This window comes from Chrysoperla carnea, chromosome 2 (genome assembly GCF_905475395.1).
Source record: "Chrysoperla carnea chromosome 2, inChrCarn1.1, whole genome shotgun sequence".
NCBI lineage: Eukaryota > Metazoa > Arthropoda > Insecta > Neuroptera > Chrysopidae > Chrysoperla > Chrysoperla carnea.
The window spans coordinates 94815436-95103793 of NC_058338.1; the positions used below are offsets into that span (position 1 = coordinate 94815436).

Sequence of the window (288358 nt, forward strand, 5' to 3'; positions counted from 1 at the left end):
ACTACATAGTACTACAGTATGAACAGTAAAGTTAGACACCTATCCCATATCTTGACTAACGTGAATCATGTGTACACCGCAGTGTATTGCTTATATCAACTTTTAGGTACAATCTACAGTTATTTTATGATCTGTTTTTAATATGAATGTAGTGTTTTCATTGTCCCAGCCTCTTTTTACACTTTTAACGGGTTTTTCATCAAATATGAAAAAAGGAGTTCGTATAATTTCGGTATGCCCGTGCCTATGTTGCAAAAAATCAAACTATAACAAGTGAAAACAATTGAGTTAATTGTTGAAATACCATGTGCAGACAATGTAGATTACACTGTAATATTACACATACATACATGTCACATATACATAACTGATATTCCCATATAATACATACTGTACAATTTCGCATAATTTGCACTCTCACGGTTAACAGTGATTTCTACGAAAAAATGTTTCAAACAAAATGGATTCCCCAATTGACCAATGTTGCCATCTACGAACTCCACCTCACTTTTTACGTCCTAAGTGTGCTATAAAAATTTCAGCTTGATATCTCTTTTCTATTTTGAATTATCGTGATGACAGACAGACAGGCGACAGACAGACGACAGACAACCGGAAATGGACTAATTAGGTGATTTTATGAACACCTATACCAAAATTTTATTCATAGCATCAATATTTTAAAGCGTTACAAATTTGGATCTAAACTTAATATACCCTGGTATATTTCATATACATGGTATAAAAATCCTAAGGTGGTATAGAAGTATTGAGGGTCACAGTTAATTACTTTTTTTTACAGGACTCCGGATAATTTTTTTTTTAAACTATGGACTAAGGTAGTTTTGATCATGCTGATCAAAATTTCTAATGGACTCAACCCTCAAAAACCTTTCCTTTTCGGGCTACGACCCTTCAAAGATTATGTATCCCTTCAAGGATTATTAAGTCCTGTATCTATGAAATATATATCAAGGTATACTAAGTTGAGTCCCGTAACGCTTAAAAGTATTGATGATACGACCAAAATTTTGGTAAAGGTGTTCTCGAACGAAAAAAGCTGAAATTTTTATAGCGAGCTCAGGACGTAAAAAATGAGATGGAGTTTGCAAATTAGCAACATAGATCAATTGGATCTTAGAGTTTTTTAGGACACAATTTAAACCGTTAGAGATAAAACCAAAGCTTAAATGTAAAAAATGTTCCTTATAAAAAAAAATTTTTGTTTGAAACATTTTGGAATAAACATCATTGTTTACCCGTGAGAGCGTAAATTAGGACACAATTTGTTGTACATTTTCTCCATCCAAACTATAATAGAGTAGGTAACTTCAACTAGAAAAATTGTGAAAGATTCTCGAAAAATGAACAAAAATTCTAGAAAATAGTTTCGAAGAATTTCGAAAACCAAAATGGTCACCATAATTGTGTTGGTTTTTTAAACTATTCTAATTTATAAAAAATAATCCAAGCACTGACATTCAAAGTACACTTTCTATACAGAGTATTTCAACAATGAACTCAGTCTGTTAGGTTGCTGTTAGGTTTGGTTTATAAATTATCAACATATATTATGAGAAAATTACATAATAGGTAAGAAAAAAAATTATATCGGTGTGACTAGAGTGATATGACTCCGATACTGCTATACTACCTTAATAACAAATTCTGTTAACATAGTTATTGAAATAAATACCACGATACTCAAAATAAAATTTTCATTGCGAGCATCGTGGTATTTTTTTCAATAACTATGTCTCAACTCGAAGTCAACAAAAATTCATCCTTATAAATCTGTTAACATTATTATTTTATAGAAGAAATCACTGCGGGCGTAGTAAAAACAGATCAAAAATAATTTTAAAAATGTTTTTTAAAGCATGCGTATAATGTTATATGCCATTTCAAATAAAACTTTTTGATGAAAATATTTATTATTTTTTTAAATTTGTTTTTCAAAAACATTGTACAACCTGATTACACATCTCTGTAGTGGTCAGAGCCAGACGATCTTCTAGACTTTTTCATTAGTCATTTTTTAATTTAAGTGTTTTTAATTAATATTATATGTACTTATTAAGACACCCTTCTGTAATGATATATTCATGTTTATTTTGATAAAAGATTAAACAGAATCCACGTTTCAAAAGTTTACTTTTGAAAATAATGTCATGGCCATCAGAATTTATTTATTTTTATATGAAATTTTATACGTCAATGATTTTTTAATATAATAAAATATTACTTACTTTTTATTTAATTTCCATTGAAATCTTTCTTTTTGGAAAACTCTTTGACTCAATCATCTTTTTATTTGAATTTCGTCCTCAATAATAAATATTCATAAATTTTTAGTTTTAAAAATTTTCGTAATGGAAAAAGTTGCACGATTTTTACAACAGCTCGTCAAATTTTCATCACTTCTGAAATGACTGCCAAAAACATTATTTATTTATGGTCAAATACCACGCTTGACCGTCGACCCAGGAGTGTCTGTTGTCTTACACCATGAAAATTGAAATTTCCACGCATTTTACTTTGATTAGTGTCGAACAAAATGATTTTTCCATTTTTATTCAATTATCTTCTCATTTGGAATATTTTCCTCAATGGGTATCTCTGATCCGTGTGCATGGGATAACTCACCCCCCCCCCCCTCCACCATTGAAAATCTCTGCACATTAATTTAAAATAACAATATATTCCGTACTCCCCATTCTCTTAAAGTTAAACTGGTTCGAAAATTCATACATCGTTGTCAATTTTGTTTTAACTTGGTCAATTTTCTCGATTTAACGCACTTCAATTGCGCCATTGGATGCGTTTCAAAATCCAAACATATGCAAGTAGAACTAATTTAACTTTTTGATCCTGAGATTTGACCATAAATATTCGTTGCTTTTTACGTAAAAATTGAAATTATTGAAAACGAAAAGGATGCTGTTAAAGTAAATATGATAAGAATATCAATCAGAGCAAGAAACGCATTGCCGGACAGCGTTTTGTGTACTCAGTTTTTCCATAATTAAATAAATTTTCTTCCATTAATTTAAAATAAAAGCTGCTCAGAATTATCGAATTTACCTGAATATGAAACAAATAATCAAAAAAATATATTTTTTTTACTGAACTCTGGAGAATTTATGTTGATATTATGAGCCGGGAGAGACAACGCGATTTCGGGGCTCTGGAGGAGTAGAAACCCTACGGACAGGACGTCAAAAATTCACAAGACGCACTCGATATTTGCAATGAGGGTACGTTTCCAAATGTCTACCAAATGCTTCGCATTGTGGCAGTTTTGACTGTGACAACAGCTTCTTTTCAACTTTTCATGGTCTCAAAGCACACTTAGACCGACAATATTTGAAGATCGGCTAAGCGGTTTAGCCTCGCGGTGTAGAGGTCGATGCAGTTTTGAAAAAGTTTGTTTTTTGTAGCTCGCAGAATTAACTCATTGAAAAAGTGTGACTGAATATAACGTTTTGACATCATAAAATGTTCTCAAGAGTTTCTAGTTTTTATTGACTTTATGACCTTACATAATGAACAAAAGTTTTATCCCCTCTTCCTTGAATGATTCCTCCGGTACGGACCTGTTTAGGTTACATAATGCAGTAATCAGGTGGACATCAATTTGCTCCTTTGGGTACAATCGGATGCTAAAATTATTAAATTTTCCTCTCCCCAATACTATTTGGCTGCAAGGTTTGAACAAAACACAGAAAATAAAATAAATCTAAATTTTTATTAAGCGCCAAGCAGCGTAACTCTGAGCACTATATTATATAAGTTTTGTATTCCTTATATTAAAAAAAAAAAACAATTGAATTGATACAAAACAAAACACAACAAAAAAATCATAATTTAATTTCAAGCATGTTCATTTGTTTTTTTGTTTTTTGTTTGTTTCTTAAAATAGTTTATTTTTTGTTTCTTTTTACGTACAAAACATTCAAAGTGTTTTGTTTCAACACTTCCACGCACAAAACACAATCACTTCCATTTTATCATCACATTACAATAAAAAACGACACGAGTGTTTAGTCCAGACGAAAATTGTTTTAAAAATACAGTAAAAATTTTGGTTGTAACGCCGAATCGATTGTTAGTGTGGGTCGGCAAAGTCCTGACAGAATCAAAATATAGGTTTATAACTCTGATGATCTCACTTGTAGGGCCTGTATGAGGGACGATGGAACCTCCATACAGAATGTTTCATCTAAAACCGTAGATCCATCAATCCTGAGAGAAATTTCGACCTAGAAGCTGTGGCCTATCTGCGTGTCTACAGAATCCTATAGCCTCATGTGCTTAATATAGCGTCTCTTACCCGAAGATGTCTCACCTTCGGCTGACAGGCTGTTCTTAATGAGAGCATAGAAGAACCCTTGGTCTAACTGCTAGGGACCTATTTTCGATACCCCTCTGCGGAACCAAATTTAATTTATCAGAAAACTTAAAATTTAAAAAAAATCTAAAAAAGCAATTTTTACAGTTTTTAGAAGTGACAAAAAATCAGTTCTTTTGTATATCAAACAGATCTTCTAAGAAATTGTCTGGAAGCGATCTGAGAAATCGTTCATGGTATGGGATTTTGAACACAAAAAAATACAAAAAATTTGATTCATTTTGTTTAAGTAATTTTTCAAGATATTGCAAAATAAATCCAATATATATTTTTGATAGATTTTCGATAGTATCTCAAAAACTACTCATCTAATCGTTAAATGACCTACTTTTTTGTGTTTTTTTGCGATTTTCTATATACACAGGGTGGACTATTTTAATGTATTATGGATAATAACTTATATTACATTTGCTCGTTTGTTCTGTCTCAATAAAAAAATAACTAACTAAAGTTGCAGAGTTTGAGGAGGGATATCATTTTCTGACATCAGATTGTACCTAATTCTCCGGGTTGCTTTAATAGTCATTTTAGATCCTAAAAGGTAAGAGATAGAAGAACACCTTAAATTAGAAATTTGATCCTCCATAAAAAAACTAACATTTTTTCGAAAATTGTTAAATTTGTTGAAAAGTAAAATTGTAGTTTTTTTTGCTCTATTTTTGATCAAACTTTGCCTGTCTTGATGGTAATTTTATCTTAGAATTCTAAAGAAATGCAAAGTTGTTTAATAAGATGTTACCACTTATATTGTAGTACATTATATTAATTTTCTACTGTTGAAAACTAAATAGAGCCACCCGAATGATTGAAAAGTGAAGGGAGGAAAAAGCTTGAAGCAACAAGCTGGGTATCTCCTTTCTCTCTTCCAAAATTAGTACGGAGGCATATACTACTAAAATGGATGCGTGATTTTTTATTTCGATATGTAAACGTATTTTTTAAATACGTTTTCCTTTACCTTTTTGAGCATTTCGAACAATATAGCGAAGATTTCGGCACGAATGTTTGCCTTGAGCTCAATGACCTGAGGATTGCTCCCGTACACTTTGCTCTTCAAATAATATCACAAAAAGAAGTCCATAGGAGTAAAATCTGGAGATCTGGGTGGCTAATCAATGTCCTCTTATTGACATCAGGCGTCCAGGGAATTTTCGTGGCAGAAACTAAATGAATTGCGTTTCATAAATCTCCTGTGGATTCTCTGCTCCCCAATTGCGGCAATTTTGCTTATTAACACCGCCAAAAAATGTGAAATAAGCCTCGTTGGTCATCAAAAATAGCTTCCAAAAATCAGATTCAGTGAAAACCAATCAAGTGGCGAAATGGCGACTTAGCGAGACTTTTCAGTTCTTAGAGACGGTCTCTTTTTACTTAGACGGTTTAGTACGAGCACCAAGGCAATTTTAGATTTAGGGTTGAAAATATTTGAACATTATTTTCAACTTTGATGATGAATTTTGTTATAACTTCATGAATGTAGACAAAAATAAGAATAAAATTTTTCGATATCGGCCTTGGTTTTCGAAAAATCGAAAGCTAAATAATTGAACAAAATTTTCAATTTTCGATATATTGAAAATTATTCCAGATATCAAAAATTTTTTTCTTACTTTTCGTCTATATTTTCAAGTTATAACATAATTCAACATTAAAATTGAAAATATATATTTTTTTAAATTTGTGTCCCCACTACCGATCTCGTACATTCTTAATCGGACACAACGGTTTTTTTTTAATTTACACCATCCATCTAACGTTTTCCCATAAAACCAATGTTAAATATGTCTAATTTTGAAGTCATTTATTTATTTAAATAATTTTACAACCCCCCCCCTTAAAATTTTAAGAATTGATTTAGACTTAGTCCAACTTTATATAAAAAAATCAAGCTTTTATCTTCACTAGTTAAAGTTATTAAGTTTATGTTTACATACCGACCACTAAAGATAGCGCATCCTGTATAAGTGCTAACATCTTACTGAACAACTCCGTATCTATAAGCACCAAGCAGATCGAAATTCAATAGAAATATTTCACAATTTTTCGTCTGGGCAACACAAGAGAAAAATAAAAAAAAATTTAAAAAAAAAAAAAACGAAAGAAAATATCACAATTAAATGTTCCCTGTTCCCGATGTAAAAAATGAAAAATTATTTGATGGTCCAAAATTTAATGGTGTTTTTGGACTATTACAAGCGTATAAAAAATCATCGGATGACGGTGATGTCCTATGTAAGTTCGGTTCAGATGCTGAACGATGAATTTTTGGTAAATTTCGTATTAAACCCTCCAACGAGACTAAAATCTGTCGGAATAATGGACGATCATCACGATTAAATTTAATACAATCTTCAACTAAACGTTTTAACGCTTTCGGTGCATCCGATCGTATTTTATCTAAATCAGGTCGTAAATAACCACGTCCCACCATAAATAAGATTTGATCTTTGTTGTTTATGTTCGTGTATGGTAATTGGCCGGTTAGCAATTCATATTGGACCATACCGAATGCGTAGACATCCGATTGAAAACTGTACGGGTTACCAATTGACATACGTATCACTTCGGGAGCCATCCATAGAATTGATCCGGATGGTTGATGGGACGATGTAGAATCAGACCAACCAGTTTTCGCTGTTGCTAGACCAAAATCACCTATTTTCACTGTCATGTCGTCATGTAAAAATATGTTGTTTGACTTCAAATCGCGATGGATGATACTTTTCGCATGTAAGTAATCCATACCTGCAAACAAATTTCAGAAATTAAAATCAAATAAGATAAATTTTTTATGCCTATGAAGAATTTCGAATAAATCCTTTTTACTTTGTCACATAATTGAAGTAAAGGACTTAACTCGATTGCTTTGCACCTAAACCTACAACTTACACTTAAATACAGCCCATGTACCTTCCCTAAAAGTACAACGCGAATTTTGAGGGTATGATCGAAGTCACGGACACGATTGAAAGCAAATAAAGATATACAGAGTGCTTTTTTAAGTTGACAACTCGAAAAATAACATATCGATAAAAATGTTTCAAACGAAAAATCCTGGGTGTGTGGGCGCACATCTTACGCAGACATTAAACTTAACCTAGGATTTCAAGCTCAATGAAAAGCTCATCCTATTCCATAATTGGTAATCGAAAGATGAAAACTTTAAATTAGAAAGTTGTTATTGATTAAAAAGTAACATTTTTTGTTTGAATTATTTTTCTGCAAACCGTACAGTTTAGACAAAAATGGACTGAAAAGTTTTACCCAAAATTGTTTTTTCGTACAAAATTGTTATTTCGCAAAATTGTTTCTGCGTAATCTAGGCACTCTTTGAAAGAAATTTTCCCATAAATCCAATAAAATGGTTTGTTTTTCTATAAAAACCATTATTGTTGAAATTGAATGAAGAGACGCACAAAAAGCTAGTTTTTTGCTATTAATTTCTGTCTAAACTATTCGATTTACAAAAAAATGTTTCAAACAAAAAATTTTTGCGTTTTTATAAAGAACAACTGTCTAATTTAAAGCGTTCATCTTATGTTTGCCAGTTATGAATAAGAGTGAGATTATAATTGAACCTGAAAACTTAAGTCAAATTCGATGCCGGTATAACATGTGAGCCTTTGAAACTAACATTTTTCGTTTGAAGCATGTTCTTCGATTAAATTTATTGAGTTTCAAGCATATGTCTACTTAAATAAAACATCCTGTATAAATCGGCAGTTGCAAACAGGACCATGTTTAACGTGGGTATATAAGGACAACGAAGCCCATTTTCGTGTGTAAAACGTGATTTGACAGATAGAGCACCCCATTTTTTATGTCTATGGTTATGTCATTAGTGACATACAGAAAAGAGGAAATACTCTGTCAGGAAATACAAAATATTTTATTATTAATTAAGTTTAACGTTTATTTATTGGATAAGTTTTTCGGCTTAATTAATGTGCTAATTAGATAATTATTAAATGGCGTTACCGCATTTCGTATCATTTTTTAAACTGCCTACGGGCGGAAAATTTCTTAATCCGCCTCCGGGTTGATCACTGAGTATTTTATTGAATTTTATATGAAATTTGGAAGTTATTAAGCTTTTAGCCCATGAAAATAATAAGTGAAATTTACAAAATTAAAAAAAACTCCGATAAATTTTTCGGCTACGGAACCCTAAACTCTCATTTGAAACATAGCTAAGAACACTTTCCATTAAATTACCTTTCAAACAAAACCAAAAAAATCAAAATCGGTTCATCCGTTTGGGCGCTTCGATGGCACAGACAGACAGACACACACACATAGCCAACAAACTTATAACAACCCCTTTTTTAGTTCGGAGGTTTAAAAAAAAACATGCTTACCTTGAGCGATTTGCCTAGCGATTTCAATCACCATCAACAACTCAAATTTATTCTCATAAACATGCAAATGTTTATATAAACTTGAACTTTCGCACCATTGTGTAACGATCGCAAGTTCTGGCTTGCTCACACATCCCATAAATAACAAAATATTTACATGTCGTGTCTTCCGTAACACACTCACTTCATTCTTGAACGCTTGTAATTGAGCTTGTGTAGGATTCTTAACATTCAACGTCTTCACTGCAACGGGCCCATGCCAATGTGCTTTGTACACAGTTCCAAACGACCCGGAACCAATACGTGGACCTAATAGAATTTCATCGGCTGGTATTTCCCAATCTTCAATACTTTCACGTGGACCTAACAACGGTTTACTTTCGTCTGCACTACGTGCACGAGGTCGTCGAGTTTTATTTGATGTTTTTGGTGATTGATTTGTGCTCCGTGTATGCTGTGGTAATGTTTCATCACTTGTTTTTCGTGAACTATTTGCACTGCCATGTTTGCTAGATCCAGTTGGTGTACTGGCCGGTGTGTAGTCACCACCTTCAACGGTGTTAGCACCTGGATAACGTGATGATGAAGATGTGCCACGATCATTGTTACTTGGATTTCTAGCTAAATTTACACAGACATTCGGTGCGGAACTCGATCGATCACCGTGCGCTAGGCTTCGTGGATGTCGGACAGGTCGATTTGATACTGGCACATGTAAACTATTCGGTGATGGTTGTTCGGCTAATAATGCTTGATAATATCTATCCACTAAATGATCCTGAAAATATTTTATTTCATTAACATACAAATTATAAAATCCGAAAGAAATTTGAGAATTTTTTGTAGAACATCATACATTTGAGTTAGGTAAATCTACCGGATTTTGATAATCAATTCGGAAAATTTTGGGAGAAGAGCAATTATTTCTTTCGTTGTAAAAAACAGGGTTTGAAACAATTTATCTCTACATTGTTTTCTTTGGTGACGATTTCTTGAATAACTCTGCTTCTATTGATCGGATTGAGGCGATTAAAAAAAAGAATTGTTTATTATGAATTTCTGCATCCATATTGCCTGCTTAAACTCAAGAAAACACTAGTAACCTCATATTTACAATTTTTTTTTTTTTTTTTTTTGACGACTTTTCGAAAAATTAAGGAATTGAGTTGAAATTCTGGAAAAGGATCTAACTTATGATCATAAAAAAGTGTGGTTAATTTTATCCCGGTAGATAACATCAATTTTGAGAAAAACGACTCGTACAGATCAGGCAAATCATTGGAATTTAACTTTTTTTTTTGCAGGTTTTTTTTCAAAACCTGCAATTTTCAAATGCAATTGATTTAGAAAATTGGTGTAAAATATTCCTAGAGTTTTCATTTATTATCTTTGAAAAAATTTTTCGAAGTCGACGTTGGTCGTGTTCCGATCGACCAATCGAAATTACCTTCTAGACATTACTAAACTTTTATCATTAGGAATAATTTGATATAAAAATTTTGTATTATTTATATAGAATAAAAAAATTTTTCTTCCCGTTGTGTCCAAGTTTTTCCGATGAACCCATCGTAATAAGGTCTTATAGTTATTCAATCAGTATATAATAAAGAATGCATTTATTACAAAATGCGCGGGTCAGACGCCAAAAAATTTTCAGTTATAAAAAAATTTTTCGAAGTCGATTTGGTCGTGTTCCGATCGACCAATCGCAATTCCTTTCTAGATATTACTAAAGTGCATCATTAGAGATAATTTTATATGAAAATTTCGGATTTCAAAACAAAATTACGTAAATTTTTTTAATACTTTATTAAATACACGGAGAATTTTTTTTTCTTATTTTTAGTTATTAACTAGTCGGAACTATAACTACACCGTACAGAGAATTTCGTATAAACATGAGAGGAGAATAAATTTGTCTGCTAGCTTCTGTTCACTTAATTTTATTGCAAGAATAGTGATAAAAACGAAAAATCGAAATTAAACGAGTTCAAAAAAGCCAATAGCGAGATTTTCTAGGATTTTGGTTATGTTTTAGAGGGTGGAATGCTTCGTCGCTTAAATTGGAATATTTTAACTGAACTTCTACATCAATTAGCAATAATTGAAGAAAATAGGTGTAAATATATTTACCTGATGACACAGTGCTGGAACACCACTAAAACATCGCTGATGAAAACGATAACCACACGTACGACAATAGAATCCTTGGAACAATAATCGTCGACAACATTCACAAAACGCTAACGAAAAGAATGTCTTTCGCACAAAATTATGTGATATACTTGTGGCAACCGGAAACCGATCCAATATTTTAACCGTAATCTCACAACAATCTAACGTTGATATATCAATGTCCCATGGTATTCGTAAACCACAATCACGTTCATCACCCCGATACACACTACACATCTGCCATGTTAAATTACGTAGCTTCATTGGTTTTGCTAATGCCTTCTTTAGACTCATGCCAGCACGTACTTGGACCATGGTACGTTGTTGATTTGGTAGATGGGCACGTAAAAATAACTTTTGAGAACCACTCATGTCCATTTCATTGTTTGATGTTGTATCGCTTGCACCCTTCAAAATGGAAACAAATTTTTTTTAAATTTAATTTTGTTTTCCCACTTTACAAATCATGTTTAAAGATAAGGCTTATTAGGAAGCCGTCATAAGTTACAGTGGGGTAAATATCAGCATCTTCTCAGATAGTCAGGCCGCTCTTCGGATTTCAATCGAGGATACTCTCTGAATGCTTCGGGAACTGAATAACACAGTTAGGCTAATCTGGTACCGGGCCACTTTAGCGTTAAATAGAAGTGAAGCAGCGGACTCCTTGGCACAAGAAGGGTCGTTCCAAACGCCCCTGAACCCTTCATTTTCATAGCAAGAAGTTCCGTAATTTACCGAATCGATTTTTGTGTGGCGTCTGTCCAGGATCCTATAACTACCCTGTATATATGAAAAATATATATCAAGGTATACTAAATTTAGTCCCAAGTTTTTAGTGCTTAGAAATATTGATGATACGAAACAAAATTGTAGTATAGTTGTTCATAAAATCAACTAATTAGTCCAGTACCGGTTGTCTGTCCGTATAACTCAAAAACGAAGAGATATTGGGCTAAAACTTTTGAGTTCGTAAATGAGCAACATGAGTCAATTGGGTCTTGGGTTCGTAGGACCCATCTTGTAAACCGTTAGAGCTAGAACAAAAGTTTAAATGTAAAAAATGTTCCTTATAAAAAAATTAACAATTTTTGTTTTAAACATTTTTTTCGTAAACATTTAAAATAGGGTAGAAAAATTATATAATATGTATACAGATATTGCATAAATTTTAAATTTATACGTTACATATATTATGTATGTGTTTGTTTATTACTATATCCACTGGGGAAGTAGAAAAAAGATATTCTTATTACTTTGTGTGTAAGAGTGACCATCTTTCTTAACGAAATCAACACTGTCTATGCATGGTATTTCAACAATTAACGCAGTCTATTGTTTGTTTTCACTTGAGGCCGTCACATTAAGATACCAGACTTTATGGCTATTCGAAAGGATTCTGTAAAATACTTATGGGGAATAGTTCTTCGGATAAAAAGGATAATTTACAAAAAATGAAAGTTACGAAAATCCAGTTTAATTTACTATTCACTCATCATGTGATATATTGGACTATATTTTAAGAACTATGCATTTAATCATCATGTGAATCTGAATTTCAGATTTTTGGATCAAAATTACATCATAAAAAGAATTCTAGCGAAATTGCAAATGGAATTTTTGTTTGTTTCAGAATTTGATAAAACTCGGTATATAGAGTTATTTTGATCTATAAAATTCGAAAATATAGTTTATTTGACGATTGGTAGACTATTTTTTATGGTATCAATAGAAATTCTAGATGAAGTATCAGATTTTGAAGAGTATTTGATGATACTTCGAGAATTATCCATTTAGTCATCAAATGATCTGGATTTTCGGGTCTTCTTTACCCAATAAATTATAAAAGTTGAGGCAACAAATGTTTTGAATTTCTTGGAATCTTGGCTTGGTTGGTGTATTTTATTCATAAGACTACGTAATATAGGTAAAGTTTAGGCTAGGTACTATAATTCTAAGATGATTTTTAACGACACATTATGTAAAATTGACGATATAACAAATTAATTTGCATTTTGCAATCTTTTGAAACGTAGTACCGATAATACCCATAAAATTCTAAAAAAATTGACGATAAAATTCCAAATATGTTGGTAACATCGAAAAAAAAGCATACAAAGTTGCTTGTAATTTAGAAAAAAATCATTGCATAAGGTGATAAAACCATGATAAACATACAAATTTATTTTATTGCCAATCATATTCCCTAAAAAATACCCATTTTATGGCAAGTGAAATTTACAAAATTTTAAAAATCCCTGACTAATGCAGTTTTTCCCGAGTAATTCTCAAGCGATGCGTTTTGTGAGACGATCAAAAACTATATTCATTAAACTCTCTCGATAAAAAAAAAACTTATCCAGGTAAGTTGTTACAAAAATCGTAAAACCATCCAAACTTTAATTGTTCTTAAATAAAAAAGAAGATAAAAACTGGTAAAACGATACTTTCTGAGAGTCTAATCATTAAATACACTCTTTTAAGAATGAATGTCGAAACTCCAATTCAAAACAAACAAAAAATGACAGTTCACAAATGACCGCAACTGTTGAAGATGATTAATGCCAGAACTATAATTTACATTTTGAAAGCACATAGAAAAATTAAAAAAAAAAGGTACCTTAGTATCTAAATCAGTAAAGCGTGTTTCTTCGCTAACTCTTCTCTTTTTCCGTCGAGTAATTCGATCCATTAATTTCTGTTCCTTAATTTTTAATTCATGTAATTTATCAGTTAGATCACGGTACTCTTCCAAGTACATGGTCGGTGGATTTTGTTCGCCAGCAAAGCGATCATTTAACGCATCAACATTTTCACGCGTTAACGATATTATTGTTCGGATATTTTTTAATTCACCTTCAAGTGGATTCTCATCGTCACCGTCACTATTTTCCACCGATGACATACTTGAACTGCTCGAACTTGTTGGTAATGATAATGTTGGAATAATGCCATTTATTTTTCTGGATGTGTTTGTTGTTATGTCAAAATCCCATATCACTGCCATTTTTTTTTACACAACAGAAGAGTGGAGTCCACAATATGCAAGAAAGACTACATACAAAAATTCTTTTGAGTCAAACGACATAGACACTTTACTTTCAACACACTCTCTGACTGTGGCAGTGTAGCTGTCTGTGTCTACTAGTCATCTACTAGTACTCTAGTGTCTGAACTGACTCAAACTACAGTCAAATTCACTTATAAGGACAACTTACTACGAGACCTACAAGGGTGGATGTGTGTCCCTTATATTCGATTGAGTTCCAGGTTCCAAGGCTGTTATTTCGCTCTCGGAAATTCACCGCCAAGTCATTTCATCCTCGGAAATTACTGCCTAACTAACGTATCACCAGACCAATCACGGCTATGTATTTCAATTACAGGGCGAACACACTTAAGGTAGTACCTACACGAAAGTGATATTTCAAGAATTTCTCAAAACTCAGAATATAAAATATTTAATTCATAATACACATGCTGTTAAAATTATAAGATGATTTACCATGTCATACATGAGATATTAGCAATTAAAAGTGACGCAATTTGTACGTGTACATGGGAGAAGCGTATAAAAATACACAAATTTACAAATATTATATTTATTTATCAATGAATAACGTTCACCATCTCTATGAAAAACTAATATAATGTAGAATACTATATTTAGAAAATATATAAAAAAAAATAAAAATTATTTACCATATAGTTTCGATAAAAAACTTAAATAAATAACTCGTTTTAGCGATGATTTTTTGTTTAGAGGATATAAAAACTAATGGTAAAGGTATATATCATAGTGTGTGTGTGTATACGTATAGAAGATATAATGGTGAGTAACTACAGTCTTGTGAAAATAATATATGGTATATGTATAATAGTCATAGCACAGTTAATGCGCTGAATGATAGTATTAGTCCTAAACTTTTTGACTGGACTGTCGCGGAGGAACTACCTTAATACAAGAGCCAAAGAACCGCAGCCGCAGACCTGTGTTAATTCAGCCCCGTTAACGGTATGGTCAACCCGTAGAGTATTTCTAGAGTCAATGTATCTACATACCGAATTTTATTAAAATATTTTTAGCCGTTTAGTCGTGAACAATATTGGTAAAGATATGTAGTCCGAGTGCCAAGGGAATTTTAGATTTAGGATTGAAATTATTTGTACCTTATTTTCAACTTTAATGATGAATTTTATTATAATTTCATTAATGTAGACGAAAAATAAAAATAAAGTTTTTCGATATCTGCCTTGGTTTTCGAAATATTGAAAGCTAAATAATTAAACAAAATTTTTAATTTTCAATATTTTGAAAATTTCCTAGATATCGAAAAATTTTATTCTTATTTTCGTCTTATATAGTCAAGTTATAACATAATTCACCATCAAAATAGAAAAAATCTATTTTTTTAAATTTGTGTTCCCACTACCGTGCTCAAACGTCCTTAATTAGTCCGACGCAGCGAGTTTTCGAGTTTTTTTGTTTTCAATAATTTATTAAGGTTTTAACTTTTATTTAAATAGTTTTTTTTATTTAATTTCCACCGACTAGTTTTAGAGAAATGTATAAAAACATATCATCCATCTACCGTCTTACCATAAAACCAATGTTAAATATGCCTACTTTTAAAGTCATTTATTTATTAAATAATCGGGGAACCACCTCCCCCTAATATTTTCAGAATTGTTTTAGACTTTCAGCCAACTTCATTTAGCCTTTTATCCAAAATTGCCCTGGCGCTGGTACATCCTTAAAAAAATAACAAAATAGAATACTCCAGTTAGCACTCTCGTTCACTTCTCACTAATTTTAAGACCCAAAATTAAGTTTTGTTTGCATATGATTTTTATTTGGATTCAGTCTAAACTTTTCCAACTCGGCGTTACAATCGATTCATCGTTATTAAAGATGTCACTATAATAGATTTTGACTGTAGTTATACAGAGATAGACAGACTCATTTCTGTTAGATTTATCATGTAGGGGTCTATCTGTCTCTTTAATGTTTTTATTTATTCGTTGCTTCAATTTGAGTTTATTCTTGTTTTCATTGAATTAACTCGACATACACCGAAACTTACGTCAATATTATTATTTACGTAAATTAAACTTTCGATTCAAATATTTCTTTAGTAGAAATTTTCTATACGTACCGTTTTTCATTCTTTAGTTAACAATTCGATATTCAATTAAAAAGTAAATTGAAATAGTTTTAAAAAAAGTATAACGATCAAGTCTGAGTTAAATTAATGCAATTAAGGGCTGTGTAGGTAAACTCAATACCTATATAAAAGCTTCGACGCCAATATTCTTTTTAGCATTCATGATTTTCGAAATTTAAGTCGATCGCTTATTGTTCTTACATGAGCGTACCAAGGAAATCCTCCCCTGGACTTAAAATTCATGACTTAAGCATGTTTGCTTAATATTTGTGTACCTATTTCAAAATACTGTTGAATTTTCGAAAGTTTTAAGCTAAAAATTACTGATGTATCTCCCGCTAGACCAAAATTTTCTGTTTTGAACGCCTCCTCGGACTAAAAGCTGTTATATATTTAAGGTTCTGTTGTCATCTGAACAAAAAAGGGTTACTCATTAAAAATTGAGAGACGATTGACTTTCAGGCGTTATAGACCTTTAAAAAACTTACTAGACTAGACTAGAGGTCTCAATTGCTTCCTTTTTCTGTGGCAGAGAATATGATCTGTTATTGGTAAAAATCGAAATTTATACTTACCTCGAATAATATACGAAAGAATAATCTATAAATTTTTTAACTTACAAGTCCTTGAGGCTTTCTTTTTTAACCCTATCCACACTCTTTGGCGGGGACATTCGCGGAGTATCCTCGCCAAAGTTAGCCGAACTGAAACACTCACCACCATACTCTCGCCATACTTCGCAAGTCTCTCATTGCTACGGTTGTAGGGTTTCTGGTCTCTCGACCTTTTTAATTTCTCGACCAGCATTTTTCGAGGAATTTTGAAATTTATAATAAAACAAAATGTTTTTTTTCAAATGATAGATGAGCTCAATCAAATGGTAAATTTTTAGTTACCACTTACCATAAATTGCCCTTATTCATTAACCAATAAACAATAAATTAAACAAACTATACTAGACTAGTCTGTTTTAAAAAGCAAAGAGTAGGGTAGTATTAAAATTATTGGATCCCTATCAGTTTCCAAATCTACAACAGTCTTTAGTTAAATAAAAAATAATTAGTAAAATTAAATCAACAAAATTACTAGTTTATATTTATATAACTATAAAAACTAAACAAACATTAGCTACCAAATGCCTTTTCCTTTATATTTATAAACTACTAGCAGATACCCGCCGCTGGGAAATTTCAACTTTTTTGATTGAATTTTTTTTTTAAATGACGTATTTTCATACAAACTTTTTTCCCGTGTTTCACTCCCTTAAGGATAGAATTTCAGAAAATCCTTTTTTTATCGGATGCCTACGTCATACAAAGAACACACCATCCAAGTTTCAGATTTCTAAGATCAGCGGTTTAGGCTGTGCCTTGATCCGTCAGCCAGCCATTTAGGACAAAGCTAATTAGTCCATTTTCGGTTTCTGCCCGTCTGTAGAAGTTTCGGCGCGCTAACTGGGCGTATCCCAGTGACCTGCCCCATCGGAGGGGGTGTTGTTAGGCGGTGCTTGGCACTGTCTGACCGTGGGGGTGTATCCGAGTGGATTGCAGGTGCCTCAAGTATGACAAATGCCGAACCAACTGTCTGTCCGTCTGTCTGTCGACACGATAACTCAAAAAAGAAAAAAGATGTCTAGTAAATTTTATAGCGTGCTCAGGACGTAAAAAGTGAGATCTAGTTCGTAAATTAGCAACATAGATCAACTGGATCTTGAGTTCATCCGTAGGATCCTGTAAACCGTTAGAGATAGAACAAAAGGTTGAATGTAAAAAATGGATCTTATAAAAAAATAAACAACTTTTGTTTTCAACATTTTTTCGTAAACATCGCTGTTTATCCTTAGGGACGCAAATTATATAGTATGTATTATATGGGAATATCGGTTTTGTGTGACTATCTTCATTTAAAATGACGTAAAAAACAAACGATTACGTTAGTAACACTGTCTATGGATGGTATTTCGAAAATTCACTTAGTCAATTGCTTGTTTTCTCTTGTTTTTAGTTACCTAGAGCACGGAATTGATTTCTCGAGTTCTCGAGGCTTGAGGTTTCTTTTGTCTCGATTAATGGTAAATTTCTTGAGCAGAACTTGTGCGAATTGAACTTCATAAATGACCACGGCAATGTGGAGTTGATTCTTGCCTGTACTCTCGTGGATGCCTCGTGTTGCCTTTGACTCGGGTAAAAAAAAAACGGTTTTTTACCGAAGTCGAAAAAGGCGAGACACCACAAGTATCACCCACACATTCTCGTCCCTCGCCCGACTTCGTGCTATATTTCGCAAAAGTGTGGGGAAAGGCTTTCTGGTGGCAAGGTTTTACAACGAATAATGAAAAATAAAAAACAAATGACAGTGGGTTAGAAAAATGATAAAGACTGTTTAAAACGGTTTTTTAAATTAATCATATTTTTGTTTTAAATTTATTTGAATTTATCTTTATACAAAAAAAAAAAAGAATATATATTTTAAACAGTGCTTGATTTCTTTTTTTTTGAAGATACAAAATGGCCTTTAAACTTTAAAATATATATATATAAAAGCAGGAGTAGTTTTCTTTTGTTTTAAAACATCAAGTAGGTCTAGGGGTCAACTGTAGTATTTGAGAGTTACTCCAGAACGTCTAGGAATTTAAAATGCTGTAACCAAAGTCGTGTCTAACAATTTTTTCCTTTACAAAAATTTTCTTTACCGGGGATTTCTATTTGTGTGGCCTAGACAATTTTTTAATGTGTGGTAAGCTTAAAATTGATTTGTTGAGGACGCAAAATTCATTTTGTTCGACAGTCAACAAAGACGGATTTCGGGAATTTTGTTCTTTTGAGTGTCGGACAAAATGATTTTTACGATTTTTATTTGTCTTCTTATTTGAAAACTACTCTCAAGGAATGTTCATAAATTATACATTTTCCAGCGAATAAAATTATACATTTCCCTGTTATAAAAATTTTTTTTAGCAAAGAAAAAGTTGTTAACCACCTTGGTAACAGTCCCCCAAATTTCCAGTTCTGAAATAACTACCAAATATTATACCTGACTTCTAAGTCTAAAATAATCGTGGTTATTTTTTTTTTTTTTGGAAATCTTAAAATAATTAGTCGTAAACACGATATAGTTTTCTTTTTTAATTAAATACACATAATTTCTTTGATTTTTTTTAAATAAACATGGGATGTTTCTGAGATATCCGAATCAAAAAAAATTTTTTTTTACTTGCCAAATTATTTGGCAACAAATATCAATTTTCTATATATACATAATTTTTTTTTTAAGGGGATAAAGTGTCGTGTAACAAGGCACATATTGACACCTCGCGTCATTACCTAATTTCGGATATCAGAATTTTGCATCCCAAAAATAACTAGGTAAAATATTTTTGTTTTTTAAACAGTCCAAATAGATTTAACATGTATGAAAAATGCTCACGAAATAATCAAACTAGAAGTTGGTTTTTTTTTTTGTTATGGTCGATAAGAATTAACGCACTAAATTTCTCATTTTTAAAGAAAATCATTTCGACCCTTTTTATATATATTGGGTGTTAAAATAGCAGGTAAACTTTTAATAATCGCGATTAAAAAAATAAAATTATAAGGAATGTTAATATTGAAAGCAATTTTGTTGGGTGTAAAAATATATTTCCTGATTTCTGAATTTTCCAAAATTGTATTCAGTTTTCAAAACTGATAAATGCTTCGAATTTATCTGGTCTGAACAAAAAAACGAAGTGATCTCTCAGAATCCCTCATTTATCTCTTCTTCGCCACTTTGTTCGTCTTCATATTCAACTCTAGTCCATGTATTTTCGAGGAATTGAATTGCCTGGCACTGAATAACGCAGTCAGGCTGATCAGCGTATCTGGCGTTAATGAGAAAAAAACAGCGAATTCGTTGGCACGAGAATGATAGTCTCAAACGCCCCTTACACCTGAGTCTCTCATTCCCATAGCAAGATGCTCCGTAATTTACCGAATCAAGGAATGGGTACGATAAGCCGATCTTGATTACTGGAAATTTGAGCAGGGTATGTGACAGGCCAAACTCTGCATAAGCACAGCTAGGCCATTCGACTGTGCTCGCCTGAAACTTACCAGAGCACAGAGCACAGTAGAGAAGGGTTATAGGGCTCTTCTCAGGACACTATCGATTGAACTATCACCTTCATAGCATGGGAATCTCTGATGGCCCCACTTGTAGGGGGTGTATGGGGGGCGATAAAATTTCCACACACGTTATTTGCACCTGTGGAAACCTTTAGGGCGTCAGGTTTAGAATATTCGATTCCGAAACCTTAGATTCATCAATTCTGGGAGAAATCTCGTCAGAGAAGCTATGGACTTTCTGCGTGGCATCTCGACAGAATCTTATAGAGACGTCTCGTCTTTGGGTGACATGTTGTTCTCAAGGAAGGCTGAGATAACCCCGTCGTCAAGATGCTAGGGATCCTGCGGTATCCCTCTTGTGTAAAATCAGAAAATTCCTGTAATGTGAACAAAGGTCACTATTTTGTCTCCAGTTGTGGATAAATATCATCGTTCATTATTATTCAAGATGAAATCTTGAAAATTAAAATGCTTTTGGAGGTTAGCTTTAATTTATGAACTTAAAAAAATCCAAGACAACAGTATCGTGTTTGTTATCAAATAAAAGATCTTATTCCGAATTTTGAAATAAACGTTGTTATTTTAACACCCTATACATATATATTTAAAAAATAAATACAATAACAAAAAAAAAACTAAATGAATGTCGCCGATGTGTGTGATGAAAGCACTTCTCTCTTATCGCATTTATTAAAATTCTCTACTTCGAAGAAAATGGATATTTTTAATTTCCAGAAAAAACTAATGAGAAATAATTAATGAATAATAAGAATAAAAAATAATATATTTTGATATAAATTAAATGATGACACGTTTGTTTCTTTTTAAAATGTGTATTATATGATACGATCTCAGATGCGCATCCACTAGATGGATTTAGAGGCGGGTCGATTATAATCCTTCTCCTCAACTCACTTAAAACGCGTTTCACGAAAAACAAAAAAAAAACAAATTATACTAATTTTATATATCAGTTTTGCAATTTTCGATTGCAGATTAAAATTAAATGGATTATAAAATACCCCTCACTCCATGTGAATGGAGGCGCAACTGATGTTTTTATGTGGACAACTATTTGATTTTTCATTTTTCTTCCTTAATAATATGCCAAAGAAAAATAATAATAAATAAAATGCAATTACACTTTTTTTTTCAATTTTTCATTTATATAACAATTAATTATTTAATTATCAATTTTAATTAAGGGGATGATTTTCCGAGGGACCAAGGAGGCGAGGGGAGGGTGAATAGAAGAAGGAATAACCCTAAATAAATTATTTTAACATCGTTATTTTATTAACAAAAATACTTATGGAATTTAGCGGGGAGGCGCGGCGTCCAATTTGTGGTGAAATTCAGGGCAACAATTTCAAAATAAATTCAAAAAAACTATATATTAAAGCAAAGAATAAAACCGTTTACGATTATTCTTGGCTGTGAATTTGTCCTCTGTGTGTAAACTTTTCTTTTATGTGGAAAATATCTACGAAAAATTCCTAATTTTATTAACTATTTTTTTGTTTAGTAGTTTTTAGTTTAGTAAATAGTTTGAAGATATTCAATGCTTTGTTTTTATTTAGGGGAATGTTTTGAGAAGAAGAACCGTAATGAGAGGGAAGAGAGGGGAAGTGAGATAAATCACATATATGTACGTATAATAGGCAACGATCTTTATAGCCTTGTTAAGATGAATTCAAATCATGGTAATTGTAAATTAAGTCACGTAAAAGAATGAACTCAATTTATGGTTTCTTATACCTTGTAAAAGAAGACAATCTATGAGAGTTCTGAGTCAAATTACATGCTAAATTCCCAGAGGATTTCCATTGGATCGATTGTTTGAATTGTATTTCTTACGAGTTTCTTTTTTGGCATTTAACATGTACTTTGATACAGAACCCTTATAGTTTATGTACTCTTGTACATTCAAGGGTATTATAGATTTAGTTCAAAGTTTGTAACGATTACAAATATTGACCATAGAAACGAAATTTTGGTATAATTGATCATAAAATGATCTAATTAGCCCATTTCTACAAATTCGAGTGTCTGCCTGAGGATACGATAGTTCAAAAACAAATAGAGGTAACACTATCAACTCAATATTTTTCAATACATACAAGGTATTTAAATAATTAACTGTGTTTTTATAGACTTTAGGTTTTGAGTTTTTGAAAAAATTTGAATCATTTGCACTAATTTAAAGTTTGCAAAAGCACATAAATCGATATGTTCCAAGACTCGTTTGTAAACGATAAATATGGCGAATCAGAAAAAATATTTGAAATTGATGTCGAAGAAAAGGAAACATTATTACGAACCGAGGGAGTATATTTTCGTAATTTTTATCTATCACGCGTTAGGAATTTTAGTTTGACTAGACACGATAAGGTTGTGCGAAAGGAGATAAGGTAAATTACAAACTAGCAGTCTTTATCCACCTTCATCATCTTGAGGCAAAATGGAAGAAATATACTGTAGCTGCACTGTTTGTCTAATTACTTAAAATTTGGTTAAAAAAATTGCTGCCCCATATGAACGGAACCATTGCAATTTATTAAGTCCCGAGAATTCGATAGTCACTCAGACTTCGATATACGACGAAAAACACTTTGTTTCACAGCCTAAAAAAATAACTAAAAATTTTTATTAATCAAAATAACCAAATAAGTTTTAAACGAGTGGAAATTTATTTTCATTTTTTCCTGTAGAAAATGGAAAAAAACCTTTGAAATAAGCTAATAAGTCTAGATTCTGCCATTTTCTGGATTCAAACTTAATATGAGCACATAAATTCGAAAATAAAAAATTTGATAGCGTGATATTTCGCGCGTGTTCCGTTCAATTCTAATAAATCGAGTGTTCGACAATTGTCCAATTATTTGAGTAATAAGTCTTAATCTGAGGATCGTTTTGAGGCCACCTTTAGTGAAAATAAAATCATAATAATTCAAACAAATGTTGGAAGACGCGACAGAACACATTTAAAACAATTCTGACCATAATTTAGAAGGAATTTTCGAAAAGTGACGTGTTTTGCCAGTCGTAAAATGACAATACCGTTATCATCGAAAACACACTCAAAATGTTGAGCGATTGTCTAGCAAATTATTGAATAAACAATCCGTACATTGGTGTTAAGATAATTTCTTTCTATAGGGTGACCAAAAACTATAAATATATTGCCCCGCAATAAAATTGGTGCACAGGGTTATTTCTATAAGGTCTTTAATTGAGGAGATCCGGCAGTTTAATGTGAAAAGTGTCTATTTTGCCTTGTCAGGGAATAATTCGATCTTAGAAGCTCGAATAAAGATCAATATTAGCGCATTTTGACGAGAAATAAAAAATCTCTCGATTGTACATACTTAATTTCTTGTATAAATTATATCATATCAAATTAAGAAATAAATTTTCTCAGTGTTTCAGTTCTGCGTAAAAAAATTATTAAGAGATGATTAAAATGTTTGAGATATTTATTCAAAAACTAATAAGTGCAAGTTATCGGATCATATATATTTCATTCAGATCCCATCATTTTTTGTCGAAATATACCTGTCTGAAATTTCGAGAAAATTTAAAACTTTTTTTTGCGGGGCAATATATTTATTCAAGCAGTGTTTGTTACTGTCAAAGAAATAAAAATATTAATTTATTGATTTAAAGTTTCTTAAAACCACGACTAAATAATTTCACACTTGATTAACACTTTAAAAAACAAATCTTTAACCTCCTGTATTTCGCTAACAAATTATTTTCGAGTATATGTTTATATGAACTTTCTGTTTATTTTGACCTAGAGAACATGCTCCTAAAATAGTATCGTGAAATTTTTAAACACTCTGTAGTGTCTGTACACAAAAAAAAGATTTAACTCATGGTTTTGGTACGTCTGCCTGTAGTATGATACATATATGTTAGAAGAAATAAGGGCGATGATTCGGATAAGGATAAAGTTAGAAGATAAAGAAGGATAGAGAGTAAGGTGAGGTGAAGAGGATAGAATGAGATAAAGAGATATTTGTTCTGATTTATTTATATATATATATAGATAAAGATGTCTATATGTATTTGTTTTTATTTATTATTATAGGGGTAAAGTAGGTGTTGGAGTTAATGCGCCAGCATGAAGGCCTGAATCACGTGAATTGGACTGAGATGTTGCACGTAATAATGTAACAGCTTCTCGTTCAGGTGTATGTTGAGCTGCTGTTAGTCATTTTTGTCGACCTGATTTTTTCTTCTTACGTTTAAAGAAACAACAGCATCTAAAAAAAATCGATAAATCTTGTAATAATTTATATTCATATCTAATTGATTACAAAATATAATGAGCTTTCAAAATTTAATCAAACATTGGGTTTGTCTTCATAGGCCTTGCCAAAAAATCATAAAGAGAAGTCAAAATCTCGCAAGTGGAGTGGAACACACTTAGACGATAGAATCCGTTGTGATAACGAAAAGGGTTGGCCCGTCGGCTGTCACTCCATGAACCATTTGGAACTGTTTAAGAACAGCAGGAGTGCTTTGATGTCAACGGACTTCAGGTCGGAGAGACCGCTAAAGAAAGCCTGACTCAACTGAGTTTATTTTCTCATGACTAGAGCTTGACAGAGAAGATAAGATATCGTTTTTTCCTCCCTCCCTTCCTGTGAAAGTTCCTGCAATAATCCTGCCAGGCCCAAGCGTTCAGCATGCTTACTGCTTAGCCAATGTCCTGTAATAGCTGCAACAATTATGCTTACAGAGACCATTTCAAGTGATATAATGTCTTCGGAACGCTTACGATTGTACTCAGATCATATCTGTTTTGTAGTACCACAAGTGCGTTGCTCCCTCCATCTAAGATTGGCCATTTTAAGATATCCTCATTCAGGAGAACTCCCGGATGCCTATTGATGCTTGTATCCGATAGTTTTGTACCATTTCTAGCAAGCTCATATAAGGGCGTTCGATAATCCTGTGCTACCTTTTAGGTTAGAAAGATTGAGCTGAAAGATTTTAGCGCTGCTTGACTGTCGGTGAGGATAGTAATGTCGCTGCACATAATATTTTTCAGTTTTATCAATTCGCATATCTCGTAAATAGTCATCACTTTCGCTTGACACATGCTACAGTAATCCAGCACCCGGAATGATAGCCGTAAATCTAGATTTTCAGAGAAAACCCCACAATCTGCCTTCCTTCCACTCTAATTTACATTCGTTGATATAAAATACTACGCCCTTTGAATTAAACAAGTTCTTATCCCATTCCTGTTTGGTGGGTACGTTTACTAAGAACTTGCTCTCGAAGTTGTCGCCAGTAATCTTGAGAGAATTCTCTAGCTTCATTTTTTTAAAATTAATACTGTCGAAAAATTAATCAAAATTTCTAGTTTGAAAATCTCGAGAACACGATTTAAAAAAATAATTTGGTTTATCTGATTCGTGGATAAAACAGTAGTGAGTTTGAGTGACTTATTTTATGTCTTGTTACGAAAAAAAATTTAATTTCTACTCTCTTGAATTGTTAGAAAAGATTGAATGTGAATTTATTTTTACCCAAAACACAAATTGTCAGCAAAATAAAGAGTTTGAGGAAATCTCGGAGAGAGCAAAAACTCAGCCTCCCAATTTAAGGAGAATTAGAAAAGCTACAGGTTGAATGCAAGTACCCTTAATATACTTAACTTTTTTAAAACTATTTTTCTGGGAGTAACTCGTATAAAAGAAAGCTCATTCTATTTGAAATTTAATAAAAAAATTCATTCAAACCCAACAATTAATAAAAAAATATTTTTGTTTATAACAATAAAGTGTATTTCACTGTCCAGCGTCTTTGTGATACATTCTATATTGTTATAGATAGTGAAATACGTTCATGTCGCTTTCACATTAATTATTAACACAATCATTAAAAAAATTAATAACAAAACTCACATAATAATATTTAAAATAATTAAAAATAGAGGATATTTATTTAGGTTGGATTTCTGTTTTGGATGTGGATCAAATTATGGATAAACATATCAAATATACATTTCAGATTTTCTTTGCTTCCTATAAACAAATAAGAAAAATACATTTTGAATATGAAAAATCATAATTATTCATTAGTAAAAACCAGAGAGAATATAATGTAAAATAAAATTTTCTGCAATCTTTCTAGATAATTTGATGATTAAATGCGACGATAATGATACAGGTAACCCTTGTTGTCTGAAAGTACGGGGTAATTTGCGTCAAATCCGTTAGTTCTGATTTTATGCAGGCTTGATTATGATGTTAGAAAAATGTACTATTCATAGACAGTTAGGCAGATGTTAAAAACCGGTCCTTTGTTCGTACTATGCCGACTCGCCCGGCGAAAGTGACAAAAGAACCGTTAACTACGGTTCGTTGCATTTTTGGCCTATAGCTCGGAAACGGTAAGTTTTTCATAAAAATTGTTTCAATAAAAGTTGAAGCTAATTTTGAGTCAAACAACTTTCTCATTTACACTTTTACAAAAAAATCATTTTTTCTTAATGAAAATCGTGAAAAACCCTTTTTTTGATACTTTAGCGCCACTTACTTTTTGTAATTTGACTCGTATGACGTTCCTCTAATGACATAAAATGTAGCTGACAATGTCCTCTATATTTTTTATTTGAAAAACTTTTCCCTTAAACCAATAGATTCCGAGAAAAACGCATCCCAAAATTTTTTTGGATTTTCTCAAAAACAGCGGAACGAAAAATTCTCTTAATTTTTCTTAAAGCTATTTACATGCCTCCCTAACGATCTATAACCTCAGATCCACCATTGAAATTTTTTCCAGTCAAAATGCCAGATTGACTGTACCAAGTCTTCTAGTATGTATTCTCTCTGTTTTAAATAAAAAAAACATAGGCAATCTCACATACATACACATTCATACATGAAAATGATGAATACAGGATTAAATAAATAAAAAAAGGATAAATACCTGAAGGATGAATTGTGGGAAAGGAAATTCCTAAAAAAACGAATAAAATTAAAAATAATTGATCTTACTTTGTTTCATCGACAATTTCTACTTCTTGTGGTTGTGTTATTGGGGTATTACTATGGCCAGCTGTTGGGTCATCTGTGTTTAATTCACCATTAGTTGAACTCACAACCTGCGAAATCAAAGAGAAATATGTTTATATAAAACTAAACAAAATTTACTTCATCCAGAGAGATAACATCCATACTTGTTTATGAACTGAGTAACGATCAAGATTAGTAAGAGTTTTTGTGGGAGACGAACAAATGTTGAAGGGTTAAAAAATGCGTTATGGAGCATAACTAATAACTAGAGCGTTGTACTTAATATAATATTGACCACCATTTTGTCTACAGTTTGAGAAAAGGGGAATGTAACTTCCTTGCTGGAAAAAATATTTGAAGAAAGAATAAGTCTTAGAACTTTGAATAACTCTGAATTTCTCAACGTTTTTGGACTAGTGTAATTCAGAGTTATTCAGACTAATTCATAAACGTTGAGAAATTCAGAGTTCTTAAGATTTTTTCTGAATTTTCTAAAATTTATTCTTTCTTCAAATATTTTTTCCACCAGGGCCTTGCGTGTATACACTTATATTGTTTGCAGGTCCGTGTGCACAGTGGAGAGAGGTTGGCGGTTAAACCCACTCTTCCTTCCATTGAGAATCTTTCCACATTTTATCAAATTTTGCTTGCCACTTTCCCAAAAAATAAAATATTTTTATAAAGAACTCTTGCGCTCAACTTTCTACCAAATGTTTCGCGTTCTGACAGTTTTACCTGTGATAACAGAGACGAATGAACGCTCCTATTCAACTGAGCATCGCCTCAAAACATACCTAAGATCGACAATATCTGAAGAGCGGCTAAACGGTTTAGCCTCACTCAATAATCATCGCGATATAGAGGTCGATACGCGAGTTTTGGAGAATTTTTTTGTAGCGCTGAGAATTTATTTATTTAAAACTAGTGACTGAATACCACATTTTGACTGAATAAAATGTACTCTTATTCGAAAAAAAAAGTTTCTTGTTTTTATTGACTTTATGACCTAACATAATGGAACAAACGTATGAACCCCCTCTTCTGGATGATTCCTGAATGGCCGGACATGTGCACCACAGTGATATAAGCAAAAATATTTTGAACAGAAAAGTTCTTAGGAGTTATTTTGACAATAATGCGGTGAAAAATATTCATAATCTATGCCTGAACTACTCATAATCCCCGTGCGATTGCATGCTCCTTTTTTATATCTCGGCAGTGGGCGTGATTCTCGGTTCATACAACCTAAAAAAAACGTATCTGCTGAAAATATACTTCCTGTATCACTGTATTGTACATGTGTGCGGGGTTTAACGAAAATCGACTGACGTGATTTGATCCCGTTGAACAACTAGGGTTCAAGGATCGTAAACTCACATTTGCTCTATGTCTACGGTGTGTAAATAAGGCTTCTGTTAGCAAAATGATGACAATATGGTGGCCAATAATACTTCTGCATTCAGTGCCTTACTAAAATGAACGACGTGTAATATGCAACTCTTAACTTAATTATTTAACCCTTAACTGTAATCGCGAAAAAGTGCAAAATTTCAATGATGTATTCAGCTCAAAATGTTTATTGAAGTAATTACAATCGAAAAGTCACGTTTATCTGACTATTAGATGAATATTTTCACAGAAATTATTATACACGGTGTCCATTTTTTAAGTTGACATATGCTTGAAACTCGAAAAATAAGTTTTATCGATAAAAATGCTTGCTTTCCAAAGTCTAAGATGTGTGCCTTTGAAACTAACATTTTCCGTTTTCGAAGCATTTTCCTCGATTAAATTTATTTATCGAGTGTCATGCATATGTCAACTTAAAAAAAGACACCTGGATATAAAACTGCGAAAAATTGGAACAATAAAAAAAATACAGATCGGTTGAAAATTTTATGGTTAACAACTTTTAAGTTGTTTTTTTTTTTTTTTTTGCTAAAATGCACAGTTTTTTAGAACAATTAAAAAAAAATTGAATAAAAAAAAAAAAAAAAAAAAAAAAAAAAATCAAAAAACATGGAAAATTGTACATTGATGTACAGAAAATATGAAAGATAAGAAAAAGTTTATATATACAAATCGATGATCGGTTTTACGCCCGATAAATTTGAACTAACCTATTTTTCCTCATGCATAATAGTTTTTGAGTAAATTAATTTTGAGTAATTAATAACCTAATAGATGTCAAAAATGACCATCGTTAAAATTGTCGCATGTAAGATGAAGACACCCTCGTATTTTCGTTATTTATAGAAATATCGATTTGAAATTTTGTACAGTCATAAAGAATGACGGGTCCCGTTTTTTAAATATGTTTATTAAATATTTCAATAAACTTATAATAATTTTGAGGCTAGACCAAAATAATGGAAAAATCGATATCTCTTACCATCTCTAACGCTAGGCAAAATTTCAAATCTATATTCCTATAAATAACCAAAATATTAGGGTGTCTTCATCTTAAATTCGACACACTGTGTACAAATCGATCGGAAATTCTACGCTCGATAACTTTAGATTGACTTGTTTTTTCTCTAAAATGCAGAGTTTTTGAATATATTGCAAAAATTGTGGAAAATAGTTGATTTTTCAATAATCACTTTTTTTTTCCTACGCATATGAACATTTTGATTATACAAGTAAAAAGCTAAAAATTGGCATAACTGCTGCATCAAAAAATCAGAAAATTTCACCTAACTTAATGGGACTATAAGCAGGATTTCAGTTAAGAGTTAAAAAACAATGTATCGATTTAGAGCATGAAATATTATCTCAATGAATGAAGCATAAATTTGATGACACCACCCAAATTTGACATAATTATTTTTTTATAACCTGAATAATCATAGTGTGGGTCTACCTGACACATAAAACAAAGACGTAATAACCAACTGCAATTTATCTAGAAAAAGTAATTTATTTATGTACCTTATCCAGTCTCATTTTTGATTCACAGGGGAAGCGCAAAGTCCGTAAACGTCACACAGAAAAGAAAATCCTATTTGCTATATATTTTTTCTTTCGAGAAGGGAAGTACAATTAATTTAAAACAAAACGCATGCTTTTTAAAAATTAAAAAAAAAAATCATTCCTTGCAGTTTTTCTATTCTAGATTTGATTTTTTTTGGACTATTTTATAGCAAAAACTAAAAAAAAAATACAATCACAGCCACATTTTTGAAAATTTACCTGTACAGAGCCATGTCTATCTGCGGGTGTTAAATTGCCGAGTGTATTTTGTTTTGGTATATCCGTCCAGGCTGAAACACCTTTATTACCTCCACTTGTATACTATAAAAAGCATTTTCAAAAAAGAAAATTCATAACATTAAACGTTAATCCAAAAAAAAAATAAAAAAATAAAATAAAAATCGTAGCCAAAAAAATTATGTTATTAGGACACACAAGAAAATGCTACAAAACTATATTCTGAAAATGGAGGGGGATTTGTTATGTTAGTTTACAAAAAAAAATATTACACTACATCAAATACCGGGTGGTCCCCTTAGTGACGGATTTATAAATAAAATAATGTAACAAGTGTTGGGGGGAGGAGTTAAGTGTATTCATTTACAACTCAAGAGTTGTTCGTAATTTTTAAAAGACCGTATTTGAAATCGATGAAAATAGGTCCGTGATAAGGACGTACATTAATGAGACGAAAAAATGTTACAAACAAAAGTTGTTTATTTTTTATAAGGAACATTTTTTACCCTTAACTTTTTTCTATCTATAACGATTTACAAGATGGGTAATACAAACCCAAAACCCAATTGAATTATGATGCTCATTAACGACCTCAACTTTGCTTTTACGCAAAAATCCATCATGAGCTTTGTCATATTCAAATCGCCAATCTTTTATATGGGAACTTTGTTGGGGTTCATTTTACGTCCCCTATGTAAATCTGACGCGATCAATTTACTTTTTTTTTTTTAATTTTACACCTACACCGCCCAAACCGTTAAAGTCTTTAATAAACAATTTATAGGTCTATACCTCATACAGGTTAAAGGAAAGTCTAAGTTCAATGGAATAAGTGATATTTTCTTCTTAAACTCATTTAAGCTACAAAATCTTATAGGTTTTGATGACGTTCGAATAACTACACATTTAGCATCGCTCAGTTCAATCGAAAAAGTGAGAGAGACAGATATTTACTGCAAATTCAAAGTCTCTTTTAAGGCCGTCATAAACATTCTTTAAATTAACTCAAAATCCGTCACTGGACGAAAGTCGAAAGTACTAAATGCACCTCGGTACTGATTTAGTTAAATATTACTTTAAAAGATATTTCGATTTACTACAGGTTGAAACAACAAACATAAAATACTAAAGATTATTTTTTTTTTTTAACATTTCTTGGTTAAAAGCAAAAAAAAAAAAAAAAAAAAACAACAAAATTGATTAGAATCAATTTGGAAAACTGCTTTTCCAAAAATAAATAAATAAATAAAAAATTGAAGTGTAAAATGAGAAACACATACCTTTCGATCTCTATTTAGCTCTTTATTTGGTGAGACAACAATTTCATGACCCGTTTGTAGTGAACCAACAGGTGTTGACTAAAAAAATAGATCATTTTATAAATTTAGTGTTTTGTTTTCTTTTCAGGTGCCAATTTTTTTTAATGGTTACAAACGTTCAATATTTTTTTTAGTAAAATCTAATTGCCCTGGAGCTCGTGACAGTAAAATTGCACTTACACTGATTTTGAAATTACGCATATGAATCAATACTATTTAACGATAGGTACATCATTGTAAATAGGAATATATGGACTAGATAGGTGTGCAGGGTTTATCCTAGCAGAAATATTTTTTGGTAGAATTTTTTTATTTTTAACTGGTATGACAGATATTTTGGTCATATTTTGAGCTGTCACATCGAGATATTTCGAAAGTAGAACTCAAAACGAACAAATTAAATACAAAAAAAAAAGTAATTTCGCGATAAGGGTAAAATATTTTTGGCTTTATATACTAAAAATTGGTGTGACAGACCTTTCTGCCACGATAAAAGCTGTCACACCAAATTTACTTGAAAATAGACAAAATTTGCAATAAATTGGTCTCTTATAAATTAATTTCCATGAAAATGCAAAATACTTGTAATTATTAAATATATAAAAACAAACGCTTATTAATAAATTATTGAAAACAAACTCGTTGTGCCCGATCAAGGATGTATGAGCACGGCAGTGAGGACACTTTGGAAAAATAGACTTTTTCAATTTTGATGATGAATTATGTTATAACTTGACTATATAAGACGAAAAGTAAGAATAAAATTTTTCGATATCTGAAGTAATTTTCAAAATATCGAACATTGAAAATTTTGTTTAATTATTTAGCTTCTAATATTTCGAAAAATAAGGTAGATATCGAAAAATTGTATTTTTATTTTTCGTCTACATTCATGAAGTTATAACAAAAATTCATCATCAAAGTTGAAAATGAAGTACAAATAATTTCAAACCTAAATTTAAAATTGCCTTGGTGCTCGTACTACCTTAAGTATATTTCGAAAAATCAAGACTTTCCGAGTAATTGGTGATTGAAATTCGGAGTATTTAATGCCAAAAAAACTGAAAAATGTTTTTTGAAAAAAGTATATCGTAAACTTTTTAAAGTACTATAAAAGACCTTGAAAATGAAAAAGTTTCAATTCATTTCACGAAAATTAACGGAGCTATAATGAAAAAAAAGTTTATCGTACCTTTTTTTATTTTTTATTCAGCACAAAAACTGATGAATTAACCACGGGAACTAAAATTAACGCTTGTTGCTTTCCAATTTACTTTATTTAAGCACTGACAACATGTATAAAAATTTTTAGCAGTTTCGGACATATATTTTTTAAAATTTTTGAAACAAAATATGTCTTTTTGGCGATGTTGATGGAAATATTATTCTTAATTGACGTTATCTCAAGAGAGATTGGCGAGATAGGTGTTTCTCAAGGTTGAAAAATACCCATCTAGAATTCCAATCGGAATTGCCCAACGTTTTTAAAATATCGAATAAAGTCAATTAAGAATAATATTTCCAACAACTTCTGTTTAAAACTTATTTTGAATTTTGAATATTCATAAAGATGTATCAAAATTAAGTTTGAGAAAGCTGATGTAGAAACTGTTTTTTTTTTTTTTTTTTTTGGTTTTACGACTAAATCGTAATTGAAAATGAAAAATCAAAATTAAAAATCTCATTTTTACTAAAATTTAACCCTTTTCAAAAAAATATTGAACGTAAATAACCGTAGGCTATTTTTTAAATTTTCAATAATACCGAAAAAAATATTAAAATATTAAATCATGCGTACCTTATCCGATTTTGTTTTAACAATATGCGAAGGAGGAAAATTACGAACTTGTCTCAGAGCAAAAAAATTAGCAGGCTTTTCATTTTGTGTGTATATTTTATTAGTAAACAAAAAGCGAGCGCAGCATGCAATAAATTATTATTTAAAAACAAAATAAACAAAAAAAAACACAAATAATATTTGAACAATTAATATTTATTTTAAAACACCAGGTCAATAGATAAAAAAAGATCCAAATTTAACTAATAATTTTTCAAAAAAATACAGTCATGTCTGGTTTCAGAGTGAGTTTTTTAGGTAATTTCAGAGTATACCTCCTCTTGTGGGCTGCTGAAGAGGAGAAAAACAATACACAATGATAACCATCTAAAAATGAACAGTTTCTTAGATACGTGTGGCTCAAAATGTTGATAAAGTGGTAATTTGGGGTGTAGTAACTTCGGGGTCTGAAAAAGGTTGAATAACTTGAATAAACGGGATTATAATAATAATAATAATAATCTCTCTGTGCTCTATTTGAACACCCCGTCATCCGAAGACGAGACGTCTTCGGGTAAGAGATACTATTAAAATCAGATGAAGCTACAGGATTCTGTCGAGGGCAAACGCCACTCAAAAAGCCTACAGCTTCTCAGACGAAATCTCTCCCAGGATTGATGGATCCAAGGTTTCGGACCCGAACATTCTGAGTCTGACGCCCTGCAGATTTCTTCATGTATGGAGGTTTCGTCGCCCTCCATACAGATACTACAAGTACTGAGATCATCAGAGATCCCCATATTATGAAGGTGATAGTTCAATCAACAATGTTCTGTCAAAGAATCTCACCACTCTTCTCAACTGTGCTCTAGCGAAAAGCCGGGATGAGGATAGAAATTTTTTAAAAGGATAAAAATTACCCGAATTATTCAATATTTATCAAACCGTTCCGTATCTCTGAAACTATCCATTTTCTTTCTTGGTGAACGTATTTTTCGATCAAGATGGATGAGGGTACATGACATCATTCCCACTTTTTTTTTTTGTTACAGGTGTCTTTTTGATGGAAAATTTCGTGACCTCATAAACATTCTTGATAAAATAGGTCTGCTTTTCTTATTCTGGTCACTGTTACCCAAATTTGACTGTAGGTACATGATTAGTTAAAATTGGATTATTTATAGAAAAGAAAAAAAGAACCAAAATTTGGTGTAAACTGGCTTATTACTTTCAGAAATGCGTTTGTTTAAAAAACGAAAAAACTTTTTAATTGATGACTTTGAACTAAGTTGGAGGATTTTTAAGCTAGATTTATTATCTTTAATTCAGTCTAATTAAATATGAAAAGGGTTTGAACGCTGCATCAAATTAAGTAATTTGGTTTTTTTGATATGTTGTTTGTAATAAAAAGGCAATATTAAATTCAAGTTTTCGAGCTTGGAAGACGATGTGGTAGTTCTTAAAAATAAAACAATAATTTTGCCCTTATTTCAGTTTTTGTTGATTTTGGGATAGGCTGGTTTTTCATCAAAGATTGTGAATTCATTTTTAAAATTGGTTAGATTTGCTATAATTTGAGACTCGAACAGCTTTTCAAAATTTGGAAAATTTTTCAAGTTCCACGATTACTCATCAACAGATGGCATGTCAAAATTGTCAGTGCCCTTCTGGATATTCTTGTAATCCCCCTGACATCTCAAAATATGACGTCATGAACAAACCAGGTCTGTCAAAGCGGACAAAGTTTGATTAAAATAAACACATTATCAAAACTGTAAAATTTGACTATTTCCCATTCAAGTTTTTGAAGACCTCCTCTCCCTTCCTCTTAGTTGACTCTCTTGGGGGCTTAGAGGACTTTAATGTGACTCCCCTTAACCAAGAAAGTCATCTAAGAGAAAGGAAGAGGATTTCATTTCAGGGAAGACTTCAGAAAATAGTTTTCAGGATGTATTTATTTTGATCAAACTTTGCCCTCTATGATGGCCCTGGTTGGTCGAAAACTTCGACTTTTGATACGTCTGGAGGGTTTTCAAAAATATCCAGAGGGGCAGCGACAATTCGTCGTTTACTCCATTTTCATCTGCCATGTCGTCCGTGTATGAGTAAATCGTGTAACTTGAAAAATTGGCAAATTTTGAATAACTGTATGTTTCAAACTATCGGTCCAATAAAAATCGTTCTGGCTTCAAATTGTTGCAAATTTAACCAACTTTAAAAATGAATCTTTAATGAAAAAACCAGTTCTTTCGAGAGAAAATGAACAATTCTGAAATAAGGTAAAATTTTTGTTGTTTTTTATTTTTAAGAATGACCCGGGTATTCTGGCAAGTTTGTAAGGTTGTATTTAACATTCCCTTTTCATTACAAAGAACAAAAATACCTGATTTGATACAGTATTCAATGTTTAATTTTAATGAATTACATCTTCTATCCTAGCTCGTAGAAAATGACCCCCGACTTTTTAGGCGAGTTCAAAAATATTAAATAAAAAATCTCACACTATTTGAATAAAAATTTATCAGATTTATGCATGTTAGAAAATAACTAAGGCCACCAGACCAAATTTTAGTGGCTGATTAAAATCAATAAAAGTTTTCGGTGAAAAATTAATGAAAGAAAATGGAATCGTCCACAAAATAACAAAATTTTATTTTGTCATCAAAATAAAATACAAAAGTAATTCTATAAAGTTCTGTTTTAAAGATTTGTTGAATTTCTTTTGTTTTCGAGGTTAACACACTTTCTTTACTTTCTCTTCATTTATGTTTTCGATTTAACATTTCTTGGACTTTTTGAATTAGTCGATTCCTTATGATGAAAAATTTTATATATTTACGGTATATAATAGCTTTAGAAATGAAAAAATTCAAAAATTTTAGCTTTTTTTTTTAAATGTTAGAATTTTTCCATCTTGTATGATGAAGTAGGGGAGTGTTTATTCTCGTACTCTTTCCACCCAAAGTAAATTCGACATTATTTATACTATAGTTCAACTGTGGAAAATTTTGATGAACGTAAACTCGTCCGTTCAGTTGGTAACCTAATAATAATAGTCGTTTATATTCTGGCTCGAAATTTTTCAATATTTGAGTCAAGTAGTCCGCTAACTTCACCGGTAATCATCGACAAGACCGCCGAAACTGTTGGGATGGAGAACTCTTCGAAAACCTTTCCGAAAAAAAGTATTTAGCCAGGAATAATTTTTTTCCTAATAACCAGGCAGATAATAGCCTAGTTATCTGGTTTTTTTAATACAATAAAGTTCATAGACCACAAAGCCCACGCAAAATTTTTCGGGTGAAATAACCCCCTAGGAAATATATTGAAAAAGATGCTTCTATATGTTAAAGTACAGGTAAAATATGAATTTCACACCCCTTGGTATCTCACCCCTGTAACAGCAAATATGTACGGCTTTGCTGGATACTAACTGTGCATAAATATTCGAAGCGAATAAGATAAATGTCGTACAGAAATAAATACGTAGGGCTTCGCAAATTGACGCGAAATCAAAAGTTTCAGAAATAAACACGTCACACCCCTTAGTATCTCACTGTACGACATTTATGTTATTCGCTTCGAATATTTATGCAGAATTAGTATCTTACAAAACCGTACATATTTGCTGATGCAGGGGTGAGATACCAAGGAGTGTGATATTCATATTCTTACATGTACTCACCTGTACCGCTCAAAACTGACGCCAGGGTGCTTAAACTTTCTTTTACATATAGGAGCATCTTTCCAACATGTTTCCTGATGGGTCATTTCACTCGAAAAATTTCAGCATAGGCTTGTGGTCTATTAAGCTCCGAGCCGAGTTACTAGGTTTTGAATTATTCGAAATGTTCTGGACATCCTTTCGTTACTTCTCGATAGATGGTTTCGATTATTTCTAGATTTTCATCTCAAGTTGGATCTTAAATTTTGTTTGTTTGCATTAATAATTAGTAGAGTTAAAAGAGGTTGTATTTTTTGTAAAGCAAATGACTTTTGGGCTGGGAATTTATAACTAGAAGTTTTCCATTAGCAAGGTACAATTTTTTCGTAGCTTTTATACAAATTCAAAAATTCCCTTACGGCACTATACAAATCGTATGCTTGCCTAATATTTAAGCAGAAATTTCTATTTTTGAAATGTATACAAAAAAATAAATCTATCCAAAATTGTGGACGAGTCCATTTACACATACATGTACACAAAACACACTAACATTAATAAAAAAAAAACTACCCCACCACAACCAGTTTTAATAAATAAATAAAGTGTTTCAAGTTATGTGAGAATGTGAGTTAAGTCAACAAAATTTGAATAAATTCAAGTGCCACACAAACATTTCCACATAAAATATGGGTGTAAGTTTCCACATATATGTAAAGTTTAAAAAAAAAAATGTTTACCATAGTTTTTCCTGTCCAATCAAATTCACCATCATCAACGTAACCTTTTTTATCAAATAAATCTTGGAATAAACGTCTTAAATATTCATAATCAGGTGTTTCAAAAAAATCTAAACGTCTTACATAACGTAAATATGTAGCCATTTCTTCAGGTTGTCCTTCGCATAATACCTACGGAAATTAAATTTATAAATTTAGATTTTCGTATAACAGTACTCTGAAATTGAGCTTGATAGCTATAAATAAATTAATGTTTAATTTCGTCGCAATAGCTCATTTGAAAACTTGTTCTTTCTATTTTTGGAATAATAATAATAAAACATGAGGAACCTCAAATGGGTCTCTAGAATCTAGACCAAAGGTTCCTCTGTCCCCTCTTTGAAAACAATCTGTCACCCAAAAGCGAATCATCTTCGGGTAAGAGATGCTATTTTAAGCAATTGAAGGTATAGGGTTATATCGAGGCCAGACGCTACGTAAAAAGCATAAAACTTCTCCAAAAGATGGATCCAAGGTTTTGGACCCAAAAATTCTGAACTTGAAAGTTCTGTAGATGTAAATAAAATGGATGGAGGTTTCGTTGTCCTCCTAAAAATGGGATCATCTGAGATTCCCATGCTGTGAAGATCAAGTTCAATCAACAACAGTGCCCTGCTCCACTTCTCAACTGTGCTCTAGTTCTACTTTTGGAATCTATTGTTCAAAAATTGCCGCTTTGTGGAGGGTTGAAAGGGTGAGAAATGTTATCCCTAAATTTTACGTAAAGTTTAGATGTGTATCAAAATTTTAAAAATTATTTTAAAAGAAATTTGCTGTCCACTCGAAAGTTTATTATTTTTGAAAATGAGCTAAAAACAATTCCCGTACAAGCGGGAAAGTCCTGTCTCTTCTGAAATAATCAACGCATTGAAATTGGTCTCATATCATTCAAAAATTGAAATTGCTTTCTTTACATATTGTCCTTACATATGACATATAAAATAATATGTAAGTCCTTACATATATTCAACACAAGCTCGTACGGGAATTTTTAAAAGCTCATTTTTTAAGAAAACTACACAAACTTTCAAGTGGTTTTATCAGCTTTGTTATAAAATGATTTTAACAATTTTGGTGCACTTTTAAACTTTATTTAAAATTCAGGGAAACATTTCCCGCCCTTTCAATCCCCTGTAGAAAGCGGTAAAAGATTGAATTTTTGAGCAATACGATTCCAAACCTAAAAAGAACAAGTTTTCATATGAGCAATTGCGTTTCCAAATTCGATGATTTTTTATGAACAGATATAGCTGTTTGAAATTTTGAGATTTTAAAATTTTCTTTTAATACTTTTGATGAGTATATAATGTGAATATTAGAATTGATACTCTAACCCTTTTTTCAAATGTCTCTCACATTTTTACCCGGAGAGAGATGATTTTTGTAAAAGGTCACTAAATTAGCTCTTAATGAAATTTTTCTTAGATGATTATTATTTCAGAAAGATAAAAATGTTCATATATCGTGTAAATATAAATATATCGCTTATGATGACTATCGGACATATCGACCATAATAATAAGACCTTTAAAGTCATTAAAACCAATTTTGAGAGTAATTATAAATTAAAATAATTGAATGCTTACCTCAATAGGTGTTGCTCGTTTGGTATCACCAATTTTTTGATATCGTTCTTTTAACGTATCCGCTTTTAAACCTTGCCATGGCAATGAACCACGCAAGAAATACATAAACATGTGTCCTAATGCTTCTAGATCATCACGCCGTGATTGTTCTTTACCTAAATGTGTGTTTATACTCATGTAACGCGCTGTACCTGTTAGTGATTTGTGTTCTCGATATGGTATATGTTTATTTGTCTCTAAATCAATATACTCTTTTGCTAAACCAAAATCTGTAACAAAAAACAATCAAATATTACAGAGTGTTCCAGTCAAATAACATAAATATATGTATAATTATATATAAAAGGCGTATCGCAAATCCGTCACCAAGAGGCCAGACGTCTCCGGGTAAGAAATGCTATTTTGAGCAGATTAAACCATAAGATTCTATCAAGGTCGCAGATGCAAATAACATATATGGAGGTTTTATCGTCCTCCATACAGGGCCTAAAAGTGAGATCTTCAGAGATCCCCATTTTATGAAGGTTGCCACCACTCTTCTCAACAATCCTCTAGTGAGTTTTAACTTGTCGTGCCATTCCTCGATTCGGTAAATACGGAGCATCTTGTTGTAGGAAAGACAGGCTTGTGTGAAAGGAGCGTTTGAGACGAGCACTTTCATACCAATAAATCCGATATTTCATGCCCTTTAACGCCAAAGTGTCCAGGTACCCAGATCAGCCTGCCTGTTTTATTCAGAGTCAGGCGATTCAGTTTTTCGAAGCATTGGAAGCACTATCTTTGATTTGAATCTTGACGGAAGGACCCGAAGTGCGGCTTGACTATCTAAGAAGATGCTGATATGTGAGTAATCGGAAAAAATGGATCAAAAATTTTATAGACCAGGAGAATTGTTGTAATTACGAGTTGGTTGGGTTCTGAAGTTTTTAGCCCTTGCGATCAAAAATGGGACACTATTATACAAATTTGTTTCGGTCTATTTTTTCCTAAATCCAATATGTGCCTCATTTTAATATTTCGCGATTGAAAAACTGTCGCATATTAACCAAAAGGAATTCCCCTCCCGTACTTAAACCCATCCGTATGAAGGTATGATCCGGGAGGTAAATGTATGTATACCAAATCTTAAGGAAAAATCATTTCAGCGGAAGTGAATGAATATAATTATTTCTCAGAGCTATTTTAGGGTAAGCCATCTAACTTGCAAACATAAACATCTATGGATTATAAAATAAAATAATTTTCTTACCAATAATATGAATGATTTTATCTCGTTTTGTAGTATTTCTTCCAATAAGAAAATTTTCAGGTTTTACATCTCGATATATAAGATGACGACTATGTACATATTCTATACGATGCAACTAAAAAAATAAAACAACCGTTTATTATGTTAATTTACTAATCAAAAATAAATTGTCAAGTATCTGAAAATAAAACGAACTTTGTTTTAAAGCAAGGGTCTGATAAGTAGAAAGTTATCTGCCCGCACCGGATAAGCAATCAATCAGCCAGCCAGACCGACGTGGCATCTATGGTACTTTAGTCGACGCAGACAGATTACTTTCTTATTTTTATTACATGCTTGATACTCAGGCATAGAAATCTGATAGGAGATAAGAAAAAGCCAGCAAAGTATTTTCAATTTAAAGAAAATTGCTTGAACTTGTTTTTTTACAAGTAAAGGGACTTCACATGTTTACGAAATTAGCGAAAATTGATTGAGTGTATAGTAGGCCTGAAGGTAAAAACAAATAATCTTTTAGACGCGTCGAGTCAAAAATTTCTACAAGATTACAACCCTTTACAATCAATATTTCGAATCCATAGCCTTTTCGTATCGATTTATATTTTTCCCGAAATTATAGACATTTTTTTTAGTTAAAATAGTTAATTTTCATGAGATGAATTAGAAGTTGAGTAAATCTTTCTAGGCAGTAGATTAAACAGCTGATATATAATTTGGGCAAATCGAGTGTTTAAAAACTTTTTCCAGAGCCAAGATTTTTCTAAAACAAGTGTATTTTCGGCTTATTTATAAACTGATGAGCGAAATGCGTACTCACGCTTACTAAATAGAATAGGCCTTTGTCCTAAAAATTTTTTATTGTCTCAATTGACGTTCGTTATCGAGCCAAAACATCGTGTGAAATCAATTTTTGAATAAAATCAAAAACTACGAAAATATGAAGGATTTAATTGTATAAATAGAAAAAGAGGAAAGTAGCACGTGTTGACGTCATAACTTGACTGCCATAGATAATTTATTACATGTCAATAATATTATTTCGAGGAAAATGTAGATACAATTATTTAGTTACTTATATCTTTCATCTTTATCAATCGATTTAAATTTTTAGTTAGGATCTTGTCATCTCTTCTCGCATATTTTCAAATTTTAACATAAGATTTTGGTCACAGCCACCCGAATATCGGCCAAGTGGGAATCAGATTATGAACTCTGCTCATGATCGATATAGTGCATTTCTAAAAATGAGATGTTTACAAAATATATGACGCCCTGACCAAGATTTTGAACAGTGTATATAGTTCCTCGAGGGCAAAGTCTTGGGTCGAACATTAGTAAATTAATAAACCACCAAAAAGGAAGAGGGCTCGAAACTTTGAATATTCGCACCCGGCGAATATCTTTTTTCCAATACAAGCATTCATGTGCCAAAAAGAAACAAATATATTGTCAAAAATGTGACGTGTCAGTACATCGTCTATGATGTCAAGTATTTCGCGGCGTTCCGAATCAAGCAGGATTCATTTTTTTCTCTTATTTTTATTAATGAATTGGATATAATATCATCAGCCTATCGATTTCAATAGACCGTGAAAATGTGACGTCACAAGTCTATTAGAGTTACGAGCAGGCCCATATTGCTCAAAGGTTTTATTTGATTAATTCTCATAATTCAGCGCCTCTGAAACTCGGTTGTGACGATGAAATTATTATCGTGGGAATTTAATACAAAGTCATTTAAAAAATAAAATACTTTGCTATCTTTAAATTCTCGATTTGATCTGTGGGGGGTTCAATTTTATTTTCAGATACCTATTATAAATGAATCAAGACTTTTTTTTGTTGATAAAATGGACGACGCGATTTCTAAGTAAACCTAAACTCTACAATCTAGAATGTAAATGATGCTCAATTTATTAATTATCTGGTATCTCAATAAAATACTTACAAGTTGAATTGCTATCAATAAAACAGTTTTAAGTGAAAAACGTCTGGCGCATAGATCAAATAAATCCTCAAGACTAGGTCCAAGTAATTCCATAACCAAGGCATTATATTTTCCACATGGTCCAAAATAATGTACTTCTGGTATTCCTTCTGTTTAATTTTTTTTTTTTAGGGTAGCAACCAGAAGGGGGAAAATGTGGAAAATGATGTGAATTTTTTTTTTAAGACACGGGAAAAGGGGATAACAGTCAAAAGGATAGGAAGAGAAACAAAATATATTAGTATTTTGATTATGAAATTAAAAAGAATTCTACTTGTTTTTTGAAGTGTCATTATTGGAGCCAGATTTCGAAGTATTTTGAAAAAAATAAAACAAAACTTGTTCGTAGAATCAAATCGACATTCGAATAGGGAAGATGCATGCAATGGCAGTTTGAAATTATTGTATTACAGAAGGAAGGTCTAAAATACAAAATCAGAAGTCTTCGAAATTCTATTTCTCAAAATAAATCTGCATGAATTTCTTTCTGATGAAATATCCCGTTATATTCCATTAAATTTGAGTCAGGAAATTCAATTTCGGAAAAATTGAAATGACTTGTTGATTGGAAGCAATTCCAGAGAACACAAATGTATCAATTTTGTTCGGTTTCGCTTTGCTGGTGCTCATACCAGCCTTTTCTTTGACGGTCGAGCCCTTGAGGCTTTAATATTTCATTCAATTATAGTCTATGGTTTATTCGCAAAACTTATTAATTATTAATTCGAGGCCAACCGAACCTGGGATTATTGTATCAACATGCTTCGAAATATTTTAAATTCAGGAATGGCAGCGATGATCTTATCTTGGTAACTCACAGGGAATCAGGTATAAAATTTTTTGACTCAAAACTGTCACCTGTCAGGAGCATTTCTATTAATGTTAATTATTCTGTTGCAACCAACGAATGGCTACGATAAGCCAATCTTGATTACTGGGATTCTTGGGCAATTTTGCAGCAAGCCAAACTTTGTATATGATTATACAAAGGTCAATTGACTGTAAAGCAAGGTCATTTGACTGCACTCGCCTGAAACTAGAATATGAAAGCGCTTAGAAGAAGGCAGTTTCAGTTTTAAAATGAAATCAAACCTCGTACGGAAATTTTTTTTAGCCCATTTTCAAGAAAAATTAACAAACTTTTGAGAGGTTTTAGCAAATTTGTTGTAAAATAATTTTTAAAATTTTGGTACGTCTCTAAAATTTATGTAACAGGAATAACATTTCTCACTCTTTCAACTCTCCCTACAAAGCGAAATGCACTTACGCTTATGTACAAAGCGGCAATTTTTGAACAATACATTCCAAAACTAGAACTAGAGCACAGTTGAGAAGAGTGGTGGAACTTTTAACAAGTCACTGTCGGTTGAACTACCGACCCTTCTCTGATGATCCCATTTTTAGGGCTTGAACGGGGAAAAAAATGAAACCTCCATACCTGTTTGCACCTGCAGAAATCTACAGGGCGTCAGATTTAGAATGTTTAGGTCCAAAGCCTTGAATTCATTAATTCTAAGATAAATTTCGGCGGAGAAGTTGTGTCCTTTTTGCGTGACGTCTGACCTCCACAGATCCTATATCTTCATCTGCTTAAAATAGCATCTTTTACCCGGAGACGTCCCGCCTTCGGGCAACAGGTTGTTCTCAAGAAGGACACAGAGGGTACTCTTATATAATTATTCTTTTACAGAAAGGCAATCGAAATAGTGCTTTTTAAATTTCCTGACTATTCTTGATTAAGAGAATAATTCTATGAGCCTTTTTTACTCATGGTTATCCTGACACAATTTTCAAGTCGGATTTCCTTGTTTCTCAGCAAAAAAATTCGAGTTTAATGATCATGCAAATTTATTTTGAGAGTGTTTAAACTGATTCGATTCAAAGAATTTATTATTTTAGACATCAAAAGCATTTTTTTTTTTTTAAAAAGCTCATGCATCTTCCCTATTTTAAATTTTAATAAACTGAGCATTGCAAATAAAAAAATATTTGTAATCAAAATCACAAAGCTTGGATTCAATCACGCATCTTAAATTGTAGTAAAAAAAATTGAAAGAAATAAATAAATATGATGAGATAAAAAATATTCGAACTCACTAATTGATTTGCAATCATTAAAACAGTTTTTAATTTAAAATGTCGATTACATGTTACAAATAAATCTTCAAGACTGGCTCCTAATAATTCCAAAACCATTGCATTCCAACGCCCAGCACATGTACCCAAATAATATACGCGGGGTATACCTTCAATAACTCCATCTATACATATCAATATTTTTCGTTCAATAAAAAGGTCTAGTAGTCTGGGAGCCCGCTGTCGTTTTTGGTCCCTAATCGAGCAAAAGAAAATAGACCACTTGGCAACTGGTATTTTGCAACACACCGTCGAAAGTTTGTCGATATTTTCAACACTAGGTCCCTCAATAAAGCAATTAGTTAATATTGTAAGCAATCTCAAACTGAATCATATTACTCCAGATATTTTTCGATATCTAGAGTAATTTTCTAAATATCGAAAATTGAAAATTTTGTTTAATTATTTAGCTTTCGATATTTCGGAAATCAAGGCAAATATCGAAAAATTTTATTCTTATTTTTCGCCCATATTCATTCAAGTTATAACAAAATTCATCATCAAAGTTGAAAATAAGGTACAAATTTCAACCACAAGTTTAAACTTGCCTTGGCGCTTGTACTACCTTAACTTTGGTATAATTTCTTTATGAGACAAACATTAATCTATTGCCCAACAACCACTTCAAATCAGATTCTCTCAATGGCGGCGGTGTGTTGCAGACTACAAGACAAATGTTTCCATGAGGTCCATTCTCTATTGCTTATTAGTGATCAAAAACGACAGCGGGCTCCCTGACTAAACGGTTTCAAGTACTATTTGACAGTTATTACAGAACGACTTAATATGGCAACGCATAAAATTTATGGGAATTGGCTCCCAGCTAAAGTGTCTGAATTTTTTTGTTATAGTTGTAAACATTCTGTATATATTTACCCGACTGCACTAGAAGGAGGGTTGTATGTAACCTAATTGACACGGCGTGATGGATTTTAGCTTGAGATATGTGATTAGATTCGTCTTAATTGTAAGATCGACACTGTTTATATCAAAATTATAAAAATGATGTATGTATGCATACCTCTGTGTCATAAAAAAGTTGTATACCAAATTTCGATCTGAGGCCTAATTTCCGAGATAATTAACCAAATCAATTAATAAATTTAACCAATGAAGGAACGCATGGAAATGGAATAATGTCTTTATTGTGACTGGGTGGGGGTTTAATAAAAATTCAAAAAAGATAGATAGATAATATGTTAATATGATAATTAAATGCAACGATAAAGACATCTTATATTTCTAAGTGCTCTGTCATTAGATAGTTTTTAATAGTTTTTGCTAATTATCTCGGAAATTAGGCCTCAGATCGAAATTTGGTAAATCACTTTTTCGACCGTCTTTATAAATAGATTATTTAAGAAGTTGAGTTCTGCTTGTTCCTTTGTGGCGCTCTAGAGATCAAACGTATAGGCCGATTTTAATGATTCTTACGTCAATCGATCTTGCGAGTGTCACTGAAGACATGCCAGTAATTAAATTATCGTCTTTATAAATAGATTATTTAGGAAGTCAAGAGTTCTGTTTGTTCCTTTGTGGCGCTCTAGAGATCAAACGTATAGGCCGATTTTAATGATTCTTACGCAATCGATCTTACGAGTGTCACTGAAGACATGCCAGTAATTAAATTATGTTAAGCGGGGTATCAATAAATAGGTATTTGAAAATTCCAACAGAAAAGTGTAAAATGAAAAAATAAATTTAAAGAATCAAAAAAACCCGTCTGCTACTGAAATAAAAAACAAGTTCGGTAGTTTACATAGCGAAATGGTATGCAGTTTGTAAAATGTGTAATAACTCCAAACCTGTATATTTATTTTCAACATATCAAAAATTCAGACAATTTAGTTGCGAGCCATTTCCTATAATGGTTTGTGCGTCGTAGATAATAGAGGAAAAACTTTTAGGAACGACTATTTCAATCGTTTTGAAATGACTGTCAAATGCAACCGCCTGAACCTTGACCTCTATAATGAATGAATGCTTTTAATTAGAGGCTATTTTTTGATCTTTGATAAAGTGTAGGCTTCATCAGAGATTCCAAAATAAAAACAAAAACTAAAAAACAAAAGAAATCATAAATAGGTAAAATAAAAGTGTTATACTAACCATGTGTTCCCAATAATTTATAAAATCTATATTCTAGATGTAATTGTGGAGCCTTTGATTTCATAGGCTCCATTTTAATTGCTACATGTTCATTATTATACAAATTTTTTCCTAAAAAAGAAAATTGACAAACAAATTTGATTAGTAATCTTTCAAAAAAATTTTTAATTTTTTATACATACGATGTCTTTTTTTCCCACGGGTTTATTTTTTAGGTACTTCTTAGAAAAAATCATGAACTTTTTTTTGTTTTAGAATTTGATAAAACTCAGTTGATACGACAAATTTAGCCCAATAGATTCAAAAAACGAGTTAAATTTACGATTGTGCGAGTAATTTTTGAAAAAAACCACTTCTTGAATCAATTTTTGACGTTATCTCGAAAATTAATCGTCTGATTGTTAAATGAACCCATCTTTTGAATTTTTTGGGTCAAAATTACTTTGCATACCTACTGATTTTAATCGAAATCGGAAATCGAAAATTTGTCTCGATTTTTTGCAAATTTCTTAAGGGGGCCCTTTAGAAAAAATCGAAAAAATCATTACCATTTTTTTGTTTCGGAATTTGATAAAACTCACGTTTATAAAACAACATTACTCCAAAAAATTCAAAAATCGAGTTATTTGACGATTGGGCGGGTAATTTTTGAAAAAAACGCATTCTCCAATCAATTTTTGACGTAATTTCGCCTTAAAATTAGTCTAACTAGGCTAATTACTTAGCAAATATCTAAAGTCCACTGACTGTTTTTTCATAATTCCAATATTTATTTACAATAACAATAATTATATTTTCAGGTTTTTTTTAGAAATGAAAGAAATTCTTCCAGAAAAAAAGAGCATCGAATGTTACAAGGATTATTCAAAATGAAAAAAAAATAAACATACCTAAACGTAATTCACCAAAATTTCCACAACCAATTTTTTTACCAACACGAAAATTAGGGCCGACCATTAGGACGCCCGAACTTGAGCTAACAGAATGACGTGATGAGTGCATGTTTGTGCCAGAGATGAGCCCGTGACGGGCAGTGGCACCTGTAGCTATTGCTCCGGATACACCGTGTGTCAAACGTGATATTTTTTTTGCGTCCGCTAGCTCGCGGGTTGGCCCAGCTTTTTGCATGCCACTTTATGTCACCCTGCATTCAGAACATTGCGCTACAATTTGCTTTACAACTATTTTCCTTATATTTACAACTTGATGTGACGTTTTCAAATCTTTTAGTCCCTAAAAACAAATTAAACAATTATTCCTTAAGCATTTTCATTTAAATTTCTTTTTAAAGTTTCGTACATTTTATTTTGTACATTAAAACTTTTTAATCAATTTATTTTGAACTTTTTTTTTATTTTCGAGCTTCAAAAGTATTTGAGCATGCAAATTTTTTAATATTTTTTTTTTTTTGAAATTTTTTTGAATAAAAAATACGACTGAAAAATCAGTGAATTTTATTTTTATTTATTTACGAAAAAAATTATAATAAAAAAAATTGAATGTATCTTGGAAAATGTATTGATAATTGAAAAATATTTTCACAAAAAATTTTATATAAAAATAAAAAGTACAGAAACACACACAATGGTTACTGTCAAATTATTAAATTTATACAAAGTGATCTATTTATGTTCATACAAAATAATTTTGTAAAATTTTGTGGCCTTTATCCTTACCTACTTATTTTATAAAAGCGAAAGTAACTCTGTCTGTTACGCAATCACGCCTAAACAACTGAACCGATTTAAATGAAATTTGGTACAAAGATAGCCTAAAGCCTGAGAAAGGACATAGGCAACTTTTTTAAATGCGAAGATTTTCTGTAAGGGGTATGCTTCAAAAACTCAAAAAGTTCTGCATCGATTAAGCTCAAATTTTGACAGCTTCAAAGATTGTTTTATCTATTATTAACCTTCCTGGGGTGGAAGGTTGGGATGAACAAACGAATATTTTCAAATATATCCAAGTGGGGTATATGGAATAAAACCCAAATACCCGAGTGGGACAAAACTGTAACCTCTTTGAAAAGGGGATATGTGGGGAGCAGGTGAAAGTGAGGATGAACGATCGAATATTTCCAAATATACCCAAGCCTGATATCAAATAAAAGAGCATGATGTGTACATCACAAAACTGTAAGTTACATGTCAAAGTCAGTTCAGCCGTTTAAAAGTTGCGAACTCTTTTATCGGGGGTTTATCAAATTTCATAAAATTTACTGTATATTTATGAACCTGAAGTTGGCGTATATTTTTCATCTATTTTTATGCAACCATAATGGCAAATTAGGGCAGAACTTTGGTGTTCATTGTCTCCAAAACTATAAAAGATAGGCACTTAAAATTTGCACGTAGTTTCAACTAAGTAGTAATCTTCTAAAAAATTCTAGAAACTTCTTTCGAAAACCAAATAAACGGGAGCCGAAAGGCCGGTAATAATTTTGAGTGTAGACCAAAATAATGAAAAATTAAAAAATGCAAATTATGTCATGAAAATCAGTATATGGGTTTAAAAAAATATTCTAAGCAACTTTTTCAAATAATTTTTTTCGATACCTCTAACCCTCTCTGACGCTAGGCGAAATTTTAAGAATCGGTCGTATTTGTCAATTTGTAGTAGGCTGAGTTTTAAGTTCAGATTTCGGTTAAGTATCTTAAAAAACGTAACCCATCACCCTATATATGATTGTGCAAAATTTCAAATCGATATTCCTATAAATAACAAAAATATGAGGCTGTCTTCATCTTAAATGCAACACACTATAGAATAACGAATATTCTTAGTGTATATATACTTAATGCATGTGTTTCACCACTATAAGTGACATAGCTATAACATTATATATGAATTACATATACTGTTATAGTAATATCACTTAGAATGATTCAACTTTTGCGTTTATTTTGATTTAGACTGTATTTGTTTATAATAGAAAAAAATTACTACACTATACAAATGACCTAATATATTCAGAAATTATGCTCCAACCTTACTCAATTTATGCAGGACATAGACAATGGACGGGGGGTGGGGGTATTTAAAGTAAATTCGGCTCTGTTTGAACCTGAGTTATTATAAACTTGTGTATTGAGGTAAAATTATTCACGTCAAAGGTACAATTATTGAATATATACCAGTTTATTTAAAAATATGGCTTCTTTAGATGTCTACTGTGATATGTCCAGTATTGTGTGGCTCTCTTTATTATTTCAATAAATATAAAAAATTTAAATATCACAATTTTTTTTTATCAACAAATTCTTTAATATTTAGCAGCTTTTTTCGAGTTTTTTGAGCTATTTTGAGCGTTTACTATTGTCTACAAATTGAGTTTTGTTAGTTTTTACAGATGCTCTCCTAATACTCTAGATTAGTGATGGAACGAATGCGAGTGCGTATGTTAAATTCTAATATTCGCGAATGCTAATTTTCAAATGAAGCGCCCACAAATTCTAATGTATTAACTTAATTAATCCTTATTTCTCCAGCATGTTTTTTGTGTCCTATCCTTATCTTCCTTATTCCTTTATCAAATTTCATGATTCACCCCTCACTTTCTAGCTTATCATGTTGGCTTCTGACGAAAAATGGAAAATATATTCACGGACTAAAATTGTACCGCTTAGGAAAAAATAGGCTAGACAAAAATAATAAATAATTTTAACGCAAACATGATTCAAAGGTAACAGTTTTTATAGACTGTAAATAAAAAGACTGTATAGACTGCAACTGTAATAATATTTCCAATGAAACTATTTTTAATACATGTTCTCCTAATATTAATTTAATAACTCTTGATTTTTTTCACCACTTTTCTACGAAATTTGTTGTTGTATTTTAGTCACGAACGGCGTAGCATGGGTTATGGTAGCCACGGAAGCGGAATTCCGCAGGAGTCGAGCTAGTCGGATATAATCCGTCGTCCATTATAAACAAACCATATAAGTCCATTAAAAGCAAAATTCAGTTTTTTTTTATTTGAGGTTACTTTACTATAAATGCATGTGTCCAACATTCAAATTGAACAGTGATTAAAAACATTGATTTATCTAATGGATTATTTTGCAATTTATGATTCAAAATATGATGATGTTTTTTGTCAAAAAAAAAAAAAAAAACTTTTAACAATAAGAAAACCGACTTCAAAAGAAAAACTTTTCCAAAATAAATTAAAATGCACTAAAAAGTAAAAAAATAACGATGATATAATGTAGTTAAAATTATTGTTATTTTTGGAGTCGGTGTCAGCCAAGCTAATGTAGAAAACTGTTCTGTCAGAGTTGTTTCCTTGGCTGACACCGACTCCAAAAATAACAATTATTTTAACTACTTTATATTATCGTTATTTTTTTACTTTTTAGTGCATTTTAATTTGTTTTGGAAAAGTTTTTCTTTTGAAGTCGGTTTTCTTTTTGTTAAAAGTTTTTTTTATTTTGTGATTCTTAGTGAATCTGAACTAATTTGTACACAACACAAACTAATTTGTCACTAAAAAAAAAAATCATCGAAGTGTTATTGAGTTATTCGTCCTCTTATCGTGCACACTTAATGCAAATTTAAGACTTTAATGATTTTCTCATGGATGCCGTTGTCAGAACTGGACCAAAAATGAAATGGGACCAAACGGGTGGCTCCAACTTCCAAACAGATAAAGAATCATCAAAATCGGTTCACACAGTCAAAAGTTCTGAGGTAACAAACATAAAAAAAAATACAGTCGAATTGATAACCTCCTCCGTTTTTGTTTGAAGTCGGTTAAAAACATTCGCATTGTTTTTTGCGAATGCGAATGTTAAAAAATACGCGAATATTCGCGAATGCAAATATTCGCGAATGCGAATGCCAATATTCGTCCCATCACTACTCTAGACATATAATTACTATTTTTAATACATGTTCTTCTAATATTAATTTAAGAACTTTTCATTTTTTTCATCACTTCCTACGAAATTTCTTGTTTGTTGTTTTTAGCCACGGGTACAGGACAGGATAGAAACGAGTTACGGTAACTACGCGAACGTAATTCCGCACGAGTCGAGCTCGTTTATGTTATTTGGAAAAGTTTGAAAAAGTGGTATACTTCTATCGATCTAAAATTGTGAAATTCGACTTCTTTTTCCTAGCGAATTTAAGCTTTTAGCCTGTTAGAAAATTGATAAGTCGCCATTTATTATTCAAGCCTACTGCATTCTCCATCGAATCCAAGAAGAAAATTTTTCATCTTTTATTGTCAGAATTTTTAAAGTTTTCTAGATTTTCAAATACAGTCAAACCTGGATAAGTAAGAGTTCAAGGGAGCAAAATCTGATTTTCGCTTATAGAGGTTTCTCACTAACCCGAGTTTCTCGCTAATGCAGGTCGTCCATGGGTAGCGTTTCTCTCTTATAGAGGTACGCAGCAATAACAAGTCACAGCAAGTACAAATGTAGTAAATATGTCTCCTAAATAATATAAATAAATAAAGCTCGACTGTCGCTTATAGAGGTATAGATAAGTAGCAGTCTCACTTACGGAGGTCCATGAGGGAAAAACGACTCTCTCCTACAGAGGCTTCTGTTTCTCGCTAATAGAGGTTTTGAAAGCTTAAAATGACGGGTCCTGGCTATTACTCTCACTTACACAGGTTTGACTGTATTGTAAAAATCAGTGACTATGAGGTACAGTAAATAAATAAAATACTTAGGAAATAGAAAAAATAGATCAATAAACAAAATATACGTAGAGTGTTTTCAACCACCTTTCAATTTCATTCATATAAATAATAAATTAATGTTTGCTATCTTAATAACCAGTTGTTTGTGGAATAACTACCCCACTAGCTACACTTCTAGTATCTATAACTACCTACTACAAGTACATGAGCGTAATCAAAGTGGGGGTGTGAGGGGGTATTATCTAGTACCTACTTAAAATTATAAATTTATAAAACAAATCTTTTTAATTTTCGTTATCGTGAAAATAGTTTTATTTTCTAAGTACATCATATATAATCAAAACCTGTTATAGCGACACATTAAAAGGATACACAGAATAACTCGAACTTACGCGATAGTTGGTATCGAGTTGTAACCGCGTAAGTCGAATTCGCTTATGTCGAGGTATACATCGTTGTATGAGAGATTGTATAAAATAGAAAGATTTAGAAATCACGTAAATCGAGGTATTACTGAACAATTTTATGGTCGTTACAAACCCACCTTGATTACTAGAATTTTGCTCTGTTAGACCATTTGACTGTAGAGATTTTAAGCTTGAAACTGATTAGAATACAGTTTAGAAGGATAGTGGATCTTTTGACAGGACAAAGTCGATTGAACTACCATTTTCATAACTTGGGGATTATGGATTATCGCACTTGCAGGGCTTATATGGAGAACGATGCTTGCTGGGCTGAATAGCCTGCAGAGAGTGTCAGGTTTAGAATATCTGGGTTCGAAACTTTGAACTCATTAATCCTGGGATCAATCCCAGCAGAGCTTTGAGCTATGGACTTTATACGAAGCCTCTGCACTTGACAAAATCCTTTAACTTCATCTACTAACATTTTTTACCCGAAGGAAAATACGATTTATTTTCGAGGAAAGTACAGAGGACCCTTTGGTCTAGATGTTGGGGATCCTTTAGCGGTATCTTTCTTATTATTAATACTAAAACTCTTCTAAATAATTATCATTCAGAAATTTGGAGCAATTATGAAAATAGGTAACTATTTCATACTAAATAGAAATTCGAAAATTTATTTCTAACAACAATAAAAATTAACAACTGTCATTTACAACAGTTAGCTCTATGGTTAAGACCTCACTGTCTCAAAATAAAATAAATACGACACAATATTAAGCGAATAATGGATGGTCGATATAACCGATAACATGCCTTCAAACTTGAACTTCAAAAATGACGGAGTTTCGTACAAACTGTCATCCCCTATTTTACCCTCTTAAACCAGGAGGGTACATATATATATAGCACATATATCAATTTTAACATTTCTAACTTCAAAAGTGGCAAAGTTTCATATAAACTTTCACCCTCTGTTTTGGCCCTTTGAAGAATGAATTTTTTTAAAATAATCATACATTTAACTTCAGTTTTGAACCATGAACTCATACATAATTTTTTTACGTACATACTCACTACTTTGTGATACCTCATTTGAAAGAGCATAAAAAATTCTTTGTGATACCTCACTTGAAAGAGCATAAAAAATTCTCCCATTGACCATGATTAAAAAAAATAAAATCGATCGATTGGTTCTTAAAATAGACTACCCAGAAGATTGAATTCACACTCTCCATCTTCTGTGTAGTCTATCTTAAGAAACAATCGATTGATTTTATTTTTTTATCATGGTTAAGGATGTATGAGCATGGTAGTGGGGGCACAAATTTAAAAATAGATATTTTCAATTTTGATGATAAATTTATATTATTACTTGACGATATAAGACGAAAAGTAAGAATAAAATTTTTCACACTGACACTTAGTTTTTTTCTTTTCTAATTCATTGCTAATATGTTTACTTTCTATTAAAAAGTTTTTTTTAAATTTGTTTTCATTCGTTCCAAGTGAAAATTATCAAAAACTTCCAAAATATGTCGTTTTTTGAGATTCCTCCATAAGAGCCAACGTATTTTATATCGATTTTTAATGACTTTTTTCTTAAAAATTTGCACGGTTACCTAAGCTGAAATTTTAACCACATATTCTTTGAGTAAAAGACACCTACAAACAAATTTTGAGCCTTTAATTCAAACATTGTTGTCATGCTCGTACATCCTTAAAGAGAGAATTTCAGAGAATTTCAAATGAGTTCTCACAAAATAGGAATATTTGAAATTTCAAAGTGGGGTTGAAGGAACGAAACCTAAAATTTTCTAGGTACTATTTTTGAACTTTCTCGTCGATACCTAAATCGATGTGTTTTCACTCAAAACAATATTCACAACAGTCAAGAGTTCAAGAGTTACTAAGAGTGGATACTTTTGAAATGATCACACTGTATATCAGGCATGGACAAACGTGGCTTAGAGAAGTCCTTCGGACTCCTAACTTAACATACGAGTAAGACAGTGACAACCTAAAATACGAGTAAGACAGAGAGATAACATTTTTTTTCTATCTATCTCATTACTATTAGAGAAACTGAGATAGGTAGAAGAGTCGTATATCCGTCTCGCTTCTTCCTCTATGAACAATGCGGACTTGAATAAAGAGACACACAATAGTTTATGACACACAATAAAGTTATAACAATGGTGATTTCAGTGATGGATTTAGGCCTAGACCCGTGAGGCCCGGGCCTAGGGCGGCAGAATTTGAAGGGCGGCAAAATTTATGAAATGTCAAAATTTTAGAGTCACAAAAAAGTAAAGACAATCAATTATAAAAATTGGTTCAGAATAGTTTTTATAAAAAATTTTCGATAGAAAATATTATAATCCAATTCATTAATCTACTTCTCAATCTGTGTGGGTAAGATGTTAATTTTTTAATCGATCAATGATATTCTTTATCGAGTAATGTTCTTTACTTTCTGTTCCTTTAGTGAGATTAATCTCACGTGTATGAAGCATTTTGAAATTATTTAATCCAAATGACTTCTCAATTTGGTTTTAGTGTGAAATAAAAATAACGAAGATTTGTATGTCCCTGATTAAAAAAAAAAAGTTTGGAGACAAAGAAAAAAGTATTGAATGAATATTCACGGAATCTTCGAGATGTTTATCCGAATGTGGACATTGCTTTCCCCTATTTTTTTGAGTATTCCGGCTACAAGTTGTTCAGGCGAAAGATCTTTTTCTACTCTTAAAAGAGTAAAAACCTATTTACGCGCAAGCATGGGCCAAGATAGACTTAATGCACTTGCATTACTGTCTATTGAAGCCCAACTAGTCCAAGAAATTAATTAAACTAGTCCAAGAAATTAATTATGACGACATAATTGACGTTTTTGCACGAACCAAAGCCAGGAAAAAGAAATTTTCAAATTGATTAATATTAAAAGAAATATTTTACCAATTGACATGACGTAATAAACTCGTGGTCGTTAAAAGCGATGTCACAATAACTGATTTTGAGTGTATCCTATTTTTATATAGTACTAATTGTCTAGTTATTGCCAACCCTTATAACCTATATTCACCTGTTCACTCACTACCTACAACCTACAATGGTTGTCGGTTTCTCTACCGTTTGTACTCACCCCATTCGGATTCTTCAGCAATAGAATCAACATCTATGAGTACGTTACTAGTGTACATATGTATAACATATTCTGTATGTTATGTTATGTACTTTTTCAAATATTAATAATTTCTCCATTTTTTTTATTATCAAAAAGGTGGATAAGAAGATTCATCCCTATATATTATAAATGCAAAAGTAAGTATGTTTGTTTGATTATTTATTACGCTTTCACACGAAAACTAATAAATGGATTTAAATAAAACTTAAAAATTATATAGCTCATACATCAAAATAACACATGAGCTATAATTTATAAATACATACTTATTAAAAAAAAACAAGTTCAAAAAGTTAATTTTTATCTGACATTTTACTGCTCCATCTATGATCATCATTTTGCATCATGAATTAAAGATTTCTGTAAAAATTTAAAATAGTAAATGTCAAACAATTCATGGCCATCTTTTTTGATATACTTTAAAAAATTGAAATTAGTGTATATATTTTAGCTCTTTGAGGAGCAACTTGCCGTCAGTGCCGGATTTACGGACGGGGCCCCAAGCAACCTCAGGTTTTTGGGGCCCTCATTGTAAAATACCCCCCCCCCCCGATATTTCAAAATAATGAATAACTAGTTAATTTTGCATAATCAATATATTTTACAATTAACTTATAATTTACTATCTAAATTACAACTTTTTTCTACTTTTCTCAGTCGCAAATTGATGAATGACATCATCAAAGTCAAGTTTGGATGGAATTTTGGATGGATTTTTTTTTTTTTTCATATGTTATTTATTTCTTTTTTTTCAAATTTTCGAATGTGTATTGAAAATTTTCCATTTTTTGGGGCCCCTGTCCAAGCGGGGCCCCAAGCAATTGCTTCCTTTGCTTCCCGGTAAATCTGCCACTGCTTGCCTTTGCTAATGGAACTCCCAGATGTCTGTTGATGCTTGTGTTCGGCAGCTTTGCGCCAGCTCGTTTAAAGACATTCGGCAGTCCAATGCTACCTTTGCCTATATTAAGAAGCTGATAATTTAATCGACAGTGTTCTGTCAAGAGTTCCACCATTCTTCTCAACTTTGCTCTAGTGAGTTTTAGGTGAGCTAGCTATGATTTTGGGGCCATCCATAAATTACGTCAACCAAATTTTTTTATTTTTGGATCATCTCTGTCTTCAAGTGGTCACATTTGTAAGCCCCCCTCCTCCCTGATGTGACGTAACATATTTTTCAATTTAATATTTAGAAATAATTAAATTAAAACAGCAATTTCAAAATTCTTTTGTCCCCGCCTTAAACTTACATAAATCTTATAAATATAAATCGAATTATTAATATTTAAGTCTTTTGTTTACGTATAAATTTTACGGTTTAAAATTTTAGATTTTGAATTATAACTTCACAAGGCTTTTGAACCGCCCTGCCTCTTGTCACACAATGTCACCGTTGATTTATTCTACCCTCTTAACGTGTGACGTAATTTATGGATGGTTCCTTTTACACAGTTTGGTCTGTCGCATGCCCTCCGCAAAGTCCTAGTAATCAAGAAGGGATTGTCGTAGCCTTTCCTTGATTTAGTAAATTACGGAACATTTTGCTATGGGAAAGGCAGACTTTAGAGACTTCGCTGCTTCATTCTCTTTAACGCCAGAGTGGCCCGCTACCCAGATCAGCCCGCGTTATTCATTGTCAGGCGGTTTAGTTCCTCAAACAATCATCGACTATCCTCGATTGAAATCTTGACGCCTCAAGGGCTCGAAGTGCGGCCTGACTGTCCGATGTGTTACAGATCTGGACACCTCTCAGCATGGCGAAGATTTCTTATTGAATAATAGTCGCATATTGATCAAGAGGAATCGATTCCTTTATTCTAGGTCCATAGAACCTCGCACCGAAACATGTCTCTATTAAATTTGATTAAAAATACTATGGTTCTGTATTTTACCATTTTCCAATAACTTGTTTTATATAATTTGGACTCAGATACATTTTAAAATCATAAATCCTTCATAGAGGGAGATATTCGATATTTAAAAACATTCTCGAACGTGACTTCCTTTTGCATGTAGTGTCAGTCACATATGGAATCACACTGCTTATCATTTAAGGGTTATGGGTTATTATTTAAAAAATAAGTTAAAATTGCTTAGGTAAATAATCTAATATCAAAATATTACGATAAAATATGGCCCAACATAAAATTATTAAATGACAATTAGAAATAATAAACGTTTGTATAATCATTTGTCAAAACAAAATAAATAAATAGAGGAACAACCTGTACTTAATACAATAAAAAAATCATCAGATTATTAAAAAAAAAAAAAAGATTAATTGAGAATTATATGAAAATAATTTTGTACATTTAAATATTTAATAACCCACCCCAACCGGCTTTCACAACGAAATGAGGTTACATACCCCGAAAATTTTTTATCAATTTATTTTCAAGAAAGAGCTTTTTATCTTGAATCATCACCTACAAAGGAGTTAGTTAATAAAATACAATCAAACACTTCCTTTGACAACTGAATACATAAATATAAAATGGTGTAAATTATCTGCCATTTTAATCAATATTTTTCAAAACTTAACTATAAAATATCTTAGATCACTCTGTACACGAATAAAAAAAATATAACAACTAAAATTTAATATAGATCACTTTGTATAAATAAAATTTTAATTAAAAAGTTAGCTACCTTGAATAACTCAAAAACCGTCTATTGGGCAAACTTCCTGAAGAAAGTTTCCAATTACACATATAATATTAATTAGGTAATCCTAATTCCAAAATTATCAAAAAATTTTGAGGTGTGGTAATCACATCTTTTAATCAAAATACTCGAAGATAAAACTAACCTTGTTAGAAAAAAAAATTGTTCACGAAAGTTGAACGTCTTTTTCTTTTTTGAGTTCGGTGTCACAAAAATCAAAATCACAATTTATCACAGCATCACTCACAATAAGATTAAAACACAAAAAAAAATTTCGCACACTTAAAAAAAGAGAAAAATCAGTTTTGTAATAAATTTACCAATTTTCTTCGAAAAAGGTATTATCTATGGGGATATTATTTTATGTAGGGTATTAAACAGTTTTTGCACAAAATAAAAAAATTAAAAAAAAATTAGGAACAATTTTTTTTTTTAATTGTTTTGGAGAAGTATTTATTTTTTTCGAGGGGTTGTTGATTTAGTTTCAATTTGTTGGGTGCAAAGAACAATACACATAACTACACGCCATTATTAAAGTTGTACTAGTATAGACTTTATATAGTGCAAGAGCCCGGTCAAGAAGACACTACCCTCACTGAATACATATCGACATGATATTTTGTATGTTATATGAGGCACAATTTCATTAATTTATTACATATTAAATACAATTTAAACATTTTTTTGTTGTAATTTGGTGTACATCGTTTTTCGGTTTTTTTTTACAACGTTTATTTTGATTTTTTTTTGTTTAAATTTTAATAATTTTTTTTTATATGATTATGAGACACGTACTAAGAACTATTTAGTCAGCAAATAGCTATGAAGTATGCTGCTGCTGGTTGCTTACATTCAATCAAGTTAGAACATGCATAGACGAGTTTGCGCTATATGTGCATTGTTCATGATATACCTCTGTATGTATCCACAAAATGCTGTTTTAATACGATTCATTTATTATATTACGTTAATGGCAGCCAACCGACTTAACTTCCCTCGACAATGTCAATTGTAAAAAATCACCTTTCTTGCCCTCACCTATAACTCCTCCATATCACTCGAAATATATGATACTTTTTAATAAGAAACCAAACTCTTTAGTTTTAAAATTAAAATTGTGCAGCAAAATAGGCGGGTAATTGCTAGTTTAAAATAAAAATAGTCTATGTTACTTCTTATAACATCAACTAACTGTCAGTGAAAGTCTTGTCAAAATCGCTTGAGCCGTTTCGAAGATTTGCTGGAACAAACAGACAGGTAGACAAAAATTTTAATTATTATTATTATTATTTTTTTTTTTTTTTTTTTTTTTTGTATAAATGTGCCTAGTGTTAACATTAAAAGTATGAAGGGTAAAGATAAGGAGAACCAAATCTGTATATAAAAAGTGTCCATCGAAAAGCAGCAAATAAGAATGGCACTGCTGTAGCAAAAGTGTAAGTTTTAAAAGAAGTACTCAAAGTAATAAGAGTAAGATAAAGATCTAAACAAGTTGTTAGAGAAGAATAAATAAATTCACATCAAATATTATTTGCTACTTTTAGATGGATACTTTTTCACTTTATTTTCTATTAAAATGGTCATCTTTACCTCTACCCTTCATAATCAAAATTTCTTATCTTGATATTACAAACAGACACTTGATTTTTTTTTATTTGTATAGAATAAAACTTGACCGGAGGCGTTGCGTCTCCGGATAGCAGGCTATTCTCAAGGAGGGCATAGAGGACTCCTTGATCTAGATATTATAGACCCATTTACGGAACCCCTCTTCAATATACTTATTAGCTTATTAGGGTAATGCAATTTTTGAAAAAAAATTATTGTAAAAATTGTAAAATGGCTGTATAGAAAAATTGCAAAATTTTCACTTAATATCCCAAGCCATAATGCCCCAAGGAGATTTTTTAATACACTCTTCCACAATTATCTTAAAAATAAAACCATTAGGGTAATAGTAACAACATAACTCGTTAATGTTATTCAATATGAACTGTATTCACAGTAGTATAATAATTCGTAAGTATTCGTAATAAAAATCCAACACCCAAATTTGAAAAATATTTTTATAAAAATTTTTCTGTATAAAATTGATAAATATATTTAAATAAAATTATTAATTAATATTTATTGATAATTAAATTTCAATAAAAATTTCTAATGATAAATTTTTATTATCTTTTATATTATTTTTGTTTTGTTATTATCTTATTTTTATCTAAGAAGATAAATAAAATACCATCATGTGACTTCCATAAGCATACGTATCAACTTAACTTCGTACTAAAGGACGATATGTTATAATGATAAGAATTCTTATCTGTTAATTTCATCTTTTATCATTTACAGAATGTTTCAGGAAAAATGATAAACACTTAGGGAAACAACAGTAATAATAATTTTTAGTTAAAAACCTCTTATAAAAATAGATCCAAAAATTCTTATTCAATAAAAATTCGAAAAAGTTTTCTTTTCTCGATTTTTAGCTGTTCCTAAAATATAGATAGTAAAAATTTTGAATCATTCGTATCTTTTTATGAGTATCGATAAAATCCTAAAAACCAGATAACGATAAAATCGAAAATCTTTCCTAGTTTTCCCAATTTTCCCTAGTTTTCAGGCACTTTGTTTTTCAAACTTAGTACCTATATATCCTTAATTTTCTTGTCTTTTTGCACAGTAAATAAATTGTGTGATACTTGAAATTTTTAATTATGGAAGTAGTATGAATCATACAATTTGTTACTAACTTCAAAATAAAAAAAAATTTAAATATATTTTCCCGCTTAAAAAATATATTCAAAAATATTTAATAATTTTCAAAAATTTTCATCTGGTCCCAGTTAGTGTTCAATTAAAATTTATATAAGTTATGTTTATTTAAAAAAATATGTTAATTATTTTCAATTTTATCCATAATTATTTCAATAAAAAGTGATAACACATGATCAAGTCATACTATTTTGAATCATACTTTTTTTGACTTTCTGTTTCAGTGTTGTCATAACAACCGTAGATCATTTCAGATGTAAACAAAAACAAAGTGACGTTTCTATTAATTTTTATTAAAATTTTTGTTGATTGAAGGCTTTTTGAGTCATTTCAATCATTAATTTATTGAAAAATATATCTTTTATTTATTTTATTTGAAAAAAACCAAATGTTTTCATAATATTCGTGTTATGAGTTGATGGTGTAAAGTATTTTAAGGTATTTTAGAGGTTATGATACATCGTTTTGAAAACAATTGAAATAATTTGGAAAGAACCGGAGGCAAAATATGAAAAATTTATTTAATAAGCAAAATTTATATACCTATAAATATTTTTTATTTATTTTAGCCATAAAACAAAAAATATGGATGAATTAATTGGTCCAAATGTGAAAATTGTCTTGGAGGTTATTGAAGGTAATTTTTTTAGACTCGATAAAGAGTTAATAGGCTTAATAATCGATGTAGAGATAAAAAGCGCAGATAGAAATTTTTGGTAACCCGTTTACAATCTTCAATTTTACGGTGACATTAATTTTTTAATAACAGTCCCACTCGATTAACCTGATAATATTTTGAAATACGTTAAAGGCTACTTTCGAATCAACGAAAACGAAATATTTAATAGAAAAATATACCTGAATACCTTATTGTATTGAAACAAATTGCAACGAAATCGTTGAAACGGACACACAAATTGCTGATTAAACCGGAGCCAAACCGGCTCATCAGGTTTATTTTTCTCATTTCTTAAAAACGATTATTTTTATGAAGAATCTTAAAATTTAAAAAGACATTGACTAAGATAATATATAAAGACTAGGTATCCCAATCATTCATATGGTTGCGCCGCCAAGAGTGTGCCAAGCATACTATCTGACAGTTAAAGTACTTCCATACTAACTTCCATAATAATTAATATATTTTTTAATAATTAATTAGTGACTAAAAAAATTAACATTAGATTGATAAACGTATATTTTAATATTCGAATATATATAATTATAACAATAATATATTCGAATATCTGCGTCAAAAAATTAAAGAGATTCATTGTTTAGTTGATGAAACACAATATATCATCGAAATACCTGATAATTGTGAATTAATGGAAATTACTGTAATATCTTTGTGGTTGGGCAGTATTTGTTTTGTCCTCTGATTGCGAAGTATGTGAAAGAGCAATTAATTCTCCAGTACCTTTATCAAATGCAAGCTCTGACTGGACAGATGTAGTAAATCGTGATCACTTAAAGCATCCTAGTAAGCAGTATATCAACTTCTGAAAAGTCGAAAAAGTTTTCACTAACTATGGAAAATCAGTATTGCATCTACAGAATGTTCATGAGCTTTTAACAAGAATTATTCAGGAATGCTGTTAAACATTCACTATCCTGAATGCCACAAAATTCGCGAGAAATTTTTGGAGAAATTCATTTTCTTACGGCTTCACATTCTTGCTAAAGAACGGTGCAACCAAAGAACCAAATTTTTGTTGTTCTTAGTTCTCGAAGTGCATATATGCGTACGTTACTAATTTATTTATTTAAGCGTTACTAATTTATTTATTCTCAGTATTAAGAATACTTTAGATATCCATAAAATATAATAAAATATTTATTATTAATATGGGAGTAATGAGAGTTAGCATGAAAGTACTTTAGTTGACAGTTAATATGTCAAACGCTTGACACATTTCCCATCATGCATTGCATGATTAGAATGCCCCTCTTGTATTTTGTCCTAACATTGACGATTTACAGGGTGAGTAGTTGAAAAATAAATTTCGATTTTTGCCCCAATTTCCTAGATCAATTTTTTGTATTATATAAATACGTATTTCGACTACCAAGTAGTCATCATCAGTATAAATTAGCTAATCGTAATTACTCTTATTGTGTATGTTACTCGTTGCTATTTGGTGGCAGACTGCACGAAATTAGCATCTGAGAAGTGATACGCCAAATAAGTATTTCGATTTTTGATATAAGTTCGAATTCACTAAAATATTAGACTCAATAAGAAAAACGGAAATCTATTGACTTATTGCGCATGTGTCGTAGATGGTTCATCGAAATTCAAAATACTAAAATGTTTAATGATAAATTTATTTTATAAATAGGATGACTTAAATCAATAAGACTCGATTCTGAAAGAAGTTGAGTTTGCAAAATAAGATTACGAGATCTGCTCACTGATTCAGTACTTTCAGGAATCCAAAAACCCATAATGCTAAATTGAAATAATATTAAATAGCATTAGTTCCTGTCATCACAGTTTCGTATTGTGAGCAGTGGGCTAGCTGCTCATAAAATATTCTCATTGTCCCCCCTAGCCATACGTTTATGAATAGAAATTACTCGAGCAATTGCTAAATAATTTTTTTATTTTTTGAGTCTAAATAGACCTTTTTCATGCAAAATTGAAATGCTTTTTGTTAATTTTTATACCATGTATATATGAAGTATATTATACCATGTATATATGAAGTATACATAGTATATTAAGTTTAGTCCCAAGTTTGTAACGCTTAAAAATAATGATGCTAGGAAAAAAATTTTGTCACAGGTGTTCACTAAATCACCTAATTAGTCCATTTCCGGTTGTCCGTCCGTCCGTCCGTCTGTGGACACGATAACTCAAAAAAGAAAAAAGATATCGAGCTGAAATTTTTACAGCGTACTCAGGACGTAAACACCGACCGTTAGAGATAGAACAAAAGTTTAAATGTAAAAAATGTTCCTTATCAAAAATTAAACAACTTTTGTTTGAAATATTTTTTCGTAAACATCACTGTTTACCCGTGAGGGCGCCAATTAGGCGGAAATTTTATAATATGTACTATACTTGATTATCAGTTATGTATGTGTCACATGTTTGTATGTGTAATGTGATAAAGAAATCAAAACTGACTATACATGGTATTTCAACAATTAACTTAGTCAATTGTTTGTTTTCACTTGTTTTTTATGAAAATATAGGTCGAGTAGAACCTGTAACTCGAAAATTACGCGTTTAAAAAAAATAAATGTGGTCGTGAATTCTTGTTTGTTGCATAACACGTTTATTATTAATTTTACACGAAAAATGGTAATTTTCCAAGTTATGTGAAATTAAATTTCATACATTTTTTATCTTTATCAATTTTTTCTTAAGATCGATATTTTTCGATTTAGACCTAAAATGAGATGGTCATGAATTTTTATTTTTTGCATTATTCGTTTATTTTTAAGTTTACGTGAAAACTGCTTATCACCGTAGTTTTTAGGAATTAAATTTCCTACAATTTTAGTCCTCATCAATTTATTCCTAGGATCGATATTTTTTTTCGGACCAACTGTCAGAATAATTTAAATTTTTAATTCTTTTCAAAAATGAAAGAAATAAATTTGCATTTTTCATTGTAAAAGTTATTTCAGTTACATCCTCCTTTCTCTTTAAAATAAGCGTGCATCAGAAAAATATGAACTTTACAAAAAAAAAGGCGGCATCAAAGTTATTGCAATCTCAATTTTCAAATTATTAGTTTGTCATCGTTTATACTAAAAAAATCAATGATAAAGAACATATCAGAATAATCGATCCTATGCAAAAATTGATGAGGACCAAAATTGTAAGAAATTTAAATCCAAATAACTTCGGATTTCCCCACCTTTTTTCAGATCTAAATAAAAAAAATATCGATCCTAAGAAAAAATTGATGAGAATCAAAATTATAAGAAATTTAATTCCTAACAACTTTAGTAATTGCTATTTTTAGCGTAAAATTAAAAATAAACGAGCTATGCAACAAACAAGAATTCATGATCACCTTTTTTCGGGTCTAAATAAAAAAATATCGATCCTAGTAAAAAATTGATATAACCAAAATTGTACGAAATTTAATTTCAAATAACTTGGAAAATTACCATTTTTTGTGTAAAATTGATAATAAACGAGCTATGCAACAAAGAAGAATTTACGACCACCTTTTTTTAGGTCTAAATCGAAAAATATCGATCCTAGGAAAAACTGATACGAACCAAAATTGTAGAAAAATTTAATTTCTAATAACCTGGAAGATAACCATTTTTCGTGTAAAATTAATAATAAACGAGTTATGCAACAAACAAGAATTCACGACAGCCTTTTTTTAGGTCTAAATCGAAAAATAGAGATCCTAGGAAAAACTAATATGAACCAAAATTGTAGGAAATTTAATTTCACATAACTTTGGTTCTGACCATTTTTCGTGTAAAATTGAAAATAAACGAGTTATTCATTAAACAAAAACGCAAACTATGCCAAAACAATATTTTAAAATATATAATTCTTGCTTTCCGGATCGTTTTCGCCAATTTGAATTTTAATGATTTTCATTGTTCGTTTTTTCGGTCATTTGGCTCAAAAAAAATCGGGGGAAAAAATTAGCCCATTAATCAAGACATTTATTTTCATTTAAAAAAATGAAAAAAAAAAGTGTGAAAAAGGTCTATTGCTATATTGGATCAAAACATGCATTTGGAACTTTTGGCACCCCCAAACGGCTCATCCTAGACACTAATTAAACTCGACTTCAGCTCAATTTGAGGAGGCTATACTGAAGAAGTTTCAAGCCATAAAAAGACGAAAAAATTGGTTACCCCTTGAGAATTATCCAAATTGCTATAATCTGCCCCCATTTATCCGTAGTAAACAATTCTACATATCGAATTTCCGCTAATTGCTAAGATATCGGCCAAAATTTTGTAGAAAGAGCGATTTCTCGATTCGATTTCAGATAGTTTCTTTGAAAATATTTATCTACTAGCCAAATGAAGTGAACTCTCGTTACATTTGGGTTTTTTTTCAGACAACCGATTAAATCGATTTTGATGATCCCAATCTTGTGATCCCGTTAGTGACGGATTAACCATTAGTAACCATTAGGGGTCCCCGGGAAATGTCAAGACAGGAAAAGTCAAATTTGTACGAGTAGGGCGCCACAAGGCGGCCAAGGTGATATATTAGGACTAAAAAGTTGATTCTGCTCTGATTTGCATTACCTAGGCGCCCCAGCATAGGTTCTCCATAATTATTGAAATGAAACATTTTTGTAATTATTTTAGGTCAGCAATTTGGATTTTTACAGAATCCTGTGTATGTTTTAGCCAGTCTAAATGGCTTTATATTAGAATCAAATTCAGTTGGACCATGTGATAACCCCGCATTTGGTACAAATTTAATATGGCAAGCGGATAAAAAAGGACTTCGATTGTAAATCTAATGTTATATATTTTGCATAATTTTTGGTCGATTTTTAAAAATTGTTAACTTTTTATTTTTGGATTGTAGAATGCGTACGGGTAATATTCCATTAAAAGTTGAATGTTTTACAACGAATCAACAAAATTGTAAAGAACGAATTGGATATTTGTTGCTGAATTTAAGAGCTATACAAATATTACCTTCCGGCAAGGCATCACAAGTAAGTTTGCGTAGATGGGGGTGGGTGTTCTTACTGAGTCGGTGAAACAATACTTATCTAAAACAGGAGAAAACATGAAAAAAATATCATTACAATATTTTCTCTTCAATTTCTATACATAACTTGGCTAATTTTTTAAAATTTATATGTCGAGATTCTAATATCCTATTTTTTCCTAAGCGGTACATATTTAGATCCTGAGTCTATTTTATGTTAGCAGCCAAAACGATAAGCTTCAAAATGAGGGATAAATCATGGATTTTGATAAAGAAATAAAGAAGATATCGCTTGGACAGGAAAAAACAGGCTAGAGAAATAACATATATAAAAATAATAATACGTAATAGTGGTACAACAAATGAGTGTCTAGCACCTCTACGAAGGGGTCTTGTGTGTCCTTCTTGAGAACAACCTGGCACCCGAAGGCGAGACGTTTCCGGGTTTGAGATGCTATTTTAAGCAAATGAAGCTATAGCAATCTGTCGAGGCCAGATGCTACGCAGAAAGTTTACAGGTTCTCCGCTGGAATCTCTCCCAGGATTGATGGATGCAAGGTTTCTTACTCAAACATTAAAAGTTTGACACCCTGGAGGTTTCTGCAGGTGCAAATAAAATGTATGGAGGTTTCATCGTCCTCCATACAGGCTCTATAAGTGGGATAATCTAAGATCCCAATGTTATGAAAGTAATAGTTCAATCGACAGTATCCTGTCAAGGTCTCATCACCCTTCTCAACTATGCTCTAGTGAATTTCATGCGAGGTCTATCTGTGTGTAGCTCTATCTGTATCTAGCTCTATCTATCTGTGTTTATACACAGTTTGGTCTGTCGCATGCCATGCGTCTCAGTAATCAAGATGAATTTATCGTAGCCTTTCGTTGATTTGGTAAATTGCATTAAAATCTTGTGGCAGCCATTTTACACGAATTTTTCTCAAATATCTCACGGACTATTAGGCTTGAATCTGCATTTAAAAATTTTAATTCTTTTATTCAATGCGAGTTTAAGCTCAAAAATAAAAGTTAAATGTGCTTATTTTTAGATAAAACAAAGTTGGAATAAATTAATGGGTGTTAAAAATGAGGCAAAAGCACATCGACCAGAAATATTATTATCATTTTACGTTGAAGATGATGATAAACTTGAGGCTGTAAGTTTTAATTTTTTAACAACTTGAAACATCGATTATTTTGGATGAGTTTTTATCTTTTTAATTTTAGGAGGAACCTTGCTGTGAGAATATAACAAATATTGTTCCACCATCTGCAATAAATGCAGTCTCACCACAACGTGGTGTACCAACAATTGTACCACGTTTATGTTCGGAGGAAGGTCTTATACAAATCGGTCCAGAAGATACTTGTACAGATATATTTTTGTTAAGTATTTTAATTGGGACTGCTGCTAATTTAGATATGGTAAGCGCATTTACAGAATATTTCAAAAGTTTGAATGAAAATGGTCTTTATAGAAAAATAAACCACCCTTATTGTATTTATTAGATTTCGTAGAAACAATTAAAACAATTTTGAGTAAAACTTTTTATTCCGTTTTTGCCTAAACTTTACGGTTTGCGAAAAATGTTACTTTTTTATCAATAACAACTTTCTAATTTAAAGTTTTCATCTATCGATTACCAATTATGGAGTTGATTTAGCTTAAAAATCTAGGTAAAGTTTAATGTCTGCGCAAGATGTGCGCTTACACATCCAACATTTTTCGTTGAAGCATTTTATCGATAAAAGTTTTTTTACGAGTTTCAAGCATATGTCAACTTATAAAAGATACGCTGTAAATGATCCGATAGCTTGTACTTTCTAGTTTTTGAATCAATATCTCAAACATTTTTATCATCCTTAATACTTTTTGTGTAGAGCTGAAACGCTGAGAAAATTTATTTATTAATTTAGTATGAATTTAAAAAGCGTGCACGGGGTGCATAAGTATTTATATACAGTACAGTAACTTTTACGGAACTTTTTGTATTTAGAGACTTTTGGTCGTTCATTTTTGTTGATAAATTAATTTTTTAGATTTATTGTTTCGTTGTAGCAATATTGATTTGACAGTGAATAACTCAGCCAAGAAAGCTTGTACGAGGTTAAATGTAGCGAGATTTAAAGAGAAATGAGCAAGCTTTCGACCTTTTTTATTAGATTTATAAAGAACTTTTAGAACCCCGTGTACCCGTTCACAGTTTATAAATAATTAGAAAAATTTTTCTCACAATTTGAAACTTTTTTTTAACTTTTGTTACAAAAATCTGAATGAGTTCAGGTATGGTCATTTCCGTATGGTCATTTTTTGAAAAAATATGACAGTTTAATGTGAAAAGTGTCTATTTTGTTTTGTCAGCGAATAACTCGTTCTTAGAAGCTCGTATAAAGATCAATATAATCGGCAATCGCATTTTATGCAGAAATAAACAAACAGTCAATTTCTTTATAAATACTTATGCACTCCATGCAAACTCTAAAAATTCATATCAAATTAATAAATTTTCTAAACGTTTTAGGCCTGCGCATAAATTATTTAAGGATGATAAAAATGTTTGAGATATTTATTCAAAAACTAGAAAGTACAAGCTGATATATTTCATACAGATTCAATCATTTTTCGCCGAGAAAAACCTGTTAACATAATTTGAAGAAATTTAGAAATCAGTCACTTTTTTAAGGTATTCAGTTTGCAGGAGCAAATAATTATTCTCACGGTGCATGACTCGACTACATCGACTCGATCACATAAAATATAAACTTGAAAAAGATGAATAAAAAACTATACTTATAAATAATATTTTTAGCTCCTCACAGATTCCCAACAACAGTCTGGCGATGCAACAGAATCAACAGGAACTTATTCATTTTGGTATTCAATATTTGGACATTTCATACAAACAAAACCATTTAATAAAAATTTATCTGAACCGTGTACACTAAATGAGAAAATTGTTTTACGTTTACGTAGTTCATTACGTGTATTAAAAATCTATTTTACTGAAGTCTCTTTAATGTTTTTGAAATTAATATGTGGCACGAATGAAATTGGTTATGCAAATATGGAATTAAAAAATTTAGTACCAACAGAAAAATTAACAGAATTTTTTACACTTTATGCGATTAATAATACCGTTACACAGAATCAACGATGTTATTTACATACAACACATGGAGGTCGTACACCAACGGACATGCATGGACGCAAACCATTTATTAATATGGAAGTGAAATTAAAATATGTTCAACCACCAAAGGTATTTGATTACTTAATTCACTTTGAAGAGTTTCAGAAATAGATAATTATTTCGAAGAAATGGAAATGCACTTTTTTTAAGATCAAGGTGGCTGGCGCCCGAAGTTTCTTTGCTTGAGCTTCTCTTAGGTTCGGTGTCTAGAATCCAAACTTTCTGTACTTGACTTTTTTTAGGCTATTATAGATATAAATGAGAAGAATTTGCATAGTCTTCCGTATTTGCCCTAAATCTGAAATCGTCAGACACCCCCAATGTGATACAAATGCGTAATTAAATCGATAATACGAAATGGAAGAGTCGCTATCTTTCTCAACTGTGTCCTAGGCTGAGAATTTTCATATTGAAAAAAACCCGTTCGGTTATCCAACGCAATAATTAGGATACAATTTTTTTATTTAGGATACATACAATGGTGATACAATGCGTGACGTGACATTACGTAGCACAAGTTTAACTGGTTTGGAACCGAAAGCAGTTAGCAGTTGTTATCAGGAGCCTACACCACGGTAAAATTTAAGTAACAATATTTGCAAGAAAGTTAATCTTATTCAGGAATATTACATATTAGTATAACTTTAAGAAAAGTTTTAAACAAAAGTTATTGTAGATCGTTTACTCCAAATATTCAAGATGGCGACCACTCCTTTTGGAATCCGAGAAGAGAATTTAGAGAAAGTTTTCTCATACACAAGATTTCACCAGTTTTAACACAAGCCTAGCCCATTTTGCGATTATATTACTGAATTAAGGTAGTACGAGCATCAAGGAAATTTTAGATTTAGGGTTGAAATTATTTTAACCTTATTTCCAACTTTGATGATGAATTTTATTATAACTTCATGACTGTAGACGAAAAATTGGAATAAAATTTTTCGATATCTGCCTTGGTTTTCGAAATATCGAAAGCTAAATAATAAAACAAAATTTACTTCATTTTAAAAATTACTCCAGATATCGAAAAATTTTATTCTTACTTATAGTTATATACATAATTCAGCATCAAAATTGAAAAAACATATATATTTTAATTTGTGTCCCCGCTACCGTGCTCATACACCCTTAATTAGTCCGGCACAAAGGATTTTTTTTCAATAATTTATTAAGATTTTAACTTGAATTTAGTTTTTTTTTAATTTCCACCGACTAGTTTTGGAGAAATTTATGAAAACATATCATCCATCTACCGTTTTACCATAAAACCAATGTTAAATATTCCTACTTTTGAAGTCATTTATTTATTTAAATCGGATAACCCCCCCCCTAAAATTATCATGATTGTTTTTGACTTAGCCCAACATCATATAAAAAAAATCAAGCTTTTTATTTAAAATTGCCTTGGTGCTCGTACATCCTTAATTAACAATTGTTTTTTAGTGTATTAAACGAAGGTGGCGATTATAATCCAACAAATTTAACGGTCAATGCATTCAACAAAATCTCACCAAAACCTCCAGGCGCATCATCTTCTGCATCAACTGGAAATATTTTAAATCCTAAGGTCAATGCTAACTTTCCACATGTAACACAATCAACAGACAGTGCCTTAAAACCAGGTCTCGTCGGTGGTTTAACTCTATCACCACGAACAATCGCAGAAACACATCGTGATCAACTAGAAGTCTACCATCATTACGGATTAAACATCGGTGTCAAATCGCTTACACTCCAGAACAATGCTAAGTGCTTGAATAAACATATCCAGTTAATATTTCATCATCCAAAAGCTGCTGAAGTGATATATTCCACACATCCAGCCATATATGTTACAGATTTCCAGGATTCAATACACTTACATGATAATGTTAAATGTCGTATTAATTTTGTATCAACACCAGAAGAAATTGGACGTTTATTGTTGGCATGGCCTCCAAAAATTTCGTTATGCGAACGAAGTTGTACAAATGATACAAAATTTCCTACATTATTAGGTAATTACTTTTTACTGGTCCAAATTTTATCTCTACCTCCAGAAAGTGTAGGACTTCGATTAATGCTATTAAAAGTATAAAATTAAATCGACCGCCTGGTTTACCTATTATTCGCTTACTAATAATAAGAATAATACACAACAGGGGTATCGCAAATGGGTCCCTAACATAAGACTGAGGGGTCTCTCCTGCCTTCCTTTAGAACAACCTATCATCCGAAACTGAAACGTTTCCGGGTAGAAGATTCTATTTTCAGAAAGCAAAGGTGGTAGTTCAATCGACAATGTCATCTTAAGAGTCCCACCACCCCTCTCAATTGTGCTCTAGTGAGTTTCAGGCGAGTTTCCTTCATACTTGCTATGAGAAAGACAGGCTCACATGACAGGAGCATTTATGACGACCTCTCTCGTACTGAGATCAGCCTGAATGTTATTCAGTGTCAGGCAATTCAAGTCCTCGAAGGATTTATAGCTTGTCGTAGCCATTCCTTAATTCGATAAATTACGGAGCATCTTGCTATGAAAATGACAGGCTCAGGTAAAAGGGGCGTTTGAGACGACCAATCTCGTTCTGGTACCCAGATAAGCTTGACTGTGTTATTCAGTGCCAGATGATTCAGGTCCTCGAATGATTCATAGATTATTCTTCCATTTCTGATTAAAAAACCATCGCATATTGACCAAGAGAGATTATTTTTTAAGTCCATAAACTGCAGGGCCAGATTGTTATCCGCTTACGAAAGAACTTCAATTTTTCTGCTTTTAATAACGTCTGCTTAGTATGACATGTTTGTAACTTTAGATTAACCAAGTTTTTATCGAATATCTTTCAACAGGTGAAACGTCATTAGATACAAGTTTACTCTTCCAAGAAGAGGCGAACGTAGACTACACTGCAAATTTATTAGAGCCAATAACAAAAGCTATCGTTGGAGAAATAAAAATTGCAATGTTCATCGAAGATTACGGTGTAAAAGAGAATAAAGATATCGTAAATTCCGATCATGTTTTGGGACCACCAATCTTAGATGAGCGGATCGCGTATAAACTTGTGGAAGAGTTGGAAGATTGGAAAGAACGTCAACAAGAAATGTTTAAAGTTGAATTAAAGCGGAAAGAAGAATCTCGATTATTATTGTTAAGTACTGAATGGAATGTTCGCCGGGCTGAGCTGGAAGCAAAATTAAGTCATGGTGTTGAAAAATGTCGTATACTTGCTTCGAATTTATCAAAAGCAACGGAAGAACAACGAATACGATCTGTTAAACATTTAGAAGCTGAAAATAAGGTACTTATTTATTATAATTCTATGGAAAAATTTCTAAGAAGGCTGACGTCAAAGTGCTATAAGACGCCATTTTGGTTGCATTTTAAATACTACAGGTTTATAAAAATTTTCCAGTTTAGAAAATTGAAAGAAGAATTAGAACAAAGTTTCGGAATGAAACATCAAGATCTTCGAGAAGCCACTCGGCGATTGGATGATGAATATACTCATAAAGTAAGTCAATTTTGATAAATTTATTTAATTTTCGTTTTCTTCAAGGACATTCGCTGTAGTTATCGCCAATAAAAAAGTCTTGGCAAAAACATTTTGTTAGAAAACACACAGACGTTTCTTTTTATTTAAAATTTAGTTTTGGTAGTTGGGTTGGTTTAGATTGGCTACCTAGAGATGGGACACACTTAGATCATAGAATCGATTGTGATACCGCAAACAGAGTTACCCCATCTCTGGCCACTATTTCATGAACAATTTGGAGTTCTTGATATTTCTAGTATGAAAGTACTTGTCGACAGATTTGGCCTATTTTTTCACTGACTCAATATAATGTTAGCTGTGAGATACCGAAGTTAGTAAGCTCATTGGCTTTACAATTCCCTGGAATACATTCATTTGTTCCATCAGCTCATTTAAGAACTTTCGACAGTCCTGTGCCCCCTTGGAATTTTGAAAATAAATTTATTTGCAAAAACAAAAAAACACACTTGTATGCTTATTTAGCTCGAATTATTTTTTGTTTCCGCAATTGAATGCGAATAATTAATAATTTAAGATAACCCAATTATGGTTAAGAAACGCTATCTTAGATATAAAGAAACGCTATCTAAGATATATCTTTGATTTAATAATTATATTAATAAACATTTCGAAAATTTTTAGTTAAATGTAATAAAAAATGAAAATTTAGAATTAACAGTGAAAATTAGTGCATTAGAACGTGAAAATGCATTACTGAAAGATACAATTAAAAAACATGAAGCACAATTAGATGATTTACGAAAAACAAGTTTAACCAAAGATCAAACCTCAACGTTATTACAAGAACAGGTTCGTATCTACTTAATTTTTTTAACTTATAATTTCAATGGATGTGATTATAATAAAAATTGATAATTAAACACCTTTCTGTCCTGTCTCTATGATGATAGCAAATATTTGTTGAGTATTAATGCTCAAAATTCCGATTTTTTTTAAAGAAAAGTCGATGAAAGCAACCAGTGCTTTTATATGTAATTGATTCGGAAACCACTTCTAGGGCTCTGAAAAACTGACAGTAATCTGATCCTCCCTGATATCTTATAGCATCTAGCATGAATGTATAGCCTTGCCTTTCTTTTGCCAGAGATTTTAGATCTGTAGCTTCCCTCCAAACCGTACATAATTTTTGTTATTTCAGCAATTAAAAAAGACTGAAATAACAAAAACGTGGTTAAAAACAGGCTAGAGAAATTATGTAAGTAATAATTTACTTTCTTTTTATTTATAGGCAGTTTTATTACAGATATGATATACAAATTACATAATGAATAAAATTAAATCTTAATATTATGTCTCTAGCCTGTTTTTTCCTAAGCGATACAACACGATGAGCTTGAAAATGAGGAATTATATATAAGATTTCATTTTTTTCGAAAATAAAAAAAAATTTATAAAAATCAATATATTTTCGAATTAGAGAGCATTAGAAGAGAAATTAGAAGCGAGCACTAAATCAAAAGCATTTTTTAAAGAAGAATGGGGTAAAGCTGTTCGAGAAATTCATCGTATGAAAGCTGAACATCAAAAACAGTTGCAAACACAAATACGTCTTAATAAACAAGAATTGTCTAGTTTAGGGTAAGTAACAAAATAATAGGGAGTGAGGAAGGATGCGGATTGTGTGCTTTACATAATTTTAAAATATTTCTTTTTAAATATCAGATTAAAGAATTTCTTAAATGAAGAGGAAGCGGAACTGAAAAAAGATCGAAATGTATTGTCACAAATTCGATCTGATTTACAAAATTTAAAAATGTCTGAACAAAATATTCAATCTTTTAATTTTAATGACGAAAATATTAATTATACAACAAGCAGGTAAGGATTGTACAGAGTGCACGGGTAATATATAATAGATTGTAAGATAGTGAACAGATTTTGTTGCTTCACTTTCTCACTTCTGCCTCGTAGGGAGGTAAAACAACTAGTTGCAGTAGGGACTAGTGTCTAGGGCGGAAAAATTTGGGAAAAAGGACCGCTTTTAAGTCTTGATGAAGGAACGATATTCACCTTCCGATCTTTAAAAACTATTGCATCCAACGGCCTATTATTTGCGTTCTACGTTGAACGAAAATAGGTTAAATAGCTTAGCCATTCTATGTATCGAATCAGATTTGTTTCAACATTTAGATTATGAAGATCTAATAGATCAATTTGTAAATCAAAAAGTCAGGGCGAATATTCTTAGTCTCAGTACTTGGTTATAAAAAAAAATTTTCAACTATAGGTGACGTTCATATTCGATCCAATACTCATTTTATGAAGGATATAGGTAATGGGGCGGTATTTTCACGGTGCTAAAGGGTGGCACTAAAGGTAAATCCGGCCCTGCCTGTAAAAAAGTATGGTATAATCTTGGTAGAACTAGACAAGGTATGCTCGATGTAGGACGAGTTTTGGTTCAGTAGGTGCATGTATCCAATCGACGCCATTTTAGCTTTTTCCCGCTTCTTGATTCGAATATTGTAAAAAACATGAATACGTTTGTGTGAAAAAATAGTTCCTGACAATGAATAAATAATTAATGATTAATGAACTTTTTCCGCCTCAGATTTTTTCAATTTTTAATATGTAAACAAAACATTGACCAATTTGACAGCTCAAATGGAATAGTGAAGGCGCTGAGTACTTACAAAAAGATTCTTAAACTAGAACAAATTTGCAATTCTCATAATAATGTGGAATTTTCTTTCGCTAAGGGCTCGCTATCGACTTATAAACTAATAATGGGCCGGAAAAATGATGAAACTTAATAATTAAAATCGTGCTAGTTTCGTTGCTATTTCATAAAACGTATTATTATGTGCATAACATTAAAATATAGACTCATACCTTTAAAATGAGTACCTTAAAGTACAAAAATATTTTTAATTAGCCAATCTACGGCCGTTTCAAACCAAGCGCTTCGGGCCGATCTCATGCATTATCATTTTTGTTTACCATTTTAATCATATCTCCGGTTCTATTTGTCCTATCAAGACGAATAAAAAAAGAAAATATTTGCTTTTACATGTTTGAATAAAATAATATTTGTATACTAAATTTTCTTAGGAGCTATGGCCGTATAAACAATTTATTTGTTTATAACAAATTTCTCCCCCACTTTGAGCTATAAGCATGCTGAAAATTCAGATTCAGCGGGTCAAAATACGTCGATACAAAATACAATACACTGCTTGTTCGGTAGGACCTGTAAATGTATACAAAACATACTCAGCGCTTACACTATAAATGAATAAGCAATATGGCGCTGACTGGATACCGTGCAAGAGAGTGAGAGAATGTCCCCATCCTACTCCTACCTACAAAAGAGCATACCTTGTCTAGTTCTACCAAGGGTATAATGATTTTCTAACAGAAGGAAAATGATTAATTTAAAAAACTAAGCCTAGCTTGTGGCAAATAAATAACAAATTGTTTTTAATCGTTCAACGTTATGACCAAATTTCTTACAATAATTACGATATTCGACCTACTAAACGGGACACTATAGTGTAATAAATGGGTCAAAATTTCAGTATACCAGTCTATTTTGCAACTCTTTTACGTAAATAATTCTAAAATTAAATGAAATTGATAAATGGTAAGTAGCCTGGTGGTCTAAATTGGAACTATTCAAAAAGTGGGCCCACTTCCTGTTTTAATTAGTACGAATTTGTATCGCTAGTTGACAGGATTTATCTTATTTGAATATTTTGATTGGCCTTTAAAAATGGTACGTACAAGTATTGTCGTCTGGTAGTCTAAATTGAAACTACTGAGATCAGGCCCACTTCTTGTTTTAATTATTAGTATGAATTATTATCGCCAATTGGCGGGGTTGCAACTCCCAGATATCATTAAACAGTGAAATAAAATCCAAATTAACTGAACTTTTTCTCAAATTAATTTATATTTTATTTTATAGACCCGATTTATTAGAAATGGATTCCGAAGAAAAAATTGCAATGTTAATTGAAGAGCGTGATGCATTGTTACGTACAGGAAGTTACAGTGAACAGGATCCAGTGATAATAAAATTAAATCAAGAATTACAACAAACAATAAATCATTTAAATCGTTAATTTATTATTTATTTATTTTTAATTATTATAAAAATAAAACAACAAATACATTTTTGTACATTTATTATTAAATAATTCTTTTTGTTTTCTTTCCTTCTACGTCGTGATTTCTTCAACAGATTCAATTAAACCAGCGCCTAATATTCGAAAATCATCTAAGATGGCTTCTTTATTTACAATTAAGCTAGCTGTATCTTCTTGTATAGATAATTTTCGGCCATTTATATGAGAGACCTGAAAAATAAAAGTGTAAAAATGTAAGGCTAAATTATATTTTTTTTAAATCAACATCATTTACAAATTTTGAAAACTTCCTCAGTTTGGAGAATCTATAGAGGCACGCAAAGCATTGAAAACTTACAGGGAGATACTTTGACAAAAAAAAGGAGAAGGGAGTTGGAAGAAGAGAAGGCAATTCCTTGACACTCAACTTAAATTTTGACCTTCTAAAAAAACATATTTTAACATAAAGGCGCCATTCCACGGAGATAAGTTTTAGGCAACATGTAGCAAGCGGTATTGATGCATGCTACATACTTTCAATAGAAGGAATACAAGCGACAAAAAATGTTTCCTTGCCGCATTCTACAAGTTGACTGTTGTCGATTGCGCCATCTCTCGACATAATTCAACGTGTCGAATAGTGTCGTCGTCTATCCAACAATCAACGGATCAGTACGGCAAAGTTCGTACATGCGATGTGAGGCAACATTTCCGCATGCGACATTTATTTGAATTTTATGCCACATAATCGGACGCCTACAATAGGCAACACTAGGACACAAATATCAAGCCCCATGTCGTTCAGTGTTGCCTCATTAGAACAGCGAGAAAGGAGTTAACAACCCAAGAAACATTAATTTGAATTACGCCCAAAAAGCGGTTTATTTCGAATGTCCTTTGTTCATTTTAGCCATTTCTAAATACGATTTTCGGCGATACATCGATAAAAGTGAACACAATTATCGTATTAACTCCAATTGCTTACCTTAAATTCACGTTCCTTGAATGCTGGAGGTTTCCATAAAACTACTATAGAACTGCCACCATGTGGATTATAGAAGAATAATGCGTACTCATCATAAAATTGTCGTAAATCGTTTAAATACGATTCAATTGGATTTGTAGCAATTATTGTATTATCTTTAAAATGATTCATTTGAGAAACGGATGTTGATGCTAGCTTCGATTTTTGTTTTAAAATCGTTGCTTTTAATTTAATGATAACATTGTAACCGCTTAATGATGCCTTAAATAATCGCTAAAAAAGCAACAACAAAAAATAGTATAAATATTTAATCTTTTTTATCTATCCTAGATTAAATTTTGTGTACATTAATATTTTAAATAATAGCTGCTTTTAGAAATAAAAGGGCGTCCAAAATATGGTATCTTTTAAAGAAAATAATTTTTTTACAAAGGACTATAATTTCGATTTCAAATTTCTTCATCCATGCAAGGCAGGATTAATCATTAGACAGAGTAAGCAACTGGCTTGGGTCCCTGCATTGACCAGGGTTCACTGAGGCTATAGAGACTTCAAATGGCAATGGATGTGAATACTTACTTCACAATTGTTGTAAGACCCTTCTGATGAATCATAAACATAGTTATTCATAAATTCAAGTGTTTGCTTCGCTAATACTTGTAACCGTAATAATATATTTAGTGTGGGCGCTTCTCGTGTCCATATTGACTTTCCTTGATCGTACGGGGTAATTATAAACATTGGTGGCAATGTTTGTCGGGTTTTTGTAAATGTTGTATGGATTTCATTAATTTCTGTACCTAAAATCAATAAGACAGCATGTGAAGCCAATTCTTGTTAAAGTATTTCCAAAATACAAACTATTATTAGGTTGTCAAGAACTTCACGAAATTCACAATATAAGTAAAATGAATTCTCAGAAATCAACTGATTTTTTTTTTGAGAATTTATCCCTATGACGTTTTTTATCTTTATAAACATGGTAATATAAAATACACGATTCCGACTGTTACTCGAACTCTCTCAATATAGTCACGGTTGTTCTGAAATTCGACACAAACTTTCCTAAATTCCTTAAAATATGCCCATTTCAAAAAATGTATGTAGTCATACAGTTTTTGAAATTTTTCCATAAAAAAATAATCATTTTCAGTCTTATTTTTCTTAAAAAAAAAAAAAAAAATTGTTGATCGGTTACTACCCGATCAACTGTTTGGAAATACCATAAGTTTTTAAGTTAATTTTCCAGAAAATTTATCCTGCGTCTTAAGGATGTACGAGCGCCAGACCAATTTTATATAAAAAGCATAATTTTTTTTTATATGAAGTTGGACTAAGTCTAAATCAATTCCGAAAATTTTAGGGATGATTCCCCGATTATTTAAACAAATAAATGAGTTCAAAAGTAATCATTGATTTTATGGTAAAACGGTAGATCGATGATATCTTTTCATAGATTTCTCCAAAACTAGTCGGTGGCTTTGTGCCCGACTAATTAAGAATGTATGAACACTGTAGTAGGGACACCAATTTTTTCGATATCTGAAATAATTTTCAGAATATTTAATTATGTAGCTTTCGATATTTCGAAAAATTTTTATTCTTATTTTTCGTCTAAAACTCTAAATTCATGAATTTATAACAAAATTCATCATCAAAGTTAAAAATAAGATACAAATAATTTCAACCACAAGTCTAAAATCGCCTTGGCGCTCGTACTACCTTAATTTCAACTTACTTGTTAATTCATTATTAAAATTCACAATGAATGGATCCGTTTGCCAATCGGTGGTAACCATTTTTTGTAAAAATCGTATAAATGCAATTTGTGGTAATTTCGGGACATCATATGGTTCAGGAGTGACATACAATGAAGCGATTATTAAATCAGTCACCACATCTGGAATATGACCATTGTCCAACAGTTGTGAGCATAACCAACGTTTCGTTAAACGTGCTGCTGAACTGTACGATACGTATTGACTGTGTAAACTGTAATACAAATTATTTTTAGTTATATACAAAGAAAATTACGGAATTACGGTCAAGCCCAAGCCCGTCTTTTCCACTGGAGACACTTGGCACTGACCCAAAGACTTGCGATCGACAAGGGCTTCGACAGTCATTTTTTATAACATTGATGATATTGATGACTAAAAATTAATTGGTTGTCAAAACTATTTTGCTGTTCTTGAACAGTTTCAAATGGGATTCAAAGGAAAATTGTTGGGGACGTATCAGTCATTCTTTCCCAATTTTACAAAGTATTCTAAAAGCCCCACGTCTATGTAAGTAGATAGCCAACCATAGCAGGCTCTTATTTTCCACTGGGTACTAGAGCTCAGGGTCGCGCAATCAACAATGTCTCCGGCTAGCTCTAAAAGAAATCATTCTTCGCAACCTTCGTTCCATTTTACGCATTAAATACACGATTCAGTGACAAAATAATTTATTTTCAATTCGATTTTCGAAGTTTCTAGCCCCAAACTTATGAAGTATTAGCATTATGTTTCTTTTATTGGTTTTATATAATTTAATTAGGTTCAAAAGAACATTGATAGTAATTCGATTTGCCAACTAATTAAATCGAATAACTTAATTCTAAGTAAACATAAATGCTAATATTTTGTTTTTCATGAACAGAAAAATGAGAAAGGCGGTCCTATCACTAGCTGATGTAAATTGGTCAACCAATGTAAGAGTATCTCAGCTTTCAATCATTAATTCGAGTATAAAGTTGTTTTGTCTACGGTCTTAAATACTTTAAAGCTATTTTTTCTATTAGAAATTCGTACAGTTTGAAGTCATACAACAGTTTAAAGTTAGAAAGTAGAATTTTATAGCCAAATAAATTTGATTTTTGTATTTTTCATCAAAGAATTTAAGGCGGTATCTCGAAAATTGTACTAATTGTCTTAAATATTGATTTTTATCTGAATGGAAAATAAATTTATTATTTTTTTCGGTTCCTGAATTTTTTGAATTAATTAAGACCTAGAAATCACGAAAATTCAGTTCATTTAACACAAATTTTATGATATACTCTGGCACAAAGAGTAAACCTGTATATCAGTAATGATGTAACCATAAACATAGAAAATGGAGTACGTTTTCGACCTAGCTGTCAAATGAAGTTTTAAAAAAAAGAGGGGGCCTCAAAAGGTTAAAGACGGTCCTGCTCAAACTGTACTTCATGAAACTTACCCTAGTAGAGCACTTGTTAATTTTGGTAAATGTATTAATTGCCGTTCCATTTGTAAACTTTCTTCAGTATCACGATATTTTACAAGACCCGCTTCGTCGGTATCCACAATTTTTTTCATTAATCCAATTTCTTTTGTAATTAAAAGATATAAACGAAACACCCAATCATCATGTACAACATCCAAATATTTTGTATGGACAAAACATTTGATTTTATGTCCGGTTTCTAATTGTTTAGCAATTTTTAAATAAAATGCCGCTTTTAAATGTCGTAATGCTTGTAAATCTTGTGGCCATTTACCACTTAACGCTAAAAATAAAAATCAATTAATAATCTTTCAAAACTATTTCGATTTTGATAGTATGTGTAGGAATTCTAGTATAGTTATAAATAGCTAACCAGGGGCGTAGCTACTGTAGGGGCCCCCCAAGGCGAGCTACGCCACTGTAGGTAACTATATGAAATTTCCTATTCACACCATCGAAATCGAATTTAAGTAGCGCTTTAAATATTTAGAGAAGAAACGGAACACAAAAATAAATGCAAACTTACCTAAATTTAAAACAACATCGAATGGTTTAATGCTTTTGTAAGTTTCTGGTTTCATTTTTTTATTAATTTTGTTAAATTTATTGTGTTTTGGAAGAATTTTTGTAATCGTAGCACCAGGATTTACGTCTGTATAACTATAAAATAAATAATATTAAAAAAATTAGTAATTTAAGCCTTATGGGCCAAGAATAATTATAACACATAATAAGGGTATCGCAAATGGGTCCCTAGCACCCAAAGCAATGAATCCTCTGTGCCCCCCTTGAGAACAATCTGTCATCTGAAGGCGAGACGTCTCCAGGTAAGAGGTGCTATCTAAATCAGATGAAGCTATAAGGTTCTGTCGATTCAAGACACCACATAGAAAGCCCACAAATTCTCCGCTGGAATTTCTCCTAGGATTGATGGATCCAAGATCTCGGACCTAAACATTCTTAACTTGACGCTCGCAGATTTCTTCGAGTGCAAATAACATGTATGGATGTTTCATCGTCCTACATACAAGCCCTACAAGTGGAATCATCAGAGATCTCCATGTTATCAAGATGTTCAATCAGCAGTGTCCTATCAAGAGTTCTACCACCCTTCTAAACTGTGTTCTAGTGAATTTCTGACGTGCACAGGCGAATGGCCTAGCTGTGATTATACACAGTTTGGTCTTTTGCATACCCTACGCAAAGTCCCAGTAATCAAGATCAACATGTCGTAGCCAATCCTTTTTCGCCAAATTATAGAGCATCTTGCTATGGGAATGACAGACTCAGGTTAAAAAGACCTTTGAGACGACCCCCTTCGTGCCAAAGAGTCCACTGCTTCATTCTTTTTAACGCCATAGTGGCCCGATACTCAGATCAGTCTGACTGTGTTTTTCAGTACCAGAAAATTAAGTTCCTCGAAGGGTTCATATAGATTATCCTCAATTGGAATATTGACGCCCCAAGGGCCCCAAATACGGCCTGATTATCTGAAAAAATGCTGATCAACTGTGGCGTGGCTATCTGAAAAGATAGATAGATGCTGATATGTGCCCAACTGTAACCTTTCCTGTTACAGATCTGGGCACCTCCCAGTATGGGGAGAGTTTTTGATTGAAAAACCGTCGCATATAGACCAAGAAGGAATCGATTCCTTTATTCTAGGTCTATAAAACCCACGCCTTAGATAAATCTCCAGACCTTGACCCACCCGTATAAAGGGTAATCGGAAAAAATAGACCGAAAATTTTATAGGCCCGAAGTATTGGTGTAATTATGAGTTGGTTGGGTTGAGTTTGTCGCCTATAGAGGAGTTGATTGGGTTCTGAAGTTTTTAGCGCTTGCGTTCAAAATGGGACGCAAGGTGATGAAATGTTACGTAAATCTCGATCCCATTCTTCACGGAAAGGAACAATAACCCTCAGTTTCCGATCAAAGAATAATCTTAGAATAAGTAAAAGGTACGCTCCTTTATATTATCCTCAATTCAATTTTAAAAATAAAGATTTACCTGAAAACACTTGAAGCACCTTGGGCCGCTGTTATATCCAATGGTAAATTCTGTAAACTACGTAATTTTTTCACTAAATTATCATACGATTGTATTATCCTTAAGGATAAATCATCATCATCCTCCTGTGAATCCTGTACATCTAATTGCATAAATTCATCACAAATATGTTGAATTCTCTCCGATTTAATAAATAATTTCGACTCTAATAAATAATTAATAATTTTCGTACAAATATCACGACGTGTTAACTTATTCGAATCACTTGAATCCCAAATAATACATTCCATTATTGAGCCATCATTAAAACGACGTAATTCCGTTTTATTTTTACCCCAAAATTCACGAAATTCAATTGCTTCCGGTAAATTTGCAATAGGTCCTTTTTCAATTTTATTAAATGCTTTTTCTTCGTTTAGATTGAAGCCAATTATAATCGAATTTATTTCATCAATTGTTGGTACGGATTCATTTATATCCCATTCGGGTGGATCATTTAATTTTGGACATAATTGAGTTAAACGATCTGAAAGACCTTTCTTTAAAACGTTTGTGATTTGTTTTAACCATAATGGATGCTTGAAGGTCATATAATCTAAGCGTTCATGACGCTCGATTAATGTATCGTAAAATTTAATATTTTTTATATTTACTCTAAAACAAAAATTTGAAAATTTTTTTTACAGTTAATAAGTTTTTGAAAGTAGCCCATAGACGTTTAATAATATCCCAAGGTTGCAATTCTCAAACGATACTCCCGGATGAATATGAATGCTTGTATCTGACAGCCTTGAACCATTTCTAGCAAACTCGTCGGTTTCACAATTTCCTGGATGTCCCTGTACCTCGGTACCCATGCCAGATTTAGATTCATTTGTTCCGCCAGCTCATTTAAACATATATATGGTCTAAATACAATCGTAGGAGTACCGAAGATCTTATATCACTTCAAAGGACCACAATAAAATTGTTGCAGCTACTACACTGGCTAGGCGGTAGGCACGCTGAACGCCTAGCGGCGGCAGTGTGTCGCAACTATTGCAGGAGCTGTCACAATGGGGAGGAGGAAGAAACAATGCCTAACCTTCTCTGTCTTTCCATGAGAAGATAAATTCAATTGAGCCAGTTTTTCTTTGACGACCTATCCGACTTAAATCCGCTAACGTAGAAGTATTCTTGCTGTTCTTAAACAGCTCCTAATGGTTTATCTAGTAGTGACCGGGGATGAACCAATTCTTTTTCGTTATCACAACGGACCCTTTGGTCTAAGTGTGTCTCACCCCTAATTATTGAATATCAAATCAAAATATTGAACGTCTATAGGCTACTTTAAAAAGTTCATTTTATTTTTAATTTGATGTATATATTAACTTACTTTACAATTTGATCATATTGTTGATGAAAAAGCATTTTTTCGGTGAACAAATGTCGAAAATTATTAACATTAAAAGTATCATCCAAATATTGCACAGCTTTTTTACACTCTGTACAAACTTTTAAATAAATATGTGGATTTAAAAACGCGGCTAAATTATAGAAACCAGTAACGTCAACAAAAACAACTGGAAAATGATCATGGAATTCATTCATATCCGGTTGATTCTCTTTTTTAATATTCGATAGTGTAATTCCTTGACCCCGTTCTGTCCAATGACTATCTCCTATTTACGGGAACACAAATTATTTTACATTCTAAGTGTAAAAGTTTTATTTTTCTTAAATATACTGACCCGCAAATAAAAAGTGGCGCAGATATATCTCGGCGAAAAATGATTGGATCTGAATCGAAATAAATCACATCCGATAGTTGCACTTTCTAGTTTTTGAATCAATTTCTCAAACATTTTTATCATCCTCAAATATTTTATGCGCAGGGCTGAAACGCTGAGAAAATTTATTTATTAATTTGGTATGAATTTTAAATGTTTGCACGGGGTGCATAATTATTTATACAATAAATTGACTATGTTCAACCGAAAGCTTGTTTATTTCTCTTCAAAACGCGTTTATTTTGCTCTTTGTAAGAACTTCTAAGGCCGAGTTTTTCATCGACAAAACAAAATAAAACTTTTTACTTTAAACTGCCGTATCTGCTCGAATATAGAACTTTTAGAACTTAGAGAGTTTGGTTTTTTTTGTTAAAAAATTGATTTTTTAGATTTACTGTTTTTTTGTAGCAATTTTGATATGACAATGAATAACTTAATCAAAAAAGCTCGTACGAGGTGGAATAGTAGCGAGTTTTAAAAATAAATGAACAAGCTTCCGAGTATTTTTATTGGATTTATAAAAAAAAAAAAAAAAAAAAAAAAGTATTATGATCCCGTGATAAGGAATGCAAAGTGATAAGGAATGATATATATTCTTTAGCTTTTGTTTCAAAATTTTGAAACTATTTTCGAAATTATTCAACTTTAAAAAAGAAAGTATTATGACCCCGTGATAAGGAATGCAAAGTGATAAGGAATGATATATATTCTTTAGCTTTTGTTTCAAAATTTTGAAACTATTTTCGAAATTATTCAACTTTTGAATAAGTTTAAGTTTATTTCTGCAAAGCCATTATTTGAGGAGACAGCAGTTTGATGTGAAAAGTGTCTATTTTGCTTTGTCGGAGAATTAATAGATCTTAAAAGCTGGAATAAAGATCAATATAAGATCTTTTTAAAGAGAAATAAACAAGCTTTCGATTGTACATACTTAATTTCTTGCATAAATACTTATGCACTCCATGCAAACTTTTAAAATTCATATCAAATTTAATAAATTTTCTCAAATTTTCTTTTAGTCCTGCGCATAAAATATTTAAGGATGATAAAATGTTTGAGATATTTATTCAAAAACTAGAAAGTACAAGCTATCGGATCAAACAGGGTGTCTTTTTTAAGTTTACATATGCCTGAAACTCGAAAAGTAAGTTTTATCGATAAAAATGCTTCAAGCAAAAAATGTTGTGTCTAAGGCGCATATCTACGCAGACATAGCTTTTCAAGCTCAATGAAAATCTCACTCTACTACATAACTGGTAATCGATAGATGAACAATTTAAATTAGAAAGTTATTGTGATTAAAAAAATTACATTTTTTGTTTGAAACATTTTTCCGCAAATCGTACAGTTTAAGCAAAAACGGACTGAAAAGTTTTATCCAAAATTGTCATTTCATATAATTGTTTCTGCGAAATCTAGGCACTCTTCGAAAAGAATTTTCCAAAAAATTCAATAAAAGTGATTTGTTTTTCCATAAAAGCAATTTTTGTTCAAATTAAATGAACAAACGCACCAAAAGCTAAATTTTTGCTATCAATTACTAACTAAACTATTCGCTTTACCAAAAAATGTTTCAAACAAAAATTTTTTTTGCGTATTTATAAAGAACTACTTTCTAATTTAAAGCGTTCATCTAATGTTTGTCTCACATTTTTCGTTTGAAGCATTTTTCTCTATTGAATTTATTTATCGATTTTCAAGCATATTTCAACTTAAAAAAGACATCCTGCATATATTTCATTCAGATCCAATTATTTCTCGCCGAGATAGAACTGTTTGAAAATTCGATGAAATTTAAAATATTTTTAATGCTCGTTTATATTCGATAACTTACCTAAACTAACCCAAACATTTCGTACAACTTGATAACTACTCATCGCATTATTCAATTTCTTCGTTTTAATCAAATAAACCACAAACATAGCCATCAACTCCGTTGTAAACCCTCCAAAACCAACATCCAAGCCACGCTGTCTCAACCACACTTGTAACAACTTTAAGCCATCTTGAATATTTTTCGAATCTTTTAAACTTTCATATAAAACTTGATTATTCTCCATCGAAGTTAAATCTTCCAGAATACAACTATTATAAAATGGGGTCGAAGACTCGAAATTATCATCATGTTCGAAAAACCAAACCCCATGTACATTATTCTTTAACGGATTAAATTTTGAATATTTTAATAAATTCGGTTCAACTGCTACATGAATTCGAAATTCGATATGTGAATTATATCGAATTAATAATAATGGTTTTAAAAGATTCCCATTTTGAAATGTGTAACGCATTGAAACGCGCTCGGTACGGAATTTTTTATTTTCACGTAATTTCGATGCTAAATATCCCAAATAAATCGCACGTTTTAATAAAAATCGTCCATTTACCGCGTCAGTTTTATGGAAACATTTTAAAGGTGTTTCTAAATTAATATCAATTGTTATTTCACGACGCCGTAATATCGTACATTTCGTTTGATGTAATCGAAATATTTCAACATTTTTCGGTTTAATAAATTTAAAAAATCCACGAGTTTGTGTTGGTAATTCAAACAAAGGTAACTTAATTTTGTACTTATCCAAAAAACTTAAATCACTTAATTGATACTCATTTGAATCGGGAATTTCTTCAACGAACTTTTTAAAATTATTAAAGAAACTATTGATTTGTTGTTCATGTTTATGTTCGAGTGTAATTTCTTTAAGAATTTCTTCGATTTGTAATCGAAATAAATTCGAATTAAATAAATTTTCTGTTTCACGTAATTCATTTAATTCTTCTACGGTCGGTGGTTGAAATAATTTTTTATTTTTCTTTCTAGAAGTTGTTTCGTTTGTGGAATCTTGTTTTCGTTTGGAGCCAATCTTTACAGGCTCTTCTTGATGTGTTTCTTCAGCTGATTCATCATCAGATTTTCCTATCGACTGGAAATAAAAGAAAATTATTATGGCACATCTTAGGAAAACCTTTCGGAAGTAACCTAAATAAATTAAAGTAGGTAAAAATATCGGGGTTTAGAATAACTTTATTAAACAAAAATAAAAAGAAATAATTACTTACATCGATATCACTATCTTGTGTACTAGCTTTCCAAGTCATTTTCTTTAAAATAATTTCCACTCGTTTTCACGTGTTTTCAAAACTTGTAATTTGTAAACATGAGTTGTACTCACAGACTTTCATAATAACATAATATAAGTCTGTGGCCAGACCATCTAGACTGCAGATTTTATCAATCTACACTAATATTATAAAGAGGAAACTTTTAATTTTTTTTGTTTGTTTGTAATAGATTAACTCAGAAACTACTGAACCAATTTTTATAATGTTCCTATTTATAAAAAGCTACATTATCAGCGAGTAACATAGACTGTATTTTATTTTAAAAAAAATTAAAATCTTGGTGTTCTCTACCAAGAAAGGAAAATCTATGAAATTGTGATAAAAGGGGGAGACAATGTTAAATGAGAGCAAGGAAATTGAAGGCTATAATGGGGTAGTCGTTAATTAAATTAAGCGAAGCGGGTGAATAACTGCTTGTAAAGTAAAGAAAAAAATTTGTGTATATCCCAACGCAGTATTTAATTTATGTCAGATAGTAAACTGGTTACAAAAAACCACTCCAACTAGAGCCAACTTAACATGTATTAACGAAAATCTACTCATTGCGTTATATTAAGTTGGTCTTGGTAGAATTAGCACGGATTGGGGGGCTTTTTGAAACCACAATAAACGGTGACATATGTTATAAATCGGATGATTTTTGAAAAAATTTACTCCGAAATACCAAAAGACCAACTTTTATCAGTCCAATGTTTATTTATGAAGTTTTTAAGTGTTAACTGGTAGAGCGGGAAAATTAAAACTTGAGAGACCTGTCTTAATTGATAATTGAAATGATTAAGAAGTTTTACTTAATACCCAATATTATTTAAGATAAAATATTTAATTTTTTTCATAGTTTTCGAAAAGAGCTAGTGAATATATAATTTGCGAATAAAGTAATTGAAGCCTTGTTTTCAAAACCTGAATCATTTTAAATCTCAAAGTTTCATCGAAATTAATATTCTAATTTTTATTTAATTCGCATTTTAAAGTAAGTATAATAAAAGCATTAGAAATAAACGGTCCGAAACATCGGACAAGACTTTATTATATTATAAAATTGATATATTATTCTTGTAATATTTTTATTGAAAGCAGCCAATTGTAAGAATTATTTAAAAACAAGGAAAAGCTTCAGTTTCTTAACTTCACTAATTTAGCTTAATTAAGTTTTATTTATTAAGATGACCAAGTTACAAAAGTTACATAAAAAAAAAAAACTCGTCCCCTCCAGCTCCACGGCTCCAAGGGGAGGGGTCCCAGACGGGAGTTATATCAAACCTAGGACCTTGTTGATATAAACCCTGATACTAAGTTTCACTGCTATCTCCTCAACCTCTTTCTAGAAAATCCCATTTTCCTTTGTTTGGAAAGGTTTTCCCTAGGGTGTAGGCCTTTCCGAATTTTCTCGGATATGTGGCTTATACCAATCCTAGGAACACTTTAAGGTCTGTTCAAAAATCCTGTTTTGGCCTAGAGGAAAGTACCCTTACAAAAAGGCCTAGGGAAAAAATGAAAAAATCGTGTGGAATTATGACCAAACTACACCTATGTACCGAGTTTGAGAAAAATCGGTTGAAAATTGAAGATATATACCGACATACCGACGTACGCATTTTTTAAAAACCACTTTTTTGGAATCAGGTACCCTCAAAACGTGTATTTCCGTTGAAACCCCGATACCGATTTTTTTTTCGATTACAATAATTTTTTTTATTTTTAATATAATAAAGTAAAAATATAAGCTTTACAAATTAAAAATTATACAAATGTGTTCCATATTTTTTCAATGATTTATTATTAAATTGAATAAAAATACCTATTGATAATTTAAAAAATGATACAAAATTAAAACGTAGACATATATTGCCATCTAGTATGGAAAACATGAATTACAATGTCACAAATGTGGCGTGCGTTGTATACAAAAGTTATTCTCATTTATAATATCAAAAAAATTTTACCTAAATACTTTTTTATATAGAACAAAATATAACAAAAATGGATGCATATAATATTTATTAAATCAATTATCAATTAATTATGGTGTAAATAGTTGTGTGTTTATTCGAATTTTTAATCAAAAATATTATTTATTGCTTAAATGCTAGGCTTAAGTAAAGTTATTCAATCTACTCTTTCACATTATTAATATAAAAAAAAGTGACATGAAGAACCGACCGAAAGATTATTAAATTTTTTTTTTGTTTAAGCAAAAAAAAAAACTGAAAATGTTATCGTACGTAATTTTTTATTTATTTTTAGAATATATTTTTTTGGGGCTTTGTGATATCCTTTTATCAAATATTGTTTTTTTTTTGTGGTGAAATAACGTGTTTAAGGTTAGGTGATTGAGTTTTGTTTTAATATAGAAGTGTTTTTTTATTTGGAGATCTCCTTTATTTTCTTGGAAACACATTGTTTTTAATCGTACCATGATCCAATGGGAAATTTTAGTCAAATAATTGACATTCAATCGTTTATCGAGTGCTTCAGACGGTATTGTCTAATATTTTGGTAAAACTTAAATTTTGATCATTGCAGATAAGTTACATCTTTATACAAGATTCGAATACATTTCTTAGTTACGTTATTTTCATAAAACTAAAAATCCGAATTTATTCTTAGATAATTTTCCGTATGGAAAATAGGCTTTTGTGGAATATAATGAATTTATGATATAAAACTTCTTATTACAAGCTTTAAACTAGAATAATAGGCTTAAAGCTTCTCGTTTTTGGTACATGATTAACCAACTCTTACAATTTAAAGTTTAGAAAACCATTAAAGTTGGATATTACGATTGTTGGAGCATAATTTGCTGATGCAATAACTTAAAGTGCATCAAAATATCTTAGAACATTTTTGTGTGTTTGTCAATCTGTCTAATTTTTGTGCATGTTGGGGAAAATAATCACCAAATTTAAAAAAGATAAAAAATATAAGGCTGAGAATACATTTGTTATGTGAGGCGTCCCGTAACGACTGTATTTGGAAAATATACAATATTATAGGACACTAATTTTATAATAGGATTAAGCGATCGCCCATCACTTGAAATTTTCGTACAGTTCGCGCTAATTTAAACATAAATTTTTTATCGATTAAAATCTAAGCAATTATTTTTATTGATTTCATTTTTATTTATTTTATTATTCTTCTCGTGTGAAAATTTAAATATTAATTCGTTAGAAATAATTTATAAATCATAAATAATAACATTAATTACCTTGATAACGTAACCTTAAAGAAGGTTTATAAAAAGAAAACAATATAATTTATAGATCATAATTAGATATTAATTATTAAATACAGATAAACTTACGGTTAGCTTGAGTATCTTGGCAGCGCTATACTCGAAATCAACTACCAGACTTGTAAGAGACAGAACGCCGCATTTATTTTAGTCCCAGGACAGTTAAATCAAATATCTAATTTCGAGAAATAATAATTGGAATAAATTTTGATGTAATGAATACTAGAATATTTAAAATATGTTGTACATTTAAATCCAGCGCCGCGCTTATCACGCGATAGACGGAGGGTTAAGCAAATTAAAGCGTGATAATAAACAGACTTATTATATAGCAAATGTATTTCCAGCCAAAAAATCCCCTAGAAAATTAAAGTTAACTTAATAATATAAATTTTTTCATAATTTCATAGCATTTTACCATCTACTGAAATGGATTGCCAAAAACTGGAACAGTCTTCATAATATTATTTAACGAGTTCGATAAAATGGCGCACATGGCGCCATACCGGCTGTCAGGGCCGGCTTTGGAGCCACCACCAAGTGCAAAGAAACGACGAAAAAATGCAAGCAATAGTGCAGCTGCAGCGGCTGCAATAGCAACTCCACAACAACCTCCGCCTACAATGCAAGATCTTTTACCCCCCGCACCAACTGGATACGGTGATACGGTTGTCGCGAGTAATCCATTCGACGATACACCTGTTGTACAAAATACAAATAGTATGATGTCGGCGGCACACCATAACATGATGCGTGGAATGGGACCCCCACCAGGTATGGTTGGGGGTCCACCCGGTATGAATCAAATGAGCCATCATCAAATGGTTGGAATACCCTCACCCATGGGCGGTGGAGGTGGTCCAATGCGATCACCTGGTTTAATGGGACCAATGAGCCCAATGCATGGAATGGCGCCAATGGGTTCTCCGATGAGTTCCAGTGGTGGCGGTGTACATTGTGGACGACCATTAAGTGGTGGCCCAATGGGCTCACCAATGAATTCTATGGTCCCACCAATGGGTAGTCCCATGAATATTGCCCCACAATTACATAGTCCAATATCAATGAATAGTAATAATGGACCGCCTCAACAGATGATGCAACATGGCGGCGGTCCAATGGGTGGACCTGGCGGTGGAATGTCAAATAATAGTCCAATGGGTGGTATGCAATCAGCACATATGAATAATGGTCCAATGCAAATGAATGGCCCGAATGGTCCACAGTCATCCATGTGTATGGGACCGAATATGAGCAATGGACCAATGAGTGCAGCGAATAGTCCATTAGGTATGATGCAAAATAGTCCATTGGGACCACGAATGAATAATGGCCCAATGATGTCAAATCAACCAAATTCTATGGGTCCCAATGGGCCTTCAATGATGAATATGGGCGGTCCACATAATCATCATATTGGACCTGGCGGACCGAGTCCGTCACATCCATCACAGCAACAATCACAATCCCAACAACAGCAACAACAACAACAACAACGAACCGGTGGACCAAGTCCTGGGGGCCCTAATCAACAATCTATGAATCAAATGCGACATCCACCAAGTAGTCCTTTAAATATTGGACCAAACAATGGTGGTGGAGGAGGTGGTGGAGGGTGTCCACCAACAGTTAGCTCAGGACCCAGTTCTTTAGGACCCCCGCCACCTCCAGGATCCATGAATCAAACACCAACATCAATTTCCACATCGATGGCAATGTCTATGAATAACAATAATAATAATAGTGGTAATAGTGTGGGAGTGGGGGGAGTTGGACCTCAGCATATGAACTGTAATGTGAGTCATAATCATAATAGTGGGGGTGTTGGTCCTGGCCCACCGTCAGGAGGGCCTATCAACACCCATTTAAATCAAATTGGTCCAATCACAAACACAAGTACAATGAATACTGTAAATAGTGCTAGTGGGGGTGTTATGGGTGGGATGGGTGCACCTGGTGGACAAGGTGGTGGACCTAATAGTGGAATGAGTGGAATGCCTCCAACATCACAACATCAAATGATGTTGGGTCAAATGAGTGGTGGAGGGTCTCCACATTGTGGACCACACGGAGGTGGTGGTCCTATGTCAGGTCCTGGTGGGCCTATGGGACCTGGTGGTCCTATGGGTGGAGGTCCTGGTGGTCCTATGAGTGGTGGACCTGGAATGAATCATCATATGCAACATCATCACCATCATGGAGGTCCTGGAGGTGGGCCCAATTCAAATATGGGACCACCACCGAATTTCATGAACTCAAATCAAATGATGGGAGGTCCAAATATGAATAGTTGTCAAGGTGGCGGACCACCTAACATGGGTGGAGGTCCTGGCCATCATATGATGGGTGGTATGGGACCCGGTGGTGGAATGGGACCCGGTGGCGGAATGGGACCCGGCGGTGGCATGGGACCTGGTGGTCCGGGTAATGGACCACCACCACATATGATGGGTGGCGGTATGTATGGTTCATCTGTAGCAAAATCATTATCGGTATCAGCTGGTAAAGTGTATCCAGCGGATCAGCCAATGGTGTTTAATCCACAAAATCCAAATGCACCACCCATTTATCCATGTGGGGTGTGCCATAAAGAAGTACATGATAACGATCAAGCAATATTATGTGAATCTGGATGTAATTTTTGGTTCCATAGGTAAGTTTATTTCGTTAAAGAATCGAATTGTTCAAAATTATGCATTTTAAGAGAAATAAGAAATTTTATAATGTAATGACGAAAGAAAACGTACTTCAGTAACGAGGCATCGAAATGCCTAAAAGATCTAAAAATCCTGTAGGGTTAGAGGAATTTTTTGTAACTCATTTTATTAAGAATAGAAATTCAAGAGATTGTTTTTTCAAAATCGCGTTTCTTTTTCCTCTTTCTCATACAAGCCTTTTGCGCTCGCATTCCCATCGATCGTCATGACTATTATATACTTGTTTGACATACACTTCTAACCACCAGAATATTCTATCTGTTTAGATACTTTTTAAACTATTGAAAGAATATTCCTTTAAAATTTTGAACTTGTGAGACCAGGCTTGAATTACCACCCACATTTGACAACTTTGCTAATATCTGGCACACTCTTGCAATCACCTAAATGGGTTGACAATTATTTTACACTTAAAATTATGTAAATTACAATATATTAAAATTGTAGCCTTGTGGGAGACGGTTAAACAAATTTTTTTGTTTACATTTTCAAAAATTTAAGGATTGATGACGCAACTGCGAGATGCTTGCTAGAACAATACATTTTTAATTGATCGATCATAAAACATCATTTAAAAATTTTCTAGCTTTAGTTCACTAGCTCTTAAGCTATAAAAAGTAAACAAAATCCATCCGTCTTAAAAAAAACATGTTCATGATCATGCTAACTTGGATTTAGGGATAATAAATCCTTAATTGGATTTAAAAATAGACCGAAAAAAGTGTTCCATTTGTGAACGCAATGGCTAAAAACTTCAGAACCCAATCAACTCCTATATAGTCGACAAATTTAACTCCACCAACTCAATACAATAATAATTCGGCTTTATAAAATTTTCGGTCTATTTTTTCCGATTACCTGCCAGCTTTTATACCCATATTGTGAATTTAGACTTTAGAATATGATTAACTTTAAGGTTGTGGAGTAATGGAAAATATTTTAGGTTTTCTGGAAGTGCTCGGCTATGAAAAATTACCATCAAATTTGCTGCCGTTCTAAAATGACTGTCAAACACTAGATCTGGCTATAGACCAATAATTTTAATAAAAAATGATTGATAAACAATTATAATAAAACTTTTTAAAATTTATTTGAAATTGATTTTTAGAAATGCAATTAAATTACACATTTACATTGAACATTGACAAACATATTACAAGAAACAAAACAATTTTATTTAAAAAAAATAAATAAAAATTAGTTTATTTTTATTTTGGATGGCTCAGTACTGTCATTCCATTCAACAATATCACATTTTTATTTCCAAATAATTATTGTTTTTAATCTGAAAATGTAAAAACAATTAAATTTGACCTCTGTTTTTGTTTACAATATACGAGGGTGTTGTTTTTAGTTGATATATGCTTGAAACTCGATAAATAAATTAAATCCAAGGAAAATATGCTTCAAACGAAAAATGTTATTTTCAAAGGCACACATCTTATACCGGTATCAAATTCGACCTAGGTTTTCAGGTTCAATTAAAACCTCACTCTGATTCATAACTGTCAAACATTATAGATGAACGCTATAAATTAAAAAGTTGTTCTTTATAAATACGCAAATTTTTTGATACATTTGTTTGTAAACCGAATAGTTAAGACAGAAATTGATAGCAAAAATCTAGCTTTTTGTGAGTTTATTTATTCAATTTGAACTAAAACGATTTTTTATAGAAAAACAAACCACTTTTAATGAATTTATTGGGAATTTTTTTTTCGAAGAATGCCTAGATTTCGCAGAAATAATTATACGAAATAACAATTTTTTTGTACGATTTGACGAAAAAATGTTACTCTTTTAATCAATAACAACTTTCTAATTTAAAGTGTTCATCTATCGATTACAAGTTATGGAGTAGAGTGAGTTTTCATTGAGCTTGAAAACCTAGGTCAAATTTAATGTCCGCGTAAGATGTGCGCCTACACATCCTACATTTTTTGCTTGAAGCATATGCCAACACTTTAAACTAGGAAGTTGTTATTGATTAAAAAAGTAACATTTTTTGTTCGAAACATTTTTTCGTAAACCGTACAGTTTAGACAAAAACGGACTGAAAAGTTTTACCCAAAATTGTTCTTACCCAAATTGTTTGCATTCTTCGAAAAAAAGTTTCCAATAAATCCAATAAAAGTGGTTTGTTTTTCTATAAAGACCATTTTTGTTCAAATTAATGAACAAACGCATAAAAAACTAGATTTTTGTTATCAAATTACTGTCTAAACTGTTCGGTTTACTAAAAAATGTTTGCATACTTATAAAGAACAACTTTTTTAATTTAAAGCGTTCATCTAATGTTTGTCAGTTATGAATCATCGTGAGCTTTTAATTCAACCTGAAAACTTAGATTGAATTCCATGCTGGTATAAGATGTATGCTTTTGAAACAAAAATTTTTCGTTTGAAGCATTTATCTCGTTTAAAGCATTTACCTCGCTTAAATTTATCGAGATTCAAGCATATATTTACTTAAAAAAACATCCTGTATATAGAGTGTAAAATATCCAATTGATAAAATAATACATCGAATTTGAATCTTATATTTTGTCTTTTACAGGAGTTGTACGGGCTTAACGGAAGGTGCTTATCAACTATTAACTGCCGAAGTGTACGCAGAATGGGTGTGCGATAAATGTTTAGCGTCAAAAAATATACCACTTGTCAAATTTAAACCATAGCGTTGTTGTGTTTTTAATCCAAAATAAGTTCGAGACAAAAGTGTGTTGTGCTGTTGATTTGTGGCCAGAAGAATAGCAAAGTGTTCAAGATACAGAAAGGCGCCACACACACTTTAAACTGTGTATAGTTTTATTATATAGACTGTGTTACTGTGGGTCACAGGCGTGTAAGATGAGGACTGTGGACTGAGAAGTGAGCACATGGAACTAAATTTCAAATTGTGTGAAATAAATAAAAAAACGCCATTTTAAATAATGCTTAGTTTTCTAACGTCTCTAATACCGTTAAGTTTAATTATCGTCGAATCAATCAAATCTAAACATTAAAAAAAAATGCTTTAAAAAAAACAAAAATTAGGCTCTAAAAATTTATATAATTTTTTTTTTTTACAATCAAAATGAAGACTGAATGAAGGGGTCGAGAAAAGGTATAAGTTGACCGAATAAGTGATTTTTTTAAAATCGAGAATGAATCTCAATTTTTATGTAGGAATGGTTAAGGGGGGAGTTTGTTAGTAAAACATGGGAAAAAATTGCGTTCTTTTTCGGTAGTTTTAATCGAAAGAGTAATATTGTAAAGCCAGTAATAAAATGACTTTTAGGTCATTTAAAAATATATAAATGTTCCGGTTTTTCGAATAATTAGGTTTCTAAAAGTCACGGATATCCAGTAAATAACCCGAAATATATTCGAGAAATAACTGTTTGTATGGGGCTGCGGTCAATCAATATCTCTGAAACTATGAATCTAATCATCAAAAAAACTATATATTCGTATTTTTTGGGACAAAATTACTAAAATGTCAGTAATTAGGATTCAAAAATCACGAATATCTCAGTAAATAATCAGAAATCGAACCCAAAAAATAGCTGTTCCTATCGGATTTTTGACAATATATCTGAAATTATGCATCCAATAACAAAAAAAAACAACTATATTTTCCTATTTTTTGGGTCAAAATTACGAAAAAATCAGTAATTTAGTTTCATAAATCACGAATATCCAGTAAATAACTCAAAACGATCCGAAAAATATCTGTTCATACGAGATTTTGGACAAGATCTCTGATACTATGCATCTAACCATTAAAAAAAAATCGTATTTTCGTATTTTTGGGTAAAAATTTATCAATTCACGAAATTTTATCAAATACGGAAACTAAAAAAGCTAATTAAATAGGTAATTTTGACCCAAAAAAATACAAAAACCGAATACATTTAATAAACGGATGCATAAAATACATAAGAGGGGTACCGCAAATGGGCCCCCCTAGCACCTAGATAAAGGGTTCCACTGTGCCTTCCTTGAGAACAACCTATCACTCGAAGGCGGGACATCTCTGGGTAAGAGATGCTATTTTAAGCAGATAAAGGTATAAGATTTTGTCGGAAGCCAGACGCCACGCCAAAAGCCCATAGCTTTTCCGCCGGGATTAATCTCAAGGTAGATGGATCCAAGGTTTCGAGCCCATACGTCGGATCGATTTCAGGTATTAGTCTGATACTCACATGTACTGAATTTTCTTTACTTTCCTTAAAAAATTCAAAAAAATTAACACGCGATGTAAGGATGGACGAATAATTTTGATCTTTAGGATAATACTACCGAAAAGGAATCAATTAATCAGTCTCATTTTGATTACTTAGTAAGTTTTTAAAAACACAAAACCTAAAAAAAATAAAAATAAAATGCTACTTAATTAAAAAATTGTAAAATGCGGTGTTGTTCCACGGTAAAGATTAAAAGAAGAAGGGGGGTGGCAAAAAAAGATTGGAAAAAAAATTAGTGCTGTGAATTTTCAAAAAAATATCTGTCTCATAAAAGTAAACCCCTCAGTTTTTTTTCACCGCCTCCGATATATAAAATCAAAATAAGTTTTCTTTATGTACAGTAAAAAAAAAAAATGCGCATTTGTAAAAAAAATTGTGTGTCAAAATATTTCGAAATTTTTTTCTATTATAGATCCGAAATGTACGCGAAAAGTATGTTGGACGTTTATAAAATAATAACGCTTGATTGAAGTCAGCCACGCCATTTTGCTCCCAGGGAATCATTAAGACTTTAAGTTTTATATTTTGAGGAGAAAATATAAAACTAAAATCAGAAGTCGTTATTTCTGAACCAATGAACTCCAAACTGAACCGATTTTGAATATCGTCTCTTGTTTAGTTGTTTCGGATACGGAATCCTAAGTTCGCACTTAAAACATAGCTAGGAACACTCTCCATTAAATTACGTTTCAAGAAAACAAAAATCAAAATCGGTTCATCCGCTTAGGACCTACGATGCCACAGATTGACAGACAGACACACGCACATAGCGGTCAAACTTATAACACTCCTCTTTTTGATTCGTGGGTTAAAAAAGACCACATAGGAGACATTCAAAAGTTAAAGAAATGGGTAATAAGTTCATTTTGCGCTATAAAAGTTGCTTTGTTCTACTTTCGAGCTCTTATATCTCGTAATAATGATAAGAGGGGTACCGCAAATGAGTCCCTACCACCTGGACCAAGGATTTTTTCTGTGCCCTCCATCTGAATAATCAGTCACCCAAAGGCGAGACGTATCTAGGTAAGAGATCCTATTTTAAGTAGATGAAGCTATAGAATTCTAATGAGGCCGTAAATGGGTCCCTAGACCAAGGTTCTGCTCCCTCCTTGAGAGGAACAGAAGGCGAGACGTCTCCTGGTAAGAGATGCTATTTTAAGCAGAAACTATAAGATTCTATTGAGGCCAAACGCCATACAGAAAGCCCACAGCTTCTCCACTAGGATTTCTCCCAGGATTAATGGATCCAAGGTCTTGGATCCAAAAGTTCTCGAGCTCTTGTATCCTTTCTCTATGTGCTTATTTGAATTTTTTTCTCATGGCATCTAATGAATCTATTTCTACCAAAAGTTCATGGTCTCGTCGTTTTTATCTGACACCCCTGAAGGTTGCACTTAATATAAAATGAATACAAAATGAGTCTCATTTGGATTTATGAAATTCCTTAATGTGTTACCTCTAAAACTAAAATAATTGCGTAAAATGGCAAGAGATAATCGATTCGATTTTCTACTCCCAAAAATGTATTAAATTATAAAGAAATTTTATTTTTTATGCCAATTTATATAAATCAAAGTTTTGATTGCCAACATACTTTTTTACGGAAATTTTCTGGTATATACAAAAATAATGGTGCCGCAATATTTATTGAGCGAAGTACAATTTGTAGATATTTAAAATAATCGAACAGAAGAAAATTTAGAAGTTTGAAAATAATTTTCTTTTTTTATTTAGTTGAATTAGATCTAGGACCATCTGCAATATTTTGAAGTCTTTTCAGGATGTTATGAAATTTGAGAGGTTGATGAAGAGGTTGTGCCTAATAATTATTTTTTCTACGAAAATTTCCATAGCTGATGAATTTGTCAGCCGATCTGAAAATTTTTTTTATTGCATGACATGTTCTGACACGCAAAAAAGGCGGTGTTCGTTTCCCGACTTTTATTCAATTATTTTCTTGTTTGAATATCGTTCTAGATGAAGTTTTCAGCTTGCCTCGAAATTTTCCATGGAAAAGAAATTCAGGGTCTCTCAAATTTCCAGTCATTCTGAAATGATCCAAAATACTATGTATGGCCCAAGATCTAAAATAATTTTCTTTTGAAAAAAAATTTTTGAATTGCATGACAACGAGAAAAATTGAACGATAAAAGATAAAAAAATAAAATAGTGCATTAAACTCTTTACTTTTAGTATTTAAGCTAGTGGTTGAAAAAAAATTAGTTTTATTTTATGTACTCATTAAATATTTGCCCTCTTTCTGTCCTTTTTTGCTCCTCCGTTATGCTGTTTTCACAAAATTTCAACCTTTTGAATTTTATAAGCGTTCGAGAAGCTTTGATTTTTTATTTCATCCCTTTTTTAATTGTTTTTTAAACACCTGTTACGTTCAATGTTGCGGGCTTCCTTTTCGAATCGCCTTTTTTCCTCTTCCTTCGCATCAGGTGTGCACATCAAGAGCAGCCACGAAGAGCGAGAGAAGTTTGCGATTTTAAAAACGATTATAACACAAAAACACATCATTTTTTCTTGTTCCGCTAAAAAAGTGGCGCACTTAAACAAATTTTAAATTTTTTCAAAATTGCAAACAGATATATCGCGTCGAAAAATGATTGTATCTGAATGAAATATATTAAACGGGGAGCTCGTGACAGTAAAACTGCACTTACACGGATTTCGAAATTTCGCAAATGAATAAATGCTATTTAACGAAAGGTACAATATGGATTATAGGTGTGCCAGGGTTTATCCTGGCTGAAATATTTTTTAATAATTACAAGTATTTTCACTTTCATGGAAATTAATTTGTAAAAGACCATTTTATTTTTCAGGAAAATTTGGTGTGGCGGCTGTTATCGTGGCAGTAAGGTCTGTCACGCCGATTTTGAATATATAAAGCCAATAAAATTTTATCCTTATCGCGGAATTACTTTTTTTTTTTTTAAATTTGTTCGTTTTGAGTTCTACTTTCGAAATATCTCGTGTGACAGTTGAAATCTGTGACACCAGTAAAAAATAAAAGTCTGGCAAAAAATATTTCTGCCACTATAAATCCTTGCACACCTAATCCATCTTGTATCTATCGTTAAATAGTAATTCACATGCGAAATTTCGAAATCCGTGTAAGTGCAGTTTTACTGTCACGGGCTCCATGACTTTTGTATAAATACTTATGCACCCTGTACCCTGTACACGCAAGAAAAATCGAGAATATTAAAATTTTTTTTAAGTGCACAACTTTTTATATAAATTGTATTTTTAAGTAAATTGTAAATTATAATTTTAGTTAAATAAGTAGGCTATAAATTAGTCGGATTGAACTATTCACGACTTTAAAATCGTTTACTTCTCTGCTCTACCTTATATATTTTTTGATATTTACGAAATATATTCATCTAGTAAGATTCTAATCGCTTCCCTTTTATTTATAATCTCCCAAATTCAATTTTAACACCTCGCAAATCGTTAATTTTTGAGAGAAAAAAATCGCACAAATATTCCATTGAGTACATTAAATTAAAAACTAATTTTATTGTTATCAGAATTTTAAATGAAAATTTTATAACTGATTGTAAATATAAAACAAAAAAAAAAATTAATTCACTCTTGTGTTTTCCTCTTATATTTTTTTTTTCTTTTGTAGTCTATTATATATAAATATATAAATAAAAATGTGAGAAAATCATTGAAACAATTTTCACACACACACACTCACACACACAAACAAACACAAGTGAGATGATTTTCCCTCTGTTTTTTCTTTCTCTTATTTTGTATAAAAAAAGTATTTTCAATTTTTTTATTTTTTACTACCCCCCAAACAGAGAATGAATTAAGTAAATAAAAAATTGATTAACCAGTTATTAGCCCAAGGAAAAATTCACTCGAAAATCTTAATTTTTATTCGTCACTATGGTCCGACTTGAGGAAAAATTATTGATAAAGGATGTTCCAAAATTAACATAAGAAGTAATTTTTATATAAAACATAATTTTTTTTTTTAATTTTTCGTTTTCATATCGGAAAAAACTTAAAAGCTTTGCCGACACATCCTGAAATTCGTTGAAAAGCGTTGTAGCATAATCTTTGGCATATAGCTTCAGATTTAAAAAATATCCTAAAGAGTCTGCTGTTACTCTGTCTTTGTTGAAGTTATACTTCTTTCGAGAGTTGATACGAAAACTACAAGTTAGTTTCAATTTTTTAACATCATGAAGTCAGTCGATAAACAAAATGTCTCTCACAATAGATAAGGATAGATAGATTACATTTCATCTATGTTAAATGCAATATATATCATTTGTTTACATTATTTATAAATTATTATATTTGTTATTAACAAAGAAGTATAACTACCTCACAATTTGAGTAAAATTTATATATTGTGTTAATTCTGGGACAGCCTTGGTTATGCGCAATTTTTTTTATCGAATCTAACTTAAAATATTTTCACCAAAATTATTGAAATTAAGTTCAAAGATTTGAAAAAAACCTCACATGTTTCTGGAGAAATGTTATTTGGAAAAAAATTATTGATTGTGCCTTTCTTATGACCTACTTACTTATATTCGGCTTACTCCCCTCCCTGTAGGCGTCTAGCGCCCAAAAGGAGTTGTTATCGACCACTTTATTTAAATGCTACGGTAGCCTTCTTCATTAAATCTAATGAAGATATTCGAATGATTTTTTTCTTGGATTATTAAATTTTTTTTTAATTATGAGATATTTAAGTGTGATGGACATTTTTTTTTCTTGGAAGCCATCATACTGTTTTTTTTTATTTAGATACGTTTTTGTGTATTTTTTTTTGTTTATTTTTAATGATTATTTGTATTTATAAGGCCCCGTTTACAAACAAACAAAAAAAAAGAAGAAATTTTACTTTTAAAACTGAAAAAATACCAATCATTTCAGTCGTTTTACAATTGTTCATAAAAATTTAAATATAACAATTATAGATTTTAAAATTTTGTGTTTATTTACTTCAAAAATAGATTAACAACTTTTTCCTTCCTCTAAAATTAATTTCCTTTAAAATTTCACTTCCTCATTCTCTTTAACATCTCAAGAAACCAGGCGCTAAACCGTTGACTCTATCTTCGACATTGTCGATCTAAGGTATGTTTTAAGACGACGCAAAGTTGAAAAGTAGCGTTTATTCGTCGCTCTTGTTCACAGGTAAAACTGGCAGAACGCGAAGCATTTGGTAAACATTTGGAAACGTATTTTCAATGCAAATATTGAGTACTTCGAGTGAATTTTTGATGTACTATTCAGCAATGCATTTCTCTCCAAAGTTTAACTTCGTCACGGAAATTATTGTGCAAGTTTGAAGAGTATGGTTCAAAAAGTTGAGCGCAAGAGTTTTTATCAAAATTTGCAATTTTTTTGGGAAAGAGGTAAGCAAAATTTAATTTTTTTCAAGCATTGAGTCTATTTTGCCGGGAACCTTTGCTTCCGAGATTACGCTCTGCAGGACTTCTTTCGATTGGCACTATAATATTAGTCATTATATCCGATATGTACATTTTAATTATTTTCTGAAAGAAATGTCATCAGAAAAAAATAAGAACATTTGTTTTTTTTTCGGTGAAGAAAATTTTACCGGAAAAAAATGGAAAAACGTTAGACAAAAAACAAGCTGAAACTAGTAGGATTGGGTTGTTTTACTTAACGATTAAATGATGGAAATATTTACCAGGAAATCGTTGTAAATTTTTATCAGATTTAATTGTTTGATAATTATTTCTTGCATTATTTCCAATTATTCGTACAGTATTTACCATTGATCTGGCAACTTGGGTTTTTGTTGATCGCAAATCATTGTTGTTACCTGCTGCACCTGTTGTTACTTGCTCATAATGGGGTCGCTCGTAAATATGTGCCTCGTTAACAACGACTTCAAGATCTACGTGCCAAAAAAAAAAAAAAAAAAAAAACGGTTTAACTTTCAATGAACATTTCGCTAGTCAGGGTCGGATTAACCATGTCGGAATTTGAAGATCATCAGCTCTTTTTTCAAGTTGATGAGTAAAATGAGACTCGGGTATTTTAATTTAAAATTTATTCTTGTTAAATGCAATAAAAAACAATAAATGAAAAAAAAAAGTTTTGGCAAGCACATTAAGTTTAAAATATTCGAACATTTTTGGACACTATTATAAACGATTCTGAGACATTGACGAATGAATATAGTTTTTTATTAGTTTTAATTTTGAAAAGTTACGTTAATCCGGGTTGCGTTGGATAACATCAGACTTATATATTTGCAATGCTATTATATGTTCGGGAAAGTTAATTGTACCAAATTATCAAAAATCAATTTAAACGATCCTTTGGTAGGTACAATTTTATCTTTTACCGCATTTTCCAATATTGTAAGTACTTGAATTGCACCATCTCTATTCATTATATTTTCTAGAAGCCTCGTTAATTTCATGGTCAGTATTTGTGAAAAAATCTGTTAGAAATCTAAACAGAGACCACTTTTACAGATCTTTATCATCGAGTGGACGTCATTGGATGCGCTACGTAACGTAATACATTTTGGATGCATTACGTTGCGCAAAGCACAAATGTATTGCGTTACGCAATAGGACTTTTCATTTTAAAATCACGATTCACATTTGTTTCGTACTAAATGATTTATAACCAATGTGATAAAATGAATAACAAATATCTTCTATCTTAGTCCTACTTATTGCTGTCAGTACGAAAAAATAAACTCTGCACTTGCGCTTATGACATGATGAAAAGGCCTATGCATGAATTATGTTACGTATTATTAGTTCTACTACTCGATACTAGATGGCTCTGTTCTGTAAGTATGAATTTCATCAATTATCAGCAATGCTTATTATCACTGGGGATTCAAATTTTCCAATATAATTTTCTCTTTATAAAAAGTTTTCAATTTGTTTTGTGCGTGCGCCGGGCATTTAACCGATGTGGGGCGCTTAGAAAGGTTCTGCCTAATTGTTAATCTGGCCATGTCGCTAGTAATGACTCATTTTATAATTATTTTTTACTTATTGAACTGAAATTTATAGTCTAAGATCCCAATTAGGATCGACCTTCACCGATCTGTTAACCGGATGAAAGTTATTTTTTATGAAATATAAAATGTTAACAAATATCCCTGCAATGGGTTGCCTAAAAAAAAGTGGTCCAGACTACTTTTAGTGAAAATATCAAGAGTAAAATTTTTAGAAATTTTTCACTGACTTTTATATCTAACGAATTTTGATCTACTCGAAAGTAAAAGCCATAAAGAATATGCAGCAGCTATGCTGTCTGCCTCTTTTCGTTCACTATTTTCGCATTTATACAAGTTGTGAATAGTAATTACGTTCATCTGTTAATTCATTTCCTCACATATATAAATAAAGATAATTTTATTGCAAATACGGTGGTATATGATTGTCCACAAAATATCAGTCAAAAAATAAAATTTACAAGCTTTCCAAGTTTTGATATTTTATTAAAAGTTGTCTGGACCATATTTTTTAGGGCAACCCACAACAGGGATATTTGTAAATATTTTACATTTCATAAAAAATAACTTTCATTCGGTAAACAGATGGGTGAAGGTCGACCTTAATTCGGATCTTGTACTATTATATAAATTTCTATTCAGGTTTATGAAAAGTAAAGTATGGAACTCACTTTTGGCTCCATTTGTAAGTTGTTTATTATTTTGTGGGGCGATAATCTGAAATTAAGAAATTTGTAATATATAAAAAAGAAATAAATATGGGGAAAGATTTATTTTTCAGAATTACCGAATTTTTTTTAGATGTATTTGAAGTTGTATGCCCATCTTGTATTTTATTATTCATGTTTGTGTATTGAGCATATTTTTTTTGATCATCCATTCGCAACGATCCATTCATTTTCATGGCGAAATATATCTGAAAAAGTTTGGGTATTTTAAAATCTTTATCAACAAAAGTTCCATCATCCCTCTTTTCACAAATATGCTGTGTATAAATGCTTACTTGTTGTAATAATCCATAATTCCGTATTAAAAGATCCCGCTGTGCCAGTCCAGCAATACGTTCACGTTCCTCTGATTCAAGGATTGTTCCAGGTAAAAATGAATTACAAATCGGTGCTAATACAGATCGATTTGGACCAACATGTTTCCGTGCTTTTATTTGTTGTGACACCGTTGAATTCGTATTTTGTTGCTTACTGTTATTGGTTGTAGATTCGGGTGATTCAGGGCGTAGTTTTTCTTTTTCCATATCTTGCCTATTACTTACGGGCACACGTTTTGATGCTTCTAATTTTGCTTTTGTCTACAACGTTAGGTAATTAATTTTTTAAGCTCAAATTTGCTTTTATCTCAGAAAACCTCAATATTGCCCACTTCAAATTCTAAGTTGTCAATTTAGTAGTTTCTGAGTTTGTTTTCACAGGAGTTTTAATCGTAGTCGTTTTCAAAACATAGTTTACTGATATGGCAGTTACGCAGGGGAATGTGTTTACAAAATTACCCCTCAAAGTAAAATAATCCCTTATTGTTTTAAGTGAATCATTAAAGCCATCTATTATATTTATCGATAGATGGCTTCCACATGATCAAATTAATCGTTGTATAAATCCTTATGGCTATTTGAAGTTATTTGGTGTTCCGTATCAGATGCAGTAAAATATTATAAATAATTTTACTGCATCTGATCTATGGCAAGACAAATTTCAACGTAAAATTACTTTTTTTCGCCTTCTGATTGTTTTACTCTTGGCTTCTGTTGACTTTTAATAATATTATAAGACATTTAGATTGGCTTATAATAAATTTTAAGGTCAGTTTTTATGACTATATTCAAATATGTCGTTACAGGTAAAATGATCCCCTTTATATTGATTAAAATGATTCCTACTTTGTGTGTAAAATTATAATAGGTAAAATGATCCCCCATCATGTGGCGAGGATTGAATGGGTTGATTAAGATTGATTTTACCATTGTTATTTGTTTTTATACTAATCGTTGATGCAATGTAAAATTATAATTAATATTTTTAACTCCCGAACTGAAAAAAAGGGGTGTTATAAGTTTGACCGCTATGAATGGACCGATTTTGATTTTTTTGTTTCGTTTGAAAGCTAATTTAATGGGGAGTATTCTTAGCTATGTTTCAAGTGCAAGTATATAGGGTTCCGTACCCGGAAAAACTAAAAATTTGGCGATGAACTTCAAAATGGGTTCAGTTTGGAAAAGGCTTTAAAAAAAAGTAATTTAATGGAGAGTGTTCTTATAAGATCGGTAATTCGATCTCCTTTGAGAAATATTGAATAGTTCTACAAATTTGAACAAATCAAAAGAAATTGGCATGCCAATATATTACCATACTTGAACAGAGAAATCAAAAATATTTCGGCGTTATACTTATCTAGAATAGTTTGGCAATAAATTACTTTTTTTCTTAGGTGGGTCATTATAGGACACCTTCTTCTCTAAGACAGTCTGTAGCAGGTGAGAATGTTCTATGATGGAGGTAAATTTAAAAACTATTTAAATAATTGAATATACCTCCATTTCTTGTCTTTGAATTCGTGCTGCGGTATCTCTTGCGCGACTCGCTGCTGTTTGACAGTATAAAGAACTTTGGGTCTGACGAAAGAATGGTGCATACTTGGATTGATTTGTACCTGGATATGCTTGTCTAAAGCCACCTAAATGCATACTTTCCCATTTATCTTGCATTATCCATGGATCCGTATTTGATGTACTCAATATTGAGTCAGTATACCTGCAAATCATTTAATATTCGTTATGATTGCCGAGCAAGTTTTTAAGTAGTCTTCATACGGATACGATAAAAAGTGTGCAACCATAAACTTTGATACTTTGAAAGTATGTTTCCCATGGTTTAACAGTGTTTGTGCAGGTCAAAGTCAAGGCGAAAGTTCGCTAGGATTCAACTCCAAGCGTATCCCAGGGTAGGATACACCCGCTTTTATATTTTTCATTTTATTTACCCCAAATCTTTATTAACACCCTGCAGTAATCGGTCTCGAACTCGACGACGATCTTCTTCCAATACTTTTCGTTTATCATAACGTGCAATGTCTAACATTGAAAATGTGTCGAATAATAAATTACTTTTCACTTCGGAATCAATTACAGTATCACAATGAAAACTTGGCGAATGATTAACCTTTCAAGAAAATAATATTGCTATGTTAGTAAAAATTAGTACAAATTCAACGAAAGTTTCGGTGTGATAGTTATGGAATTGTAATAAGTTCTATTATAGCGCCACTGTCTTAAAATCAGGGCCAGATTATCCCATTTCGAGGTCCCTAGGCAATGCAATTGTCCGGGCTCCAAGGCCATGTAAAAATCAGACGGCGCCGTATTTTTTTGGTCTTCGTAAATCACCTCCCGTCTCTGTTGAATCTCGGAAACAACTCCAACGATTTTCGTATGTAGGGAGTTTTTGGGGCGAAAAATCGATCTAGCTAGGTTGTTTTATCCGTATTTTCAGGAAAAACAAACAAACTCCAAAATATGAATCATCCTGGAATTTTTTGGCGAGTACATACATTGTACGTGATTCGTTTCGTATGTATTGTATAATGTGTGGTCCGTGTAACTATGTCAGTTTTGGTTGATATTAGCTGGTGTGATATACGTATATCGCAGTTAATGAAATAAAGTACTAGTGACAAAAGCTCAGTTATCCAGGTACTAGACTCTTAAGTGAGACCGTCAAAAATACAGAAGTGGAAATTCAGCGGAAAATGTCTGATCCTAAGTTGGGCTTGCAGATTATACTTTAATTTGACAAGATCAACGATTATTTTGAAACAGCGTTATTAATTGGCTGACAATTCCTCGAAGCTTTAGTAGAAATTTTCTATCCAAAATCTAGTTAATAAAATTTATAATTTAAATTTGTAAAGCGGGAAGATTGCATTTAACTTATCAAGCAAGAAGATTGAATTTGACGTTTTAATGCGTCGTAATTATCTTTTCACTAAACCATCACACTAAGTACGGAAATTTTTACCTCCAAAATGTATGGTTTTAATTTATGATCAAGCAATACATCAAAACCTAATAATTCAAAGCATGCGTATGCTAAATCATGCGATGGAAAACATGCATGATAACTATGTTTCAATATTGGCCATGCTGCAATTATTGTTTTAACAATCACTTCATCAATATTCTCCCATAGTTCTTGTACATCATAGCCCATAGCAACTAGATAACGATTTAAACTGGATATCTTTCTAGAACAATGTGTTTGGTTTTTTATTTTTATTTTTTTTAGAGTGAAAATCTTTAGTTATGTAATTATTACCTTTTGCTACCACCTTCATCGTCCATATTGTACGTTCGACTATGTTTATTTACAGCATAATTTGTTAAATGCATAAATACATTCGTTGTATTATTTCCAGTCGGTTCTCGATATCTACTGGTGGCAAATCTATAAAATAGAATTAAAACAAGTGGAAACAAACAATTGACTGAGTTAATACCATGCATAATCAGTGTTGATTTCTTTATCACATTACACATACAAACATGTGACACATACAAAACTGATAATCAAGTATAGTGCATACTATAAAATTTCCGCCTAATCGGCCCCCTCACGGGTAAACAGTGATGTTTACGAAAAAATGTTTGAAACAAAAGTTGTTTAATTTTTGATAAGGAACATTTTTTACATTTAAACTTTTGTTCTATCTCTGACGGTTTACAAGATGGGTCCTACGGACCCAAGACCCAATTGACCTATGATGCTCATTTACGAACTTGACATCACTTTTTACGTCCTGAGTACGCTGTAAAAATTTCAGCTCGATATCTTTTTTCGTTTTTGAGTTATCGTGTCCACAGACGGACGGACAACCGGAAATGGATTAATTAGGTGATTCTATGAACACCTATACCAAAATTTTTTTCGTAGTAGCAATATTTTTAAGCGTTACAAACTTGGGACGAAACTTAATATACCATGTATATTTCATATATACATGGTATAATAATTACTTGATTGATCCAAATTGGATAAAATTAGCGTGTGGTAGAGAAAAATGAAATTTTTTGGATTTTTATGACGTCATATAGTTTGAAAAATCAACTTTTTGGATATTTTGGCAAACGTTTATCGTATTTAAGCGATTTTTTTGAAACACACTTATTTTGGGTCATATTTTTCAATTTTTGCAATAGTCATTCGTTTATATTAACCCTTATACCAAATGTAGAATCCATGATATTGCATTTTCGAAATTTGTTGGAGATACGTTAAATTTGACCAAATATTTGAAAATTATGACCAAAAATTGGCGGGATTGGATACTTAATTTATCCAAATTGGGTAATATTTGCGTGTGGAAGAGAAAATAATTTTTTTTATTATTTTTATGACGTCATAAAGTTAAAAAAATCAATTTTTTCGATATTTTCGCTATATTTTATGGTATTTGAATGAATTTTTTTTAAATCGACTAATTTTGGCTCATATTTTTCAATTTTTGTAGTAATTATTCGTTTATATTAACCCTTATACCAAATGTAGAATCAACGATACTACATTTTCGAAATATATTGGAGATACGTTAAATTTGATGAAATATTTGAAAAGTATGATCCAAAATTAGTGGAAATAATTACTTGATTGATCCAAATTGGATAAAATTAGCGTGTGGTAGAGAAAAATGAAATTTTTTTGATTTTTTGACGTCATAAAGTTAAAAAAAATCAATTTTTTTATATTTTCGCTAAATTTTATCATATTTGAATGAATTTTTTTTTTTTAAACCCACTAATTTTATTTGTTTACTTATAATTATGCATACGATATTTACATCATGATCTATTCGATTATTTTTTATGTAATATGCTACATACAGGCGTAAACTAAATATTGACAAATATCTTGTCTAGTAATCTTAATTAAAGAAAATTGAAAAAAATACACTCGAGCCAGGACTTCTTGGATTCATGTCAAGCGCCCTACCAATTAGGCTATTCGAGTTCTAGACATGAAAGCAATTTTTTCAACTCAATGACTTTTTTTAATTTGTTCATCCACTTATTTATCATTATTACTTATTGTTATTGTTTACTTTTAATTTAGTTTACGCCTGTATGTAGCATATTACATCAAAAATAATCGAATAGACCATGATGTAAATATCGTATGCATAATTAAAAGTAAACAAAAACTAGTGAAACGAACAATTGACTGAGTTAATTGTTGAAATACCATGCATACTCGGTGTTGATTTCTTTATCACATTACACATAGAAACATGTGACACATACATAACTGATAATCAAGTATAGTACATATTATAAAATTTCCGCCTAATTGGCGCCCTCACGGGTGAACAGTGATGTTTACGAAAAAATGTTTCAAACAAAAGTTGTTTAATTTTTTACATTTAAACTTTTGTTCTGTCTCTAACGGTTTACAAGATGGGTCCTACGGACCCAAGACCCAATTGACCTATGATGCTCATTTACGAACTTGACCTCACTTTTTACGTTCTGAGTACGCTGTAAAAATTTCATCTCGGACAACCGGAAATGGACTAATTAGGTGATTTTATGAACACCTATGACAAAATTTTTTTCCTAGCATCATTATTTTTAAGCGTTACAAACTTGGGACTAAACTTAATATACTATGTATATTTCATATATACATGGTATAACAATAAGTAATAATAATAAATAAGTGGATAAACAAATTTAAAAAAAATCATTGAGTTGAAAAAATTGTATTCGTGTCTAGAACTCGAATAGCCTAATTGGTAGGGCGCTTGATAGTCTAGTTAACATCCACGATTTTTTCTAACTTTTTTGTATTTTCTCCGAAAATTACGAAATAGGTGTCATTCGATTCGTAATTTTATGTAGAAAGTTTACTGAAAAAAATGAAATGGCGCTAAAAAAAATTGCAAAAGTTATAAACAATTAAGTGAAAAATAAAATAGGGGGTTCAGTTTTTTTTGAATAACTCAAAAAATATTGAAAATTTTCGAAATCTGAAAAAAGATCCAAAAAGATGAAGAAATTTCCTAAAATAAAGTTTCTACTGCCGAAATTGTATCTCTAATATTTATAATTTTTACAGAGCCTTGAAAATAGCGCAAAATATGACAAGTTTGGCTCTCGCGCGCGTTCTGTCTTTGAGACCTACTAACAAAAAAATTATTTAAACATATAAAATATGAATATTAATAAATAAAAAAATTAATGTAGTTTTGAGATACATGAATAATCAATAATCCGTGGTTGAAAAATTTTTTTCCTAATTTTTGCATTAGTTATGTAATTGTTAACTGACATTTTTTTCTATATAGAATGTTAACATAAAATCTCCGATAATTATTAAATTAAAACCCCAGAGTTTTTTTCCCTCCGTGAAGTTATTCTTATTAAGCTTACAAATAAATTACCGTTTTTAAAATTTTAAAATTTTGATTTTTCAATTTGTTATTAACATTTGAATATTAACAAATGAAAAAAAGTAATGAAAAAAAATTTTTGTTTATTGTTTTAATTTTTTATAATTAAAAGCTACATAAAAATAATTTTTAAAAATTTTTTACAATTGTTGTTTAAAAAATTGTTATAAACAAATACATTGTTTATGAGTAAATCGAAAATTTTTTTTTGCAATATGTTCATTTACACAAATTATGATTTAAAATAAAAAAATTTTTTCTTAAAAAAATTTATTTGTTGCTTAAAAATGCGTTTGTTAATTAACAATCTCTTTTAGCTACTAATTATTAATATTAAGAAATATTATTATTTTTTTAAAATTGTTTAATTGTTTTAATTTTTATAGTTAAAAGCTACATAAAAATAATTTTTTCAAATTTTTTACAATTGTTTTTTAAAAAATTGTTATAAACAAATACATTGTTTATGAGTAAAAAATTTGAAAAAATTATTTTTATGTAGCTTTTAACTATAAAAAATTAAAACAATTAAAAAATATTAAAAAAATAATAATACGTTAAATTTGACCAAATATTTGAAAAGTGTGACAAAAAATTGGTGCATTGCATACTTAATTTTTAAAAAATTTTTGAATTTATAGTTAGAAAAAAATTATAAAAATCTGAATAATTCATAAATTACGAATAGAACTAAGTTCACAAAATACGAGTAAAAAATATAGAACTGCATAAATTTCGTGTTCGCTTGGAAAAAAAGCTAACCCTTTTCTAATTACATGTGGTGTTTAATGTTTGAAAAACTCAAAAATGGTCAATATTAAAAATATATTTGTCACTTTTCAAAAAATCGTTAATAAACGAACCTTTACCTCGCTAAGCCTTCATTATAAACATATATTCGTAAAGGGTCGCAGGACGTTATTAAGGTGTATACTCGAAGATCGAATTTGAAACCATCTATTAAAAAGGGCTAAACAAAGAATATCCAAATTAATAAGATTATGTCAATATTATTAGAGATGATGAATTTTCTCGTTTCTCGAAGGTATATTAGAATATTTTCGAGATTTCCATACTCTTAAGCAGAAGCGAGAAAAAAATGCCATATCTGTCACTAAAGTTATACAAACCCTGGATAAATAAACTTGACAAATCATTCGGTCATTTGGTTTTAAATCCTTTAAGGATCTTGTCAAGAATATACCACGCCCTTGACTTCCAGCATCCGGTTTTAATATGTAAGTACGATTTTTACGTAAACGACTATATGCTAAAGCTTCACCCAGACTAAAAATAAATATTATCGCATCGTCTTGAATTAAATTAAATTAATAATTAATTAATAATAATAATTAAATTAATAAAAATGTCAAGCTCATGACAGAAAAACATAATTTTTTACAGTCTGCCAATGACAGAGGACAGAAAAATGTATAAAATAACATTTATAACGAATTAATGCATAATTAAAACTGATTATAGTCTGTCATTTATTTGAATAAAAGCCAAGACTGTTCAACACAAGAGAAAATCGTCTGCCAATAAATTGTAAGTGTATTGAATAGTTTAACCTTTAATTCAAATGAATGGCAGACTGTTAAAAGTTTTTCTTTTAGATTTACAAACAAATGTTAATGTTTAACTATGCGTTAATTCGTTATGAATATTATTTTATACATTTTTCTCGTTGCTTGTGTCTGCGAAATAATGTCTCCTAACATTGGCAGATTGTAAAAAATTGATTACATTTTTCTGTCACGAGCTGACAGTCTATAATATTAAATTAAAAATTTAAAGAAACCCCAGACATAAAATCAGGTTTGATCGATTCAGTTGTTGCATCGTACCTCTTAAAAGGATGAACCTATTTTGATTTTTTGTTTTGTTTGAAATATAATTTCAACGAAAGAAAATCTGTTCATCCATTAGAAGATCATCACCTTTTTCTTGTTGTTATCGAGTACAGAACCCGAACTAGTATTTCAACCATCTCTAAGAACACTCTCGATCAAATTACTTTTTTCCAACAAAAAGAAAAATCAAAATCGGATCATCTTTTTAGAAACTACGATGCCACAAACAGACACACAGATACGTTAAACTTATAACACCTCTATTTTCAATCGGGGGGTAAAAAAAGTGTACATACTCTGCAGGTAAACACCATGTTTTCGGGAAAAATCCATAATCCTTGGGAAATATACGTAACATACGATTTAAATTACGTGCTAATAAATCCTTGCGACATATTTCAAGCATTCCCGGGAAATGATTGACACGTTGAAATCGTCGCATATCTTTAGCACGCTCTATGGATATCGATAAATCAGTCCAATACAAATCCCAATTATCTGATTCGGATACTTCACGCATACCAAATCGTGCAGCTGTACGTCTTACAACATCATAACGACAGTTTGTTAAACATATGGCTGCTCTGAAAGAATAAATCACGATAATAAGTCAATAATACAAATTAATACAGTAAAAGATGTTACAAAAATCGGCTAATTAAGGAAAATGAAAGAAACCGCTCGCATTTTGATAAAACCTCATGGAATGTTTTTCTTAGGTGTCAAATATAATTAGTAACGCACGAGTTAGTGGTGTAAATGTATTTGTTAATAGACCTTTTCATCATGTCATATGCGCAAGTGCAGAGTTTATTTTTGACAGCAATAAGTAGGACTAAGATAGAAGATATTTGTTATGCATTTTATCACATTGGTTATAAATCATTTAGTACGAAACAAATGTGAATCGTGATTTTAAAATGAAAAGCCCTATAAACAAAAATTTTTAAACTCAATGAAACGATCAATGTTAAAAGATAACTTAAAAAATTAGTAAATAGGCAACTTGTATGACGTAAATGTTAAGTGTTTGTCAAATAATCGAAAATTATTATACATGTATAACATACACGTAATTCAAGTTGCCTATTTATTAATTTTGCAAATCAACTTTAACATTGATCGTTTCATTGAATTAAAGACTTATTGTTTGTTTATTAACAAATAGAAACATTTGCTCCACTAACTCTTGCATTACTAATGATATTTGACACCAAAATTTCAAATCGATAGTCCTATAAATAACGAAAATATGAGGGGTGTCTTTATCTTAAATGCGGCACACTGTATACAAACCTTTTTTTCTTTCGTTTAGTCGTATTTGCATCGCCTGTATCTGCCGTACGCAATAAAGCTTGTTGTGCCGTATTCAATTTATTATTTCTTTCATGATGTTTCGATGTTTTTAATACATTTTTCTGATGATGATGCTGTGAACGTTTTGTAATACTAACATCCGATTTTGAGATACTACTATCATCCACTTGATTACCGGATGAATGTAGCGTTGTGTCCGATTTAAAATTTGTATTATTATGTCCTTGATCATTTCGATTATAATTAGTATTAGTGTGGGTATTATATTTATCATCTGATGATAACGATGTTACATTATCACTATTATCATTATCACTATTTGATAATATTGATAGACTATCACTTGCATCTGTTGTTAATTCAACTTCTTCAATTATTGCGATTTCAGTCATGATACAAATATTGATTGTTTTTCAATTGAAATATTTATAAACATCTTAATATTTTTGTAACGAGGAAAATTGGTGACGAAATTATCATCTAAAAGGAAAATTTTACAAAAAGAAAATATCAAAGAATACAGAATATCAAATAGAACATCATTTGTATATACGTATCCGAACTCACTATTTTGGTAGTTTGAACTACTCTTCCAGAGGGTTTAGGCGTTACATATTTATAACAACTAGACATGCATTGATTTGTTATATTCACCGATAGATGGCTCTAGGCGTATAATAGGTATTTTCAAAGAATACAGATACATAATAGAACGACAGTTCCATACAAATATACGAACTCACTATTTGGTAGTTTGAACTTCTCCTCATGTTACAACCAAAAAAAAATACATAGGTTTTTTATATTCACCGATAGATGGCTCTATGCGCATATTTTTATTTTGTCTCATCATAGGAATTAATTTGGTAAACTAACATTCATTAGTTAAAAGTATGACGAATATTTTTTATAAAGAAAACAAGTGAAAACAAACAATTGACTGAGTTAATTGTTGAAATACCATGTATAGACAGTGTTGATGCGCAATCGTTTGTTTTTTTTGACGTCACGTAAATAACAAAAGATATTCACTTTTAAATAGACACATACATAACTGATATTCCTATATTAATACATACTATAAAATTTGCACCTAATTAACGCCCTCGTCGGTAAACAGTGATGTTTACAAACAAATGTTTCAAACAAAAGTTTTTTATTTTTTTATAAGGAACATTTTTTACATTTAAACTTTTGTTCTATCTCTAACGGTTTACAAGATGGGTCCTACGGACCCAAGATCCAATTGACCTATGATACTCATTTACGAACTTTACCTCACTTTTTACGTCCTGAGTACGCTGTAAAAATTTCAGCTCGATATCTTTTTTCGTTTTTGAGTTATCGTGTCCACAGACGAACGGACGGACGGACAACCGGAAATGGATTAATTAGGTGATTCTATGAATACCTATACCAAAATTTTTTTCGTAGCATCAATATTTTTAAGCGTTACAAACTTGGGACGAAACTTAATATACTATGTATATTTCATATATACATGGTATAATTATAACAGCACTCGGTTTTTCGTAAAATACATTTAAAGTGATGAAACGAATGCCATTTGTGGTGTTATTTCTTCTAAAAGTGGTTTCTTATATAAATCCTTACGCATCGATATTTCGAAAACCATGGTATATCGAAAAATTTATGATTAAAAAGGCTTCCCTGGTGGAAAAAATATTTGAAAAAAGAATAAGTCTTAGGAAACTCTGAAAAAGTCTTTAAAACTTTAAAAAAGTATTAAGAACTCTGAATAACTCTGAATTAGACTAGTCCGAAAACGTTGAGAAACTCAAAGTTCCTAAGACTTTTTCAGAATTTCTTATTCTTTCTTCAAATATTTTTTCCACCAGGGTTGGGACTAAAATTTGTATACCTTGATAAATATTTCAAATAAGCAGGGTATACAAATATTTTGAAAATGTTTCTATTCGAACAAATTATTCTAAACATATATGGTTTACTAAAATTATCGAAAAAAAGTAGCTATAAGTTTGCATTAAATCGATGGCTGGGCTCCCCGATGCCTGAAGTACATTTTAATCAAATTAAACCGAATTGTCATACTAATTTCCGATCAATGATTTTCCTTGATAATTACCGACTTTCGCTGGTTTGTGGCTACAATGATACAGAATAACTAAATTTATCGATTAGAATTAAAATTAGCCATATTCGCTAATAATGATATTCGGTAAAAAACCCCAAAAAATAGCTGTGATTTACTCACCTAAAAAATTCGTACAAATTTAAGATGATTGGCAAGATTTTTTGATGTATGATATTTCAATTTGATTTTCTCCAAAGACATTTGTTCTCTTTTTTCTATCGAAAAATTTGTCACAATCAATCAATAAAAATGATGTTATCAATAAGAAAAACTATAGCTCCCCAAATACTATTGTAGAGAAATTTGGATTATTTCGAAAAAAAACTATTATGATTTGTTTATATTGATTTTTTTTAAATAAATTTTAATTCAATTGTCCGAATTATTATGCCACTTTTTTCTCCTGTGAGATTGGTGTGCAAATAATTGATGGCGTTTTCATAGCGACCAAATATTCAAAAAAATTTTTTTGTTATAGCTTAATTAGTCTAGGATCAAGGGGTCGTATTTGTCAGACATTTCAGAATGATTCAAAAATTCAGTTTTTCAAGAACTGATAAATATTTCGCGTAAATTTAAAACAGTCTGATAAAAAATGGTAAGTATGTTTTAACACCAAAAGATTGGGTAGGTACTCGCAAAAATCGTCTCAGTTGGAAGAATATTTAGTTGCTCTCAGTACCTAATTAATTTAAAATCAAACTTTACTCAGAATAAAAAAAACTTTTAACAAAAAGAAAACCGACTTCAAAAGAAAAACTTTTCCAAAATAAATTAATATGCACTAAAATGTAAAAAAATAACGATAACATGTAATAACATTTAATGTAGTTAAAATTTTTGTTATTTTTGGAGTCGGTGTCAGCCAAGGAAACAACTCTGACAGAACAGTTTGCTACATTAGCTTGGCTGAAACCGACTCCAAAAATAAGCATAATTTTAACTACATTATATTATCGTTATTTTTTTACTTTTTAGTGCATATTAATTTATTTTGGAAAATTTTTTCTTTTGAAGTCGGTTTTGTTTTTGTTTAAAGTTTTTTTATTTATTTTGTGATTTTTGGTGAATCTGAAGCACACTAACTAATTTGTCACTAAAAAAAGAATCATCGAAATCGGTTGGCTTGATATTAAGTTATTCTTCCTCTTGTCGTGAATACTTAATGCAAATTTAAGACTTTTATGGTTTTTTCATGGATGCCGTTATCACACCTGGACCAAACTGAAATGAGACCACACGGTAAGCACCAGCTTTCAAACAGATAGAGTCATCAAAATCGGTTCTCCCAGTCACAAGATCTGAGGTAACACACATAAAAAAAAATACATTCGAATTGATAACCTCCTCCGTTTTTGTTTGAAGTCGGTTAAAACTTGGAATGTATTTATGAGTGAGTGAGTGTCTACAGCCATCTCTAGACATTACATGGTATGAATCTTTATGCAATTTTTATAACAACTTTGTAATCTGTATTGCATAAACTATTAGGAAAAGGATATTAAAAATTAAGAAATAAAATGTGATAAAAAATATATTTTTTTTAAAATTATGCACAAATCTACTAAAAAATAAAGTGTTGTTATTGAATAAGCTCAACAAAATTAAGGGTTGAGATCGAAAATGTTAAAAAATTCTAACTTCTTTTTATTTCCAGGCAATACAAGTACAATTGAAATGGGAGAAAACTTGATAAGTAGATTTCTACTATAACTATAATGGTGTGCTCAATTTCATGGAAATTCGATGTTTTTTCAGAAAAAGTGGGGAGAAAAAATCTAGTCTGATAACATCTCGAAATTCTGTACAAATTTTCATTCACGTAGATCCGATTTTTCTAAAGAAAACCCATGCGATCACGTTTCGGATAAACCATAGCGAAAAAAGAAAATTTGTTTGACTTGAAACAAAGGACATTTGACCTTTAGTTATGTTATTATAATATGTTCGTTTGAATTACGCCTAATTTTAAATTTATTAAGGCCATGTGTGTGTATATAATTATTCTAAAAATATCAACAGTTTATATATATTTTTTTGGGGATCTATTTCGTTTCACAGCCACTACCAAGTCCGTGGACAGGAATCATTCAAGGAGAGGGGGGGGGGGGAATGTGTTCAAAGTTTTATTCATCATATTAGGTCATAAACTCAATAAAAACAAGAAACTGTTTTTTGATGTCAAAATTTGGTATTTAGTCACTATTATACCATGTATATGAAATATACCAAGGCATACTAAGTTGAGTCCCAAGTTTGTAACGCTTAAAAATATTGATACTATGATCAAAATTTTGGTATAGGTGTTCATAAAATCACCAAATTAGTCCATTTCCGGTTGTTTGTCTGCCTGACTGTTGTCTGTCATCTGTCGTCTGTCCATCTGTCATCACGATTACTTAAAAGCGAAAAGAGATATCAAGATTTTTATAGCGTGCTTAGGACGTAAAAAGTGAGGTCGAGTTTGTGAATGAGCAACATAGGTCAATTGAGTCTTGGGTCCGTAGGACCCATTTTGTAAACCGTTAGAGATAGAACAAAAGTTTAAATGTAAAAAATGTTCCTTATAAACAACTTTTGTTTGAAAATTTTTTTCCGTAAACATCACTGTTTACCCGCGAGAGCGCCAATTATGCGCAAATTGTATAGTGAATATCAGTTATATATGTGTGACATGCATGTATGTGTAAGGTGGCAGAGTAATCAACACTGTCTATACATTGTATTTAAACAATTAACTCAGTCAATTGTTTGTTTTAATTTGTTTTTATTTTAGTTAATTCTCTGAGTTACAGAAAAAACTTTTCCAAAGCTGTGTGCGCATCGATCTCTACATCGCGATGAATATTGTGCTAGGCTAAACTGTTTAGCCGATCTACAAGCATTGCCAATCTAGGGAATTTTTTAGGACGACGCAAAGTTGAAAAAGAACGTTCATTAGTCGCTGTTGTAACATGTAAATCTGCTAGAACACGAAGTATTTGGTAGACATTTCGAAACGCAACTTCATTGCAAATATCGATCGCTTTGAGTTAATTTTTGATGTCTTGCTTGGTAATGCGTTTTCACCAAAGTTTAACTTCGTTGACCCAAAAGTCACGAAAATCATCGTACATCAAAAAAATTTTTCATTTTATTATGATAGGTACAAGCAAAATTTGATAAAAAATGGCGATTATTCAAAAATCGATACAGTAAATGTGTCAGAAACAAATCGATAGGTATGAAGATTGTGATCCGGAAATAATATTCAACTGAATCAGTCTGTACATTCGAGGGTTGAGTCTTGATGTGAGCCTTGGCTTCCACAATTCCATGTCGCATTCATCACAGATTTTGCTCACGGTTTTGAACATTTCGCTGAAGTCTTCTCCAGCATTTCCTCTTCTTTCAATCAAAATCTACTCCCCAGCTTCAGTCAGTTCGTTAGTCTCGCCAAGATTCTAGTTTTCTGTCTGAAGTATCTTGAACAACTGAATAGTCAGTGGAAATGCATTTCATAAATGACACATTTACAGGACTATATTGTTAGTTCAAATTTATGTGGAGACATTGTCAATGGGAAGGGGACCCCTAAATCCCCTCCCAAGCTCACGGACCTGGTAACTACACAACCAATTAACAAAGACTTCATACATTCTCTATTATTACCTACTGAGAGGAAATTAAAAATGTTCCAATATACAGTCTTAGAAATGTTTAAAACTTTTAAGTCCGTTAAATATCAAGAAGGTTGAAAGGAAGAAAATTGAGCTTTAGCCGTGATTCGAGTGTCAAAGTTATGGAAATCGAGTTTTTCGATTTTTGTTTGTGAATGATTTTTGTTTGTTACCCTTAGAGCAAGTTGTGGGTTTAAGATGTTAAATATGGGGAACGAAGGCTGTTGATTGATTCATAAACGTTAGACCATTAGAAAAATTGACCCTATCACTTTTTTGGGGATTGATTTGCAATCACATCTTTTCATATAAAATTTATATGGATAATCTTTTTCCATTTTCGAGATATTGTACTCCTTGGTAAAGTTTTTCTTATTATAGCGACCAAAAAGAATTTCGATTGATATTCTACCTAAAAAAATGATAGGCAATTATTGGGACTCTCGACAGAAGTGGTAACTTAAAACTTTGGTGTAACTGTGTTTTTTTTTTTTTTTTTTTTTTTTTTTTCCTTTATAATTAAAATTTCATAATTTGTAACTTGAAAATATTAACTAGAGTATACAAAATTATTATAAATAATTAAAAAAATATTTGGACTGTTATGGGTTTCGAACGCAGGTTTTTTATTTGGCAGGCCATCAACGATACCACTGACCTACTTAGGGTTTATTTAGTTTCGTGATGATAGCGTGATGGCCGCGCGAGTTCAATGCTTTTTTACCATTCCAAAAAGTTCCAAACCTTCTAAAGAAGTATTTACTGCTAAATTTAAAATTGTGTTTATGCGGATAAAATATACAGGAACTACTTGAATAGATCCATCAAAATAATGTTGGCCATTGGGAAGTCACTTGCACCAGTAGTCTGAACCAAACAGTATACAACAAATTGAAATTAAATGCCAAATAATATTAGTGTTTGGCATCGGTCCAGCTTCAAGACGTGTAGTGGTGAGCGCAATCGAATAAAACAAACTAAGAAAAATAAAATTGTTTAATTTCATTTTATACTGATTTAGTGAATAATTTTTCTTTGAAATTCTTTACAACATGATCATGTAGACTTGGAGATATTCACATAAAATTGCAAATCATTTGGTAATTTTTGTTTAACCATTTTCCTTTTGTTAATCACCGCGAAGATAAGCCATATTTTTCCAGTGTCTATATCTTTTTGGAGTTATGGCAGGCTTTTTCAAACCGCCAGAAAAAAAATAGCCTGTAGCAAATAAAATACTGCGCCTCTGATAGGTGCATTTTTAAATTATTCTTTGACTACGACCAACGTTGTATAAACACATTTTTCTTTTAATAATTACGTAATTTGATTTATGAACGGAGCACCATATACAGTAAAAAAAATGTAATTAATTTTTTTTTGTTTAAATTTTCTGGCTACGTCTCCAAGTCTAATCGTATCATGTGAGCAGTCTGCCAGTGTTTGTTTGTGTTTTTAATTCTATATAACGAAGAAAATAATCTACTGCGCACATTTAAATACGTTTGAGAATTTTCATAATATTTTTATTAAACATAAAAAATTTCGTTTCTTTTGAAAAAAATAGAACCAATTTCAATAAAATACACTATAACTATAACTTTTTCGAGGTACACACTTTGCAACCATTAGGGATTGGTTCTTTATGTTATCAAAAATAAAAATGTAAAAAATTTGCATAAAAATTTGCCCCAAAACGATCTTATCGAGCAGGTTTTTTAAAAAATTTTGAAAAAATGCTGTTTTTTGGTTTTTTTAGGAAAAATTATCAAAAAAACGATATGTTGCATATTTTTCGGTGATATTTTCTTCGATTAATACAGGTTGGTTATCGATCAAATATGCGAAATTTTAGCACTTTATACGAAATTAAAAATCGGAAAAACTGGCTTTAAAAATTACTATTCCTATTCACTATTCATTCTAATTCTAGCCCACATTTAAAAAAAAAAAAAAGTATTCAATTACTAAATCACTTCATATTTCGTGGACAAACTATGATAGTTTGTGGCGGCGTATTTATATATATATAGTTTAACTATCACATACAAAGAGGCAACCCCATCTATATACAAATACGCCGCCATTTTAACGTTTGGCTTCAGTTTTCATTGAAATAACAAAGTAGGGGCATGTTTTATAACTTATGAATGTGAAATAATTAAAGAAGAAGAGAAATTTATAAAATTATATTCGGTAATGGAACCCTAAACTCGCACTTAAAACATATCTATGAAGTTTCTGTTTTTTATTTAATAATTACGTTTTTAACCCCCGAATTAAAAAAAAGGATGTTATAAGTTTGACCGCTATGCGTGTGTCTGTCTGTGGCATCGTAGCGCCTAAACGGATGAATCGATTTTAATTTTTTTGGTTTCATTTGAAAGGTAATTTAACGGAAAGTGTTCTTAGCTATGTTTTAAGTGCGAGCTTAGAATTCCGTACTCGAAAAAACTAAAAAATTGGCGATGATCTTCAAAATCGATTCAGTTTGAAAAAGGCATTATGTATAATTTTAACATATAAATAATTACTATCGAAATGAATGGTCAAATAAACCTGGCTCAATTCATTTTGGAAAGTGAAATGGTAAAATAATTAAGTAGTTCAAAACAATAATTCAAGAAAACAAAGTCAACTCAAATATTTCAATTTTAATTAAAATATTTCCAAAAATTGGTCCCAAAAAATGAGTATCCTTTTCATCTCAGCTGATGTCCTTGAACATCACTTTGATATTGATTTATGAAGGAGTGTTATAAGTTTAAAGTGTTTATCTGTGCGTCTGTGTGTTTCTCAGTGGCATCGTAGCCCCTAAACGATCGAACCGACTTGATTGAGAACATTTTATAGCTAAGTTTCCAAAAATCGGTTTACAAGGAATAAAATAAATTTGTTGGGAGTTTTTTAAATTTTGTAAATTTCACTTGTTACCAGTAAATTTATTTCAATTGAGTAAAGTTTCGTATGATACCCCGATACTTGGTCTGTTAAAAAGGCCCGGGCCCGTACCTTTCTAAGATTACAAATATTGTAATTGATTGTCCTCCAATTTCAATATTTGTTAATCAACCAAACACGGCCCACAAAATATTATGATTGAAAATAAATGACTGATTAGATTAAACTACGAAAAAATCCTGTGCGTTTTGAAGTCTGTTAAAAAATATAAAGAATATATTTTGATACATTGCCAAAAAATTTCTTTTTACGCATGAATTTTTCGAATTCGAACAAAAAAAAAAGCGATAAATAAATTTATATATAATTATTTCCTTTCTAGTGTTTATTTTTGAACTGTTGTCATTGAATTTAGAACAAAGATCTACAAAATAAATATTTCGTGGAAATTTTTTTCAGGTACACTGTCCGATTTTTTTTTTGTTAATTACAAAACCACGTGTTTAAATTTAAACCTGGATGAAATCATGAAAAATTATAAATGATGAAATTAAAATTTTCAATTATGGGGGTGTTAAAATAATTTTTTGAACTTGAATTGTTTTCATTAATATATTTTGTACTTTGGTCATGGTTTTTCCCAAATGAAATTACTCAAACTTTTGCAATAATATATTTTCTTCGCATTACAAATATTTGGCTGAGCATGCATTCGAAAACTTTCTTTAGAAATGTAATAAAAAATAAAAAATTTAATTTGCCAAAATATCCTATCTTTTAAAGACTCCTGTTTTTGTGATATATTGGAGGATTTTTTACCATTTGCTCATTATGGCTAAATCCAAAATAAACAAGTGAAAATAACCAATTGACTGAGTTAATTGTTGAAATACCATGTGTAGACAGTATTGATTACTCTATCACATTATATATTCCCATATAATACATACTATGCGCCCTTAAATTTGCGCCCTCACGGGTAAACAATGATGTTTACGAAAAAATGTTTCAAACAAAAGTTGTTTAAGGAACATTTTACATTTAAATTTTTGTTCTATCTCTAACGGTTTAAAAGATGGGTCCTATGAACCCAAGACCCAATTGAACTATGTTGCTCCTTTACAAACTCGACCTCATTTTTTACGTCCTAAGTACGCTGTAAGAATTTCAGCTTGATTTCTTTTTTCGTTTTTGAGTTATCGAGTAACCGAAAATGGACTAATTAGTTGATTCTATGAACACCTATACCAAAATTTTGTTCGTAACGTCAATATTTTTAAGCGTTACAAACTTGGGACTAAACTTAGTATACCTTGATATATATTACATATATACATTGTATAAAATCTAATTATTTGTTGATCAAACAATGTTTCCCTTCCCCCAAAGGGAAGCTTATCCCCTTTTTTCCTGAATTAAGTGAAGTTAAGACAAAGTTGTCGAAAAAATCGTACCAATCAGTACAAAATAAGTTAGGTAATTTTGAAGGTATATAGGAAATTTTCTCGTAGTTTTATCTACTTTGCAAATTGATAGAAGGATACTTTCCCTTTAAGATAACAACGGAAGTTTTCTTGTAAGGAGGAAGGAAGTCTCAAAAGACTTTTTTAGTTCATTTGGCTAATTTGATATTTTACTTTCTATTTTTCGAATCTAATTATATGAAATAGAATCTTGAATCTATAAGTTTCGATCTTTAAAGGAAAAATTTTGATATAGTAAACAAAAAAGAAGCAGATTCTTTTACAAGGAAAATATTATTCCAAACGTTTCAGTTCTCTAAGTTTAATTGAGTTAAATTAAGTTCGAGCTTACATCGAAACATAGAAGTCTATGAAAGTCAAATATGACAGTTTATTGAAGATTTCCGAGCTCTTTAGTAAGAAAATGACAATTTTCTGCATTGTTTGAATTTTTGAATGAATTTTTCGATTTGTTCACTTCCAAATTTCTCCCATTTTAATCAGCAGTAAAATTCTTTTTGGCTTTCTCGGCAACAGAAACAATAAAATTAGACATTCAAATATCTATGTCGTCACCTCTGTCTTTTAGTCAGTTCTCTAAGTTTAATTAAGTTAAATTAAGATTCATCTTACATCGAAACATGGAATCCTATGAAAGTCAAATACAACCATTTATTGAAGTTTTCCGAGTGTTTCAGTAAGAAAATATGACAATTTTCCGCATTTTAGAAGTTTTCGCCGATAGAAAATAAGACAGAGAGAATGAAATACCTTGAGCGCGTAGAAAATAAGGTCAATGATTGCCGAGTAAGATTAAAGGATCGAAAAATGAATTTTTCGGTTTTTTCACTTCCAAATTTCTACCCATTTTAATCAGTAGTGAAATTCTTTTTAGTTTTCTCGGAGACAGTAACAATAGAATTAGACATTGAAATGTGTCATCTCTTTTAAACTGTCTTTTAGTAGAGATTCTTTCGACTAAACCATGACTCAAAAAATGTTGAAGAAAGTATAACATCAATCGTCTTTTGAAAATATTATATTAATCTCATAAACACTTTGTTGACTTACGATTTCGACCGACGTTAGACAGTTTGTCGTCGGCGTCATTGGAAAGTTTTTAAGACGTTTTATTATTCAGTATATATTTATAAAAAAGAGGTTGCTAATTTTAAAATGAACTCTGTTCAAAACTTTGCACCTAATTTTATTTATTATTTTAAATTAAAATAAAAAAAGTACAGCATCTTAAGAGTCATTAAAATTTTAAAAAAATATCATTTTTAATATAGGTTTAGGGTTTTACATTCAGAGTGTCCGAAAAAAAAAGTTTTCTTTATTTGAAAAAGTATTTCATACTATTTTGTGTTATTTATGATAACAGGCAAATGGTAAGCGCAGCTTCTCTGTACAGCGCAATATAAATAACTAGCTCGAACCGTGGGTGGCTAAAATCAACAAACAACAAATTTCGTAGAAAAGTCGGGAAAAAATCAAAAGTACTTAAATAAATATTAGGAGAACATGTATTAAAAATGGCAATAAGGTTCGGTAGTGAAAAATAAATTATGAAATTTGAAAAAAGTTAAAATTTATGTAAAAATATTCTAATTTCGAATCATAAAAACACATTTTTCTTTTATTAAAATTTAAAATCATAATTTTTAAACTGTGTAACACGTGACCTAAAACGCGGGCAAGCCTTGATGTGATGTCATATCGGTATGAACCATAGACCATCAGTTAGTTTAGTGTAAACAGCTGGGTATAATATATCCATAGGTAATAAATATTTATATTTATTATAATTAGTTGTCTATGAATATATCTGTCAAACTTATTTGTGTTATTTCGTATAATGATACCGATAATACGTCACCAAATTAGATGCCCGAGTTTTTGACAGTTTAAAAAAGGTTTAAAATTTTATTTGAGTTTTTGGCAAGAAAGCGTGTGTATTTTTCCGAAATAAATTTTTTGTGGCTTTTTATTAGCAAAATCAACATTTTAAAGTTACTTTTTCAAATAAAGTAGAATACCCTTATTATATGTCTAGAATATTAGGAGAGCATCTTTAAAAACTAAAATGTTTGCTTAATAAACTTATTATTTAAATTTATGACATTTTTAGACTGTGAGTATATTTTTCGTCAAACCTAGAAATAATAAGCTTGAAAATGAGGGGTTAATGATGGAATTTGATAATGGAATAAGGAAGATAAGGGTAGGAAAGAAAAAAAAACTTGCTAGAGTAGCAAATATATAAGATTTCAAAGATATATCATTGTCAAGTTTAAAGTTAGTGCACTCTAAATGGAAAACTCTATCCTAAATCCAATTTTTGTATTTACTATGACAAATTTACTCATTAAATTTTTTTTTGTTTTTATTCTAAATACTTTTTCTAAATTAAATAGAGTGTACTTTATATACTTATAGTGGAGAGCCGTTAGATTTTTAAAAATGATAACGGGAATCCATAGAAGAATGAATTCTAAGCAAAAAAAGTCATTTAAGTATATTTCGAAAAGTCAATACTTTTCGAGCTGTTGGCGATTGAAATTCGGAGTATTTAACGTCAAATAACTGACAAATTTGAAGTTTTTTGAAGAAAGTAGATGGTACACTTTTTAAAGTACTACGAAAAACCATTAAAATGGAAAAGTTTCAAGTCATTTTTTTATACCTTTCTTTTTATGTTATATTCAGCACAAAAACTGATGAATTTCCCACGGGAACTAAAATTTATGCTTGCCGCTTTTCAATTAACTTTATTTAGGTACTGGCAACATGCTCAAAAAGTTCTAACAATTTCGGATATAAATTTTTATAAATATTGCAATTTAAATGCAAAAAAATTTTTTCGAAAAAAACAAAAAAAATTTTATATCGTTAGATAACTCGAAAACAAATAAATTTAGAGAAAAAAGTTTAGGAGGTTAAATATTTTTCTGAAAAAAGCTAAATTTTTCCCTCAAAACTTTTTTCTGTAACTTTATTATTTATCGAGTTATCTAACGAAAAAGAAATTTTTTTTTTGAAATTTCGAACAATTTTTTTGCATTTAAATTGCAATATTTCAAAAAAATATATATCTGAAACTGCTAGAACTTTTTGAGCATGTTGCCAGTATCTAAATAAAGTTAATTGGAATGCGTTTAGTTCCAGTTGTAAGTTCATCAGTTTTTGTAATAAATAAAACATAAAAAGAAAGATCTGAAAAACTTTGTTTACATTATAACTCCAATTTTCATGCATTTTATAGTATTTTAAAGAGTGTATGATAAATTTTTTTCAAAAAACTTCAAATTTGCCAGTTATTTGATGTTAAATATTCCGAATTTCAAGCGCCAACAACTCGGAAAGTATTGACTTTTCGAAATATACTTAAATGACTTTTTTTGCTTAGAATTCATCCTTCTATCGATTGGGTAAAATTTTTGCTTTTAAATTCTTTAAGTAAGCTTTAAACAATGCAGTCGAACAGTTTTTATAAAGATTCATTGACTATCCTTGGATGTCGAGTTTTTAACATATTTATACCTTACGGATCTCTGTTATTACTCTATTTTAAAAATCTATTTGAATTCAATTTTTGTTTCTAAAAATAATGGAAATTCTTCAATAATTCTTTTTCTGCACCTGAATTTCAAACATTACCGTCAATTAAACGAAGAAATAAATATTTTTGGCAATATATTCGTTGAATTTTATTGATAATAAATTCTTATGAAAATTTGTTGGAAAAACCCAAATTATATTTATATTAGTTTTTCTCTCCTAACCGCACATAAACTGTCCCACATTTCTTTAAATACACCACTAATAATTCTGAAATTTTAATAATTTTCATAGTTCGAATTGGGCTAATCATTTTAGAAATCTAATTTTGAAAAGGGAAATTATAGTCTGCGTATAGAAATTCTTGTGTCCAAAATGGACAAAATGATAATTGGGATTTTGAACCGAATTTCTCTTGGACAAAAATGTAAAGATCATATACAAGTTTTATAACAAAACTGTTTTCATTTTTGATTTTTTCATGATAGTTTTAAAGTTACATACAGTTTTAAAAGAACTTTTCAAAAGAGAAACGAAAACACCTGACAAAAAAAATTTTCGTAAAACATCGTTGTGACGTAATAATGTTAAGTGAATAGTATTGACTGTATACAATTATTAATTAACATTATGACGTTACGCGATCTTTTACGAACATTTTTTTGTCGGACGTTTTCGTTTCTCTTTTGAAAAGTTCTTTTAAAATTGTCTGTAACTTTAAAATTATCATGAAAAAAATAAAAAATAAAAACAGTTTTGTTATATATAATCTTACCATTTTTCTCAAAAAAAAAAAAAAATTTTTCCAATTTTATTTTGCGTAATAACTTTTTCTAAAATAATAAAATAACAGCGTTATTTAACATTTTTTATACGCTTAATACGCAAATAATAAGACAAAAAATTAAAAACAAACTAATTTATTCTGTACAAAATTTAGTTACTTTTCGCTAAAACGTAAATTCGCCCACTTTTATAACTCGCTTAAAAGCTTAAATATTCCCTGAAAATATATGATAAATTGTAATTATTTTTTTTTACGTTTAAAATAAATACCTAAAATAAACGTTTAAATCCTTGAAATTTATTATAAATTTTTCAATCGTTTGTTCCTGTATAAAAACAAAAACATTGGACACTCAAAAAAATGTCGCTTGTATCAATAATAAACGGTTTTTCTCAAGAAAAAAAATGCGTTATTTTTGATGGAATAATACACGAGCCAAGCGCAAGCATTTTGTAGAAACACGTGGCAATTTTTAAGTTTGTTTATATTATAAATTAGACGATCCGTAGATAAAAATTCAACAAAAATAATGAAATAATTTCCAGTTTTGTTAAATTTTTTAAAAACATTTTTTCGTAAAAACTAAGGAAAAATTTTGATTATTTTTTTTGTGAAAAACTCAATTTTGAACCAAAATAACGAAATTCGGATTTATTTTAGCATATAAATTTGAGCTGGCTGTTTTAAAATTGAGCTTTGTGAAGCTGACGCCCTTGGAATCATAATTCAGAATAGATTTTAGCCTGTGAAAGCTAAAGTTTTCATGAAAATAAGAGAAACCAATTTTAATCCGAATTTTCAATGATATTTTCTCTTTATCTATACCCTTCTGCTGAGAACTCTCTGCTGAAAGCAAAGATATCTTTCTGTGTTGAAAGCAAATTAAAGTATGCAAAGCTCTTACGAGTTTAGAAACAGCGCAAACAGCCATTTCTCAGCCAGGATTATTCCCAAGATGAGTGGGGTCAAAGTTTCGTTCTCAAATATTCTAAATCTTACTCTTTGTAGGCTTCTACAGATGCAAATGACATGGATAGAGTTTTCAATGACGTCCATACATGCTGTGCATTTGAGATCCTCTGAGATCCCCAAATTATGAAATTATGACTATCCTTCTCAACTGTATCCTGATCAGTTTCAACAGTGTAAGCCGTCCCAGAAATCCGAGTAATGATTGGCTTTCGTTACAACTTTCTGATTTGTTAAATTACAGAGAAATCTGATATAAAAATGGTAACCGCAGACGATAAGGACGCAACAAAAAATCCCTTTCGTGCCAATGAGTCTTTTACCTACTTCTCCTTCATGCTGTAGAGACTTGATACCCAGACCAGACTCTGTGTTATTGATTTCTCAACGTCTAGGGACTCAATTCTCCAAGCATTTATAGAATATCCTCGGTTGGAATCTAAAATCGTCAATCGTTCAAAGTGCTGTACGATTGTTTAAGAGAAATGCTGATATGTACTTCACTTTAATCTTTCGTGTTACAGGAATTTGATAAGCACTTGGCTAAGCCAAATGGCGTTGTATTTTATATGGACGGATCTAAATTAGACAGGAAAATAGGTTTTTGGGTTTAATCTGAAAATAAAGATTTACAGCTCTCATTCGGGCTGTTGGATCACTGTATTTTGTATATAAAGCGGAAGTGATGACTTACAGCGAAATCTTCTTCGACAGTCAAGTAGCGCTAAAATTGTGAAGTCGCTTGCTGGAAATGACACAAAGTTGTCGGACACAAGCATCCATAGGCATCCGGGAGTTCCATGTGTGAAGTGCAAACTGCTCCTAAATGAGGATATCTTAAGAAAGGCCAATCTTAGATGGGGGAAGGAACACACTTGTGATACTCCAAGACAGATATGGTCTGAATACTATCGTAGGAGTTCCGAAGGTCTTATATCGTTCAAAGAGCCTTTATAACCAAAATCTTTGCGGCTATTACAGGACACTGGCTAAGCGGCAGGCACGCTGATCGGCTGGGCTTACGAGAGGTTAAGGAAACCATGTCCGTCTTTAAGAACTTCTCCAGTCTTAAGTCTGTCGATGTCAAAGCATTCTTGCTGTTATTAAAAAAATAGTGGCCAGGAATGAGACAACCCTTTTTCGGTATTTCAACGGACTCTATGGGCAAAGTGTGTCCCACCCCAGGACAACCACTCTAACCTAACATGTTAAAGATCTAGACACCTCCTTTGTATTGTGGCCATGTTCGCCACTTAACTAATTGTATATAATAATATTTATATTTATAATGTTTTGATTTCTTTTCTTATTATACAGCTGTTTTTGACGTTTTCTCTCTGTTTTTTGTTTTGTTTGTAATATGTTAATTAAAAATCATTGAATTCATATACATACATACATACATACATACATACATACACTGACTTAAGTATAGTAAGTAGGTATATGAGTTTGTTTGAAATCATTAAGTAACATTAAGAGTGGGGGCAGATGCGAACGATTCATACCACATTTACAACAAACGAACAAAGGCAAATGGAAATCTATATAAGTCATAAGCAATATACATTTAAAAATTATTTTGTTGAAAATCACAAAAGCACAATCAACATATCTCTGTTTTAGTGCGAATATGTTCGAGGTGTTTTACAAACACTAACCAACCGCTCTTTTAACTCCAAATTAGTCAAATTATTAAAATTTACAATATTTATTTTTAAGTATTGTTTAGTTATTTTGGGAATCAAACCAAACGAATTTATTTAGAACTTTTATTTATAATTTTTTGTGTGAAGTGTTTTTTTTTTAAGTGAGCTTTAATTTAAAAAACGCAACAAAGATGAGACCTCCAGCGCAATATGGTGAAGACATTACAACAGCACAAGATGCTGAGGATGCCGCACAAACATTGGGTCCAATGATGATATGTACACGTTTAGCTGGACGTGCGATTATCCGTGTTGTTGGACGGTGTAATGATGCACAAGAGAATGAGAATTTAGGTATGTTTTCAGTTTTTTTTTTTAAAGTTCGAAAAAAAGTTCTGAATTTTTTTGTGTTTTTATGCAAATAATTTTTTATTATGCTTAACCAGTTGCATAGTTTAAGACTTATACATACTTTTTTTGGGAAAATCTTTTGTGTAATGTTTAAAAATAAATGCAAAAAATTAAATAAATTTACTTGCATGTTTGTCCGTTAATGTGATTAATTTTAATTTTATTAATTTAATGTAAAGTGAACGGTGTTAAGGATGTACAATCGCCAGGGAAATTTTGGATAAAAAGCTTGATGTTTTTTTATATAAAAACTTTCACTAAATTTAAATAAATACTGAAAATTTTAGAGGTGGGGGGCAGGGTGCACGATTATTTAAATAAATAAATGACTTCAAAAAGTAGGCATATTTAACATTGGTTTTATGGGAAAACGGGGAAAATGATAGATGGATGATATTTTTTCATAGATTTCTCCAAAACTAGTCGGTGGAAATTAAAAAAAAAAAAAAAAAACAAAACAAAAAAAAAGGGTTGTGACGGACTAATTTAGATGTATGAGCACGGGAAACAAATTTAAAAAAATATATATTTTTTCAATTTTGATGGTGAATTCTGTTATAATTTGACGATATAAGACGAAAAGTAAGAATAAAATTTTTCGATATCTGGGATCATTTTCAAAATAGCGAAAGTTGGAAATTTTGTTTGATTATTTAGCTTTCAATATTTAAAAAAACCAAGGTAAATATCGAAAAATTTTATTTTTATTTGTCGTCTACATTCATGAAGTTATAAAAAAATTCATCATCAAAGTTGAAAATAAGATAAAAATAATTTTAACCACACATTTGTTTTTTTTTTAACAAATCACTAAAATATCAGAGCTTGATTTTCTAGCAAAAGCTTTTCTAGCGTATTTTTGATTCCAGTATTTTAGTTTTCTTATATAGTATTTTAGTATTTTTATTCGTTACCTTGTGAAGAATCATAATTTAATATCATATTTTCAAAATATGCATTGAGTCAAATTTATTGAACAAAATCAATATTGATGATATAATTGATGAAAACGACATGTTTAAAATGTAGATAGTAATTTTATTGGTATTATTACATTGTGACAATAAAATTTTTATGAAAGATATAAGTTTGTATTTTTTAATCGAAAAAAGAAGGGAACGGACGTGTAAAAAAGGGCCTCCAAATTGATGGTTGCCTAGGGCCCCATTCAGGGTTAATCCGGCCCTGATATTTTGACTTTTCTCAACGATACTTCGAAATTCCTTCCATAAAAAGCATAAAATTATAAAAAAAATTTTAGGATTTATACGTCTAGATTCAGAAGCGGATCTAGATATAAATTTAAAAAAAAACGGAGGAATGAAGAGTCATGCAGACAACACTATCTAGTAGACCTGGATTTCACTCACGCCATTCTTGCATCTCTATGTAAGATTTGAATGTGGGGAAGGGGTCACGAACCCCCAAGACTCAAAAACTAATGATTTTTGTTGAATTTTTTCTAATTATTCTATAACAAATTCATTATCTTTACTAACTTTTATGAATTCGTCGTAAAACATCGTAACTCGAATACGTTTCAATATTTTTCGCATTTGAGTCAATAGTAAACTACGATAGTTCAAAGTCCTTTGATCATAATAAATACAGTTTTGGGTCCTATTGCGGGGCTCAATTTTAAAATATTTCATTTTAAAATTGTGATTTTTATTACAGTACTTTATGGGAGAACTCACAATAATGTTAATTGTACACAAAATTAATCGGTGATTGAACTTGAAAAAAGTTTTCATCATGAAGAAAATTTATCACAGATTTTGTTTATGAAAAAAAAATAAACATTACCTTACGGCATTTTCCAAAAAGAAAACATTAAAAAAACTTTGGTTTTTGACGCTTTTACGATATTTTTAGAGCATTTTATTGCATTTACATCATACAAATTGCCCAGCTAAAACGCCTGGGTCTAGAAGCATGAAATTTTGCACAAACATTCCTTAAATGACGTAAGTGTGCACTACGAAAGGATTTTTGGAAATGCATCCCCTAATGGATTAAAATGAGTGTTGAAAGTATGTTTTGTAAAACTTAGTCAATTTTTAAGTTGGGTATGGATATGGGGTATGGGTATGGAGGTTAGCGGGCCATGCTTGAGCATCGGGCCTCGAAGCAATGGTTCAGAGCACCTAGCCAAATAGACCCTTGTACTCTATCCCCGCTATGCTTTTCAGTGGCTATTATAACCAACTGATGTACTGAAACCCAGGATTTGCCTAGCGCTGAGTTTCCTAATTTCTTCTGGTTCGACTATGGCCGGAATATACCATTTCCTTCGCTGCTGTATGAGCGCCGGGCAGTAACAGAGAAAGTGGATCAATGTTTCGTCTGAATTTTCTCCGCATCTGTCACACGCGGGAGATTGTCTTTTTCCAATCTAATGTTGGAACTTGTTCAGGTTATCATGCCCTGTGAGTAACTCTACGATGACTCTAATATCAACTCTGTTTAGTTTCAAGATCTCCTCGGCTCTGTTACCGAGCGAGTATCCTTCACCCAACAGGCTTTTGGCGAATCGCCCTCCCTCGTAGCTGGTCCATGCCTTTAATTGTTGGTTTTTCAGATTATCTCCTAATCTGTTAAGACCTTCTTGGTATGGCATCCTCGCAAGCTTTTCTTGAGTGGGAGCCATGGTGGTTCCCAGTTTGGCCAGCTTGTCTGCTCTCTCATTACCGTTCCAATCAGAGTGTCCAGAGTTTTTAAGTTACAAATTTAAAAAATAATATATGTGCTCTTGATCTGAGAAAATAGTGTACTGTAACACTTTTTCATGAAAATTCATTCTTTAAGGGGGGGGGGGGTTCTTTTATCTCCTATTAATAGGAGATAAAAGCTTTTATTAAACTCCGCCAATTTTTTGTATACATGTATGTATTTAAAATTTAAAGTTACTCAACGAAGCGAGTGAATAACTACTAGTTTTTATGTATGAATGCGGAGTTTAGCTTTATGAAATCAATAAATGCACTAACTTTATTAATTTTAAAAAGATTGAAATTAATTTATGAAAATTATGCTTATTTAATGCAAACTAAATTAAAAATGAATACATAATAATTATTACAATAGTTTTTTAATTATGTAATACTTATAACTTATGTATTAATTAATTTTATTTTAAAATCGCATAATACACTTTAGTATGAAATGCTTTTTAATTATGAGAATTCTTAATTTGTGAAGTGAAAGAATTATATTTTTTGTACCAACAAGATTTATGTGCTTATGTAAATCAGAATAATTAGATTTAGCACTTGTTCTATTTTTATTTTTTTTTTTTTGAGGGGATTAACAAGTATGCCGCCCCGCAGGTATGCGTCATTGTATTTTTTATTTTATTAAAAAGATGGTTTTATAGAGAAACCACTAGCCTTAAAAATGAGAAAATGAGTGTATACTCATAAAATTTGATCTTATGGAGGTTCATTCGCTGCCAATGCTAATTAAAAAATTTGGAAAACGGTTGATCCTGCAGGTCATCCCTGTAACTTCCCGCTAAGTATTGACTCATATCTTCTCAAAAATTTCATAGACGTTTGATAAAACACTATTTTTTAAATTTTCAAATCGCGATAACTTTAGAATGAATAAACCGATTTTCACGCGGTTGGTGACATTCGACGCAGTTTTTGAAGCTTCATGAAGAATCTTTAAGTTTCAATTGATAGAACAAAAAATTTTGAGGTTATTCCGAAAAAACGCCTTTTTGGGTTTTCTTTCGTCAACGATAACTCACGAACGAATCAACCGATTTTGACCGGACTGGTGGTGATCGACGTGGTTTTTTGATGTTGAGAGCTGATTAGTTTTTGGAATTGATCGATACAGCCGTTTAAAAGTTATTAAAAAAAACCACTTAAAAAAAGCAATTCTCGAAATCTATCGGTTCGAATCGGTCCAAATAGGCCTCAAAATCTAAGTTTGGTCAAGTCCTTTCGAATGGCACCAACCGCGATCAAATCGGACAAGCCGTTCAAAAGTTATGAGAGGTTTACATACATCCACACACACACACACACACACACACACATCCACACACACACACACACTCATACATACATACAGCCATACAGACACTCTCGCGGAAGTAGTCAGGGAAGCTTCCTGACACCTTAAAACGTCGAGATCTGATGAAAACTCGATTTTGGCAAAACGGGGTGAAAACAATAACTTCCCTATTTTCTTAGCGGGAAGTTAAAAACTTGTGATTGAAATATGGTGAAATTAGTTAAAATGAATTTAATTAATTAGATTATTTTATATTTTCACTTGCAAACATCATTCAATAATCACGTAATCAAACTATTTTTAATTAGCTAGTGCATTTAAAAAATAAAATATAAAATTACTAGAGTGATACCCACCCGCTTCGCTGGATCTAAAAGTAAAAATTAATAAAGATTGCTCCCGCTTATCCCTTTTCTATAACACTCGAAATAATGGCAAGGATTGTTTTACACAGGTAAAATATATGTATGGTTTTCTATTTTTTTAAATGTATAATAGTCGTATTATTGATTGAGTATATCAGAGAAGATGGCTTTGAAATATTTTATATTGACTATTTTTACAGAAATCTATAATTTATGGTAAATGCCAAATTAAATTAAATTTTTTTATTTATTTTTTAATATGTCTTTATAAATTATAGTTCATGTGTTATTCTGATATATCCTGTACAGTTTCATTAAAAACAATTCGCTAGTTTAAGCGTGAAAGCGTAACAAACAAACAAACATGCTTACTTTCGCATTTATAATATATAGAGATGTAGAGGTTATGATTTACAAAGTTAAAGAATATTTAACGCGCGTGAGCAAGTCTTTATCACGCTCTTAAATATTTTCGAACGCTTTACACGAGTGATGCCGGATTATATAAAAAAAAATCTATAAACTAATATATTTTTATAGAAATTTATTTTCGTTTTGTTAAAAAGCGGAAGTAAAAAAAAAAAACATATATGTATAAAATGAGTGTAACAATTCAAGGTAAATGATTTGATATTTTTATATTTGTACAAAAATAGAGATTTTATTTTTACGCTTTTCAATGTGAATTCCTCTCTTGATTTTATTATAATTTTATTTCAATGATTGAATGATTTCTGTGATGTGACACACACACACGGACTAAACTGACAGACTTTTGACGGTCAATTAAAACGAAACAATATATATTATCATGATTTTATTTTTTCCTGTTTCACCCATAAATAGATATAAAATAATAAATAATTTTTAATGAAAAAATAAAAATAAAAATACAATTAAAAAAAATTGAAAAATTATGATTATTTTTTAATAATTTGTGAAAACTGCTGTTAAGTGGGTTAATTTTTGGAGGGTTCGATATGTAATTGCAACAAGAAAGAAAAGGGTAAACATTTATTTAAAAAATTTATTCAGTTTGCGATTAAAAGTTTCAAACAAAAGTTGCTTGTTTTAGAAAACAAAAACTTCTTTCTTTTTGACTTTTATCATATTTTATAGCCAGAGACGGATTAACCATTAGGAAGAGTAGTCAACTGTTGTCAATCTTTAGTCACGAGACGACAGACTTGCTGATGCGTTTTGAACATGCGTCAAATATTTCGCTAGTTTAATATTCTTAAACTTTATTAATCATAACCTCTACATAATTTTATATAAATTTATTTTTGAATGCACGAGATAATTAAAAATACTTTGATTACATTATTATTGAATGATGTTTGAAAGTGAAAATATATTTTATAATTTACTGAGTACAACTTATATTAAACTGAGGAAGTACATGAAAATTTCCGAAGTTAATATTTTTTTACTTACACCTTTACTCTCGTGATAAGAGAAATTCTCACAGTTTCAGAAGGATTTCAAAAAAAATTTTTTAATAGGTTAAACAAATCCGAAAAATTTATATTTCGAAAATAGATACATTTTACGAAAAATAGAAAGAGTTTCAACCACATATACCAATTGAAATACTTAAAACGGGCTAATGAACATGTCACTCCAGTGATCTATCATCTTTAATTAATTATTTTAAGACGTATAAAATCGCTTATATATAGCAATTAATTATATTGGCCCTGAAATTTATATAGTTTGTATTCAAACCTCATAATCAAATTTAACTTTATAAAAATAATAATTAATTTTAATTTGAAAATATGTATATCCTTTTGTTAGACACTCGCTAATCTTTAAAAATTACGCACTAAAATTATATTAATCCTCTTTAAATTTAACAATATACCTTACCTTGGTGTTTGTCCAGGTGTTTGAATGTTATCTTATTAGATAAATTCACACGATTTTGTAAATATATTTAGGGCAATTTACGTTTTATAATTATTTATAATAAATATAAACAAAGAAACATGCGCCTTTGTTTATAAACAGACGAATTAAATTTAATAATATTAAACGGGGAGCCCGTCACAGTAAAACTGCACTTAACGGATTTCGAAATTTCGCATCTGAATTAATACTATTTATCGATAGGTACAATATGGACTAGGTGTGCCAGAGTTTATCCTGGCAGAAATATTTTTAATAATTACAAGTATTTTGCACTTTCATGGAAATTAATTTGTAAGAGATAATTTTATTGCAAATTTTATCTATTTTCAGAAAAATTTGGTGTGACTGTTCTTATCGTGACAGAAAGGTTTGTCACACCGGTTTTTAATATACAAAGCAGGGTTCGAAAATATCCGATATATATCAAAATTTTGATTTTTTAAAAAAACTAAAATGTTTTAAAGGTTTTATTTACTTAGGCACTTCAAATCAGACAAATGAAACCAAAACATAAAATATTCTTCTAGATCAGGCAAAATCAATTACAAATAATAAAATTTTTATAAATAAAAATCAACTTTAAAACAAAATACAATTTTATAAATTGTTATCAGTCAATGGTCATGTCTACACTTAGGCAACAAAAAAATAAACATTACAATTAATAACTTTAGAGTATAATCAGTCTTTTAATTATCAAATCAGTCATCAGTCATTCGTAATAAACTGTTAATTATCAAATAAAAAATTAAAAAATGTCGTTTCATAATTGTGCTTGGTTTGACTGCAAGGAAGATAAAGCTAGATCATCTTCCTATTCTGAATCTTACTTAAACTTACTCTTTAGTAACGAACTTTTTCTGACACGACACGATTTGAGCTTAGTATTAGTAGGTTTTAACTCTACTCCAATGCCATCAAAATTTGGGAAGTAGAAATACGGTAACAAACGCCAAAAATTACTAAATAATATTAAATTTTTTTAAATCATTTTTGTATTGATATATATCATAAAAATTCACGTGATATATATCATGATATATACCGGATATATATCATGATATATATCCATTGATATATATCATGATATATATCCATTGATATATATCCTCGAACCCTGATACAAAGTCAATAAAATTTTACCCTTATAGCAGAATTAATTTTTTTTTTTAAATTTGTTCGTTTTGAGTCCTACTTTCGAAATATCTCGATATGACAGCTCAAAACTTGTCCAAAATATCTGTCACCACAGTAAAAAATTAAAAAAATCCAGGCAAAAAATATTTCTACCAGAATTAATCTTGGCACACCTAATCCATATTATACCTATCGTTAAATAACATTGATTCATGTGCGAAATTTCGAAAGTCGTGTAAGTGCAGTTTTAGTGTCACAGGCTCCATGCCTATTAAGGCCGTTGTACAATTGAAGACTTTATGATATTGGTATAGAGAAGATAAGAGATATTATAGACTAAAAATACAGTGAAATTCGCTTATAGTGACAAAGATGTTTGATTTTTGTTTACGGATTGAAATATATGTTTTTTTTTTTTTTATTAAGTATTCTGTTATAAATCATAAACAAATAATGAAAGTAAAAATTGTACAAAAAAAACTTCTTGAATTGAATATGCGTGTGTGATTATTACTTGCTTATAATTATTACATTTTTTTATTTTTTTTTATTTTAAAAGACGCCATTTATAAGTAATAATTTACAGGATGTCCAGATATAGCAAAGCATATCACTTCCTATAATTTTAAAGAAAATGTCTGTCTTTCAATGTTCTCATAATTGTTCAATTTACTTCTCTGATGGATTGCAAAAATAATTTCTAAGATTCTTTTTAAAATACAACTCAAAATACAACTATTTTGCAATTCAAAGTGACGGTAGTGCCAGTCACGTTTTGTTCTGTAGTATCAGCAAAGATTTATTTTCCTACTTTTGATTCTGAATTACTAAGGTTTTTTATTTTCTTATTTTCCAATAATTTGACCCCAGATACAATTTAAAATAATAAATTTTGCATAAAAGAAGATTTTCGAAGTTTAAAAACACTCTCGAACGCAACTTACTCTAGCATGTAATGTCAGTCACATTTACATTTTCTAAAATAAATCATTTTTTACTACAGAGAGATAAATGTAGAATCAACCAAACAAATTATACTTAAACTTAAACCGTTATCATAGTATTCAAAATATAACGGAAAATAAAACGTATTTTGGGTCAAATGTAGTGTCAGTCACATATGGAATCACCCATGTCTCGCACGTAACCGAATATAAATGAATATTATATAAATTCGCCGGTGTTTCAGCTAATAGCCATACAATAAAATATGAAACGTAATTCCTTTTACACCCTGTACCCATACTTTTAAATTAATATAAAAATTATTATAATACTATTATTTACAATATTAATGATGAAATAAAGCCTCATTTTTTTTTTGTAAATTTATGTCATTTCAAAATTTTTGTGGATTTATTTTATAGCCTATAATTAATTATAATTGATATATAACTGATTATACGTAAATGTTATGTATATTGCCTATATTAAATACATTGAATATTAATTCATCATGATGGGAGTGATTTTCTTTATTAAAAAACGTGATATTCATTGTAAAAAGGACATATATATATAAAGTAAAGGTTTTTTATAAAATATTGTTTCAATATAAAAATATTAATACGTATCCAAAGGAGGGTAATCGAGTAAATCGCCTCCTAAAAGTGTAACTTTTTTTTAAGTACCTAAATAATTCACACCAAAAGAGAAAAAAGTTCTTCTTTACTAAGATAATTATGATCTTTTCAATAAATTTGCAAAAAAAAAAAAGTAATTAACTGTGATCCTCCATACTAACTTAAGGATGTACGAGCGTCAGGGTAATTTTAGATAAATGGCTTGATCTTTTTTTTATATAAACTTGGATTTAGTCTAAATCAATTCTGAAAATTTTAGGGGAATTTCTTCGGTTATTTAAATGAATAACTGACTTCAAAAGTCAACATATTTAACATTGGTTTTAATGGAAAACGGTAGATGGATGAAATGTTTTCATAGATTTCTCCAAAAAAAAGTTGGTGGAAATTAAAAAAAGAAAATTATTTAAAGATAAAACCTTAAGGATGTATGAGCATGACAACAATGTTTGATTTAAAGGCTCAAAATTTGTTTGTAGGTAGTCTTTTACTCAAAGAATATGTGGTTAAAATTTCAGCTTAGGTATCCGTGCAAATTTTTAAGAAAAAAGTCATTAAAAATCGATATAAAATACATTGGCTCTTATGGAGGAATCTCAAAAAACGACATATTTTGGAAGTTTTTGATAATTTTCATTTGGAATGAATGAAAACAAATTTTAAAAAAAACTTTTTAATAGAAAGTAAACATATAAGCAATGAATTAGAAAAGAAAAAAACTAAGTGTCACCGTCCATATAAGGGATGTAAGAGCAGGATAGATTAAGGGTTGAAATTATTTTTATCTTATTTTCAACTTTGATGATGAATTTTGTTATAACTTCATGAATGTAGACGAAAAATAAGAATAAAATTTTTCGATATGTGTCTTGGTTTTCGAAATATCGAAAGCTAAATAATTAAACAAAATTTTCAATTTTCGATATTTTGAAAATTAATCCAGATATCGAAAAATTTTATTCTTACTTTTCGTCTTATATCGTCAAGTAATAATATAAATTTATCATCAAAATTGAAAATATCTATTTTTAAATTTGTGCCCCCACTACCATGCTCATACATCCTTAAGGAATTAATGAAAACAAACAAAACCCGTTGTGCCCGACTAATTAAGGATGTATGTTTAATGGTGAATTCTGTTATAACTTGACAATATAAGCGAAAAGTAAGAATACAATTTTTCGATTTCTGGATACATTCTTGAAGTTATAACAAAATCCACCATAAAAATTGAAAATAAGCTACAAATAATTTCAACCACAAGTCTAAACTTACCTTGGCGCTCGTACTACCTTAATTCAGTATGGAAAGAAATATCCGAAATACAGATAAACTTTGGCAAATCGTTTCCATATATCTCTTACATTATTATTAAAGGCTTTGCGACTAAAATAATTTTTTGTAGATCCGCGCATGTAAAAGATCCAATTTGAGTACGTATATATCGTATATATTGTTTGTTGTATTATAATGACCTTTTAATACCAAATATGGCGTTGTTAAGGTAAACCAGATGTTTAATAATATTGCTGTTTTAAGTATAAAATAATTTTCGTTGAGTCACCACTCATTGCATTCGATTCACTTGTCCTATGTTCGTTCATTTGTTTTACTTTGCTTAATGTCGTCATAAATAACAATCGTGTATTGCAAAATGTTTCAGAGGTAAAATTCTTTGAAAATATACTAACTGGAAATGGCAACAGAGTGAGAACCACCTCTCCAAGATGATTGACAAGGATAAGAAATTCAACAGTATGCCATTTAATAAATACTAGCAGCCAAAAACGGCGTTACTCGGGTTAAAATACATTTATTCTATTCTATTAGCTTTTTCTTAGAAAATCGTTAAATTTAATAAAATTTATAGCCAGACAGAATATTTTAGTATAAATAACTTACTTTTAACAATAAAACCTTTTAAAAAACACTAAACTTGGTTGAAATTAAAAGATTTAAATTTCAGAAGAAGGTCCACAAAGTTCATGTTCGGTTCTGGCTTGATAGTTCTACTGGTTGTCGAGAGATGGTACTAACAGCTCTCGGCGGTCAGTTTAAAGTTGATCATGATTATAGATGTCGGTTTAAATAAACTTTCTAGATCATTTCTAGAACTTAACAGTAAATATTGAAGTAGCTGATGTCCGTCAATACAATCATGCGCATTGAATACCATACTCTGTTATTGTGTTTCTCTGTCAGAATATTTTAGTGTTGTCTTTGTTAATCTTCTCTGTGATGCAAAAATGTACAAACTTGGTACACATTGGGCCTATCTAGTAATAGATGATCTAAGGGTAAAAAAAACTCGTCAGCAACCGCGTTCTGCACTTGTCAAATATTCTTTAACATTGTAAATCGTAACCTCTACATAATTTTATATAAATTTATTTTTTAATGCACTAGCTAATTAAAAATAGTTTGATTAATTTGACTAATTTCATGATATTTCTATCACAAGTTTCTTTAATTTAATGAGTACGACTTATATTAAACAATCGAAAGTACATGAACAAGCCCGACAATTTTCTAAGTTAATATTTTTGCTTACACCTTACAATTGTGATGAGAGAAATTCTTACAATTTTTAAAGGATTTGAAAAAAATATATTTCCAAAAACTGTTGATCGATTGAAAAAATCTGAATAAAGATAAAAAAAAAAAGTTTAAACCTCATATACCATTCCAAAAATAAAAGTTATATAAGTTTTAAATCGAGCATGAGCAAAATGCTTATTAACGCGAGTACTGACGGGTTAAAAATACTTTTTTATTCGTGGCAGACAGAGGCCCTCAACCCCTTAAAATGGGTTTTCCCAGTAGCAATGATTGTCTGCTCCGGAAGTCATCTTAGGCAGGTAACAAATTCTCCGTGCCGGTGATCAATCGTGACTATTCGTGTTTAATCCAACTTTATAAAGTTAAACAGTATCAGATATTATTTTTAAAAGAATTTCCGATAAAAATAAAACACATATTTTTTTATTGTGTGTAGAACTGCAATAGATATTTAAAATAAAATAAATTCTCTCGTAACAACAAGAAACAAGATGTCCGTTGCTTCCTCAATGAAATTCAGTGTATTTTTTATACAATTAAGTAATACCTGCTTAAGTATAATATAATTTTTGCATTTCTAATTCATTAAAGCATATTATTTATTCAGATTGAAAGTAAGAGTGTTTTTTGTTACTACTTCTTGTATTTTTATTATAAATTAATAATTTGAATTGATTAAAATTACTTTATAAAAGGAAAGTAAAGAATTATGTATACCTTGCTTGTTGTAGTCAGTTCGTAATAACTACGGAACTATATTATTTTGTTGTTTACGCTTCTTTAATTAGCCACGATTCACAATTTTTATACCATGTATATATGAAATATATCATCGTATATTAAGTTTAGTCCCAAGTTTGTAACGCTTAAAAATATTGGAAAAATATTTATGAAATTGATCGTTTTGAAAACGGCTATAGATATCGAAATTGTTCACTCTACATTTTTTTCAGGAAAAGAATTTTCCAATAACTTTTGTTTGAAATTTTTTTTTATAAAATCAATTAGTTTCAAGATATTATTAATTAGCATACAAATATATTTTTGACCGTTTTTCCCGATTTTTGGGAAGATGGCTGAAGATATCAAAATTTTTGATCCCACATTTTTTTTATTGAATAAAATTTCCGACAATTTTTGTTTGAAACTATTTTTCATAAAGTTGATATTTTAAAGGTGCATATCTCTTACCATTTAGAATCTAAATTATCTATTATAGAAACTCGAAGAACTAATGTCCAATCTTATGTTAGAATACATGATGTCCCCCAGTCAAACTCTGTTACTTTTGTTTAAGTTATTTTTAACCGACTTCAAACCAAAAAAAAGGAGGTTCTCAATTCGACTGTATTTTTTATTTATTTTTTTTTTATGTTTGTTACCTCAGAACTTCTGAGTGAACCGATTTTGATGATTCTATTTGAAAGCTGGTGCTTCACGTGTGGTCCCATTTCATTTTGGTCTAGTTCTGATAACCACATCCATGAGAAAACCATAATAGACTTAAATTTGCATTCATTATGCACGACAAGAGGACGAATAACTCAATATTACGTCAATCGATTTCGATGATTCTTTTTTAGTGACAAATTAGTTAGTACACTTCAGATTCACTAAAAATCACGAAATAAAAAAAACTTTTGGCTAAAAGCTCGTTTTGTAGTTAACCAATCAAAATAAAAAAAACTTTTAACAAAAAGAAAACCGACTTCAAAAGAAAAACTTTTCCAAAACAAATTAATATGCACTAAAAAGTAAAAAAATAACGATAATATAATGTAGTTAAAATTATTGTTTTTTTTTTGGAGTCGGTGTCAGCCAAGCTAATGTAGAAAACTGTTCTGTCAGAGCTGTTTCCTTGGCTGACACCGACTCCAAAAAAAACAATAATTTTAACTGTATTATATTATCGTTATTTTTTTACTTTTTAGTGCATATTAATTTGTTTTAGAAAAGTTTTTCTTTTGAAGTCGGTTTTGTTTTTGTTAAAAGTTTTTTTTATTTTGATTGGTTAACTACAAAACGAGCTTTTTAGCCATTAAAGATTAGAAATGACACACGCAGTCTATCTAGTCTTTTTTTTTATGTAAAAACGGAATAATCTTTAAAATATTATTTTTATTTATATCGAAATTTCGTTTAAAACTATTAAAAATTGGAGCATTTAAAATAAATTTAATTATTTCCTATTTACTTGATTGCCGGGTGTATACACTTAGTACTTACACACATACCTTCATATTCTATTTACAGAATACAAGGCGCAATCTATTTTTAAATCTAAGAAACGACGAACTAACGTTTTATCCCCCCATTTAATACAGAAATATAAAACACACATGTTTTCATTATTAGATTAGAGATAGTGAATGAAATATTTAAAAAAAAATCTTTATATTTATCAAATATTATAACCAAAGTGTCTCTTATTTATTAAAAAATTTATTTAAATATGGCTTCTGCGGTTACTCGAGTTATTCATAGATGTGAAGATGCCCAAGAAACTGAAAAATTAGGTAATATTGTTTTATTGAACGATTTATATTTTTTAATTCAATAACTCTTATATAATAAAACCAAGCTATCATAAATAAGCCTGACTAGGACCTTTACCTGCCGTAACCCTGTACCCGTGGCTAAAAGCAACAAACAACAACAAATTTCGTAGAAAAGTTGTGGAAAAAAATCAAAAGTTCTTAAATTAATATTAGGAGAACCGTGTATTAACAAATTGTAATCTATAAATATATAGGAGACTTTCTATAGATATAGATAGATAGATAGATAGTCACTCATCACGATATCTCTGGAACTATAAGACCTAGAGACTTGAAATTTGGCAGGAATATTCCTTTTGCCAAGTAGAGGTCAGCTAAGAACGGATTTTACGAAATTCCACCCACAAGGGGGGTTGCGGGGGTGTTCATGAATAAAAAATTCATATTTTTCAATTATGGCTTTTAATAGTTCAAAACTTGGTCAGAATGTTTTAAATTACATTTAGAAATTTTTTTAACCTTCGGAGGGTAGAAAGGTGTAGCGAGAAAGTGGGAAGGAAATATCGAATATTTACAAATATACCTAAGTGGGGTATCAAATAAAAGAGCATGACGTGTACATTACAAAACTGTTATCCAACGCAAGGAAATGTGGAGGGAGGGGTGCAAGTGGGGATGTTGCCCAGCAAAGCGGGCGGGTAACAGCTAGTTATGTATACATCTAGAATATTAGGATCTGTAATAACTAATAAGTTTCCCTAATAAACTTATTATTTAAATTTATGATATTTTTTCATTCAAATTATTTGTCTAACGTGTTTTGTCTTAAGCGGTACATTTTTAGACCGTTAGTATATTTTCGCACGGATCTAATAATTATAGTAGGGATGTAGTATAAAGTCCTACTTTAGACGAGGGGGTGTATCACTCAGGGGGGAAGCAATGTGTCTACTTTTGATTGGCTACAGCTCTCATTTGCGGGAAATTCAAATAGAACGATAATACTTCGTGTGTTTTAGATTTTAATTTTCAATATCCATGGTTTTAGATTGCCTCAAGCAATATGCCTGCTTTTGATTGGCTGCGGCTGTTCGCACTCTCAATTGCTGGAAAATTTAGATGGGTAATGAATTCTGCGTATGTTGAAGATTGGTCATTAGATCAAAATTTAAGATAATTAGGTTCAAGACGATTATATATGTCTAACTTCAACAACTCTCTTGTGCGAGGTCTACGAAGTTTAGGTTGTATGACATCTATATACAGAGTATCCAAAAAATACAAATTAGTAGGAGAACTAATCAGGATATTATAAAACATATATTAGCCTGATCGAGAAAACTATTTTTTTACATCAGAAATTTAAAGAAACTAGGGTCTTTATTATTTTTAAATTGTAAACTCTTTTGAGTTTTTTTGACTTTTTAAAACTTTAACAAAATACGCCAAAACTAGTTGCGACCTTTTACTTTTCAATTGTTATAAACAAATTAAGGGTAAAAAATTAACAATTTTTTTTTCTGCTCAACAAAAGGTCGTAATCATATTTTATTTTTATCAAAATGCTGTGTTGTTCATAGAATACACAATTTTGTTTTGTTTTGTTTTGTTTTTTTTTTATGTCTCACGTATTTTGCAATTGTTTAAACAAATTAACTAATTTGTTTATAAGGGATTTGCGACTTTCTATGGTACTTTTAGAATTTCCCACTCAACATAAGGATTAATTAAAAACTAGCAATATATTAATAATATCCCGACTTCTTAGCTGTATGCATACTTTTGGAACACCCGATATTTGTTAAACTAGAAATATTACTTACATTCGAAAATTTTATCAAATGAGCATCATTCATCGTTTTATATTAAACATATACAAACAGATGTCAGCACTTTTTATTTATTATACCTTGCATATATGTAATATGCAAGGTATACTAAGTTTAGTACCAAGTTTGTAATGCTTAAAAATGTTGATATTACCAACAAAATTTTGGTATAGGTGTTCATAAAATTACCTAATTAATCCATTTCCGGTTGTCCGTCCGTCTGTGAGCACGATAACTCAAAAACTAAAAAAGATATCAAGCTGAAATTACAGCTTACTCAGGACGTAAAAAATGAAGTCGAGTTCGTAAATGAGCAACATAGGTCTCAATTGGGTCTTGACCTATGGGTACGTAGGACCCATCTTGTAAACCGATAGAGATAGAACATAAGTTTAAATACAAAAAATGTTCCTTATAAAAAAATAAACAACTATTGTTTGAAAGATTTTTTCGTAAACATTACTGTTTGTTTTCACTTATTTTTTCCATAATTTTATTAAGATTGTGACTTATTATTATTAAATAAATTTTAAAAAATGTTTAGGATTTCTTCAATAAGATAGATCATTATGTATTAGTTTTTAGAATTATTGTATCACCATTAATATTCTAAAAAAATGCATACATTATTTTATTTGAGAAAATTCTGAAATTCGACTTTGTTATCGTATTATTACGAAAATTTTTATAATTAAATCTCACAATCTAGTTATAGTCTAAGATCCCAATTAGGATCGACCTTCACCCATCTGTTTACCGGATGAAAGTTATTTTTTATGAAATATAAAATGTTAACAAATATCCCTGCAATGGGTTGCCTATAAAAATGTGGTCCAGACTACTTTTAGTGAAAATATCAAGAGTAAAATTTTTAGACATTTTTCACTGACTTGCATATCTTACGAATTTTGATCTACTCGAAAGTAAAAGCCATAAAGAATATGCAGCAGCTATGTTGTTTGCCTTTTTTCGTTCACTATTATCGCATTTATACAAGTTGAAAATAGTAATTACGTGCATCTGTTAATTCATTGACTCGCATGTCTAAATAAAGATAATTTTGTTACAATTACGGTGGCATATGATTGGCCACAAAATATTGGTCAAAAATAATGTTTACAAGCTTTCCAAATTTTGATATTTATATTAAAAATGGTCTGGACCATATTTTTTAAGGCAACCCGTTACAGGAATATTTGTTAATATTTACATTTCATAAAAAATAACTTTCATTCGGTAAACAGATGGGTGAAGGTCGACCCTAATTCAGATCTTGTACTATTATAGATTTTAAACTTTCGTTTGTTTGTGGGCGGCCGGCCAATTACGAAAACGAACATCAACCAACAACGGAACTAATCAGGCAATTTTAGCTCCAAGCTTTTTCATATTGTGTTTACCTCGGACGTTAAAGGATACCTGGTAACATCAAAATTTGTTTATTATTAACATATAATTTTGGATTTCATTTATAGGCCGCAAGAAATTAATCTCGCAGCCATTTCTCGATAAAATAATAAGAGTAATATTATTTGTATGAACAAATATTATACTCAAAATCGGTATGTAAGACGTATTTAAAGTAAGAACTTCAACATACCGTTTGTGAGAGTAACAAAAAATACACAACTAAATAAAATGAGACAGAAACTACAAGCGAAATACCATTTGGTTGGTGGCGCCTTACCACGGGTTAGATATAAACTACTAAACTTTTCAGTGTTTATTTTAAAAATAAAATAACATCTGTACATTTTAAATTGAAACTAACATGATATGATTAATAATATTAAGACAACTTATTCAGTAAAATATAGTTTATAAAAACCTAAAAAAATATCAACCTAATTTAATAAATAAATATAGGAGAGTGATGAATTTTAAAAATTTATCATTAAAAAAAATACAAAGTTCTTGACATAGTATTACTTAACCCCCTTTAGCTTTAGTGTAGAAAACGAACGAATTTTTTTTTGTATTTGGAAAAAGACCTTTAAATTAGTTTGAGAAACTTCTTCACTCCCTTTTTCGGGATCCGAGCCATGATATGTCCCCAAGTTCTCGTAACGTATTAAGAACAATAAATTTGGATGAAAATACCAATCTGAGGGCTTTTGAGGTCGCTGAATTCGGTTGTAACAATGACAAATGTGAATACTTTCAAGCTTTTTCAGTTCAGATTGGAAAACTATTGCTATTTTCCGACCGTCATTTTGAATTTTCTTTTTTTAATGGTCAGATTCGAATTCAGCGACTTTGAAAACATTCAAATTAATGATATATATTTTTAATAGATTTTTTTTAATCAAGTACCTAAGAATTGAATTTTCTGGACCCTCTGGCCCCAAAAGCTCTCAAAATGTTACTTATTTCAATACTTATTTACTTTTTTAAAATACGTTTCCCGCAAAAGGGAGTAAGGAAGGGTCACAAACTAATCAAAGGAGCTTTTTCTAAATGCAATTACGAAACATTATAATCCGCGTTAGATTAAAATCCGTTCATTATCCAATAAACTTTCACTTTACATTACGGACTTTCCTTTCATGTTCTACGGCCGCAAAAATTTAATCTCGCAGCCATTTTCTCGATAAACTAATAAGAGTTAAAAAAATTTTTATAACAAATATCTTATAGTAGTTAAAATGTTTGTAAAATGTATTTACGGTATGAACTTCAACATACCATTTGTGCGAGGAACAAAAATAAAATTAAAGTCATATATTAATGGCCTTGCTTCACAGTGTATGAAATATTTACTTACAAAATGTATACCCTCCATGAAATAACTGTAACTGTTTGTGTGTGTTAACTGTACAGAATTTATTTATAAACTCTAACCAAACATTTAATAAAAAAATTCGCAAGAATTAAACAAATTTTGTTTTTATTTCTAAAAAAAAATCTATAATAATGGCTTCTTCTGTTACAAAAATAATTCAAAGATGTGAAAATGGCCAAGAAACTCACGATCTAGGTAATTTTATTTGATTTTCTCTGAAGTATTCACAAAAATATTTTGTACAAAAGTTGAACAGTATTATTGTAAATTACCATGGTTTCATTGTTCAAATAAAAACCTGCATAATTTAATAGGAGATAATACTGATGTCGAATTGGTCATATTACCCATAAAAATGCCAAACTAGACTTGATACCAAGACAAAATTTGAATGTGATGTGAAATTTATTGAAAAACGAAGAATTTATAAGCCATCAAAGATTGCATTTAAAGGTTGTCCATCTCTTTTCGGCAAAACAAATTTTTTTATGAAATCTCTATAGCGATACCGACGTATGACGTCACTAGTGAGTATTTTTGTTTAATTAGGAATTTTAAACGTTCATATCTTGCATACTAGTAAACTATTCGTGAGGTGAGAATTCTTCATCTGAAGCAGGGTTCGAAAATATCCGATATTTATTATAAATATCAAAATATCGGATATTTTGATATATATCCGATATATATCAAAATTTCGATATTAAAAAAAACTAAAATGTTTTAAAGATTTTATTTACTTAGGCACTTCAAATCAGACAAATGAAACCAAAACATAAAATCAATTAAAAATAAATCAACTTTAAAACAAAAAACAATTTAAAAATTGTTATCAGTCAATGGTCATACCTACACTTAGGCAACAAAACAATAAACATTACAAATAATAACTTTAGAGTATAATCAGTCTTAATTATCAAATCAGTCATCAGTCATTCGTAATAAACTGTTAATTATCAAATAAATAAATAAAAATGTCGTTTCATAATTGTGCTTGGTTTGACTGCAAGGAAGATAAAGCTAGATCATCTTCCTATTCTGAATCTTACTTAAACTTACTCTTTAGTAACGAACTTTTTCTGACACGACCCGATTTGGGCTTAGTATTAGTAGGTTTTAACCCTACTCCAATGCCATCAAAATTTGGGAAGTAGAAATACGGTAACAAACGCCAAAAGTTACTAAATAATATTTAATTTTTTTAAATCATTTTTGTATTGATATATATCATAAAAATTCATGTGCTATATATCGGATATATATCATGATATATATCCTAGAACCCTGATCTGAAGTGATAAAAAATATTTAGCCCGATCCTCTCTCTATTTGTTGTTTAGACTAAACTTACAAGCTTACTAAAATTTTCTTTTTTTTTTTATTTACAGATTTATCCGAATGTCAATTAATGCAAGTACCAGATGCTGTTTATCATTTAATGCGTCATACCGATTTAAAAACATGTGATTTAAGTGGTAATGTTATTACAAAAATTCCACCAAAATTTACAGTAAATTTCAATCATATAACGGATTTAAATTTATCACATAATCAAATGTCTAAATTACCAGATGAAATTGTGGATTTAGGTGAATTACAACGATTGGATATCTCATATAATTCATATATTGCATTACCAAGTTCCATCTTTAAAATACCAAAATTAGAACAATTAAATGCTAGTAATAATCATATTTTAGGTAAGTTCAACCATCACTTACTTCTTTTTTTGTTTAATATTGATAACTGGGAGTTACAACTCGCCAAGTGGCGATAATAATTCGTACTAATTAAAATCGGAAGAAAACCCGAATTCAGTAGTTACAATTTCGGCCAATCAGATGGCCATACTTATACTTATCATTTTTTAAGGCCAATAAAAATATTCAAATTCAAATCAGATAAATCCCGCCAATATGCGATAAAAATTTGTACTATTAAGCAGGAAGTGGACCGCTTTTTCTGTAGTTCCAATAGTATTAAAAGAAAAAATTTTAAAAACACAAAATTTTAAACAGTGGTATTACCTTTGCGAAAAATCATACAATTTGGAATCTCAATAGTTTATTTGATACTTGTACTTCATTAGTTTTGGAAATTGGAATCTATTGCTCAATAAATTAACCCCCTGCCCCTGCTTATGAAAATTTCCTGCAATACATTTTCAATGAGTGTATTTTCGGGTCCATTCTATGAACAATTGAGTCTGCTTAATATTATTTACACATGTTATAGCCCTAGAGCCCGTGGCAGTAAAACTCATTTACACGGATTTCGAAATTTCGCACATGACTCAATACTTAGGTACAATATGGACTAGGTGTGCCAGGGTTTATAATGGCAGAAATATTTTTTGCCATGATTTTTTTACTTTTTATTGGTGTAACAGATATTTTGGTCAAATTTTGAGCTGTCACACTGATATTTTTCGAAAATATAACTCAAAACGAACAAATAAAAAAAAAAGTAATTCTGCGATAAGGATAAAATTTTATTGGCTTTATATATTGAAAATCGGTGTGACAAATTTTCTGCCACGATAAGAGCAGTCACATCAAATTTTCCTGAAAATAGATAAAATTTGTAATAAAATGGTCTCTTATTAATTAATTTCCATGAAAGTGCAAAATACTTGTAATTATTAAAAATATAAAAAATATTTATTCCAGGATAAACCCTGGCACACCTAGTCCATATTGTACCTATCGTTAAATAGTATTGATTCATTTGCGAAATTTCGAAATCCGTGTAAGTGCAGTTTTACTGTCACGGCCTCCCCGCTTATTATTCATTTAAAAAAATTCTCCTTCAAGATTTCCCAAATAATTAAAATTTATATGTTTCAATCTTTTTTGTTATTTGTTCCAGAAATTGAAGTTGAAAAAATAGAAGGCGCACCATCCTTGCAAATCTTGGATGTTAGCCATAATCCATTAACACCAACTTGTCATAATAAATTAAGTAATGTTACCAAAATTCGAATGGTAATATCACCACGTCAAAAAGAAGAATGGGACGATGAAGAATATGACGATGACCAAGTATAAAATTTACAAAAAAAAGTCTGAATCATGTGCTTAAAATATTTTTATAATAATTATAAGAATAATTCTCTTAAATTCTTTTATAACTTCTGGTGATATTATGATTTTTTTTTTTTTGAATGTTGTTAACACTGATATTATTTTGTACTTAATTAATTTTAATGAAAAATTTGTTTTTGTATTATGTAAGAAGAGGCTTAGTAAGTTTATGATGCTATCAAATATTATTCATTTCTTATATGTCGCTGAAACCCTTAAAAAATAAAATAAAACAAAGAAAAATATTTTTAATATCAATGAAAAAACTGGCTTTATTGGAAAGATAATTTTAAGCCATTATTTTTTAGCGAATTTCCGAAGGAAATGTAGCTATTACTTTTGTACTGATGATGCAAAAATGACCAAAGCGCCAAATACAAAATTTTGAATTTTTTTAAAATAAAATGGGGAATAACTTCAAATTTTTTCAGCTGAATGTATAGAATGAAATTATTTAGCATTAAAACGACTAGTCATTATGTCTTTTGTTCTAATCAAATTCTCTGCAAAAGTTATCTACGAAATGTTTCACATAAATCGAAAACAAGTTGCAATCGCAACTAATTTTGACGGAGTGGAATTAAACTGATAAAAGTAGATAACTGAATAGTTTATTATTACTAGTCTTTTTTGTTCTAAGTTAGCATGAATGTTAAACCAGAATGAACTCTAAATCGTATGAAGCGTGCAATTAATCGATTTACGATTTCTCGCAGATCTATTTCGAATCATTTAAGTTTTTTGTTGTTATTACAAAAACATTCGAAAAAACAAGGTAAACAAATTTTTTCATTCATTTTAGTTTATCCAGTTAAATGACTGCTTTATGATCTAAAAATTATTATTCGATCGAAAAAGATCCAATTTCATTTAAATTTTGGAAACAAATAATGGCAAACTAAATACAAATTCTTGGTTTCCGTTTAGAGTTCAATTTCTGAATACATTCTTGCAGTTTTATTCGTAAAATGATACGATCTGAGGTGGTTTAGTTTTTAATGTAAAATAATTTAAAGGTAAAAAATGATTGTGACTTGTAATTTTTTTTAGAGTAGCTAATTTAGATCATGTTCGGCTGTTAACACGATTCCGCACGATGTAGAAACATGTAATGGCGAGTTGATCCGAATTGACTCCGAAGTTTAAATTCAGTCAAATGATTGCTCAACATTTAAATGTCATTTTTGATTCATGTCAACCTCCATTTCCCAAATTATTTCATCGTCTAGAAAGTGTTCGGAGCCGAACATATTATTAATCATAACCTTTAAATAATTAATTAATTTGTAGATAGTTATTTTTATACCAATTTTTTTTATAAAACTGTATTTTATTGTAAATAATGCAAATAATTATATTGTTTAAATGTTTTCTCTTTTATTTTATAAACTTATTTTTAAGGCCATCAGCACACGGATCAACATGAAAGCAACCAAAGTCACCCTTAATTATTGATTATTGGTAGTTGCAATCTCGCCAACTAATTCATACTAATTAAAACAGGAAGCTGATCCATTTTGTGTAGTTCCAATTAAGACTACCGGATGACAATACTTGTACTTACCATTTATCAGAAAACTGGCAATAATAATTTGTTCCAATTAAAACAAGAAGATGACATTTTAGGAGTAGTTCCAATTTAGACTACCAGATAGCAATACTTGTACTTACCATTTATTAAAAAACTGTCTCGCAAACTGGCGATAGTAATTTGTACTAATTAAAACAAGAAGTTGACCCGTTTTGAGTAGTTCCCATTTACACTACCAGATGGCAAAACAAATATTTTGTTTCCTGTTAACGTGCCCTTGACTAGCACTGTTGAAAAGAAAGAGCCTTTGAAATCAATCGCTGTTTTCCAGCTAAAAGCAAGCAATTTTTGTCTAATTTTCATGTTGTTCCAAGTACAGATAGTTTAAAATAACTGTGACTTATAACTTAAAAAAAATTATCTCTGTATATCTTGTTCTAGTTTTCTGTTATCAAAAAAACAATTTATCTTCTTGTGCAACGTTGCAACATTGAACATTGACAATTAAAAACTTTTATATTTTTTTTTGTAACGAAATCAAAATGGCTTCCAGAAATTTATACTTTGTGTTTCTCATTTCCCATAGTACATCAATAAGTGTGAGAGAGTACATATACATTAAGCAATGTGTATAAGGAAGATACTATTATATGTCTGCTTGCATGTTTGTATTGCTATTGTTCACAAGCATGCAAGGAGGTGTATCTTTTTTTTTATACACATTGCTTAAGGTACTATATGGGAAATGATTTAAAAAATAAATTGTGTAATTTTAAACACAAGAATAGAATAAAAATCTAAAAAATCGATATTTATTACTGTGTAATAAATCTATCGATATTATTGATTGTGTTTCAAAATGCAAAATAAATAAATGTTGAATGGTGCTCTTTAATTAAAATGGATTTTAAAATAAAAATGATTTTTATAAAGTAATTATAATTGTGTTCATTTTTTTAAACACCTTGTATATACTAATTTATTTACAAATACTTTAAAATGATTTTCATAATTCTTTTTTACCGTGAGTATATTTTTCGTCAATCTAGACATAATAATATAAGGATGAATTTTTGTTGACTTCGAGTTTAGACATAGTACTTGAAATAAATACCACGATACTCGAAATAAAATTGTATGTTAAGAAATTCTATTCAAAAAATACAATTAAAAAACATACAACAGACTTACATGTCGCTAAATATCGATATTTCGATTGCAACGCAATTATCGTCAGTAGCTAAATTTATTCATATAACACATTACAAACATTTTACACAAAATTAAAAAATTAAAAATAAATAAGCAAAACATTACCACCAATTACAGCAACGATTTACAAAAATAAAAATACAAAAATTATCACAAATTTGAAGAAAAAAATTTGATGAAGAAAAAGACAAAACGTTTTGTAACCATTTCACAACAAATTAATTATTTAGTGAGTTTGAAAAATTCTTTTATCGACCTCAATTTATATCTAAAATTTGGTATCGTTTGTGAGATGGGTGTATCCAAGTCCGCTATAACTGACGAGAATTTTTATGGCTTGACTTTTAACAGTTGTCCATTTTATCAATTCAGAGTCAGGTATAGGACCTTTATCCTAGTTCAGAGTCTTATTGCCTGCCTTGTGGATTAAAATGCTTTCGTAAGCATCTAAACTATTGTGATGTCTAACAGATTTAATTAACTTGGCAGGTAGAATTTTGTGTTCTGTATTTGAACATGGTCCGAAATGCAAGATTTCTCGATTCGATGATTCTTGACATCGCTTATATGTTCTATTTCGTGGATTGACATCAGTCGCTTAGTCTGTCCCAAATAAATTTTAGGACAATTCGAGCAAGAAATTTGGTAGATACCCGATTTCTGTGCGTCCGGAATTGGATCCTTGGTTTGACCTAAGGTGTGTTGTAATTTCTGAGATATAAAACCAACTGAAATTCCAGATTTGTTCAAAATTCTATCTATCTTGTTATTACAATGATGGTTAAATATAACTCTAACCCACTTATTCTTTTCGAAAACTTTCAAGGAGGTTGTATCCCTAATTCCTTTACGCCATTGGCATTTTCGGAGGATAGAATCTACAACATCGGCTGAGTAACCATTAAAAACGGCAACGTTTTTAATGTATTTTAATTCCTTAAGATAAGAAGATCTAGAAAGTGGAATGTTTATCAATCTATTTATTAAAGAGTGAAAAACTGCAAATTTTTACCTTTGTGACAATAAGAATCTGATGTAATGTATCTGTCAGTATGAGTCGGTTTGCTATAAATATCAACATCGAATTTGTTTTTATGGCGGGAAATTAATATTTCTAAAAATGGTAAAGTGCCATTCGACTCAAATTCGGTTGTGAATTTTATGTTTTCGTGTTCGCCGTTAATGTGTTCCATAAATTCTGATATATTTAATTTGTAACTGTCATAAACGGCGAAAACGTCGTTTACGTATCGATACTAAATTTTCGGGAAATTATTATTAAATTTTTCCTTTAGTTTAATTTCTAAATGGCTCATGAATAAATTAGCCTTGGGTCTGTTTGTAATAGGCCCATTTAAAAACAAAAAGATTTTGTCTCATACAAAGTCGTGTCAACGACAAATATTTAATGATGATTTCGCTGTTGACACCATTCTCCATGAGCCAATTTTCAAATCGATTTAAAGTCATTTCGATTGGGAGACTAGGATATAGAGCAATGACGTCAAAAGAAATGAGACTATATTGGGGTTCTAAAACAATATCCTTAATATTGTCTACTAGCTCCAAATTGCTTTTAATCGAGAAACTTTTTGGTGCGGGTAGATTATTAAATTCCCATACAAGCCATTTAGCAATTTTAAATGAAGGAGCGTTAATGCCAGAAACTATTGGTCTAAAACTATTGTATGATTTGTGAATTTTCGGTTGGTAGTATAACCTAGGAACAGATGGATTAGAAAGTTGATATTTTAATCTATCTCGTTTCGCAATGAGAATGACGCAACTCGTTAAAGTCCCCTTAACGCCCCTAATCATTTTTTGCAACGGATTTTCTTCCACTACTTGATAGGGTCCTTGATTGATCAGTTTTTGTACGTTGCTGAAATAATCAACTTTGTTTAAAATAACCAGTGAATTACCTTTATCAGCTTTTGTGTACAAAACATCTTTTGCTTTCAAATTCTTATTCACATCATTTACATCTTTAACGGATTTGTCCTGGCTGTACTACCTATCTTGGAATATTTTTCAAGATAGGTAAAATGTTTTTTCTAATTTAGGTTTTGGATTTTTTCATCAAGATTTTAGCTTAAAAAGGAGGGATGAATCATGGAATTTGGTAAAGGAATAAGGAAGATCATTTTTTGTAGGACAGAAAAAAACTTGCTAAAGTAATAATGCATAAAATAATTAACAATAAATATATATTTTTTTATATAATAAATACAAAATATTCATAAAATAATAATTTAAAAATATCTATGAATACAATGGACATTTGTATGGTAAACCATCTTTACAACAGTATTCTCGTCCAGCGGATAAATTTGTGTTGACCCATGTATCATTACAATTCTTTATGAATAAATATGCTCGTTCCTTATGACAATCACGATCAATTGCACCACATAAAATGTTTGCACTATTTGGTAAATGTTTTACAATCTAAAAGAAAAAATAATACAAAGTTGTTATTAACCATAATATTTCACTATCATTTTTTTTTAAATATAGGCAATGTATTTATTGATATGTTGTACAAGTTATCTATAAAAATATGTTTTTTCTAAAAATGTCCTGCCTGTAAATCTGTAGTCAACTTAAAGTAGTCCGACTGTCACGTGACTAGCCAATTTGTATGACATAAATGTAATAAAATGCTCTAAAAATATCGTAAACTAGGCAATTTGTATATGTAATATCGTAAAAACGTCAAAAACACAGTTTTTTTTATGTTATCTTTTTCTAAAGCGCCGTAAAGCTAGGTTTTTTTTTACATAAACAGAATCTGTGATAAATTTTCTTCATGATAAAAACTTTTTTGAAGTTCAATCAATAAAGATAGGTTTCAGTAGATGGCGTTGGTACACGATTAGTATGCAGGGTATTTTGGGACAAAAAATAAATCTAGCTAGGTTTCCTTTAAAATAATAACGAGCAAAGCATCCAGGTACTTTATCTTAAATGCAACACACTATAACAACGATTGCATGGGTACAATCACTTTAGATTCTCAAGTAACTTTCGATATAGGCAAAATATTTATTAACATGCTATACAAATTGCCTATGTAAAGATATTGGAAGTAAAAGTAAAAGATATCAAATTCCAATGTAAAGAATGTTTTTAGATGTTCACCTTTGAGTTCGTAACACTCTTTTGTTTGATAACAAATTTGACAGCATAAAATTGCTTTGTGCTTAGTTAGATTTGGCTAGGATATTATACAAGACGAGTATTCCAATAATGCAATGCATGATGGGAAATGTGTCCAGCGTCCAGCGACATATTAACTGTCAACTAAAGTACTTTCATGCTAACTCTCATTACTCCCATATTAATAATAAATATTTTATTATATTTTATAGATATCAAAAGTATTCTTAATACTGAGAATAAATAAATTAGTAACATCATTTAAAAAACAAGTTGTTATAATATTATTGCAAAAATTTAAGCAATTTATTTGCGAACAGTCTTTGTACTAGAACAGAACTAAAAACAACAAGATTTTGGTTCTCTGCTTGCACCGTTCTTTAGCACGAATGTGAAGCCGTAAAGAAATGAATTTCTCCAAAACTTTCTTACTCTTTCACATACTTTAGAATCAGAGGACTAAATAAATACTTTCCAACCACAAAGATAATACAGTCCGTATTTTTCAATTTCCATTAATTCACAATTATCAGGTATATTTCGATGATATATTGTGTTTCATCAACTTAACAATGAAACTCTTTAATTTTTTGACCCAGAAATCGAATATATTATTGTTATATATTATTAAAATATACGTTTATCAATTTAATGTTAATTTTTTAGTCATTAATTAATTATTAAAAAATATATTTATTATTATGGGAGTTAGTATGGAAGTACTTTATTTATCTGTCAGTTAGTATGTTGGACGCACTCTTGGCGGCGCAACCATATGAATGATTGGGATACCTGTTCTTTATATATTACATTATTACCTTAGGTTTGGCCTTTCATAATGAATAGATTCATGCCAGAACAACGCTTGCTAATTGTTGAAATTTTTTTAATCAAAAAAATTGATTCTGTTCGGTTGTATAACCGAAATCATATTCAAACATTAGTGACATAAAATTATCTTTTCAAAAAAGTCAGATTTATTGATATTAAAAATAGTTGCGTACCTCTAAAAAAACTTTTACCTAAAAGAATGTTTTGGAAGTAGGCAACCTATTTACGAACGTGTTATACAAGTTGCCTATAAGCAACACATATTATGTATGCAAATTCAAGTAGATGTGTATTTTCTATTGCCTATATAAATATACTCACATTTGTACTTACAATATCTAAACATTTATTCGTGCATTGTTTATTTCCTAAATTGGTACATGCAAATGTCATTTCTTGTTCATGCACCAACGCTGGATACCCTCTTGGTTGTTCTGGTGATCCTTTTGTAAATTGTCCGGATAAAAATACAGCACATGTGCATGGTATAAGCGGTGGTGGTGTAACCGGTTGTGGAGAAACTGATTCTGTATCGGTAATTTTATTGTCTATGTTTGATGTAACAGTGATACCAATTAGTAGATTTGTTACACATATCAGTAGCCATAATTGTAAATCCATTATAAATCTAAAATAAGAAAATAAACAAGTGAAAACAAACAATTGACTGAGTTAACTGTTAAAATACCATGTATATAGACTGTGTTAATTACACTACCACATTACACATACATGCTTGTCACACATGCACAACTGATATTCCCATATAATACATACTAATAATTTGCGCCTAATTTACGCTCTCATGGGCAAACAGTGATATTTACGAAAAAATATTTCAAACAAAAGTTGTTTATTTTTTTATGAGAAACATTTTTTACATTTAAACTTTTGTTCTATCTCTAACGGTTTACAAAATGGGTCCTACGGAACCAAGACCCATTTGACCTATGTTGCCCATTTATGAACTGGACCTCATTTCTTATGTCTTGAGCACGCTGTAAAAATTTCAGCTTGATATCATTTTTCGTTTTTGAGTTATCATGTTGACAGACAGACAACCGAAAATGGACTAATTAGGTGATTTTATGAACACCTATGACAAAATTTTTTTCCTAGCATCAATATTTTTAAGCGTTACAAACTTGGGACTAAACTTAATATACTATGTATATTTCATATATACATGGTATAAAAATAGTTTTTATCCAAATCGGAGATAAAAAAAAGTTTCGATTTTTTGTAATTTTTCTAAGGAGTTTTCTAGACCTTTGAAATATTCGAAAAAATTAGGTAAAAATTTTTGTTTCAGAATTTGATGAAACTTGGTATAATGGGTAATTTTGACCTCAAAAAAAAAAAACAAAAAAAAAAACGTATTTATATGACGATTGGAGAAGCGGTTTTTGAGATAATGCGTAAAATCTCGTACAAAATGCTTTTATTTTGGAACAATTCTAGAAATAAGTTTTAATCGCCAAAGAAAATGAATTTTATGGTTTTTGAGTCCTTATTGCTCTAAATAATTCAAAAAGACCAAAATCTAATTGAGTTTGTAATTCAATCAGAAGTTTCTGAAATATAGATGTAATAGATTTAATAATTATGAATGTTATCAAGAGGTTATAGTATCCGAAAAATTTCCTGCTGTGTTTATTCAGACCGATTTTAAATATAACATCATCATGCTCATTAGAAATCAATTTCAAAGGCAAAAAAAATTAAAAAGAAGGAAAGTTTTTGGCATCTAGGTTAAGACCCTTCTAACGCGCAATCTGAGAAGTGCTAGGACTGTGTTAATTAACGCTTTGTATACATAAAAAATGATTTTTGGCCAATATCTCGAAAACGATTAACTTTATGAAAAATAGTTTCAAATCGGAAATTTTTTTCCCTTTAGGAAATGATGAATCAAAAATTTTGATATCTTCAGCCATTTTCCCGAAAATCGGGAAAAACGGCCAAATATGTATATATTATATTTACATGTTAATTAACAATATCTTGAAACTGATTGATTTTATAAAAAAAAATTTCAAACGAAAGTTAAATTAAATTGATCGTTTTGAAAACGGTTAAAGATATCGAAATTGTTCACTCTACATTTTTTTTAGGAAAAATATTTTCCAACAACTTTTATATATATATATATACCTATATTTGTCCGTTTTTCCCGAATTTTTGGAAAATGGCTGATTCCACATTTTTTTTACGGAAAAAAAGTTCCGACAATTTTAGATTGAAACTATTTTTCATAAAGTTGATTCTCTTCAAGATATTGGCCAATAATCGTTTTTTTTTATGTATACGCAGCGTTAATTAACGCCACCCTAGCACTTTTGAGACTTCGCGTTATGTCGAAACCTTCCTTTTTTTAAGTGTTTTTTTTTTCCTTTGAACAAATTCACGTAAAAACATTACTTTGAGCGGACCAATTGTTCATTTAACAAAAAGAATTCTGTCCCGCGGACGAAACGATTGACCAATATCAATTAATTCTAGGTCCACTAATTTTTCAAAAACTCTAACAACCTTGAATATTTTTACGTAAAAAATCAACCCCAATTATATTTAAATTTATGAACATTGTACAGTCAGTCGTCAGCAGACACCTGTTTTGTGTTGTTTTGAAAATTACAAAAGGGATGAATATATTTTAAATATTGTTTTTGTTTTTTTTTTTTTATAAATATTCTTTTCTATCATGTCATGCTTTAAAAGCTCCCCTATATATAGCCACGTTTTTATTTTATTATATTATTGTTAAAATCACCTGTTGTTACGAGTCGAGTCTATCATGCATTTACTGACGTCATGCACAATTGACGACATCACAAAACCCCCTTAAACATTTTTAATGGGGAAATTATATTTTATATACATTTTATAATTAAAGTGCTTTTTAAATGTTTGTACCGGGTGTTCAAATACTAAAAAGGATACAGGTTTTATGGAAGGTCTACGAGAAATATATATGTTCTAGTTTTAAGGATGTACGAGCGTCAGGGCAATTTTGGATAAAAGGCTTTTTTTTTTTTATATGAACTTGGAATAAGTTTAACTCATTTATGAAAATTTTAGAGGGGATTGTCCGATTATTTAAATAAATAAATGACTTCAAAATTAGGCATATTTAACATTGGTAGATGGATGATATGTTTGCATAGATTTCTCCAAAACAAATCGGTGAAAATTAAAAAAAAAAACTATTTAAATTAAAGTTAAAACCTTAATAAATAATTAAGGATGTATGAGCACTAATTAAGGATGTATGAGGACACAAATTTTATAAAAATGAATTGTTTTCAATTTTGATGGTGAATTCTGTTATAACTTGACAATATAAGACGAAAAGTAAGTATAAAATTTTTCGATATTTGGTGTAATTTTCAAAATATCGAAAATTGAAAATTTTGTTTAATTAATCAGCTTTCGATATTTCGAAAACCAAGACAGATATCAAAAATTTGTATTCTTATTTTTCGTCCATATTCATTCCAGTTATAACAAAATTCATCATCAAAGTTGAAAATAAGGTACAAATAATTTTTAACAAGTCTAAACTTTCCTTGGCGCTTGTACTGCTTTAAGTATTCGGTACAAATATCCCAATGGACACAAAGAAGAATATATGAAATATATATCATGGTATACTAATTTTAGTCCCAAGCTTGTTACGCTTAAAAAAAGGACATATTTTGAAAACAAATTTAAAAAAAATAAACTTTTTGATAGAAAGAAAACATATAAGCAATGGCATAGAAAAGAAAATACCATGTGTCTCCGTCCATATGAGGGCAGGGTTCCAAGGTACGGGCAGGGTAGATTTAGAGTTGCAATTATTTTTCTTAGTTTCAACTTTGATGATGAATTTTATTATAACTTCGTGAATGCAGACGAAAAATAAGAATAAAATTTTTTGTTATTTGCCTGGGTTTTCGAAATATAATTTCATCTTATTTTGTGTTATAACATAATTTACCATCAAAATTTAAAAAATATATTTTGTTAAATTTGTATCCCCACTACACCGTGCTTATACATCCTTAACATGTTTAAGAACGATTTCTTCTAAATTTTTTTTCTACTAAGTTTTAATGGTGTTTCTTTTTCTGTAGTGTCTCAACAACATTAAAAGAAGCAACAAATATAATAACTTCAAATTCGTATAATGATACAGTCAATCTAGACGAAAAAAAGGCCGGACCTGGAAAAAATTTCAATGGTGAATCTGAGGTTATAGATCGTTAGGGAGGCATGTAAATAACTTAAAAAAAAAAATTCAGAGAATTTTTCGTTCCGCTGTTTTTGTGAAAATCAAAAAAAAAATTTAGAATGCGTTTTTCTCGGAATCTATTGGTTTAAGGGAAAAGTTGTTACGAGTTACGTCGTACGAGTTAAATTACAAAAAGTAGGTGGCGCTAAAGTATCAAAAAAGGGTTTTTTACGATTTTCAAGAAAAAATGATTTTTTTGTAAAAGTGTAAATGAGAAAGTTGTTTGACTCAAAATTAGCTTCAACTTTTGTTTAAACAATTTTTATGAAAAACTTGCCGTTTCCGAGCTATAGGCCAAAAATGCAACGCACCGTAGTTAACGGTTCTTCGAACAATCAATTCAATTTTAAATTCTACAACAATTTCAAACACAGGACGGCATAAAATGTCCGATGTGTACTCTTCAGCAAGCTGTATTTCAAAAACGGTAAGTTTTACAAAAAAATTGTTTAAATAAAAGTTGAAGCTAATTTTGAGTCAAACAACTTTCTCATTTACATTTTTACAAAAAAATCATTTTTTCTTAATGAAAATTGTGAAAAACCTTTTTTTTGATACTTTAGCGCCACCTACTTTCGTAATTTAACTCGTATGACGTTGCTCCGATGACATAAAATGTAGCTGGCAATGTCCTCTACATTTTTTATTTGAAAAACTTTTCTCTTAAACCAATAGATTCCGAGAAAAATGAATTCCAAAATTTTTTTGGATTTTCACAAAAACAGCGGAACGATAAATTCTCTTAATTTTTTTTTTAAGTTATTTACATGCCTCTCTAACGATCTATAACCTCAGATCCACCATTGAAATTTTTTCCAGTCAAAATGCCAGATTGACTACTATAAATAAATATATCGCCATGCTCTGTTTTATTTTTGAACCCCCCGGTAATTCCTAACATATTTTGTATGCACTTATTAAATTAAAATATATCTGATGTATCTGTGTATACAAAACAAGGGGAGATGTTTTAAAAACACCCCACAAAATAACTAAATTTTGATTTTTTTAAAGAGTTATTTTACAATAATATAAATAAATAAATATATAAAAGTTAATTCTGTAATTACCTGTCAGTGGTGCGGCTATAAACTATGATGGGAAAATTTAATTTCTTGTTATCAGTTGAAGGTATCACACTAAACTGAATTAAATTTTTATTGAAATTAGTAGTAAAGGGGGCTGTCTGAAAAAGTGGTGCAAGTGTCCGAGTTTTTTTTTTAAATAAAATATAAATATTATTATATGAAAACTGTTGAAAAATCAATGGTACATAACTCATATTCATAACTTCAATGCTCATACAGTGTGTCGCATTTAAGATGAAGACTCAGCATACTAGTAGAGTAAAATTACGCCTTGTGTATGGATTAAAAGTTCGGGCAGCGAAACTTTGGGGTTTTTCTTTTCACATCAAAATAAGTATTTTTTGAAATTTTTTACTTTCGCGGAGTGGTGCAACATGTCTAACCAACAAAATGGCGTCAAAAATAAACAGTTCATTTGACTGTAACTTGAAAAATATTTGATTGATTATAATGAAACTAATATCAATAGTAGATTTTATTACTTACAACTTTCGGTTAAAATTTTAACGAAATCCGTTAAATAGTTCGGCCAAAATTTCCAATTTAGTGAATTATTTAAAATGGCTTCCATTTTATGCCATTTTATCCTACGAGGTTAAATTTTTTTAGATTGTAGCATTTTTTATTACCTTTCGATTTTATAATAAGTACCTTACCAGAAAAATGACTCCTTGATCCATATTTTTGCGAAAAACGGAAAATTTAATACTTTTTGGAAATAATTGTTTGGGAAGTGTATGGACTGACTTTGGAGGGTGTTTTTTGCTTTGGCTTCAGAAAACTATTTTTAAAGGAGGTCTATATGGTTAAAAGCAAAATTTTTAAGTTTTAACCCCCGCGCTGTTAGGGGGAAAGGGTGTATGGAATAAATGTATCTTAAAAGAGTTTAAAAAGAGGTCAAAATAGTTTAAAATGCTAAAGTAACCCAAAACTGTAGATGTTTTTATTAATATAGCCTTTTTTACAACATCCACCCCTCTCCCTCGCGCTTTCATATTTTTTGCAAATTCAAAATTTATATAATTGCCTTTTTTTGCTTCGTTGTACTCCAGTATACTAAAAGTTTACAAATAGGACAAATTCTTAAAATTTTGCCTAGCACCAGAGATGGTTATCGATATCGAAAAAAAATAATTAGAAGAAGTTTATAAAAAAATTATTTGAAAAAATTTAAGAATATATTTTTATGCCCATATATCAATTTTCATGACAAAATACGCGTTTATAATTTTCAAGCTTATTGAAATATTTGAATATATATAACACTATTAAATGATCAATTTATCCAGTTTTTACATTCCATAGTAATAAAATTAAAAAATAAACTTGTAATAATTTTGAGTAAGTAATAAAATCGGTATATAGGTAATAAAAATATTCTAAGCAACTTTTTCTAATAATTTTTTTCGATATCTCTAACCATCTCTGACGCTAGGCGAAATTTTAAGAATTCGTTCTATTTGTAGTAGGCTGAGTTTTAGATTCAGTTTTCTGTTAACTATCTTACAAAATTTAACCCACTCTATATTAGTATGCAAATTTTCAAATCGATATTCCTATGAGTGACGAAAGTGTGAGGGTGTCTTCATCTTAAATGCGACACACTGTATATAGATTGAAAAGTAAAAAACTTCTACTTTTATTAATTAAAACTCGTTCATTCGGTTAAAATTTAAAAAAAAATCTGAAAAAAATGAAATTCTTTTTTCGAGAAGGAAAACATTTAATTAGGTCAAAATATATTCAGTCACTGTTTTTCAATAAGTTAATTCTGCGAGGTACAGAAAAAAATATCTGAATCAACCCCTACACAGTGACCGCTAAACCGATCTAAAGTTTTCTTTGAGACGGCGCAAGGTTGAAAAGAAGCGTTCATTCGTCGCTGTTGTCACAGGCAAAACTAACAGAACGCAAAACTGTTGGTAAACATTCGGAAACGCATTTTTGTTGCAAATATCGAGTGCTTCGAATGAATTTTTGGCACCCCTTCTGGCAATGCGTTTTTGCCAAAGTTAAACTTCGTTAATCCAGATGTCACCGGAAGAGTTTTCAAGAAATTGTTTGATGAGGAAAAACAAAATTTGAGAAAATATTGCGATGAATCAAAAATCAATCTATAATCTTCAACTGAATCAGTTTGGATATTCAAGCGTTGAGTATGTCATGAACTTTGGCTTCCACAATTGTATGTCGTATTCATCGCAGATATCGATCGAAAATTTTGAGTATTTTTCTGAAATCTTCTCCAACGTTTCGTCCTCTTTCAATCAAAATATGTTTCGCAGCATCAGCTAGTTCGATAGTCTCGTCAAGATTCAGGTTTTCTGTTTGAAGTACTCGACTCAAATACAAAATCAAAGAATGTACCGAGCTCAAACTATGCATGGACATCTGATTCGTCAGTGGAAATACGTCTCATAAATGGGTGCATTTACAGGACTGTATTGTTATTTCAAAATTTATGTGGACAGATTCTCAATGGGAGGGGCTTGGCCGCGAAGAGTTTTATAAATATCTTAATTTAAAAAAAAAACTTTTAACAAAAAGAATACCGACTTCAAAAGAAAAATTTTTCCAAAATAAATTAATATGCACTAAAATGTAAAAAAAAATAACGATAATATAATACAGTTAAAATTATTGTTATTTTTGGAGTCGGTGTCAGCCAAGGAAACAACTATATAACAGAACAGTTTGCTACATTAGCTTGGCAGACACCGACTCCAAAAATAACAAGAATTTTAACTACATTATATTATCGTTATTTTTTTTTTACTTTTTAGTGCGTATTAATTTATTTTGGAAAAATTCTTTTGAAGTCGGTATTCTTTTTGTTAAAAGTTTTTTTTATTTTTAGTGAATCTCAAGTACACTAAGTAATTTGTCACTAAAAAAGAATCATCGAAATCCGTTGGCCTGATATTGAGTTATTCGTCTTTTTGTCGTGCATACTTGCTGCAAATTTAAGACTTTTATGGTTTTCTCATGGATGCCGTTGTCAGAACTAGACCAAAATGAAATGGGACCACACGGGAAGCACCAGCTTTCAAAGAGATAAAGAATCACCAAAATCGGTTCACCCAATCAAAAGTACTGAGGTAACAAACATAAAAAAAATAAACAAAAAATACAGTCGAATTGATAACCTCCTCCGTTTTTGTTTGAAGTCGGTTAAAAAGATAAAAATATTCACGGAAATATTCGTCCACCAAAACGGGGAGATTCAAAAGACGATTAATTATTATTCTTAGTAATTAAATTAATCCAATTATTAATGAGATACTCTCTAAATTAAAATTTTTAATTTCTGTTTAGAAAAAATTTAGAGTGCACTGTAAAGTTGTAGAGAATAATCGACTCTTATGAGAAAAATCCTATACAATAATACAATTCTTACAGTTTTTCAATTTTTACATATTCTACAGAAATATTTTTGACGTGCAAACATTCCGCTTAGGATGTTTAAGAAAATTTCAAGTAGGTAGGTACTAATACTTCATTTTTTATTTATAACATTTAAAATATATAAATATTATTGCATCGATAGCATAAAGTTTATTTAAATCTGACTATATTTGTCAGCAAAATTTTCAAATAAAATTTGGTTTATTTTTGTTAAAATATAAAATTTTATATGTTTATGAAAATGTTTGTTTGTAAACTGACCCAATTTTTAATTGTATAGAAATTTTATAAATATTGAGATCATAAATAGGTCTATTTTGCAATTTACATATACTTATGTTATTGTATCTAGGCACTTATTTTGAGTTTTTGGTTTATAAACGTGACTTCAAGTCTAAATAGGTATTCTCTAAGAGGAAGATTATTCATAAGCCGAGGGCCCGATCTAGCTAGAAATGACATATACGGGGTGCTTTAAATGGATATATGCTTGAAACTCGATAAATAAATTTAATCGAGAAAAATTCTTCAATCGAAAAAATTAGTTTCAAAGGGGCACATCTTAATCGAATTCGATCTAAGTTTTAATTAAAACCACAAACTAACAACCATCAGACGAACGCTTTAAATTAGAAAGTTATTCTTTATTAATAAGAAAACATTTTATGTTTGAAACATTTTTTTGTAAACCGAATCGTTGAGACAGTAATTGATGGCAAAAATCTTTTGTACGATTTGTTCATTCAATTTGTACTAAAATGGTCTTGGATACGAAAAAACAATTTAGGCTTAAATTTTTGAATCTTTTTTTGCCTAAGCTGACGGTTTGCGGAAAAATGATACGAACAAAAAAGTTACTTTTTAAATCATTAAAAACTTTCTAATTTAAAGTGCTCATCTATCGATTGCCAGTTATGGAGTAGAATGAGCTTGAAAACCTAGGTTACGTTTAATGTCTGCGTACGAAGTGCGTCTACATACCCAAAATTTTTTACTATAAGCTTTTTTATCGATAAAACTTATTTTTTGAGTCAAGCATATATCTTCTTAAAAAAGGCTCCCTGTAAACAGGGTGTATGTATTAGATGTACAGTTTCTCTTACTTCGATTCCAATACATAGATTCCAATGGTGCTTTTTCAGTGTTTTATTTTATTTATAAATTATAATTAATTTTTCCAAACAATCCCAGTTTTCGGAATAGTCCTGATCATATTGAGTCCCGTTTATCGGGATTATTGTATATCATATTTTCAGGGTTTGCGCGCTCCGGGCGGTTGGATCGGGCCGTGCATAAGATAAATTAGACGCCAGGTTACAAAGAGGTGGGCGCTTAGAAGTTTTTCAACAAACACAAAATTAATTGTGTAAATGTGAAACAAATACAATTTACAAAATTTAAAAAACTTCGACAAATTTTTTAGATACGGAACCCTAAACTCACACTGGTAACTTATATAAGAACACTCTCCATTTACTCACCTTTTTACTGAAAGGCTTTTTCAAACTGAGCCGATTTTGAAGATCATCACCAATTTTTAGTTTTTACGGGTACGGAACCCTAAACTTGCACATGAAATATAGATAAGAACACTCTCCATTAAATTATCTTTCAAACGAAAGAATAAAAGTCAAAATCAGTTCACTCGTGTAGGCGCTACGATGCCATAGACAGGCAACCAGACAGACACACACACATAGCGGTCAAACTTATAACACCCTTTTTTTTTACTTCGGAGGTTAAAAAAATGTATGACAGTCAAATTTGAATAATTTCTGTAGAAAGGGAAAATTTTAATAAAAATGAACAGCAAGGCTTGGAACTATCGATAATTAAAGAATATGAAAAGGGTACAAAGAGGATACGGAAGAGAAAGTTCACAAAAGATGAATCTATACAAATTCTAAGAGACTTTTAGGCATAATAGAAAGATGCGATTTTCGACATTCGACGGTGAATTGCAACGAAAAACTTCGCACCTTTATCTTCAAAATTACAATTTTCTGTAACTTCATGAATTTGGACGAAAAATATCAATAATATTTTTCGATATCTGCGCCTTGGTTTTCGAAATATCGAAAGCTGATTAATTTTCAATTTTCGATATTTTGAAAATTACTTCAGATATCGAAAAATTATATTTTAACTTTTCGTCTTATTATACCATGTATATATGAAATATACATAGTATATTAAGTTTAGTCCCAAGTTTGTAACGCTTAAAAATAATGATGCTAGGAAAAAAATTTTGTCATAGGTGTTCATAAAATCACCCAATTAGTCCATTTCCGGTTGTCCGTCCGTCCGTCTGTGGACACGATAACTCAAAAACAAAAAAGATATTGAGTTGAAATTTTTACAGCGTACTCAGGCTGTAAAAAGGGAGGTAGAGTTCGTAAATGAGCATTATAGGTCAATTGGGTCTTGGGTCCGTAGGATCCATCTTGTAAACCGTTAGAGATAGAACAAAAATTTAAATGTAAAAAATGTTCCTTATCAAAAATTAAACAACTTTTGTTTTGGAGAAATCTATGAAAACATATCATCCATCTACCGTTTTCCCATAAGATCAATGTTAAATATGCTTTTTTTGAAGTCATTTATTTATTTAAATAATCGGGCAAAACCCCTAAAAATTTTCAGAATTGATTTAGACTTAGTTCAACTTCATATAAAAAAAAAAGATCAAGCCATTTATCCAAAATTGGCCAGGCGTTCGTACATCCTTAAACTATTTTGTCATATTGCCTCGATATGCAGTGAGTGTTGCATATATACCTATAATAAATAAATAGACTCTGATTTTATGCGCTTCTCTATCTAGCATAGCGCTTAGCTAGAGTCCATGCCTTATGCCTATCAGTTCAGCCTGTTCATAGCATATTATTTTTTTTGTTATTATTATTATAAAATAGTGAAGTAAATACAACAAACATAAAAAGGTACTGTAATAGAATTGGAGGTCATCAACCCTATGTGATCCTGTACCGTGGCAAAGTAAAAATAATCATCATAATCATAATAATCATACTTACAACCGGCAGTAGTTTATACAGTTAGGTTACATTACATTACAGCATACACAAAGAGGATGAGAGATAGAGATATTATACTTTATATACATACAATACATCCAAGTGATATGCGGTGAAGAACGTATATTGGACATTATTTTACATGTACATGTAAAAATCAGGGTTATAACTACGAAATTAGGTAGATCCTGGCTTAATCGCTATACAGGTATAGTAAAACCATAAAAAAAAAGATTGTGGTAGTAGGGCCCCCGTTAAGGACTAAGTTCCTTACGAAGCTGTACAAAAACAATATTCGTAGTGTACATAGTCATGGTAGGGACAATAAAATTGATGCCAGCGCTTCCAGTGAAAAATTTTGGCGTTAAAGCAGGCTGTTATGACTAATTTGCAATTCTTTACATGTTAATGTCATTTAAAAATGTCATTAAAATTATTGAAAAACAATAATTAATTAAACTTAATGCATTAAAAATTATGAAAATAAGAAATCAAATTGCATAAATATTATTTTTTAAATGTAAATTATCATAATTATTTATTTAAATTTGTTAGACAATAATATTAAATTTTCAATGTAAGTCTTAAATGCAATCCATACAATTATATATGCATTCATACAATTCTATAAATAAAGTAGTGTATCGTTACCATGGAAACGCCTCCAATAAATCTCACAAACGGTGCGAATAGGTAAACTGTTCAATCTGTAGTGCCAAATAGGCAGGGGCCTGAGTTCCACGACGCACATAATTATAGTACACGAATTTTGCTATTTTTATATTATTTAGATCCAATACATATGTTATCCTTTACTAGTTTTGGACGCAAATAATACAAAAATGCAAAATTCGTGTAATATAATAAATAAAAACAAGTGAAAACAAACAATTGACCGAGTTAATTGTTAAAATACCATGCATAGTCAGTTTTGATTTTTTTATAACATACATACATGTCACACATACATTACTGATATTCAAGTATAGTACATAAAATAAAATTTTCACCAAATTGGGGCCACCCCGGGTAAACAATGATGTTTACGAAAAAATGTTTCAAACAAAAGTTGTTTATTTTTTTATAAGAAACATTTTTTACATTTAAACTTTTGTTCTATCTCTAATGGTTTACAAGATGTGTCCTACGGACCCTAGACCCAATTGACCTATGATGCTCATTTACAAACTCTACCTCACTTTTTACGTCCTGAGTACGCTGTAAAAATTTCAGATCGATATCTTTTTTCGTTTTTGAGTTATCGTGTTAATTGACGGACGGACGGACGAACAACCGGGAATGAACTAATTAGGTGATTCTATGAACACCTATACCAAAATTTTGTGCGTGGCATCAATATTTTTAAGCGTTACAAACTTGGGACTAAACTTAGTATACCTTGCATATTACATATATGCATGGTATAATAATACAAAATAGGATAACATATCGTGGCGGCCATGGTAATGGCATACACACACAGACACACACAAAGCATATCTCATTTTGTTACGTGACGGATTTTGCCAGTTTGCTCACCATGGCAAGTTGCGTTAAGAAACTTCGTTCCAAAAATATCTTAAGGTATTTCGATACCAAACAAATGAAAATGATCCAAAAAATTTAAAATTTAATTTATTAATTAAATCAGCCTTTTATACGTCTTTTGTGAAAAATTCATATCGATTCTCTGTACGGCTTAAGAGAAATTAACTACAACATAATTTTTTTTTTTACCAAAACAGGGGCATATTTCTCATAAACCGTACTGAGAATCGTTATAAATTTTTCACAAAAGACTTATAAAAGGATGATTAATTGATAAATAAAATTTTAAATTTTTGTTATCATTTTCATTTCAACTCTTTAGAGAGATACAGTTTAGGAAAAATTAACTATCAAAGTCAGTGTTTTTACAAAAAAAAGTTTTTCATTTTTATACACAGTTCTTAATTTTGGTACGATTTTAAAGCTTAAAACTTGAGGAATATTGATAAAAGTTTTTTATGTAAAAAACATTTTTAAAATCACTTAAAGACATAAAAATCAACATTTATTACGACTTATACCACTATGTAGTAAAAAGGGCTGTTTTTAATAATTAATTTATAATAAGCCGTACAGAGAATCGCTTTGAAATTTATACAGAAGGCGTATTAAATACTCCTCAATTAACACACAAAATTTCAGTTTTTTTTGGTAACACTTTCGTTTTGGTATCGAAACACCTTAAATGAAAGTTGCAGAGGTTGATGGGGGGGGGGGCATCATGTTCCGACATCAGATTGGATCTAGTTCTCCGGTTTGCTTAAATAGCCAGTTTAAAACCTAAAATATAAGGAATAGAATAATACTGTAAATTAGAAATTTGATCCTCATAAAAAAACTAGCATTTTTTCAAAAATCGTTACCTTTCGGAGAAAATGCGACTTAAAAATATGTCATTATTGCATTCCATCGAAAGAAAACATGATAGCTACAAAAAATGCTTTAACCAATAGCTGTCAAAGAAAAAAGAGTATATTCGCCTGTGTCCATGACTTTGACCTGAAATTCTAGTTTCAACGTCATTTGATCTTGATCTTAAAATGAAAATTGACCTGGACTTAAAAGTTAATTAACACATACGAATGATCTGTATCGTCCTTGATAACTATTGTCTAAAAAAATTTTCTACAGCTAGCATATTTTCTTTCGATTAAATGAAATAATACTTTTAAGTAGCATTATCTCCGAAAGCTAACGATTTTAAAAAAAAAGGTTTTAAATAAAAATTTTTACTTTTTTATGAGGATTAACTTTCTAATTTAAAGTATTCTTCTATCTCTTACCTTTTTTGGATATAAATTGGCTATTAAAGCAACACGGAAAACTAGGTCAAATTTGATGTCAGAACATGATGTTCCTGGTCAAACTCAGCAACTTTTGTTCGGATAATCCTTTTTACTATTCGGAGAAAAAAACGTGCTCAATTTACATGCACTCATATACATAAAGTCCGGCAATCTTAATATACTATTTCACCACCAACAGAGTGAAATAACGTACACGATAATGGAAAAACTTGTAAGTAAGAGTGAGATAAAATGTTGGATGTGATGGAATTACTCTCTGAAAATACAAAAAAAATCTCTTTTTTTTGTTTAAATCCATCATATGGTTTTTTTTGGGTTTTTAGAAAAGGAGGGATAATTTTTGTTGCTGGTTCAATACCTTTTCGTTCTAAATTTTTATCTTTGAAATTTATTTAAAAAAATATCTTAAATGCCCTTTTAATATAAAAAAAAAACTACCTACTCTTTAGGATTATAGATTAAGGGTTGATCCTTTTTGAAAAAAAAAGAGATATGAAAACTTGCAAAAATATAAAATCAAGCCTTAAAATTAGCTCCACCTCTTTAGATCTTCAGAGATGACTTATGATAGGATCCTTTTTCGTCAGAGTAGATTAACGGTACTTAAGGATTTACACGGCAGACAGCAACAAGCAACATGACACAGCCCTATGATCGATTTATTCTTTACGATTGTAAATACTATTCACATCCTTTTTTTGTAAAAGAATTTGAAATGGAGGACCTTTGCTAAAAATATGCCCTTAAAATAAAAAATGAGTGCAATATAAATATTACACGATTTTAATGTTATTTTTAGAGTTCGTTCAGAACATATTAGATGGTATTGATTTTTCATAGAGAATTAATAAAAGCACCCTTAAAAACTCTATGAAATTTCATTGATTTTCCATGTAGCGTTTAGGGTAAGTTCAAACAGGTTTTTAAAGTATGTTGATTAATTCATAGAGAAGTTTATATTAAATCAAAGACCCTTAAATTCATTTAATTTACATTAAAAATAAACATTTATTTTTGGGTTTTTTTTTTAAAAAGAAAAGAAAATTTCTGCTGCTGGTTCAATGCTTTTTCAATCTAAATTTTAATCACATTTGAAATTTATTCAAAAAAAAATGCATTAAATGTCTTTTTACGCAAAAAGAAAACTACCTACTTTTTGGAATTATACATAAGGGGTTGATCCTTTTTGAAAAATAAAACGAGATAAAATCTTGCAAAACTATAAAAGATTCCTTAAATCTAACTCCACCTTTTTAAATCTTTAGAAATGGTTGATGATAGGATCCTTTTTCGTCAGAGAAGATTAACGGTACTCAAGGATTAATATGGTAGCTTATAATCAACTTATAGCTTTATGATTGATTTATTCTTTACAATTGTAAGTAATATTCTGATTCTTTTTTTGTAAAAAGATTTGCAATGGAGGTCCTTTGCTAAAAAAAATATCAGAATGTCACTTCCAAGACATAAAAATATTTTTAATTAACCCATTACGAAACATATTTCATTTTTTGAGCACCGTGCATTATTTGCCTTAATCTTTGAAACAAGTACTTAAAATAGAAATCCAGGATCTTGGCGAAGTTATCGAACTGGCTGATTCTGCAAAACAGATTTTGATTGAAAGAAGAGGAAAGACTGGAGAAGAGTTTTTTTCAGAAAAATTTTGAAAACCGTGAGCGAAATCTGCGAAAAATATGCTAGGGAATTTCGGAAACGAATACTCGCGTTAAAACAGATTCAATACTCGAATGTAGAGAATTATTCAGTTGAAGATTAATTTCGAATCCCAATCTATATACCGTACATTGATTTGTTTCTGACACATTTACAAGATCGATTTTTGAATCATCGCAATTTGTTATAGAATTTTATAGAATTAAGCTTGTCTTTTTCTCAACAAAATGACAAATCTTGATGAGGTATCTTACGTTCAGCTTTTTGAATCACACTCATCAATTTGGCATGATAATTACCGTGACATCTGGGCCGACAATGTTTAACTTTGGTGTTAAACGCATTACCGGATAGGCGTCAAATATTCACTCGAAGCACTCGATATTAGTATTGAAGATGCGTTTCCATATGCTTCGGATTCTGACAGTTTTACCAGTGACAATAGCGATGCATGAACGCAATTTTTCAACTTTGTGTCGTCTCAAAACATATCTTAGAGCGACAATGTCTGAAGATCGTCTAAACGGTTTAGGCTTGCTTAATATACACCATGGTGTAAAGATCGATGTGTACCTACAGAGTTTTAGAAATTTTCTTTTCTATATCATCGCATAATTAAACTTATTGGATAGTTTAAATTAGACAGTTTTCAGCCGCTATTATTTAAAATTACTTGAAGGTATTAAATTGGTGATATAATCTTACGACTTCATGGGACTTTCAGGTGGCAACCCGTTTTTTTTTCTTTGAAGAATTCCAGCTTGATGTTTAATTATTCCAATATTTTATTAATAAACGCCCTCCCGTTATACAAATAGAAAAAAGTTACGATAATATAATGCCTCATTTAAGATGACAGAAAAACTAGGGTGGGTCTCCCCATCCAGGAAGTCACGCTGGAATTGATTAACGTCTCATAGATTTTAAACCCAATTTTGATTTGTCCCACCGAAGTTTTAATTTAAAAAAAGGGGAGAAACATTTCTGGAGTTTTCCAATCAAATCTGGAGAGGTGACAACTCTAGACGTAATCTTACGACTCTTTGAGGTATATTTTGCATTAAAAATATAAAATTACAATTTAAACAAATAATGGAAGTGATTTTAACAAAAAAAAGACAAGTGTAATAAAAAAAATTGGATATGGAAGTTATAAAAAAAGAATTTGGTATCCGTTTTTCGATGATGTAATAATAGAATAAAAGACATACATACCAAGAGCAGAGATAGATACCAGAAGAAGAAGAAGAAGAAGAAGAACTGTTGAAGAAGAGGAATTGTATATTATAATATTAGTTACATTACATTATTATAAAAAGCCTGGCGCGATAGATGTTGGGAAATTATGACCTCGGGGGCCAATGAATGGACATTCACTAACTGAAGCAACAAGTTCACTAACTCATAACCCATGTACGAGGAATGGAATAGAGTATACCATGTGTACGAAGTACCATCATTATTTATATAATGGTTGTAGTGAGCTGGTCAACGAAATTTTTATATAACTCTTCAAACTGGTCGTCTTTTCTACTCCCATCAAGATGAATGCAACCGGGACACAATACATTAAATTTTAGTTTCGGTTAAATTTTTTTTTAAACTATGGATTAAGGTAAAAATAAGTGAAATTTACAAAATTTAAAAAACCCCCGACAAATGCGATTTAATTCTTGTAAACCAGTTTTTAGAAATTTAGCTATGTTCTCAATCAAGTCGGTTCGACCGTTTAGGGGCTACGATGCCACTGAGAAACACAAAGACGCCCAGATAAACACTTTAAACTTATAACACTCCTTCTTAAATCAAAGTGATGGTCAAGGACATCAGATGAGATGAAAAGGATACTTGGAGAGTTATCATTTTTTGGGACAAATTTTTGGAAATATTTTAATTAAAATTGAAATATTTGAGTTGACTTTGTTTTCTTGAATTATGGTTTTGAATTACCTAATTATTTTACCATTTCACTTTTCGAAATGAATTGAGCCATATTTATTTGATCATTCATTTCCATAGTAATTATTTATACCTGTATGTTAAAATTACATGTCATGCTTATTCCAAACTGAATTGATTTTGAAGACCATCACCAATTTTTTAGTTTTTTCGGGTATGTAACCCTAAGCTCGCACTTGAAACATATCTAAGAACACTTTCTGTTAAATTACCTTTCAAATGAAACCAAAAAAAAATTAAAATCGGTTCAACCGTTTAGGCGCTACGATGCCACAGACAGACAAACACACAGGCATACACACATTGCGGTCCAACTTATAACACCCCTTTTTTTAATTCGAACGTTAAAAAATAACCTTTGAAGGGCCGTAGCTCGGAAGAGAAGGTTTTTTGAGGGTTGAGTCCAAAAGTACTTTCGATCAGCACGGTCAAAACTACATTAATCCATAGTTTTCAAAAACTTAAACTTAACTTTCATATGATTTACTGACTTTTATGAAGTTTTGGGTAGAGCAATGCCAACGTTTTGCAACAACCAATGCCAACTTTTTGTTTTCTGTAGAATCAAAATTTTTTATATGCCCAGAAAAAAAACAAAGAATGAGTATGGAAAAATCAACGATTTTCCACTTTTTTCCAAATTTTTTTGCAATTTACTCGAAAACTATTCATTTAAGAGAAAAAATAGTTTAGTCTAAAGTTATCGGGCGTAAAATTTTCGATCAATTTGTATAATAAACTTTTTCATACCTTATTTTATAAAAAAATCTACAATTTCCATATTTTTGGTGGTTTTTTTAAGTTTTTCTTAAAAAACTGTTGATAAAAGCATAAAATTTAAAACCTCTCTATGTATTTTGATTGTTCCCAATCATTCGCATTGTGGGAAAACTCAATATTTTAAATAAATATATACGAGGCATACATACTTATGTCTGTTTTCCGCTCTCTAGCGGTGACAATTTTGAGCAGGAAAAAACTATTTATACCTATAGATTGAAAATTTTACGCTATACAACTTTGAACAAGAGTGATTTTTCCCTAGAATAGGGAAATAGCATAGTTTTTGAATAAGTTCTAAAAGACCCCTGGTAGATATAATATTTGAAGAAAGAGTAAGTCTTAAAAACTCTTAAGAACTCTGAAAAAGTCTTAAAAACTCTGAACAATTCTTAGGATCTCTGAATTTCTCTACGTGTTAAAAAACTTTGAGAAATTCGGAGTTTCTAAGACTTTTTATAATTTTTAAGACTTATTCTTTCTTCAAATATTTTTTCAACCAAGGACTGCGGAAAAACGTGGAAAACTATATTTAAATATCAATTTTTCCGAAAATGCGAAAGATTGGAAAAAATCAAATTATACAGATCGGTTGAAATTTTATGCATAACAACTTTTATCCAAAGTATTTTTTGACTGCCTAAATATTTTTGATTGCCCTTATTTAGGCAGCATCGTTAACAAACAAGGGAGATTCGATGAAGATGTAGCTCAAAGAATTAAAAAATGTAAGGACCTAAGACTCGAGGCCAAACACAGAATTTTTGAAACAAATGTAAAGTCAGTACTACTCTACGGTTGCCAAACAGAGAGTTACTAAAATCATCTCTAGCAATGTTAACCTGTGGAAGAAAACACATCAAACACCCATAGCAGACACTAAGAAAACCTCCTGAACACATCAGCCGCCAGGCGCTCGCTTAGAATCCACAAGGCAGGCGAAAACCGAAAAGACCTCGCATCACCTGGCGAAGAACCGAAGAAAAAGAGGCAGAACTGGAAGGCAAAACTTGGAGTGAAGCCAATAGTCTGGCCAGAAAACGTGTTCGCTGAACATCCTTTGTTGCGGCCCTGTGTCCATCTGAGGATTAAAGGAATTAAGTAAGTAAATAATTTTTTGGCTAAAATGCATAGACATTTATACTACATTCTTTTAACGTTAATTTCATATAACCTAACCATTGAGATGCAAATTTTGGGACATTATTGTCAGTGCTATTAAAATTATATGCCTAAAAAAACTACCAGCTCACTAGCTAAAGTATGTATTTTTATTTTATTATCACAAATAGGAGAGTTTTTTTTAGGTGAAGGGGCTTGGCTATTTTTACAGCATTATTGTGTGGTTATGTATACTTATTATAGTGGATCTTGTCAAATAAATTTTATTATTATTTTTCTTTTATTAATATTTTTCAAAAAAAAATATCCTACTAGCATGAAACTTTTACAAAAATAAATTAAAAATCATGTTAGATAAAATCTGGGCAAATTATAGAGAGTCACCAGCATTAATCGATAAATTATAACTATTATTGTTTAGTCAATATTTTAAAATCGAATAACTCGCACTCATAGATATTACCCCATTTTAAATGTTATTTTTTGAGTACGTTCAAAGGATACTCAATGATGTTGATTATTCATAGAGAATTAATAAAAGCACTACTAAAAGCTCTATGAAATTTCATAAATTTTCCATATAACTATTAGGGTACGTTCAGACAGTTATTTTTTTAAAAAGTATGTTGATTTATTCATAGAGAAGTTTATATTAAATCAAAAAGACACCCTTAAATAATTCATAAAGAATTTTAAATTTAATTTACATTACAAATCAACAGAAAAATTAGAATAATGACCTTAAAGGTCATCTTTTTTAAGTCTTCTTCATTTACTTTCAAATATCAAAGCCAATATTTGCAGCAACGTTGTATAATAAATGTGACTTTAATTAATCATACTCATATAAATAAATAAAAAAAGATATATGCTCAAACATAAAAATGAATGAAATATACATTTTTTATTATTATTATTTAAAGAAACTCTTGATAATATAAAAGAATAATGTTAGTTAAAAAAAAAAATGTTATTATTAATAATAACTTTGTTACTGTCATACATATATTTATCTCTATGTATATCTATTTCATTCTAATGACTTTACAACCATAATATACACTTTTTATGTAATAAACACTCTTTTGTTTCTAAAGATATGTTTACACTGAATCTTGTATATACTTCCTTGATTTTTTCTATCTTTTTAAATGATTATATCTATGATTATGCGTGTATGATGATTGTAAGTTGTAGCTTTATATCGTATAAAATCGTTTTATATCGTATCGGTATTCGGTGTGTGTATTGTGTGAAGATCACAGATTATAACTAGCAACAAGGCAACGAGAGAGCTCTGGCTCTATGTTGGAATGGAAGTATGAGAATAGAGGGCTTTGAACTCTGATTTACCCCAACAACACAACGCGAACGAACGCGGCAAACGGATCGAATTGTTTTGTGTTTAGAAATTAGAAATAAAATTATGTGTTAGTTTTTACTTTAGTTTAAAACGAGAAATATATATATTATTATTTGTATAATGTGTGAATGTTTTGAAGGAAAAAAAAATAAAATAAAGAGTTGACTTTACTTATATTCATCTTATGGAGTTACTATATTTGCTTATATTTCAAATAGGAAGTGTACATAAGTTTTTTTTTATTTAATGAGGACTATAATAACTTTGATTATTTTATTTTATTTTTTTTAGATGAATTTTATAGCAAAATGTTCTTTGTTTTAGAATTTATAACTCTTTTAAACAGTTCTCCAAGTTATAATCATCTCACAGTCTTCACTATTGGAGTTGAAAATCCCCATCCCGTGTTTAAAACATAGAAAATTAGTTGAGACTTATGTTTAAGGAAAATCAGAACCATCTCCATATCTTCCATCAACTTCAACATCATTCCCTATTTTTCAACCTTACTTATTTTCCTTACAAGGAACATTACTCCACCAGAGGGAAACTCGTTTAATTCCTTCTCTACTCAGATCATTGGCCTTCTGGTCTTTGCTGTCAAAGACTGTTTCATGTTTCTGCACCGAATGTAAGTATGTCTGGGGAGCGATTACATAAAAAACAAATCAGGTCATTGCAACGTTTTTTTCGTAAGTTTTAGCATCCCCTTCCTCTATAGCACCCTCTAACTCGAACCCCATATCAATTAATCTTTGCTTACATGTCAGCCCTTTACGGAAATGCAAACGATTGTCTCATTTGTTTCACGAATTAGATTATTAATTTCTTCAATGACTTCAATGCAATCAAAAATCTAACATTGCCTCAAAAATTACGAACATGAAACACTTCTAGCGAATTTTAACGAGTAAACATTGAGGGTAATATCCACACTGGGCCCATAACCTTATAGCATCAAACATTTAAATAATGCGTCAGGATGCAGATAATATGTGCATTAGCATAAGATTAATACATTTTATGGATACACGTGGATATTTTAACCTTGAATCAGGAAGTGTTTTTTTTTATTATTAAATGCCTTCAAGCGATCTAATAATATACTACACGTGAACTCTGTTCATTCCATTTTTGAAACCATTTTTAAAACTATATGAACTATTTTTAAAAAATACGTTAAAACGTTTTTGTTTGTTGGTATTTTTTTAAAAAACACTGTGCATGCAGTCAGTGTAGTATAACTTTTTTTTTTAAATCCTAATAATTATCATTGATTCTAAGATTTGATATTTTCTAAGCCTAATATAATGTTAAGCTAGCTATATGCTGAGCGCTGCTTTGTATGTAAGTGATTATAATAAAAGAAACTCAAACTCATGAGGGTCAAACACCCCACAAAATATTATTATATCTTTTTAGTTTTAGTTAACTTTACTCTATACACGTGTTGCTTGTGCTGTTTGATATATCTAGAAAAAGAGAGGATGCTTTTGTTTGTTGCGTTTGTTCAGTTTTAGTTTAGAGCTCAACTTAACTCACATAATAAACGATACGATATATTAGTCTACTGGAAGTAGTCCACAGTCAACATGATCCTTGGATGGTAGATAACAATCAGAGTGGTCCAAGTATCATTTTCCTTAAGGCAGTATTCAATATTCTGGTCTAGAAATTTGAAGAAATCACTTGTTTTTTTGCATATTATTAAAGATCACACCTTTAAGAATAAAGAATTTTTTAAAAAATCGAATTATTTTCGGTGATACAACGGAGCTTCTGCTGCTTCAAAAGAAGGCAAAACAGCTCGGTTAGCAGAAATAACTTTCCCAGACATTGCAATTGTAGAAGAAGAAGGCCCAATGTATGAATCCAGGATCGCCGATAAGTCAAATTGATTAATATTATTATCCGAGTTATTCTGTCGGAATTATTTCTCAAACATAAAACGCGTTTCAAGAAAACTGCATTTTTCGATGTGGATGACATGATAGCGATATCACATTCAAATTATATCCAAGTATGGAATCCTTGGTTTATCACAGTTAGATATTATATGGATGTGATAGAGCAAAATTATATTTTTATGGATTTTGATGACGTCATTAAATTCAAAAAAACTCTTTTTTGCTAACACAGCCAATTTAAATCCGATCTGAATGGATTTTTTTTTGATACCCACTAATTTTGGGTCAAATTTTTCGCAACCATTCACCTTTGTGCTAAATTTTGAATCCAGGTCTCCACTTTCTTGAAACCTTTTAAAGATAGGTTTAATTTGAAAAGTTTGACCAAAACTTAGTAGGATTCCATACTTGGTTTATCAAAATTGGATATAATTTGAATGTGATATAACAAAATTAAATTTTCTAGATTTTGATGACGTCATTAAGTTAAAAAAAAATCAATTTTATTGATAACACAGCCAAATTTAATCCGATCTGAATGGAATTTTTTTTGCAATCCACCGATTTCTGTTAAATTTGGCGGAAACCTTCTTTATAAATCTCTCTATTGTCTAAACCTTAAATTTTGTGAATTTTTTCTTTGTTTCGGGTTACTACAAGGACTGGTAGCATGTCAACCAGAAGAATTTTTAATATTTTTGATTATATTTTATAATGTCATAAATATAAATATAATATGAAACAAGTGAAAACAAGCAATTGACTGAGTTAATTGTTGAAATACCATGCATAGACAGCGTTGAATACTCTATCACATTACATATACATACATGTCACACATACATAACATGTATGTATGTGTAATCACACATACGTAATACATAGTATACAATTTAACAGTGATTAACACTGGTTAACAGTGATGTTTACGAAAAAATGTTTCAAACAAAAGTTGTTTATTTTTGTATAAGGAAGATTTTTTACATTTAAACTTTTGTTCTATATCTAACGGTTTTTGAGTTATCGTGTTGGCAGACAGACGGACAGACGGACAGACAACCGAAAATGGAATAATTAGGTGATTTTAAGCGTTACAAACTTAAGACTAAACTTAGTATACCTTGCATATTACATATATGCATGGTATAAAAATGGCTACGACAAGTGAAATTTACAAAATTTTAAAAATCCCCGACAAATTTTTCGGCTAATGAACCCTAAACTCGCATTTGAAACATATCTGAGAACATTATCCATTAAATTGCCTTTTTCCTTAAAGCCTTTTCCAAACTGAGCTGATTTGGAAGATCATCGCCAATTTTATGTTTTTTCGGGTACGGAACTCTAAATTCGCATTTGAAACATAGCTAAGAACACTCTCCATTAAATTACCTTTCAAACAAAACCAAAAAGATCAAAACGGTTCATCCGTTTAGGCGCTACGATGGCACAGACAGACACAAACACATAGTGGTCAAAGTTTTTTTTAGTTCGGGGGTTTTTTAGACTTCTAGATCAAAATAACCCCTTTAAATATAGATTTTTATATGTGAGACAGCCAAATGTAATTTGTTATCATTTGATCTGATAAATATAAAAATGTTATTTGGATCACAGTGGTTTTACCATCCCTAGACAACAATAGTTCGCAGGACTGTATCCATTATATTACCAAAATATATCTTACCCTTTAATAATATTTCTAAAAATAATTTCCTTTGTTTCTAAAAATAATTTCAAGAAAATTTTATCTAAATCTAAAAAGTTCTAAATAAAAAAAATGAAAATAACTTGTATTGCATAATATCGCATTTCTATTTTTCCCGTAATATTTCCAGTATACTAAAGTAGCCCCATTCCAAAAGAGCAACAAATATACATTAAACGCGTTCACTAAAAAAGTTAAATAATAATATTTTATAAAGTCAACCAATTCATTTGATTATTTATTTTCATGAATAACTCATATAAATAATTGAATCTGGCCGACAGTAAAATGTATAGCGAGCCCTCTGATCATTCTACACCACACAGAGGACATCTTCAAGCAAGTCAAATCAAGTTGAATCATAAATTATATAATAAAATGTTGTATATGAATTGATTTGGATGATTGTATACATCCATAGTACCCCAAGGTCATACCGCGACGACTAATAAAACTTGCTTGGTGGTGGTATAAACGATATCATCATGGTACCGCTTTGCTTGTTCAATTCGTTTGTTGCTTTAGCTTAGCTGTTCCAAGTTGTGCGTTGCACTCACCAAACCAAATCGGGAGTCCTCTATAATACTTCTTGTGTCATCGTTGGCAGCCGCAGAGGGTGGTGACTGGTGTTCTTTTATATTAGTGTATATTGTTTGTGCGTTACGTGTGCACCTCAAAAAAATTTCCTCAACCCCCCAAATAAATGTGCTGATTTCAAGTGGTTTAAAAAAAAACGAGTGCCTTTATATTTTTTACATTAAATAAAATGTAGTACATAAAAGTTGTATGAAAATTTAATTGGTGTGAATTTTTTTAGGGAAAATGATTAAACAAAGATGGGTTACATTTTTTTTGGATACTTAATTTTTATTTTTCAGGTGAGTCTTTTTTTTTGGTTATGTGTGGTGCATGTTTATAAAGCTTAGTTCTCAATGTGACATTCTAAATTTTCAATTTAAATAATAATTTGGCTATCCGTCAAAATTTTTTTAAAGGTCAATTTTAATTATTTTTTTTTTTAAAAGTCATTAAAAACATCATGTGAACTTACTGTAAAACATATACATGGGAAAAAATTTAGGAGCTAGCAACATAAAATTTAAAAAAAATTAAACTCCTATCCCCTCTTTTTCGGAAACACTCCCTTCCTTAAAAAATTTGAAAATAATTCACTCCCCCTCACTTAAAAAATATTTCGTTTTAAATTTTAAATCTTGTAGGAAGCAATTAACTGATATTTATTCAGGAAATCCAAAACACTATTCCGAAATATATGCATTTTTATTTAAATTTAAGCTTTCATTAATTTTAAATAAAGGACATTAACTTTTAGTTTATCTTATAAAGTCTCCCCTACCTTTTGTCAAATAAAGTCAAGATAAATCTGATATCCACCTTCAAATTTCTCGAACTTCTGTTTTCTCTGATGATACAGTTATAAATAATGTATTCAAAGGATAATATTGTTGCGTAACTATCATGTAGCTCATCCTTTATGATGACTTATTTTCTCTATGGTAGAAAAGTTATAGATAAATATCACTGTTATACAGGGTGTTGGGAAATTATGAGGGTCGTATAATTTGCACGAAAAATAAAGCAATTAAATAGCTTTATTGACAAAAAAATTATTTTCTGCCATTATAAAAACGGAAGATGTTCAGTCTAATTAATTCACTCTTTTTCATGGAGAAAGTTGACATGAAGTTCTAATAAAATTATAAACGTTTGAAAGAAGAAGCGTATATATGTTCAGTACTTCGATATTTCTTCTTTTTCCAAGTATAGATTCGGGAAATAGTAAAAGTTGCGTTTAATATTAACAACTTTTTGGAGATTAATTTCAGAAGTAAACCATGCGCCTTCTTAGTTTTGAATCAGTTTCAACCGGTAGAGTATCTTTTTATGTCTAGGACAAGTTCTTGTGGGTTCATTTGTTGACTTCCGTAGTCATAATATATTTTCTTGTGGGTTCATTTGTTGACTTCCGTAATCATAATATGATATTTTTTCTTGGCTTATTAAGAATGAAGGATTTAAAAAACAGATTCCATTTTTGAAAAGATTCATATGAAAGTTATATATTAAATTTTCCACAATTATTATTGATTAAAAACCGAAAAAGTTTTAAAGCATTCGAAGTTTTTGGCCCGTCTCTTTCTTGCAAAACAGATTGTAATCTCTATGCCGATACTGAGCAATGACGTCACTTTTTAAGTAGCTTCCTGTTTGTTTAATTAGGAGTTTTAAACGTTCATATTTTTACGTACTTCTAAAGATTTTAAAAAACCAACTTCGCTTTTCTGTTTGTGCAGTGAAAATTCTTCATTTGAGGTTGAGGAGAAATTTTACTCATAATTCCCATTCGATACAGTCAATTTTCTGAATCTAGGAGAATCTAGATAGATTTAAATCCTATTAAAGCTCCACAGGATAACATCGAAGAAGAAGCTTCGGTTGTTCGATGTTTCGATTCCAAAAAGAACTTTTTCTTTTTCCTAAGCGAAAGTTTTGTATGAAATTTTCGTTAACAAACTTATAACAAAAAGTTATAAAAGTTCAGTTTACTTATTCCTAGTTGAAGCCCACTTGTAGTAGAGAATAATTTTAACTTCAGGTAATACGAGCGTCAAGGCAAGTTTAGACTTGTAGTTGAAATTATATGTACCTTATTTTCAACTTCGTGAATGTAGACGAAAAATAGGAATAAAAATTTTCGATATCTGCCTTTGTTTTCGAAATATCGAAAGCTAAATAATTAAAATTAGATATCAAAATTGTATTCTTACTTTTCGTCTTATATTGTCAAGTTATAACATAGTTCACCATTAAAATTGAAAATATATATTTTTTTAAATTTGTGACTCCACTACCGTAGTCATGCATTCTTAATTAGTCGGGCACAACGGTTTTTTTTTTTTTCAATAATTTATTAAGGTATTTAAACTTAAATTTAAATAGTTTTTTTTTTTTTCAATTTCCACCTTGGTTTTCCTATAAGACCAATGTTAAATATGCCTACTTTTGAACCTTGTGTAATCGAACATAATTTTGTGACACCTTGTAAGGTACATAATAAAAATTAACTAATTTATTAAAAGGACCAATGTAAACATGTCTTTATGTATCAAACAAAATTAATCTATCAATAATGTAAACTAAACTTTATTATTCGATGATAAATGTTGGTAAACACTCCCTAAGTATTTAATATTTTATCCGTTTTGTGTTTGTTGTTACAATTCAAATGCGGATATACGCGATGATTGAATCTGATGAGATGGGGGTAAAAAAAAAACAACACTAACTCTACAATTAACTAGATAGATATTATTTTTGTTTGAATTTATTATTAAATTTACCGGTATTATAAATACATACCCGCAATTGTCCGATGATTTCCCCCCTATCGGCCTCATATCATCATACATACATCCATCACCCCGACGAAGTTACGAGTGAAACTCCCCCTTGGTTTGCTTATAATACATCCGACAACTAAAACGAACATGATACCCGAATATGTACGAGTGAGATAGATACACACATACATACATAACACACACTATATACACATTTGCTGACATGGCGACTTCATGAAAAGTGCACTCCGAAGTTTTTTTTAAAAAAAATATATATTTTTCGTTATATTCCAAGAATTTAAGACATCAACCAACACACCCTTCGAAGTTTTTCATGTGAGAAAAAGTGTTGTGTAATAGTTTAGGAAAATTATGAAAAATGTTGAGGTAATACTCAAAATTTAGTGAAGTGATTTAGAGTGATATTCTTCTTTTTTTTTTTAATAATCAAAATAGATATACGCATTAAAAATAGGGTCGACAAGTTCATTACCCTTGCATTTAAACTAGAAAAAAAAAATAAATTTAATCAATAATCATACCCCTATGTTTTTTTTTTTAAATAGTTTGTTATCAGTTTTTTTTTTTTAATTGTGAGTGCTTGCGGAAAAAGGGTTGCGTAAAAGCAGAATTTAGAAGAGCCACACATATACATTTAAGTTGTCCTAAACACACCGATTTAGTTTGTGCAAATGTAGGCGGGGTGTGTTTTCAGTGTGTGATAACATATTTATAAAAATGGCGGAAGGGCTGTGTCCATTACATTTTTCAAGGGGGTTGTCTTTTAAAAACTATTTTGAGATTTTTTTTACCTGCATTATTTTTTGCAATGGCATTTAAATATTGACCCTTGAATAGATCGTTTTTATATAGTACAGGGAGGTTCTATTTTAAATAATAGGCGCTGTGTGTGATCATCATATTACAGGGGGGTACAGTGTATTCATGTGAAGTTTTCAATTGTGGTGATGTAACTAAAGTTTTAAAGGAGCCAACAACCAGCCATTGTGTAAATATGCGACAAAAATATAAAAACACCTGTATGATTCATGATTCAGAAAACTTCCTCCCTAATGCTTCCTTAAATTATTTTTATTTTTTTATATATTTATAATTTATTCATTATTTATTTTACCCCTTTTTAAAAATCGTTTCGCTTTAAAGGATTTCATTGTATTGTTAATCGATTATTTCCTTTTGCCCTTTAAACTTTACCAAACTTTGTTTTCTAACTATAAAATTAAATTTTGTTTTTTAAACATAACCTAGCTTTAGGATGTAATTACTATTTCTAAAAAGTACTTCAAAGTAGGTTTTCATCCTGTCTTGCTTATTTCAATGAGGAAAAGTAAATTCGAAACCTAAATATATTCTTGATATTTTCCGAATTTTTTTCTCGATGTGTCGATAGTGTCAAATTAAGAATCCATAGAAGTTTACCCTCCGCTTCCGAGTTTGATCAAAAGAAAGTTATTTTTGTTGGGATATCCGTCCTTCGGCTATATTAAATTTCTGATGCGTTTTCTCTTAGACAATCGAAGCTTTTCTTTAGTAGAAATTTAATCTTAACTTGGACATTGAAGAATAAAACCTTGAAATTTTTGAAATAATGGTGGCATAATATGATTTAATCTAGTTGTAAGGTGACCAAACAATATTTTTTGGGTCTTTCAATTTCGTTTTTTAGAAATAGACAAGTGAAATTTACTAAATTTAAAAAAAAAACTTTGACAAACTTCCGGTACGGAACACTAAACTCGCACTTGAAACATATCTAAGAACACTCTCCATTAAATTACGTTTTTTCTTAGAGCCTTCCTCAAACTGAATCGATTTTGAGGATCATGGCTTATTTTTTAATTGTTCGGGTACTCTCAACTCACACTTGAAACATTACTAAGAACACTCTTCATTAAATTATCTTTCAAACGACACAAAAAAAATCAAAATCGGTTCATCCGTTTAGGCACTACGATGCTATAGACAGACAGACAGACGCACACACATAGCGATCAAACTTATAACACCCCTTTTTTGGTTCGGGGGTTAAAACAGACAAATTTAGTCCTTATATATTATTTCTCCAGCATGTTTTTTTCTGACCATACTTAATATCTCCCTTCTTTACCAAATTCCATGATTTAACCCTCATTTTCAAGATTATATCATGCTGTCTTCTGACGAAAAATAGACTCGCGATATAAAAAATGTTAATAAGTGTATTAGGCAAACATGTTTCGAATGCAACAGTTTTTATAGATGTTCTCCTGATATTGAAGACATTATTAAGAAGTAACAACATATATATTTCAAAACTATTAAGTAAACTATTTTTAAACATGTTCTCCTAATACTACTTTGAGCAAAATATTTTGATTATTTCACCACTTTTCTACGAAGTTTTGTTATTGTTTTTAGCCACGGGTACAGAGTTAAAAAATTAGATTACGTCTTCTTTACGGCAGAAAATGTAGGCAAAACACTGGTTTTTTTAATGGAAAATCTGGAAAGTTAGAAATATTATGACTACATATAAATGCCGATGAGGCTTATCACAATGCCTTTCATTGGGATATGCTTTTTTTAGTTTCGATGTTAAGAAAAACACTAAAGCAAGATGAAAAAAATTTACACACTTATTTTTCTAAGAATTAGATCAAAAATTGTAATTTTGACCATGATTCGGCTACGAAGTCGAATTGGATAGCTTTGTCGGTACTGTCTTCTGATCGCATTCCATTATTTTTATCTAATAAAGAGCTTAAGATTGATGTAGCTAAATAAGCTCAACTGTTTAATCAGATCAATTTATGGTGCTTTATTTATCAGACACCAATATAAACTTTAATTCCAACCTTACGAGACATGGAAAACTTCCAAATAACATCATACTCTTAGAGAATAGACTAAATCCATGCGACACTTGGCTTGGCAAACTTGGAAATGACATCAAACTCTTAGAAATTGTTATATATAAACTGCGTTGTAAATAATGTGGACCATTAACCAAATGTGGACCTAAACAAACTTATCGACTCTTTCCTATTGGTACGTAAGCTGGCAACGTTTTGGAGAGTTTATTTTCAGATGGCATACTTCATTCCAGTCTAATTTCAAACACAAAATATATCCAAAATCCTGTCTTCCTGAAATCAACTTTTTCATGGTTAGCTCTTATACTATATATTCTTCAGGATTCTTTCGTTTCCTGGATGACCATTAAAAATTTTTTTTACATGTCCCATTTTTTGCACTTATTCTTTTTTCGAGTTTTTCACTCGCATCTCTCCTACATTCCATGACCCTTATTATTCTTAGATTTTCCTCCAAATCATCTTTTCGACTCTTCCTAGATCTTCCAACGATTTTTTGACTATTTTGATGAGCATTGAGAATTTTCTAGTATGTCTTAATATTCGATTATCTCTTTTATGATTGTTAGCTTAAATCTCATTTATTTCCGGGGACTCTCGGGTTGAGAGGAGGTATGCATTGACCTTTCTATATAAAAAGGACGGCCAAAGAGTATATTTTTTTATAATAATGTATAACATAAATTTCCGTTATAATCCATATAACGGCACATTTGATGCCTAAGGCTACCAGCGTAATTTCTAATTTTGTTTTTCTGTTTTATTTCAGGTCTTTGGTTTTGAATATAACAAAAATATCAATTAATTAGTCAAATTAAAACTCAAATATTATATAAATACAATTTTATATAACGGAAAAAGGAAATTAAGAAGCACGGCCACGGCGGCGACGCAGTGTATCATTGCATAGTTGCGTTGTTTTGGCAATGTCGATCGATGCACAATCGAGGTATCATCGATATAATTCCCAACAACAAACTCATGGTTCAAATAATATGCCAGTAGTACAACCTCAACAACAGCAGAGTGGTTCAAATAATAGTGCACCCATAATGTCATCATCACAACGGTTTTGTTTACGGTGGAACAATCACCAATCAAATTTATTATCAGTATTTGATCAACTATTACAGGATGAAAGTTTTGTTGATGTCACGTTGGCAGTTGAGGGTCAATTATTACGTGCCCATAAAATGGTCTTGTCCGCGTGTAGTCCATATTTTCAGGCATTATTTGTTAGTCATCCGGATAAACATCCTATTGTGATATTAAAAGATGTACCGTACATTGATATGCGAAGTTTATTAGACTTTATGTATCGGGGGGAAGTTAGTGTTGATCAAGATCGTCTTACAGCATTCTTACGAGTTGCTGAAAGCCTCCGAATCAAAGGGTTAACAGAAGTCAATGAGGATAAATGTGATCTACCGAGTATTACATCGTCGTTATTAGGTAGTGGGGGTAATGTTAATTCAAATAGTTATCATCAAAGGTCGTTACCATCGAAACGACCTTCGGCGGGTCTATCCACCAGTGGGAATATGAGTGGCAATATGGGTGCAGTTGGTTCGATGGGTTCACAAGCCATGTCACCATTGTTAGGTAATGCGCTGGCGCAACCTAAACGTAAGCGAGGACGGCCTAGGAAATTCTCCGGTAGTTCAAACGGTACGCCCTCTTTAGACGGTGATGATGATGGAGATTCTCCGATACTTCGGGGAACTCCGGAATTATTGGAAGTTAAAATGAATGTGGATGGTTTTCAAGGTTCTGGTAACGAGATGAGGAGTGAAACGGACGCAGAAGGTGATGATGCTGATGCTGAGGATCCATTAGGTGATAGTAGTATTGTCAAGGAGGAGACGCAGGTACAAGATCAACCAATGGTCGGCACATCCAGGGAACAAGATAATTATAGCAATAATGAAGAATATCATTCGGGTAAGTTTGTTTAAAAATTATTGTAATTATTAAAACGTAGATAAACCACCTCGAACCTTATTTATCTGTTTTAAATGATAAATTAAAGGAATTAGAACCAAACTATGCCGAAACATTGACCTATTTAAAAAAGTGGCTCTTTGTTCTTTTATAAAAACTTCATCAGGATCAGCTTTTGAGAAGCTCGAGAAAAATACCAAAAAACTCTTATTTAAAAACTTCTTGATATTAAAATAAATAAAGTTTAATGAAAATTGAATAAAACCCGTATCAAATGGAAATTGCAACGAGACTCGATACTAAAACTTAAAGGCCACTTTAAAGTTGTGAGACTTAAGCGCTTGTACACACCAGTTATGATTTCCTCTCAAATTAGTTTTTTGGTAGGAATTGGGACAAGGAAGTTCATTTCCAACTAATTTCTATTGTCTTTGCTAAACAGATTTACAACAAACTCCCATATTTAAATCGTTTAAAAATGAAAAAAATAAATTAAAATCGTAAATTTTGAGCCATACTTTTATATTTTAAATAAGGCACAGAGTTAACAGTTCTTTTTTTAAAGGCAAAGTAGTAAGATAAAGTTAAATCGAACTCAGATTAAATCATATTCGTGAATAAACCGATTTATATGTTGTGAGTTCTTGAGATAAAGACCTGATTTGTAACCTTTTAGGTCTACAGCAAAACGTAGTTTTAATGAGTCATTTCAGAAAGACTGAAAATTTCATAGATACTTGCCAACACTACGTCCTGATGCCATAAAGTGAAAAAGATATAGCGACTGTCTCAAGTTTGAACTGATTCCGGAAAGTTTTAATCGACAGATATTCCAAAAAAATTGTAGTGTGTTCGAGTGGGTTTAACTAATCTGCAACGCTAAATGTATAGATTCTGACTCATTAGGAAATAGTTCGAAATTAGAAAAATTATAATTTTAAATTGAGGACAATATCATTTTTGTGATTTTTAGACTTAATTCTTCATGTCAGCAAATTTCCAGCCTTTCTGAAATCACTTTCTTGGTGAGACGAATCGACATATTTAGCGTTGCGGACTAGGTTACACTTCCTCCCCCCACTGGCATTACGAAAATGTAGTCGATGTGAGCTACATTTTTTGGAATGTCTGTCGATTAAAACGGATTCTACTCTTTCTGTAATGAGTGTAAACAGACGCTACACCCTTTAGTACTCTATTAGGGCCAAACTCCCCTTCTTTTCGAGAATATAGAATAGGCTTACAATATTTTTTTAGCTTTTAAAATTTTAAGAAGTTCAGATCAAAATTTGTGTGTCAATTTTATCTCTATCTTTGGTGGTAATTTTTCTGCAATGAAATTCGTTTATAATGATCTCGAAAGGAAATTTCACATTTGCTTTAAAAAACTAACATTTTGTGAAATCGTAATATACATCATACCATATTCATCGTCATGTCATTATAAGCGAATTTCTTAAAAATCTTAAAATATTTTTTGCTTTTATTCTGTTTTAAAGTTCGTCAAAATTTTTGAATATTTGTAAATGCTTTAATACCTTGTTATCATCCATAATTTGCCCATAATTTTTATTTTTAAATTGTAAATATTTAAAAAAAAATAAATACTTGTAATCAGTGAAAAAGTATGGAGAGGTGAACTATTAGAGAGGAGATAATGTTTTAATTAACTAATTAGTGAATAGTTGTTTAAAAATTAAATGAAGGGAAAAGCTAAAAGGGATTTAATTTGTGTTAACAAAAAAAATTTAAACAAAAATTATTAAAAACAACATTTTAAATAATTTTTAAAAAATTGTTGAGTGCTTCGAATAATGAAGTGTGAACAAAAAAAAATTCTTAATTCTTTAAATAAAGTCACATTTAAGGTGAGTTTTTCTGTTTAATTGTATTTTTGAACTGGGGAAGAGCAATAATATAGGGAATGAGCCCGCCGTATCGCGTACTTTTAAAATAAAACAAATTTTACAAGTTTTAATAAAATATTTAAAAAATAATATTAATATACAAATTTGCACGAAGAAGCAATTAAAAAAATACAAAACAGGCTTAGTCCCTATAGCTTTTCCCTTTTTTTGTTTTTGGTAAAATATAATTATGGGTGTAAACCTCGGTCGATGAACGAATAATGTTGGAACAATTGAGTGTTTTTTCTCAAGGATTTGACCCACCTAGTTACACCCATGAATATAATTTACGTTGGTGTTAGTGAACTAAAAGTTTGAGTATTCGAAATCTTCGCTATTTTGTGTCCTAATTTATGAATTATAAATAAATTTAAAAAAAATGGATCTCTAGCACCTATAAAAACATGTATTCTTTGCCCTCCTTGAGAACAACCTGACATCCTAAGGCGAGACATTTCCAGGTAAGAAAGGCCATTTTAAGCAGATTAATCTGCAGGATTCTGTTTGTGCAAATAACATGTATGGAGGTTTCATCGTAATCCATACATGCCCTACAAGTGGTATCATCAGAGATCGTCATGTTAGAAAGGTAGTAATTCCACTGACAGTCGGACAGTTCCCTGTCAAGAGTCCCACAAAAGTTTCAGGTTAGGACTCTCTAATGTTCTAGCTGTTTTTATACACGGATGGCTTAGCTGTAGCTGTGGTAGCCATTCCTAGATTCCGTAATTTACGGAGCATATTCCAATGGGAATGAGAGGTACAGGAGAAAAAGGCGTTTGACACTACCCCTCTCGTGCCAATGAGTCCGCATACTTTTCACAGCTCGTCAAAAATTGCACTTTTTGACCCAATTTGTCAGGAGACACAAAATTCTGAGTACGAATACCCATGCTTCTAGTTTTTAGAAAGTAATAATTACTTAATTGAAGAAACCCCACGTAAAAGACTTTTGAAATCAATAATTTAGTCGTTAAATCGTGTACTTAATGCGTAGAATGGGATGACTGTTGCAAACTTAAACTTTTTTAGTCGGGTCACTCTTTTATATTTCTTAAATTTTTACGATTATTTTTAAGTCACACCCTGTACGATGATTAATCAATTAACCTTAATTAATATTTTAGATATTGAAGACACGCCCTCACATCTGAGTGGTGGAACGAATTCTAATAAAAATACAGGAGCGCGATCAAGAAAAATTCACTGCATAGATTTTAATGCATCGTTACATCAAGAATACAATCTACCATCTCAATACGAAGATGAACAACAACATCATCGAGCCAAACAATCTCCACGACATCCGGCCGCGGAACATCAGCAACAGCAACATCATCGTATCAAAGTAGTCGACAATAATGATCAAGCAATCGATGCGACAACAACAAATCGTGTAAATGAAGCGTTAGAATTAAAATTTGATCCGAAATCGATATTAGAAACATATATGATGGAAACATCAACACCGATACAAATAAACAACAAACTATCGTTAAAACCTCCATTAAAAAATAAAAAATTACAATATTTTGATAATATTAATTACGATTGTGATATTTTTACACCATATTTATCGATAGATGAGAATTCAAGCGGGGCTCTAGGTCCGCTTGGTGGTGGTGGAACACTAGGAAGCAGCGGTACTTCTGTTGGTGATGATCGAAGTACAAATAATAATAATAATAATAACGGTCGTTTAAGTAAGAATAATACAAAGAAAATTGTTGATGATCCGGATAAATCCGCACGTGACTTTTGTATAAGAGAAAGCGATAATTTATTTCGTTGTAAATTATGTGATCGAATTTATACACATATTAGTAATTTTTGTAGACATTATATGACGTCACATAAAAGTGATATACGTGTTTTCTCATGTCCTGTTTGTTTTAAGGAATTTACGAGAAAGGATAATATGATGGCACATCTAAAAATTATTCATAGACAATTTAATTCTTAAAAAAAAAAAACAAAATGTTTATTTCAAATTTATTTATTTTATTTTACTTAATTTAAGTGAAACTTCTTTAGGGTAACATGAATTTATTTACAGTTAACCAAAGAGATGTAAGATAGAGATGAAATGAAAATGATGAAAAAAATTTAAGATCGTAAAACCTGTTCAGGTACTGCAAATGGGTCCTTACCATCTAGATCGAGTGTTCCTGTGTGTCCTCCTTGAGAGCTACCCGCCACTCGAAGGCGAGACGTTTCCGGGTAAGAGATGCTATTTTAAGCAGATATGAAGCTATAGAAAAATTGTACAATAATTTCCTCTCTATCTTTCTACTCTTTAGAAAAATGTAAGTTAATTTTTAAAAGAAGTTTCATTTCCTGAATATATTTTTTTGGTTCAATTAGAGACCACTTCCTAAAAACAAAACTTAAAACAAAAGTGCCTTAAATGTGTGAAATTTTATATCCTTAAATCGTACTTTTTTTTATATACAAAGGACTAGAATTTTATAAAAAACAAATCGAATTTATTTAAATGCCTTTTTAGAAAAGAGTATTCTACAATTTCTGAGTTGATTCTACGATCAATACAATTTTTACAAATTTCTCACTTATAATGCAAATCAGATTAAGTTGTCGGGTCGATACAAATTCGAAATCAAATCGAGAGATTGAAAAATATTTGTATCTGAGGGTCAACAGAAAGCGTAGAACTACCCAAAAATATTTATACTAAGTAAAAAGTGGCCTTATTATTGCACAAACAAATTTTTACATGACTTATCATATTTTTTTATATATACACAAAAAAAATATTTTTTATCAAAATTTATGAAACAGGAACTCAAGAGAACGTGGATTATAGATTTTTTTTTTAAAATTATGACAACGAATTATATAGAAATAATTTCAAAATTAGTGCCTAAGCAATCCACAATACTCTGAAAATCGTTGGGAAATATCAGAACGTATCGAAAAATGTTCGTAATAATTGTTAAACCGTGTTTTAACACCACGAAAAAAATATTTTTTGTTTAATTATTGAACTGAATAGAAAAGAAATAAATTTAAAAAAAAAAAAAAAATAACGTTATCAGTTCCAAATTTAAAAAAAAAAATGCCTTCTCATTAGTTAAATAAAAAAAAAAAAAAATTTTTATATTAATTATTGTAGTGATAATGGATGGAATTTATTTAATATATTTATCGTTAAAAAATATTTATTTAAAAAAATAATAAAAATAATTAATTGTAAAACTTAAACAAAAAAAAAAACAAAAAATGGACGCCTGAGAAATAAAAACCCTATTATGTAGATCAAATTTTTTAAAATACTATTTAAAGAAACAAAATAATTAATTTTATTACAATTAATTAATCTTTCAAACTATTAGTTTTTAGTTCAATTTAAAAGAAATGCCTCAATTTTCCTCGTTTATAATTTTTATCACACAGATGTTTAAACTAAATTTTAGATCGCTAAATTGCATCGGATAGAATAATTCAATATACACTATAAAATAGGAGACTGAACTTAACAAGTGACCAAAAGAAAGCCTATAAAAAAATCCTACAGTTTTATCCGTTTGCGATTTTTAACTCTACATTTTATATCTTTAATTACGCGTGAAAAATGAATTCTTTCAAAAATGTTGGGAAATGGTGTGAAAATTTGATTGTAAATAAAACTTTTATATTGGTAACTCGCTGTAAAAAGCTTTATTTATGAAACTTAAGGGAGTTATTCATTTTAACTCGAAGTTAGTGTCGGATTTAATGGTGATGGCGCCCTAGGACAACGCATCGAAAGCTCCTTTTTTTTTAAATAAAAATCAATTGTTGTCGCCCTGGGTCTTAAATCCGCCACTGCTTGAGATCCCCCATGTAAGTAATTACAAGTTATAAAATGAGAAACACATTATTTCAGTCATTGATCGAAGTTTAGCATAAACATCTGGGGATACTTTGTTCAAAGAACTTCTCTTTATGTCAATTAAAATTGCGACATAACCTCATTACATAAATATTATATTTTATAGGTTTAGTTATATAAAAAAAAAATTATGTAATTATTGTGGTACCTTTTTAAAAGGATTATTTTTGTTTAATATTGTATAAAAGTATGTTCCATTTAATGTGTTGTTACGTCACAAAGAATCAATTGATTTTGAAAATTGTATATATAATATTTTATAAATCATAATTTCACACCATTGGCAGAGTGCTGATAGGAATCAAACCCATGACATACTGGGTACAGAAGTCAGTTTGAAAACGGGAGAACTGATAAATTTTACGTGAATTAACTAATATAAATGTGAAATTAACTTTGTTTGTCTGTCTGTCTGTTAGTTACAGTTTCACGTTTAAACCGCTGAACTATTTTGATGATTTTCGGTTTGGATATAGAAAGAAGCTTGGGAAAGGATATAGAATACTTTTTGTCATGTAAATAAAACTTGAAGAGCGTGAAATTGGGGGGAAATGTCCGTAAAACTACCCTTTTTACTTATATTCATGCTAAAATGATGGGAATATTTATTTATTTACTTATATTCATCCGAAAATGGAAAAACACCCCCAAAACTATCTTTTTTCTCTATATATGCTTGATAAATGCCATTTTTTTGCTTTCGACGTGAAATTCCATGAAACTTATGGTAAAAATTGAAAACTTCCCAAACTAGAATTCCTCCAACAAGAAAAGTTCTAAATAAATCAATGATTCTTTAAATGATTTAATGATTCACTTAATGAATTAATAAAAATGAAAGCTAGTATGACATAAGTATGACGTCAAATTTTATGTCATGTGTATTATGACTTGTTACAACATTTAATGACGTAAACAATTTCTACAATGAGGTAACGTACTTCCATTAAATGGAATATATTCGATTACTTAAAAGAAAGAGAGAGAAACATAATAACACTATCCTTATTTTCAGTATTACAACAAAATTAAAAAAAAAGGAGAGAAATGCATACTGAACTGATTTTTAAAATGTGTGACACAGAAAAAAAAACCCTCTCAAATAGTATGCATTTTTTTGACGCTGCAAATATTTTTTTGTCCTAATTGTACTTATATTTATTAATATTTTAGTTTATTTCTAGAATTAATTCGAAATTTTGATTTGCTCATTTTTTTCTAAGGGGGGTGTAGGTTGAATGACCGTGTGAATATGTGTGATTTTTTCTCTGACTTAAATATTTTCGGGGTGTATTAAACGAATTCTTTGTTTTTTTTTTTTAATTTTTTCCACAACGAATTATTTAAAATTTATGTACTTATTTTTTTTTAATTAGTGCGCATAAAGTTAAAACAAGAGAAATTTATGTTGGGTTACAGAAGCAGTTGTTTAAGTTCGAAAAATTATCGAGTTTTATAACTGTTTATGGTATCTAAACTGTTGTAATAATGAAATTGGAAAGTGCAAAAATAAAAAATTTTATCTCTTTATTCTTGGACTAAAGAGGTAAGGTTGAAAAATATTCGAAGAATATTTTTGATTTTTAGTGAATTTTATATAAAATATCAAAATTCTTTTTTTAAAGAAAAAAAGAATAATTATTTATTTTAAATTTAACTTACAAACACAAATGTTCATACTAAATCTAGATTGCTAGCTTAATAAATCTTTATTTCAATTTTATACAAATTTTAAAGACGAAAAAAGCGAAGAGAAGACTTGAATACGGAAAAAATTCAGTATCGATAATTAAACTTTTCTTTCTCGACATATCATCAAAAAATCTTTATAAAGCAAAGAAAATGCTCGACCAATCGTCAAATAGATCGGATTTTTTTATATTTTGAGTGAAAATTACTATGACACCAAATTTTATCAAATTCCGAAAGAAAAAATTTTTTTTTTTTTTTTAATTTTTTCTTAAGAAAATTTTTTGTTTTCAATTTCAGTTACAGTACATAATGTAATTTTGGCCCAAAAAGTAGAAAAAATAGGTCCATTTGATGATAGGAAGGTCTAATTTTTAAAATATCATTCAAAATCACATACGATGGAGCGCTTCTCGGTGCGATTTCAAGAAATTTCTTAGAAAATACCTGTCTAATAGTCAAATTAAATGAATTTTCGTGATTTTTGGGTCCTAATTACTTCAGAAAATTCAGAAACCGAAAAAAGAAAATATTTAGTTTTCGATTTAGATACAAATCAATATTTAGGATAATTAGTACAATTTTCGAGATACCGTCTGAAATTCTTTGATGAAAAACACAAAAATCAAATTTATTTGTCTATAAAATTCTACTTTCTAACGTTAAAGCGTTGTAGTATGGCTTCAAACTGTACGAATTTCTAATAGAAAAAATAGCTTTAAAAAAGCAATAATTTTGAGAAAGAGTTTATTGCTCCATTTTTGACACCCGACCGTAGACAAAACAACTTGATACTCGAATTAATGATTGAAAACTGGACTACTCCTACTTTGTTGTCTAATTTGTATCAGTTAGTGACAGAGTAGTCTTTAACCTTTTGGAGGTCCTGGATACATAAACATCACGGTGCCTCTTTTTTTTTGTAAAACTTCATTTGACAGCTAGGTCGAGAACGTACTCTATTTTCTATGTCTATGATCACGCCATTACTGACAGGCAGAAAAGAGACAGACTCATTCTTTGAGTCAGAGTGTAAAAACAAATTAATGTGCAAAAAATAGATAATTTTTCTGTCACGAAATACAAAATATTAGCATTTAGTTTACCCTGGATAAGTTTTTCGGCCTAATTAGTTTGCTAATAAGATAATTATACAATGTCGTTGCCCCATTTCGTCTTATTTTACGTATTTTGATGGTTGGCAAATCGAAATGTTATATAAAATTAGATTTTGTGAATTGAAACTTCGAAAATCGCATTGCAAATTAATTATTTTGTCCTTGAATCGTGTACTTAATACGTAGAAAGGTAGCGACGGCTACAAAGAATGTCAAATGTAAAATTAGCATCCTGATAGTTAGTGCTTAATTTAGTATGGACATCTGTGATAACATATATATTTATTTTGGAGCCAATATAAATCCAAAGATATAGAACATACTACTAAAATAGCATAAACAAATAAATAAATAAATAAAAAACAATAAAGAAATAAAGATCTCAAGATAGTTATTATCAAAGATTTATTAAAAATTGTGATTGAATCTTTTTTTTTAAGTACAATATATTTTGTAAGTTTAAAACAAAACAAAAAAATCTCCAATAACTATCTCTAAACAAAAATAACACTAAAAAAACTAAAAAAAAATTGTACAAAGTGCAAAAAAAAAAATACAAGAGGACTCTTAAAATTAAATAAAAAATAATATTGAAAACATTTATCTGTGTGTGGGGGAAGAAAAACAAAATGATCTGTGTTTTTTATTTTTTGTTTGAAAAAAAAAAGATAAAATTTTTTTGACAAGGTAACTAAAACATTTTTTTTACTACTGTTTTTTCGTTTTTTTTTTTAGCTCGATGTAATTTAGATTAGTAGAAAGTATGAAGGTAGTTTTTTTTTTTAGAAATGTATAGAAATTTCGTTCCTATATTCAATGAAGTGTTTTTTTTTTGCTGTGTTCAGAAATTAACTTGAGTGAACAACGTGGTCCCTCAAAACAAAAGATCCCCAAATGGGTCCCCATCACGTAAATCAAGGAATTATCAGTGCCCTTCTTAACAACCTTTCACCTGAATGCTAGACGTCTCCGGGTAAGGGATGCAATTTTAAGCCGATGAAGACAGACGCAACAGAAAAAGCTCACAGCTTCCACAGATGAGATTTCTCCCAGAATTGATAGATCCCAGGTTTCAGGCCCAAACTTGTGTAAATAACATGCATGGAGGTTTTATCAGCCTCCATACACACCCTTCAAGTGGGAACATCAGAGATTCTCAAGTTATGAAGGTAATACTTCAATTGACAGTCCCCTGTCAAGAGTCTTACCATCCTTCTCAACTTCGCTCTGGTGAGTTTTAGGCGAGCACAGTTGAATGGCCTAGCCATGGTAAAAAGAATACGTTTTTGTCAAGTCCGCGCTTCGCCAACTTGCTGTCATTTTTTTCCTCTCTCTCGTTTAAATAGGGAAATAAAAGAGTAAACAACAAGTATGGCGGCTAGTTGGCGACAATAGTAAGAGACTCTCCTCTGCGTAAAAACTGTTAATTTTATATTTGGATAATTTAAGTAACCTTAACTTAAGCTGTGATGACAATGATTGCCTTTTTCAATTTGTTTCAAGTTTTGTCCGAGTTCAATTTCTGAACGCAGCTCTGTTTGCAATTTTTGTTAAAATTAATGCATGAAAATGAATGATTTTGTGAATTTTGATATGCATTATTATTCGCATGGTTTGCTTGAGCAAAAAATGGATGCATCATACATTAAAAATCCACAAATTGGCAAAATAATAATTTAGATTGCATTATTAAGCGCCAAATTCGAATGATTTTGACCACGTTTCGATCAAGATTAATCAGTCTCGTAAATATTAAATGAGTGAAAAATTGTGTCGCTTAAAATATCGATTTTTGAAGCTCGGATCTCTTATTTCTCAATTTTTTCATTTACATTTTCAAAATTATATATATAATTTTTATACTTGATTGAAAGTATGAAGTACTAATTTTCCAAAGTCCCGACTTAAAATTTATTCGATTGTTTTTTGTACTTAAACTTTTTTCTTTATTCTAAAAAGAATGTTCACCAATTTTTCAGCATGTTTTCTCACAACTCAATTATTAAAAATTAAATTCTATACATTTCTAAGAGTGGTAAAATGTGGAAATAAAACAAATCTCATTTTTTTTAAATGTATTAATTTTGTAGTTATTATTGATTTGATTGATTGATTAATGTTCATGTTCAATGATCGAAAACACTCATTACGTTTGAAAACAATCAGGACCCGCTTTTGTAGGCAAAAATCATTTCAATGTAAACACATTTTTGTACCCAAATTGAAACAAATAATTAGGTCTGAATTGTGCCCCAACAGTGGCGGAATTAGCCAAATAGCAACGGTAGCAAATGCTACGGGCCATGCGGACCCGTAAAAATAACGCAGTGGAAAAATGAATGTTAAAAAAGAGTTAAATAATATTTGACTAAAAAGGTTAATGTGATACAGGCAAATTTCTCTCTTTATTGATAGAAGGTGGTAGCATGCTGTCAAATCGGTTATCAAAAAAAAAAGAGTGTTGACAGCTCAAAGATGTGGACTTCTAAAAATAAAACCTTTTATTTGCTAACCTTCTCATTATATATAACAAAAAAAGACACGGTCTATTTTGCATGTCTATTTTAACAACTCCACTAACGAAATTTATCCAGGCAAAAGTTTTTACACTAAACAAAATAAATTAAGCCACACTAAAATTTCGAAAGACGTATTTCAGCAATAGTACCGTAAAAAGGCGTTATAAAAGTTGTACTCCTTGTTAGTGTTTTGCACTCCTATGTTTATATAAGAAGAATAGACTGATCCATTTTGAACTGACATCGTTTTAATTAGTTTTAAATCTTAACACTAGGAGGTTAACGACAAAACTTATCAGCACATAGTTGTTCACAGGGTCGGATTAACCGTGTCATGGTCCCTAGGCAATGTCATTTTCTTCTAGCCGATGCGGGGCAATTACCTACTCTACCTAATGGTTAGTACGACCCTGGTTGTCCTGATCAGCAACACATAATTTTGATTATTTTCGATCATTGATTATTAGCCCAATCCCAATTGATACATCAATAAAATAAAAACAGATAGATATTTTTTACACTATTTAACAATTATTTATTTTGATATATTTATGGTACAATTTCTAAATATTGATTGATGAATTAATATTGATAATATCAAATATTAAAAATATTAATCAATAATCAATAATAAAACAATAGTAGTGATTTTTTTTGATTTAATTATTGCAAATATCGTCTATATTATAAATATAAATATATATATATATATAAATACATATATCGTAGATATTTATTTAAATCAATATATATATATTTAATTATTTTAATTATTGTTTAGTTAATTATTATTATTATTATACAATTTTTATTATTTTTATTTTACTTTTTATTTTATTTTTTTTTTAATTATTTAAAAATAAAGTTAAATTGATTAAAGTATAAATTTTTATTTTTTTTATTTTTGTTGTGTGTGTTGATATTTATTTTTAGTTTGAGATAGAAAATAAATTGCTTGGAAGCTTGATAATCCAGCTCATGATTGATCAAAATATTCAAAATATAAAGGAAAGATTCTAGTTGATAAACCTTTCTACGTTTTTTTATCGACATTTATGCGCTTATTTGACCCTTTTTATGCCATGTATCTTGCGGACAATAAAATTGGGACAAAGCTTGTACATGTATACATATGAAATATATCAAGGTATTCGCACCGTGTGTGAGTTTTATTGGAGGCGTTTCCATGGTAACGATACACTACTTCAATTATAGAATTGTATGGATGCATATATAATTGTATGGTTTGCATTTATGACTTACATTGAAAATTTAATATTATTGTCTAACAAATTTAAATAAATAATTATGATAATTTACATTTTAAAAATAATATTTGTGCAATTTGATTTCTTATTTTCACAATTTTTCTTAAGTTTAATCAATTAGTGTTTTTCAATAATTTTAATTTGATATTCACTATAACATTTACATGTAAAGAATTGCAAATTAGTCATAACAGCCTCCTTTAACGCCAAAATTTTTCACTGGAAGTGCTGGCATAGATTTTATTGTCCCTACCATGACTACGCACACAACAAATACTAAGTTTAGTCCCAAGTTTGTAACGCTAAAAAATATTGATGCTACGAACAAAATTTTGCCATAGGTGTTCATAAAATCATATTTTCGGTTGCTGTCTGTCTGTCAACATGATAACTCAAAAACGAAAAAAGATATCAAGCTGAAATTCGTATAGCGTGCTTAGGACATAAAAAGTGAGGCGAGTTCGTAAATGAGCAACAGGTCAATTAATTCTTGGATCCGTAGGGCCCATCTTGTAAATCGTTAGAGATAGAACAAAAGTTTAAATGTATAAAATATTCCTTATAAAAAAATAAACAACTTTTGTTTGAAACATTTTTTCGTAAAAATCACTGTTCCGAGAGAGCTCAAATTATATAGTACGTGATATATGGGAATATCAGTTATGTGTGTAAAAACTTATCAAGGGTTAAAAATAATATGGCAATAAGCTCAGAATTTAGAAATGTTTTTCCTGATATTCTGGTCAATTATGAGCTCGTTTATTAAATTTCCAAAGAATAAAGTTTATTTTCAAGGCATCTATTGTGTTTTAGAAAATTAGGTAATCATTTGAGTTGAACCATCTTAATTGTAATCCTTGTTTTTTTCCGAACAGTAAGTATCAGCAACAATGAGCCTTTTATGTACGAATTACGATAGGATGTAACATCGGCTAGTTGATTTTTTTTTCAGACAAAACTTTCTAAGAATTTTCTTAGAGAGACAATTTCTGAAATTGTTAAGACTAAGTAAAATTCTAATAACATCGTCAAATTGCTTTCCTACAACCTAGCAGCCTGAGAAAGTCTTAAATAAGAACGAAATGTTATAATTTAATAAACAAATTTCTACAAAAACATTTTGGTACGAAAATAATTTAATGGATTACCAAATTCTTGTAATTCGAGGTCTCATAGCTTGCTGATATTGGCTCTGTTGGTTGGTAAAATAAATTCCTTGTGTTTGTTGTTTTTTTTTGAGAATGATCCATTATTTTGGTAGAAATCTCGTTGAAATTTAGAAAACTTAGTTTTTTTAAATCGAAAATAATTGCAAAATTTGCTAATATACATGTTTCTTTTTTTAAAACTTGGACATTAAAGGATCTTATGGATAAAAGGTATGAAACAATATATATTTCTCGTTATTTAAACAAGAATTAATTTTTTATTTTTCCCAACCTTCGTTTTGTTTTTTGAAACATTTCAAATTAAAATAAAGTTCTGATTCCACATCCCAATCTAAGACAACTCAGAATTATGAATTTGTAAAAGTATATTTTTGTAGAATTTTAAGTTTTTAGTTCCAGCTTATTAATGAGTTATTACTTGCGAAAAAATATTTTTAAAACTCCTAAAAGACCTTTTATTTGGGTCCAAAAGCCGACTTTAATAAATCCTTCCTAATAACACTAAAGTCAATTTTTTTTATGTTTTAAATTTCGGAACATCGAAGATTCCTGGATTGTATAAATGAAGTTTCAATCATCGAAAGGCCAACATCGCAAAAGTCAAAAGTACCTTACCATAATAGCCAGAGTATAGAAATTAGATGCATAATGCAATTTATTGTAGAAATTTTTTTCTTGTTGGAAGTTCAGGGGTATTCTCCGAATGTAGACCCCAGTTGGCGGGACGACAGAATCTTGAAAAACACGTTTTATTAAATATCTCATAAACCGGGCATCGTACAATAATAATAGTTGGAATCATTTTTATAGATAATAACATTTTCTATAACTTTTATTTGAAATTTTTTTTTTTGTATAATGCATATATTTTTATTTATAGCGTTATTATCTACAAAAATGATCCTTATTATTATTTTCGTACGATACATGATTCACGTGATATTTGATAAAACGTGTTCCAAGATAGCGGCTGAAGCTCGTGCTCCCTGTCTCGCGAACTTGAGTTTACATTTAGAGGATCCCAGAATATTAATGTTTAATCATGATTGAACCTTTATTTAATCTTTTGGGCGTTTAGATAGAAAGTACTCGATAAATCGTCAAATGATCCCGATTTTTGTATTTCTTGGACCAAAATTACTCAATTTTTCTAAAAAAATCGGGAACCATGAAGGAATTATGGCTTCAGGGAAATTAAATTGAATTTTAGTGTCACCAGGAAAGATTTATAATGATCGACTCTCCCACATTCTACTACTGATTTATTATTTTTGTTTTTGATTTCCATAGAAATGATTTTTGAGTACATTTTTGTATTTTTATTTGTTAACAGAGTCCCCATCTATACGAAATATAATGAACACAGCGATAAATAATAAATTTAACCAAAAACAAATCATAAAAAGTGAACCAAATGACCATCAACAACAGCAACAGCAACAACATCATTTGTTTTTACAACATGCGACGTCAGCATCCCTGGAATCAGCGTTATCACACTATCAAATATTAATTAATCAACAGAATTCACAACAACAATCCGATAACATCAACAATAACAATTTAAATATAGTTACTTCTATGGCATCTACAAGTGGAGCAGCGACTCCTGGTGGTGGGGGCACAATGATTACAACAACACCGGGTGTTGGCAACAATAATACACAGTTATCGGCACCAAGTGGACGACAACCGGTGCGTAGACGTAACAGACGACGGGCCACATCAGCAAGTCAAGATCCAGCTGAACAGCTAACCGAAATGTCTGTACGTGGTTTAAATTTATTCCGGTATGCATCAGTGAGTGAAGGTATCTATCAATGTACAGAATGTGCTAAGGTTGATGTACAAAAGACATTCAAAAATAAATATAGTTTTCAACGGCATGCATTTTTATATCATGAAGGCCATCAACGTAAAGTATTCCCGTGTCCGGTATGTCAGAAAGAATTTTCACGGCCTGATAAAATGAAAAATCATATGAAAACTGTACATGATTGTTTTATGCCAAAAGAATGTGTGTTTCCACAAACTCCTAACTTTTATTTAAATCCTCCAAATGTATAGTTTGATTTTTTGAGGATCTAGATAAATCCAGGCTTTAAGCAAAATATTTTACAAAAATAATTGCAAAATTATATGCACTAGGGATCAAAGAGAATAAGAAAGAAATAACAAAAAAAATTGCAGTGATTAAATTATGTATAAAATATTTTCTCTTTTTGAAAACCTGGAAATATGGTATTCGACGACCATTTTTCAAGTATTTCAAATGAGATCTTTATATTTAATTTGGTCTAAAACTTTTATGTTGAACTATTCCACAGCTTACTCGAAAAATTAAGAGTTATTTGAAAATAAATTCTCCATTTATTCGATTAGGGGTAATTACCATAGAGCTGCAAAGTCTCCGCCCAAACGGTTGACCACAGTAGAGAAAGACAGATAAAGCTCGTATAGCCTAAAATATGTGTCTCTACATCTCCCCCTGCGAATAAGAATTTTCTTATTACGTTTCTTATGTCTATACAGCTCTATGGTGTTATCTCTGTGGTAATTACACCAAAGTTAAAGATGACCTATTTTTTTACAATGAATACAAACTAATTTTTAAAAAAGATGATTTTGTTCTCTATCTTAAACTCTTTGGTAAATAGTTATGATAGATGGCGATATTCTTTTAAAAAGATTGCCTTAAAATAAAAAACAAAGTGGTTCAGATGAATGGTCTCACTCTATACATAAATTTAAAAACAAATATATTTTTAATAATATTAAATATTATTAATTTAAATAATACAATTTTCACAAAAAAACATAGAATTAATAATTTTTTTTAAAATTATTATTAAAACTAATAAAATAAATTCTAATTTTAAGTGTGATGATAATTTTTAAAATATTTTCAATAAAATATTTAGCAGCCAGTACTAACATCACACTATATAAATTTAGTACAGACACAAACCTTTATATATATATACATATAAAATATATCCAAGTATTGAACCAGAAATATAATTTTTGGATAAAAGAATGTTAGTTATTTTTTTTGAAAAAAAAGTATATAGATGATTTATATATATATTATATAACAATGTTTTTCTTTTTTTTTTTATTATTATTATATAATAACAGTTTTTCTTCGTATAAAAATTTAAAAAATGTGTAAATAGTTAATTATTTTTTAATATAAATATATATAAAAAAATGAAAAGAAAATAAAATATGAAAATATATTTATTAGGAAAATTTTATGAAAATGATATGAAAAAAAAAAAAAAATTTGAAGAGTATAATCAATTATTTGTTAGTTCATTTTGATATATTTAACAATTGCAAGCTAAGTAAATATATAGGGTGGACCATTTTAATCTGTAATGGCTAACAGCTCGTTTTATAGTTGCAGAGATGAATGGGAGACATCATTTTCTGACATCAGAATGGACCTAGTCTTCGGGTTTCTCTGCAACTGTTAGTTTTTCTTATGAGGATCAACTTTCTATTTTAAAGTGTTCTTCTATCTGTTACCTTTTAGGATCTAAATTGATTAGTAAAGCACCTCGGAGAACGAGGTCCAACCTGATGTGAAAACATGATGTCCCCCCATCAAACTCTGTAACTTTTGTTTAAGTTATTTTTTGATTGGTGAACAACAAAACGAGGTATGAGCCATAATAGATTATAAAATGGTCCACTCTGTATATAAATATATATTTTCGTTATATTAATTTTTAAATATTAAGTGAAAGCTTTGTTTAGTTCCATTGATTGATAATAGGTGCTAAAAACAATATTAATGTTAGAATACAAAATTATACTGCGTGTATGAACATATTATTTTGCAGGGGAAAGATGTTCAAACACGAAAAAAACCTCTAAAACAAATTGAATTGACAACCAATTAAAATATTTTATACAGGATGTTCTATAATTGACCGTAGAACACTGAATTTTCTGAATAAGCTTATCAAGGTAAACGAAAAAGCTCTTTAACAAATTTTTATCTGAAGCCTTATTTCGATATATTGCTAATCGATAATCGTTATTGTTGGATTTTTAATTTTTCAATTAACAATATATCGGAAATTAGGACTCAGATCGAAATTTGGTAAAGACTTTTTCGTTCGTTATTATAAGCTTATGCAGAAAATTCAGTGTTTTATGGTCAATTATAGGACACCCTGTTTGCAATATTTTAATTGAATGTCATTTCAACTTCTTGCTAGCATTTTATGGTTGAACACGCAATATAATTGACCGAATGAATGGCCGATTTTTATCGTATGTTGTGAAAAACACTGCCTCTTCTTGACAATAAGAAAACGAAAAGAATTTTGTAGTTTGCGCAAAAAATTTTTTGATCAAATTTTATAAGAGTGCCTTCTTGTTGGAATTCAATTGTGATATATGTATATGGAGGTGTCACGTTAAATTGTTTGGTTTTTTTGAGGAATATCGCTTGTCGAATAATATTCACGAACGGGGATATTCGTAGAAAAACACAAAAACTGTTATAGAATAAGTTAAGAAATCAACTATATAAAACGTGACACCCTGTATAATTTTTAAAATAATATACACACATGTCAATCTTCAGGTCAGTCAACAAAATTATTTATACAGAAAAAGTGTAAATAATGGTACACCCAGTATGAATGGAAAGAATATTAATTTTTAGCAATTTTTTTTTTTGACTCGAAAAGCTTTAATTAAACTAAAAAAATGATTGAATGTTTTTGTTTTTTTTTTTTTTTTTTTATGATTTTTTAAATTTTATTTGTAATTTGAGAGAAAATAATACAAATTATTAATAAATAATTAATTTAGTTTATTAACGAAACAAAAAAGATAAAAAATCGAAAATTATCAAGGATTAATATAATTAATTTTTGATATAAAATTTGAAAAGAAAATTTTAATTATATTTTTTTTAGATATAAAATCTGGAATTTTTTTTAAGTACGTACTTTTTTTTTTTAAATATAGAAACTTCGTTTAAATTCGATTTTGATCGGGTGCACTCTGTGACGTCTGCAATGAACTAACTGGATAAAATTTAATTAACTTTTCGTGTTTGGATTTACAATTTTTTTACATAAATATAAATATTTTATTACATAGACAATAAACATTTCTTTTTACCTACATTACCGACTAAGACTTCTGATAACTTGTATAATTCACTCACAGATGTCGAGACTGTAGCTCGCAATATACCTTACGAATATCTAACAGGAATTATTTTGTAGGAAAAAAATTATATAACTCCGTTAAAAATACAATTTTTGAAAGTGGAATCAGGTTTAACGAATCTGTGTATGTAGAACGCCATACAGTGCATCTTGTTCAAACTCTTAATCCTTAAAAAAGCATTAAAAAATGCACAAATTATTATCCTTAGTATTAATTAAGAATAAATACACAATTTTTATAAATTTTGGTAGCTAAACTAGCCATAATAGACGCAAGTCGTTATAGTTAATAGTTTTTTTTTCCAGTTTCGCCCTAAACTTCAAATATGAAAAATCGAAATATGAATTCTAATTACTGAAATTCTTAAGTGTGCAGAGCCGTAACGAGAGTACACAGCACTTGTGGAAAGTATTTAGATTGCGTCAACCTTAAAAAAATGCAAGTTTTTGTTCCCTAATCTTTTTGAACTGTGAACCGGACAGTTTTTTATTTATTTACCATTTAATTCAATGTCGACTTTTATTTCATTAATATTTTTTGTATATTTATATTCGGAGGACTCCCTCTAAAATTTTTTTTTACAAATTATGACATTTATAATATTTGCTCCATTAATATATATAATTACTGACTTTTTGTTTAACGTACAAAACATAGTTTTTGTTTTGCGCCTTAAATTTTCTTTCGTCTATGGCGCGTATCTGCATTTGCACGCCCTAGTTGCGGTTCTGTAAGTATTTATTGTTATCCTTGTTTGATTTGTAATTTTCAAAGGATTATATCTCGAATAAATTAGCCTTTTCCCTTTGAAAATTAAAAAAAGATCCGCTAGATGGCAACACTAGGGGGAGAGGATCATATAAAAGCCTATGACGTTTCTGTATAACAGAATTTAAATCATCTTCAACACATATCCGCTTTTTTACGATCTTTGGGGAAAAAATACATTTCAATCTATATACGTTATATTGTTTTAGTATTTAAGATGATTTAAAGTCTGTCATACGGAAACGGAAAATGCTTTTAAATGTACCCCTCCTAGTGATGCCATCTAGCGGATCTATTTTTAATCTTCAGGGGATATTACATTACCCTAAAAAATTCTACTTATAAACTTTGACTATAAAATAGATTATGATGTGATGTGTTTATTTATACAGTAAAACTGTTTTGTGTATTTATAATATTTTCAACGTAACATCTAAAAAATGACCCAGATTCAAAAAAAATATGATATGTTTTTCTTAAATTTATTATTTGAGTTTTATTTTTGTTATGTTTTTCTAATTTTCTTTTTTAAGCTTTAAAAATTTATTTTCTAGAAAACTCAGTTTTTTGTTTGTGTGAATATATTTTATATATAGATTTTTTTTTGTGATAGAATATGAGCGTATTAAGAATCATAGATTCTTTTCTAACAATTTTTTTAAATACTTTCATTACCGTAGATGTTTATATCTAAAACTAGATTGTTAACTTTTATGTTGGTTATTGATTTTTGCCTGCCACCAAATGATTTCACTTTAAATATCGACAAAGTTAAACCTTTTTTATACAATTTGTTTTTTGTTATTTAAGATGGGTATATTATGCTTCCTGACTTGTCAATTGCTGAAACATTTAAATTTAGAGCGCGGAGGTTTTCTCCCAAGATTGATAAATCCAAGGGCTCAGACCGAAATATTCTAAATCTGACAACATACAGATTTTTGCAATTCTTTTCAAAACTCTGGCAGAAAGTATAATTTATCTTTACCTAAACTGTTTTAGCCTTCGAGAAGAAATCTCTTGACTTGGCTACATATTTCTTTGACGAATATGTAATGCAAAGTCAATAAGACTGATATAATTCATCTGTCTAAAATTAAGTACAAACATCTACGGCCAAATCCCGTTCAATAAAATAACTTCCATAATTTTTGTTTATCAAGTACTAACGCACAAAAAGTGTAAGTATTCGAATCCGTTATTTGGTTTCTCTCGACAAAATAATTTTCAAACAGAAATATTTTAAATTCTGGCTTATAAAGAAAAGATGGTTCGAAATATTTATTGCCTCTTGTGTGTCTTAACAAAATATTATTTGAAAACAATAAATTTCGGTTTTGTTCTTAAAAAATGTTCTTGTCATCGCGCACGACCAGTCAGAGTCAGATTCCGAAACAAAACTATTCAAAAATCAAACTGCAAAACAAAACACGGATTCGAATACTTATTGCTCTACAATGACTAATGCAATATTTTTCCAGTTAAAAAGAAAATGTGTGTGATATATTTAAAAGAAAAACTATTAAAAAAAAAAAAAAAACTTTATATGATGGCCAGTGACGGTCAGTTAATTATTTTTAAACAAAAAAATTTTACAAAATAAATTTAAACTTATCATTATATTATTAAATATATTATTAATTTAAATGTAAAATATTTTATATAAAAGAAAAAACAATTTTCATCGTGTTCTTCCACAAAAAAACAAAAAAAATTCATAAACAATATTTTTTATTGTAAAATTTTGTAAAATGTTATTAACTTTCTTGTAATTTTATTTTTTCCTTTTTTAATGTGCAATTTTTTTTCTTTTTTTAATTTTAAATATGAATAACCTTAATTAATAAGAGAGTGGAATGCGTATCGACTTAAAAGTATAAACACAGAAACAGTTACTAAATTTTGGAACTGCAGTGCTTCGTTTGAAAGTCTCGTCACATTACTCCTCATAAATTTAAGAACCTCACCAAATAAATTTCCGGTGATAAAAATCAGTCGAATAATTCCTTTATCATTAATTTAAATCAGTCGAATCAAACTGTATTTCTGGAGTTTTTGAGATGATTTCCTTGCTCTAAATTTTTATACACTTCTTGTACTTTTTAGCATGCGATAACTTTTACAATATTTACATATCGTGCATTGCGTGAAGTTGTCACTCTATGGAGATAAGTATCATAAGTATCACAAGTGTGTTACTCCTTTCATCTAAGATTGGACTTTTTTAAGATATCTTCATTCAGGAGCAATTTGCAAACGAGACTCGGGTGTCTATTAATGCTTGTGTCCGAAGACTGTGCCATATCTAGCAAGCTCGTCGACCTTCCAATTTCCTGAAATGTCCCTGTGTTGTCCAGGTACTCATAACAAGTTTAAACGTAAGAAGGGTACCGCAAATTGGCCCCTAGCGCCTAGATCAAAGGGTCCTCTATAGCTTCCTTGGGAGCAACCTCTCATCCGAAGATGGGACGTCTTAGGATGAAAGATTTTGTTTTGATTGTGAAGCTAAAGGATTCTGTCGAGGCCAGATGCCACGTAGATTCAAGGTTTCGGACCCAAACATTCTAAATCTGAGGTCTTGCAGATTTCTGCAGATGCAAACCCTTACCAGATTTACCTTCCTTTGTTCCGCCAGGTCATTTAAGGACGTCCGACTGTCTTGTGCTTCTTAAAGTATATCATACCCTAATATTCTTATTATTTTTAGGTGAAGGCTTCATTATACTACACAAATTTTCTGTAAGTGAAATTATCCCAGATCTACTAAATTATACATGCAATTCAAAAAGAATATAAACAAGCTACCGTTTCTATTAATTTTCTTTGGTATGAATAAATTTAAAACATGGCTTCCAAATTAAACTGTTTCTGTTTCTATACTAAGATTTAGAGAAGATAAAATTTTTTATAAAATAAATAAATTAGTCGGTGCTACCAACTGTTGTATTCAATAATTTTATTACCATAGAAATGATAACACAATTTTTAAAAGGCATTAAATTTTTACATAATTATTTTCTAGAACTGTAATTAGAATAGACTTTATATTATATGTAGCCAAGCACTCTCTCAAACTCAAGAAGTGTGTAGTCGAGTTTTTTGTGTGTAAGTTTTTTTTTAAGCATTATTATTAATTAAAAATACAGTACCTGTAATTGGGTTTTTGTAATATAGAATTCGAAGTGTAAAATATTTTCATTTTCAAGTCACAAAGAGAGGATGAAATGTATTCTCGAATGTTCTCGTAAAAAGTAAAAGTGCAATTAATTTTTAAGACGAAACACATTCTTAAAGGTTGTGTATATATTATTGCGTGTATTATAGTCTTTCGAATTCAAGCTTTAAGAATGCTTGAGATTGAGATTTTAAGCTCGTTTTTCTATCTTGAAAGTGAAAATAGGAAAAAATGTTTATTTTGATTGTGTTTTCTCACCTAATTTTTTTTTAAACGTAATAAAAATAATTTCGGTTAATATTTGAAAGAATTCGATAAATTTTCATGAAATATGGTCTTCTAAATTTCTAATTTTCTCAACTACAAATAAGTATTACGTAATAATAACCGTTTTGATTCCGAAATTTAACTATCTTGCGATGAGAGAAAATCTCACGCTATTCCACAAGAACCAAGAGCAAAATTTAAGACTTAAGAATTAAAACTATGATAACGTATGGCTTTTTCAAAAATTTTTTGTGTGTTAGAAATGCATTAAAAAAATTGGTTCTGAAACTTTTATTTACAAGAAATTTTTTTGCGAATTCTAAAATTAAAAAAAATAATTCCGCAAACTTTTGACCGTATTCCTTTCTGCCTACAAACTTTCTGCCTTTTTAATTTTTTTGTATTCGAGCCCAAATTTGAGTTACCAAATCATAATTTTTCATACATCAATCATGTGCTTCGCCTTTTCCTTATTTTCTAAAATTTTTTTCGTAATAAAATTAGAAAAAAATGTTTAAAGAACTGTTTTATGTGAGTGTGAATTGTTTCTTTTAGATGTGGTGGCTAATCCATGCCACGTATGCAATTGTGAGTGCCCCAAATTATATTGATTATAACTCGACGATCATTTTAAAGATGGCGAACCATGGTCTATTTTAAATCTTGGGATCAAATATTTTATACATAGCCTATTCAATAAAATTTAGGGGATATACAACTGAATGCGTAATATGGACTTGCTCTTAGACTATTTTTGGTGATTTGTTTTTAATGTCGAAAAAATGTTTACATAACCTAATTTACATAATAATTCTATTCTGTTATTTTTTGTTTGTTTTTTTTTTTTTTTTTTTTTTTTTTTTAAAAAATTATATATTATCTATTTTATTAAAAAAAATTTTACGAAATTATATTAATTTTTAAGTCTATTTTACAGGTAACGAGCAATGACAGTACTATTTCGTGTTTAAAAAATAGGTTATGTTACATGAAATGTCATAACCTTGAAAAGTTTCTAATTTATATGTTTGTAAATCAGACTTAAAGTAGGTTTAGGGTCAGGTGTAGTCTTTGACTGTTATTTACAGTAAGGTCGTGTCTAATAACTTTTACGAACATTGCTGGGCACTTTTCTAGCAGGGAATCAGGAAAATTTTTAATTGCCTGACTAACATAAAATTCATGAATACTCATTGAAGACGAAAAACAAAAATCCTTTGGTCTCATACTCGAAAAAACGAGATGTGCTTTATTCGACACCTTAAAATTAACTTGGAAAACATTGTGCTTTTTTGAAGGTCAGAAAAAATCATATGCATTTTTCATTCAATTATAAGATTTGCCACACAATTAAAAGTTTTTCCGGCCCCCTGAAGGAGAGACCCTCGACAAAACCATAACAACAGCCTCTAATTTTTCAGCTCTACTGAAATGACTTCCAAATACTACTCCTGGTTTTAGACTTTATACGGTTTTTATTAATTAGAAAGAAATGTAATTATTAATATTAAAATTAGTTAATCTACCTCCAGAAACTGTTTTAGTTTTTTTTTTCTTTTATTTTTTCCATCTTTTATTTTGTAATTTTAAAGAGAATACTTTTTAAATAAATAAAAAATATATATTATATTATTATTATTATTATATTATTGACTTATTATTATTATTATAATGACTGTGTAACAAAGAAATAAATAAAAAATTTTAAGTGTTAATAAAAATTTAAACAAAAAACAAATATAAACAAATTATTATTATTTAAAAACAAAATATATGTAATTGCAATAAAAAATTAATAAAATTAATTAAGCATTATTCATTCAATTTTTATTTTTATTTTCACAAGAGGATAATTTTTCATTGTTTTGTAAATACTAATCCACAATTATTTTCTATAGGTTAAATATAAGGTAGCTAAATAGCATACAAATTTCCTTTTTCCTTTTAAAATTCAAAACTGTTGGAACATGATTTTTTAATTCCTTCACACTTTTATATCATAATTTTTAAACGTGACATCATTAAATATATCTTTAAATTTCTTTTTAGACAGTTAGTTCGGTTTTCGAAGAAGGCTCACCACTGGCAAGTCCAAAAGTATGATACAGTATGGGGTCTTTAGTATTCGAATGTGTATGTATCTGGCAAAATCCGAACCGTTACTGCCCCTCTTAGTAAATTTAGCAATTGTGTTATTTTTCTCTGAGATGAAGTGAAATATGTTAGTAATTTTACGATATAAAAAGTCAATTAATTTGAAATCTTGCACGTTATCTTGGCTGCTTATCCGTACAATCTCCGATTTATTGCCATATTGGTTGCAATAATAATACAAAAGAGGGATGCCGTAAATAGATCCCTAGCATTTAGACCAAGAGGTTCTCGAGATGTCTCTGGACAAGAAGTACTATTTTAAGCAGGTGAAGGAATAAGTAGAATTGATGTATCCAAGATTTCGGGTCCAAAATTCTGTACCTGACACCTTGCAGATTTTTGCTGGTTTCATGGTCCTCCATACAGACCTTACTAGTGATATCATCAGAGATCTCCATGTTATGAAGGTAGTAGTTCAATCGAAGTGTTCTATCAAGAGTCCCGCCATTCTTCTTAATTGTGTTCTAGTGATTTTCAGCCGAGCACCATAATCAAGATGGACTTGTCATAACCATTTCTAAATTCGGTAAATTACGGAGCATCTTGCTATGGAAATGGTAGGGTCAGGGGAAAGAGGCGTTTGATACGGCCCATCTCGTCACCAGAGTGTGCCGGTATCCAGATCAGCCTGACTTTGTTATTCAACATATTGGCTGGAAAGTGCGAAAAACTTTACCTTATTCAATTTAAGAAGTCCAAAATCAAGAATTGAATTTCAAAAATTAAAAATAGGTATCGAAATAATTATAAGACGAAAGTAATAAATCCTGTAGGAATGAGAATAATTATTGATTGTGTCTGGAGGAGGATAGAACATTTATGATGATTAGCAAAACATCTCTAGAATTATACAAATTCTTCATAGTTTGGGTGTTTTAAAGATCTAAACTACTGCCATAGTTATAATGTTTTAAAGATTCGCCACTTTATTAAAGTATAAATACTTACAGCTTTGTTGAATCTTAAATAAAAACTTCTGAGGTCTCATTTTCGCAAGTAATTCAATTTTTTATGAATTATCTAATAATTATTATTTATTTACAGAAAATCATCACCATCTATACTTAGAAAATAATCAAAATCATTCGAACATTCAACCATCCGTAACATTTCAATTACTCCCAATACTTCCATACGATATATCATCATCCGTTAAAACCGAAAGTGTAATAATTTCACGAGAAAATCTCTCATCGTTAACATCACGATCAGTTCCTGTTATTCAAACAACACCACTCAGTCACGACACATCGCATCATTTTATTGAGAAACTCGAAGAAGACGATACTGCAGGCGATGATGAAACGACTGGAGTACATTTTTTAACCGATGATGAAGCGAATAATGGTTTACTCGTACCCAAATTAGAGCCAAGTGATTCCGATTCGACATACTATGTAGATACAATAGATTCTGGTGGAATAAAAAGTAAAGTGGAACTGTTAGAGTATGTTCTTCGTGACGATGGAACTGTTATGTGTAAAGTTTGTGGTCAGATATTGGCTAGTCGTACCCACTGGTATCGACACAAATATAAAGTACATATTGTGAATCCGAGCCCATTATTTAAATGTACAAAATGTAACGTATTTTTTAAAAGTCGTCGAGGTTATATTGGACATTTACATAGTCGACATCCAAAACAAAAAACTTCGATCGATAATCATCGAACTTCGTCATCTTCAATCGAAACGGATATTGTTGATAATCAAACCGTAAATATTCTTACAAAAAAAACCACGGAACAGAATAATTCTTCGTTTAATAACGTGAAATCAACCGATTGGGAGATACAACGGGAGAAAGAAGAAAAATTGGTTGCGGATATTATTGATCGTGTGAAAAAAGAATGTGAAGCTCAAGGTACAACTGTCACGCGAAGAGGTTATAGTCGTCGACAGACAATTATGAATTCTTAAAAATGCGCCAAAAAACATTTTTTAATGTAAAACAATTTCCTTTTAAAAAAGAAAAAGACTGAGATAATATTTATTCCATTAATATTTTGCAAATAAAAGACATATTTAAGAATATTTTTAACGATTGATAAAATTTAGGATTCCGTTCAAGCTATTGTGGTAATATATACCTACTTTATGTGCAATTTTGGACTCGAAAGTCCTTCTGTCCTAGACCTGGTTCATATAATGTTTATCTCTTAATAAGGCCAATCTTTAATTTTAGAGTGCTCATAAACGGGGAAATCAGAAATTCATATAAGGAAAAACAATTGATCGGGAACTATTTAAGAAATCAGAGAAATCTATGAAATATCTTAAAAGCTGTTTTTGAGATTTTATCGTTGTGATAAGATCCCAACAAATAACGAAAGTAAATTCAAAATTTTTCTTTAATGTTTTGAAATATGAAAGGTCAAGAAGATCCAAAAGAACACAAATAATCATTTAATTTTACAAATAGAAAGAGTAGCTCGCGTAAACCATCGAAAATTACTTTAAATTTTAGGGATTTGTATTGAATTTTGGTTAAAATCATAGAAAAAACTCAACTAATTGTCAAATGAACCCAATTTTTGTATTTTTTGGGCCAATAATATTTTATATACAGAGTTTTATCAAATTCCGAAATTTGGTTGTGAAATTTTCGATTTTTCCAAAAGCGTACCTAAGGCACTTAAGAAAATTTCAAAAAATCGAGAAAAAATTTTTCTTTCCAATTTCAATAAAATTCTGACTCTAAAAATTCAAAAATCAGTTTCATTTAATGATTTGATTCATAGTTTTTGAGAAAATTTCATAGAAAATATAGTGAAAAAATGAAAATATTCGTTACATTTAATTCGAAATTATTTTAGCAAATCGAAGAACGATTTCTTTTAGCCTTTCTTGCAATTTTTAAACTTTAAGAATAAATTTCAAAACAATACCTCCATTTCCTTTGGATGAAATTCGCTTAAACCGTGTGTCCAACTACATGTTGTTAGAGCTAGGCTTTAAATTTTAGCTATGAAATCTAATTCTTTAAGTACGTTCTTATCTTTTTTAGTGCCAAAAATTTGTCTCTAGAGAAAGGGGCCATATTCAAGGGGGAGAATTGACAAAACTTGTCAACGTAATCGTAGAAATTAGTCAGTTATTTTTTGTATCACTAGTGTCGCTAGTTTTCCTTTTGCACTGAAGTGAATATAGAATAATAAATATGAGTGAATAAGAATTATGAAGTAGTTTTAAAATTTTCTATTCACTGCTATATTCACTGCGATTCAAAAATAACAATAATTACATCTTATTTGTGACAGCTAGTGTTACCAACTCAGTTGATTTACTACCATTACTAAAAGTTTGACTCTTACCATGAAGGTTATAAGAAGGAGAACGATCGCTATAGAAAATATTGTCCCCGAAATATGGATAAAATAAGTGAGGCGCTGCGATCGCTAAGTTGTATCGGTAAAAGCGGGCTGTTGTGCGCTAATTTGAAATGATATATCAATTTGTACATTATGCAACTAACTTCATCTACTTGTACTCATAAACAGCTAACTTCGCAGATACTACTTCTTGATGACAGCGCGGTTGGTGGCTGAAAAATGAACTATAAATTCTACAAATTTTCAGGGACAGACGCGCTAATGCTTTAACACGTAGCGATCGTTCTCCTTCTTTATAACCTTCATGACTCTTACTTTATACTTTTCTTATTTAAAAATTAATATTTCATAATTATTATTATTAAATAAATAATATTGAAAGTTTTATGATAAAAAATCGAAAAATATTTTGGTAACACTGCTGTCTAGTGGTTTTTTAGTAGTTTTCAATCGTCTGTTTAGTAGGCTGAATTGAAAGATGGCAACACTGGTGACAGTCATTTATTTACCTATAGCTACGTCTCATTCTCTATTCTCCATGACTTATTCATTCGATGATATAAAATCGATTCGAATAATGATAAAGAGTTCGGATTAAAAGAGAGATAAGGAAAATGTTCAGATAAATAAAGAAAAATAATTGAGCAATAATTCATTATTCGTATTTTCATTAAACAATTAACAATCGTTAAAACTATTACCATAAATTTTTTTGGATGTGTAAAATAATTAATTGTTCCCATAAAATACATTACCAAAGAAAGTATTTTAAATATATTATATATATACATAGATAGATCAAAATATTTTTCAAAATACTAAATTGTATAGATCAAATTGTCAACATATGGAATTTAAGAAGCTTGTTGGTGAAAAATTCACCCTTTTTCCTTTCAAAACAATCATTTCTGTTCCAAACAAATTGATATGGTTTGCGAGTCTTTCCATTGCATCAAATATTTACTTCGTAGAAATATCGCACTTACGAAATTTATTTTAATTTTTAAGCAATCTTTTCAAATTCATGTATAGTGACGTCATATCACGTGGCTTTTCTCTATGATCATTTCATATTGGTATTAATTACACTCAAAAATAGCCTGCGATTATCTGGTTTAAGCATAATTCCAAAATTTTACATTTGAATGCTAGGGTTGTCACCTCTCCAGATTCGATCGGGATACTCCAGAAATATCGTATGATTTCTTCGGAGTCTCGATCCCAAAATAAATCCCCCAGAGTTAAGTCAATAAAGAGATTTTTTTTGATTATTCCTATCATATTTTGGTAAATGCGATAGTTATACAAAAATTGAAGCAGTATTAGCATTCGGTCAAATAATAGGGTATTACACCATTTTTTGAAAAGAGTCTCAATTGAATTCTATAGTACTTATAAACCACTAAAACAAACACAAAACTTTTACTCAATCGATAAGTGCCAAAAAAATGCATTGAAATTTTACATTTTCAAGTTTCGCGCGTAATTTGACTGGACGCCAATTGCTCTGTGGTTATGACGTCAGTTGGCTGCGTAAACAAATGTGGTCATATTTTAACTAAAAATAACATTTTCCGACTGATTTTTGCCTAAGCTATCTTAATAATATTAAGGGGACATCCATAAATTACGTAACACATTTTGAAGATTTTTTAGACTCCCGCCCCCTGGTATGTAACAGATCGTAACAAATTACCAGACCCCCCTACCCCTAAAGGATTTGTTACGTAACATAATCATTTTGTCTCAACAGAAAAAGTTCTTGAATTATTTAAATTTAAATTTATTGCACAAAACAATTGCTACATATTTAGTTTATTAATTAAAGAAGTAATATGAAAAATTAACGTTCATTTTTTTTTAGCAAAATCATCTTCCCAACTGGGTTTGAACCAGTCGGTTATCGAGTCAATTACAGGAATTTTTGAATTATATAATTCAAAAAGTGGTGTCGTTTCTTTGTCGTCTTCCTCTATATCATCAACATCTATCCATTCCACGTCATCAAATTCATTATTATTAATCATACATAGAACCTAAAAGAATACAAAATAAAGTATTGTTAGTCTAGTGTTTTCTGTTTGTTTGTTTTTCATTTCATCTTTATTTTTAATTTTTTTAAAGTCATTCCAAATTTTATTTGTTTCAAGTTGTGCTTGCTGCGAAGAAATTGTAGGATGAGCTTTTTTATAAGCTCTGAATAAATCTTGATAAAGAATCCCGATATTTGGTGTCATTTTTTATAAAGCAAATTAAAGTCAAATGTTGAATTATTAAGTCCAGTTGTTGATGAACATTTTTGCGTATCTCTATACCAAGGAAAAACAAATGACTTCGCGCGTATATATAGCAGCAGTGTGGTATCATGTCAATAGCGGCGCTTCTGTACATGGCGCGAATATTTGAATTATATCTCAATAATTAAATATAATTATAAAAGTATGATTAGAAATTTTTTTTCATTTTTTAATCCAAGCAATATAATTAAATTTTTGTTACGTAACATATGTTAGATTGACACCCCCCCTTAACGTAACAATGCATAACAAATTGAAATACCCCCCCCCCCTTAAAATGTGTTACGTAATTTATGGATGTTCCCTAATATATTTTTAGATTTTTTCTCATTTTGTCTATCTCTATCTTTTGACTTTCTGATTTATCCCTGGACTTCCTGGAACTTTGAAGTGGTTTTTTTTACAAGTATCTTAAATTTTATCGACCTTCTGTTCTTAAATGAATGTTATGTGTGATCACGATATGATTTCAGCAATATATATTGTCTAGTTGTAAAAGGATGATATTTTATCGTGGCGCCATCACAGCTGACATCAGTTTAGGAACAAATACTGAATATTATAAAATCAAAGATTAAATATTAAATTCCAACGAATTATAAATAACAATTTTCCTTCAATCAAGTTAGTGTTATTTAGAAAAATACCAACAAAATCACATATTTATATATAAAAGTTTTCGAAAATTAGGCTCAAACAAGAAATTCTACATTGTGATTAAATTTAAACAAAATATAAATATACTCATATTATATACTTCTTTAAAACATTTTAAAAGTATTAAAATTAGGTGCCAAATTTACAATTATTTTTTTAAAAGAAAGTAATTTTAGAGAACGAATGTGTATGTGTTTATTATATCTAGAATTCTATATAGAACGAAAGTATTTCGAAAGAAAGATTTATATAATTTCATTTTGAATTCCTAAAAAGGCCTATTTAATATTCTTTCTATACTGTATTCTCATTCGAACAAAGCAATAATAAAAAATTATCGCAATAATTCCGTTAAAAATATCGACATACTAGAACACTATATTTAGTGGTTTGTTTATGTGCTCTATTAAGTTTGTGGTGTCATCCAAAGAGTACAAGATAGAGGAGATTATCCCATTACTAATGTTAAGAAAGAGTATGCGAGTTTAAACGCCTCTAGTGATTGTGTCCAGTCATATAAATGTAAAACGCGCGGAATAATCCATTAAATTGAATTTAATTTGAAATTAGGAATGTACCAAAACTAATTGATAACGAAATAAAATGAAATTTATTAAGTTTATTCAATTCAATAGCAAAATAGAAATCAATAGAAAAATATAAAATTTTATGTAAATACAGTTGATACATACTTTAGTACTTGGACACAAATACCAGATGGCACTCGTACCTGTATCTTATGCTCTTTGGTATTAACCGATAATATATTTAATTTTCTTACTTCTAACGAATAAATTAAAAAACAAACTTGATAGATTGGAAAGAAAATTTAAATTGAAAATTGCTTTATATCCATTTATTAATTTTTAGTAAAGCCACCTAATGGTAAATTTCTCCACTGAATAATATTGTGGTATTAAAACGTATCGATATTTTTAATAGAATATAATGAATTAATTTTTTTAAATAATTAATTTAATGATTATAAATTTAGTAAAATGTGCCAAATATTGATTCTGTTACGATTTTAATTTAATTTAAAGCAAAAATACCAATGTTCTAAATTTTTTGGTTTTTTTTGTCAATAGAGGTTTAATTTTACAAATTGTTATCAAATTATTATGTTTTATTATTACATGAACTGTGTCAAATATGTAAATAAATTTTATTATACAAAGGGTATTATATTTATTATTTACTTTGCCAAAAAACAGCCTACCCGTCCTGGAAACTAGGATTATCTGGGGGTCACTTTCGTAGTGATATTCATGTTCAGGGGTCCTGTAAACCCCTGAGTAACGAGTTTCGGCAAAATATGTTCTCGTAGCCAAGAGGCGTGGTGTATATCCCCCCCCCTGGGCACTAGGTGTGTAGTGTGCCCGTGTAATAAAATTAGACTCATTTCCATCAATATATAGTTCCCATTTTTTCCAGATTTTCATTTCTCCCTTATCACTTTTGTTTACAAAATTTATACACGTCCACACGAATCGAATTCAAAAAGCCGCATCCCGATCCGTCTTAGTGCTGACAAAATCGACAGTCATTGCTTTATTTCTTCGGCAGTTACTATTTCGTTTTATGAAATCAAATACATATTCTTTAGATATGGGTATTTAAAAATACAAATATATAACATCAAATTGCATTAAAATGAATATTATATAATTTAATCTATGAATTTTTAGCTAGAACATTGAAGTTCATTCCAAAAATTTGAAGTCCCACTATGATCCCAAAGTTGATCAAGTCCATTACGATCGCTTTAAAGGATACATTGGCTTGTTCTAGTAGGTTTAATGCAGTTAAATGACACCTATGTAATATTTTTTAGAATAGTTTGTTGAAGTAATTTGATTGATTGCCATCTTTTATAGAAAAAACGAACTATACAAAAAATAATCCCTCGAGTTATTGTTGAAATATTTAAGTGTAAATCAACCATGGTTTATGAAATAATCAAATTTATTTTTACTAGATGGCACTAACGTATATAAAATCAAATTTTCAAAGTATATCTTCATCATTGTTTTAATTTTAAGTCGGTAGACAGTCTTATGGGACAGAAAGTTTTCTGATCAGCTTCCGATTCTTTAGTCAAATCCTCATCAGATTAAGCCAAAACGGAATTGCTTTAAAATTATTAGTGAATTGTGTAGAGCTATAGGCAATGCTTATTACATACCAGTATTTAAACTTGCCTAACAACTCATAGTAAATGAGTTATTGTTGTATTGGTTTGAATAACAATATGTTACAGAAAAATATTGGTTGGAACAGCTAACTGTTGCTGTGTTTTATTCTGCAAATTGAAAAATGGTATAATTTTAAATTTTAGTACAATGGAACTTTTCTTCCTCAATTGACCTAAAATCTTTGTCCTCTAAAACTATAAAATCAGTTTGAAGAAAATTTCGACAAAACTTTTTTTTCATCAAAATTAAAAAATTATTTTTTAAGAATCAATTCAACAAAAGAATATTCTCGCATTCTTGTGAAATATAAACTTCAAAACCAATCGCTGATAAAATTGTTTGATCATGCACTTGCTAACTTGACTGTGCGCTCTAAGTCTTTAGTACACAGCTACAGTGATGTCATTTAGGTAGGAGCAGCTCATGTTTGATAGAATGAATATAACAGTATAGTGGGAGTGAGGGGCATAGAATAGATTTGTCGACCGAACCGTGTTGAATCAACTGTTGTTGATGTTTGCATATATATACATGTATGTATATTATAACATTTTATATATCGCATTTTCTGACTTCCTAGCATGCGCATTATATGCTCAAAGTACATCATTCTACTTCCAAATATATATATAATAAAAATCTTATATATAAAATCATGCTTTTTAATTATGGAAGTGATTGGTAGAGAGAAGAAGAGTCCAATAAGTGTGATCGCAATTTTTATTCTTTTATTTTTTTGAATGGAATTTCATATTAAATCCAAACAAATTATTGACTTAATATTAAATTTTTCTTTTTCGAAATTTTATTATCGCTCGAAAACAAAAACTTTGATTATGGGACCTTTTCTTCGTACCTTTACTTCCACTAAATCTGGTTTTGCTGGATTACACATCAATTTCCTCCAATTTTGCTATTGATAACTGGGAGCTAGAACTCACCAACTGGCGATAATAATTCGTACAAATTAAAATCAGAAGAAGACCCGAGTTCAGTAGTTACAATTTCGATTACCTGATGGCAATACTTGTACTGACCATTTTTAAAGCCAATAAAAATATTTATATTCAAATCAGATTAATTAAAGCATTTTTTACAGAATTTTGAAAAATTTTATGCACCAGATTAATCAAAAAATGATTTCGGTAGTCCACGCAAATTTAGTTAAATAATTTAGTAAACAAAGTTTGTAATTCTACAATAATTCAATCATATTTTCCAGATTTTCGGTTAAATTTTACATAGTTAGTTAGTTAGTTATGTGGTCACGATTTTCTTGAAGGTCAATCTGGGTGAATTCTCTATTTTATAAATAGTTCGAACCTTAATCTCAAGTGAATACAATCCAATTGGGCCAATATCATCCGCCCTAGATGGTAAGTAAAGGGGCATTCATGGACCACGTGGCCTGATCAAGAGTTACGTAATTTTCTTGAACAATGAAAATAATTTGCAGTTTAAGTTGCGGTATATTAATATTAACGCCATATTCTTACAATGCCGTAAGGCCAGTGTTTCAGAAAATACAAAATGTCTTCTTGAGTTGATAATAAAAAAACTATATTTCATCCGTGGGGGGGGGATCAAACCAAAGGCTACGGTAGGCTACATGCAGGAAGGGATAGGTACCAAAGAGGCTGGAATTGAGCCACGTAGCTTATGGACGCTACCTAAATTTCCCTTAGTATGTAAACTTTACTTTACTTTATACTATTCCCACCTTTAACGGCTCTTTAAGTTTATTATAACACCGTAAATGTCACTCCGATCTCACTTTTGGAACTCCTACATTCCATCAATATTAAATCGTCACATATAAAAATGTTTAACGTCCATAATTTTGGCGGTATTTTCTTCGTAAATTTAAATAAATTTACAACAATGAGTTATTATTAGAGGCCATTATCTACTAACAATTGGATATGCTGTTAGTTTACAGAGAGTTAGTTGAGTTGATGCGGTCCGTTGAACAAATAAAACTTTCTCCTTTATAATTTTTTTTAAAATAATAATATGAAAGGTCTATGAACTATCTAACAGTTATGCTCTTAATAAGACAAGATAGTTTAAGTTTTTTTTAGATAAATGAAATAGCATATTTTATTTTCAAGTATTGCACGCCATCTATCTGGGTAAACTGTACAACTGTTTTTTTTTTTTTATTATTATAAAATTTCGCTTTCAATAACAAATTTATATTTATTAATGTTTTAATTCATTGTTCAGTGATTTCTATATGAATAAATATGTCCATGATGTTTCAGGAGAGTCAGAAGAGAGTCTACAGCTGCAAACGGGAAGAATTTTTTACTGTACCGTTGAAGACATATAATCAATTAAAATTATGCAAAAATTACATGGACTTTTATGCGTGACTCTATTCAATAACGCCAGAAATTGATGGTTTATGAAAGTTTGGTACAGTTTATCTCAAAAGGGATCTCAAATAAACAGAATCTGTGATAAATTTTGTTCATGATGAAAACTTTTTTGAATTTCAAACACCGATTAATTTTTGTACAATTAACATTCTTATAAGTTCTTCCATAAAGTACTGTGCTAAAAATCACAATTTTAAAATGAAATAATTCAAAATTTTGCCCTGCACAACAAGAAAAAAAATTTTGAGACCTCAAAGCTGTGTTTATTGTAATCAAGGTACTTTGAATTATCATTTACCGGAATAAAAAATGAACATTCAACGTACTTGCTCAAACAATCGTACTACCTTAAGGTAGTACTATCGGTAATAGACTTTGCATTCAGAATTTAATGAAACTTAGCATAGTTGTCCATTATTATATCATAATTAATCAGTTAAATTTTTAAGGGCCTTCAGAAAACTGAAAAAAAGATATTTTAACATTGTCCTTATGGAAAATCACAGATTTTATTTTATTTCACAAAACTGGACGTTCAGATTTTCAGTTCTCTGAAGGCCCCTAAAAATTTAACTGGTTAATTATGATATAATAATGGACAACTATGCCAAGTTTCATTAAATTCTGAATGCAAAGTCTATTACCGATATTACGACCTTAATAAGTTTTCTAGAAATTTTCCCAAATATTCAATATCTAATTTCAGGATTAATAAAATCAAATAAAATAAGATTTTTTTTTGTATTATTAAAAATAAAAATTTTTGTTTATGTTGTCAAAATAATTATTTATGAATTTATAAAGTATGAGTGTATATGTTTTATTATCAATTTTTTATTTTTCGCTATCAGTCATTGACCTAAACATTCAGTTTTTTTTTTTTTTTTTTATAAAATAAAAATATCTCATTGCTGTTGTGTGGTGAGAAGTTTCTCCGTTCTCTGTTTGGTTATATCATAAATTTGATTGATAACAAAAAAAAGATTTTTATTTGAAATTTATGTGTATACTAGAGTGATACCCACTCGCTTCGCTGGGTTTAAAAGTTAAGATTGATACAGATTGCTCTCGCGTATCCCTTTTCTATAACACTCGAAATAATGGTAAGGATTGTTATACACAGGTAATATATATGTATGGTTTTCTATTTTTTTAAATGTATAATAGTCGTAATTATTTATTGAGTATATCAGAGAAGATGGCCTTGAAATATTTTATATTGACTATTTTTACAGAAATCTGTAATTTATGGTAATGTCAAATTAAATTAATTTTTAATTTCTTTTATAAATATATCTTTATAAATTATATCTCATGTGTTTTTCTGAATATGAGCTATATTGCTGTACAGTTTCATTAAAAACCATTCGTTAGTTTTAGCGTGAAAGCGTAACAAACAAACAAACAAACATGCTTACTTTCGCATTCATAATATATAGGGATAGAGATTTATGTGTGGAAGGTTTATATAACATGGACAACTGAAGTTTTTAAGCATAAGTCAAGCTATAATATCGACATATAAAATTATATTCTACGATGATTCATATTAACAAGAATTTGACAGACGTTATCGGAATTGAGTTTATGCATGTATAAAGAAACAATAAAAATATTTTTTATAATAATTTAAAAAGAATAATTATTTATTAAAATTAATTGTAATGTAATATAAGGAAAAGAAATACATATCATTTATATTTATTTTTATCCATGACAATGGCATTATAAATTTTAGTCTCTGATATAATTGAGTTGTTTCAGGAAACATAAGTGATGGATAAGATATTTAGTGGTGTGACCAATAAATGTCTGGATATTATTCGCAGCGTGCATGAGTTTTATTTATAGTATACGCCATTGTATCATAAATAAACATTAATCACAAAAGCAAAAGACTTTGACGTTTAAAATTGTATGTAAGCTAGTGAACAAAACATAAATTATAAGTAAATAAGTTAATGTTGTTAAACAGAAATAAAAATTCGATCAGTAGAAACAAACCAAGAGTTCCAAGAAATCCTGGTTCGAGTGTATTTTTGTTAATTATCTTTAATCAAAAAATTTGCCCCTAGCCACTCTAACTTTGATATTTCAAATGGCACCCTCTACTTTTTAATCGACTTCAAACAAAAACGGAGGAGGTTATCAATTCGACTGTGTTTTTTTTTTATTTTTATTTTTATTTTTTTTTTGTTACCTTGTTTGTTACCTCAGAACTTTCGACTGGGTGAACCGATTTCGATGATTCTTTATCTATTTGAAAGCTTGTGCTTCCCGTGTGGTCCCATTATATTTTGGTCCAGTTCTGACAACGGCATTCATGAGAAAACCGTAAGAATCTTTAATTTGCATTAAGTATGCACGACAAGAAGACGAATAACTCAACATCAAGCCAACCGATTTCCATGATTCTTTTTTTAGTGACAAATTAGTTAGTGTACTTCAGATTCACTAAAAATCACTAAATAAAAAAAACTTTTAACAAAAAGAAAACCGACTTCAAAAGAAAAACTTTTCCAAAACAAATTAATATGCACTAAAAAGTAAAAAAAATAATTTATAATATAATGTAGTTAAAATTATTGTTATTTTTGGAGTCGGTGTCAGCCAAGGAAACAACTCTGACAGAACAGTTTGCTACATTAGCTTGGCTGACACCGACTCCAAAAATAACAATAATTTTAACTACATTATATTATAAATTATTTATTTTACTTTTTAGTGCATATTAATTTGTTTTGGAAAAGTTAAAAGTTTTTTTTTTATTTATACCTCATTTGAAAGGGCATAAAATTATCTAGTCAATCATGATAAAAGAAATGAAATCAATCGATTGGTTCTTAAGATAGACTGCACAGAAGATGAAGGTATCCACCTTTAATAACTCTTAGCCTGATTTGATTATTGTTTTGAGTGAAAACACGTTAATTTAGATAAGGGACGGAGGAGTTCAAAATTGATACCTAAAAAATTCTTGTTCATCTCTTCAACCCCACTCACCCCATCTTTGAAATTTCAAATGACACACCCTACCTTGTGATACCTGATTTGAAACGGCATATAATTGTCTCTTCAACTATGATAAAAAGAATGAAATCAATCGATTGGTTCTTAAAGTAGACTACACAAAAGATGGAATTCATACCTTCCATCTTCTTTGTAGTCTATTTTTGAAATTTCATAATACACTGAAAGGGCATACAATTTTCTCTTGGGTTAAAAGCTGGGTGTTGAAAAAATAAGTGTTTTAAATTAAAAAATCCTGTTTTATCCTTGTATAGACCCAAAATTCCCAGTTGGTACCCCCTCTCTTGGGTTAAAAACTGGGTGCGTCGATGCCAATCACAGTGAAGACTTTTCAAAGTGAACTCATTTTGACGGCTTAGGTATCAAAATAGTTTTGATAAATGTCGTCTGCATATTTTCTGTTAAATATTATTATTTTATTTAGAACTAGCAGCCAAACCTGGCGTTGCTCGGATTAAAATACATTGCATGTTTAATGGTATAAATAATATAAAATTTCTAGTACCAGAACACTCTAGAATATTCAAATAGTTCGTTTTTTTTCACTTGTCAAAATCACTTGAATTTTTTTCATTACTGTTCACTCTTAATTTCAATTAATCTTCTCTCGACTGTGAACACGATCAGACTGACGGGAAGTCATCGGATTTTCGTCGAATTTCGAAATTTCTAGTACCAGAACACCCTTGAATATTTAGTTGTAAATCACTTTCAAAGTTATAAACATTTTCAAAAATTTAATTTGATTAATATGCTTTCCATTTATTCTCGCTTTGGTTTCTTTTTAGATCTGAAATCTGTGGTTTCTCAAGAAAGACTGATCCAAGTCGCCGAGACAACCTTCATTTATATCCTGAGGTTGTTCTAGAGGCTTCTGGTTAAAAGAATGTTCGAGAGAAGGGGTTTTACTCTATTATATTAGCTTCTATTGTCCTTTTTCTTGTTAGAAAATCGTTTAATTTAATAAAATTTATATCCAGACAGAATAACTTAATTTTAACAATAAAACCTTTGAAAAAACACTAAAATTGGTTGAAATTAAAATATTTAAATTTCGGAAGGAGGTCCAGAAAGTTCGTGCCCGGTTCTGTCTTGATAGTTCTACTGATCGCCGAGAGATAGCGCTAACAGCTCTTGGTGGTCAGTTTAAAGTTGATCATAATTATAGTTGTCGGTTTAAACAAACTTTTTAGATCATTTCTAGAACTATCTAGAATTTTTTAGAAAATTTCGAATCGCTTTGACCATTACACACATTTTGAAACTTTCTAGATCATTACAGAAATTTGTTCTGAAAATTTTCGAAAGTTCACATGAGTAATAAAAGGACAGATATAAATTTTTTCACAATTTTGCCACTCACAACCACCCACTTCCACCCCATCGCAAGCAAACTCCCTTACTTTCACCAGCAGATCAAGGGGTATTTACCGCCCCAACAGGAAGTTGATTAAAGTTGGTGGTCATAGAGAAAACCCTGTCTTCACGTACTATGCACAAAGATTGGGGAAAATTGTTTACCTATTGTTTAAATATTTTAATGGAAAATCGTGTGAAAAGAGTACATTTTTCCTGTACGGGAAAGAAAGAATAAATACTAAGATAACAAGCATTAAGAAAACTGACTTGTTCGGGTAAAAATCAGTTTGAATACTCAAACCTAACTTCCCTAAAAGCTTTACTAAGTTACACCAAGCACCCTGTATATCCACATGTATATATAGATATATATATAAAATAAACTTCCCCTACATTTTATATACATATTTTATTTGTTCCATTATTATGGTTCTCCTCATTGAATACGTATGGTCGTAGTAGTAAATGTTCGGTTCCGTGTTCAACACTGTTATACATTCAGAACAGTACAGTACGATGAACGCTGAACGCTGAACGTTGAACGCTCTTCTGAACAGTTTAGAACACTTTGAGAGTGGAATGACACACAGCATAACAATATTATATAAAACTGGATGAAATAGCAGCATGAAGCATGATCATTATTGATGATGATTATTATTATTTTAGTAGTAGTGGTGGGGATAGGAGTATTAAATTCATGACGTTTTATATTTTATAAAATATATATACCGGGTGTTTAGGTTTTATTACGGTTAATTATTTCTTCTTGTGTATTTATTTATACATATCGTCATTGTAATTCATATAAGAAAAATTGATTTAAATTGATTCTATTTATGCCCATTTTTCGTTCCCTGCGAGTTTTCGCCTGCTTGATCTAAGATGTTGAAACGAAAATAACCTTAAATAGAACCAATAAAAAATTCCAACTTTTGACATAAGACGTTTTAAAACTATAATCAATCAATGAAGTACCATGTTTGATTAACAAAAGTTGGTGATTAAAAGTTGATGAAGAATGTCAATATTTGACATGTTTAATTTTAAGCTTTTTAGATAACTATGACGTTTTCTTCCTCTCGCTAAAGATCCAAAGTTTTTTCCTGTAAGGATATCATATATAGGCACTTTTTTCTAATAATATGACCCCAAAAAATTGAGTTATAAACATTCAAAGATTGTTGTCTGTCCCTTTTTTGAAAAACAAAGTTTTATATGTAATCTCTATGGCAATACCGTGGAATGATGTATATTTTCGTCTTTGTTTAATTAGGAGTTTTATACGTTCATATTTTGCGTATTTCTAATGATTTTCAAAAACCAACTTCCTTCCTATTTGATGGAAGTATAAGCAGAACCCTCTCTAGTTCTTTAGCCGGTCCAGACAAAAAATAATATTTGCTACCCTTTACACTCATACCATACACAGGATTTTTTAAGTTGCTTGAAACTCGATAAATAAATTTATTCGACGAAAATGCTTCAAACGAAAAATATTACTTTCAAAAGGACACATCTTAATCGAATTCGATTTAAGTTTTCAGGTTCAATTAAAATCACTTTCTGATTCATAACTAACAAACATTAGATGAACGCTTTAACGATGTTCCAGCATGGTATTTGCAGTTTCTATGTTAAAGCAATGGTACAATTTTTTTTTTCGACAGAATTTAACGAAAAATTAAATTTAAGAATTTAATAATGCTTACTATTAATTCCCAAAGTTTCAGAAATTTTGACCGTTTAAAATGGGAAATAATTATGCCAACGTCCCAATTTCGATCAATTTACGTCAAAATTAATATCTCGAAAGTGAAAATTAATTTCTAAATTTTTTTTTTAGAATTGTATTGTATAAACATTTTTTTCTACTTTTTCTTCAATATATAATAATATCATAAAAAATAGTTGGAGAGACCGGACATTTTACATGCTTTAAATGGGACATGACCCTCAAAATCGCGAACTTTGTCTTTAAATATCTCGCGATCTAAACGGTCAAAAATTATGAAATTTTAGGAATTCATAAATAAAGCTATTATAAACCCGAGAAAAAAAATTCGGCCAAATCTGTCGAAAAGTGATTTCATGCTGGTACTACCTTAAATTAAAAAGTTGTTATTTATAAATACGTAAACATTTTTTGTTTGAAATATTCTTTTGTTAACCGAATACTTCAGACAGTAATTTATAGCAAAAATCTAGCTTTTCGTGAGTCTGTTCATTCAAATCGAACTAAAATGGTCTTTATAGAAAAGCAAACCTCTTTTATTTTACTTATTGGAAAATTTTTTTTTCGAAGAGTGTCTAGAATTCCTAGAAACAATTATACGAAATTACAATTTTGGGGTGAAACTTTTCAGTCTATTTTTGCCTAAACTGTACGGTATGCGGAAAATTTTTTAATCAATAACAACTTTCTAATTTAAAGTGTTAATCTATCGATTATCAATTATGGAGTCAAGTGTGTTTGAAAACCTGGGTCACGATTAATATCAGCGTAAGATTTGCGCATATACACCCAAAATTTATCGTTTGAAGTATTTTTATCGATATAACTTCTTTTACGAGTTTCAAGCATATGTCAACCTAAGGTAGTATGGGTAAAATATAAAAATAAACTTAGAAAATTTAGCCTTTTATTATAATAATGATAAGCATCTAAATAATATTTTATTCTAGTTTGTCTTATCGACTTTTTTTTATGAATTATTGAAAATTAAAAATCGTAGTTTTTACATTTATTCAAGGGGATCTCCTGCGTTATTCTTTATACAAGACCAAAATTCTCATATTTCCAAAAAACTGTGTTTACATAATAATGAACCAAAAAAAGCTTAAAGTTTAAAGAATTTATATATATAAAAAAAATCATTATCAAAAAATATTAACGATTAATCATAATCCACATTGTAATTTCCGTATGTGTCATTACGAGTATGATAACTTTAAAAATCATTAACAGATGTCGTTGGCATCGGTTGACAAATTTAATTAATATGTCACAAAAATTTGTTTTTCTAAAATAGACAATCGACTCCGAAAATTTTAAAGAACCATAGCTCGGCGCTTTATACCGTTGTAACGTTGCCAAATCTATTATTTTCATTATGATACAGAAGATTTCTAGAGTATAATATGTCGATAATATAGGAATTATAACTACAATAACTAATCAAATGAATGGTCAAAATACTATTTATTTTTTTTTTTTTTATAGAATTTTATGTATTATTAATTAGAGCCTAAATGGCCGAGCGGTCTAAGGCGTTCGTCCATTTAGACTTAGGTTGCGGGTTCGAATCCAGGCAGCGGCAGTGTGAACAATTTATAATTAATGGGAGTGCAGAATTGATCACATTGTCGTCGCTTGGATAAGAACGAAGTAACCGACTCCACCCACATCAAAATGTAATTGTAAATATGTTTGTAATTAAATGAATAAAGATTAACAAATAATGATGTGGGTGGCCTCTGTTATAGGCGTATATGTCAGAGAAACGGAGGTTAAACCCCATTATAGTATTATTAATTGTTATAAAATCAGTTTAGTTATTATTACAAATTATGGTAATGTGTGTATTAAATTTTGTACGCTATTTCCAGTTTTTAATAAATAGATGTTCTGTTTACGACCCATACTACCCGTAAAAAAGTCATTCCTATATACAGGGTATATATATTATATGTACAGTTTCGCTTAAATACATAGATTCCAATGGCTTTTTAGTATTTATTTCATTTATACATAAGAATATTTTAGGGATTTTCCGATTCACATTTTTACTGCTGCAGGCGATTGTCCGGCTTGCTTCCCCCTGGATCAAGCATTGATTGTAAGCTTTTTGAATGAAACACCCGGTATATACATAATATCCATCCATAATAATATGGCAAATGCTTTATATTTCTTTATATATATATAAATATATACTTTACTCTTCCACCAGGAATATCAGCGCACATGCATACAAATACAAGCATCACATATACTCATATATACACAAAATTATCATCCCCTCCACTATTTATCCACAAAAACTACACACTCACATAAAATGAATAACACTGTACATATGTTTATGTATGTATTGTATGTATTGTATGTATGTATGTATGTATGTATGTATGTAATAATGTACATGTTTTGTGTAATCGGCCGTGAGGTCATTCACCCAATGATTGTCGCACAGTAAGCAAGTTCTAACTTTTGTTGGCTATATTATTATTATACTATACATACACTATATGTGCATTTTACCGTTTTTGCCCCCTATAATGTTACACTAAACGTGTTTTCAAAATGTTTGTGTTGTAAAAACAAAAAGCGAAAAAAAAAAACCGGCGAAAAAAATTACGCCAGAGAAAAAAAATATACACCCCGGAAAAAAAGTGCATCCTCGTAGTGTGCCAGAAAATTTTTTTTGCAAAAAGTGTAGTACATGTGTGCCCCCAGAGAGTGTGATTTTTTTTTTGGCTTATTGTGATCAGTGGCTTAAGTTTTGCAAAAGTGGTGTGCGTTCGTTTTTTTTTTTCTGGTGTGGCAATAAAGTGATTCGAAAGTGTTTCTGGATTTCGCACTGCGTGGATTAATATAAAATTTTGAGATTTTAAATACAAAAAAAAAAAAAATTGGCTGGGATGTGATTTGTTTTAAAAAAAATAAATATTATTTTCCCAAAAAAAAAACTTAAAAATAAATTTTCAAATTTTTTATAAATCAAAAATTGGATTAATTTTGGATTGGCATGTTAGGAAATTTAATTTTTTTTTAATTTCTAGAATTATAAATTAATATCAAAATTTTTTTCCCTATTTATAAATACGTATAAGAAAGAAAAACAGGAAAGGTTTTGTAAATTTTCGTTTATATTTAACCCCGGAAGTGGATTGGTTTTGAAATGATAAACAAAACCTTTTCTGGTTTAAAAAAAAAATACTTTCATTAGAATTCCAAATTATTTTTCAGATTTCAGATTAGGGAGTAATCAATTTTAATTAAAAATTTGATTATATTAAACTTCGATCGATTAATTTAAATTTAAAAAAAAATGTAAGGAATTAATTTTTGTAGACGATTTTTTTTATTAAATACAAAGTGCAAGAAATATAAAATTTATGTATTTCTTCCCAAAAAAATGTTATTCCTTAAAATGGGACAAATATTAGTTTAGATGAATTTGACCTTGATTAAAATTTTGATGGGTCCTAAAGTTCTTTGGTGTAGGTCCTAAAATAATAAATCAAAAGGGTTGAAAATTATGAAATAAAATTAAAAACCCAAAAAAATGGAAATCCAAGTCTCATTTTTGGTTAGCTTTAAATGACAGTGACCTTCAAAAACTATGAGTAGAAGATTTAAAAGTATGTTGGATTTAGGCCTTAAAATAACACCGAGAGTAGGTACCTTTTTTCGAAAATAAGGTTTATTTTGATTTGACATTATAGATTAGAAGCTTTTAAAGTTATTGCAGTCTGTGCTTAATCTAAACGTTTGATAAAAATCTGAAAATTGACATTGCAATTTTCACTTCTAATTTGGAATCCCAAAACTTATTTGTGTATTTTTTATGGCCATAGATATCTTTTTGGAGCCATTCTGCGTTCACAAATCAATATATCAAAAACTTTGGAGCATTATTGAGACATTTTAATTACAAATTTTTGAACCAGATTATTTATAATAATAATAAAAAGCTTGTTAACATCCCAAATTCTGGACAAATTCCTCTCCCATCGACTTCCATAACACCGGATCTCTAGCCATCCGAATCGATTGATTTTCGCCAAAGTTTTTAAATTGATTTCTCCATCTCCTTATTTGGAGATCCCTTTTGCGCTTGGAATATAGTATCCTTGTGCTGAACTTCTGCACCCAACGTATTTAACTTATCCTCGACGATGATCAGCTCAACTCTATTTTGACTTTTTAACCATGACTGTGATATCTGTGATGTTAGAACCATAACCAGATTATTTAAAAACCATTAAATCAAAAATCGTTTTGAATCAACCATTAAAAATTGCTACTCTCAACAACGGAACCCTAAACTCTCACTTCAAACGTATCTAAGAACACTCGCCATTAAATTACCTTTTTCGTTAGTGGGTACGGAACCCTGAATTCGCACTTGAAACATATCTAAGAACACTTCCTATCAAATTACCTTTCAAGCGAAACAAAAAAATTAAAATCGGTTCATCCGTTTAGGCGCTACAATGCCACAGACAGACAGACATAGCCGTCAAACTTATAATACCCCCTTTTTTGCTGATTTAACTTTCTAATAGTCTTGTTTTTTGAGAGGACCTTTTTAAACCATTTAGTACCCAACTATCCAATAATGTACTGCAACTTCGTAACGAAATAAAAACGGAGTGATAATACCCGGAGTGCAATGATCCCTTGGAACAAAATTTTTTTTGGTAACCAAAGCAATAAGAAATCTTGATTATATGCATGCATAGCGTTATGTTTTCATATTATATAAAACGGTTGACCTTGACTTTGAAACGACACTTTTTTTTTTTCGTTTTTAAAATAAAATAAATTAAAAAAAATTGCATTCACCTAACAGCAATTAATTTTAAATTGAATGTGAAACACGTATTTGCTGCTGTTATTTGTGAGTACTTAATAAGTACCGTGTGTCTATGTATTTAGTATTTACAGTGACTTCAATCAATGTAAATGCATATTATATTGTGTGCTTGTAATAATTACAGGGTGTCACAGAAATTATGTAAAACTATTGACATTATAGTTCATAGACTAAGCATCATCTATCTTTTCGTGCAGTGAGAAGTGTGCAGACATCTGAGGTAATTGCTTGGGTCAGTTATCAAAAAAATATACATTGATTATAGAGACATTTATCAAAAATACCTACATTGAATGTCAAATTTTCATATCACAAAATGTTTTACATAAAAAAATCGTGATTTCACTTAACTTTTTCGCTTTTTGACTTAAAAAAATACTTATCACGTATCACTTTTTTCTTATAATGACAAGTATAACAAGAACACTTTGTTTTGACATTTCTACACCGCCGCCATGATGGATTAGACCTAAGCAATTACCTTAGATGTTGGCACGCTTAAAATCGTTTGCCGCTCAGTCTTTGTAACTATAATGTCAATGGCAGAATTTTAATTAAACCCGTCAGTTCTCACATCTACCGTTCGATAATCTTTATTGATAGGAGATTTGCTCACGTGTTCTGTCCATGCGTCAAATATTTCACGCGTTAAATATTCTTTAACTTTATAAATCTCTACATAATTTTATATAAATTTATTTTTTAATGCACTAGCTAATTAAAAATAGCTTGATTACGTGATTATTGAATGATCGTAGTTACCGTAACCCGTGACTAAAAGTTCTTAAATTAATATTAGGAAAACATGTATTAAAAACAATAATTATATGTCTAGATTATTAAGAGAACATCTGTAAAAACTAATATGTTTGCCTATTAAACTTGTTATTTAAATTTATTATATCTTTTCGTTCAAATTGTTTGTCTAGTATGTTTTTTCCTAAGCGGTACATTTTTAGACCGTGAGTATATTTTTCGTCAAACCTAAACATAATTAGCTTGTCTAGGTTAATATTAGGGGTGAATCATGAAATTTAATAAAGGAATAAGGAAGATAGAATATATATATATATATATATATATATATATATATATATATATTTAGAATAAGGAAAAGCAGTAGGACAGAAAAAAACTTGTTAGAGTAATAACATAAGTTTTTTTAAATTACTGAGTACGACTTATATTATAATAACGAATGTACACGACAACAGGCCCGAAAATTTCCGAAGTTAATATTTTTTGCTTATATTTTTACTCTCGTGATGAGAAAAATTCTCATAATATCTAAAAGACTTGAAAAAAAAAATTTTTTTTAAAACTGTAGATATGTTAAAAAAATCCTCTACCTCTTTTCATAATTTGGTGTGTTTTCATAAACTACTTTTAGTCGCACGTCGTTAGACGAGTAGTATATGTGTACATGAAAAAACTTTCCGATAAATTTATTAAAAAAAAAAAAAACTTTTATGATAGCTTTTTGCATCATTTTAAAATCTCTTTTATTTTTATCATTTCTAATTTTCTGTGACATAAATTTTGTAACACTTTGTATTTAATAAAATATAATTAAAGAAAAGAAAAAATATTTCAAACTTATACTTTTTATTTTGAAAACTGGTTTTTTTTTTCGGTTTCACTTTTTAACGGTTTTATTATATTATTTAATTAACTCAGAAAGAAAAAAAACACATTTCTTCTCATGATATAATGATTAATTATATTGATCTATTTATTAAAAAACAAAATAAAATGATCTAGATCAATTTAAATTGGGCTTAAATACTTAATAGGTCAATTTAAATTAGGCTTTTTGGAATTCTTTTTAATCATTCATTCAAATAGCTCTTGGATCTTTTGAGTTTTGAATAGGGTCCTCATAACCAGCTCGAAATATTTTGATTAAGAATGGTCAGAAATATTTTTAATTTTAAAAAAAATTCTTAAACTGCGATCGGACCTGAAATTTTTTTAAATTTATTTGACAAATTCAAAATTAACGAATATCTGTTTTTTAACCCTCGAACCAAAACGAGGCGTGTTATAAGTTTGATCACTATGTGTGTTTGTGTATCTGCTGCTTCGTAGCTAAACGTAGCTAAACCGATGAACCGATTTTGATTTTATTTGTTTTGTTTGAAGGGTAATTTAATGGAGAGTGTTCTTAGCAATGTGTCAAATGCAAGTTTAGGGTTCCGTTTCTTGAAATAACTTTAAAAAACGCCTTTTGATCTTTCTTGTTTGGAGAAGACTATAAGGAAAAATGTACTTGAATGCAGACTGTTCTTAGTTATATTTCCAGTGCGAGTTTAGAAACGGGTGTTTTTGAAAATGTTTGTAAATTTCATTTGTTATTCTAATTAAATGACAGCTTTTGTCTTCAAATAATTGAGCTTTGATTGATTTTTAATCAGATTAACTGTTCCAATGTTACCGATATCTGGTTTTTAATCTGTTATTGGCACACTTTAAAACCGAGACCGAAAATTACAAATTTTTAATTTGGAATTTTTTTTGAAGTTCCAAAAAGTAAAAAAATTCAGTTCAATTAGTTCATCTAGAAGCCATTTTAGAGTAGTTCTCGACTATACTCGATCATTCAAATTCCGAAAAAATTTTTCCTGTTGAGAAAATTGCAAAAAAACGATATATTTTTTTGGCACCCATCTATAAAACTCTATACGTAAGATTCTTCTGACCCAAAACCTTCGAAAATCGAATTCGTTTGTTCGGTATTATACCGATTGCCGATTTTCCAGGTCGACTTCAGTTAACTTCTTAGAAAATATTTATCTACTTGTGAAATGAATCGAATTTTCATTTTTTTTATTCTTATTACTTTATAAAATCCATAAACTGTCCCAATTTTTTTTTGGATTTTTGTTTGCAATTTTTAAGATTGACGATGAAATCACCAAAACCTGTTGGTGAGAAAACGTTTTTGTTCAAATATATCCCGCCTTTTGATCACAATTTTATGGGCTTAGACTATATTATTGCAATTTTCCTAGGGATCTTTATTTTTTATAAAACTTCAAAAATAATTTTTCGAAAATAGCTGAAAAAATTCAGGTAGTTTCAGCGTTAAATCCGCCAGCACTCGCGTCTACCGTTCGGTAATCTTTAGTCCCGTGATGAAAGATTTGGTCACGCGTTCTACACATGCGCCCGTTAAATATTATTTAATTTACTGGGCCCGAATTTGAATTGGTGAATAATTTTAGAACACAAATCAAAATAATCATAATTATATTCAAAATTATAGTGTAGGTTAGGTTATGTTAGGTTATACTGGCAGTCCACGAAGAACACACTTAGACTATAGAGCCCAGTGTGATATCATTTCTGTGTTTTACCACCTTTCCGCTGATAATTTCATTTATCAGCTCCTCAATTTCAGAGGCTGAGTGCACCTCCTTCATGCATATAGCATGCACTACACCAGTCCATCACAACTATTAATTAAATTAATTTTTGTCGCGACACATCGCGGAAGGAATTGGTAACGCCTTAACCAACTGAGCTATCAGGGCAGCAAGGATAATGTAAATATTTTTTGCTTATTAAAAATGACGATTTTCTATAGGAAATAAATGTACTTATAGATTATGTACCAATAAGAATGCTTTTAATAAAAACTGTAATATAAATTAATCAAAAGAAAGCGTACTCAAAACAACGTCACTTGCAAAAGTGAATATTCGTAAACTATTCGCATCTTTAGTCTTGTGATGAGAGAATTTCGGATAATTTTTGAAGCGCTTGGAAAAAAATACATTTATAAACAAGTGAAAACAAACAATTGAGTTAATTGTTGATATACCATAGATAGTGGTATTTCTCTATTACATTACACACACATACATGTCGCACATACATGACTATGTATGTGTGTCTTATATGCCCATATAAGACACACTATACAATTTGCACCCTCACGGGTAAACAGCGATGTTTACGAAAAAATGTTTCAAACAAAAGTTGTTTATTTCTTTATAAGGATCATTTTATTACATTTTAACTTTTCTTCTATCTTTAACGGTTTACAAGATGGGTCCTCACTTTTTACGTCCTGAGTACGCTGTACGCTTGATATCTTTTTTCGTGTTCACAGACGGACGGGCGGGCGGACAACCGAAAATAATTAGTCTATTTTCGGTTGTCTGCCCGTCCGTGATTTTATGAACACCTATACCAAAATTTTGAGCAAGCGTTACAAACTTGGGACTAAACTTAGTATACCTTGATATATATTACACATATTTATGGTATGAAAAGTGTAGACAGGTTGAAAAAATTTGAAAATTTCATAATTCGAAAATAGATAATATTTAATGAAAATTGAAAAAATTTCAACCATATATACCATTTGAAAAATAAAAGTTATTTATGTTTTTAAATCGTGAACGTGAGCAAAATGCTTATAACGCGAGTGCTGACGGATTATAAGTATAGTATTCTAGATAATTATTAGCAATAAACAAGAATTAAATTAAAAAATACTTTTATGAATATCAACAAGGAAGATCAAATGAGCAAGAGGGAAGGACGCAGACCTGCTGCTACACTGATCGAATAACAAACATATAAAATGGCATATCTTTTTTTAAAAACTAATACAACTTTCCCTCCAAACACCATAATGAAAAAAAAAAAAAAAAATTACCATTAGAAAGACTTGATGTTGCAGTAAATAATATGAAAGAGAATGCAATTTATTTTTTAAAGTGCATTTTATTGAAAACTGCATTTCTTCTTGCATTGCAGTAGAGATGTTCTTGTTGCAATTCTAAAGTTTAAGTATCAAGTGCAGCAAAAAAATATTCCTCCTTAAATTCTCTCAAAAACTGTTCGATCAAAGTGCCTACAAGACTTGAAAAGTGAAAATATAAACATTTCTCTTAAAATTGTGCGATTTATAACTAAACTTTTTTTCTGACCATCAAGAATCAAAAATTAACTCAAATTAGGAAAATTAAAATAAAAAAATTTTTGGGTTTTACGAATAAAAAAAAATTTTTAGGTTTATTTAATTAATATCAGCTAAAAAATATGAGCTTTTGTATTTATATTTAATCCAAAAATTTATTTTCTAATTTACAGTGAACTTTTTTTTTAAAAAAAAAAGCACAAGTGATGTCAAGCAAAGAAAAAAATGACAAAAATTCAAGTGATTCAGTTATGTATGTGATATTTTTACGAGCAACAAAAATTATGTGAAAAAGTTTTTTTTTTTAAACAAACGTTGTATACACGAAACACACAAAAAAAATACTAACTAATTATTAAATATTATGCAATAAAAATGAACATTTTTAATAATTTATTTATAATAAAATTAATTTTTCAAAAAAACGATTATAAATATAATTATTATACAATTATTGTAAATGATAAGAATCCTCATCAATTCGCTTCAAGTTTAAATCATTTGGAATCATTGAATTGTTTATCAATTGAATTTGGTTAATTTAGATTTCAAATTGTTGGAAAAGTTATTCACAAAAATGTAAGTTTTGAACATAATTTTTTTTTTTTTTAAGATAATAATTTTTTTCAGCATCTAATTTAGTAGAATACAAATTTTAGTATAATTTCAACTATATTTTACCAAATGTGTTTCGGGATTATTCTAGGATCTATTAAGGTTTCAACGAAATAATTTGCTATTTCCACCAAATTGTCTCTAATTTATATATATATATATATATTTTTTTTTTTTTAAATGTGACGTGTTTTGACTTGTATAACCATTTTCTTCAAAATAATTTTCTATATTAAAGGACTACAAATTTTAATATTATTTCTACCATATTTGACCAAATGTGACATGTTTCGGTATTCATTCCACCATATTGTTATAATAAAAAAATGTCCACCACTTTTAAAATTATTTAAAAAAATAACGCTGACTTTATGATTGCAACTATTTTTTAGTTCATATTTTTTCAGGCAATCTTTTAAAGAATTTACCGTTGAATTTTGCACACTTTATACTAAAAATCAATTTTAATTGTATTTTTTTTTGGTATTTATTATGTTAAAATGAAAATAATTAACACACAAAATAACAGATTAAATTTAATAATTATATACATTTTATACAAAATAAATTTATTTATTAAGAGAGTTAAATAACCTTTGTTAAATGTCAATGAATCTATAATGAAAAAAATATGTTTTATTATATTTATACTGAATGCGGAAAATCTATTTGAAAACTAAACTAAAAAAAAAATAATAATAATAATATAACATTTTTATGTATTTATAGGCAATATTCACGACATTCTTGTATAAATGTTTGCATATATAACATTTTTTTTAAATATTAATTATGAATTAAAAAAAAAAAATATATATTGTGCTTTATTTAGATTTTTATATTCTTAGAAATCGATAATAATCGGTAAGAAAAAAAGTTATTTTATTTAACGTTTATGTTCTTAGAATACGTATTGTTAGAATACGGAATATTAAAGTGAAAATGGGCGGAGTGCGAAGTTTTAGCGAATAATTCCTGACGCATCACTAAAAAATAGAATAGATATCAATCAAAATTAGAAGATCCTTTTTCGGATCCTTATCACCATTCGAAAGAGACTGAAATTCATCCACCCATCTTACATAATGAGAATGGTGTACCAAGCCTCCGGCTTGAACTACAGTGCTTTGAAAGGATCATTTGTTTTTTCCAATACTTGGAGCGCAACATGTGCTCTCTGCCAAAATAGACGTTCGTATTATTTTGAGACTTTGAGTCGAAATAAAAGATATCCTGCAATTACCTCGAATGGTAGTGTTTACAAAATATTTTCTGTGTTTTTACAGATGCACAATTTTTTTTTCTTAATCTAGCAGCATTATCTTTTTATGGCTGAAGTTATGCGGTATTTTTCATATATAGCCATTTCTATTTCACCTAAATAGTATCAACCATGGTTTTCTTGAACGCACTCATCGGTACGAGTCGATATTCAATTGTCTCAAATTGTTCTTTACAGGTCTATTTTCACTTTATTAAATTTTAAAATCCAGGAGAGACTGTCTTCGTTAGTTCGAATTTATGGTAGCGCTTTCCTGCAGCTCATCACCTTTTTTTTGGTTACCTGTCCTTACTGAATAAGTATGGTAGCCGGTAGAGAACATAGATTTAATCTCATAGGCTCCGTATCAAGAGGATTCAAAAAATGTGATTTGGAGTACTTCAAGGCTGTATTTTAGGACCCAATCTGCCAATAAATACAATAGTTTATATTATGAAATCTGCATACATGGTTTAAGTGTGGTAGTCGGTGGAGACCTTTCATTTAACTTCATAGGCTCCTTATCTAGAGGACAAAAACAAGATGATTTGGAGTACTTCAAGGTTTTATTTTAGGACCAAAATTGTCAATGAAAATAATAGTTTAAATTATGAAATCTGATACATGGTATAAGTGTGGTAGTTGGTTGAGGGCATACATTTAACTTCATAGGCCCCCTTATCTATAGATGATACAAAAAGGTGAGTTGGAGTACTTCAAGGCTGTATTTTAGAAGCCAATTTCTCAATCAATACAATGATTTAAATTATAAAATCTATAAATGTAATCATTCTGTATTCTATAATAATACTATACAAACAACAATGATGATATTTAAGTAGATGAGTGGTGATTGCCCGGCCTCATATCACTGACCTATATCACAGTCAGGTTGTCGACCGCTCGCGGTAGCTCCACATCGTTCGCTCAACTCACTTAATATACGTGAACAGATAGATATATACATACATATAATATAATATTCGCAGCAAATAAACTCTCCGCAATATTATTATACCTATATAAACCAGCTAACACTGTGATGGAGTCAGCCAACAACAGTCCTAGTCGTTCATGGAGTCTAGATAGCCAACCAATGTGAGCCTATGAATGTAGTAACTACTTTAGTTAATATAATGTATATGTCGTCATAATCATACACGGAAATACGTCATTGTCAGTACAATTTGTGATATTTTTTATGCTTTGTATGGATATTATCATTAATTATTAGTTTAACTTCTCTTATTGCAAAGCATTAAAAAAGTTTATTTTTGGTAGATTGAGTTGGATTTAGAGGGTTTATTCTTTGCACAATGTTTGTTTTGATTTCTATCGTTGTAAATCTCTTCAGGCAAATTTTCGAAATGTCAAGTCTAGGTGCAACTCATACAGCAATTGCCATTGACATGTTTTCATTTTCAAAGGCTCAGTTCGATTGCAAAGTTCTTCTGTGATTGTGATTGCAAAGTTTTTTTTATTTCTCTCGAGTCACGGAGGCAATCCTTTTCTTTGGTGAAATGAGGCAAGGCTATGCAAAACGTTTGAATAGTCTTGGTTAGAGTGGATGATCTGGGGCGGTAAGGACCCGTTGTAATACCGAAAATGGGTTGGTCCATCCCTGGTCACTGTTCCATGGATAATTTGGAACTTTTAAAAATCAACAGGAGTACAATGACGTCAACGGATTTCAGGTCGAATCGGTCGTCAAAGAACAGACAGCTCCTGCAATAATTGTGATTTACTGTCAGGTCCAAGCGTTCAGCCTGCCTGTCACCTAGCCGATGTCTTCTAATAGTAGCAACAATTTTGCTTATAGAGGCCCCTTTGAAGCGAGATAAGATCTTCGGAACGCCTACGACTGTACTCCGACCATATCTGTTTTGCAGTACTACAAGTGCATTCCTCCCTCCATTTAAGATGCAGAATCTTACTGTAACAGAAATTGGCTTCGATTTCACGTGTCCATGACACAGCTTCCCTGTAAAAAAAACCAGGAATATAATATTAGTGAGTTCTAGTCTAATAGCGTGAATAATAGTATAAATACCACTTGTTCAAATCTACTTTTTGATAGTATATCGGGAAGATCTACTTAGTAGCAAAAATTCTAATGAATGTGATTAAATGAATTGCTGCAGAAAATGCACCTTTGTTGTAGGATTTATAAGTGCTGGATTACTTATTCATTCATTAACTTCTGATCTTCGCTGCATTAATTACGCAGAAATTGAAAAAAACAAGTAAGAAATCTTCGTTAAAGTCTGCTAAGATGGCATATTTAATGACCCTCTATACATTATTTGCAGAATTTCCTGAAAGGCTATAGAGACTAATCGAAGGTGAATGAATTTATACATGCTTTTAAAAAAATTATTGGGGTAAATCTGATAGAACACCTTTACCAACTGAGCTACAAGAATTACATATCGTCTCCCTATTTCTTCATTGCTATTTGCTAGAAATATCTTTTTTCTACTAAAAGACCTTGGTACTAATGATTTATTTCTTACATTAAGAGTGAAAATACCTTAGAAATAAAAGTGAATGCGACTGATTACATTAACTGCTTTAACTTAAAGTGAAATGAGTTAACAGTTATATTACTTACTTATACTTGCAGTTGCGCTGGTGTATATATAGATAATAAATAGACCCATGATGATGTTAGGTTTATTAAATGGTTGGTAGTGGGTATTCTTACAATCACATGATGGTCTACAGTCCATTGCAATGGAGTTCTTTGCCTAGGTATTCTTTATTTTAATGGTTTCATATGATAATCTAACTGTTTATGTTGTGAATTAAGTAGTAATGTGTTCTTCAAACACTGACTTAGTCATTTTTATATAGGTATACCTGGAGCCAGTTAGATGTTTTAAAAAATAGTCTGATCATATTAGGTATAAAAAAAATGATAGCCAGTCTTGGGGATTGTCAACAGAATTGAAAACTTAAAACTTTGGAATAACTGTGTTTTTTTTATGAATAGTTAAAATTTCATATTTTTTAAATTGAAATTATTAGTGTGGGTATAAAAAACTATTAAATAATATAAATGGTTTGACTGGGTTGGGTTTCGAACGCAGGGTTTTTTGAACGGCAGTCCAATAGTGATTCGACTGATTCACCAGGTAAATTGAAAATGATATCCCAAAACACGGTCATGCAAGTTCAGTGTTTTTTCTCCATCGCAAAAGAAATTTTCAATTATAATACGACTCCAAAAATAACAATAAGTTTAACTACATTATCTTATCGTTATTTTTTTACTTTTTAGTGCATATTAATTTATTTTGGAGAAGTTTTTCTTTTGAAATCGGTTTTCTTTTTGTTAAAAGTTTTTTTTATTTTGTGATTTTTAGTGAATCTGAAGCACACTAACTAATTTGTCACTAAAAAAAGAATCATCGAAATCGGTTGCCTTGATATTGAGTTATTCGTCCTCTTGTCGTGAATACTTGCTGCAAACTTAAGACTTTTATGGTTTTCTCATGGAATAAAATGGGACCACGTGGGAAGCACCAGCTTTCAAACAGATAAAGAATCATTAAAATCGGTTCACCCAGTCAAAAGTTCTGAGGTAACAAACATAAAAAAGAATACAGTCGAATTGATAACCTCCTCCGTTTTTGTTTGATGTCGGTTAAAAATCATGAAAATCTAGTTTATTTGACGACTTAACAAATATTTTCCAAAAAAATTTTTTAAATCGTTCCCAGAAACGCTTATTCTGTGGTGTGGTTATTCTGTGGTTCTTATGGTTTCGGAAATATCGTCAAAAATGCTATAGGAATCGAAATTGCTCGGACAACTTCCGGAAAATTTCTTGTCTAGTAGAAAAATGAATTGAACAAGCGTTAAATTGGATTCAAATGAGTTTAGAAGTCTTCTTAAGGTAGTACGAGCTCCAAGGCAAGTTCAGACTTCTAGTAGATCTTTAAGCAAAAGTCTTTTCTTTTTTTTTATTAAAATTGGCTTCAGCAAATTTGCTATATAGCCAAGCAAAAATCTGAATTCAAAAACTCACTTTTTCTATCTGAAATGACTTAACTACAAAATAAGGTGACTTAACAAATTAAACATTAGATATAGAAGAGTCAATATCTTTTAGCTAAAGTAACATTATATATTTATTTTAAAAAAAATATATATATTCTAACAACTTTCACTTCTGGTTCGCGATTTAACTTCACTCACTCTGTGTATGGTGTTTGTACCTCTAGACAATAAAAACACAGACCTAGGTAACATTTTATAAAAAAAAAAACCTTACTTAGTTCGGTGCTCAGTCACTCAAAGAAAACACAACACAAGTCATTGAACTGTTTATATTATTATTATTATTAAAAACGATTGCGGTTCTTGGATTTCTTGTATATATTTATTCTCATTGACCAGCCACAAAGGTCTTTTAATAAACTTCATAAAATAAAAAATAATCATATAATATTATTTATAATGTTTTTTGAAATTATTGCGAAATTTCATATTTTGAATTGCTAAATTTTATATTTGAAGAATTTAGATTTGAAATTTTGCACAGTCATAGATGGGTCACATTTTTTAAGATACTTCAGCTTTTCAGCTAACTACAAATTGACAAATAGTGCCGATTCTTAATAATAAGCCTAGCGTCAAAGATGGTTAGAGATATCGAAAAAAATTATTTAAAAAAGTTGTATACCTATTACTGTGCTCAAAAAACAAGGTGACATTGTAATTAGCCTTGGAAAATTTTTGCTGTAATGCTTTTAAATGCTAAAAAATTTTTGTTCTATCTCTAACGGTTTATAAGATGGTTTCGGACGGAACTTAGACCCAATTGACCTATGTTACTCATTTAGCACTCTATCTCACTTTTTACGCCCTGAGGACGCTAAAAAAATTTCAAACTTCTTACCATTTCTTTCATTTTTGAGTTATCGTGTTTACGGACAGACGGACAGACAACCGAAAATGGATTAATTAGGTAATTTGGTATAACACCTATACCAAAATTTTTTTGGTAGCATCAATATTTTTAAATTTTACAAACTTCTGACTAAACTTAATATATCTTCACATATACATGGCATAAAAATTACCAGATGAATTTCAATCATATCAAAAATGGAGTGAATTGATGAAACTCAGTTAGTAAATTTTTTTTAAAAAGGTTTACAAACTTTATATATTTTAATTCAATTTTTTTTGATTCATTCGTATTGCATAGAATCGTTAAAACGAAAGGTATAAGCCAAGCTAAACGATAGCTACTACACACGGAAGTATCATCTGTATACTCACATATTGGTATAATAAAATTCTATAGTAAAGTTTTTCTTTTCCTTATTTCCTCATTGAAAACGAGGAAGAAAAACTTCATTGCGAAGCTTACACATATAGCTTTTAAATACAAGGTGTCCTACAAACCACGATTCATAAAAAACTAGTGAAAACAAACAATTGACTGAGTTAATTGTTGAAATACCATGCATTGACAGTGTTGATTACTCTATCACATTACACACATAACTGATAATCCCATATTAATACATACTATAAAATTTACATCTAATGTGTACCCTCGTGTGTAAACAGTGATGTTTACAAAAAAATGTTTCAAACAAAAGTTGTTTATTTTTTGATAAGAAACATTTCCTATATTTAAACTTTTGTTCTATCTCTAACGGTTTACAAGATGGGTCCTACGGACCCAAGATCTAATTGACCTATGTTGCTCATTTACAAACTCGACCTCACTTTTTATGTCTTGAATACGCTGTAAAAATTTCAGCTCGATATATTTTTTCGTTTTTGAGTTATCGTGTCTACAGGCGGACAATCGGAAATGGACTAATTGGGTGATTCTATGAACACCTATAGCCAAATTTTATGCGTAGCATCAATATTTTTAAGCGTTACAAACTTGGGACTAAACTTAGTATACCTTGCATTTTACATATATGCATGGTATAAAAATTTCAATAAATTCTATCGTCTAATATTTTAAAAGTCAGATGATTTTTCAGTGTATTAGATGCCATAAAAAGGGAATAATTTTGGTGGAAGCAACAGGAAAATATAATTTATATTATAAAGGGATATGTTGAATGTATTTATTTGTGCTTCCACAAATATGAAGATATCAAATATAGCACAGCAAGTACGTTAGCCAAGGATTTTAGCTGTATGTTAACTAGGAAACGATTGATAATCTTCGAACAGTGGCGCATCAACGATAGTTAAAAAATATCTTGATTAAAGGCAAACTAAGTATTTATTTATTTACTGTTTCCTAACTTTTGCACTATCGACACTTTTTTCTGGCTTATTGATTGTACTATTTCAGGAATTAAAAAAAGATTAACTTCTATTAAGTTTGAAAGAGCTACCCTGTATATTATGTGTATGTATATTTATTACCTGGCTGCTTGTTCGATAATATAATGGGCGATAAACAGACAGACAGACTTAATCAACGTCCTCAGAGAGTTTTATGGTGTTTTATTTAGTTATAATATTACACGACTTACACGACTCAATATGTTGTTGGCTGTTCATTCTATATAGCTCAAGCTCATTACAGAATGATTTACTAAACTTCTCTAGCTTTAATTTAAATCAAAATATTGGAAAAATTGGTAATGATGTCAAGCTGTCAATATGGCAGTAATAACAAGGCTTAAATTAAAAACAAACAATTGACTGAGTTCATTGTTGAAATATCATGTATAGACAGTGTTGACTACGCAATCGTTCATTTTTTTTACGCAATATAAGCAAGGAAAGATTGCCACTCTTAGATAGCCACACACCCATAACCGATATTCCCATATAATACAAAATATAATTTGCGCTCTCACGGGTAAACAGTTTACGAAAAAATGTTACAAAAGAAAGTTGTTAATTTTTGTATAAGGAACATTTCTAACATGTAAACTTTTGTTCTATCTGTAACGGTTTACAAGATGCCAATTTACGAAGCTCATTTACAAACTCGACCTCACTTTTTATGTCCTGGGCACGTTATAAAAATTTCAGCTTGATATCTTTTTTCGTTTTGGAGTTATCGTGTTGACTGGCAGGCGGATAGACAACCGAAAATGGACTAATAAAGTGATGTTATGAACACCTATACCCAAATTTTGTTGGTGCATTAATATATTTAAACGTTACAAACTTGAGACTAAACTTAGTATACCTTGATATATTTTATATACATGGTATAAAAATTGTAGTGATCTATGGAATTAAATTATACATTTGAACAGTATTCTTGTATATTACTATGGTTTCTTAATATCCATGTATTTATCCAACGATTACTGAATCCAATTTAAGGTATTTCCAGCATGGTATCTGCAGTTTCTATGTTAAAGCAATGGTACAATTTTTTTTTCGACAGAATTTAACGAAAAATTAAATTTAAGAATTGAATAATGCTTACTATTAATTCCCAAAGTTTCAGAAATTTTGACCGTTTAAAATGGGAAATAATTATGCCAACGTCCCAATTTCGATCAATTTACGTCAAAATTAATATCTCGAAAGTGAAAATTAATTTCTAAATTTTTTTTTTTAGAATTGTATTGTATAAACATTTTTTTCTACTTTTTCTTCAATATATAATAATATCATAAAAAATAGTTGGAGAGACCGGACATTTTACATGCTTTAAATGGGACATGACCCTCAAAATCGCGAACTTTGTCTTTAAATATCTCGCGATCTAAACGGCCAAAAATTATGAAATTTTAGGAATTCATAAATAAAGCTATTATAAACCCGAGGAAAAAAATTCGGCCAAATCTGTCGAAAAGTGATTTCATGCTGGAACTACCTTAAGCTTGTTATCGTGGATTTTGTTTAAAGGTTAAGATTATCACATAACAAATGAATTTTTCCAATAGTGCACCAAATTTTAAAATATTTATCATACACCAAGCCCTTTTTGACAGCGCAAAAGTGGAAAACGGATTTTCTTACTAATATATTTATATCGTCAATCCAATTTTCGAAATATTTGTCCTAAAGACCGTGATATAAAATTGTTTTAAACAAATAGAAAATTAAATTGTTATGTCTAGAAAAATGTTTTTTTTTTTTTTTTTTTTTTTTTTAGATTTTTGTCGACAATTATAAAAAAATTATAACACAGTTAGTGTTAAGTTAAATGAATTATCCTGTAGTTAAAAAATGTTTGTATGTTTATTTTCACATACACTTCTTTTTTTTTGAGAAAATTATAAGACAGTCTATGAAAATTATTATTGATTTTCAATATCTTAAAATAAGTCAGTTTATTTTGATGAAAAATGACAGAAATGACAAAGTTAATTGTTGAAATACCCTGTATAGAAAGTAAATGTCAGTACTTTTATTATTTTTAGTAAATTAGAGGAGTTTAAAAAAACCGACAAAATTTAGGAATTCATTCTTTGATGTTTTTTCAATCATTTAGAGTGAATATTTTGAAAACTTTGATATTTTTTAACTGGATTTTTTAATTTTTCGGGTCAAAATTAGCTTTGAAAATGATTTTTATAAAAATCAAAGACAAAAACCTTTGATTCGATATTTTCGAATTTTGTTGTTGTTGTGTTTTTTCAATCATTTAGAGTGAATATTTTGAAGATTATGATTTTGATCAATACAAAAATCTAGTTAAAAAATTGATCAGAATCATAGTTTTCAAAATATTCATTCTAAATGATTTGAAAAAACACCAAAGAAAAAAAAAAGAATTCGTATACTAAGTTTAGTCCCAAGTTTGTAACGCTTAAAAATATTGATGCTATAAACAAAATTTTGGTGTAGGTGTTTCTAAAATCACCTAATTAGTCTATTTTCGGTTGTCTGTCCGTCTGCCCGTCTGTCTTTCTGTCCGTCTATCCGTCTGTCCGTCTGTCTGCCAACACGATGACACAAAAACGAAAAAAGATATCAAGCTGAAATTTTTACAGCATACTCAGGACGTAAAAAGTGAGGTCAAGTTCGTAAATGAGCAACATAGGTCAATTGGGTCCTTGACATATCTTGTAAACCGTTAGAGATAGAACAAAAGTTTAGTAAAAAGGTAATAAATCTTCCTTATAAAAAAATAAACAACTTTTGTTTGAAACATTCTTTTGTAAACATCACTGTTTACCCGTGAGAGCGCCAATTTTATGGTATGTATTATATGGGAATATCACTTATACATATATGTGTGACATGTATGTATGTGTAATGTGACAGAGTAATCAACATTGTCTATACATGGTATTTCAACAATTTACTCAGTCAATTGTTTGTTTTCATTTGTTTAATCCAAGTTTCCACTAATTCACTTGTTTCCACCAGCTTTAATCCAAGGAAAACCAAAATCTAGTTTAAAAATTGTGAACAAGAATAATAAATGAATAAGAAGAAAAAACGTCAAAAATGGATTCTCACTAAATTAGCGATATTTTTAGATAAAAATATGGTAAAGTTTTGAGTAGAATTTTGGAATTGAAAATAATAAATCCATCATGATGTGATTGTTTGTTGACAGACAAACTAAATATGGAAATCAAGGAAGTGACGAAATGCAACAAAACATTTCTAAATAATTAACAAATTAAAAAAAATGTCTAAACACTGTGTGTTGTGTTGTGTTGTGTGTTTGAAATGACGAGATAAATAATAAAATTATTATTACTACGTGAATGTTTGTTTGCATTCTGAATTGAGTTGATTTTAAGGTAGTTACTTCGCGTTTACATGTTACAAGTTGAAAACATATTATATTATCCCGTATACAGGCTGTGTCAGAACTATCGTATACGAAGGGAAAAGTGATAAAGGTGATGAAATTTTAACAAGAATGTTTCTTTATAGTTTTTTGTTTTTAATTTTATGCATCGCATTCACGAATTTGTCGAAGAATATTAGTCAAAAGGAAATTTTTATAATAAGCAAAGCTATAGTCAATAAAATTTACTACAATTTATTCTTTTAGTGTTTACAAAGATATATTTTTAATTTTAATTGAATCTACTAATTCTTTACGACAGAATACAGTTACAACTTAGTTATTACACTGCGAGTTCCCCCATTACGATTGAAGTAAAGGGGCTAGATATCTCGTTTTGGACAAGCTGAATAGGCTAGGTATTTCATTCTGCCAGAAAGTGAAGGCTGCATCTACTGCTCCTATACATTCCGAGCTAATCGAGCTGTGTCCTAACGCCAAGGGGACTCAAATCTCCGAATTGGTAATTAAAATTACAATTAAGATTCTGAAGGGGCTGAGTGTATCATTCTAGAGGAACTGACGAGATTAGAGATTGCATTCTGTCAGAAAATGAACGCTGATCTACTGCCTCTACACATTCCGGGATAATCGCGGTGTCTCCTTACGCCAAGAGAACTTAAATCCCAAACCTGGAAATTACTCCAAACAAAAAGTTTAAGTATTCAAGCTTCTTCATCTGCTTTATTTTACTTGATTTGTCTCTAGCTTGTTGCATCTTTTCCTGTATCTAGAATAATTCCTTTGTTGTTAAGTGCGGTGACGGCTCGCATGCCCTCTTGCAATTCCCATATATAAATCCCATGGATTCTAACATGGAATTTTGAGTATATCCCTCCTGAGCTGCCTATTCGAACAATTTAACAACCCGAATAACTACAGCTTACTACTATTCCGTCACGGCGCCTCAGATAGAGTCCCACTTTATCTTTTCATCCTTGCTATAGGTTTTCGAATAATCTTGAGCAGATGGAACAAATGTAACTTGCCTACTCGCACAATTTAAAGAACTCCGATAACTACAGATTAATATACAATCCAGTCACGGAAGAGTATCACTTGATATAGATTCTCACTTTATCCTTTCATTCTTGTCAGGTTTTCGAGTAATCTTGAGAAGATAGCTTTAAAAGTGGCTTGCCTATTCGAAAATTAAAAAAAACCAGGATAACTACAGATTACTACAATCCAGTCACGGAAGAGTAGAATCTGAGATACAGTCCCACTGTATCCTTTCATCCTTGTCAGGTTTATGAGTAATCTTGAGCAGGTAGCTTTAAAAGTGGTTTGCCTATTCGAACAATTCAACAACCGGGATAACTACAGATTACTACAATCCAGTCACGAAAAAGTAACTCCTGTGAAAAAGAAAGAGAAATTCTTCTTCATACTATTATTCTTGTCAGGTTTTAGAGTATTCTTCAGCAGATGATAGCTTTAAAACAACTTGCCAAAAAGAACAATTGAACAACCTGGATAACTAGAATTTCAAAAACAGTCACATATTGCCTAAAACTCTTTCCTTCCACGTATATTTAAGCCCTCGTTTATCCCTTTGCTTAACGAAAAACTATTCTAAATATTCGAAAATTCATAGAATACACCATCTAAAAATAAAACTACATACTATAAACTTATGTTCCTGGAAACTACCTTGCTATTTTCTACAAATTTCTCCGAGAACAAGTGAAAACAAACAATTGACTGAATTAATTGTTGAAATACCATGCATAGTCAGTGTTGATTTCTTTATCACATTACACATACATACATGTGACACATACATAACTGATATTCAAGTATAGTGCATATTATAAAATTTCCGCCTAATTGGCGCCCTCACGGGTAAACAGTGATGTTTACGAAAAAATGTTTCAAACAAATGTTGTTTAATTTTTGATAAGGAACATTTTTTACATTTAAACTTTTGTTCTATCTCTAACGGTTTACAAGATGGATCCTACGGACCCAAGACCCAATTGACCTATGATGCTCATTTACGAACTCGACCTCACTTTTTACGTCCTGAGTACGCTGAGTTCAGCTCGATATCTTTTTTCGTTTTTGAGTTATCGTGTCCACAGACGGACGGATGGACTGACAACCGCAAATGGACTAATTAGGTGATTCTATGAACACCTATAGCAAAATTTTGTGCGTGGCATCAATATTTTTAAGCGTTACAAACTTGGGACTAAACTTAGTATACCTTATTACTTATTGTTGTTGTTTACATTTAATCATGCACACGATATTTATCGTAAACTAAATATTGACAAATATCTTGTCTAGTAATCTTAATTAAAGAGAATTGAAAAGAAAGTTTTTTCAATTCTCCTTAATTAAGATTACTAGACAAGATATTTGTCAATATTTAGTTTACGAATGTGTAACATATTACATCAAAATTAGTCGAATAGACCATGATGTAAATATCGTGTGCATGATTAAATGTAATAAGTGGATAAAAAAATTAAAAAAAAAAAATTCATTGAGTTGAAAAAATTGCATTCGTGTCTAGAACTCGAATAGCCTAATTGGTAGGGCGCTTGACATGAATCCAAGAAGTCCGGGTTCGAGTCCTGGTTCGAGTGTATTTTTTTCAATTCTCTTTAATTAGTATACTTTGCATATTACATATATGCATGGTATAAAAATGAGTTTCAAACAAGACTGACAACTACCTTAAAAATATATAAAAACAACATTTTCAAACAACAAAACAAAATATATACAACAGAGGAGAAACAGCCGATCCAAACTTACAGAACACAGAACAGAACATTTATAGCAAAAGTATATTAGCATTTTTACTCGCCTGTTGTACGTATGTATGTATGTATATACGTACGTACCAGCAAGCAAGAGTTCAATGCCCGTCCTCCAGATACTGTGCCGTGACGATTCACTTACTACTCACTATGTAATATGTACAATATATACAACACATAATACATAAAACATACACATACATGCTAAAAACTTATGTATTTACCTTCCCCTCAAAATTGTATACACGAACATAACCGAAAAGAAACGAATGGATGACACGAATGAATGTGTGTGTATATGTTATAATAATAATAATGGTGTATTACTTGATTTTCGCGCCAATGGAAATTAGTTTTGATATATTATTATTATTTACATACAATTTTTTTTTTTGATTTTTTATTTTAATTATATAAGGTTGTTTGTGTAATTAAATATAGTCGATTCAGAAAATCAGTGTAATTAAATATAGTAGGTTCAGAAAATCAGTGTAATTACATATAGTCGATTCAGAAAATCAGTGTAATTAAATATAGTAGGTTCCGAAAATCAGTGTAATTAAATATAGTCGATTCAGAAAATCGATGAAGTAGCCAGTTTATCTCGCGCCCCATTCGAACACCATATAATATTATATGTAAAATTTAAAAAAAGTAAAATAAATAAAGTTATAGGTTCAAGCTAGACTTTAAATTTGAGACAAAAAGTGTAGTTGAGAAGATTTTGAAATGTATACGATAATCTAGAATTAGTTCAAGAGATATCTATTATTTAACTCTAGCCAATTTTCGGTGAAGGCCTCTTCTTACACGTATTGTTGTATCAATATCCCATCGTTCACAAGATTTCGCTTTTTCTATTGAATCTTCACAGAGCTTGTCTTGAATTTCGGCTAGTTCAGTCGCTAATAATTTAAGATCATATCTAACATATTATTTTATCAGACAAATGAAGCAAGAAGATAATTTATATAGCCACACAGCGTAGATGCCATAAGGAAGTGCTAACAGACACAGGTCGAGTCAGTTCTGGCAGTAGAAAAGACCTGGTATTCATATATTCAGCAATTTTTTGTTTTGCAGACCATTTGAGTAGCGCTCGGGGCATGATAGACCTCTTGTTTGTGTAATTAAATACAGTCGATTCAAGAAATACAGTTTAACTCAATAGTCGCGGAAACGAAGCACTAAAGTTGGAAAATTTGAATAGTAAGTAACGAGTTTGGACCGATTTTATAAAGAATTTCCCGAAAAGTCCAAGAGATGATGAGAATACCGGTTCACACTTGGCACCAGATACTTCGGAAACCCATTCTGATATTCGTGTTCAGAGACTCCAAAAACCCCTGAGTAACAATTTTAAAATCATTTTCATCACTTTTAACTGAATAGAGTATTATCGTTAGTCAAAAATAAATTATGAAATTTGAAAAAAAGTTAAAATTAAAAGTCATAAAAGCACATTTTTCTTTAAAAAAATAAAATTAAAAATCGTAATTTTTAAACTGTATATCACGTGACCTAAAACGCGAGTAAGCCTTGCTGTGATGTCATATCGGTATGATTCATAGACCATCAGTTAGTTCAGTGTAGACAGCTGGGTATAATATATCCATGGATAATAAATATTTATATTTATTATAATTAGTTGTCTATGAATATATCTGTCAAACTTATTTGTGTTATTTCGTATAATGATACCGATATTACGTCATCAAATTGGATGCCCACGTTTTTGACAGTTTAAAAAAGATTTAAAATTTAAGTTTTTGGCAAGAAAGCGTGTGTATTTTCCCCAAAAAAATTTTTTGTGGCTATTTATTAGGAAAATCATCATTTTGAAGTAGATTACCCTATCGTGAATTTAGTATTTTTACGGTAAATTTAAAATGCATATTATTTATGTAAGTTGCATATTTTTAATTTCTTATAAATTAATTCAGGTCATAAAATTCCCTGACGCGAATTGAATACAGAAAGCCGTATACAAATCCGTCTTCCTGTTCAAATTTTCGAACTTCAGTGCTTCGTTTCGTGCGACTATTGAGTTCAGTTGTATTTCTTTACACTAACAATCTTTAAATTCTTTTAATTCTTTCTTATTGCACCAACTACCTTAATTTTTAATATTTAAAATAAAAATGTATTTATTGGTTGTTGCATGCGCCGTAACTAGAATTATTTACAACACGGATGCAATAAATTTATTTTTTGCAAAAAAAAAAAAAAAACAAAGTATTTTGTATGCAATATATTATACAAGTTTTTATTGAGGGATGAACTTGAATTTTTAATGCAAATTCAGACCTAGGATAACACAATAATATTGCAACAATGAATATTTTTATATATTATTACTCTAGTAAGTTATTTTCTATTCCATACCTTATGTTTCTTATTCTTTTATCAAATTCCATGATTCACTTCTCATTTTCAAGCTTGTTATGTCTTGGTTTGACGGAAAATATACTCACAGTCTAAAAATGTACCAGTTAGGAAAGTTATAACAAAATTCATCATCAATGTTGAAAATAAGGTACAAATAATTTCAACCACAAGTCTAAACTTGCTTTGGCGCTCGTACTACCTTAATGAAGTTTTTTTCTGTAGCATCTTAATATTTTAGGTTAAGGTTATATTGGCTGTCCATGAAGGACACACTTAGGCTATAGAGCCCATTGTGATACCATATATGTGTTTTACCACCGTTCCGCTGATAATTTCATTTATCAGCTCCTCAATTTCAGAGGCTGAGTGCATCTCTTTCATGCACTACACCAGCCCATCACAACTATTAATTAAATTAATTTTTGTTGCGACGGCGGGAATCGAGCCCGTTACCCTATGCATACCGCGGACGGAATTGATTACGCCTTAACCAACTGAGCTACTGAGCTAATACGGCGGCAGCGTCTCAATAACCTTACAGAAAAATTTTGAAGGTTTTTCAATTTCACTACCATTTCTCAATATAGATGGAAATGTCTTTATTTACAATTGTTGATAGTTTTTTTAAAGGGTAAACTAAATTGAAAACAGATAATGAAGTTTTGTTTACAATCCTTACAAATGACTAAACATTCGAAATAGTTTTCTAGGTAAATCAAAGAAATATATTTCAGGTAAAATTAAATATGATAGAATTATCTAGAAAATGTTTTTAATAAAGTATATTTTTATTTGACTGTAATAAATTTCTTACGGAAATCAATTGTGACATTAATAAATAGATCATATACCGTGTGCATCAAAATTAATCATTCATACAGTGTATTTAAAAATATATAAATTTTCTGAGAAAATTAAAAAAAGTTACGTCTATTCAATTTCAAATAAATACAATAATGACATATTTTTACGTTGCATTTCCTCCGTAAGCTAACAATTTTCGAAAAAATGTTTTAAATAAAATATGTAAGTTTTTTTTATGAGGATCAGCTTTGTGATTTAAAGTATTCTTCTCTCTCTTACCTTTTAGTATCTAAATTGACTATTGAAGCAACCCGAAGAACTAGGCTAATCTGACGTTAGAACATGGTTGACCTGTTGGCCATAATATTTTAAAATGGACGACTCTCTAGGGGTCATAATGATGCTGATACGAAGGGAAAGTGAATGGTCGAAAGACTTTAATACCTAGAAATGTTAAAAATTTTTTTAGGTATGCTTCTCGATCAGTGAAATTTTATATCATGTATATATGAAATATATCAAGGTATACTAAGTTTAGTCCCAAGTTTGTAACGCTTAAAAATATTGGTGCTACTAACAAAATTTTGGTATAGGTGTTCATAAAATAATCTACTTAGCACATTTTTGGTTGTCTGTCCGTCCGTCCGTCCGTCTTCCTGACAATACGATAACTCGAAAACAACAAAAAGATATCAAGCTGAAATTTTTACAGCGTGCTTAGGGCGTAAAAAGTAAGATCCAGTTTGTAAACGAGCAACATAGGTCAATTAGGTCTTGGGTCCGCAGGAACCATCTTGTAAACCGTTAGTGATAGAACAAAAGTTTAAATGTAAAAAAATGATCATTATCACAACTTTTGGTTGAAACATTTTTTCGTAAATATCACGGTTTATCTGTGAGGGCGCAAATTAGGTACAAATTAAATAGTATGTATTATATGGGCATATCACTCATGTGTGTGTGACATGTATGTATGTCTAGCTATCTCTTTTTACTTACATGCCGTGAAAAAACAAACGATTCCGTATTCAACACTGGGTATACATGGCATTTCAGCAATTAACTCAGTCAATTGTTTGTTTTCACTTGTTTTTAATTAAGGAGTCATTCTTTTTAACTAGGTCAATTGAATTCGTTAACCGAACATTTTAAATAATAAATGTTTGAAGACACTGTACGTACAAGGTATACCATCTATATTTTATAATATTTTCCTGATGGTGTTAGTAATATAATATAAGTACCCAGTACTGTGTACCCAGTACTTTAATGGTGTGTCAGTGTGTGTGTGTGTGTGTTTGTGACCTCTCAGTCAGCTTAAAGGCATTAACCTGTATAAACCAGGTCAACAATGTTCAATCAAATTAATTTATTTATTAAATTTTATATCTGGAATGGAACTAAACTCAAAGTATTTGCTATTTTTTTTATTCGAATTTTAAATTGTCCTACTCTACAACCATTTTAAAATCAATTTGTTGATAGAAAATTTAGGGATGGAAATGCTAATCCTTAAAAAATTATGTTTGATAAGGTCAGCGATCATTATTCATTACTTAATTATCCTTGCGCGGAGGCTACTTAATATACATTGTGTCCAATTAAGTCGGCACCATACGGAACTTTCGTTGATTGTTGCTCTTATGAAAAAAAGTTTTTCGTGATGAAAAGTCTTGCATGGCCTAGAACGCAATATTAAATAATCAGATGTCAATTTTTTGCATTCGTATAGGAGTTTTGTCGAAAAATGTAAAGGTTCCTCCAAGATTAGATAGAGAAACTGTTCCAAACCCCGATCGTTCTGATCAAAAGCTTTCCCGGCCACAAAACTTCTTAACGAGTAGTTTTCGTGCTACGGGCAATCAAAGCCACACATACATTATAGTTATATAGTCCGTAACTCGAAAACTACCCGTTAAAAAATTTTGTGACCGGGAGAGCTTTTAATCAAAATGATCCAAAGAACACTTTAGGATGGGTTAAAAAAAGTTTCACAGAAAGCCATTTTCTTGGTCACATACTAAAACAATAATATATTCGTAGCTTTAAAACTATTATTAAATAATTTTTGTGGTCTGATGGCTTTTATAGTAATTGTAGGTTATGTTAGCATCAACTTTATTTATACATATAATAATTACATACACGACTGTTGTTTTTACCAATATTACGTCACAAAAAAAATCTGACTGCGTTTTTGCGAAAATAAAAAAGGATTAAAATTTAATTCAATTTTATGGCAAGAAAGCGTGTTTATTTTGTCGAAGTATATTTTTGTGATTTTTTATTAGGAAAATCAACATTTTGAAGTACTTTTTCAAATATATTAGAAGACCCTATTGATTATATACAAAATTTTCAACAGATTTTACTTAAATTTTATACAATAAAATTATAAATTCCTTATAATTCCCTAAAATTCCCGTTAAAAACGAACATATTGAATGATATATTTTTGTAAGAGTATAAATAAAGTTTTTTTTAATACATTACTAACTTACTATCATCAACCCATAATGCTTTTAAATTAAAATGTATTAAAATCGGTCATTGACATTGTAAGTTGTAACTTTCGTAAGAGTGTTCGTAAAATGTTTTCGTACAATTTCATATCATTTATAAAAACATTTTTTATTTTATTATAAAAACCAAGATAATATCAAATTACGTAGTCACTAACTGTAGGTGTTAATTAAGTATATTGTGCGTTTTTGGTAATAATTAATAGAGACAGGATTCATGTTACCTTCTATTGTATTCTTAAATCAATTCGGACATATATGGTAGGTCCACACGATACCAACTTTACACAGACTTCTATAGAATTTTGTCTGCGCAACAAATCAGTGCAAACAAAAGTCGGTATAACATTTTAACTTAGACTTCCAGTCTGTACAAACAATAGTCTGTGTCGTGTAGACCCACCATTTATTTCGAATTAACGTTACTAATTTTTAAAACACGAGAAATGAGATAAAAAATAATGAATTTTTAAATATTTATCGCTTGGTTTTCAAGATATCGAGACCTGAGTTAGTAGATAGGAAATAAGTTCCTTGATTTACAAAATTAAAGAAATTTCTGTACAGAAAAAAGTTACAGTAGTTGAGAATAGCATAAACGACATTAATTTCAATCAAAATGTTACTTGGGGTATCAAAACTATTGTTGGCAAAAAAGATAAAAAAGGAAACAAGCTTTTATTGTACTAAAAAGTAGAAAATAATTTTTCCTATGTGTAACTCATACTTGACTATTTTTTAAAGCTGGAGGCGCTCAATTAAAAATATTAATAATGATTTTGAGCGCCTCAAGCATTTATTATTAGTCAAGAATGAGTGAGTCATAGGAAAAATCATTTCTACTTTTTAGTACCAACAATAAAAGATTGTAACTAAAAAAGTATTTTTTATTATACCATGTATATATGAAATATATCAAGGTATATTAAGTTTAGTCCCAAGTTTGTAACACTTAAACATATTGATGCTACGAAAAAAATTTTGGTATAGGTGTTCATAGAATCACCTAATTAATCCATTTCCGGTTGTCCGTCCGTCCGTCCGTCTGTGGACACGATAACTCAAAAACGAAAAAAATATCGAGCTGAAATCCTAGTTAACATACAGCTAAAATCCTTGGCTAACGCACTTGCTGTGCTATATTTGATATCTTCAAATTTGTGGAAGCACAAATAAATACATTCAACATATCCCTTTATGATATAAATTTTATTTTCCTGTCGCTTCCACCAAAATTATTCCCTTTTTATGGCATCTACTACACTGAAAAATCATCTGACTTTTAAAATATTAGACGTTAGAATTTATTGAAATTTAGTCCATTAAATTGTTCTACAACTTAATCAAGATATTTTTATACCATGCATATATGTAATACGCGAGGTATACTAAGTTTAGTCCCAAGTTTGTAACGATTAAAAATATTGATGCTACGAAAAAATTATTGATATAGGTGTTCATAGAATCATCTAATTAGTTCATTTTCAGTTGTCCGTCCGTCCGTGAACACGATAACTCAAAAACGAAAGAAGATATCAAGCTGAAATTTTTACAACGTACTCAGGACGTAAAAAGTGAGGTCAAGTTCGTAAATGAGCATCATAGGTCAATTGGGTCTTGGGTCCGTAGGACCCATCTTGTAAACCGTTAGAGAAAGAACAAAAGAATAAATGTAAAAAATGTTCGTTATAAAAAACTAAAAAACTTTTGTTTGAAACATTTTTTTGTAAACATCACTGTTTAACCACGAGGGCGTTAATTAGGTGCAAATTTTATAGTATGTATTAATATAGGAATATCAGTTGTGTGTGTGTCTATTTAAAAGAGAACATCTTTTGTTATTTACGTGACGTCAAAAAAACAAACGATTGCGCATCAACACTGTCTATACATGGTATTTCAACAATTAACTCAGTCAATTGTTTGTTTTCACTTGTCTTTTATTACTTTGTGTATAAAAGACACAGTCTATACATGGTATTTCAACAAATAACTCAATCAATTTTTGGTTTTCACTTGTTTAAACTTTTGTAAAAACTAAAAAACGTATATAAATCAAATATTATGGCGAAGCGATAAGCAAATTATTTTTATCTATTTTCAAAATAAAATAAATCTAAACTTCTGTTAAATTACTTTTGTATTAAGATTTTTAGAAAAAAAATCATAAAGATTAATTACATCACAAACTAAAATATTTCATATTCATCTCAAACTAGAATTTTCAGTTTTGCTGTGAATAAAGTCATTTATCCTATGTAGATAATAACAGGATAATAATTAACCTTAGCTTTTGAAGGAATATACATAAAAATCCAAACTCTAATTAGCAATGTTAATGTTAATATTATTATAAGAGAATATGTAACAAATGAGTTTTAAATTGATTTTTCGATGGTTATTAACCTTAACCAACGCAATTTAATTATTATCAAACAAACATAAAATTGTTTATTTTAATAACCATTTTCAACCAACCCCTATAGGGGGAAATTAATTTATTAAGGCGACGTGAAGTTCAATTTGTAAGCTGACATTTCATTGAACCTAGTAAAAGTTCCTGAATTCGAGAACTGGTGTAAATAAAGCTTCTGTAGTAGAGATTTAGATATACTTGACGTTCTAAGAAGTATTTGATTGAGTGTTATGACCCAGAACTAGCAAATTGGTGTATAGAAAAATTATCTATGTAGTTTAAACTGACCGTTGCCTCTACTATTCCCACTTTTACGATTTTTATTAGTAAGGTTTCAGTATATAGTTTAGCTTACGCGATGCATACACTTATTATCGATTTAAAATTCCCAAAAAATCCCAAATAAGGTTAAAAGACATTAATTCGCTATTTTATTAATTTAATAAGAAAACAAGGAACACTTTTAAACAATTTTAAGAATTAATCTTGTTACATGGTTAGGTTAGGTTATATTGGCTGTTCACAAAGGACACACTTGGGCTATAGAGCCCATTGTGATACCATATATGTGTTTTACCACCTTTTACGCTGATAATTTCATTTATCAGCTCCTCAATTTCAGAGGCTGAGTGCATCTCCTTCATGCATATAACATGCACTACACCAGCCCATCACAACTATTAATTATATTAATTTTGTTGTGACGGCGGGTATCGAATCCGCTACCCTAAGCACACCGCGGACGGAATTGGTTACGCCTTAACCAACTGAGGTAATATTACATAATGGGCGTCTTGTTACATAATAAAGCATGTCTTTAAAAACAATTCAATATAGGATTAATATGTTAACAAGTGAAAACCAACAATTGACTGAGTTACTTGTTGATATACCATGTATAGAAAGTGTTGAATGTTAGTGCTTGTATTATTTTTTAAATTAGAAAGAAGTATTTAAAAAATCAACACAATTATGATGGCCATTAATTTGTTTTTCGAAAGTATTTTCTAAGGTATTTTCTAGAATTGTTTTTTTCGTTTTTCGAAAATGTTTCACAAGACCATTAGTTGAAGCTAAATGCAAATTTTCAACTCCCTATCTTTTATAGTTTTTCAGAAAATGGACACCAAAGTTTTGTCCTAAATTTCGCCCTCACGGATAAACTGTGGCCTTTACGAAAAAATGTTTGAAACAAAAGTTGTTTACTTTTTGATAAGGAACATTTTTTATCTTTAATGTTTTGTTCTATCTCTAACGGTTTACAGGTTGGGCCCTACGTACTTATGTTGTTCATATACGAACTCGATCTCACTTTTTACATCCTAAGCACGCTATTTATATTTTCAGCTTGATATCTCATTTCGATTTTGAGTTATCGTGTTGACAGGCACGCAGACGGACAGATGGACAATCGGAAATGGACTTATTAACTGATTTTATGAACACCTATATCAAAATTTTGTTCGAAGCCACAATATTCTTAAGCGTTACAAACTTGGGACTAAAGTTAGTATACCTTGATATATATTACATATATACAGGGTATAAAATCGCAAACTTTAACAGCTCAAATCTGTAAATTTAACAGCATAAGGGGTATTAAAAAGGGGTAATTTACCTTCTTATACGAGGCATTGATGAGAATGCATATATGCACGATTTCAAGATGATCCTAAGGAAACGTGATTTTTCGGGAACATCCTTAAAATGATTATTTATCTTTTGTACATTTTTCATCGCTTCTATTTTTTTTTAAAAATTTTTTTTAATTATATTCGATTGTCACGTCTCGAACTACGTTAATAAATTAACTATCATCAAACCCTATAATTTCGTACGTTCATGAATACATGACATAAATAAAAATAATCTTAATTTATACAATAAAAATTTTCGGTCTGATATATCCTCATAAAGTACGTTTAGTTCGTTTAGTATTAAAGTACATACGCACGCACATAGCATGTGTGTGTGTGTGTTTGTGTGTGTGTGGTGTATACGCACATCATATAAAACCAAACTGACTACAAACAACCAAACTGTATGCTTACTACTACATTCTGAAATCTGTCGGGACATTGACCCTGAAAGGGAAATCAATGTCGTATATGTTCGAGTTTCGAGCTGCTTCTGAATAATATAGCAAAATATGTGTATATGTTGGTATAAAATAAATACATGAGCAAACTTTAGTGTATATATATACTAAGTACTAATACTTGTATAGGAGGATTTTATATAGGGTGTTACAGAATCAAAGTAAGAATTAATAGGCTTTTGTCCTAAATTTGAAAAATTGGTTTATACGTTACATTAGTCTCTCATTTAAACCAAAAAAAGTTTTATTTAAAAAAATACTATTTACCAATTCAAAATTACTTCTAAAACAGTGTAGTGTGTCATGGCATATTTGTATATGCAAGTATTTACAAGTTTACATGTTTTTGTATTTTTAAGCTTATCTTAAAAAAAATTTCAAGGGGTGGTCGCTGCTTTTGCAGGTAAAAAGGCAAATTATTTATTGCTAATTATATCACCAACGTTAACATTTTTCATATATTTATTGAATTTTTAATCATTACACAATGCATACTTCTTTTTTATTAATCTTGCACCTGGTGATTGCAACATTAAACGCGTTATAATTTCATAAATATTAATTTTAGAAAAAACAAGTGAAAACAAACAATTGACTGAGTTAATTGTTGAAATACCATGCATAAATAGTGCTGATTACTCTATCACATTCCACATACATATACAATTTGTATAATACATACTATACAATTTACTCCTAATTTGCGCCCTAACGGGTAAACACTGATGTTTACGAAAAAATGTTTCAAACAAAAGTTGTTTATTTTTTGATAAGGAACATTTTTTATATTTAAACTTTTGTTCTATCTCTAACGGTTTGCAAGATGGGTCATACGGACCCATAGGTCAAGACCCAATTGACCTATGATACTCATTTATGAACTCGACCTCACTTTTTACGTCCTGAGTACGCTGTAAAAATTTCAGCTTGATTATTTTTTTCGTTTTTGAGTTATCGTGCTCACAGACGGACGGACGGACGGACAACCGGAATTGGACTAATTAGGTGATTTTATGAACACCTATACCAAAATTTTGTTCGTAGCATCAATATTTTTAAGCGTTACAAACTTGGGACTAAACTTAGTATACCTTGCATATTACATATATGCAGGGTATAAAAGGTTAAAATAAAAATTTTAGTAAATTTGTAGATTTTAAAATTTAAGTTTTTAGCATTTTATTGTTCAAACAGATATTAGAAAAGATGTCGATCAAATAGTCAATAAGTCAATCGTCACAGTCGTATAACGAACGCATAAACGATTAGTGATACAAAACAAATTATTTTACAATAAAAGATATTACCATTTTTGGTCTAAAATACACGGCTATGGGGATATAGCCTATAACGGTTATCCTTAGAGGCACTTCTCCCGCCTATTTTTGTAAGAATTTTGTGCATTTACATTGAGTACGTGATATTGAACCTAATTACTAAAAAAAATTACTACTGTAATTTAGTGCATTATGGACAGCACTAACTAGCTTCTATATAACCTGTTTAAATAAGAATCCTTATATTTTATAAAAAATAATTTTGTGTTTTGTTATCTACATATCATGATTAATCATTAAAAAGTTTTATCCAACCGATTTATTCTTAGTGGACAAAAGCCGATTTTGATTAAATTATTAGGATTTTTTAATTAACCTGTCAGCACTCCCGTCAATCTAATTTTTCGGCCTTTAAATATTCTTTAATTTACTGAAAATTAATTTGAATATATGAATAATTTTAGAACAAAAATCAAAATACTTGTAATTATATTCAGTAATTATAGTATAAATATTTATTGAATTAATTCGTTGCATATTAAATATAAAGATTTTATATAGAAAAAAATATACTTATTAGGTTATGTACCAGTAAGAATGCTTTCAATAAAAATTATAATATAAATAAATCATTAAAAAAAAGTTATTACAACAACGTCATCTGCATTTATTAAACTTATTATTAAAATGATTTAATAATTATTGATTATTATTACAATTATTATCACAAAAATTATAACACAATTAAATATTATGACAATATTTTTGACCAGTGGAGTGCAGAGCCGAATATTCGTAAACTAACGAAAGTATCTTTAGTCTTGTGATCAGAGAAATGCTCAAAATTTCTAAAGGGTTTGAAAAAAAAAATATTTTAAAACTCTGCAGATACGTTGAAATATCTGAAAAATTCAAAATGAACTTATTTACGTTTTAAATCGAGCATAAGCAAAGTGCTCATAACGGGATTGTTGATGAGCTAAGGTATTTCTAACGACATAAGATTAAAAGTATAGTTTTGCATGAAAGAGATAGTTTTTAACGACATAAAGTTGTAAAAAAAAATTGTCTAGCATTGACATTTTTTCTCATTTTAAGATTTTTTCTCATTGGGTTCGTACGATCCATCTTGTAAACCGTTAGAGATAGAACAAATGTTTACGTGTAAATAATATTCCTCATAAAAAAATAAACAACTTTTTTTTGAATCATTTTTTCGTAAACATCAATGTTTACCCGTAAGAGCGCAAATGAAGCGCAAATTAATAGTATATATTACATGGGAATATCGGTATGTATGTATGAATGTATGACTATCGTAGAGCGGCTATCTTTCTTTACTTACATGACGTAAAAAAACAAATGATTGCGTTATCATCACTGTATATACATGGTATTTCAACAATTAACTCAGTCAAGTGTTTGTTTTCACTTGTTTGTGTTTAAACTTTTGTGCTATCTCTAACGACCCAACCGGAAATGGACTTTTTGGTGATTTTATGAATAGCTATATCAAAATTTTATTCATTGCATCAATATTTTTAAGCGTTACAAACTTGGGACTAAACTTAGTATACCTTGATATATTTTATATATACACGGTGCAAAAACGCTAAACTATCGTCAATCACACTGCCTTGGTTTTTTTTAAAAATTGTGTTAATTTCGTGACACTCTTTATACGTTTTTGTCTGTATAAGCGCTTGACTTGTTCGTTCGCCGTTTTTGCTTTGCTCTCCCAGAGAATATTGTTATATATTGTTATGTGTAGGTAACTACCTAAGTATGTGTATTTGGGAAGTTCAAGTTTTAATATATGAATTTAATATTGATTGTACTATAATGTTTATCTTTAATACATCAGTTTTTACTTCCGTTATTTATTTAAAAAAAAATCCTCACATGCTAGTTAAGATAATCCTATCCTTAGACAATTCTTAAAACCTCTTTTACTTTTTATACCATGCATATACTTATGTAATATGCAAGGTATACTAAGTTTAGTTCCGAGTTTGTAACGCTTAGAAATGTTGATGCTATGAACAAAATTTTGGTACAGGTGTTCATAAAATCACCTTATTTGTCCATTTCCGGTTGTCCGTCCGTCCTTCCATCGATAACTCAAAAACGAAAAAAGATATCAAGCTGAAATTTGTACAACGTACTCAGAACGTAAAAAGTGAGGTCGAGCAACATAGGTCAATTGGGTCTTGAAATCTTGTAAACCGTTAGAAATAGAACAAAAGTTTAAATGTAAAAAATGTTTCTTATAAAAAAATAAACATCTTTTGTTTGAAACATTTTTTTGTAAACATCACTGTTTACTCACGAAGGCACACATTAGATGGAAATTTTTATAGTATGTTTTAATATGGGATTATTAGTTATGTATGTGTGACATGTATGTATGTGTAATGTGATAGAGTAATCAACACTGTTTATACATGGTATTTCAACAATTAACTCAGTCAATTGTTTGTTTTCACTCGTTTTAAGTTGACATATGCTTGAAATTCGAAAAATAAGTTTTATCGATAAAAATACTTGAAAAAAAAAAATGTTGAGTATGTTAGCGTACAACTTACGCAGCCATTAAACTTGACCTAGGTTTTCAAGCTCAATGAAAAGCTCACTCTAGTCCATAACTGGTATTCGATAGATGAACATTTTAAATTAGAAAGTTGTTATTGATGAAAAAGTAAAATTTTTTTTTCTTAACATTTTTCCGCAAACCGTACAATTTAATCAAAAACGAACGGACAAGTTTAATCTAAAATTGATTTTTCGGATCAAAATTGTTATTTTGTATAATTCTAGACACTATTCAAAAAAAATCATTCGTATAAATCCAATAAAATTTTTTTGTTTTTCTGTAAAGACAATTTTTGTTTAATTTGAATCAACAAACGCACAAAAAGCTGATTTTTGATATCAATTATTGTCTAAACTATTCGGTTTACAAAAAAATGTTTCAAATAAAAAATTTTTGCATATTTATAAAGAACAACTTTCTAATTTAAAGCGTTAACCTAATGTTTCAGTTATGAATCAGAGTGAAATTTTAATTGAACCTGTAAACAAACTGGTCAAATTCTAGTTTTTTTTCTGTAACAATATCCAATACTAAGTTTTGTAAAATTTTTATAAATTCACACCAAAAAGCAAAAGCTGAAAATGTACTTCGTGTAAAAATAAAAATTCCCGTATTTTCTCCCAATTGATGAGTTTGCTGGGATCGAGTTTTTTTTCTAGCTTTGCTAATGAGAGGGTGATTTTTCCTGAAATGATAAAAATTTATATCTTGATGGAAGTAGGTAGTGCTTTATAAAACTAAACCAATTTTTTATGTGTATTTAAGGGAAAAAAAGAAAGGTTTATTCAGTTTATTCAACCCGAACGATACGATATACGTTGGTGCGTCTGTCTGTCAGTCCTAGTAGGTTGTTGAATTGATGGATGATAAATAAATTGAGAAAGTTATATGTAATTTATATATTTTTTATGTCATGGTTAAATTATTGTTTGAAAATTGTCAAAAAATACATAAATTTATTATATTTACTATTAGACCGTGAGCCCACAATGATATTAAATTTGTATGATTCTTTTCACCATGAGTTTTTAAGGATTTATTAAGTTTATAAATCCACAAAATTGACGTTTTAAGCCTGAACCGAGTGCAGAATTAATAGAAATCCGAGTGCAGTATTGTTTGATTTTTGTTTTATGTCGAAAAATTATATTTCTATAAATTCAATACATGATTTCGCCACAGTATTATAAAACCTTCATTTTCTGTTTTATCAAAAAACTTATGGTAGTACGACCGCCAAGGCAATTTTAGACTTTTAGGTTGAAATTATTTGTATCTTATTTTCAACTTTGATGTTTAATTTTATTATAATTTCATGAATATGGACGAAAAATAAGAATAAAATTTTTCGAAATCTACCTTGATTTTTGAAATATCAAAAGGTAAATAATTAAACAAAATTTTCAATTTGCGATATTTTGAAAATTACTGCAAATATCAAAAAATTTTATTCTTACTTTTTGTATTATATTGTCAAGTTATAACTTAATTCAACATCAAAATTGAAAATTTATATTTTATTTAAATTTGTGTCCCCACTACCGTACTTATGACGTAAAAAAACAAACGATTGCGTTATCATCACTGTCTATACATGGTATTTCAACAATTAACTCAGTCAATTGTTTGTTTTCACTTGTTTGTGTTTAAACTTTTGTGCTATCTCTAACGACCAACCGGAAATGGACTTTTTGGTGATTTTATGAATAGCTGTATCAAAATTTTATTCATTGCATCAATATTTTTAAGCGTTACAAATTTGGGACTAAACTTAGTATACCTTGATATATTTTATATATACATGGTGTAAAAACGCTAAACTATCGTCAATCACACTGCCTTGGTTTTAATCTCACACAGAACTAGCTTGAAATTAAAAAAATTGTGTTAATTTCGTGACACTCTTTATACGTTTTTGTCTGTATAAGCGCTTGACTTGTTCGTTCGCCGTTTTTGCTTTGCTCTCCCAGAGAATATTGTTATATATTGTTATGTGTAGGTAACTACCTAAGTATGTGTATTTGGGAAGTTCAAGTTTTAATATATGAATTTAATATTGATTGTACTATAATGTTTATCTTTAATACATCACTTTTTACTTCCGTTATTTATTTTTTTTTTTTTAAACTCACATGCTAGTTAAGGATGTATGAGCATGACAACAATGTTTGATTTAAAGGCTCAAAATTTGTTTGTAGGTAGTCTTTTACTCAAAGAATATGTGGTTAAAATTTCAGCTTAGGTATCCGTGCAAATTTTTAAGAAAAAAGTCATTAAAAATCGATATAAAATACATTGGCTTTTATGGAGGAATCTCAAAAAACGACATATTTTGGAAGTTTTTGATAATTTTCATTTGGAATGAATGAAAACAAATTTAAAAAAAAATGATATTAAATTTGTATGATTCTTTTCACCATGAGTTTTTAAGGATTTATTAAGTTTATAAATCCACAAAATTGACGTTTTAAGCCTGAACCGAGTGCAGAATTAATAGAAATCCGAGTGCAGTATTGTTTGATTTTTGTTTTATGTCGAAAAATTATATTTCTATAAATTCAATACATGATTTCGCCACAGTATTATAAAACCTTCATTTTCTGTTTTATCAAAAAACTTATGGTAGTACGACCGCCAAGGCAATTTTAGACTTTTAGGTTGAAATTATTTGTATCTTATTTTCAACTTTGATGTTTAATTTTATTATAATTTCATGAATATGGACAAAAAATAAGAATAAAATTTTTCGAAATCTACCTTGATTTTTGAAATATCAAAAGGTAAATAATTAAACAAAATTTTCAATTTGCGATATTTTGAAAATTACTGCAAATATCAAAAAATTTTATTCTTACTTTTTGTATTATATTGTCAAGTTATAACTTAATTCAACATCAAAATTGAAAATTTATATTTTATTTAAATTTGTGTCCCCACTACCGTACTTATACATCCTTAATTAGTCGAGCACAACAAAATTTTTTTGTTTTCACTAATTTATTAAGGTTTTTAACTTAAATTGAAATAGTTTTTTTTTTTTAAATTTTCACCGATTAGTTTTGGAGACATCTATATGAAAACATATCATCCATCTACCGTTTTACCATAAAACCGTTAAATATGTCTACTTTTGAAGCCATTTAATTAATTTAAATAATCGGGGATACTCCTCTCATCCCTTAAATTTTACAGGATTGATTTTGATTTAAAATTGCCTTGGTATCGTATATCCTTAACAGACTGCAAAAAATTATCTTGGAAAATTCGTTTCCTTATGGGTAGCATGGTGAATGTTACTAGAATGGTATGGTATCCCATGTAATTCCCTCTTTTATATAAATTATTAATATGATCGTTTTCAATAATATAATAATAAATAATATTAATTACATTTTAATATACTGTTCAATCATTTTAATGCCTTTTCAAACCAATCCAGTGATATATATATATATATAATTTTATTATATGAGGTTATTGATCCGGTTCTCAATATCTTCTCTCTCCTATATATATTTATTATACATTTATATGGGTATATACAGGGCATTTCTCGTATACATCGAATTGAGACTGAGTCCGAAGCTATAAAGTAATGCAAACGTACATGAGACATGGTACTAAAAGTAGTTTTTACATGAAATTATACATAGAGATATAGTTTTCAACGACATAAAGTTCTAAAAAAAAGTTGTAGAAGCATTGACCGTCTCGGTTTCAGATTATTCGTTGTGTGTGTAGTCATGGTAGGGATAATAAAATCGATACCAGCGCTTCCAGTGAAAAATTTTGGCGATAAAGAAGGCTGTTATGACTAATTTGCAATTCTTTACATGTAAATGTTATAGTAAATGCCAAATTAAAATTATTGAAAAATACAAATTAATTAAACTGAATGCATTAAAAATTGTGAAAATAAGAAATCAAATTGCACAAATATTATTTTTCAAATGTAAATTATCATAATTATTTATTTAAATTTGTGATACAATGATATTAAATTTTCAATGTTAGTCATAAATGCAATCCATACAATTATATATGCATCCATACAATTTTATAATTAAAGTAGTATGTCGTTACCATGGAAACGTCTCCAATAAATCTCACGCACGGTGCGAATATATATTTTCCAAGTTGTCGATATTTAACATGTGAAGGATTGGAATCCATACTGCTTAGAAGATATTTTTAAAGATTTTTAGTTCGTGCTTTTGCTACCAAAAGTTTCTTTTCAAAAAAAAAAAAAAAAAATTGAGTTAGTTAATCGTTGAAATACCTTGTACACAAAGTATTGAATGTTAGTGCCCTGCATTCTTTTCAATAATGGACAAAATTTAAATTAGAAAAAACAAACACAATTATGGCGTTGTTTTGAGGCCATTTATTTGGTATTATAGTTACTAGAACTTTTTTCGTTTTTCTAGAATCTTTTGCCATATCAATCACTAGTTAAAATAACCGACAAACTTTCAATTCTCTATCTTTTAAATTTGCGGATTTGTAGCCATACACGGGTAAATGAGGATGTTTACGCAAAAATTTTTCAACCACAAGTTGTTTATTTTTGTATAGGAAACATTTTTATATTTAAACTTTTGTTTTATCTCTAACGGTTTACAAGATGGATCCTACGGAGCCAAAATCCAATTGTCCTATTTTGAGCATGCTATAAAAGCTTGATATCTTTTTTCGTTTTTGTGTTATCGTGTCCATAGATGGACAAACAGACGGGCGCAAATAATGAACTAATGAGATGATTTTATGAATACCTACACCCAAATTTTATTGGTATCATCAATATTTCTAAGCGTTACAAACTTGGGACTAAAATTATTATACCTTGATATATATTTCATATATACAGAGTATAAAGACAAACTGTAAATTAATTTGCCAAATTTAATTTTTTTATGTCAACGTAAAAAAGGGGTTTCAATTAAATTAAACGGAAATATATAATCAAAACTGGATTTGAACCTGAATCACAAAAATGAGTCATTCTTTAAAAAAATATATACATGTATATAAAACTATATTTGAAAAGTTCAAAAAACTACAAAATTTCAGAGGGTTCTATAACAATAACCATGTCAAACAACCCCAGTTTTTTTTTTTTAAATAATAAAAAAGTTGATTAAAACGTTGTACGATAAAATTCAATTGAAATTGAAAAAATTGTTTAAGGCGGTTGGTACAGTTTAAGGAGTTTAAACATTCATGTAATGACATTTAGATACTTACATACAATAGGGTATTATCGTTAGTCAAAAATAAATCATGAAATTTGAAAAAAGTTAAAATTTATGTAAAAATATACTTAAATATTCTGATTTCGAGTCATAAAAGCACATTTTTCTTTTATAATATTAAAATTAAAAATCGTAATTTTTAAACTGTGTATCACATGACCTAAAACGCGGACAAGCCCTACTGTGATGTCATATCGGTATGAACCATAGACCATCAGTTAGTTCAGTGTAGACAGCTGGGTATAATATATCCATAGATAATAAGTATTTATATTTATTATAATGATACCCATATTACGTCATCAAAGTGGATGCCCGCGTTTTTGTCAGTTTAAAAAAGGTTCAAATTTAATTTAAGTGTTTGGCAAGAAAGCGTGTGTATTTTTTCGAAATAAATTTTTGGTTGCTTTTTTATTAACAAAATAAACATTTTGAAGTACTTTTTCTAAAATAGTGGAATACTCTATTTTTAAGGATGTTCCACAAAAAAAGGAAAAAGAGTGTATGCGATTATTTGAGACATACGTTTCAAATTTTGATGTTGGATTCTGTTTGAACATGAGAAAATGAAAATGAAATTTAAGAGTAAAATTTTTCGGTGTATACCCATAGTTTTTGAAATATTAATACCTACAGGTTTAGAAAAAATCATTTATGGAAGAATTAACAAACAAATGCCATTAATTTCATCACTTTAAATGGATTTTATGGAAAAACGGTTTCCGCTTCTTATAATTTTCTTTGTATGAAAAATATTTGTGATGCTTTAAACTAATAAATATTATTTATAAATCAATCTTTTTAAAATTAGTCTTGTTGCATAATAAAGCATAGATACCTTTAAAAACACTTCAATATAAGATTTATTAGATTTAGAACGTAAACTTTAACAGCTCAAATCTATAAATTTAACACTGTAAGAGATATTAAAACAAGTGAAAACAAACAATTGACTGAATTAATTGTTGAAATACCATGCATAACTGATATTCAAGTATGGTGCATACTATAAAATTTCCGCCTAATTGGCGCCCTCACGGGTAAACGGTGATGTTTACGAAAAAATGTTTCAAGCAAAAGTTGTTTATATTTTGATAAGGAACATTTTTTACACTTAAACTTTTGTTCTATCTCTAACGGTTTACAATATGGATCCTACGGACCCAAGACCCAATTGACCTAAGATGCTCATTTACGAACTCACTTTTTACGTCCTGAGTATGCTGTAAAAATTTCAGCTAGATATCTTTTTTCGTTTTTGAGTTATCGTGTCCACAGACGGACGGATGGACTGACAACCGCAAATGGACTAATTAGGTGATTCTATGAACACCTATAGCAAAATTTTGTACGTCGTATCAATATTTTTAAGCGTTACAAACTTGGGACTAAACTTAGTATACCTTGCATATTACATATATGCAAGGTATAAAAAATGCTTTTAAAGGGTATTAATGCGAATGTATGCATATATACACGATTTAAAGAGTATCCTAAGAAAACGTGATGTTTTTGGGAATGTTCTTAAGGGCTTTTCGTAATATCCAAAATAAAGGCAAATTCTGGCGTATAATTAACGGAATATAAATTTTAAAAGATAATTTTTCTAGAATTATGATAAAAGTCCATCGAAATTTCTCATAAATAATTCGAAATAAATACGTAGTTTCTATGCTAATGATTCTAATTAACTTGAGTGGCGAAGCTTTTGTGCAATCTGTAAGTATTGCATCACTGCATCGAATTTTTTGAATCAGTAAGTTAAGGTAGTACGAGCGCGCAGTTTAGTTTTGTATTGAAATTATTTGTACCTTATATATAACTTGATGAATGTAGACGAAAAATAAAAATAAATTTTTTCGATATCTCCCTTGGTTTTTGAAATATTCGAAAGCTAAATAGTTGAACACAATTTTCGATGTTTTGAAACTTAGTCAAGATATCGAAACATTTAATTCTTAATTATCGTCTTATATTGGTCAAAATATATTTTTTAATTTACATCCCAGCTACCTTGCTCATACATCCTTAATTAGTCAGACACAACAGATTTTTCTTGTTTTCAATTATTTATTAAGGTTTTAACTTTTAAATAGTTTTTTTTTTTTTAATAATTTTCACCGGCCAGCTTTGGTGAAATCTATGAAAACTTATCATCAATCTACCGTTTTACTATAAAACCAATATTAAATATTCCTACTTTTGAAGTTAATTATTTATTTAAATAATCGGGCAACCTCCCCCCACCCTCCTAAAATTACATCATATTAAAAAAAATCAAGCCTCCAAATCCAAAATTGTCCTGACGCGTAACGAAATGTAATTTTTTTTATTTAAATAATACAAGAAATATAAAATAGTATAAAATATAGGAAAAACAGGGAACATTCCAGATAAAATTCCCGGCAATGCAACAAACATAGGGTAGGTCAGTGACCTAATACATATATATCTACTATATATATATATATTCTATATATAAATATAGCTATCCTGTATTTCGATATAGGCATCTTTGTCTAGTTAAGGCCATAGGTCAACGCCCTAAAATATCATTGTAATCGATTCCTATATATGTAATATTCCCGCTTATTTTCTCCTATGTATAAGTATATATTATATACATACTTCCTATATATTGTCGACTATACTATTATATTTTTACTATATATATATATATATGACTGCATCTCTACATAAAAGCTTCGGGATCTGTTTTCTTATCTACCGTGGTGAGTATATATCTGTCTTTTTCTTTCTTAAAACTTAACTCTTTTTTACTCTTTCTTGTAACTTGGTTGGAAAAATAAGCCTTTTTTTATATCTTGTATGTATGTATAGTTATATCTGCTTCCTCATTTAAACGGCTGTCTTTTTTATATGCGGGGAAAAATCAATATATATTGAATGTATAGAAAAGTTTTTACGGTGTGTAAGTAATTTGATAATCAATGAGTACAGATATGTTATTTTAGTTATAGAATACTAGCAGTTATCCGCTTGATTCGATAGAGAATTCAATTCCCTTCCTCTCACTTATATCCACTTTTGTTCACAATTTCATAGGTTAGGTTAGAGTGGCTGTCTTGGGGTGGGACACACTTAGATCAGAGGGTCCGTTGTGATATCGAAAAAATTTTGGTCCATTCCCGGCCACTATTCCATGAACCATTTGGTGCTGTTTAAGAACAGCAAGAGTGCTTTGACATCAACGGACTTCAGGTTGGAGAGATTGTCAAAGATAGGTTGAATCAAGTGAGTCCAATTCCTCACAACTTCATAGGTTTTAGGTTTTTTTTTTTTGTAGCGGAACCTTAATTTCTTTTTAAATTAAATACAACTTTAATACTTGCAGATGATGTAGCTTTCTATATGTGAAACAATTTTAGAAAATCCTTTAAGGACGTTCCCAAAAAATCACGTTGTCTTAGGATCGTTTTTTCGGTGTTTTTATAGATTTAAGTTGTTAAAGTTTGCGTTTTTAACATGTTTTTAAAAGGTATGCTTTAATATGCAACAAGACTAATTTTAAAAAGATTAATTTGGTAAACTAATGTCCATTAGTTTAAAGCTTGACAAATATTTTCCTATAAGTGATTTTCTCTAAATCTTTAGGCATCAATATTTCTAAAATTATGGCATATGTCTTAATTTTTGTCTAATTTTCTCAAGTTCAACATAATCCACCCTCAAAATTTCAAAAATTTTCATACAAACATTTTTTTTGAACTTAAAAAAAACAGACAAACAAAAAAACTTTTCAGCTTCATTATAGTAGTATAGATTGTAAAATGCTAAAAATATGGGAGTAAAAATTTGTTTAATTAAATTATTTTTGATGTATTACTTTTTATTGAGGATAGAATATGAATAAACGTGAATAAACAAGCAATTTCTACCTTAGAATTTTATTAATTCCTATTAAAAGTTATTTTTGTCTCTAATTTTGATGAAATTCAGTACAAACATAATATTATTTTGTCCCAAAAATCTGGTTTGTTTGATAATTGAGTGTATATAGTTTCGAAAATATCCTATAAAATCATATACGAAGATCGTTTTCTCGAATTGATTTTGGGTAATATCTTTAAATTTGTTTGTCTAATCTAATAATGAAACAAACTGGATTTTTTGTCTTAAGTTTTGGGTCTTAATTTTTTCTTTAAAAAAAAAAAAAAAACGTAGCTAAGCACATTCCCACAGAGATTGCAAAAAAAAATAACACTTTTTTTATATCGAATATCGCATTTGTACTTTGTCAAAAATTTTTATTTCGAAAATCGAAAACTAAGCGTCTAAAAAAATCACAAGAATCTTTTTGCTTGAAACTGATCAAAAAATAGAAAAATATTTTTTATTTTGATATAATTCAAAATTTTATACTTTTTGCACCCCTTCTTGTTTATCGGTCGATTTTTCTCATTATTGAACGTCACATTTCAAATAGCAAAACCCTTCTTGATTCAATTGGGATATATTTATATATATATATATATATATATATATATATATATATATATATATATATATATATATATATATATATATAAATAATTCGAGTTCTATTATCCATAATTCGATTTCTATTATCAATTAAATTTTTAGTGAATTCCCGAAGGGAATGAAGAATTTAATTGATAATAGAACTCGAATTATAATTGATAATAGAAAATCAGGAATTTTGTAAGTTTAATCAAGTGGCCACACTCGTCTAGTATATGGAAGTTATTACCTATAATGGATTTAAAAAACAAAATTAAAATTTATGAAAAATCTTTACGTTTTAACCATATTTTTTCGATTGATAAGGTGATATATATAAGGTTCGCAATCACCTGAAAAGCTTATTTTTAATAAATATTAATCGTTTTAATATTTATAGACGGAACAATTGAGAAAATTGAGTACTATAAATTTTTTTTACGATAATAAATCAGACAGACACAAATAGATATCAAAATTTTTCTTACAAAAGTTTTTTTTTTTTTTTTGCGATATGCGTATTACATCCACAGCTGTTATAGACCGTCCGCTGATGTGCAGATTAGGATGCCTCATTGTATTTGCTTATACCTCTTGGTAGGCTGACATAAATATAAGCTTAAAGTGTATTTAAGTTTCGACTGTTTCGAAAATTATATTGACATTATAAGCAGGTAATTGGGCTGTCATAAGCAGCCGGCTAAACAGCCGAGCGAGTAAAGACGCAAGCACCCTTAATCGTTTCACTACTTAGACTTGGATACTTGGTAAATTGATCACACTTTCATCGAGATCGAAGTAACACGACTCCGCCCACATCATAAAAATTTCATTGTATGTTTTCGGATGTAGTTTAAATAAATAAAGATTCAAAAATAGTGATGTGGGCGGCCTCTGTTATAGATGTATGTCTGAGGAAAGGAAGTTAAGCCTCATTATTATTAAATTTGCCTTAAGTATGTGCTCGACAAATGGACGAATATCAATATCAACTCAATATCACACCAACCGATTTCAATTATTCCTTCTTATACCATGTAATGAAATATATCAAGGTATATTAAGTCTAGTCCCAAGTTTGTAATGCTTAAAAATATTGATGCTACCAACAAAATTTTAGTATGGGTGTTCATTAAATCACCTAATTACACCATTTTCGGTTGTCTGTCCGTCCGTCTGCTAGTCTCTCAAGACGATAACTCAAAAACGAAAAATGATATCAAGCTGAAATTTTTACAGCATGCTCAGGACATAAAAGGTGAGGTCGAGTTCGTTAATGGGCAACATAGGTCAATCGGGTCTTGGGCCCGTAGGACCGTAGTTGTTTGAAAAATTTTTTCGTATTCATCACTGTTTACCCGTGAGGGCGCTTATCATATAGTATGTATTATAGGGGAATATCAGTTATGTATGTGTGACATGTATGTATGTGTAATATGACAGTGTAATCAACACAGTCTATACATAGTACTTCAACGATTAACTCAGTCAATTTTCACTCGTTTAGTGACAAATTAGTTAGTGTATTTCAGATTCACTAAAAATCACAAAATAAAAAAACTTTAAAAAAAAAAAAAAACCGACTTAGAAAAAAACTATTCCAAAACAAATGAATATGCACTAAAAAGTATAAAATAACGATAATATAATGTATTTAAAATTCTTGTTATTTTTGGAGTCGGTGTCAGCAGTTAATGTACCAAACTGTTTTATCACGATTGTTTCC

At 30.1% G+C, this 288358-nt stretch overlaps 9 protein-coding genes and 1 long non-coding RNA gene across 14 annotated transcripts; 4 read left to right on the forward strand and 6 right to left on the reverse strand.

The window, feature by feature from the left end:
* Positions 1–6245: 6245 nt before the first annotated feature.
* Positions 6246–14066, reverse strand: LOC123291750 (raf homolog serine/threonine-protein kinase Raf). Its single transcript, XM_044872153.1, has 4 exons — positions 13562–14066; positions 10903–11352; positions 8770–9547; positions 6246–7156 (listed from the first exon to the last, which is right to left on the reverse strand). The coding sequence occupies exons 1-4, from the start codon at positions 13946–13948 to the stop codon at positions 6525–6527; spliced, it is 2247 nt and encodes a 748-aa protein (XP_044728088.1). The 5' UTR covers positions 13949–14066; the 3' UTR covers positions 6246–6524.
* Positions 14067–23662: 9596 nt separating this feature from the next.
* LOC123291763 (casein kinase I) lies at positions 23663–59709 on the reverse strand. Of its 3 annotated transcripts, XM_044872172.1 has the most exons (11): positions 59113–59709; positions 47950–48292; positions 47060–47170; positions 44912–45075; positions 40828–40942; positions 39579–39847; positions 37954–38124; positions 31734–31811; positions 30436–30537; positions 27226–27332; positions 23663–24519 (listed from the first exon to the last, which is right to left on the reverse strand). In XM_044872172.1, exons 2-11 carry the CDS (start codon positions 48185–48187, stop codon positions 24426–24428), a joined length of 1449 nt encoding a protein of 482 aa, XP_044728107.1. In that variant the 5' UTR covers positions 48188–48292; positions 59113–59709; the 3' UTR covers positions 23663–24425. The 3 variants fall into 3 exon arrangements, 2 of the variants coding, with proteins under 2 accessions (XP_044728107.1, XP_044728108.1); XM_044872173.1 differs by lacking the exons at positions 23663–24519; positions 30436–30537; positions 44912–45075 and adding an exon at positions 42776–42924 and having other exon boundaries at positions 27222–27332; XR_006534974.1 differs by lacking the exons at positions 23663–24519; positions 27226–27332; positions 30436–30537; positions 31734–31811 and adding exons at positions 33895–34016; positions 34470–34694.
* A 2388-nt stretch (positions 59710–62097) lies between these two features.
* LOC123293070 (centrosomal protein of 120 kDa-like) lies at positions 62098–78180 on the forward strand (the record flags this gene model as incomplete). The annotated part of the gene is made up of 15 exons (XM_044873786.1): positions 62098–62177; positions 62309–62376; positions 67047–67194; positions 67273–67405; positions 68448–68555; positions 68626–68823; positions 70209–70658; positions 71058–71164; positions 72033–72586; positions 73422–73873; positions 73988–74086; positions 74750–74917; positions 75546–75706; positions 75791–75946; positions 78036–78180. Coding segments are annotated over exons 2-15 (2931 nt in total), but the record flags the coding sequence as incomplete, so codon positions are not given.
* Positions 78181–78263: 83 nt separating this feature from the next.
* Positions 78264–89374, reverse strand: LOC123291748 (nucleolar protein 6). Its single transcript, XM_044872149.1, has 10 exons — positions 89252–89374; positions 88026–89115; positions 85798–86083; positions 84423–85076; positions 82938–83071; positions 82385–82694; positions 80919–81172; positions 79760–79980; positions 79181–79453; positions 78264–78426 (listed from the first exon to the last, which is right to left on the reverse strand). The coding sequence occupies exons 1-10, from the start codon at positions 89288–89290 to the stop codon at positions 78289–78291; spliced, it is 3399 nt and encodes a 1132-aa protein (XP_044728084.1). The 5' UTR covers positions 89291–89374; the 3' UTR covers positions 78264–78288.
* A 2034-nt stretch (positions 89375–91408) lies between these two features.
* LOC123291749 (protein pygopus) lies at positions 91409–99279 on the forward strand. Of its 2 annotated transcripts, none has more exons than XM_044872152.1 (3): positions 91409–91535; positions 92963–95205; positions 97826–99279. In XM_044872152.1, exons 2-3 carry the CDS (start codon positions 93038–93040, stop codon positions 97944–97946), a joined length of 2289 nt encoding a protein of 762 aa, XP_044728087.1. In that variant the 5' UTR covers positions 91409–91535; positions 92963–93037; the 3' UTR covers positions 97947–99279. The 2 variants fall into 2 exon arrangements, with proteins under 2 accessions (XP_044728087.1, XP_044728086.1); XM_044872151.1 differs by lacking the exon at positions 91409–91535 and adding an exon at positions 91746–91795.
* A 5884-nt stretch (positions 99280–105163) lies between these two features.
* On the reverse strand, positions 105164–117502 carry LOC123293071 (tubulin polyglutamylase ttll6-like). Its single transcript, XM_044873787.1, has 12 exons — positions 117090–117502; positions 116090–116377; positions 115071–115227; positions 114810–114910; positions 110814–110942; positions 110517–110742; positions 109483–109661; positions 109034–109253; positions 107495–107797; positions 107279–107407; positions 107163–107208; positions 105164–105405 (listed from the first exon to the last, which is right to left on the reverse strand). The coding sequence occupies exons 1-12, from the start codon at positions 117500–117502 to the stop codon at positions 105164–105166; spliced, it is 2433 nt and encodes an 810-aa protein (XP_044729722.1).
* A 16631-nt stretch (positions 117503–134133) lies between these two features.
* LOC123291784 (malignant fibrous histiocytoma-amplified sequence 1 homolog) lies at positions 134134–156617 on the forward strand. The gene is made up of 3 exons (XM_044872203.1): positions 134134–134569; positions 154708–155019; positions 156188–156617. The coding sequence occupies exons 1-3, from the start codon at positions 134407–134409 to the stop codon at positions 156364–156366; spliced, it is 654 nt and encodes a 217-aa protein (XP_044728138.1). The 5' UTR covers positions 134134–134406; the 3' UTR covers positions 156367–156617.
* A 4790-nt stretch (positions 156618–161407) lies between these two features.
* LOC123291792 (follicle cell protein 3C-1) lies at positions 161408–168603 on the reverse strand. Its single transcript, XM_044872213.1, has 3 exons — positions 168482–168603; positions 163469–163763; positions 161408–161593 (listed from the first exon to the last, which is right to left on the reverse strand). Exons 2-3 carry the CDS (start codon positions 163754–163756, stop codon positions 161408–161410), a joined length of 474 nt encoding a protein of 157 aa, XP_044728148.1. The 5' UTR covers positions 163757–163763; positions 168482–168603.
* A 4880-nt stretch (positions 168604–173483) lies between these two features.
* On the reverse strand, positions 173484–181717 carry LOC123291799. Its single transcript, XR_006534979.1, has 3 exons — positions 181683–181717; positions 181266–181267; positions 173484–173548 (listed from the first exon to the last, which is right to left on the reverse strand). It is a non-coding gene; the product is annotated as an uncharacterized LOC123291799 (long non-coding RNA).
* Positions 181718–192619: 10902 nt separating this feature from the next.
* Positions 192620–212619, forward strand: LOC123291755 (protein tramtrack, alpha isoform-like). 2 transcript variants are annotated; one of them, XM_044872162.1, is made up of 3 exons: positions 192620–192681; positions 195315–196486; positions 211382–212619. In XM_044872162.1, the coding sequence occupies exons 2-3, from the start codon at positions 195472–195474 to the stop codon at positions 212113–212115; spliced, it is 1749 nt and encodes a 582-aa protein (XP_044728097.1). In that variant the 5' UTR covers positions 192620–192681; positions 195315–195471; the 3' UTR covers positions 212116–212619. The 2 variants fall into 2 exon arrangements, with proteins under 2 accessions (XP_044728097.1, XP_044728096.1); XM_044872161.1 differs by lacking the exon at positions 211382–212619 and adding an exon at positions 199521–200648.
* Positions 212620–288358: the final 75739 nt, after the last annotated feature.

Coding starts and splice junctions, on each gene's coding strand:
- LOC123293071 (XM_044873787.1), bottom strand. CDS start 117,502: ATGACTGAAATCGCAATAATTGAAGAAGTTGAATTAACAACAGATGCA. Junction 110,743..110,813: donor GATGAAGGTGGTAGCAAAAG/GTAATAATTACA, acceptor ACATTGTTCTAG/AAAGATATCCAGTTTAAATC. Junction 105,406..107,162: donor ACTTACAAATGGAGCCAAAA/GTGAGTTCCATA, acceptor TTTGGCACGTAG/ATCTTGAAGTCGTTGTTAAC.
- LOC123291750 (XM_044872153.1), bottom strand. CDS start 13,948: ATGGCAGTGATATGGGATTTTGACATAACAACAAACACATCCAGAAAA. Junction 9,548..10,902: donor TTCCAGCACTGTGTCATCAG/GTAAATATATTT, acceptor AAATATTTTCAG/GATCATTTAGTGGATAGATA. Junction 7,157..8,769: donor CGCTAGGCAAATCGCTCAAG/GTAAGCATGTTT, acceptor ATTTGTTTGCAG/GTATGGATTACTTACATGCG.
- LOC123291748 (XM_044872149.1), bottom strand. CDS start 89,290: ATGACTTGGAAAGCTAGTACACAAGATAGTGATATCGAT. Junction 85,077..85,797: donor CAATATGATCAAATTGTAAA/GTAAGTTAATAT, acceptor TTTTTGTTTTAG/AGTAAATATAAAAAATATTA. Junction 81,173..82,384: donor TTAACAAGTGCTCTACTAGG/GTAAGTTTCATG, acceptor TTTGTATTACAG/TTTACACAGTCAATACGTAT.
- LOC123291784 (XM_044872203.1), top strand. CDS start 134,407: ATGAGACCTCCAGCGCAATATGGTGAAGACATTACAACAGCACAAGAT. Junction 134,570..154,707: donor ACAAGAGAATGAGAATTTAG/GTATGTTTTCAG, acceptor TTTTATTTACAG/ATTTATCCGAATGTCAATTA. Junction 155,020..156,187: donor TAGTAATAATCATATTTTAG/GTAAGTTCAACC, acceptor TATTTGTTCCAG/AAATTGAAGTTGAAAAAATA.
- LOC123291749 (XM_044872152.1), top strand. CDS start 93,038: ATGGCGCACATGGCGCCATACCGGCTGTCAGGGCCGGCTTTGGAGCCA. Junction 95,206..97,825: donor TGTAATTTTTGGTTCCATAG/GTAAGTTTATTT, acceptor TGTCTTTTACAG/GAGTTGTACGGGCTTAACGG.
- LOC123291792 (XM_044872213.1), bottom strand. CDS start 163,756: ATGGATTTACAATTATGGCTACTGATATGTGTAACAAATCTACTAATT. Junction 161,594..163,468: donor CGAATAAATGTTTAGATATT/GTAAGTACAAAT, acceptor TTTTTCTTTTAG/ATTGTAAAACATTTACCAAA.
- LOC123291755 (XM_044872161.1), top strand. CDS start 195,472: ATGTCGATCGATGCACAATCGAGGTATCATCGATATAATTCCCAACAA. Junction 196,487..199,520: donor TAATGAAGAATATCATTCGG/GTAAGTTTGTTT, acceptor TTAATATTTTAG/ATATTGAAGACACGCCCTCA.
- LOC123291763 (XM_044872172.1), bottom strand. CDS start 48,187: ATGCAAAAAGCTGGGCCAACCCGCGAGCTAGCGGACGCAAAAAAAATA. Junction 31,812..37,953: donor ATTGGACAGGAAAAACTATG/GTAAACATTTTT, acceptor CTATTTTTTTAG/TCAACACCTGTTGGTTCACT. Junction 27,333..30,435: donor ATAGACATGGCTCTGTACAG/GTAAATTTTCAA, acceptor TTGATTTCGCAG/GTTGTGAGTTCAACTAATGG.